The sequence below is a fragment of the Mustela putorius genome, unplaced genomic scaffold, assembly GCF_011764305.1.
Source record: "Mustela putorius furo isolate JIRA1106 unplaced genomic scaffold, ASM1176430v1.1 tig00000997_pilon_pilon_pilon, whole genome shotgun sequence".
Classification (NCBI taxonomy): Eukaryota; Metazoa; Chordata; class Mammalia; order Carnivora; family Mustelidae; genus Mustela; species Mustela putorius.
The window spans coordinates 6,071,006-6,343,678 of record NW_025421527.1 but is presented as its reverse complement, the minus strand read 5'-3'; the positions used below and the strand labels follow the sequence as shown (position 1 = coordinate 6,343,678).

The 272,673-nt window shown below is 52.9% G+C and overlaps 15 protein-coding genes, 1 long non-coding RNA gene, 1 other non-coding gene and 1 pseudogene across 65 annotated transcripts in view; 9 read left to right on the top strand and 9 right to left on the bottom strand.

The window, feature by feature from the left end:
• S100A14 (S100 calcium binding protein A14) overlaps positions 1-853 on the bottom strand; it is an 11,014-nt gene extending 10,161 nt beyond the window's left edge. The window contains exon 1 of the mRNA XM_045086928.1: positions 718-853. The gene's annotated coding sequence lies outside the window, so the exon portion shown is untranslated. The remainder of the gene's footprint in view (positions 1-717) is intronic.
• S100A13 (S100 calcium binding protein A13) overlaps positions 1-1,674 on the bottom strand; it is an 8,169-nt gene extending 6,495 nt beyond the window's left edge. Inside the window, exons 1-2 of one of the 2 annotated variants that reach the window (XM_045086929.1) lie at positions 1,540-1,674; positions 718-877 (exon numbers count right to left, since the gene is read on the bottom strand). In XM_045086929.1, coding sequence (XP_044942864.1) covers positions 718-870 — 153 coding nt within the window. In that variant the 5' untranslated portion in view covers positions 871-877; positions 1,540-1,674. Of the gene's footprint in view, positions 1-717; positions 878-1,222; positions 1,400-1,539 lie in introns of those variants that run through there. The other variant, XM_004780382.3, reaches the window with a different exon arrangement.
• A 46-nt stretch (positions 1,675-1,720) lies between these two features.
• Positions 1,721-5,750, top strand: S100A1 (S100 calcium binding protein A1). 3 transcript variants are annotated; one of them, XM_013049882.2, is made up of 3 exons: positions 1,721-2,309; positions 4,249-4,413; positions 5,447-5,750. In XM_013049882.2, the coding sequence occupies exons 2-3, from the start codon at positions 4,273-4,275 to the stop codon at positions 5,588-5,590; spliced, it is 285 nt and encodes a 94-aa protein (XP_012905336.1). In that variant the 5' UTR covers positions 1,721-2,309; positions 4,249-4,272; the 3' UTR covers positions 5,591-5,750. The 3 variants fall into 3 exon arrangements, with proteins under 3 accessions (XP_012905336.1, XP_004780436.1, XP_044942865.1); XM_004780379.2 differs by having other exon boundaries at positions 1,736-2,309; positions 4,261-4,413; XM_045086930.1 differs by lacking the exon at positions 1,721-2,309 and adding an exon at positions 2,543-2,689 and having other exon boundaries at positions 4,261-4,413.
• Positions 5,751-6,739: 989 nt separating this feature from the next.
• Positions 6,740-24,867, top strand: LOC101691053 (chromatin target of PRMT1). Of its 9 annotated transcripts, none has more exons than XR_006608605.1 (8): positions 6,740-7,034; positions 7,365-7,446; positions 8,935-9,088; positions 9,730-9,813; positions 11,654-11,840; positions 17,749-18,162; positions 23,184-23,221; positions 24,789-24,867. XR_006608605.1 is itself a non-coding variant. In XM_045086921.1 (7 exons), exons 2-7 carry the CDS (start codon positions 7,382-7,384, stop codon positions 15,009-15,011), a joined length of 834 nt encoding a protein of 277 aa, XP_044942856.1. In that variant the 5' UTR covers positions 6,748-7,034; positions 7,365-7,381; the 3' UTR covers positions 15,012-15,974. The 9 variants fall into 9 exon arrangements, 5 of the variants coding, with proteins under 5 accessions (XP_044942859.1, XP_044942856.1, XP_044942860.1 ...); XR_006608604.1 differs by having other exon boundaries at positions 24,631-24,867; XM_045086921.1 differs by lacking the exons at positions 17,749-18,162; positions 23,184-23,221; positions 24,789-24,867 and adding exons at positions 12,629-12,766; positions 14,806-15,974 and having other exon boundaries at positions 6,748-7,034.
• Positions 19,006-19,395, bottom strand: LOC123393755 (annotated as a pseudogene).
• A 4,251-nt stretch (positions 24,868-29,118) lies between the features above and the next one.
• SNAPIN (SNAP associated protein) lies at positions 29,119-31,894 on the top strand. The gene is made up of 4 exons (XM_004780373.3): positions 29,119-30,185; positions 30,463-30,509; positions 30,758-30,876; positions 31,336-31,894. The coding sequence occupies exons 1-4, from the start codon at positions 30,043-30,045 to the stop codon at positions 31,435-31,437; spliced, it is 411 nt and encodes a 136-aa protein (XP_004780430.1). The 5' UTR covers positions 29,119-30,042; the 3' UTR covers positions 31,438-31,894.
• A 381-nt stretch (positions 31,895-32,275) lies between these two features.
• Positions 32,276-39,722, bottom strand: ILF2 (interleukin enhancer binding factor 2). The gene is made up of 14 exons (XM_004780372.3): positions 39,574-39,722; positions 39,185-39,244; positions 38,961-39,003; positions 38,593-38,697; positions 38,190-38,267; positions 37,534-37,636; positions 36,452-36,517; positions 35,004-35,120; positions 34,448-34,526; positions 34,103-34,190; positions 33,449-33,510; positions 33,258-33,372; positions 32,952-33,042; positions 32,276-32,801 (listed from the first exon to the last, which is right to left on the bottom strand). The coding sequence occupies exons 1-14, from the start codon at positions 39,576-39,578 to the stop codon at positions 32,641-32,643; spliced, it is 1,173 nt and encodes a 390-aa protein (XP_004780429.1). The 5' UTR covers positions 39,579-39,722; the 3' UTR covers positions 32,276-32,640.
• Positions 39,723-39,909: 187 nt separating this feature from the next.
• On the top strand, positions 39,910-39,981 carry TRNAM-CAU. Its single transcript has one exon. It is a non-coding gene; the product is annotated as a tRNA-Met (tRNA).
• A 7,175-nt stretch (positions 39,982-47,156) lies between these two features.
• On the top strand, positions 47,157-60,923 carry NPR1 (natriuretic peptide receptor 1). Of its 2 annotated transcripts, none has more exons than XM_013049908.2 (22): positions 47,157-48,088; positions 48,627-48,826; positions 49,204-49,317; positions 49,756-49,891; positions 50,642-50,733; positions 51,332-51,467; positions 51,697-51,781; positions 52,543-52,663; positions 53,297-53,371; positions 53,466-53,543; positions 53,936-54,040; positions 54,296-54,370; positions 54,466-54,622; positions 54,907-55,062; positions 55,235-55,403; positions 56,003-56,149; positions 56,243-56,366; positions 56,493-56,561; positions 56,795-56,969; positions 57,156-57,254; positions 59,694-59,785; positions 59,983-60,923. In XM_013049908.2, the coding sequence occupies exons 1-22, from the start codon at positions 47,380-47,382 to the stop codon at positions 60,043-60,045; spliced, it is 3,177 nt and encodes a 1,058-aa protein (XP_012905362.1). In that variant the 5' UTR covers positions 47,157-47,379; the 3' UTR covers positions 60,046-60,923. The 2 variants fall into 2 exon arrangements, with proteins under 2 accessions (XP_012905362.1, XP_004780428.1); XM_004780371.2 differs by having other exon boundaries at positions 47,159-48,088; positions 54,299-54,370.
• Positions 60,924-62,806: 1,883 nt separating this feature from the next.
• LOC101689043 lies at positions 62,807-79,128 on the top strand. The gene is made up of 3 exons (XR_201371.3): positions 62,807-63,275; positions 74,093-74,176; positions 78,138-79,128. It is a non-coding gene; the product is annotated as an uncharacterized LOC101689043 (long non-coding RNA).
• A 4,493-nt stretch (positions 79,129-83,621) lies between these two features.
• Positions 83,622-121,547, top strand: INTS3 (integrator complex subunit 3). The gene is made up of 30 exons (XM_045086917.1): positions 83,622-83,776; positions 91,144-91,227; positions 93,464-93,547; positions 98,414-98,527; positions 98,710-98,794; positions 100,301-100,367; positions 102,610-102,754; positions 103,611-103,740; positions 104,988-105,085; positions 107,091-107,282; positions 108,157-108,244; positions 108,922-109,001; positions 109,389-109,480; positions 109,779-109,885; positions 110,530-110,649; positions 110,950-111,079; positions 111,456-111,510; positions 111,686-111,789; positions 112,759-112,803; positions 112,997-113,116; positions 115,064-115,217; positions 116,208-116,276; positions 117,191-117,266; positions 117,628-117,741; positions 118,053-118,101; positions 118,920-119,087; positions 119,469-119,569; positions 119,681-119,753; positions 119,840-119,996; positions 120,081-121,547. The coding sequence occupies exons 1-30, from the start codon at positions 83,633-83,635 to the stop codon at positions 120,156-120,158; spliced, it is 3,123 nt and encodes a 1,040-aa protein (XP_044942852.1). The 5' UTR covers positions 83,622-83,632; the 3' UTR covers positions 120,159-121,547.
• A 239-nt stretch (positions 121,548-121,786) lies between these two features.
• SLC27A3 (solute carrier family 27 member 3) lies at positions 121,787-126,367 on the top strand. 3 transcript variants are annotated; one of them, XM_045086918.1, is made up of 10 exons: positions 121,791-122,622; positions 122,916-123,125; positions 123,378-123,536; positions 124,099-124,223; positions 124,452-124,646; positions 124,755-124,845; positions 124,973-125,171; positions 125,390-125,487; positions 125,598-125,728; positions 126,030-126,367. In XM_045086918.1, the coding sequence occupies exons 1-10, from the start codon at positions 122,037-122,039 to the stop codon at positions 126,204-126,206; spliced, it is 1,971 nt and encodes a 656-aa protein (XP_044942853.1). In that variant the 5' UTR covers positions 121,791-122,036; the 3' UTR covers positions 126,207-126,367. The 3 variants fall into 3 exon arrangements, with proteins under 3 accessions (XP_044942855.1, XP_044942854.1, XP_044942853.1); XM_045086920.1 differs by lacking the exon at positions 125,390-125,487 and having other exon boundaries at positions 121,787-122,622; positions 126,030-126,170; XM_045086919.1 differs by lacking the exon at positions 123,378-123,536 and having other exon boundaries at positions 121,789-122,622.
• Positions 126,368-137,925: 11,558 nt separating this feature from the next.
• GATAD2B (GATA zinc finger domain containing 2B) lies at positions 137,926-230,451 on the bottom strand. Of its 8 annotated transcripts, none has more exons than XR_006608599.1 (15): positions 229,679-229,818; positions 161,660-161,995; positions 155,905-156,034; positions 154,337-154,468; positions 153,718-153,849; positions 153,134-153,304; positions 152,130-152,445; positions 151,019-151,221; positions 149,912-150,022; positions 149,626-149,743; positions 142,765-143,052; positions 140,389-142,466; positions 138,409-140,265; positions 138,260-138,309; positions 137,926-138,060 (listed from the first exon to the last, which is right to left on the bottom strand). XR_006608599.1 is itself a non-coding variant. In XM_045086915.1 (11 exons), exons 2-11 carry the CDS (start codon positions 161,992-161,994, stop codon positions 142,975-142,977), a joined length of 1,731 nt encoding a protein of 576 aa, XP_044942850.1. In that variant the 5' UTR covers position 161,995; positions 229,679-229,817; the 3' UTR covers positions 142,918-142,974. The 8 variants fall into 8 exon arrangements, 2 of the variants coding, with proteins under 2 accessions (XP_044942850.1, XP_044942849.1); XR_006608598.1 differs by having other exon boundaries at positions 138,260-140,066; positions 140,171-140,265; XR_006608601.1 differs by lacking the exon at positions 229,679-229,818 and adding an exon at positions 230,276-230,451 and having other exon boundaries at positions 138,260-140,265.
• A 2,762-nt stretch (positions 230,452-233,213) lies between these two features.
• Positions 233,214-246,092, bottom strand: DENND4B (DENN domain containing 4B). 6 transcript variants are annotated; one of them, XM_045086904.1, is made up of 28 exons: positions 246,041-246,092; positions 244,467-244,806; positions 243,660-243,912; positions 243,003-243,072; positions 242,630-242,799; positions 242,300-242,544; positions 241,956-242,022; positions 241,810-241,868; positions 241,515-241,659; positions 241,070-241,245; positions 240,843-240,943; positions 240,385-240,600; positions 239,836-239,981; positions 239,399-239,538; positions 239,199-239,325; positions 238,630-238,836; positions 238,317-238,445; positions 237,450-237,618; positions 237,018-237,185; positions 236,414-236,802; positions 236,195-236,317; positions 235,882-236,051; positions 235,662-235,803; positions 235,256-235,492; positions 234,654-234,771; positions 234,402-234,567; positions 234,250-234,314; positions 233,214-234,142 (listed from the first exon to the last, which is right to left on the bottom strand). In XM_045086904.1, the coding sequence occupies exons 2-28, from the start codon at positions 244,781-244,783 to the stop codon at positions 233,997-233,999; spliced, it is 4,461 nt and encodes a 1,486-aa protein (XP_044942839.1). In that variant the 5' UTR covers positions 244,784-244,806; positions 246,041-246,092; the 3' UTR covers positions 233,214-233,996. The 6 variants fall into 6 exon arrangements, with proteins under 6 accessions (XP_044942839.1, XP_044942837.1, XP_044942842.1 ...); XM_045086902.1 differs by lacking the exon at positions 246,041-246,092 and adding an exon at positions 245,508-245,757; XM_045086907.1 differs by lacking the exon at positions 246,041-246,092 and adding an exon at positions 245,361-245,497.
• Positions 246,093-247,259: 1,167 nt separating this feature from the next.
• On the bottom strand, positions 247,260-256,089 carry CRTC2 (CREB regulated transcription coactivator 2). Of its 11 annotated transcripts, XM_045086911.1 has the most exons (16): positions 255,779-255,903; positions 255,201-255,298; positions 253,195-253,296; positions 253,001-253,117; positions 252,455-252,516; positions 251,770-251,838; positions 251,486-251,589; positions 251,356-251,385; positions 251,148-251,242; positions 251,000-251,049; positions 250,664-250,908; positions 249,962-250,365; positions 248,718-248,987; positions 248,436-248,516; positions 248,040-248,226; positions 247,260-247,893 (listed from the first exon to the last, which is right to left on the bottom strand). In XM_045086911.1, the coding sequence occupies exons 2-16, from the start codon at positions 255,267-255,269 to the stop codon at positions 247,679-247,681; spliced, it is 2,100 nt and encodes a 699-aa protein (XP_044942846.1). In that variant the 5' UTR covers positions 255,270-255,298; positions 255,779-255,903; the 3' UTR covers positions 247,260-247,678. The 11 variants fall into 11 exon arrangements, with proteins under 11 accessions (XP_044942846.1, XP_044942845.1, XP_044942844.1 ...); XM_045086910.1 differs by lacking the exon at positions 255,201-255,298 and having other exon boundaries at positions 255,806-256,089; XM_045086909.1 differs by lacking the exon at positions 255,201-255,298 and having other exon boundaries at positions 255,779-256,088.
• Positions 256,090-256,523: 434 nt separating this feature from the next.
• SLC39A1 (solute carrier family 39 member 1) lies at positions 256,524-260,451 on the bottom strand. The gene is given in 6 exon segments (XM_045086916.1): positions 256,524-257,628; positions 257,630-258,085; positions 259,363-259,493; positions 259,655-259,903; positions 260,093-260,233; positions 260,392-260,451. Coding segments are annotated over 4 exon segments (975 nt in total). The 5' UTR covers positions 259,842-259,903; positions 260,093-260,233; positions 260,392-260,451; the 3' UTR covers positions 256,524-257,427.
• Positions 260,452-260,641: 190 nt separating this feature from the next.
• CREB3L4 (cAMP responsive element binding protein 3 like 4) lies at positions 260,642-271,207 on the top strand. Of its 13 annotated transcripts, XM_045086890.1 has the most exons (13): positions 260,649-261,220; positions 263,394-265,291; positions 265,388-265,577; positions 265,760-265,982; positions 266,132-266,253; positions 266,380-266,439; positions 267,636-267,728; positions 267,866-267,972; positions 268,094-268,162; positions 268,285-268,369; positions 268,532-268,628; positions 268,741-268,967; positions 269,823-271,207. In XM_045086890.1, the coding sequence occupies exons 3-12, from the start codon at positions 265,401-265,403 to the stop codon at positions 268,932-268,934; spliced, it is 1,227 nt and encodes a 408-aa protein (XP_044942825.1). In that variant the 5' UTR covers positions 260,649-261,220; positions 263,394-265,291; positions 265,388-265,400; the 3' UTR covers positions 268,935-268,967; positions 269,823-271,207. The 13 variants fall into 13 exon arrangements, 12 of the variants coding, with proteins under 12 accessions (XP_044942825.1, XP_044942828.1, XP_044942826.1 ...); XM_045086893.1 differs by lacking the exon at positions 269,823-271,207 and having other exon boundaries at positions 263,394-265,018; positions 265,400-265,577; positions 268,741-269,200; XM_045086891.1 differs by lacking the exon at positions 269,823-271,207 and having other exon boundaries at positions 263,394-265,018; positions 268,741-269,200.
• On the bottom strand, positions 269,109-272,131 carry JTB (jumping translocation breakpoint). Its single transcript, XM_045086901.1, has 5 exons — positions 271,712-272,131; positions 271,556-271,593; positions 271,320-271,402; positions 270,066-270,145; positions 269,109-269,642 (listed from the first exon to the last, which is right to left on the bottom strand). The coding sequence occupies exons 1-5, from the start codon at positions 271,792-271,794 to the stop codon at positions 269,486-269,488; spliced, it is 441 nt and encodes a 146-aa protein (XP_044942836.1). The 5' UTR covers positions 271,795-272,131; the 3' UTR covers positions 269,109-269,485.
• Between the last annotated feature and the right edge of the window lie 542 nt (positions 272,132-272,673).

Here is a 272,673-nt window from a genome sequence, read left to right as displayed (position 1 = left end):
GCTTGTGCTTTTTCTCTCTCTGTGTCAAATAAATAAATAAAATCTTTTTTAAAAATCCGTATCCACACACTTTCACATGCCTGCAAATTCTCAGAAAGGGTATAAAAGAGCCTGTTGACAGCCTACTGTAATTAGGCAACTCGGAGATGAACTCCATGCTCCTACTCAGCCCTACTCAGCCCAGCGGGTAAGAGAAAAGGGGTGACCTGATTGGGCACATTACTGAGGGGATTCCCAGAGGGGGTGAGAAGTAGTCAAAGATTCCTTCTTACAGTCCCCTACCCCCACCCCGAGGATCTATCACTCCATGAACTGGGCTATGTTTCCATCTGTGACAAACCCCTTCCTACAGCTGGGCCTCAGTTTCTATACATGTGAAGTGAGGAATTTGGACAGTGTTTTCTCTTGGCCTCCTTCTAGCACTGATGGTCTACAGCCCTTCTGGAACGCACCTCTGGCTCCCCTCCCGTTCTGGGGAGATGAGACCAGAGAGGCACACCCCGGCTTCCAGCAGCACTGAGGGGAGCACAAAGCCCAGTAAGGCACTTGCACACTCACCAGCGCAGTGTCCCCAAGCTACACATGTACACAGCCACCCACACCCTTCTCCGCCACACACCTGGAGTCACATTATGTGCCCAGAAACATCACCTCCCAGCCACGGTGTCCCGCAGCCACTGTCTTCCAAAATCTGAGGCCGAGAGACCCCCTACCTACCTTGAGCAAGTGAGGCAACTGCTGAGTGGCCAGTTCCCTAAACTCATTGATGCTGAGACTGCCCTTCCGGCCCTCCTGCCCCGCGAAGGTGAAGAAGGTGGTGACCACCGTCTCAATGGCCGCTTCCAGCTCCGTCAGTGGCTCTGCCGCCATCAGGACTCTGTAGAGCAGGGGAGGAGAGAAAGGGAGAGATAGAACAGACCTGACGGCCCCTGCCCTGGCATTGCCCCCTCCCGCCCCAGCTGGAAGCAGCGCAGTGGGGAAGGAGTCAGGGGACAGGGATGGGGCCTGAGGCAAGGGACCAGCGTGGGTGGGGGCAGGGGTGTCTGCTTCCAGAAAGCCCATCCTCTCTGGGTCTGAGCCTGGTGGTCCCCTCCAAGCGCCGGTGTCTCAGGAACCCCTTGATGGTGGCGATCCTATGGGCCGGAGACCTCTCTGAGAGGAGGCACTTTGGAGCGGCCCCTCTGCGGCCTCCAGTCCCCAGGGCCCTTTCCTGGGAGCTCACCCGGCCCCCACGGGGTCACGAGGCGGCCGGGCTCCACCGCCTGTCTGCGCGGGGCCCACGCGCTCCGGGGCCGCTGCTCCCCGCGGGGCAGCGCGGGGTCAGGCCGGCGGCCGGCCGCGGTCAGGGTCAGGCCGCGGAGACCCCGCCCCGCGGGGGCAGCGGGCACAGCGCCCAGCCGCCTGCTCCGGCCCCCGCCCGCCGCTGCCCTCCGCGGGGACGCCGCCGCCCGAGCCCCCGGACGAGCCCGCTGCGCAGACGCCCGCGAGGGCCCCGGGGCGGGCAGGCGCCCGGGCCCAGGGTGGGGGCGCCGGACTCACCGAGGCAGGGGAGGCGGGCGGCGGGCGCAGGGGCCGCGGGGCCGCGCGAGCACAGCCCCCGCCCAGCGCGGAGGCGTCCGGCCAGCGCCGGGATGCGGAGCGACGAGACCGCCCAGGCCCGCCTCCCGCCGCCTCCCGCCCCCCAGCCTCTGGGCGGGGTGCCGGGTCCCCCGGGCGGCCCCCGCGCGCCCCTCTGCAGGGGAGGGGGAGGCGGGAAGGCGCGGGCGTCCTAGAGGCCCGAGAGGGGGACCCTGCGGCCCAAGACCCCCAAAGGGCTCCCACACACCGAGGGGAACCCCGCTGAGGACGAAGAGCCCCTGGACGGAAGTCTCTCCGCGGGGGCCGGACTAAAACCCCTCCGTGAGACTCCCAGGATCTAAGGGTTCCCTGAGCGGTCCCCTCACTGAGACCCGGTGGGACCCTCCCGTTCCTGCCGGCGCTTCGGTGGGGCGAGGGGAGGCCGTGCCGTGTCCTCCCAGGACCTTTTTCTCACCCCCCTCCTTCCTCCTGGGCCCTGCCTCCTGGGGCCCAGCAGGCAGGGGGAGGCAACTGAGGCTGCACAAGAGGACACAGGCCAGCCTGTTCTAGCCCAGGAGACAGAGGGCGCCTCTGTCCACTCCTGGCCCCGTGTCTGTGAAGGGGTGGAGCCGGTGGGGGGGGGGTAACGGGGGCAGGACCTCAGACAGGTCTCCCCACACAGCTCCCTTAGCCACACTTGCAGACTCTTCTGTCTGTCCAGAACCCGCTCCCACCTCAGGTCCAGGCTGACAGTGAGTATCCTGCGTCATCCGGGCTAGGTCTCTGCTGTGGCCAGCTTGGGGGAAAGGGGACTTCAGCGGGCCTCCGAAAGCCTGGGGACAATCGCACTGTGCTGGCCTGAGGGGCTGGGAGGAGTTCAAGTGACAGCAGCTGAGGATTTGGGGGAGACAAGGTGTGGACAGTAGTGCAGGGAAGCCAACGAAGGTCGGACCTCTCGGAGGCAGGTCCATGCTATTCCTCCGAGAATGAAGAAGCCAGTGGGGAGCCCAGCCACCAAGCTCCCAGGACATGAGGCCCACCTACCACAGAGCCCTCAGAATGGCCTCCCAAGGCTCCCTCCATCTCCCAGGTGCTGGGGAAGGGAGCCAGCTCCCACCTTGCTTCCAGTTGGGTAAGAATAAGAAAGCAAAGGGAACTATTGCTTCTGTCCCCACCCCCACCGCCCAGCCTTGCCAAGTGCTCAGGTCCCCAGGAAGTCTGGGGGTGGCAGAGCATGGGCCCTGTGAGATGAAGAGGGGGGGCATTAGGGTACTACACCCACTCCCAACACTCCTTTCACATGGCCTTCCCTTCTTCTCCTCCTTTCTTGGCCCAGACTTCCAGACTCCTCTCTCCTTCAAGTCTCCCCCTGTGTTTTCCTGTCCGCCCCTCCCTGCCAAAATCCTCTCCTAGCCCCTACAGAAAATCCCAGGCTGCTCAAGGGCTCCAGGCAAGCCCTAAGTGCTTGGGGCCAGTAACTGAGCCACCAACAGCCCTCCCCCACAAGCACCCTTATCCCCTCCATCAGTCCAGGCTTGGATTCCATCTCCCCCATGTCTCTGTGACAACTCCTTCTCTTGTCCAGAGTTCAGGTGACACTCACAAGGTTCCCATTGTAAAGGGGGAATGTCATCCGATCAGGGCCCATTGTTCAGCCCCCCAGGCCTGGGGAAGGACAAGGACACCTGATCTGAGACACCGGAGCTGCCCCCTGAGGCTGCGGAGGGGATGACCATCCTGAGGCCAAAAGAAAGAGGCCCACTGGCTTGGCTTGGCAGTCCCCTGCCTCAGTACCCGCCCCGCATTTTCCTCTCTTCTCTCCAGCCCCTTCAGAGGACATCCTCAGCCTGTTCTCTCCCCCAGCGTATATCAGACCGGTTTTCCCACTGCCATTGTCCTCACATCATCCAGGCTGGGCCTAGACAGGGGAGAGGGCCGCGGGAGGGACAAGGCCCCAGAGGTCTCCCCTCCCCCTCGCTGGGAGCCCTGGCTCTGAGGAAGGGCTTGGTCATTCCTCTCTCCCTTCTTACCATCACCGGATGGAAGGCCTGACACCGCAGAGAAGTGAGAGGTACCCTCCCCAGGGAAGCTGAAGTGACCTGTTCAGAGAGCAGAGTGAAGGACCCAAGGAAGCCCGGTCTGGCCTGCTGACAGGAAGCCCAGAGGCAGGCCTCTCCCCCTCCCCATAAAGTCTGGGGCTGGGCCCTCTGGCTGCCACTCTCTCCATCGGACTCCTTGCTGGAGGGAGACCTTAGAGGAGAACACAGCCCACTGCCCCCAGCCACAGAACTCAGCTGTGCTAGGAGGGCAAGGCAGGGTAAAAATAGAGCACGGCAGTGTCCTGTGACCGTCCCTGCCTGCCTGCCCCACCCTCCTTAGTGTCCACCCAGGCAGCAGGGAGCCTCTGCAGAGTCCACTGCCGGCCCCTCGCGCCAGCCTGCTCCAGCTGCTCTACCTCCAGGGCCCCAGTCCCTGACTCCCTCTGCTGGGATGTGGAATGAGGCACACAGAGAACAAGCTGAGATTTAGGCCTCCTTGGGTTCCCACATCATAAGGTCCCAGGGAGCGATAACTGCAGTGTGGCTCTGATCTCAGGGCGGTTTCAGGGAAGGGACCAAGACCAGCTCTGAGGGCTCCGCTCACCCCAACCCCAGATGCCCTAAGCTGGGTCCCCAACTTGCTTCCCTGCTGGGGACGGGGTAGGTGAGCTGCGAGATGGGCTCTGAGCTGGAGACAGCGATGGAGACGCTCATCAATGTGTTCCACGCGCACTCGGGCAAGGAGGGAGACAAGTACAAGCTGAGCAAGAAGGAGCTGAAAGAGCTGCTGCAGACGGAGCTCTCGGGCTTCCTGGATGTGAGCGCGCTGTGGGGGGCAGGGTGGGACGGGTGGGACGGGTGGGATGGACGCGGGGGGGGGGGGGGGGGGGGCAGGGTGGACGGGCAAGGGCTGGAGGAACACCCGGGGCCCTCCCCAGCCCAGCTCTCTCCCGTCTTCCTCTTCTCCCAGACTTCTCGCCTGGGTTTTTCGGACTCCCCACTTCTCCTGGTTCAAGACAAAATACCCTAATTTGTTAATCACGTATGAAGTGCTAGAACCCATGCAGATGCATCATTAAAGAGGCCTCACGGTCTAGAAGGGGAAGACTGACCCATGAAAGAGGCCGCAGTCTCTGACCGGAAGCTCCCCGTGAAGCCTGGGGCCAGCCACTTAGGAACTACTCAGAGCTGTAACAATTGCCAGAAAGAACTTTGGGACAATACTAACGGGGCTGAAGGGGGCTTTTCCAAGAAGCGGGCACTTGAGCCATGGGTGTCCATGGGAATATTATTAGGATAAATGTAGACATTTTAGGAGGTGTCTGCATGAACAAACGCCTGGCAGAAAGGACGGGGAGCACGCTCAGTAGTTTTGACCAGAGCGAAGGATGTAGCAAAGCAGGTTGCAAATGCTGACAGGGGCCCTGTGGTGAAGAAGCCAGGAGAAAGCGTGCCAGCTTGGAGGTTCTATCCGGCCTGGGCTCCAGTTCTGACCCTCCCACCTTCCAGCTGTATGACTTGGGCGCATTATTCAACCACCAGCTGTTAATTTGGGAATAATGAACCCTACCTCATACTATTTGTGTCAGAATTAACAATTTTATAAGACAACCCCTGTAAAGCTTCTCTAGGCCCTCAAAATATGGTAACAGATGCTGGTAGTGCTCTGCTTTGTTAAGGGGTTTATTCTATAGGTAACAGGAGGCTGCAAATATTAGTTTTAAGGACAACAGTCCCATAATTACATGTAGTTCTGCCTCTTGCTCTTCCCAATCAGCCACCGCATCCCCCCCCCCCCCCCGCCCCTGATTCAGGACTATGCGTCTCCCTTTTCATCTCCTCCCTCTCAGGCCCAGAAAGATGCAGATGCGGTGGACAAGGTGATGAAAGAGCTAGACGAGAATGGAGACGGGGAGGTGGACTTCCAGGAGTACGTGGTGCTGGTGGCTGCCCTCACAGTGGCCTGCAACAACTTTTTCTGGGAGAACAGCTGAGCAGACAGCCCCAGTGAGCAGCGCCCTTCCCCTTCCCTGATTCCCCCGCACCCCACTTTTTCCTCCCTGCACTCCTACCCTTGCCCACCCTCCATCAAGGGTGCAAGAGTAGAGGGCCAAGCCTGCCGCTCAACTTTCATTAAAGGCTCTTCTCTAGTCAGCTGCTGTGTGTCTCCTTTGGGGTCTGGGAGTGAGTGAGAAAGTCAAGGTTCCTCAACCCTAATTAACCTTATCTGGGTAGCGATCTTATTCGGAGAGGTCAAGGGGACATTACATCTTTCTAGTTGAATCCTCAAAGGCCCAGGAAGGTAGGTGTTCAAAGTTCCAGCTGGAAAGAAAGAATTTCCCTTCGGTCTGCCAAGAATATTTACTGAGGACTTACCATGTGCTAGAGACATTGTGTAGGAACTGGGGCTGCAGCAGGGCACAGAACAAACACGACTTACTCTCACGTGGGTCAAGTCCAGTAAGAATGCCAGACCATTAAATACACACAGAGAGAAGCTAGGAAGCAAACGAAAGGATCGTGATGTACCTATATGCAGAAGGGCTGAAGATGTGTTCACTCACTCATCCCTCACACATCGGGGTGTGTTTATTGTGTACCCAGGCGTAAGAAAAATCCCGTGTAGGTCTGCGTCAAAACGCACATGGCCGGCAGACGGGGAGTGCATGGAAGGGAGACGCCGCCCTCCACAGGGATTTAACAATATTCAGGACGAGAAAAACACGCACAGGCATTGATACTAGTGACTGGTGTAGGGTCCGGCGCCCTGGCCGGGAGAGCGCCCGCGTCCAGAACCCGGGCCCAGGGGCTCGGGAAGAGGCATCGAAGCAAGTCCCGCGTACGGAGCTGCAGATGGTCGTCCTCAGCCGCGGCGCGGCGCCGCGAGGAAAAACAAACCTCTTTCTGCCCCAAGATCAAAACGGTTCTCAGCTGCCCAGGCTATAACCGCGCTAGCGGCCCGAGCACCGGCTCCAGCAGGGAGCTCGCGCACTGCCCACGCCCCTCGGCCCCCGCCTCTGCTAAGGCCCCGCCTTCTCCCCAGGCTCCGCCCCAACCCCTCGCGCAGGCGTAGGACTCCTCTTCTGCCCCTACCGCGCCGTGCGCGGATCTGACGTCTGACGTAATTGCGTCGACGCCATTTTAGCCGGTCCCACTCGGTTCTGGGCGTGGCGGCCATTTTGTTTTGGGCAACGAGCGGGAGGAGTCGGAGGCGGCGGCAGTGGTGGCAGCGACGCAGGGCAGGAAAGGGCAGGCCGGGCGAGCAGGCAGACCGGCCGACCCGACAGCCGGCCGGCAGCAGCGAGCTAACCTAGCAGCCTAGCGCTTACACCTCTGACCAACCGCCCACCAAGTCAAGTCAGGTTCCGCCGGGCCCCGGCCCGCGCGCCGCAGCCGTGGTGGCAGCCCCGGGAGGCGCACTGGCGTCCGTTTCCTTCGGTGCGTTTCGGTGGCTCGGCGGGCCCGGGGGCGCGGAGCGGGGGTGGGGGGGTGGCCTCCCTCCGCCCGGGGCCGGCCCGCGTCCCGCGCCGGCCGGGCCTCCCCGCGGGGACGGGGCTCACGGTTGTGGTGGGGGGGGCGGGCGCTGAGAGGAAGCCCGCGTCGGGCTTCGTGCGGCCCGGTGTGCGGCCGCCGTGTGGGGCCTGCGGCGTCCGAGACGCCGGCCCGGGGGCACCTCCGGCGGCCGCCACTGGCTGGGCCGGGTCGTGGACGCCTGCGGAGGCGGGGGGTCCTTGCCCTGACGGCGGCTTCTGCCTGTGTCCCCTGCAGATCCTCGGGATTTGAAGATGGCTGCTCAGTCGGCGCCGAAAGTTGTGCTAAAGAGCACCACCAAGATGTCTCTAAATGAGCGGTGAGGCAGCCAACAGCAGCTCAGCTCGTTCCTAAGAAAACATTCCTTACCTTGGCCCTGGGGTCCGGTGCTCAAACACCAGTTTTAAGCTAAATACCACCAGGAGGCTACAGACCTCTGTTCTTAGGGGCCTCTTACGTGGTGCACAGAGCGAATCGGGCGGTTGTTCCAAAACCCCTTGTCAGTAGGTGTTTGTGTCGCGCTGTCTGAAGCCCTTGCCTGGTGGGATGTGTTCGGAGACTCCTCAGCCCTCCCTCTCGTTCCCGTGTTGTTCCATGGATACAGGGGTGCCGCGGCCGGGCGGCTTGTCCCCTGGCTGCGGTCGGCTTGCTGCCCCGTCCGAGGCCAGCAGCTGCGTCTGGCCTGTAAGAGGCAGGCAGCAAGCCGCGGATATGTCCGAAGGCCCTGGAGAGCCGTTCTTGGGCCTTGTAAGAGGCACTTGCTTTGCTCCATTTCTCTTCCTTTCAGTTCTGCTTTTAGTTTGTTTCTCTGTTCGGTCTTTCACAGTGAAGTGTCCTTCCTTTTCGTGCCATTGAACTTCTGACAGAAATGGCAGGCGTGGGGCGCCTGGGTGGCTCAGTGGTTTAAGCCTCTGCCTTCGGCTCGGGTCATGATCTCAGGGTCCTGGGATCGAGCCCCGCATCGGGCTCTCTGCTCAGTGGGGAGCCTGCTTCCCCCTCTCTCTCTGCCTGCCTCTCTGTCTACTTGTGATCTTTGTCTATCAAATAAATAAATAAAAATCTTTATAAAAAAAAAAAAAAAAAAAAAAAGAAATGGCAGGCGCGTCTTCACAAGCTGTGAAGCGACGGAACTAATCTGATTTGTCCAAAGCAATCGCTTGGCATTAGGAAAAGTAACCATTGGAAAGTAAGAAAAGGTGCTTGAGAGCGGTTTCTGTCTCCGAGCACTCTGAGACCGTGGGTTTATTTCGTTGGGGTTGATGTTTTTGCCCTTCTGAAGCCTGTGTGCTGCTTACCTCAGGGCGTGAAGTACCGATTCTCCGTATTTGCCTGTCGCCAAGCGAGCGACTACGTCCGAGAACGAGATGCGCTCCCATCATTCCTGTGGGTGGACTGTGCCTGCGCCGGGGGGCGCGCTCGTCCTTTTCTGGTCGCCCTTACAGTGCACCCTCGGGTTCCCCCAAGGTTTTGGCTTTCTTGTTTGTCTTTGAAACTACCTTTGTCTTTTGTTGTCATCATATCTGCTTATTGCGTGTTTTTCGTACCTTCCACCTCTCTCAAAAGCCGTTACTTGAGCCCTTGTTACCACTTTTGATTGAATGTGCTGCACTTAGCTGCGTTTCTAAGTTTCTGATTCTTGCAAGTTTGTGGAAGCAGAGGAGTCTTAAACCCACTTCAGCCTTGATCTAAGTGTACCACTTAAAAGTTCGTGGGATCTGGAGCTCCTGGTCTAGCAAGCCATGAAAATGCCAGTAAATGTTTTGTAATAAAGCTTTTATTTAAACATCCATTCTGTTCGACCTTGAAGCTTTACTAATATGCTGAAGAACAAACAGCCGATGCCAGTGAATATTCGGGCTTCGATGCAGCAACAACAGCAGCTAGCCAGTGCCAGAAACAGAAGACTGGCCCAGCAGATGGAGAATAGACCCTCTGTCCAGGCAGCATTAAAACTTAAGCAGGTGAGAGGACGGGTCCTGATGCTCCAGGAGCAGCTGGTGCTCTCTCTGTCAGGCAGTCCACTGAGGCTGTCAGGACGTGGAGGATGATTGCAAGTGGCTCAGGGCAAAAGCAGAAACTTCTCTGGAGGAAAGAGAAGTTCAGAGAATCCCCAGTTTGTCAGGTACCAATGAGTAACTTTTTGTTGTCTTTCTCTTGTAGGTAGTTTGCCATCAAGTGTGACCTGTTCTATGTTATCAATGAGTATTCATCTCTCTCTCTTTTTTTTTTTTCTTCCTGATCCTTTGCCCTTAAAGTAGATTCACTGGATTTTACCACAGAGAAATTTTGGTTTCTCTCTTAGATGACCTTCAGATAAATCCTTTACTTATTCCATGTTAAATGACTTACAAATGAGGGAAATAATTTTGTTCTTTCTCCCCTGGCACAGGAAGTCTGAATAGCCTAAGCCAAAAGATTTCTAGTGCTAAAATATAGAAATAGTAGGGTGATCTTCATCTCCACAGCACCTGAGTTTTGTCAGTAAAATAGAGGGAGAGCATGGAATATTGAATGTAAGAATTGGTGGGTTTTCTTTCAAACTTCCAGTAAGAGATAACCCTTATTCAGATCTGAAATAAAACCTGCTCTTTATTATTCATAGACTTTATATGCAAGTCCGGACAATGGCTGTGGAAGGATATGTCCAAGCTGTGGCTGGGCGTCTGGAGGGCGATGCCATGCAACTGTAAGGACTTGAACTGGTAGCGCTGCATGGCTGTGCATAAATTCAGCAGTTAAATATAACACCCTCCCACCCCACCCTGAACTGTTGGGCTCACTGACCAAAAATAAACAAGGCCTTCTGCTTCAGCTACCTTAAGCCTTGGAGCTCCTGTATTTGTCCCTGATTCAGGAAAGCAGTAAAAAGGGCCCCACGGTTTTCCAAGAGTAGCTATTATAAATTGCTAAAGATAAGTCTCTGACACATCATTCCAAAGGATCTTTCTAGAAGAAGCTTTAAATATAAGCTGGGCAAAAAGTAGCCTCTGGAGCAGGGCTATCTGATAGAACTTTCCACAGTAAAGGAAATACTGTATATCTGCTCTCCAAACACGGTAGCCACTAGCCAGGTGTGAGTGTTGAGCCCTCAGAATGTGGCTAGTATGATTGAGGAGCTTTTTAAATTTTATTAACTTGTAATTTAAATAGCCACATGTGGCTACCTTAGCATACAGTACAGCTCTGGAATGAAAACTAAGTGGCATAATAACATCTTGAAGCTTACCATCGCTGTTAGAGACTACGACTGATGGCCAGAAAGCGATAGGAAGGGAGAACTTCTAAGCACCGTGCATTATCTGCTGAGGCACGGATTTAGGGAGAAGGTACATACTCAGGATCATTAAACAGAAGGGATTTGTAGAACGATGTCCTGACCTCCTAATTGTGTGCTGTCAGGGGCGTGATACAACAGACTCTTACGGTTGGTTACGCTTGGGTGCATAATGTTCAGAGCCTGTCCCTCTGATTAGAAGCAGTTTATTAGCTTATGCTAGAAAGCTAATCATAATAATTCACAGCTTATGGTTGGTGTGGGGGGGGTCATTGGTAAGTCATTTACGGGTCAAGCCTGAGGATACACAGAATTTACTTTCACTCACCCTGACTGATGGCTTTATAGGAAAACAGGTTTGCTGGGGCCTCGATTGTGTTCAAGGCTGCACAGTCACCTTTTCCTTTGAAGGAAAGGAGATGTAGGTCTCTGAGGGACAGATTATTGAAAATCTCCATTAGTGGTGTGTCCTTATTCTCAAATATGGCTCTGAGTTTTGTGAGTATAGGTTACCTGTCTTAATTCTAATGCAAGGTAGCTTTCTCTCTGGAGAAGATACAAGTATTTTGAATTAAAGTTTACAGTACTGGCTTACTGGAGCTGTTTGCAAGGGAAGACATGGAATTAATAGTGATTTAAGAAATATAAGGAAAAGGAGGTTTGACTTTCTTGTGTTTACATCTTAAGGTAAAAAGTGGACCGTCTGGAGATAGATACTCAGAGGAAAAATGGAACACACTGGCCTCTGACTGAAAAATCTTGTTTTTAACTGACAAGAATTCAAATGAACTTATAACTTAAAATATTTCCCAGAGTGTGATGAACTTCCTATGGTGTTTGAGTAAGCCTTTGAAGACAGTGGTAGTCCTTGGGCAAGTATGAATCAAGTCGTATCGTTGTCAACCTGTGGTACAAAAACAGCAGAATCCAGGATTGGAAATGTGGAGTCCTTACTAAAACCTAAGTTCCAAGGACTGGTGTATGGCTTCTGCCAAACTAGTGAGGTAATTTGTGTTGGTGCCAATGTCACGGGACCATAATTGAGCTTTCGTCAAGGCTCTGGATCAGAATTCTTCCCTTACATGATGTCCTGAGGCAAAGGCTAGTTTCTCGTTCAGGGTCTTTGTGACATCTGCGGCAGGTTAATCCCCCTCCACATAGCCATCCTACTTGCTTTTTCTCTGCACTTTGGGTTGCTGAATCCTGCTGGAATGCTTTTTTGATCTCAATCCCCCAACACCTTTTCTTCCAGAAGAGCTTAAAGCAGCGCCTGGGTAAGAGTAACATCCAGGCACGGTTAGGCCGACCCATAGGGACCCTGGCCAGGGGAGCAATCGGAGGACGAGGCCTACCCATAATCCAGAGAGGCTTACCCCGAGGAGGACTCCGTGGGGGACGTGCCACCAGAACCCTGCTTAGGGGCGGGATGTCGCTCCGAGGTCAGTGCTGTGTACCTGATAATTATTGGGCCTACCCCTCCCTTTTCTCTTGGGCTGCTGTGGACACATTTGTTTTAACATCTTGAAGCCTGAATTTGTATTAATATAATTAATGACTTTTGAAATCACATATTTTTAATAGTGCTGCATGTTTTTTCTCGATACCATTCCCTTTCTGATAATGTGCAATGGTGAGAGGCTATGACCTGCGTAACGACAGGTAATTCATGTCATCTCCATTCCGTGTAAACACCCTGCTGCTGCTTGAATCAAAGCACATGCAAGTTTTAGAAATAAGTCAGATCTAAGAAATACTGGCTCCCTTGGCCTATATCTTAACTAACCATCTCTGTGCTAGTGAAACACTGTTAAATTTGGAAAAGAGAGGGCAGATTGACCCATAGCTGTGTGTTACATTTTGGGCACTGTTAACTGTTCCCTGTGTTGTTCTTGTCCCTTGTAAGAATGTATGGAGAGCAGGAATCCTATCATTCATTTTTAAATCTACCGTAATGCTAGGCACTTACCTGATTATTCAGTAGATATTTATTGTGTGTACTTACTAATTAACTCCCAGCTTCTTTCAAAAATGGGTTTGTGGTCAGACTTGTTGAATCGATAGAATAAAGAGCAGTTTGATCTGTTCTCACTTGTGTACAGCTTGCCCCACCCAACCTAAAAATTAACTGAATTAACTCTCGTTTAACCTTCACCGCCTTCCTTTGGTTAGAGTCTGCTTTGTCTCTCTTGGATTTACCTGCATATACATTGTATGCCTCCTCTCCAAGGTCAAAACCTGCTCCGAGGTGGACGAGCCGTAGCTCCCCGAATGGGCTTAAGAAGAGGTGGTGTTCGAGGTCGTGGAGGTCCTGGGAGAGGGGGCCTAGGGCGTGGAGCTATGGGTCGTGGCGGAATCGGTGGTAGAGGTTAGTCAGCTACCAACTTCAGAGAATAGCTCCCCCTACTTCTCTCCCTTCAAAACTCAGAGCCGCCTTTTCTGCACAGCTTCAAGTCATAGGCAGGCTTGTTTGTTTGTCTTGTTTCGTTTTTTGAAACTGGCCTATTTTCTAAATCCACATGCTGGTAGTGCGAGAAGTCTGTCATGGGTTGTCCAAGAGCCAGTCAGGTACACGTCAGAGCCAGGTTCTTTTCCAGGTTCTTGTCATTTAAATCGTATTGTTCAATGACAGGATGGTCAGTTGGAGGTTTGAGGTTTTACCTTTCTGTGTCCCTGCCCCACCACCACACACCCCGTCCTTATCTCAAAACCCCATTTTGAGTCTAAAAATAAAGAAGGGGCGCCTGGGTGGCTAATTTGGTTGGACGACTGCCTTCAGCTCAGGTCATGATCCTGGAGTCCCGGGATCGAGTCCCGCATCGGGCTCCCAGCTCCATGGGGAGTCTGCTTCTCTCTCTGACCTTCTCCCCGCTCGTGCTCTCTCTCACTGTCTCTCTCTCAAGTAAATAAATAAAATCTTTAAAAAAAAAAATAATTAAAAATAAAAATAAAGAAGAGGGAGATGTATAGAAATGAAGCTGAGCTGGATATTGACTTTGAAGCCAAGTTAAAGTCAAGGTAAAGTTTGCACCTACAGGAAATCAGAGATGACTTTTTTTTTTTTTAAGGATTTTATTTATTTGACAGAGACAGCAAGAGAGGGAACACAAGTAGGGGGAGCAGGAGAGAGACGCACGCAGGCTCCCCACTGAGCGAAGAGCCAGATGTGGGGCTCTGTCCCAGCACCCTGAGCCATCCAGGCACCCTTTTTTTTTTTTTTTTTTTTTTTTTAAATCAAGGTAGAAAGCAAGAAGATACCATGTTAATTAACTGACTGACTCTTGTTGATCATGTTACCTTTGAGGCTTAGTGATACTTGTCTTGTGACCTCATGACCCAGATGGAAAAGAATTTCATGGTGTTGCTATCATTAATCCAAATCTTGTGGGGGTTTTTCTGATTTTAGAGCTTACTGGAAAACTCTCAGCAACACCTATGCAGGCGGGGGAAGAAAATCTGTTCCTGTAGCCCCTGTGTATATCTGCTTTGGTCCTTTTTATATTGTGTGGTGGATCTTCCATAATTTATGACCTTGAAATTATCAAAGGATAATAACTGTTAAGAAAGGAAATTTAATAGCCAAGGACTTGTTTTCTTCTCTCCCATTACTCATTGTTGGCTTAATGAGTAAAGAACAAGCTAGTTTGGGTTTCAGGATGAAATAGCACATTTCCAAATTATGTTGACCTCATTTCTGAGAGCACATCACAGGGCTGGGGGAGTCCAAAGTAGCTTTTCAGAAAGCTGCCTGTGTTTTCTTAAGTGCATTAAAACTACCTCTCAGATAACCATAATTATAAGGTGGCTGGAATCTGAGATAGAATTGGCTGGAACTCTAAATACATTGCCCGTCTTCTCACTTTGTTCTATCAGAATAACTCCTCAGTCTCCCGACATGGGATCAGCTCATTAGGTTTAATAAGTTTGAGGAGAGATGAGCTAATTTTCCAGAAAGATCTTTAGTAAGGCTAACTTTAAAAACTCTCTAGCCCTACACACCCCTGTTTCTCTGTGCCCTTGTTACTTATTGTCTTACTTAGTGGGGTGACCTATAATGTATTTTAATTATAAACTTACATGGGTCTCAAACCTGAGATTTTTTTTTTTTTTTTTAAGGAGAGGTTGAGGTTCTTTAGTCAGTTGAGGTTGAGGTTCTTTAGTCAGTTATTTTCTCTTTGTCAGAATAAAGTCTTTAAATAGCGTTTAGAGATGAGCATGTAAACAGGGATTCATTATGTGTGCTTTCCATGTGTTGCTTTCTACCCAATGTGTTTCCTGTTTTTCCAGATTGCTCTCTGCCCTGCCCTTTCAGTCTTTCTCAGCTAGACCCCGCTGCTCTGAGGGGCATTTGCCATAACACCCATTAAACCTACTTGTAACTGTTTCCTTTTTTTCCCCTTGGGCCAGGTCGGGGGATGATAGGTCGGGGAAGAGGGGGCTTTGGAGGTCGAGGCCGAGGCCGTGGACGAGGGAGAGGTGCCCTCACTCGCCCTGTACTGACCAAGGAGCAGCTGGACAACCAGTTGGATGCGTACATGTCGAAAACAAAAGGACACCTGGATGCCGAGTTGGATGCCTACATGGCACAAACAGATCCAGAAACTAATGATTGAAACCTGCCCGCCCTCCTGTGAGAGACTCTTGTTCAAAAGTCACCACATCTGTAAATACCCTTGAGATAACAGACGGAGAAGAAGCCTGAACGATGCTGGAAGGACCTATCACGATAGGCCATGGACTTAACTTGCCACCAGTTTGTGCATTTAGTGTGTTCCTTTTACTTTTTTGATACTGTGTTGTATGAAACCCCGTTTTCCTCTGACGCGGGTTTTGTTTTGTTGTGTTTGGGGTTTTTACCCCCATCACTCTGACTTCTCTTTGAACACGAATGTGGCGGACTCGTGGCTAGAACACCCTCTTCTCATCTCTGTGTCCGCGTGAAAAAAGTCCCAGAAAGAGCCCATCAGTGTTCCTTCCTGATGGCCTAGGTTCTGTTCTGTGTGACCTTTAATAGCCTCTTAGAAGTGTTTAGAAAACGTGCAGCTCAGAAATGAATTCTGCCGCACTAATACATCAGTGTAGTAAATTAGGGACACTGACATAGCCACAGGGCCACATAACAGGTTATACATGGTAACACCTGATTTGATTAAAGTCACTTCTGTGTACATTGACACCACACGACAAGTGTGCTGGGCTGGGTGTGTGCACTTCCTACGCTGAAATGAGGCATGTAAACTTTGCTCTTGGCTTTGAATCATGTCCTAAGCTACTGTTAGGATGGCTTACACCTGCAATAGAGAGGAAATGGCCATTCGGTTTGGCAGATGCCTCGGAGAAAGGGATAGAATGGTCAGGTACCTTCTAGGAGTCCAAAGATTGCGTGCTAGAATGCTATTGTCCTTGTGTTGATTATCCCAAACCAGTCCTGGGCTTCTCCATTCATTGGCTTTGTTTGGCCCTGTCTTTATTTCCCCTTTGAAGTTACAAGTTCAACCATATTCTGTCACCTGTTCAGTTTTCAGTGGAATCTTGTATTTCTGGTTCATCATAACAAGAAATTGTTCTCAAATCTAGTCAGGACTTTTTTTTTTGTTGGGCTCCTTGAAATGCTCTGGTCCCTATGACAATATCATGACCTACCTCTTGTGGAATTCAGAGTCCTTAAATTCATAGGTATATTAAAATCAAGGTGGGGGGTTGCAGGTAGAGTTAGGACTTTGAGCCAGGAAGCAAAGAATTTGCCTTCTGAGTGACTGGCAGGAAGGTGATTAACCCCATATGAGAATGTTCTGGCCTGTTTGGGCCATAGGAAGCTCCCGCGTAATGATCTTTGGCACTATTCTGGACCCTGGCACCAGTGTCTCTCTTCCCCTGTTCTGTGGGAAAGAACCTAACCACCTGCCAAACCAGTTGCCAGTGAGATACACGGTTCCCTAAACTGTTGGGAGGTGTGTGTGGCACGCTGAGAAGGAAATTTTGGTCGAGACAGCCTGGACCTGAGTCCTATGTGTATGACTTGGGCTTCTTAGCCTCTGGGTTGTGAGGCAAGTGGTTTGGTCCTATGGAAGAGAGAGATTGGGAAGACCAGGTAGTGGTAGAGATAGAACGATACTTTAAAAAATCGACTGGATCTGGTTTCCAAGTGTGTTCCCCTCTTTTCTGTTTATTAAAAATGGACTGTGAGGCTTGAGGTCTTCAGGTCAGGTGGGTGTTCATACGTGATTGGAAGGGGCGGAAAGTGTTTATTTGGGCAAGGCAAGTTGTGAGGATCGTCCCTTAGGTAGACCCAGACTCTGGTCCACGACTTGTGAGAGAGTTGGCTGCTTCGCAGTGGACAGGCTACCACTGCAAACAATCTCCACTGGTTATATCAGGCACTTCCCAGGACACCTTTGGGAAGGATGGGGAACTGCGGGTTGAGTAGGTCCCTTACCCTCTTGACACAACTTTGGGTGACCCATCTCTTGGGGTTATTACACAGTCCTCATAGTAGGTGCATGCCTGCAAATAGGACAATTTATTTTAGAGCGAGCACAAGGCAGGGGGAGGAGAATCCAAGCAGACCCCTCTGATCACAGAGCACCAGACTCCACTCCAGGACCTGAGCTGAAACAGACGCTTAAACTGAGCCACCCAAGTGCCCTGATCTGGTGGCTTTGAACCACTTACCACCCCCCACCATCACCCCCACCTGCCTTCAGTGCACTGAGATCCTCTTAAGAAAAAGATTCATAGGGTCGCCTGGGTGGCTCAGTGGGTTAAGCCTCTGCCTTCAGCTCAGGTCATGATCCCAGGGTCCTGGGATCAAGTCCCACATCAGGCTCCTTGCTCGGCAGGGAGCCTGCTTCTCCCTCTCCCTCTACCTCTGCTGCCTCTTTGTTCTGCCTGTGCTCGCTCCCTCTCTCTCCCTCTGTCTCTGACAAATAAAATCTTTAAAAGACAAACTTGTAGAAGGTTTTGAGGCATATGTGAGGAAGAGGGAACATGGTGAAGGGGAGGGGTCGCAGTGCCCCCACACCTGTCTGCCCATGTTCCCCCTTCTCTTACTTGCAGATAGCCCCCCCATTTGACTGTGTCAGGGTGAGAGCAAAATGAGGGAGTTGGGAAATGGGAGAGCAGGGCGCTGGAATGGGGGCACTGGGCCTCCCTGCACTGCCTTCCCGTTCATTTCCCGGCAGTCCTGAATGTTTCCATCCCCTGAGCCCGAAAAGAGAAGGGTTGGGGGCGCTCTGCTGAGTGTGGTTTAGTTGCTCCCTTGTAGGTCAGCCTCTTCTATCCCAGACTGCCCCTTCCCAGGGTGCTTCCAGCCCCAGCATCCTGCTGACTCCAGGCTCCTCTTGCCCACAGGTGGCCGTTGGGAGGACTTGCCCCATGTCCCCTACACCCATCTCTTGCCGTGGAGTGAGCTAAGACCAAGTTGGGGCTGCCGTTTCCAGCATCTGCGTGAACCCTCGCTGTGAACCCTGAGGTGGGCGGGGCAGGGGAGCTCCACTAGATCCATCCTGCCTCCCGAAGAAGTGCAATCCCAGTATTGGGCACAAGGAGCTCCAAACCAGCCTCAGGTTCTCCAGGCCCTCCTGCTGCTCACGGCCGATCTCCGCATCTCCTGAGTCCTATGCCCGGCCTATGCCCGCGTCTTCCATCTTCACTCCCAGCTGAGTGCCCAGAGTAGAGCCGGGCATGGAGGTTGATCCCTGTTCCCGGGTCAGCCTTTCATTCAGCCACCATCTGCCGAGGGCCTGCTGTGCAGACACTGACAAGGTGCGGTTTGTTAGGATCCCTAGGGCCCCGGCTGTCCCAGTAGTGAGCACGAGCTCAGTAGTGATCTCAGGGTTGTGAGTTCAAGCCCCACTTTGGGTGTAGAAATTATTTTTTTTAAGATTTTTTATTCATTTGACATCACAAGTAGGGAGAGGGGCAGGCAGATAGAGGTTCAGGAAGCAGGCTCCCCACTGAGCAGAGAGCCTGATGCGGGCTCGAGACCAGGACCCTGAGATCAGGACCTGAGCAGAAGGCAGAGGCTCAAACCACTGAGCCATCCAATCAATCCTAGAAAGTTCTTAAACAAAAATTTTAAAAAGATTTTATTTGAGGGCGCCTGGGTGGCTCAGTGGGTTAGGCCGCCGCCTTCAGCTCAGGTCCTGATCTCAGGGTCCTGGGATCGAGGCCCGCATCGGGCTCTCTGCTCAGCAGGGAGCCTGCCCCCCCCTTCTCTGCCTGCCTCTCCATCTACTTGTGATCTCTCCCTGTCAAATGAATAAATACAATCTTTTAAAAAATTAAAATAAGAATAATAAAATTTTTTTTAAAAAAAGGTTTTATTTGAGAGAGAGCATGAGAGAGAGAGAGCACACAAGCAGGGTGGGGGTGTGCAGGAGGAGAGGGAAAAGCAGATTCCCTGCTGAGCAGTAATCCCAATGCAGGACTAGAGCCCAATGTAAGACTTGATCCCAGAACCCTGGGATCATGACCTGGGTTTAAAAAAAAAAAAAAAATCTAAAAGGAGCTCTTGGCACTGCGGAGAAGAGATTGGTGAGCTAGAACTTGAAAGTTAAGGGACAGTTTGGGGTGCCTGGGTGGCTCAGTGGGTTAAGCATCTTTTTCTTTTTCCGAGTACCAGTTACCTTTTATTGGACGTTAATTCTGAATTAGGATATGAAAGGATTCAAGGGTGCCAAGCAAAGGTCATGGTCAGGAATGCCGCGCGTGTGCCTCCACACTGGGCCCTCTGCAGTGGTACTTGCGGAGCTGCTCTGTTTGAGTTCCTTAAAACAACGAAAGTAGTTGAAGACCACATAAGCTGCCAGCACCATAGAAATCCCAGCGACGCCCCCTTTCTTCACATTGACATACTTGTTGTAATACAGGTAGTAACCTCTGAAATGCGCCAGCAATGCCCTTAGGGGTGAAATCCCGCATCAGTATCCAGCTGGGCAGCTCTCCTAGTTTCACATCCAAGAGCTTCTTCTCCTTCAGGGGTACGACCTACGCCATCTGAGATCACAAGTAGGCAGAGAGGCAGGCAGAGAGAGGAGGAAGCAGGCTCCCTGCTGAGCAGAGAGCCCGATACGGGACTCGATCCCAGGACCCTGAGATCATGACCTGAGCCGAAGGCAGCGGCTTAACCCACTGAGCCACCCAGGCGCCCCCATCTTTTTTTTTTTTTTAAGATTTTCTTTATTTGACGGCACAAGTAGAGGGAAGTCATAGGCAGAGGCAAGGGGAGAAGCAGGCTTCCCGCTGAGCAGGGAGCCTGAAGAGGGGGTCAATCCCAGGATCCTGAGATCATGACCTGAGCCCAACACAGGCACCTAACCAACTGAGCCTCCCAGGCGCCCCAAGCTGCTGACTTTTGATCTCAGCTCAGGCCTTGATCAGGGTCATGAGTTCAAGCCCCACTTTGGGCTCCACACTGGAGCCTACTTAAAAAAAAGAAAAGTCAAGGGGAAGTTTGACGGAGAAAGGGGAAGAATCTCCCAAGAACAAAGAACAATACAAAGGTACAGAGGCCTAACTGTGCTGCATGCTGGGGAGCGTGTGTTCCATGGGCCTCCAAGCCAGCGTGGGAGACACGGCTGACGAGATCAGGTAGCCCAGAGCCTGTCGCCAGAGAGCCTGGGCTTCATGCTTCAGGCGCTGGGGAGTCACTGCGGATTTTCAAGGGAGCCCGTTGGATGGTCTACACAGCTGCCGGTGGGAGGCCCAGACGGGCTGGCAGGAGTCGGATTGCTGGAGGGGCCGTGAACCTGGGCCAGTGCAGGGTGGCTGCAGAGAAGGCCACACCCTCAGCGGTTTCCACATGGCCATCTGGGTGTCTGTCAGACGTGAGAAAGCAGACGGGGTGGCCTCAATGAGCTGCCAGAGGCAGCCCAGCATGTGTAGCTCCCTGTTCCCGGGACGCCCCCATGACAGCTGATCTGGAACAATCCAGTCCAGCCTCCACCATAGCCTCCTTCTCCCCACGGTGCCAGACCTTTCCTCCCCTGTGACTGAGCCTCCCCAGGTGTTCCCATCTCCAGCCTCTTAATAGGAATCTCCACACCTCCAGGATCCTGATGTTCTACTTCCCGTTTTTACATGGTCATGACAGTAGGAGAGAGGTTCAGGTGCCAGCTGGCTACTTTACTGCTGCCAGGGTGGGCTTTCCGCCTGTTGCACTATAGGCTGACTAGGGAGGGCCCTGACTGAGCACATGGCCCAGGGGTAAAGGACAGCAGGAGAGGGGGACAGCTCTGGGGCCGGTGATGGTGACAGCCGTCCTCAGTCAAGGTCCTCTTACAGTGCAGGTCAGGCAGGCCGCAGACCTGGGGTACATAAGGCCCCGGGAAACTTGTTTTAGAAGATTCATTTGGTTCTCTATTGAGCTTCGTTTATTAGATTTCTTTATCCTTTAGTGTAAGGTGACTATTTGCTTAAGATTTAAACATATCTATGGTGTGATCTTGGGGTTTATAGTAAGAAATATTTAAGGCGCCTGTATAGCTTAGCTGGTTAGGCACCTGCCTTCGGCTCAGGTTGTGATCCCATCTGGCTCCCTGCTCTGCGGGGAGCCTGCTTCTTTCTCTTCCTTTCCCTTTGCCTCTCTCTCTCTCTCTGAAATAAGTAAAATCAAGAAAGGGAAAAGAGGGAAGGAAGGAAGGAAGGAAGGAATGGATGGATGGGGAAAGGAAGACGCATCTGGTCTTCTCCTGGCACAGAACTCCTAAAACCTGGAAAATCCTTGTGATGAGAGCGATAAAGGGCCTATTGTTCTGTTAAATTTGACTTTCCAAAAGCCCCAAGTTAGCCTTAAGTGGGAGGCTGATCTCCGGGGAACCAGCCCTGTGCCCATCCACGCCCCAGCGTCCAGGAGAGGGACTGGAGGTCCCAGCCCCAGTGGCCATGGAAGCCATGACGCCTGGGTAATGAAGGACGGGGTTCAGGGAGCCTCAGGATTGGTGAGCGCATGGGGAATCGGGGTGGGGGACTGGGGCGCCCAGAGGGCCGGATGCTCTCCGCTCCTCCCCACACGTACCCACCCTCTGCGTCTCTCCACCTGCTCCTCCTGAGTTCTGTCCTTTCCCAATAAACCAGCATCTAGTAAGGAAAATGCTTCTCTGCCATCCGAGAGTTGCTGTAGCCAATCCCCTGCACCCACGGAGGGGGTGGTGGGACCCTCCGGTCTGCACCCGGTCAGCCAGAGGCGCGGGGGACCAGCTGGGCTTGCAGCTGCTGTCTGAAGGTGGGGAGGCGATCCTGTGGAACTGAACGCGAACGCGTCATCTGTGCCATCTGACGCCATCTGCGGGGAGGTGGAGCCGGAGTGGAGTTGAATTCTCAGTGATGGGAGGTGGAGCTGGAAAGCGATCTGCAAGTCTTGGGTAAAACTGAGGATGGGACAAAAGGCGGCAGACAAAGCTGAAGCTGACCCGGGAACCTCCCCGCCACGTGACTTGTGTGACCTTCCTCAGGCACTCTTGGCTGCCCTAAAGGAAAAACAGATAGTTACCTTTAGAGATCACAATCCTACAAGACCTGAGCCTCCCTCAGAAAGGAAGAAGCTTTCTTACCAGTAGCCTAACTTCCAGGGACTCATAACTCCGTTTCCTGAAGCCCTAACATCACCCTCCCCTCCATAAAATTGAGGGATACTGAGGCAGAAGGAACTGTAAATCAAATTGAGTATCTTTTAAACCCACAGTCCATTGATAAGGGTGTGTGATAAGAGGAATGTAACTTTAGTCCAGGAAGCTCCCAACTATCTCATTGTTAGTGCCTTACAAGAGTGGAAATGACCTTAACTTGATGATATCAAGGCCTCTGGTATCCTGTGAGTCTTCTTTACTTTATGAAGGTTCTTTCTCTAAGCCTCCCTTTTCTTCTTACCTCTCCGCACCCCATAGTATATGATCAGCACCCCCTCACAGCCCCGGGGCAGCGGCTTTTTCTGCCCACGGGTCCTGTCCCCGTGCTTTAATAAGCCACCATTTTGCACCAAAGATGTCTCAAGAATTCTTTCTTGGTCATTGGCTCTGGACCTCACCCCACCGAACCTCACCTATATTCCAAAACCACATCAAAATGAGCTCTTCCGGGCGCCTGGGTGGCTCAGTGGGTTAAGCCGCTGCCTTCGGCTCAGGTCATGATCTCAGAGTGCTGGGATCGAGTCCCGCATCGGGCTCTCTGCTCAGCAGGGAGCCTGCTTCCCTCTCTCTCTCTCCGCCTCCCTCTCTGTCTACTTGTGATTTCTCTGTCAAATAAATAAATAAAATCTTTTAAAAAAAAAAAAAAAAAAAAAAAAAAAAAGCTCTTCCAAAATGCCTAAAGCTTTATCCTTTGCACTTTAACCTGTTAAATTCTGCTTAAACCTGTTTTATGCCCAAACAGAGGCACTTGGGCCAAGTCACCAAACCAGGGCTTTATACATAACGTAATTGCAGTTCCAACCCCCCCCCCACCCCAAACGGAGTCTTAACTGGTGAGTCAGGAATTGTCTAGTCCCCACCAGCAAGGCAATCTGTCACAGGGCCCTCTCCATCCCCCCACACCCCAGGGGAAGGTGAGGTCACCTGCCGGCCAAGACCCTTCCGCCTCCCCCTGCCCCCTCAAGGGAAGGTGACCTTGCCCAGAGCAGTCCTTTCTTTTACCAAGAACTTGTTGCCCCGCCCTCCTTCCTACAAAACCCTTCCCCGCCACAGGGCTGCTCAGGGCGCCCCTCTCCTTGCTCCGTGGTACGGTTCTTGGTTCATGAATTGCTTAATAAGATCTCCAGATTTACTCAGTTAAATTTTGTTTTTTAACAGGTTTTACAGAAACTCTGAAATCTGGTAACAGCGTGAAGGTCAGTGCTGGCTAAATTATTCATTCTTTAAATGTTTATCAAATTCCAGGCATCCTGGCACCAGGTGTTTGGGGAAAGAAAGCCCTCCTGCTTGCGCTCTGTAACACACACAGCAGTGGCCCTCCTGTTCTGGACTGTTCTATAGAGGCTGCAGGAGGTCATAAGAACGTCCCCATTCTCCGGGGCGCCGGGGTGGTTCAGTCAGTTAGCATCTGTCTTGCTCTGTCTTGGACTCAGGTCAGGATCCTGGGGTCTTGGGACCCAAGAATCTGTCTGGTTCTCTGCTCAGCGAGAAGTTCGCTTCTCAAACCTCTTTCTCCCTCTACCCCTCCCCCCTGCTCATGCTCTCCCTGCCTCTCTCTTCCTCTCTCTCTCAAATCTCTCTCAAGTAAATACATTAAAAACAACAACAACCCCAACTCTGCCCTCTATTCTGGGTCCCCTGAGCGGTGCTGAGGTGAACCCACCCCCCTCTTGCTGGTCCTAAGGAGGCGCCACAGGGAGTTGTCCTGGCTCAGGTGGCACAGCCCCACCGTGCCCTTTGACCTGCAGACTCGGTGTGCCCCCCCACACACCCAATGGGGAGCCTGGGTGGGGCAGGGGGCTGTCAAGGTTCTCAGAGGCCCTGCTGTAGCTGGGAAGAGGGGCCTGAGAGTTGGGTCCAGATAAGGGACAGGGATTCACTCATCCCGCCCCCCCCCACCTTTCTGGAAGGTCAGAAGTTGGTTTAGGGAGCCCTGCAACACTTCAGTGGTGGAGCTGAAGGCAGCAGCCCTGGGCTGGGTGTGGAGAAGGCAGCAGCCCTGGGCTGGGTATGGAAAGGGCTAGAGCAGGCAGTGAGGCCTGGGATTCCAGCTTTTCCCCTGAAACTGATGCTTCTAGAGAGTTCGTGTCCCCGCATGCCCCACGGATGGGTTCCTGTAGTGAGTACGAACCTTTAATAAATAAAGTGTAATAAATAAATGAATAAGTAAATAATATATAGTAAGTGCAAACCCCTACTAAATGAAAAACAGGAACAAATTGCAAACTAACCACATAGCAAGTAAGCCTAGACCATATGCGTGTAGTGATAAGATTAGCGTGGAGTAAAAAGTTGTAAATATTTTTTTTTTTAAAGATTTATTTATTTGACAGAGAGAAATCACAAGTAGACAGAGAGAGAGAGAGAGAGAGGGAAGCAGGCTCCCTGCTGAGCAGAGAGCCTGATGTGGGATTCGATCCCAGAACCCCGAGATCATGACCTGAGCCGAAGGCAGCGGCTTAATCCACTGAGCCACCCAGGCGCCCCAAAAGTTGTAAATATTTTTAACTATGCGAAATATCGTAGACCAAAACATGTTTTCAACATGTGTGTGTTTTTGATGTGCAAGCATGAGAAAAATAAGTGATGTAATGTGTTTTTGAAGGAGACTTAGCACAGTATATAAAGAGGCATCGGGACTGAGGTGAAGCGAGTTCCCTGTCCGGAGGACACCATCGCCGGTGCTACCGACGCCCCGACAGCTTCATTGCCGACCACTCGCTGGTTCTCAGTCTCAACTTCTGCGGTGACCTCTCTGTCTAGATTGTGAGGCGACGTCTCCTTCTCCGTGACAATGTCAGCGGACCGTGACCGGACCACGATAGTGGTGCGGACCTCGTCCCGATAAAGATCAAGTGAGTTACATCACATCCATCTCTCTATCTCTTCTTTACACGTCGCGACCTCCTGGCGGGACGCAGGGGTTTTGCTCGCGTCAGTTCCCTGGTGAGGCCTCGATCTGGTTTAGACTCCAGGACTCCATTTATCACAAAGGAGACAGAAGCTGTGGGTGGTCCTGGCCTTGGCAGCCCTCCAGAGCAGGCCCGTATGAGAAGGTGACAGAGGCCTGTCCTTTTATCTTTCTAGCTTTCCCCCATCTCTTCTCCCTTCTCGGGTTGCTACCTGTCTTCTCCCAGAAATGAAATTCCTTTAGAGGATGTGCTCACAGTTTGTTAAAGAGCAAAAATTCAACTGAGTAAATCTGGAGAGCTCATTGTTTTTTGTTTTTTTTTTAAAGATTTTATTTATTTATTTGACAGAGAGAGATCACAAGTAGGCAGAGAGGCAGGCAGAGAGAGAGGAGGAAGCAGGCTCCCCGCTGAGCAGAGAGCCCGATGCGGGGCTCCATCCCAGGACTCCAAGCTCATGACCTGAGCCACCCAGGAGCCCCATGGATATCTCATTGGTTTTATTAAGCAATTCACGAACCAAGAACCATACCACCTGTAAGCGCCTACTTGGCCAGAGCAAGCCATTCTATTGTTTATGCAATAAACTTAGGTTGACCCTGCCCCGTCCCCCAGAGGAACTTACTTAGAAACAAGTCTGGGAAACCAGTAAAATATGACTGACCAGCCCCTGATAACAGAGCCCATATACCAGGACATGTCAGGTCAGGGGGAGGTGACAGAGCCCAGAATACAAGGATGAGTCAAGCCAGGTGGAGACACCCCATCAGGAAAGCACCTCCCTAACCACCCAAGAATGTGGGCCCTGCCTTTTGGGCACCAATTCTGACCAGAGTGGTAGGCTAGTTCAAATAGCTACTGTGGGGGAACTGTAATTCAGTCGGCCGCCCGTGTGTGGCCAGGCTCAACCACATGACATGGTCTTTACTCTATAAAAGTTAGTCTGTGAGGCTGGGAGGGGTCGCCTCTTTGCAAGAGACGGCCCTGGCCGGTCAGTTTGATTCTCCACGCTTGGTGCGAAATAAAGCTTTGCTTGACCTTCGCTTTATATCAGTCTCGCTCCCTTGACCATGGACCCAACAGGACCGAGCAAGGAGAGGGGCGCCCTGAGCAGCCCTACAGCGGGGAAGGGTTTTGTAGGAAGGAGGGCGGGGCAACAAGTTCTTGGTAAAAGAAAGGACTGCTCTGGGCAAGGTCACCTTCCCTTGAGGGGGCAGGGGGAGGCGGAAGGGTCTTGGCCTGCAGGTGACATCACCTTCCCCTGGGGTGTGGGGGGATGGGGAGGGCCCTGTGACAGATTGCCTTGCTGGTGGGGACTAGATAATTCCTGACTCACCAGTTAAGACTCCGTTTGGGGGGGGGGGGAGGTTGGAACTGCAATTACATTATATATAAGGCCCAGGTCTTGGGGCGCCTGGGTGGCTCAGTTGTTAAGCTTCTGTCTTCAGCTTGGGTCCTGATCCCGGAGTCCTGAGATCAAGAACCTGTATTGGGCTCCCTGCTCAGCGGGAAGCCTAACTTCTCCCTCTCCCCCTGCTTGTGTTCCCTCTCTCACTGTGTCTCTCTCTGTCAAATAAATAAAATCTTAAAAATAAAAATAAAATAAAGCCCAGGTCTGGTGACTTAGCTTGACATAAGTGACCCCATCTTAAGCCCTTGGTATTCTTTTCAACAGACCCTTGCCTGGTCTCCCTTACATAGGTGTCTAAGAAACCGTGGCAAAATGGCTTCTAATGTCCCTTTCAGAATAAAATAAAATAATAAAATCTCTTTCAGGGCACCTGCGTGGCTCAGCTGGTGGAGCAGGAGACTCTTGATCTTGAGGTGGTGAGTTCAAGCCCCATGCTGGGGTAGAGATTACGTTAAAAAATAAATAGAGGCACCTGGGTGGCTCAGTCAATTAAAGGGTCTGCCTTTGGCTCAGGTCATCATCCCAGGGTCCCGAGATTGAGCCCTGCACTTGGCTCCCTGCTTGGCAAGGAGTCTACTTCTCTGTCTCCCTCTGCCCCTCCACATTCTCTCTCTCTCTCTCTCATTTGCTCTCTTTCTCAAATAAATAAAGTCTTTAAAAATAAATAAATTGGGGCGCCTGGATGGCTCAGTTGGTTAAGTGGCTGCCTTTGGCTCAAGTCATGATCCCAGGGTCCTGGACAAGCCCCACATCAGGCTCTCTGCTCATTGGAGAGCCTGCTTCCCCCTCTCCCTCTGCCTGCTGCTCTGCCTACTTGTGATCTCTCTCTCTCTCTCTCTCTCTCTCTCTCTGTGTCAAATAAATAAATAAAATCTTTAAATAAAACAAAATAAAAATAAAAATAAATTAATTAATACAACAAAGTCCCTTTCAGCATTTGTAGTCTTTGAGCAGGTTATTATGTAATCTGATGTTACAGAGTGCAGATTAACCTGGGGGGTAGAGAGACTGCAGGCAAGATCAATCGAGGTGTTGTAGTGCCCTCAGGAGAGATCAGAGCTAACTGGAAGTGATAGGAAGAGTGGAAAGGAAAGCATACAAAGAGAGCAGGAGTGATTTTTCGCAGAGAACCAGCCTTTGAAGTAGGATTACCAGATAGATACTTATACTCCAAAATTATTTGTTGTTGGAATGTCTGGATGGCTCAGTTGGTTAGGTGTCTGACTCTTTAAAAAAAAAAAAAAAGATTTGATTTTACTTTACTTTATTAAGATTTCACTTGACAGGGAGAGACAGAGCACAAACAGGGGAGCAACAGAGGGAGAAGAAGGCTCCCCACTGAGCAACGAACCTGACACAGGGCTCGATCCCAGGACCCCCAAGATCATGACCAGAGCCAAAGGCAGCCACCCAAGTTCCCCTAAACATTTTTTTTTTTTTTACTTGAGAGAGAGGGAGCACCAGCAGGGAGAAGAGAGAGAAGCAAGCTCCCTGCTTAGGGAGCCTGATGCAGGGCTTGATCTCAAGATCCTGGGATCATGACCAGAGCTAAAGGCAGATGCTTAACTAACTGAGGCACCCAGGCATCCCAGGCATCTGACTCTTGACATTGGCTTGGGTCATGAGCTCAGAGTTGTGAGATGGAGCCCATTATCAGGACCCATGCTCAGCAGGGAGTATGGGAATCTCTCTGCTCCCGTCTACTCTCTCGAAAATAAATAAATAAATAAATGAAACCTAAAAAAAAAAAGGAAAGAAATTGTTTATCTGAAATTCAACTTTACCTAGTATTCCAGGTTTTTTTTTTTTTTTATTGTTCCGTTTTACAAATTTTACAACCTTACTTCAAAAAGGTACCTGAAATGTGGCCACCTTGGGGGCATCATGTCTAGACACTGAGCCACTAACCTCCTTTCCCAACCCAGACCAGCCCTTGGTCTCTCTCCTGTACAGGCCTCAAGGACTTAGCCCTTATTCCTTCCTCTTCAACACTATCACCACTCTATCCTCTGGGCTTCGTCCTCGCTAGGCCGGTTCCAGTTACCTTAGCTACCCCCTTCCCGTTGCTGACTCCCATAATAAGCCTCCAGATTCTCAGAAGACTTTGAGCTCTAATTACTAGAGGGAAAGATACAGAGAAATAAACAAACAACAAAAAGCGTACAAAGCTTTAAAAGCTATCACACTTGGAGCCTTAGTTTCCTAGCTGTGGACCACCAGTCTCTCACAGTGATTTTTTTTTTTTATTTTTAAAAAAATTTTGGGGCACCTGGATGGCTCAGTGGATTAAGCCTCTGCCTTCCGTTTAGGTCATGATCTCAGGGCCCTGGGATGGAGCCCCGCATTGGGCTCTCTGCTCAGCGGGGAGCCTGCTTCCTCCTCTCTCTTTGCTTCTCTGCCCACTTGTGATCTCTGTCAAATAAATAAATAAAATCTTTAAAAAAAATTTTTTTAATTTTTAAAATTTATTTGACAGAGAGCATGAAAGGGAGAGTACAAGCAGGGGGAGAGGCAGAGGGAGAGAGAAAAGCAGGCTCCCCGGTGAGCAGGAAACCCCCCCCACCCCATGCGCTACTTGATCCCAGGACCCCAGGATCATGACCAGAGCTGAAGGCAGTCACTTGACCAACTGGGCCACCCAGGCGCCCTCCCACAGTGATTTAAACACCTCTCCTCTTTCATTCCTGAGGATGAAGCTCAAGGCTGAACCGTCTGGTGCCACTTATCTCTGGGGAGCCCTTTGCCCTCCAGGAGCACTTCTACACACACCTTACCCCAGGGCCACAGGACTGTGAGCCACTGGAACACTCCAGAGCTTAAGACACTGTGCCTTGGGTTGAGAATTCAACAAGACGGTAAACTCAGGAAAGCCATGAAAAGCACAACAAAACTAAGGAAACTTTTTGAAGGAAGGAAAAAATGAAAATATGGAAGCACATGTAGGGTTTAAATTTTGCTTTACTGTGGCAAAATACACATAAAATTTACCACTTCAACCATTTTTAACAGTTCAGTGGCGTTAAGCAAATGCACATTACGGCGTCATCATTCCTCATCTCTAGAACTTCATCATCCTGTACTGAAACTCGACCCATTAAGCAGGAACTCCCCTGGCAACCCTGTTCTGAGAAGGAACCAAAAGCACATTTGATCTCCACGGATTTGACTGCTCTGCTCTGGGTCCTTCATGCAATAACCCGACAGTACTGCTGAGTTCACCCAGCCGAGTCGCCAAGGCGCATCCACGCGGCAGGGGTAACGACTTCATTCCCTGTAAGACTTAGTATTACTCCTGCTTCCTCTGGAGGCGCTGCAGCGCCGCCAAAAGGCGCACGCGCAAGTCGGAAATAGGAGACCACACACACGATGAATAGACCTGGGCAGCACGGGAGGCTAAGCGCAACCAGAGAGACAAGCACTCCCTTTCTCACCTTTGCAGAACACCCAAGACAGCCGCCCCCCAAATGGCTCCTTCCACCCCCGAGGTCTGGAGACGCCCCCCCACACCGCTTCTCCCGGGCCTCCAAGGAACTGCAGGTCGGCCCGCCCCGCCCCCGGTCGCGGAGACTCGGTTTCCCAGAAGTCCCCAGGCTGCGTCCAGCCAGCAGCTCCCAGGCGCCCCCTGGTGGCGCACGAGAGCGCGACTCCAGTTCCCGGCGGCCCGTGCGGCACGTTCCGGGCGGAAGGACGGCTCGTAATGGCGGCGGCTAGTTCCGCCGCTGTGTCCGGGGCCGGGACCCCAGTGGCAGGTCCCGCAGGCCGCGACCTTTTCGCCGAGGGGCTCCTCGAGTTCCTGCGACCGGCTGTGCAGCAGCTGGACTCTCACGTCCATGCCGTCAGGTCCGAGAGGGAGGGGCGGGGCGGGGCCGGGCCTCTCCTCCTGAGGGGAGGGGAGGGGAGGGGAGGAGGAGGAGGAGTGCTGTACCGGAGGGGGCGGGGATTGTGCGTGAGGGGGGCGGAGTCTCGCGCGGGTCTGGAGGGAGAGGCCGGGCGGCCGGGCGGCCTCGGGGTGGTAGTGGTGGTGGTGATGGCGCCTCCCCGCACCTGGGGAGTCCTTGAGGGAGTGGGTTTTTCGAGTCCCGGTAACTGACAGTGTGGGTCTCGTACCTCTTTGCAGAGAGAGCCAGGTAGAACTACGGGAGCAGATTGACAACCTAGCTTCTGGTGAGTAGCACCCCGTGGGCCAGCGACCCTGCAGCGACCTTCTAGAGCCTCACGTTTAGCCGAGCTCGGGGTGGGCTTCGGTCATGGGCTGGCAGGGCTGCGAGGCTGCAGTGGATTCTGCTTTCCGGGGTTCTAGTGGCCGGCCCACGTGGGTGCAGGCGTGTTTAAATCCCATTTACCAGCCTGCTCTCCCTAGGAGCAGGAAGGGAACCATGTGGTGTTCGCTGCTCCTTCCTTCCATCCCCCAGAACTGTGCCGGATCAATGAGGATCAGAAGGTGGCCCTGGACCTCGACCCCTACGTGAAGAAGCTGCTTAATGCCCGGCGGCGAGTGGTCTTGGTCAACAACATTCTACAGAACGCGCAGGTAAAAAAAAAATCCCCCACCAGCAGTGATTCTTTCCAAGTCGTCAGGGACATCCCACAGTCCCCAAGGCAGTGAAACAAAGGAAGTTGTCAGCTAGTGTCAGGCGTAGTAGAACTCATTCCCAGTTCCTCTCCTGGACACTGTTATATTCTGTAGGAGACTGACGTGGAGATGGAGCAAGCCCAAGGTACCGTTCTGCACCTAGTTGACAGGGAGTGCTGGAGCCTTTCACAGAGTAGTTAAGACTCCAAATCTTGTTCTTTAAAGATTTTAAGAAATACAGCAAGAGCGGGAACACAAGCAGGGGGGAATGGGAGAGGGAGAAGCAGGCTTCCCGACGAGCAGGGAGCCTGATGGTGGGGCAGGAGCCCAGGATCCTGGGAACATGACCTGAGCTGAAGGCAGACGCTTAACAACTGAGCCACCCAGGCGCCCCATGATTCAAATCTTGTCTTATAGGAACGACTGAGGCGGCTAAACCACAGCGTGGCCAAGGAAACAGCCCGCAGGAGGGCAATGCTGGATTCAGGGGTTTACCCTCCTGGTTCCCCAAGCAAGTAATAGGCCAGAAGATGGGAGCCACCCGTGGCCTCAGAGTAGCACAAGTACTGTTCCCCAGCTGCTTTTCTTCCAGGACTCCCTGTAGATCATGGGACATCAGCATAGCAGCCCAGTTTGTTTGAAGCACTTAAGTCTTACCCATTTATGTGGGGCCTCAAAGAAACCCGTGTACGGCAGGATCAATGATCCCAAAGGACTTATTATGACTCTTGCTTCCAAGAATGAGCTGAGGCCTGTACATACTCAAGACAGAACTCCTCTACCTTCAGGCCTAGTTCTGTTCTTCTGTTGCATGTCCTCTACTTGTGACTTTTCTGTTTACAGAGGATTTGGAGAAGAGGGCAGGCAAAGTCAAGGTAACAACTCCTGTCTATACCCTCTTTTGTTGACTGCACTTGTCTTGAATAAAGTAGCAGTATTGCTAGAACCATTTAATTCAATAAATGCTTAAACAGTGTTCTAGTTTACCCTGGTGTATGGAAAGGTTCCAAGAGTCATTGTACTTTTTTTTTTTTTAAGATTTTATTTGTCAGAGAGAGAGAGGGAGAGAGAGCGAGCACAGGCAGACAGAATGGCAGGCAGAGGCAGAGGGAGAAGCAGGCTCCCTGCCGAGCAAGGAGCCCGATGTGGGACTCGATCCCAGGACTCTGGGATCATGACCTGAGCCGAAGGCAGCCTCTTAACCAACTGAGCCACCCAGGCGTCCCCAAGAGTCATTGTACTTTGATTCAAATAATGATCTAGTGTTTATAACGAAAAGACTCAAGTATCACTTTTACTTAAGAGTACAGAAAGCAAAAAAGGTTCTCAGGTGCCAATGAAAAACAAGACCAAGAGCCCTACTAGGAAGTACTTTATTTTTCTTAGAAAAGAAAAAAAAAAAATCAGACACTAACAGCTCACAACATTTCAATAACAAAGTACTGGTTGAGAGAGGTTTCCAGGAACTGGGTTCTCTTAAGTCTTAGGAAGAAAAGCTGGTAGGCTGCTTCACTATAGATGGATGGCATAGATCATAAATGGGAGACTTCTGGCTCATCCTGAGCCAATCAGAACCCAGTGGAATGACACTCCCTTCTATAGAGTTTATGTTCCTTCCTGTCTCCCCATCCCTCAGAAATGCCACCATATAAAGCCCAGTAGCAGTTAGCTTAGGCTGCAGTCTTTCCCTTGGAAAAGAAAAGGGATGAAGAGAGAGGAAGGTCACTCCTGAGTCTCCATGCTTTCCTCTTCCTCTCCTTGAGGTGGTTCTTCCGTATTCTCTTCCTCTTCCTCCCCTTCCTTCTTCTCTGGTGGCTTCTCATAAGCCTTTTCTGAAGGTGTCACTATCACTCCATCCCAGGTAGATATTTCAGAAGCAAGATCTAGAAAAGAAAAAGTGATTTTAAGCCAAGTAGTCGAGCACACAACTCATGATCTACACAGTAGAAACAGCAAGACATCTGAGCAGTGCAGGGCTTCTTTGCAGACCACAGAGCAGCACAAAGAACCCGGGACCCACGGTGAGCACTCACAGCTGGCATCACCCTCCTGGCCGAGAATCTTCCGAAAACCACCATGTGAGAGGATTCTGACCAGAGTCTGAGCTGTGTAGCACACCATGTCCTAAAGGATAGCAAAGTGAGGGTAAACTAGCAAGATGAATCAAAGTACTTATCTGATGAATATTATCATGAATATAAAGACAACCTTAAATTCAGGAACAAAGTCTGTGAGAACCCCTAGATCTTGACCCGCCCCCCCCGCCGGCAAAGACCACATTCCCTTTGCCTTCTGACGAGAGTGGGACATAACAGACCATATCAGCGCTGTCCCAATACCTGTTGTTCCAGAGTCATGACTGTGTGTACTCTGAAGTTGCCACTCTCACAGGGGTCAGTGATGCCCACCGACCCTGGCAGAAACAGTCCTGCAGCCAGAATCTGTAAGCAACGCCTGAAACACACAAGATCATTAAGAGAACACAAAGACCACTTAAACCCAGCCCCAAACCCAAAGTAGCCAGTCATACCTGTATGCCACGTTTAGGGCCAAAGGCTGTCTGGTGGGATTGTTCATCACAGCATAGTGCCCCTGGAAAAGAAACAATCTGGTAGGTGCGCCAGGAACTTGCCGTATCTAGCCAAACAAACTTGAAACCATCCAAGAGAAAACTGGTTATTAAGGCCTAGCTCCAATGTTCATGAGCAATTCTGAAATGGCTGTTCATTCAGTAATTTCCTTCCATTATCACGTTACTGAAATGAGATCAGTAACAAAAAGGCTTAAGGGTAGCCAATTACTCATTCAACTGAATACTCCAAAAACCCAAGGAAGTAATAAACCTTGTATATTTACGGGATTACTTTGCCCACCATGGAATTCATTTTCAGCTTCACCAAATTTCAGACCCTGATGGGTTTCAGAGTAACTACTTTTAAGTAGGGATGAGCAGGAACTGCCAAATGCCCCCCCCCTTTTTAAGATTTTATTTATTTATTTGACAGACAGAGATCACAAGTAGGGAGAGAGTCAGGCAGAGAGAGAGGGGGAAGCAGGCTCCCCGTTGAGCAGAGAGCCCGATGCGGGACTCCATCCCAGGACCCTGAGATCATGACCTGAGCTGAAGGCAGTGGCTTAATCCACTGAGCCACCCAGGCACCCCCAAATGCCCTTCTTTACTTACGAGTAGGTCAAGGATCCAGGGTGTGAGGGGCTCAAAGCCAGGAAAACGAATCCTCAGGTCTTTCAGCAGTCTGATGAGAACTTTAACTCTGAAAGTAAGAGGGACCCAGAGATTAATAAGTTCATGTATTTCCATCCCCCAGGTACAGAGCTGATTTTATTTCCAAAACTGCACATTCTGTTTCAATCTAAATTTGTTTACTTGAAGTTTAAGAAAAAGAAAACCCTACCAAAAACCAACCCTGACAAATTATAGCCAAAAAAGTTCTAACAGAGGAAGTATGGGGGATGTGGTTACGCACTATTAATTAGTTATTAATTTTAACTCAAATAATGAGTGACTCACGTGGACTGAGAAGCATTTTCCTCAAACCAACGGGCATGTCTGATGGCTGCTAAGGCACTTTGTAACACCTTGATATCCACTAGAAGACAAGCACAACAGGCCACAATGAAATACTACCATGATGAAGCAAGCAATTCAGCCACACTGCCATAGTCCCAAGAACTTGCAAGACAGGGTAACTTCCTAATTTCTTAAACCACCCCATGTTCCTCAGATCAGCAAATCATTCGTCCAAAAATCACTGTTCTTCCTCCAAATCAAATGTAAAAGTATGCAAGATCTACCACTTTCTCCAAGAGCCAACCCCCCCATAAATATTTCCTCACTCTTCCTTAAATCCTCCACCAGTTGCTTTCTTAGCCATCCCATGTAACAATTTCACTAGCAAGCTGGTAAAACTCTCCAAATTACAGAGGGAGACAGCAAAGTCTAGGCATCAACTTAAGTGCAGAAGGCTTCACATGGAATAGCAACAAGCTAATAAGTGAACTTAACAGCAACTTTATGCCATGTTTTGTTTTCCCAACTATCTCAGCAACAGAAAAAAAGAACTAACAATGGAGTTCTGGGTCCAGTTTTCGGAGATTGGGCGGCACCGTTGTAATGAGAATCTTTACTGTAGCGTCAGAAGAACTAATCTCGAAGCCAGTTTCATTGGTCAACATGGTCAAAACTGAAAGAAAATCAAAAGCTGTAACTTTCCCATTTCTTTTATATTACCAAGAGATAAATCTACAGTGGGAGCAGGGGAATAAATAGGTTTTTAAAAATAGCAAAATCCAGGGGCACCTGGGTGACTCAGTCTACCGGGTATCTGACTCTTGGTTTTGGCTCAGGTCTTGGTGTCAGTGTCCTGAGATGAAGCCCTATGTCGGCTCTGCACTGGGCGCAGGATCAGCTTATCCCTTTCCCTCCCACTCTACCCCCTCTTCCCTGGGAGCAAGCAAGTAGTGTGTCTCTCAAATAAATAAATAAAAACCTTTAATAAAATATTAAAAGTCCAGAATGAGGATTCAGAATACAATTTTAAAAGTAATGGACATGGAGCTCCTGGCTGGCTCAGTGGGTAGAACATGGGACCCTTGATCTCTAGGGTGTGAGTTCAAGCCCCACACTGGATATAGCAATTACTTAAACTTTAAAAAAGTAAAAAGTAGAGGTGCCTGGGTGGCTCAGTGAGTTAAGCCTCTGCCTTTAGCTCAAGTCATGATCCCATGATCCCAGGGTCCCAGGATCCCAGGACTGAGCCCTGCATTGGGCTCTCTGCTCAACTGGGAGCCAGCATGCTTCACCCCCCGTCACCCCGTTCTCTGCCTGCCTCTCAGCCTACTTGTGACCTCTCAGTGTCAAATAAATAAATTCTTAAAAAAAAAAAAAAAAAAGTAAAAAGTAGGCATGCCTGGGTGGCTCAGTTGACTGCATATCTGACTCTTGATTTTAGCTCAGGTCATGATGGCAGGGTTGTGAGACTAAGGCCTGCATCTGGCTCTGTGCTCAGCATGCAATCTACTTGTCCCTCTTCCCCTGCTCTGCCCATGCTAAGTCGATAAAATCTTAAAAAATAAAAAAGTAGGAACGGTTGGGTGGCTCAGTTGGTTGAGCATCTGCCTTTGGCTCAGGTCATGGGATCCTGGGTCCACGTCATCGGGATCCTGGGATCAAGCTCTATATGGGGCTCCCTGTTCAGAAGGAAGTCTGCCCCTCCCCCTCCTTCTGGTGCTTCCCCCTATTTGTGGTCTTTCTCCCCCTCTTGCTCTGTCAAATAAATAAAATATTTTAAAAAATAAAAAATAGCCTTGACTATTAAAAAAAAAAGAGTAAATAAAGGTAAAGGAGATGCAACAGGATTCTGAACACTGGAGAACACGGTCAAAAACTTCCCCAACATAAAACTCTACATTCACTCTTCCTTCTAGCCTGACCAGACTTTGTTAAAAAGTGTACTTGAAATTATACACCTGGCTCCTATGACCACTAAATACATGTTCAGTAACAAACTCAAACCTTCAGAAGGATCCTGTGCTCTTAGACTTTCCACAACTTTGTTCCCTAGGGCAGCAACAGCTTCCACTAGATGAGAGAAAAAGAGACCATAAACAATTATTCAAAGGCTATACAGCTCTGTACTACTCCCCCCTCTGATTTCTGCCCCACATGCAAGGTTGGAGCAACGGCAAGCAAGAATAAACACTTTTAGGGGTGCCTGGGTGGCTCAGTGGTTAAAGCCTCTGCCTTTGGCTCAGGTCATGATCCCAAATCGGGCTCTCTGCTCGGCTCGGCGGGGAGCCTGCCTCCTCCTCCTCTCTCTCTCTGCCTACTTGTGATGTGTCAAATAAAGAAATAAAAATCTTAAAAAAAAAAAAAGAATAAAGAATAAACACTTTTACAAGGGGAAACTAACATCTCAACAGAGAAACCGGAAGGCTCAGAGAACAGGATACCTCCTATACCCATACCCCATTTTTGTTTTTATTTTTTGAATAGTAGGGTTTCTCATCAGTGGCCCTAATCCCCTTTGAGGCTGGATAATTCTTTGACAGTTGGAGGACAGAGTATGTCCTGTGAATTGATCTCTACTCCTTGGATGCCATAGCCCAAACTGTCTCTAGATACAGCCAAATATCCCATGGGAGACAAAAATCACCAAATGAGAAACACTGCCCTTTAGGAACCAGACATACATTTTTTCAGACACACCGTCCAGACTTTGTCCCTTATTACCTCAGCGCACGTTAAAAAAAATAAATTTCCCATTTGTCTTCCAAACAATCATCCTCACAAGAAATATGGGCTTTAGGGGCTCCTGGGTGTCTCAGTTGGTTAAGTGGCTGCCTTCAGCTCAGGTCATGATCTCATAGGTCCTGGGATCAAGCCCTGGTTCAGACTCCTGCTCAGTGGGGAATCTGCTTCTCCCTGCCAATCCCCTCGCCCCCTGCCACCATGGCTCATGTTCTTTCTCTCTCTCTCATAAACAAAACCTTAACAAACAAACAAACAAAGAAAAAAAAAAAGCAGTCTGGGCTTTAAAGATCCCCATGCCTCAAACTCAACTTTCTGCTCCTGTGGCCATAAAGAGGTGCACTCACATGTTGGCAGAATCTTTAGGATTACCACCAGGTCAGCCACGTTGTGTCCTGTAGTCATTGTTCCCTTTTTATATGATCCCACCTGTCGGACTTCTTCAATTTGCTGTTGGAAGAAGGATTTCCGGGAGGAAAAAAATGCAGAAGTGAAAAAGACGGTCTAGGTGTGCCTGGGTGGCTACTGGTTAAGTATGTCAGCCTGACTTCGGCTGAGGTGGTGGTCTCAGGGTCCTGGGGATCTGTCTGCATTGGGCTCCCCACTTAGCAGGGCTTCTACTTGTCCCTCTGCCTTCCCCCACACTCATGCTGATGTGCACGCTCCCTCTTTCAAATAAATAAATAGAACCTTAAAAAAAAAAAAAACTATTTCCTTTCAGAAGTCAATTACAATTATTAGCCAGACTTAGAAGTAGCAGAAGTCAAATCCTATCCCAAAACAACCACATGAAAAAACTAGTACATTATGGCCAGCTCAGAGCGCTGACACAAGTCTTGTCCCCACCACGTCACCACTCCAAAGGAATTCCACTGTACTTTGCTTTCCATTTTAGGCTTGGCTTGGAGAACAAGTAACTGAAGAATTAAGAGATGGGCGCCAAGGAAACGCTACCCACACTACCAAGACTGCCGTTCCTATGACTAAATCATTAAAAACTCACCACTTCGAATGTCCCTGGAGCCACAATCAAATTGTCAATCACATTGTTTATTTTCGTCACCAGAGAAAGGATAGAGGCCTGAAAAACAACAGGAAACAGAAATACCCTACAGTGAAAAACTGCAAGCCACTTCTCCGAGTCGGAGTACTTTCCCTAACCCTTTCCACACAAGCTGAGTCCGGGCGGACGCCGCGCTCTGCAGACACTCTGACCTTCTGCCTTGAATATGCCAGGAGCGAGGAACTTTCTGACCCAAAGACAGGTCCCCCAGTAGGGACATAACCGCACACGTAACCTGTGGACGGAGCCCACCGGCACCCTCCCTCGGGGAGACCAGGGCACAGTTCACCCCGGGAGGAGTTTCAGACGCGGAGCCCGGCCCACGGGGGGCCGCAGAGCGCACCTGCTCGGCAGAGTTGGGGGCGAGGTCCTGGTTCCTCTTCAGCAAGGCCTCACTGAAGGACGTCTCATCCGGCGCCGGCTTCACCCGCGGGAAGGCCATCTCGCACTAGCCGCAAGGAAAGCACGAAAGTGACCCCGAGTCCGGCAGGCGCGCTCCCGCTCCCCGCGGCCACGGCGGGAGCCTCGGACAGCAGAGCGCCCTGCACCTGCTTCCGCTCCTCAGACGCTCAACCCGGGATGCCTGCGGGAGGGACCGGCGGACTCGGCGGGGACCCAGCCAGTCGCTCGGAACGAAGGTTCCGGGCCTGGGATCGCCGACGCTCTCCGGACGCGGCGCCCAGGCCCGGGAAGCGCCCCCGCCGTACTCACCAGGTAGAAGTCGAACGGGATGTGCGGCACGAAGGGCCTGAACCTACGACAGGGGAAACGACGCCGCTTACTCCTCGGAAAAGCCAAACGGCCTCGCGCGCCGAGGTCGCTCGGCAGGGGCGCGGGCGGGGAGACGACTCCCTGCGGCCGGGACCTCCCAGCGCCGACCGCGCGGACGGCGGACCGACGCTGACCCGGCAGGGGCGCCGGCCCCCGGCACTCACCCTCCTCCGGGGCCTCCTCGGGAACCAAAGCGCCCGCCGCGCCCACGGCCTCTGTCACCCCTGGAAAGGCAAGACATTCGCGCTGGCGTGGGCTCCGCCGCAGGGGCCCCGCGCCCGCGGCCGCCCTCCGCGTTCCCGGTGCCCCGCCTCGGAGACCAGAGCGGCCGCCCAGGGGGCCGCCGCACGGGTAACGCCCGTGGCCCCCGGAGCCGCCATCCCGCGTCCGCCCGGCCCGCCGCGGCCCTCGCCCGCCGCCCTCACCCCTGCCCGCTGCCCTCCGGCAGCCCCGGGCACGCGACCCCTCCGGGGACTCCGGCTCCCATCGGCCCACCTCCCCGAAGCTTTCGGGCGAGTACGCCAGCCCTGCCCAGAACCCCCGGTGCCTTTACCTCATGGCGCCTACAACCCGAACAATGGAGGCCACACCAACCGCCCCTCTCCTCAGAGGAGCAGACGCCGCAGACGCGGCTTGCCGGCGCGTCCCAACAAACCCTGGCGCGATTGGCTCCGGCCCTACAGGCCTCTAATGCCCATTGGTTTACTTTGTTCGACCAGCCTGCGAGCCAATAAGAAACGCCTGCTGTGTCAGAAATTAGCCAATGAAAACGGATTTAGAGACAGCGACAATTTTTTTTTTTTTTTTTAAACCACACACTAGGCGGCGCGGGTTATAGAAGGTGCTTGGGAGCTTTCTTCTGGAACCCGGAGAAAACCTGCCTGTGGGTAGCAGAGTGGCGCAGCGGAAGCGTGCTGGGCCCATAACCCAGAGGTCGATGGATCGAAACCATCCTCTGCTACAGGGTTGTCTTTTTTTTCTGTCTTAAGTGCAACAGCCCTCTTCTTCGTCCCTGCAAATGCGGGCTTTAGGACAGTGCTTGGCATCAGCGAGTGAAGGGAATAGGAAGGGACTTCAGGCAACAAAGTCCAGAAACCTGAGGCAGGAGAGCACATTCTGCTGAGTGGATCGGAGGGAAAAGCACCGACGATGACCGGCTAGAAGGGAAACGGAGGCAGCCTTCCACAGAGACCTCAGAATAAACGAGCACAGGCAGGGACAAGACCCCGCGAGCGCCCGCGCCAAGTCACCGCACCCCCGCCCCGCCGCGGACGCGCCCCCGCCCCGGAGGGGCTCCCAGCGCGCGTGCGCAGGCGCTGTCCCCTGCGTTGGTGTAGCACCCAGGGACCCTGCTTTTGTTCCTCCTGAGTCCTTCTTCTCGGACTTCTCGCCTTCTTTGGTGCTGATTATGTGTACCTGCCTCTGTTAATTGGGGGGTTACCCACTTTTTCTACTCTTTTAGAGGCTACTCTAAAAATTACAACATGCAGCAGCAGCTTTTTGCCCACGGGTCCTGACCCCATTCTTTAGTCAATTGATTAAAATAAAATAAAAATTACAACATGCGGGGCTGCCTGGGTGGCTCAGTGGGTTACAACCTCTGCCTTCGGCTCAGGTCATGGTCCCAGAGTGCGGGATCTGCTCCTTTCTCTCTGCCCGTCTCTCTGCCCATTTGTGATCTCTGTGTGTCAAATAAGTAAATAATATCTTTTTTTAAAAATCACAACATGCATCCTTGATTTAGCAAGGCCTAATTGTGTGCAATTCGTTTGCCCTCCTGGTGAAAAATGCAGGGATAATTTGTTTACCACCGTCACTCCCCCCCAGAATTATATGCTATTGTTGTTGTGTAATTCTTTTAAGGACTTTACTGGTGTATAATTTATTACACCAAAATACACAGTTCTTAAGCTTTCATCTCCATTTTGAGTAATGTATTCTGTCCATGTAACCATCACCCAAATTAAGGTAAAGAACATTTTTATCACCTCAGAAAGCTCACTCTTGACCCTCTACCCGGGCCCTAGAGGCAATTATGATCCTGATTTCGATGAGCACAAATTAGGTGTGTCTGTTCTTGAACTTCACATAAATGGACTCACAGTCTATGTACTCTTTTTTGTCTAGTTTCTCTTGCTTGACACGTTTCAAGATTCTTTCACATTTTTGCATTTATCAGCAATTTGTTGGGTTTTATTTATGAGCAGCGTCCCATTGCCCTCCCTCTGAACCGTTCTCCAGCTGGGAGACACACAGGAACAGATTTGTGTTGTTTCCACCTTGGAGCCATTATGAATAGAGCCGCTATAACATTTTTGTACAAGATTTGTGGGGCTAGATGCATCTGTTTCTCTTGGTAGATGTAGACGTGTGCATTATTTCAATTCTGTATATGTTTTCTTTCTTTTTGGAAGCAAGCTCTGTGCCTGACATGGAGCTCAAACTCAGGAGCCTGAGATCAAGAATCAGTCCTCTACCAAATGAGCCAGTCAGGTGCCCCTTTCACCTTTGTTTTTTGTTTTTTTTTTTAAAGATTTTTTATTTATTTGACAGAGAGAGATCACAAGTAGGCAGAGGCAGGCAGAGAGGCAGGCAGAGAGAGAGAGAGGAGGAAGCAGGCTCCCTGCTGAGCAGAGAGCCCGATGCGGGACTCGATCCCCGGACCCTGAGATCATGACCTGAGCCGAAGGCAGCGGCTTAACCCACTGAGCCACCCATGCACCCCTCACCTTTGTTTTTTGAAGGACATTTTCCCTGGATAAGGAACTCTAGATTGGAAGTTATTTTCCTTTAGCACATTTATTATATTATTTTACTATCTTTGGCTTCCATTTTTGCTGTGAAAAGTATTTTTTTGCCAACCTAATGGTTGCTCCTTTGAAGGTAATCAATCCTCTCTCTCTCTCTTTTTTTTTTTCTATTTTAAAGATTTTGCCTGATTTAATTTCCTGCTCTTTCACCTTGATGGGTCGAAATATGGACAATCTTAATCTTACTTGAGGTTTATTGATCTTCTTGAATCTGTGAGGCTGACACACCTAATCTGTGCTCATAGAAATCAGGATCATAACTGCCTCTAGGGCCCGGGTAGAGGGTCAAGAGTGAGCTTTCTGGGGCGCCTGGGTGGCTCAGTGGGTTAAGCCGCTGCCTTCGGCTCAGGTCATTATCTCAGGGTCCTGGGATTGAGTCCCGAATAGGGCTCTCTGCTCAGCAGGGGGCCTGTTTCCCTTCCTCTCTCTCTGCCTGCCTCTCTGCCTACTTGTGATCTCTCTCTGTCAAATAAATAAATAAAATCTTTAAAAAAAAAAAAAGAGTGAGCTTTCTGAGGTGATAAAAATGTTCTTTACCTTATATACATTATACATTATAGCCCCTCCTTCCTGGGCTCCAGATAAAGTTATACCAGATTTTTTCATGGTGTCCCTTCTGTCTCCAACACTCTTATGTTTTTCATTCACATTTAATCTGTGCTTCATTTTGGGTAAATTTCTTTGTTTTTTCTTTCAATGTATTACTTGCTCTTCAGTTGGGTCTGACTTATTCTTAGACCTAATAATTGATTCTGAATTTTGTTTTTTAAATATTTTGAGTGTGAATTTTCTATTTATTTGTGCTGTACCTGACTCCAAGCTTTCCCCCAGGAATACAGCTTTCAGGATCCTAACCCCAAAGCGGCAGATGGTTTGCCAGTTTTCTCACCTTTGGGGACATTTGGACTATAATTTCAGTCTCACTTGCCCCACACTGCCCATTTTTGCCCCCAGTTCTCATCCACAAATGACCCCAGGGTGAAAGTGGTCCTACTGCTGGTCTCACCTACATGCTTTCCTGTCTTTCATGTTCTCAACACCAATAATTCCTCACTGTCTTATTAGTGCTTTGAGTTTTTAAAATATTTCAGCCAGCATTTTTAGTCATCTTCAGCTCAGGGACTGGATAAATTGTTCAGGCCACCATTGTTGAAAGAGGGGCTCAATGGCTAGATAGGTGTGAGTGCAGTCTTTTCTCCTGAGCTCCACTAATCCAGTGGCCCATAGAACCCCTCCACTGGGGGGCTCCACAGGCACCTCACACCCAATAAACAGAACTGTTATCACCCACCCCAAAAAACCTGCTTCTTTAGCTCTTGAGCAAATGGGTCAATGTTACCTAACCTTAGTTATTTGTACATTGTCTTCTCTTCTTAAAGTCCAGTTGATTGTCAATATAGGCACTTAGAGTCATTAAGAAGGAGGTGCCTTCGTAGGTTCCTTAGGCTCAGGTCATGATCCTGGGGTCCTGGGATCAAGCCCCGCATTGGGCTCCTGCTCAATGTGGCGGTCTTAACACGTGCGCGCGCGCACACACACACACACACACACGCGCGTGCGCGCGTGCAGGAGAGAGAGAGAGAGGGAGAGAGGACAGAAGGAAACATTTGGAGGTGGATATTTTCATTACCTTGATATTATAATGGTTTCACAAGTGTACACATATATCCAAACTCATCAGTTGTATATGTTAAATATGTACAGTTTATGCTGTATCAATTATACCTCAATAAAACTAGTTTGTTTGTTTGTTTGTTTTTTTAAAGTCTCCCCCCAGGGACGCCTAAGTGTCTGCCTTCAGCTGGGGTCCGGGCATTGTTAGGTCCCCCCAAAAATGGGTACCCCAATAATGGGTCCGTGATTAAAGGAGCGAGACTGATACAAAGCGAAGGTTAAGCAAAGCTTTATGTCACGCCAAGCATCAAGAATCAGACCCACCGTCGGGTGTGCCTGGGTGGCTCAGTGGGTTGAGCCTCTGCTTTTGGCTCAGGTCATAATCTCAGGGTCCTGGGATCGAGCCCCACTCTGTGCCTGCCTCTCTGCCTACTTGTGATGTTACTCTCTCTCTCTCTCTGTCAAATAAAAAAAAAAAAATCAGACCCACCGTCAAACCGGTGGAGGCCTCCCCTTACAGAGGATGACCCCTCCCTGCTTTCCAGACTAACATTTATAGAGCAAAGGCCAAGTGGTTGGGCCTGGCCACAAACAGGTGGCTAATTGAATTACAATTTACCCCACAGTAGCCATGGAAACTAGCCCATCACCTTGGTAGCTAGGAGACAGCCTGTGCCCCCACTGATCAGATGTCTCCACCTGGCCTGACCACCCTTGTATTTGAGCTATGTTACCTGAGGCTGGTTTCCGGGACTTGTTTTTAAGTCCCCTGGGGGAAGGGGAGCAGGGACTGTTTAAGGGTTAAACAACAAAGTTATTGTTTAACCTCAATGAAAGCCTCTGGCTAAAATAGAAATATAAAATAGGTCCTTACAGGAGCACCTGGGTGGCTCAGTGGGTTAAAGCCTCTGCTTTCAGCTCAGGTCATGATCCCAAGGTCCTGCTCTGCAGGGAGCCTGCTTCCCTTCCTCTCTCTCTGCCTGCCTCTGCCTACTTGTGATCTCTGTCCAATAAGTAAATAAAATCTTAAAAAAAAAAAAAAATAGGTCCCTACAGGATGAAGCCCCACATCCGGCTACCTGGCTACCTGCTCTGCGGGGAGCCTGCTTCTCTGGCTCCTTCTCCGGCTCCTACTCCCTCCTACTCCGGCTGTTTGTGTTCCCTCTCTCGCTGTGTCTCTCTTTGTTAAATAAATAAATAAATAAAATTGAAAAAATAAAATAAAAGGCCGCTCCCCTCCAAAAAAGTTTTCCGATCTCCTATGTACCTCTGTTAGCCTCTGGACCACCCCCATACAGGACAGAGACACCATGCCTATCACACTAAAGCTCGCAAGACCTGCCCTCTGCTGCCCTCTCTTGCCTCTCCTCAGTCAGAGAGAGAGAGCATGCATGCGCGTGGGCACCAGCGGGGGAGTCACAAGCAGAGGGAGAAGGAGAAGCAGGCCAACATGGGGCTTGATTCCAGGACCCTGGGGTCATGAACTGAGCCGGAGGCACCCTAGGCGCCCCTCTCCTCAGTTATTCCTACAAGCACACACCTGATATCATGGATCAGGATTGAAAATTTCAACAGCAGCCAGGCAGGTAAAGCAAATGAGTGAACACGATGGGTAGGAACTGTGATGAACCAGACTCATCTCAAGGAAGGAGTGCAGGACTTACCTATTGCCAGCTCTCGGATATTTCAAGACAACTCAGAAATCCAAATACTCATGTGCCATGAGCTGATTTTATTTATTTATTTACCAAGCAAGCTCTATGCCCAATTTGGGGCTTGAACTCAGAACACAGAGATCAAGAGTCCCACCCGGGGTGCCTGGGTGGCTCAACTTGTTGAGCATGGGCTCTTTTTTTTAAAGATTTTATTTATTTATTTTGACAGAGACAGACACAGTGAGAGAGGGAGCACAAGCAGGGGGAGTAGGAGAGGGAGAAGCAAGCTTCCCGCTGAGCGGGGAGCCCAGTGCCAGGCTTGATTCCAGCACCCTGGGATCATGACCTGAGCTGAAGGCAGAGGCTTAACGACTGAGCCACACAGGCGTCCCAAGCATGGACTCTTGATTTCAGCTCAGGTCATGATCTGGTGGTCCTGGGATTGAGCCCTGTGAGGGGCTCAATGCTCAGTGGGGAATCTGCTTGAGATTCTCTGTCTCCTTAGGCCCCATTCTCTTTCTGTCTCTCTAATAAATAAATAAATCTTGAAAAAGAAAAAGAAGAGTCCCGCCCTCTGCTGACCGAGCCAGGCTGGCGGCCCTCACCTACTGATGGCTGAGTGTAGGCGATGACGTCAAATACAGAGAAAGAGAACGCAGGCCAGACCAAGCATTCCTGCCATCTGTAGTTGCTGCCAGGGCTACTACTATTTGTTCTAGACCCTAAGAAAAAATGGTCCTAAAATTCTCCAAAAATTCCTGATATAGGGAATATAATTCAGTATTCTGCTCTTTCTGCACAGAATACCTCGCTCATCATTCTGCTTTTGCTGAATTCTTTCTCTTTGGAGATTGTCCTGTCCCACAAAGCAAGCGAAGTCCCATCTAAGCCTCTGAGCAATTTATCCTTCGTTCTTTGAGGTCCTCAGTCAGGTTACACGGCGGCTCTTCGTCCCGAGCAGGGGACTCCTCCTCCAAGGCACATCGACGCGTGCAGTTACCCTCAGGCCCTGAGCGTTTCGCCGGCGCAGCCGGTCGGTTTGCGGCAGAGTTCTCCGGGATTGGGTTCGGTCCCCGCGCAGGGTCGGAGCGCGCGGCGGCGCAGCTGCGTCAGTGACCCCCGCTGGCCACGAGAGGGCAGACGGATGCCACAGCGCGGGGGTGCGGCGGCCGGACCCCCCCCCCCAGCCCCCCAGCCCCTCTCCCCAGTGGACGCCTCCACCGGTCCTTGCCAACGGCATCTCCCACCGTCACCGCAAATCCCATTTGAACAACCCCCTCAACCCGAAGCAAACTCGCTCACCTTCCGCGAGCGGCCCCGAGGTCACCACCCTACCTCCTCCCCACTCCAGCCACCGCACGTTCTCCTCCCCCTCCCATAACCGTTCGGGAACTAAAGGGTTAACTCCGCCCTGCCACTGGGCCCATTTTCTCCAAGAATCCGCTCAATCTGGAAGGTGGGGGCAGGGGCGGTCCTGGGTGGACTGGGTCACGGGGACCCCGGGCTCACCTACTTTAACGCCCTTCCAGAAACCCGCCGCCCTCCCGTCCACCCCCAGACACACACACTTCCGTCCACTCGCGCCTCTTCTTGCCAAGACCCCGCGCCCGCACAGCTCTCTTCCCCAAACGGAACCAGGTAGGGGGAGGGACGAGGTGGGGCGCAAAAGGGCCCCCGCGGGCCCCACGCGCGTCTCTGGTCCAGCTCGCGATCCCAGCGCCGAAGCCTCTCGTGCGGGCGCCGCTCTCGGAAGAGGAAGGCGCGGAGGGTCTCGGGGGAGAGCCCGCGGGCTGGGGGCGCGGGCCTGTCCGCGACTTCGGGGAGGGGACGAAGGGGTTAAAGCGCCGGTCGCCGAGTCTGGGAGGGGAAGCGGCGGGAGGAAGGGCTCGGAGCTCGGCTCGGGACCTCCCCCGTTCCCCCCGGACGGCCGGACGCCCCTGCTGGCACCCTCCCGGGCCAGGCGCTCACGCGCGCACACAAACACTCCACTCCCCGCCCCTCCCTCGCGCCCTCTCGCATCCTTCTCCCCCCAACGCCGGCTCCTCCTGACACACGCGCCCGCGCGCGGTCGCCGCGCTCGTCCTCCGGGGCCCGGCGCTCGGCTGCCCGCGCCCACCTGCCCCGCCGCGCCCGCCACGCGCCCCTCGCGCCGCCGACACCGAGCCACGCAGCGGGAGGGGGCGGCGTGCCCAGCCCGATGCCCGCGAGGGACCGCTGAACCGCAGGGCCCCGAAGAGGCCAGAGGGGCAGCGCCCGCCCGCCGAGCCGCGGGCTGAAGCCATGCTGCGCCCCGGCCGCCCCGCCGGAGCCCTCCTGCTCCTGCTCCCGCTGCCGCTGCTGCCGTTGCTCCCGGGCGGCCACGCGGGCAACCTGACGGTGGCCGTGGTGCTGCCGCTGGCCAACACCTCGTACCCGTGGTCGTGGGCGCGCGTGGGACCGGCCGTGGAGCTGGCCCTGGCCGGGGTGCGAGCGCGGCCTGACCTGCTGCCCGGCTGGACGGTGCGCACCGTGCTGGGCAGCAGCGAGGACTCGAGGGGCGTCTGCTCCGACACCGCCGCGCCCCTGGCCGCGGTGGACCTCAAGTGGGAGCACAGCCCCGCGGTGTTCCTGGGCCCCGGGTGCGTGTACGCGGCCGCCCCGGTGGGGCGCTTCACGGCGCACTGGCGGGTGCCGCTGCTGACCGCCGGCGCCCCCGCGCTGGGCTTCGGGGCCAAGGACGAGTACGCGCTGACCACGCGCGCCGGGCCCAGCCACGCCAAGCTGGGCGACTTGGTGGCGGCGCTGCACCGACGGCTGGGCTGGGAGCGCCGGGCGCTGGTGCTCTACGCCTACCGGCCGGGCGACGACCAGCCCTGCTTCTTCGTGGTGGAAGGGCTGTACATGCGCGTGCGCGACCGCCTCAACATCACCGTGGACCACCTGGAGTTCGCCGAGGGCGACCTGGACCACTATGCCCTGCTGCTGCGGACCGTGAGGCGCAAAGGCCGAGGTGAGGGGGGCGGCGCGGGCGGGTCTTCCCCCACCGCCCCGCAGCCTCGGCCGGAGGCTCCGTTCCTCTCTCCTCCTCCGCGCGCTCTCGCCGCGGTCCTGCGCTCCCACGCGCCCCGCCCGCGTGCCACCGCTCCCTCCCGCCGAAAGCGCTCGCGGCCGCCTGACACTTCGTAGGTCCCGCTTCACGCCCAGCCCTCCTTTCCTCCTCCATTTTCGGTCGCCTCCCAGCAGCCTTTCCCCTCCATGTTCTCCTCCACACTGCCTCTCCCCTGCCAGCCCCCTGCCAGCGGGCCCGCCTCCTCCTCTCCCTCCCGGGTTCACCCCACCTTCCTCACCTTTGGCTCGGCTTTGCCGGCTCGCCCTGTCTCGGCTCCTTCCCTCCCGCCCACCCACCGACCCCTCCCAGCCCTCTCCACCTTCCTTCAGCCTCGGCCGAGACCAGCGTGGAGTCCGTGCACTTCCTTCCCCGAGTTCCTCCTTCCCACTCCGCCGGGATCCAGCTTCTCTCTCTTTCTGACCACCCCCTTCCTCCCCAGTTATCTACATATGCAGCTCCCCAGATGCCTTCAGAACGCTGATGCTTTTGGCCATGGAAGCTGGTCTAAGTGGGGAGGACTACGTGTTCTTCCACCTGGACCTCTTTGGACAAAGCCTGCAAGGTGCACACGGCCTTGCTCCCTACAGGCCCTGGGAGAGGGGGGATGGGCAGGATATCCGTGCCCACCGGGCCTTTCAGGTGAGTGTCTAGGCTGTAAGCCCAGGCCGTGGAAATTGGAGCTGGTGGCACCCAGTTTCTGGGTGAGGCTCTTGATTGCTCAGGGAGGCAGGAGAGGAAGGGCAGGAGGGGAGTGAGGGGTGGCTGGAGGGCTGGGAGATTTCAGAGCCAGGAGGCTAAAAAGATGAGGAATGGGCCTGGGGTGGGAGAGTGTTCAGATGGCACAGACTCGCAGAACTCAAGAAGTCATTCCCCGGGGTCCCCTGCTCACACACGACACGGAGCCCACCCACTTTGACCTTGAGCGAAGCAGAGCCGCACTGGGGGAGGTGGGCCCCAGGGTACTGGGAGGACTGGATCGGCTCCCAGCTCCCCCGCTCCACTGACCCCTTCCTCAGGCTGCCAAGATCATCACGTACAAAGAGCCCGGTAATCCCGAGTACTTGGAATTCCTGCAGCAGCTAAAACACTTGGCCCGTGAGCAGTTCAACTTCACAGTGGAGGATGGCCTGGTAGGAAGGATCCTGGGACCTTCCAGCATGGACATCCAGCCCGCACCCCCACCCTGGCCCTCTGCCAGGAGCCTGCCTGTCCTCTTAGCCATCTCTGCATGCCCAGGCCTCCCATGCTTCCCCTTCCCCCAGTTCCCACTCCTCGGGATGACCAAGAAGGGACACTGACAAGTTGTTCAGCCTCTGAAACTCAGATCCTCGCAGTAAAATGAGGATGACACGTCCTGCCCTACCTGCCAAGCAGGATTCGGATGCAGAGGGATTGGTAGAGGCATCTTTTAGTAGAAAAATCTCTGTCCTGTGGAGGTGTTTTCTCCTGCCCTCCTCCGAGCTCCCAGGACCCTCCATCTCCTCCTCCTCCTCCACGATGCCCCACTCAGCACCCACTCAGCACCCCGTGTACATCCCACCCCAGCCAAGCTCTGCTCACCGCCGCAGGTGAACACCATCGCAGCAGCCTTCCACGACGGGCTCCTGCTCTATGTCCAGGCAGTGACAGAGACGCTGGCGCACGGGGGAACTGTCATGGATGGGGAGGCCGTCACCCAGCGGATGTGGAACCGGAGCTTCCGAGGTCAGGGGCTGGAGGTGACAGAGATAGGCTACCTTTGGGCACCCCATGCAGGAGGCCATGAGATGCCGGGGGGGGGGGGGGGGGGGGTGTTACTCACCATGTCTGTCCTTATATAAGGAAGCTCCACAGCTTCCCTTGGGCCTCCTTCCCCACTTCCCTAGCTCCCTCTAGAAGGCCTCCTAAGTGGGGTGCTTGGGTGGTTCAGTCTGGGTTATCAGGCCCTGAGGATCCAGCCAGGGCTCGCTGCTCAGTGGGGAGTCTGCTCTCCCTCTTCCGTGGCCCCTCCCCCTCCGCTCATGCTGTGTCTTGCTTTCTTTTTTTTTTTTAAAGATTTTATTTATTTGACAGAGAGAGATCACAAGTAGGCAGAGAGGCAGGCAGAGAGAGAGGAAGGGAAACAGGCCCCCTGCTGAGCAGAGAGCCCTATGCGGGGCTCGATCCCAGGACCCTGAGATCATGACCTGAGCCGGAGGCAGCGGCTTAACCAACTGAGCCACCCAGGCGCCCTGTGTCTTGCTTTCTCTCTCCAGAAATACATAAAATCTTTAAAAAAATGTCCTCCTATGTACGCAACTTCAATCATTCCTACTGCTGATACATATGTCCCTTTTGTCATTACACATGTTGTGAACACTTTGTTACTATTTCATGTGTTTGGAGGGCAAGGCAAAGAGGACCGAGGGATAGAGACCCAGGGGAGAGTGCTGAGCTGGCACTCTCTCCAAACAGCCCTCTCCCCCCATGCCCCAGGTGTGGCAGGATACCTGCACATGGACAGCAATGGAGATCGGGAGACCGACTTCTCCCTCTGGGATATGCATCCTGAGACGGGCACTTTCAGGGTAAGGTTGTGCCCCCAGAAGACGGTGCCAGCTGGCACTGACCTCTTGTCCTCTGGCCTTCCCCCACAGCTGTGCCAGGGCATTTCTGCTCAGTCATCACTTTTGGAGATCCCTGGATGAGAGACCCAGCTCCAGTCCAGGGGAGCAGCCAGAATGACAGGGACCCATAGGCATTGCCCTTGGGGAACCCCATGTGTGAGGAGGGTGCACAGCCCTACCCTCAGGAAGTCCATGTCTCCTCAGACAGGCAGGACCCTCTCCCCCAGAGACAGGCTGATCTGGGGCTTATATAACTCTCTACATTCAGTGGGGACAGGAAGGAATTGGCGCCACAAGCCCTGAGGAGCAGAGCATCCAGGAAAACTTCCTGGAGAAGGGATACTTGTGTTAGGCCTGGGAGTGTGGACTGAGAACATTGCCTTTTCCTGCTGCCTATGTGCTTCAGCCCAAGGTTATAAACGCCCTGAATGTCAAGTTGGGGTTCTGCATGGAGTTTTCTTTAGAAAGCCCACTTGGGGTGAGTGGGAGGCAGCCCTGCTCCCCGGGACAGGAGGCGGCACCCCAGGCCTCGCCCGCCTCCACTGCTGCCCTCCCGCAGGTTGTTCTGAACTACAATGGGACTTCCCAGGAGCTGGTGGCTGTGCCAGGGCGCAAACTGAACTGGGCCCTGGGGCACCCTCCTCCCGACACCCCCGAATGCGGCTTTGACAATGAGGACCCAGCTTGCAACCAAGGTGATTGCCTCATGCCTTCCAGGCCTTGGTTCTGGAGACAGACTGTCTCTTCCCCTGCTTCAGGAGTCAGACAGGTGCCCCTGTCCCGCATGGAGGCTTTTCGAAGACACTCCTCCTGCCTTTTGCCTCCCTGCATCCATCTTCCTGGTTCAGTGATTAACTATTCGAAGTTTCTCCCTCCTGCTCTCTAACCCAAATCTCTCTTGCTGGAACCTGGACGCTTGTGCAGATCACTTCTCCACCCTGGAAGTGCTGGCTTTGGTGGGCAGCCTCTCCCTGCTCAGCATTCTGACTGTCTCCTTCTTCATATACAGGTGAGTCTTGGGATGAGGGTGGGGAGTGAGACTAGTGGAGAAAGCAGCAGGGACCTGGAGGGAAGGGGGCAGAGGAGCAGGACAGTGAGGGAAGGTCACAGGAGATGAGGAAGGAGGAGGCTAGAAAGCCGGAGGACACAGGGAGGAGAGAAGGGCCTGGAAGGGACGGGGACACCGGGGAAGAGCAGAGTGGTTGGGCATCACAGGCCTGTGGGTTCTGGCCTGGGGGCTGGTGTCTCCTTCCGTCAGATGTGCAGACCTGATGGGGAATGGTGGCCCTGAGGCAGTGGGCCCAGTCTGTTGAGCAGGGGTGCTGAACCCGGAGCAGGGGCGGGAAGTGAGGGAGCCCCACTCCCCCCTTCCAGTGGGAGCCAAACGGGAATGCAGACATTAATGCAGGGAGGGAAGATCAGTGCTGGCTGAGCTGAGACGATGGGCCAGGCGCTGCCACACGCTGTTTTCTTTTCATTCTTATAACAATGCTTTGAAATAAATGTCGAGGTCACCAGTGCCCAAATCAGGACACTTGGACATAAGGACATGAGGCTCAGAGACATGAAGTGACTGCCCAAGGTCCCTGTGGGGCAGGCAGGACTTTCCCCACACCCCCTGACTCTCAGCTGATAGAGGAAGGGGCTCCCCTGTCCCCCACCCCTGTCGGCACCTGCGGTGGTCCCAGGGCTCAGAGGAGGGGCCGCTCAGCTGCCCAGCCCAGGGCCAGGGGATCGGACATGGGTTCAGAGAGAGGTCTGCTGCCCCAGGAAGATGCAGCTGGAGAAGGAACTGGCCTCCGAGCTGTGGCGGGTGCGCTGGGAGGACGTGCAGCCCGGCGGTCTGGACAGGAATCTCCGGAGTGCGGGTAGTCGGCTGACCCTGAGTGGGGTAAGAGCAGGGGTGAGGGGAAGGTGTGGGAGGGTGGGGTGTGGGGCTCGGTGACAGGGCCTGGGGGCTGGGGCCCACAGCAAGGTTCTAGTCTCAGCTCAGCCTTCACGTGCTGTGTGTCCTGGGGTGAGTCTCCCTGCCCCTGTGAGAGGACCTCAGATCACAATTATGCCCACAGAGCCTTCCTTCACAGGAGGCTTTCAAGATTCAGAAATAGTGTTTGGGAAAATACATATTAAAAAGAAATAAAAAGGGGCGCCTGGGTGGCTGAGTCTTTAAGCATCTGCCTTCAGTTCAGGTCATGATCCCAGGATCCTGGGCTTGAGCCCCACATGGGCTCCGATTGGTGGAAAGCCTGCTTCTCCCTCTCCTTCTGTCCCTACTTGCGCACTCTCTCTCTCTCTGTCAAATAAAGAAAGAAAACCTTTAAAAAATATAAATAAATAACTAGATAAATAAATAAAATCCTTAAAAAAAAAAAAAGGAAGAACCAGAGAAGGATTTTATGATGTGGAGAGAGAAGCAGGCTGACACCAGGCTAAGGCGGGGCAGAGCTCTGGCCACCGGGTTGGAGAACGGCACCTGCGGTGAGGCTCGCAGCAGGACCACCCCTCCTGCTCTCCATCCCTCCAGAGAGGTTCCAATTACGGCTCCTTGCTGACCACAGAGGGCCAGTTCCAAGTGTTTGCCAGGACAGCATATTACAAGGTGGGCCAGGGGAAAGACTGCCATCCTTGGGGCAGGGCACAGGGCGGTCCCCACCACAGGGCCATCTTGGTGACATCCTCCATTCCTTGCCCAGGGCAACCTCGTGGCCGTGAAACGTGTGAATCGTAAGCGCATTGAGCTGACGCGAAAAGTCCTGTTTGAACTGAAGCATGTAATGTGGGGGAGTGAGGCGGCAGCCACGGGAGGGTCATGGGAGGGCGACAGGGTATGCCAGGAAAGGAATGGACCCTTACGTATGGTGCGCGGGGGAGAGGGTCCTAAATGAGGGAAGAGACTAGTGGAGGAACCATGGAGGGGGTCCCTGAGGAGCTGTACTGGATGCCCCTGGGGGGTGGAGGGTTAGGAGGCAGAGTGAGCAGGGAGCACATTCTGGGGGAGGCAGGAGTGTTCTTCAGAGCACGGGTGGGAATCACCAGGCTCCTAGACTTTGTCTGCAGAGTGAATAGGGCCTTAAGAAGACTGAGAGGGTCCCTGAAGGGGCGGGGGGCACCTGGTGAGGAGCGAGGTCTCTGCCGGGTTCCTGATACTGGCTATCACATCCAGATGCGGGATGTACAGAATGAACACCTGACCAGGTTTGTGGGCGCCTGCACTGACCCCCCCAACATCTGCATCCTCACAGAGTACTGTCCCCGTGGGAGTTTGCAGGTGAGGGACAAGGACTGTCAGCAGATCTGGGTTTAGCCCTGCTTCTGTCCCCCACTGGCCATGACCCCAGGCAAGCTTCTCTGGCTTTCTGACCTTTATTTGTCTAATCTGTAAAATGCTGGGGGTAGGGTTGTGGGGGGTGCAGACGCACTGGAGTAAATCCAAGGCTTTTGTCCTGCTGTGCGGGTTTGTGTCAGTTGGCCTCCGAACTGGCCCTGGAGTCCCCAGGGTACATGCCTGACTCTCACTGCCCAGCAGGACATTCTGGAAAACGAGAGCATCACCTTAGACTGGATGTTCCGGTATTCTCTCACCAGGGACATCGTCAAGGTGGGACGTGTGGGGGAGGGGCCAAGCATGCTTTTGCTCAGCCTCAATTGTAGGTCCCACTGATACCAAGGCCTCTGCCTCCCCAAATTCCCCAGGGTATGCTGTTCCTACACAGTGGGGCCATTTGCTCCCACGGCAACCTCAAGTCATCCAACTGCGTGGTAGACGGGCGCTTCGTGCTCAAGATCACTGATTTTGGGCTGGAAAGCTTCAGGGACCCAGAACCAGAGCAAGGCCACACCCTCTATGCCAGTGAGCCCTAACCCTAACCCTAAGACCCCCCCTCCCAACTTTCCAATCCCAGCCCAGCAGGAGGCCTGATGTCTGGCTTCTCTAGGACTCAGCAGGCCTTTCCTGATTCCGGGCTCAGTTCATCCTCCAGTGCAAAGGGGAGCCTGACAGTGGTCCCGAGGCTTCCCTGTGCCACTTGGTGTGATGACTCCAGGTCACTCCGGCTGCATCTTCTAGGACCTTGCTTCCCCCATCCCTTAGTTTTAAGGCCCTTCGCCCCATGACTCCTGACCTCTGACCTGCAGAAAAGTTGTGGACAGCCCCTGAGCTCCTGCGAATGGCCTCACCCCCTGCCCGTGGCTCCCAGGCAGGGGACGTGTACAGCTTCGGGATCATCCTTCAGGAGATTGCCCTAAGAAGCGGTGTCTTCCACGTGGAAGGTTTGGACCTCAGCCCCAAAGGTGAGAGACCCCTGCTGTCCCCTAGCCCTACCCCAATTGCACCAGCCTTTGTGCCAGGGACTCCGAGTCATGCCCTCCCTGCCCGGGCCTGCTCCCGCTCTGCCCTCCGCACGGGCTCTCCCTGGCCCTTGGCAGGACCCTCACCTCAGCCCCACTTTTCCCCACTGCGCAGAGATCGTGGAGCGCGTGACCCGGGGGGAGCAACCCCCCTTCCGGCCCTCCCTGGCCTTGCAGAGCGGCCTGGAGGAGCTGGGCCAGCTGATGCAGCGGTGCTGGGCGGAGGAGCCGCAGGAGCGGCCGACCTTCCAGCAGGTTCGCCTGATGCTGCGCAAGTTCAACAGGTGGTTGGCGCCTTCCCCTGCCCCCCCACAGCCCCCCCCAGGGCTGCCCTGCCCGGCTGCTCCCATCAGCTGTCCCATCATCCCCAACCTCTCGTGCCCCTCCCCCCACCAACATTGCCCCCCCACCATCCCCTCCTCTGCAGCAGAGCAGAGCCAACAGGCTTCTGGCCTCCCACCCCTCCACAGGGGCCCCCACCCGAGCCCTTGGCCCTCCCTGCGGCAGTGTGCCCCAGCAGCCCCTCCCCACGCCCCTCTGCGGGCCTGCGGGCCACCTTCCATCCTCCCTCCGGCCGACCCTCTCCACCTCCTCTGCCTCCTAACCTGCTTGTCTTCACCCAAGATGAACAAAGGAGCCAAGGTCTCTCCAGGCCAGACTCGGGGGTCTCAGAGATGGGAACCTTCCTCCCGCCCTCTCCCCCAGCACACCCATCCCGCCAGGCTCCCCAACCCCAACCCTCTCCTGGGACCCCACCGCATTTGGGGGGTGGGCTGACATGAATCCTGAGAAGGGTGAGTGCCAGGGTGGGTGCGGCAGGGCTGGGGGGTGCTCCACGGGGTGCTCCTCTCACTGCATCCCTGTCCCCCGACCCCGGCATCAGAGAGAACAGCAGCAACATCCTGGACAACCTGCTGTCCCGCATGGAGCAGTATGCCAACAACCTGGAGGGGCTCGTGGAGGAGCGGACCCAGGCCTACCTGGAGGAGAAGCGCAGAGCTGAGGCTCTGCTCTACCAGATTCTGCCGCAGTGAGGGCCTCGCCCGTGCCCCGCCCCCCGCCACCCCTGGTGCTCTGATCCCCCCTTCATGCTCTGATCCCCTCCCCATCCCTGACCCTGCAGCTCCGTGGCTGAGCAGCTGAAGCGTGGGGAGACGGTCCAGGCAGAAGCCTTTGACAGTGTTACTATCTACTTCAGTGACATCGTGGGCTTCACGGCCCTGTCCGCGGAGAGCACGCCCATGCAGGTGAGGCCGGGCGGAAACCAGGCCCGTGTGCTTGGCCTTGCAAGCTGCGCCCCGTCGGACCTGCCTGCTGGCTCCACTGTTCCCACTCGATCCCAGCTGGGGGTCCTTCCTCCCTATCCCTTCCAGGTGGTCACCCTGCTCAATGACCTGTACACTTGCTTCGATGCCGTCATAGATAACTTTGATGTGTACAAGGTGAGGTGGTAATGGACGGGGTCAGAGCATGGGGAAGGGCAGGACGCCAGAGAACGTCCAGAGAGGGGCCCATGAAACCCGGGCAGACACTGTCACCCAGAGCCCCAGGACCAGGCAGAGCAAGGACGCAGGGGACGGGGGCGCGGAAACACAGACGGGGCTCACAGTGTGCGGGCGGCACCGGGCCCGGCCCAGCCCAGCGCTCAGGGCGTGCATCCTGGGCGGCCCCGCAGGTAGAGACCATTGGCGACGCGTACATGGTGGTCTCCGGGCTCCCCGTGCGCAACGGGCTGCTGCACGCCCGGGAGGTGGCCCGCATGGCGCTGGCGCTGCTGGACGCCGTGCGCTCCTTCCGCATCCGCCATCGGCCGCAGGAGGAGCTGCGCTTGCGAATCGGCATCCACACGGGTGAGGGGGACTCCTCGAGGGCGGGACTGTCCCCAGGCCGCCCCCCCCCCGCACCGCCCCCATCACACACACACACACACACACACACACACACACACCTGGTTCCCAGGGGCCTCGGTCCTGCCTCTCCCCTGCCCAGCAACCACCCTGCGTTCAGACCCGGCTGCCACCCTGCGCTCCCCGCAGGGCCTGTGTGCGCTGGTGTGGTCGGGCTGAAGATGCCCCGGTACTGCCTCTTCGGAGACACGGTCAACACCGCCTCCAGAATGGAGTCTAACGGGGAAGGTGAGGCAGCTGCCGCAGGCAGCCGGAAAGGGCGGGTGGGCACCCCACCCAGGGCGCTGGGACCCGGCCTGGGCTTCGTGTGGGCCCATCACCTCCAGTGCTGTCAGAGCGCCAGCCCACTCCTGCCAAGTGCTTCCAAGTTTTTCTGGGCTGTGTTCAGCAGTTCCCCAAGGGGAGCCTGTCCTTCGGTGCCTCTGAGCCCTCTCGACTGTGCTGGAGGGCTTCAGGCAACCGCTGCTGAGGTGGGAATCTCCACTCCACAACCCACACAGCTGTGCCTCCAGCCTCCGGTTTCCTTCTCTGTAAGATGAGAATAAGAGACGTACCTTAGAAGAGTTAGGTGTGAAACCCAAATGACATGACCAGGTATAACTGTCACTGGACTTTTCTGAGCTTCAGCTATTTATCTGCAAAGTGACACCTGTCTCAGGGCTGTGGAAGAGCCAGCACAGCCCCCCCTCTCAGTAGGCACCTGGTGCGGGCAGACCCTCCCTCTTCCCCAGTGCTGCTTCGGGCTGTCTCCTGCTATGCTCAACTCGAAGCAACTCCGTTAGACCTGTACTGAGTGACTGCCAAGTGCTGGGCCTCGGGGTGCTACGATGACCCAGACCCACCAGAGGCGCCTCATGCAGACCCCATCCAAGCCTCAAGGCAGGAGAAGGGCTACTTGGGAGCCCCAAGGGCTCTGGCTCAGCAGACTCTCCCTGGGCACTGCCTGGAGCAGTCAGGAGGAGAAAGCCCCTCCCTGAGGTCAGTCTTCAAGGATCCTGTTCTCAGAAATGGTTCAAGGATTCAACAAGACCAGGAGCAGCGGGGCAAGTTCAAAGAAGTGTGGGGGATACCAGGTCAGGAGTAGGGGCCTAGATCTGACCTTGCAGGTGGGGTGTATCTCCTCCCTTAGGCCTCCGTTCCCTCAGCCCTAAAATGAGTATTGAGTTCAGTAAGTTACGGCAACCACTTACCAGAGTGCTTCCTGTGCGCCAGATTCTGTTTAAAGATTTCGTGAGCATTAAATTTAATGTTCCTAACAAGGTGTTAACAAGGTCTGACTCTAGATTTCAGCTCAGGTCCTGATCTTAGGGTTGTGGGATGGAGACCTGAGTCAGGCTCCCTGCTCCGCAGGACGTCTGCAGGAGAGTGTCTCTGCCCCTCCCTGTGCTCATGCGCACATTCTCTCTCTCTCTCTCTCAAATAAATCACTAAATCTTTAAAAAAAAAAGTGGTCAGTGCAACTGAGGCACTGAATTTTTTAATTTTTAGTTTTAATTAATTAATTATTCTTTAAAAGATGTTATTTATTTGACAGAGAGATCACAAGTAGGCAGAGAGTCAGGCAGAGAGAGAGGGGGAAGCAGGCTCCCTATGGAGCAGAGAGCCCGATGCGGGGCTCGATCCCAGGACCCTAAGATCATGACTTGAGCAGAAGGCAGAGGCTTAACCCACTGAGCCACCCCAGGCGCCCCTTAATTATTTTTTTAAATTTTTTTTAAAGATTTTATTATTTATTTATTTATTTGACAGAGAGAAATCACAAGTAGATGGAGAGGCAGGCAGAGAGAGAGAGAGGGAAGCAGGGTCCCCGCCGAGCAGAGAGCCCGATGCAGGACTCGATCCCAGGACCCCGAGATCATGACCTGAGCCGAAGGCAGCGGCTCAACCCACTGAGCCACCCAGGCGCCCCATATTTTTTTAAATTTTTAAAAAGATTTATTTATTTGACAGAGATCACAAGTAGGCAGAGAAGCAGGCTCCCCACTGAGCAGAGAGCCCGATGTGGGGCTCGATCCCAGGACCCCGGGATCATGACCTGAGCTGAAGGCAGAGGCTTTAACTCACTGAGCCACCCAGGCACCCCTTAATTATTTTTTTAAAGATTTTATTTATTTGAGAGAGAGAGGGAGAGGGAGTCCAAGGGGCGGGGGAGAGGACCAGCCAGAGGAGAGGCAGAGGGAGAGGGAGAAGCAACCTCCCTACTGAGCAGGGAACCTGATGTGGGGACACCATCCCAGGTCCCTGACATCACGACCCGAGACAAAGGCAGCCACTTAACTGACTGAGCCACTCCAGCGACCCAGTTTTGTTTTTTTTTTATATTAAGCCCCATGCCCACCCAGTGTGGAGCCCCGTGCAGCGCACAATACAGATATCATGACTTGAGCTGAAATCAAGACTCAGACACTTAGCTGACTAAGCCACCCAAGCACCCCTGGTTTTAAATGATTTAAATATAAATGGCCACAGGTGACTAGTGGCTACTGTGTCGGACAATAGAGTCTAGAATTCTAAGGGAGAGGCCAGTATGGTCAGACTCCAAATGGAGGAGTGGGACTCTGAATTCAGAGGCTTTCTAGACTAAAAGGAAGGAAGGAGAGCATCCTTCTGGTCCTGCTCCTATTTCTCCATACCCCACCTTCCCTCCTTCTCCCTTATTCTTCCCAGCCCTGAAGATCCACTTGTCTTCTGAGACCAAGGCTGTGCTAGAAGAGTTTGGTGGTTTTGAGCTGGAGCTCCGAGGAGATGTAGAAATGAAGGTAGAGAAGAAAGCCCCTTGCCCTCGCCATCCCCTGGAGTCCCTGGGCGGTGCGGGGTGGGGGGGGGGAGGTTATCCCCGCCCAGGCCCCTTCTTAAGCAGCCAACCCACTCCCATCCCTAAGACTCTCCTCTCATTTTGGTAAGTGGGTAAGGTGTGCTACTCCCCATCCCAACTGCCTCTTCTTTTTCCCTCCAGGGCAAAGGCAAAGTTCGGACCTACTGGCTCCTCGGGGAGCGGGGGAGTAGCACTCGAGGCTGACCTGCCTCCCCTCCTGGCCTTCCACGCCCCCCTTCCTGGTGCCAGACCTCAGCCTCACCCACAGCAGCCCTGCCATTGCCAAAGGATCGGAGAAGTAGTTTGAACAACTCAGTTATGCTAACCCAGTGGAGACACCAGATACAACCTATGCAGGAGGACTGGTGTTGGGGAGAACTTGGGAGTTCATGGAACTGGACCAAAGCACACAGTCATGCCCAGTGGCACACACACAGACAAGTGTACCCACCCTCCATCCTGACTCAAGCCAGGCTAGGGTGTGGGCTCCTGAATCCTGTCTCCTGCACTCTGTCAAACTTGGTACACTGTGACTTCTTTGGGGAGGGAGAAGAGCCACCTTAGAGGCAACAGGAAAAGGCCATGAGGGGAATCCATGTCTAGGCCTACTCCACTTGGGCTACAAACATGCCTGTGTCCCCCTCCGCCCCCAAAACTGGATCCAGTACACAGGAGAGAGGGGAAGCTTGGAGGGGCTGTGGGCCTGTATGTCTTGTCTCTCTTGCGAGCAGAGGCCATTCACATCTGTATTCTAGCGAATGTCTCTGGAAGGAGAGTGGGTTCCCAGAAAACATAGCTGTGGTTTCCCCCCTTTACTCCAAATAAGACCACTTCTTAAGCTGGGAATACAGTATCTGCAAAGGGCCTCAGTCCCCCTTCAGCTACCTGACAGCCTGTGACTTCCCCCCTAGCAGCCCTCACACTCCTGGTCCAAGGACCTGTTTACACCCTTCAGAATTATTGAGAACCTCAAAGAGTTTTCGTTTATGTGGGTTAAATCTATTCATGTATACCATATTAGAAATTAAAACAAGTCCTTATTAACGCATTTAAATAACTATAATAAACCAATCACATGTTCATATTTTTTGTCAAGGACATGCTTAGTAAAAACTGGCTTTTTAATTTTTATTTTCTTCTGCTGCCAGTGTGTGTAATGAAGAATACAATGAGTCATTCGGTGTCTGCCTTGGTTTCTGCTAAGACACAGCAGTCTCCCCCACTGTCTTCCTACGGTCAGTGTACCTGTCAAGTCACAATCGTAGGATTGTGCGGGGTCTTGACCTCATCGGACGACTGAAAGGGTCTCGAGGACTCCCAGGGTCCGCGGACCACAGCAGCTTGAGCACTGCTACACCCCCAGCGTTGGGGAGGCCTGTGAGCCAGGACGGATGGATGGACCCTCTCACCCCGGCTGAGGTTTGGACCCTCCACCTGCCCCTCCGCTCACACGCCGGCCGGTGTAAGCCCGCGTGCGGGAGAGTTTGCCAGATGACTCCCAGCTCGCCCTGCTGCAGCCCCACCCAAGGCCTTCCGGAGCAGGCGGGCAGGAATGCGAATGAGTGCGGGGGAGAGGTGGCCGCAGCCTCACCTCCCCCACGGGGAAAGAAAGTGCCAGACATTTCTCCAGTGCTATCCATCAAGTGCAGACAGGCCCCTCCTCCGACCTCCCTGCGCCTCTTCCTGGAGCGCGCGCCCCGAGGGACCAGGACGGGGGTGGGGGGGCTGCCTTCAGGGCCGCGGGGGTCTGCGCGGAGGGCCAAGCCGTGCCCCCTCCCGCGCTGTGCAGTGCTCCCAGCCCGCGCCGGGCGGCCCCTCGGACCCGACCTGCTGGGAGCCAGAGCGCAGCTGCCCGCGTCCGCCTCCGCCCCGGGCAGGCGGGTGGCCCCGGGGCTCGCGCACGCCCGGCCCCCCGCCTCCACCCCGGGTCCCCCGCGGCCGGCTGCGGAGAGGGCGGCGCAGGAGCGCGGCGCGGCGGGCCGAGCTGGGGGGGCGGGGGGGCGGGGACGGCCGAGAGGCCGGGCTCCGGGAGGGCGACGGGGAGCGCTGGCCGCCCGCGGACGGCGTCCAGAGAGACAATTGCAGGAAGTGGCCGGTCAGATCCTTCCGGGGCAGCCTGGCTCCAGCGCGGGCGCTCGAGGGGCGGGGGCCGCCCGGGGCTGCTGCGGCTCGAGAACCCCCACCCTCGGGGCGACTTGCTTCTGGGGGTGGCCCCCGGGCCGGGAAGACCTGGGAAAGCCATCGCCGAGGGGAGGGGTCTGCGGGGGGGGGGCCGCCCCCGCCCCCGCCCACCGGAGGCCGGTTTCCGGGGCTGTCCTGCGCGGCCTGGCTGCAGGGGTGCGGGGCGGCCGCGGGCTTTCCCCGGAGTACGGTCCCCGAACAAACAACCGTCATCGCTGGCATCCAGCGGGGCCTGGCGCTGGACAGAGGCTCGCGCGCGGGGAGCTCAGCCGCCACGTGACGCCGCGGGGCAGGGGGTGGGGCGCGGCCGAGGTCCCGCGGTGGGGCAGGGGGGGCCGGCCCTAGAAAATAGAGAAAATAGGGCTGGCAGAACGCCCTGAGCTTTCCCCCACCCGCTCCTCTCCCGGTCAAAGACCTTGGGTAACGGATCTGTCATAACCATACTTTTAGTAATAATCATATATTTTTTAATGTTTTATCCTTTTCAGGACAGATCTATGGAATCTAATTAGCAGCAGAGGCCAGTTTTGCAGCCTGGAAGTCATTTTTTTTTTTTTTTTTTTTTTTTTTTTTAAGGATTATTTATTTATTTGACAGACAGAGATCACAAGTAGATGGAGAGGCAGGCAGAGAGAGAGGGAAGCAGGCTCCCTGCTGAGCAGAGAGCCCTATGCGGGACTCGATCCCAGGACCCTGAGATCTGACCTGAGCCGAAGGCAGCGGCTTAACCCACTGCGCCACCCAGGCGCCCCTGGAAGTCATTTTTTAATAAAATTGTGGGAGTTATAGGACTATAAAAATTAATTAATCAACCATTAAAACAAAACAAACCACCTAATGCTGTCCCGGGAAATTTAATCTCGAGTTGGAACAAAAGTAAGATTCCAGCCGAGGCGTTTACCATCAAGATGAAGGGTTGAGATACTAATGAGATACTAATGTCGCACAAGGCGGAGGCCAGGATGCTTCAGAGGTGGGGGAGGCCACAGGAAGAGAGGAGGTGGCGGGCAGGAACCCACTTGACAGGTAGCGTTAACCCCGTCCCTGAACTGGTTCGACAGGAAGAAGCTCCACCCACCCGGTCCCCCATCACACAGGGGGGTGATGAAGGGGGGGGCGCTGGCCCTTTAAGAACCTCTCCTCCGCCGGCCCTGCGCCCCTGTCAGTTACTGTGATCCCGGTTCCGACGCGCTGCAGCTGTCTCGGCCTTTGGCTCTCAGATGCGGACTGCATATGGCACACCTTGGTTGTTGGTAGGTCCTATGATCGGGTCAGCTTTCTTGTGTCAACTCACCAAACTCCCAGCTGGCGGGAGCCATGCCAAAATGCCACACAGATCTTAGCAGTCAGAACCGGGGCAATTTCAAACCTCTACCAAGTGAGAGGCAGCGTCATGTTGGTTAAGAGATGAGGGAAATTGGAAGGGGAGGTGAACCATGAGAGACTATGGACTCTAAGAAAAAATCTGAGGGGTTTGAAGGGGGGGGTGGGAGGTTGGGGTACCAGGTGGTGGGTATTAGAGAGGGCACGGATTGCATGGAGCCATGGGTGTGGTGCAAAAAACAATGAATACTGTTACACTGAAAAAAATAAACTTAAAAAAATACTATTAAAAAAAAGAGAGAGAGAGACGTTAACTCTAGGGGCGCTTGGGTGGCTCAGCAGGTTAAGCCTCTGCCCTCCGCTCAGGTCATGATCTCAGGGTCCTGGGATCCAGCCCCACTTCCAGCTCTCTGCTCAGCTTCCTCCTCTCTCCTCTCTCTCTCTGCCTACTTGTGGTATTTGTCTGTCAAATAAATAAATAAAATCTTAAAAAAGGAAAAAATAGAGAGAGAGAGACTAACTCTGGAGACAGCCAGCCTGGATTCAGACCGCAGCTCTGTCCTTCATAATCCGTGGACCCTCAGGCGAAATCTTCAACCTGGAATGATCATAGTAAACGTACCTTGTGGGGCTGCGTTGAGGATTACATGAGTTAATTCCTCCCGTTACATGCTTAGAAGGCTGACTGGCAGGTGACAGGAACTCATTAAGTGTTTGCTAGTGTAATGAAGAGTCTACATTATGCAAACCAGGGTTACATATAAGGCATTCTTGATGTCCAGATAACATTTGGAAGTGAAATGCAGCACAAAATTAGACCCCTTAATGAGAGGTGTAATGAGATCTAAAAATGAAGGAGAAGAAAAAGTAGAGGTTGTACAGTCCAACTGCTGTCCCCGGGACAGAATCCTTCTTAAAATACCTGGCTTTTCTTTCATGTTCTATTGGGAAACTTTCAGGGACTTGGAACTGAGACCGTTCTATTTTTGAACAACTGTAATTTGAATAATTTTACTAGGGGCGGCTAGGTGGCTCAGTGGGTTAAAGCCTCTGCCTTCAGCTCAGGACATAGTCTCAGGGTCCTGGGATCTAGCCCCGCATCAGGCTCCGCTCCACTCATGGGGAAGCCTGCCTCCCCTCTCTCTCTGCCTGCCTCTCTGCCTACTTGTGATCCCTCTTTGTCAAATAAATAAATGGTCTTTAAAAAAAAAAAAGAAGAAGAAGAAGAATCATACTGGTATAAGAAGATGAAGGGGTGCCTGGGTGGCTCAGTGGGTTAAGCCTCTGCCTTCGGCTCTGGTCGTGGTCTCAGGGTCCTGGGATGGAGCTACCCGTTGGGCTCTCTGCTTGGTGGGGAACCTGCCCAGCCCTCCCCCCCACCCCGCCTGCCTCTTTGGCCTCCTGGTGATCTCTCTCTCTGTGTCAAATAAATAAAATAAAAACTTAAAAAAAAAAAGATGAAGATACTCCAATTATCAGAATTTCTTTTGACTTTTGTTTTGTTTGGTTTGGTTTTTTTAATGGACAAGAGTTAGGGTTAGCCTTTTCAACTGCCATGTAAGGAAGGTACATCTTGCTAGGTTGGGGAATACTTTGTTTTGATAAACTTGGAGTCACTTTTTTTTTTTTTCTATTTATTTGAGAGAGCACAAGCAGAGGGAAAGGGAGAAAGAGACTCTCCGCTAGGCAGGGAGCCCCACGCAAGACTCCATTCCACGATCCTGAGATCATGACCTGAGCCAAAGTCAGATGCTTAACGACTGAGCCACCCAGACACCCTGGAGCTGAGTTTTTATAGAAGTTATGAAGCTCAGGATGAACTAATCCGCTTGTGTGGTAGTTGAGAAAATAAGCAAGACAAAAGGTAGTTCCAAAAGGTAGCTGAATCCAGACTTTGAAAGCCGGATATATAATAGAGACTTAAAAAAAAAAAAAAGAAGAAGAAGGGTGGCTCAGTCGGTTAAGCATCTACTTCTGGCTCAGGTCACGATCCCAGGGTCCCAGGATCGGGTCCCACATTGGGCTCCCTCCTCCGAGGGTAACCTGCTTCTCCCTCCATCTGCTGCTCTGACTGCTTGTGCTCTCTGTCTCTCTCTGACAAATAAATAAAATAAAATCTAAAAAAAAAAAAAAAGAAGGGTGCCTGGGTGCTCAGTGGGTTAATCGTCTGCCTTTGGCTGGGGTCCTGATACCAGTGTCCTGGGATCAAGCCCCACGTGGGGCTCTTGTGGGAGACTGCCTCCCCCTCTTTCTCTGCCTACTCCTGATCTCCGTTAAATAAATAAATAAAATATTAAAAAGAAAAAGAAAAAAGACTAATTACTACATTGTTTACTAGAAATGGCATACACTTATACAAAGAAGTACAGACAAGAAATTAAAATCACTTAAAATCTTGCCATTGTAGTTGTTTGATGTATCCACTGTAAACTCTCTTTACATTAAAAAAAGGCAATCTGCCTCTCACCTCTTCCACTGGTCCTAGAGCCACCTTCCTACCTCTGTTCCAACCCCACAGTTTTTCGCACATTGCTGCTGTTAATCCAAATCTCTCTCACCCTACTTTGTGTTAAATGTTAAAGTGAAAAATACCCATTTAACCAAAACTTTCATACAGAAAGTAGGAAATAAGTGGGGTATGTCACACACAGCACAATATTTCTATTTAAAAATACCCCTGGGATGCCTGGGTGGCTCAGCCTCCTAAGCATCTGCCTTAGGCTCAGGTCATGATCCCAGGATTCTGGCATAGAGTCCTACATGGGGCTCCCTGCTCAGCGGGGAGCCTGCTTCTCCCTCTCCCTCTGCCCGCTGTTCCCCTACTTCTGCGCTCTCTGTGTCAAATAAATAAATAAAATCTTAAAAACAAAACAAAATACCTGTGGACAGAGTCCCTGTCTCCTCCAAGTCCCTCCCCATTGGGCCTCCAGCTAGGCTGGACCCAGGTTTTGTGGGTCTTAAAGCTTAGGGTTTGATGGCTTAGCCTTAAGAAAAACAACACAGGGCACCTAAATGGCTCAGTTGGTAGAGCATGCAACTCGATCTCAGGGCTGTGCGTTTGAGCCCCACATTTGGGGCAGAGATTACTTTAAAAAATACAAAGAAAAATAATACAAAATTAGGTATGAAATAAATATTTAATGAGAATGTGAAATTAAATTACAACAAGTTGGGCGCCTGGGTGGCTCAGTGGGTTAAGCCGCTGCCTTCGGCTCAGGTCATGATCTCAGGGTCCTGAGATTGAGTCCCGCATCGGGCTCTCTGCTCAGCAGGGAGCCTGCTTCCTTCTCTCTCTCTCTCTCTCTGCCTGCCTCTCTGCCTACTTGTGATCTCTCTCTGTCAAATAAATAAATAAAATCTTTTAAAATAAATAAATAAAAAATAAATTACAACAAGTTAAAAATGTCAAAAAGCTGACAAATATCCAGATTACAGCCTAGAAAAGTATCTTTATGAAGTAACTGAGGCAGGTCTATATTACTTCTTACTTTTCTCACTGCATATCCTTTGACTGCCTTTTCATATGACAATGATTTTGTATTATCATCTTCTATGGAGTCAACAGAAAAATCACTGTCTTTCCTACAGCGAAGTTAAGTGAAACTTACTTTTTATTACCAATAAGTAGGTCGCATAAAGCATACAACTTCAAACACAAACTTGCCATTTGTAACATTGCTACAAGTTTATGCCCTACACCAAGAGTTCTGATGATAAATTATATTTTGCACAATTTTCTTTTTTTTTAAGATTTTATTTATTTATTTGATAGAGATCAGAAGTAGGCAGAGAGGCAGGCAGGGGCGAGGTGAGGGGGTGGAGGTGGGGGGGAGGGGGTGGGAAGCAGGCTTCCCAGAGAGCAGAGAGCGAAGCAGGGCTGGATCCCAGAACCCTGCGATCATGACCTGAGCCAAAGGCGGAGGCTTTAACCCACTGAGCCACTCAGACGCCCCAGCACAATTTTCAAAAAAGAAAAAAGATATGTTTATAATTATACATGTTATGTAACTGAGTATATTCCTGACAGTAGAGAACATACTTTTTTTGTTTTTAGTGTTTCTCTCCTTTTATTTATTTATTTATTTATTTTACCTAGGAATGCCTGGGTGGTTCAATTGGTTGAGCCTCTGTCTTAGGTTCAGGTCATGGTCCCAGGGTCCTGGGATCAAGTCCCACATTGGGCTTGGGCGTTGGGCTCCCTGCTCAGCGGGAAGCCTGCTTCTTCCTCTCCCTCTGCCGTTCCCCTCTGTGCTCGCTCTCTCGCTCTGGCAAATAAATAAATAAAATCCTTTAAAAAATAAAAACAAAAATACATTTAATGATTTTATTTATCATTTGAGAGTGAGAGAGAAAACAAGCAGGGGGAGGGGCAGAGGGAGCAGATTTCCCACCCAGCAGGGAGGCTGAGGGGGAGCCCAGCTCCCTGCCAGTGGAGAGCCCAACATAGGGATCATGACCTGAGCTGAAGGCAGACCCTTAATAGACTGAGCCCCCGGGGACCCCTAAACCAGTTTAATTTTAAAGTCAGCATTTCTACACTGGGAAAATAAAAAGATATGCCATGAAAAGTTTCTCTCCCATCTGCCCCATTATCATCTATATCCACATACACATGAGTGAGCACTTTAACTTCTTGGTCCTTCCTGGGCTTTTTAATGTGAATATAAGCACGCATCACTGTGTATTGTATCTTCTCCTTTCCTACACAAGGTAGTGCCTTGCTTAGCTCACTTAATCATGTGTCCTGGAACTCTTCCGTATCAGCTTGGAAAGAGCCTCCTTATTCTTTTTGTAGCTGCAGAGTATTCATTTTATGAGTATGTGATGATCTATTAACAAAGTCGGACGCTTATGTGTGTTCAGTCTTCTGCTATCATATACAATGCTCTAATGTTTAAGCTCATACCTACTGTGTAACCCCGTATCTATGTCATATTCCATGTGTTGTGTCTGCAAGACAGACTCGTACAAGTGGGATTGCTGAGTCCAAGGGCATCCGTGTTTGTAGCTTCTGTATATACTCCAGTTACCCAGCATGAGGGCTACTAGCCTGCACACCCACCAGCGATGCACGTCACTAACACCCGAAAACTTTGAAAAGTGTGTTCAAACTTTGTAATTTTGGGGATGCCTGGGTGGCTCCATCCATTAAACATCTGCCTTCCATTCGGGTCACAATCCCAGAGTGCTAGTGATGTGGGAAACAGGGGCAGAAGAAAAATTATTAAATTTCCTTACCTACTGGGGCACCTGGGTGGCTCAGTGGGTTAAAGCCTCTGCCTTCGGCTGGGGTCGTGATCCCAGGGTCCTGGGATCGAGCCCCGCATCGGGCTCTCTGCTCAGCAGGGAGCTTGCTTCCTCCTCTCTCTCTGCCTGCCTCTCTGCCTACTTGTGATCTCTATCAAATAAATAAATAAAATCTTAAAAAAAAATTTCCTTACCTACTAATAAGCCCTTGAAACAGGCAGAGTGACTCTCCTCTAGGGACTCAACTACCCTCACCTTGAGGCTTTGCTAAGGGCAAAGGACAATCCTAGGCTGACTGACCCCCTACCCCCAACCAGGATCCTGTAAGTCTACTTTAACAATTCCTTTAGGAAACTTTATCTCTAAACCTCCAAGATAGTGTTGACAATCATTCCCTAGCATATGACCCACTGATATACATCTAAAGGGTCCCAGGAGAAGGTTTTTATTACTGGTAATAAATAACCTTTTTCCCAAACAATAGCTAGCCCCCTCAAGGCCCTAGAAACCTTGCTTCCAAAATTCCTTAGAGCCTTACGCCATCCCTAAGTCCCTCCCAACTTGCAAGTATATAATAGACCACTCCTCACATCCCCCGGGGCAGCCACTCTTCCTGCCCACAGATCCTGTCCCTGTGGTTTAATAAACCACCTTTTGCACCAGAGACGTCTCTTAGCTGTTAGATCCGGACCTCGCCCCTCCGAACCTCACCAGGATTCTAGAACTTCATCACTAGGATCAAGCTCTGAGTTGGGGTCCCTGCTCAGTGGTGAGCACGCTTCTCCCTCTGGTGCTACTCCTGCTTGTGCTCTCTCTCTCTCTCTCTCTCTCTCAAGTAAATAAAAAAATTCTTGAGAAACCAAGAGCACTAGCAGGAGGGAGAAAGGGGAGAGGGATGAGGGGTAGTGAGAGGCTCTGCTCTTTTGAGCACTTCCAAGAGTAAACAGTGAAGAGGCAGAAATGAGGAAAAGTGAGACAGAGGTGCTGCCCTCTGCTGGGGGGTGGGGTGCAGAAGGCTGGGCTATTTGTTCATAGTCCTCTCTGCCTCCAGCGTGGGACTGACACTGGGAAGCCCGAGATGGAGTGGTATGCTCTTCCTACTGAGCCAGCTAGGCACACCGAGGGACTGCATTAATCTGTGGACTGGTCACTTTGTGTTCTACTGACATCATAATAATAAGTCTTCCTGTCCATGAACATGGGATGTCTTTCATTTGTTTAGATTATCTTTTAATTTCTTTCAGCAATATTTTCTAGTTTTCAGTATACAGGTCTTCCACTTCATTTAAACTTAAACCTAGGGGCGCCTGGGTGGCTCAGTGGGTTAAAGCCTCTGCCTTCGGCTCAGGTCATGATCCCAGGCTCTCTGCTCAGCGGGGAGCCTGCTTCCCTTCCTCTCTCTGCCTGCCTCTCTGCTACTTGTGATCTCTGTCAAATAAATAAATAGAATCTTTAAAAAAAAAAAAATTTTTTTTTAAATTAAAAAAAAAAAAAACTTACACCTAGTTGGGTACTCAGATGAATCAGTTGGGCAACGGCCTTCGGCTTGGGCTATAGTCCCAGTGTCCCGGGATCAAGTCCAGCATGGGGCCCCATGCTCGGTAGGGGAGGCTGCTTCTTCCTCTCCCACTCCCATTGCTTGAGCTCTCCTGCTATGACAAATAAATAAAAATAACTAGGTATTTTACTGTTTTAGATATTATCAATGGAATTGCCTCTTTCTCATTCTAATTCCACAGCTACTTCTATTGTATTAATTTTTTGTTTTTTACTCTCCCATCAGGCACAGCATTATACATAATTACAAAATGGTGAGGAAAGAGATTCCCTGCCCTTGCGTTGCTCGTGGTCTTGTCATCCAAGTTAAGATCCACTATAGGGGCACCTGGGTGGCTCAATGGGTTAAAGCCTCTGCCTTCGGCTCAGGTCATGATCTCAGGGTCCTGGGATAGAGAGCCCCGTATTGGGCTCTCTGCTCAGCAGGGAGCCTGCTTCCTCCTCTCTCTCTCTGCCTGCCTTCTGCCTTTGTGATCTGTCTGTCTCTGTCAAGTAAATAAATAAAATCTTTAAAAAAAAAAAAAAGATCCACTATAGACCCAATTTTCAGCCATTACTTTGTCTCTCTGAAGTGGTTTTGGAATACAGGTGAGGTTCAGTGGGCTGGACTCTGGAGCTGAAAACAAAGAAAGAATTCTTGAGACATCTTTGGTGCAAAATGCTGCTTTATTAAAGCAGAGGGATTCCCGTGGGCAGAAACAGCTGGTCCACAAGGCTTGCTCGGGAGGGCTAGTATATAGTATGGGTTTGGAGGAGTAAGGAAAAGGGAGATTTCAAAACAACTTTCATGTGCTAAAGAAAACCAGATACTGGAGGCCTTGCCCTTATCAGGTTAAAGTTGTTTCTCCCCTCTAGAAAGGCATTAACAGGGAGACAGTTGGGAGATTCTTGGAAGGAGGTCACAGGCGTCCCACCCAGGAGTGGGGGTGGGGAGAGGTTGCAGGCTTTCTGCTTATGCATTGTTTTCAGCCAGGCTTCCACTCCCTCAACATTCTTCCCTGAACAATTTTTGACCCTTAAGTCTTTAAGGTTGTTGAAGGTGGAAGGTCTCATCTTCTGTAACATCTTCCTCCTGAATAGGGGCGTAGAGATGGCCCTACCTGTGGGTCAACATTGTTCAGCTGGAGAATGTATAGGGGAGTTATGAAAGGGGGAGGAAGCTGAATCCAAAGCAGATAACATACAGATATGAACCTCCTTGAGGAGAAAGGATCTTCTGTTAGCTGGAAGATATAGCACTAGGCTGGGAGACACTGGAAATAACAACAAAGTAACGAGAAAGAGAAGTGTGAGTAAAAGACCTTTGATAGTTGACCTCTGATAATTTTCTTCCAGTCCAGGAGTTTAAAGCAATAAATAAAGGAAAGAGATCACTTAAGACACCAATCTGAGTATTCATGTCAGTTAAAAACCCGGAAGTGTCCTGTGGTCATCTAGACTGTACGCACAGCGTTCTATTTTATGCTAGCACAAGGTCCACCCTATGTGACATCTCCTGCCATTCTACTGTGTAAAGCTGCTTTTACACATTTGTATTAACAGTTTTGGGCACCTGGGTGGCTCAGTTGGTTAAGCAGCTGCCTTCGGCTCAGGTCATGATCCCAGAGTCCTGGGATCGAGTCCCACATCGGGCTCCTTGCTCCGCAGGGAGCCTGCTTCTCCCTCTGCCTCTGCCTGCCATTCTTTTTTTTTTTTTTTTTTAAGATTATATTTATTTATTTGACAGACAGAGATCACAAGTAGGCAGAGAGGCAGGCAGAGAGAGAGGAGGAAGCAGGCTCCCTGCTGAGCAGAGAGCCCGATGTGGGACTCGATCCCAGGACCCTGAGATCATAACCTGAGCCGAAGGCAGCGGCTTAACCCACTGAGCCACCCAGGCGCCCCATCTGCCTGCCATTCTTTATGCCTGTGCTCGCTTCCCCCCCCCTCTGATAAATAAATAAAATCTTAAAAAAAAAAACCCAAAAAACAGTTTTAACAGCACATCTTTGCATCCAGGCAAAACCCAGAGTACAGTGGCCTTTCTAGTCCAGGGGACACAGGTTGGAAGTGCTTAGCTACTGGATTTCAGCCAGAAAGCCAGTCATATGAATACTGGGCCTTTCTGAAGTGTGGTCAGGATTTCAAGGGTGACTGGGTTTGGGGGGCCATTCTTTGCACATGTGATAATTTCAGGCCCATATTTGATTGGGGAATTATGGCTTAATAATAATCCCCTTTGGGGGCACCTGGGTGGCTCGGTGGGTTAAGGCCTCTGTCTTTGGCTCAGGTCATGATCCCAGGGTCCTGGGATCTAGCCCCGCATTGCATCGGGGCTCTCTGCTCCGCAGGGAGCCTGCTTCCTCCTCTCTCTCTCTCTGCCTGCCTCTCTGCCTGCTTGTGATCTCTGTCTGTCAAATAAATAAATAAAAATCTTTTTAAAAATCCCCTTTTCTTTAAATTGCTTCACTGGCATGTTAGGACTAGAAAGGTCTATTTGGAGTCAGTATAAATATTAATTTTTAAGGCTTTGGCAATTGCAAAGCAAGAAGGAGTGAGGACTATAACATACCGGTTTACTGACGCGAGCAAAACCCCTGCGTCCCGCCAGGAGGTCGCGACGTGTAAAGAAGAGATAGAGAGATGGATGTGATGTAACTCACTTGATCTTTATTGGGATGAGGTCCGCATCACTATCGTGGTCCGGTCACGGTCCGCTGACGTTGTCACGGAGAAGGAGACGTCGCCTCACAATCTAGACAGAGAGGTCACCGCAGAAGTTGAGACTGAGAACCAGCGAGTGGTTGGCAACGAAGCTGTCGGGGCGTCGGTGGCACCGGCGATGGTGTCCTCCGGACAGGGAACTCGCTTCACCTCAGTCCAACCCGATGCCTCTTTCCATACTGTGCTAAGTCTCCTTCAAAAACACATTACATCACTTATTTTTCTCATGCTTGCACACCAAAAACACACACATGTTGAAAACATGTTTTGGTCTTTACGATATTTCACATAAGTAAAAAAAAATGTTTACAACTTTTTGCTCCACGCTAATCTTATCACTGTACGCATATGGTTTAGGCTCACTTGCTATTATATGGTTAGTTTGCAACTTGTTTCTGTTTTTCATTTAGTAGGAGTTTGCTCTTACTATATATTATTTATTTATTCATATATTTATTACACTTTATTTATTAAAGATTCGTACTCACTACATTTTCTTACTCCCTTTTCAGAGAAACTATTGCCGTTAGTAAACAAGCTGTCATTGTGCACCTTAAATCTGGTCACCCCAATAACCTCCGAACACCTGTGCTCTATAGAAGGACAACAGCAAGGTCCAGGCATAAGGGTAGCTGTGCTCGAAGTCTGACAGGTTTCAAGTATTACTTCAGGAATATCTGTAAGCGTAGCCTGATATTTAGTAAGTCAGCTAAGTCAGCTCCCTTGGAGGCTTCTGATCTTGGACCTGATGTGAAGTCATTACAGAGACTGTCCCATAGCTCTGAGGTTCCTTTTACCAGGAGGGCTCTTGTATGCTTGGCTAAGGCCTTTGTTTGCAAATGTACCTCAACAGAGGTGGCTTCTAGGATAAATAGATCTAAGAGATGAAACAATGAAGAAGCCCTCTTTGCTTGAGGTAAAGTGCTAAGACCCTAATTACAAGGAATCACTGGCAAGTGGGAGAAGATTGTATTAAGAGATAAGAGCATCCCCAAAGGCATCATCCAATCCAATAATAAAGAAAGTGGGGGGCGTCCATTATCTGCACAAGTCCACACTTAACCCTATGGAGCGGGGCATGCTCTGGCTTGTAGGGAATGGTTTCATCACCCAGCCACACAGAATTGGTCAAGGTGATGGTTTGTCTGAAGTTTACCTCAAGTTTAAGGATAATCAGAATCTAGCATCCACAAAGGTGGGTTATTTGTTTATTTAAAGATTCTATTTACTTATTTGACAGAGGAGACACAGTGAGAGAGAGAACACAAGCAGGGGAAGACGCAGGCAGACACCCAACGACCGTGCCACGTAGGCACCCCAAAAGGTGGGTTATTTAAACAATTTTTCTCTCTAAAATAACCCTTATTTCCAGAGATAGCCAAATCAGGACTAATTTGTTTGCAAGACAAGTCCAATTTTAATAAACTTGGCCCAGTTTGCATAAGCTCCCCAAGAATAGTGATTGGTCATACTGATCTCCTAGACTCTGCTTTGTTGGAACTTTTTATAAAGAATCTCTAGGTTGGGGGCACCTGGGTGGCTCAGTGGGTTAAGCCTCTGCCTTCAGCTCCGGTCATGGTCTCAGGGTCCTGGGACAGAGCCCCACATCGGGCTCTCTGCTCAGCAGGGAGCCTGCTTCCCCTTCCCTGCCTGATGCTCTGCCTATTTGTGATCTCTCTCTCTCTATTCAATAAATAAAGTCTTAAAAAAAAAAGAATCTCTAGGTTGAGCTTTTAGTAGCCTCTCTAGTCCAGGAGCCCAGCCAAGTACTTGTCATCAGACCTCCTTGTAGATTTGGGTGGATTCCTCCTCACAAGGTCCCCGAAGTCTCCTGAGGTTCCTGCACCTGCCAGAAATGGCATTCCTTATTCACCTGGTGAGCCTGCTGGGAACCTGTAAGCCAGGTTATCAGGCCAACAGTTCCAAGGGGCTTTATGGATCCAGGTTTCATAAAGCCAACTTTAGTTCCTTAAAGCTATTTGGTCATATCTATGTCTATGCATGTCCCTTAAATATGACATTCCAGTCAAAGCCTTGGTAAAATGCCACTGTTTCCACTGGTGTCCTGTTACAAGAACAGATCTTCACTGAACTTATGCAAATTACTAGGATTGCCGTGCAAGAAGGAATACTTACTGAGACCCTTTGAATGAGAGGGTTCAGGTAGAGAGAAAAGCTCAGTAAATGATTTAATTTTTTTTCTTTCTATCACTGACGTCTTTTTTAAAAAAGATTTTATTTATTGGACAGAGATCACAAGTAGGCAGAGAGGCATGGAGAGAGAGGGAGAAGCAGGCTCCCCACTGAGCAGAGAGCCCATGGTAGGGACGGTGGGGAGGGCTTGGTCCCATGACCGTGAGATCATGACCTGAGCCAAGGGCAGAGGCTTTAACCCACTGAGCCTCTCAAGTACCCCATCACTAATGTCTTTCTTTTTTTTTAAAGATTTTATTCATTTATTTGACAGAGAGAGAGAGATCACAAGTAGGCTGAGAGGCAGGCAGAGAGAGGGGGGGAAGCAGCCTCCCCACCCAGCAGAGAGCCCGATGCGGGGCTCGAACCCAGGACCCTGAGATCATCACCTGAGCAGAAGGCAGAGGCTTAACCCACTGAGCCACCCAGGCATCCCCCAAAGATTTGCATCAGTCTTAACTACATTTTAGGATTCTGCATTCTGGAGTGCCTGGGTGGCTCAGGCGTTAAGCCTCTGCCTTCTGCTCAGGTCATGATCTCAGGGTCCTGGGATCATCCCCACATCGGGCTCTCTGCTCAGCAGGGAGCCTGCTCCCCTCCCCTGCCTGCTTCTCTGCCTCCTTGTGATCTCTTTTGTGTCAAATAAATAAAATCTTTTTAAAAAAAAAGAATTTTGCATTCTTTAGAAATCTTCATCTCCCATGAAGAGTAAGGAGTAACCAACTGTGAACTATTACACCAGAATTCTTTAGATGGCAAATTTGTGGATCAGTTAAGCAAAAGGTGTGTTTACCACAAACTCAAATATCCTTACTTATTTTTTTTTAAGATTTTATTTTATTTTATTTGACAGAGAGAGATTACAGGTAGGCAGAGAGGCTGGCAGAGAGAGAGAGAGAGGGAAGCAGGCTCCCCGCTGAGCAGAGAGCCCGATGTGGGGCTCGATCCCAGGACTCTGAGACCATGACCTGAGCTGAAGGCAGAGGCTTTAACCCACTGAGCCACCCAGGTGCCCCTTTAGTCATCTTTTTACTAACAACTTGCAACAGAGATAACATCAATTTGTTTGACCTTCAGTAAATCTAGAAAGAATAAAAGTTTCACCTTTAGTGTTGTTAACTTTAAAGACACATCTATCAGGGCGCCTGGGGGGCTCAGTCGTCTGACTTAGGCTCAAGTCATGATCCCTGGGTCCTGGCATCCAGCCCCGCATCATGCTCTCTGCTTGGCCTCTCTGCTCGGCGGGAAACCTGCTTCTCCCTCTCCCACTCCCCTGCTTGTGTTCCCCCTGTCTGTCCCATCTTTAGTTTTTACCTGAGATGCTGGTGAGGCGATCAGGAGTGGGTGTTAGGTCTAGGGGTGCTCTTCTCTTCTTCTCGATGGGGAAGGTAGAGGAGCCAACAGTGCATAAGTCTCCGAGGATGGTCTAGAAGCCAGTTTCACAGGATGCACTCAAGGTGGTGCGGAACTAGGAGCAAACAGAAGGGAAGTGCTGCCCAAAGACAGAGAAAGGACTGCTGGCTCTTGAGCTCATCAACGCCAACAGAGGAGCAGACGCAACAAGGGGCACAGGCAGTCCAGTCGAGGGCAGAGAAGACGGGCATTTCCCTCAGCAAAGGGAGTTTCCGAGGCTGCTTGGGAATATTCCTTAAAGTCTCTGGCCCGAGGGAGATGAACCACAGTTGGCTCCAGTTACTGCCATTAGCCCTGGAAATGAGTGAGGGAGAAGCCCCCACAAGTATTAGGTGAACTGTGAGACCGAGTCCGCTTTCCTAGGGAGTGCCTGTGTGTCCTCCGGCAGCCTGGGTATAGTAGGAGGCGTCCTACTTAGACTCGCTAGACGTACTCAGGCAGATGCATTCTACAAGGGGCCCCGAGGTCGGAGTCCTGGTATGGAGCAATGAAGGCCTGAGGTGGAAGCAATGAAGGTACCCGGGTCCGTCTGCTCTACCTCCTGCAGAGGTCAAACTGATCTCACTGAGGCCAAGCAGTGTTGCAGGAGCTCAGTCCGTTCCTAAGTTTTGCAATCCAAATGGTTTCCAGTGGGTTAAAAGGCACCCCACCCCAAAGTAGAGTCCTTGGCAACCAAAGAAGCCTACTGAGACCGTGGTTCCAGAAGAGTAAAGAAGGTCCGTTACCAAATTCCCCTGACTCCTGGCTGGCGTCCCACGCAGAACACATCAAAGGTGCCCGGGTGTCAAAAGCGACCAGAGGAGTCCCTCACCAAGACACCGTTATTGAGCACAACCCTGTCTTCCTGCTGTGAATGGCCGGTAGGAGAACTTCCAGCATCCCTCTCCTTTCCCATCACACCCCAGGCTGCCCATGGGTGCGCTGAATGGACTGAAACACCCATGCCGTGCTATCTTATGTCCTGGAGGCTGTGTACTGCCCTGGCATTTCAACCCATGGAAAATGCTAGAAGAAAGTGTTATAAGGGGAAATTACCAAATTTTCCAATTTAAGTAATTTGTAGAGGACACTGATGGAAAACAGTAAAGGTAGCGAGCCATCATGATTTTTAAAAAATATTTACTTATTTATTTGACAGAGAGATACAGAGCACAAGTAGGCAGAGCGGCAGGCAGAGGGAGAGAGAGAGGGAGAAAGCAGACTCCCGGCTGAGCAGGGAGCCCGATGTGGGACTTGATCCCAGAAACCTGGGATCATGACCTGAGCCGAAGGCAGCCACTTAACCGGCTGAACAGCCCAGGTGCCCCAGCCATCCTGATTCTAAGCGACATTCCAATTCATGTGGTCTTTACAGACAACTTCCCTAGGAAACATCCCCAGTTGCCTTTTAATTCAAGCGAGTACTGGTTTCGGTGGGCTCCCAGTGGAGGTCCCGCGGCCAGAAGCAGGCAGACCGGGGATGTGGAGGGGGTCACATTAGATCTACCAGGAGGAAACCTCACAGGGGAGTCTTAAGACTGGCAGCTGTCCTGGTGACTTAGGTGGCTGTCCCATGCCCAAGGCAGACAACTTTGTATGAGTTCAGGAATAAAGAGAGGGCATCAGGTTTCTGGGTCTTATTACTATCTTGGCCAGGGTACTAACCTCCAGCCTAAAGGCAGTCTTTCTCCTCCCCATAGAGCAGCCAGGGCTAGAGGACTGCAGCCTGAGCACTTGACAGGAAAGTGTTCCAGTAAGACCACACTCCTTGAAGAGCCCCAGAAATGAAGAGAAAGGAAAGGAAGAGAAACTACTCACCAACTTTGACCCGAAGCTCAGAGTCCGGAGATAAAAACTCGAAGCCCCACGTTCAGGAGCCATACGATGTGGTTTTGGCATAAAGGTGAGGTTCAGTCAGGTGAAGTCCAGAGCTGACAACCAAGAAAGACTTCTTGCTTGAGACATCTTTGGCGCAAAACAGTGGTTTATTAAAACACAGGGGTCCTGTGGGCAGAAAGAGCTGCTGCACAGGGGTTGGGGGGGCTTGTTATACATACTGTGGGGTTGGGGACACAAGGAGAAGGGAGGTTTAAAAAGAACTTTTCTGTGCTAAAGAAGACCTATGAGATACCGGAGGCCTTGCCCTTGTCAGGTTGTTTCTCCCCTCTAGCAAGGCATTACCCTGAGACGGTTAAGAGATTCCTGGAAGAATGTCACAAGTGCCCCACCCAGGGGTGGGAGTTGGGGGATGTTGCAGGCTGTCTACTTCTGCTTTGTGTTCAGCCAACCTCCTGCTCCCTCATCATCGCTTTGATGATCGCCTTCCCACTGTCTTGATGTGGCCCTTTTTTTGTTTGCTGTGAAGGAGCTGTTGAGTTAGTTTCCAGAAGGGATTGTACCACCCATAGCTGTAGAGTCTGTGTGTCCATGGGAGGAGAGTTTAGGACCTTCCAAATCTTCCATTTGGGAACCACCCTAGATCCCTGGTTGATTACAAAATGATACAACTTGGGAACAGGCAGACGGAAGAGTTACGGAGGGCTGGGTATGGGGAGGGCCATGCAGCTTCTCTGTCTTCTTCAGACCAGCTTCACATGTTGGCCAACCCAGAAGCTTCACAGATGCCTTTTTTTTTCTTAAGATTTTATTTTTTATTTGACAGAGAAATCACAGTCAGGCAGAGAGGCAGGCAGAGAGAGGAGGAAACAGGCTCCCTGCCAAGCAGAGAGCCCGATGCAGGACTTGATCCCAAGACTCTGAGATCATGACCTGAGCCCAAGGCAGAGACTTAACCCACTGAGCCACCCAGGCGCCCCAGAGATGCCTTCTTAATTTCCTTTCCAGGTAGCTCATTGCTGGTGTAGAGGCACAGGTGGGTTTTGTGATCTTTTACCCTACAACTTTGCCAAACTCACTAATTAGTTCAAGGAACTTTTTTGTGGATTGTTTGGGGTTTTCTTAATAGGATCATGTCATCTATGAATAGTTAATATTACTTCTCTAATTTTGATGTCTTTTATTCCATTTTCTAATTGCTCTAGAATTTCCAATATCTCATTGTAATTTTAATTACCCTAATAACTGATAATGTTGACATCGTTTTCATGTGTTTATTAACCATATGGATGTCCTCTTTTGTGAAATGTCAACTCAAGTCTTTTGTCCATTTTTTCAAATGAGTTGTCTTTTGTATATCTGTATCTATCTAACTCTAGATACATATTTATCTTCTGATACAATACTTTGTCAGATGTATGCATTACAAATATTTCCTCCTAGTCCATGGCTTAACTCTTAATGTTTTTATTTTAATATCTTTTTTTTTTTTTAATCTACTTATTTGACAGACAGAGATCACAAGTAAGGAGAGGCAGGCAGATAGAGAGGAAGAGAAGCAGGCTCCCTGCTGAGCAGAGAGCCACATGTGGGGCTCGATCCCAGGATCCTGGGATCATGACCTGAGCCAAAGGCAGAGGCTTTAACCCACTCAGCCACCTAGGTGCCCCTCTTAATAGTTTTTTAATGGGTAATTCTTAATTTTAGTGAAGTCAGTTCCATCATTCCGTTATGATTTCTATATCTATTTAAGAAATCTACGGGCACCTGGGTGGCTCAGTGGTTTAAGCCTCTGCCTTCAGCTTAGGTCATGATCTCAGGGTCCTCAGATCCAGCCCCACATCGGGCTCTCTGCTCAGCAGGGAGCCTGATTCCCCCTCTCTGCCTCAATCTCTACTTGTGATCTCTGTCAAATAAATAAAATCTTAAGGAAAAAAAAAGAAAAGAAATCTTTGCCTATCCAATTTCACGAATTTTTTTTTCCTTAAAGATTTTATTTGACAGAGATCACAAGCAGGCAGAGGCAGACAGAGAGAGGGGGAAGCAGGCTCTTCGCCGAGCAGAGAGCCCAACGCGGGGCTCGATCCCATGACCCGAGATCATGACCTGAGCCGAAGGCAGAGGCATAACCCACTAGCCACCCAGGCGCCCCCAATTTCACAAATTTTTTAAAAAAATATTTTATTTATTTGGCAGAGAGAGACAGCAAGAGAGGGAACACAAGCAGGGACAGAGGGAGATGGAGCACCAGGCTTCCCGCTGAGCTTGGAGCCAGAGGCCGGGTCTTGATCCCTGGACCCTGGCCTTCAACTCAGGTCATGATCCCAGGGTCCTGGAATTGAGCCCGGTGTCAGGCTCTCTGCTTGCTGGGGAGCCGCTTCTCCTTCTGCCTGCTGCTTTCCTTGCTTGTGCCCTCTCTCTGCCAAATAAATAAATAAAATTAACAGAAAAAGGTACTACATTTACATGGTGCTGAATAAAAAAACTATCAAAGTGATGAGCAGAAGGGAAGCTGAGGACAAAGCACAAGCTGATCTCCGCCCCCCACCACTGTGGGATACTTGTGATATTCCTCAGGCCCTCCTGGATACCCTAAAACTAGGGGAAGGGAAATAAAAATGGTTACTGATAAAGATCACAGTCCTACAGGACTTGAGTTCCGGCAGTTTACAAATGTCTTAGTGATGTACAAGGAAAAAGCATTCTTATGGATAGCCTAACTTCCAGAGTTCCATAGACTCAATTTCCAGGAGCCCTAAAATCACCCTACCCTCCACTGTGATGTGGAGAACAAAGGTAAAAGGAAATGCAGGTAAAATGAGATTTCCCTATAACCTGCAGCCATCAGGACTTGCAATCGGAAGAGTAGAATATTCCTCCAGGAAACTCTCAACTGTCTTTTTATTTTCTTTTTACGATTTTATTTATTAGACAGTAGAAGCAGGGGTAACAGCAGACAGAGGGGGAGGGAGGCTCCCCACTGAGCAGAGAGCCAGATGTGGGGCTCAGTTCTAGGACCCCAGGATCAGGACCTGAGCCAAAGGCAGACACTTAATGGACTGAGCCACCCAGGTGCCCCAAACTCCCAACTGTCTTACTATTTTACCAGAGGGAAAAACAACCTCAGCTTCACGTTGGCAAGGGCTCTAGCATCCTGAAAGTCTTCTTTAATATATCAACGTCCTTTTGGACGTCTCCCTTTTTCCTTGCTTCCCTTCTATTATCAGCCAGCCCTCACAACCCCAATGCAGCAGCTCTTTCTGCCCATGGGCCCTATCCCCGCGCTTTATTAAAATCACCTTTTTTGCCCCAAAGACATCTCAGGAATTCTTTCTTGGCCATAAGCTCGGGACCTCACCAACATCCCCAAATTCATCAAAAACATACACAGTAAAAAGTTTCTCTCCCACCCTGTCTCCCAGGCAGCCCGTCTCCTACCCAAAGACAAGTAAGTACTGGGGTTTGGTGTGTGCTTCCGGAGAGAAGTCTCTGTATTTACAAACATGGGTGTGCATTGCCCCAGTTCCCACTTTTTAAAACCCCCACAATGAAAAGTGTGAACATAGTGTTCTGAACCGAACTTTTCTTCTGTCTGATGTATCTTTGCGTCTGCGGGGGCCACAGCAGTCTCACTGTAAGGACGCGCGTATTCTTCGGAGGCTAACACCGCGCAGTGCACCTAGAAGGAACCCAAAGTACCCTCACACAGAACTAGACTTTCCGAGCTCTGAGGGTGGAGACCAACCAATCCGCTTCACTTTACGGGCGGGATAACTCACTCCACGCCGGATTCCCTTGCCTAAGGTCTGCCGGTTACCGCACACGATCTCGTAATGAAGCAGCGCCCACGCGGGGTCTCCGCGTCCTTTCCGGCACCGGTACAGGGGCGAAGAGACTCCGCCTAACAAGTGTGGACACAAACGGGTCCCCTGTGGTGCTAACGCGCATCGGACCAATTTCAGTTTGAAAAATAGCCTCACACCCGCTAGTCCCGAGTGGCCCTCGGGCCGGTGGCCCCCGTCTGCACTTTCTCGAGGGCAGAGCGGCGGGCGCGGGTTTTCCTCCGGCTTCGGATGCGTGTGTCCTAAGTGCTCCCGAGTGAACCGGAGACGCGGTCCGGCCGGGAGGCCGTGCGCTCGGGCCGGGCTCCGCGGCCGCGGGGAGAGCCGACCCGGACGCCGGGGCAGCCCAGGGGCGCAGCGCGGGGGTGGGGGCGGTCGTGTCGCTCAGCACCCGGCGGGTGCGGGCGCCCCTGCCGGGATCCGGGCGGCCCGACCGCGGTCCCCGCGCCGGGTGCGGTGCTCGCGCGCGGACACGCCTCTGCGACGCGCGCTCAGCCCTGGGAGCTGGCTCCGTGCCGCCTGAGCGTCTCTGCCTGGGACTGCTTAAGGGCGAGGGTTGGGCGACACTCGCGGCCAGGACTCGGGTTTCCGCGGCCAGCCTGGGACCCCGCACAGACTCGCGCTCCCAACCACGCTCCAGGAGGAGGAGGGCGGGAGGAGGGCGGAGGCCGGCGCCGCGCACGCGCGCCAGGACACGCCCGTCAGCGCGCGCAGGCGCAGCCTCCCCTTCCTGATCGCCTCGCGGTCCCACCCCTCCCCCGGAAGTCTTCCCGTCCCGCCCCCCGAGAGCAACGAGGGATGCGAGTGGGCACTCCGGTTGTCCATCAGGCCGGCCTCACTGCCATTGGCAGCCGGGGAAAAGGCCGGACGGCCGACTTCGGCCGACTTGGCGCCCCCACGGAAGCCGCGATTGGCGGAGGCCGGGCCCCGCGGCCGCTCGCTTCCGGTCTCCGCGAGCCCTCGCCGCCGCCGCCGCCGCCGCCGCCTCCGCCGCCGCCGCCCTCAGGCTCCCCGCCCCCCGCCCTTCCCCCATGGCCGCCTCTGGGTGCTGTGGGGAGAAGCTGGCCCTCGGTGTCCGCCTGTAGCGCGCACTGCCTCCCCCTCCCCCTCGGGCCCCGCCAGGAAGGTCCCCTGCCCCCACTGCAGGGCAGGACTCCTCTTCCCCAGCTGCTGAGGCAGACCCAGGGCTGGAAGCCAGAAAGGGCGCCCCGTCCACTCGAGCGGCGGAAGGCTCGCGTGCCCCGCCCGGAGGTGCGGACCTGCCCCCGGCAGCCCCGGAGCTGGCGGCCTTCGCTCAGCACTGCCACCCCAGACACAGCGCCCCGAGGGCCGCCCGCGCCCGCGCCCTCCCCGGGAGCGGCCTTTCGGAGACGAGGGCGGGGCGGACAGCGCGCGACCCGGCCCGACCCCGCTCCCGCCTCTGGCCCCGGGCCCCGGCCCCCGGCCCCCGGAGGGGTCGTTTCTAGGACTCCGCGCCCGTCCGCCCCCCGGCCTCTTCCCGTGTCTTGGCCGCGGCCATGGAGTTGCAGAAGGGGAAGGGGGCGGCCGCGGCCGCTGCGGCGGGAGCGGCGGGAGGAGGAGGAGGGGCGGGAGCAGGAGCCCCAGGAGCGGGGAGGCTGCTCCTCTCCACCAGTTTGGATGCCAAGGATGAGTTAGAGGAGGTAGGTGGGGGGCGTGCGGGGGCGCCGAGCAGGGCCGCGGGCGCGGAGCGGGGCCGGGCCGGGGGGCCGGGGGGGGCGCCGGGGCCGGGGCCTCCGGGCGGTGCCGAGGCCGCGCGAGCGCCGCTCCACACTTCCTGCTCCGGGAGGGAGGAGCGCGGCCACTTCCTGGGCCGGTTGTCATGGCAACGGCGGCCGCTCGGAGGGGGCGGGTGGGGGTGTGGAGGAGGAGGGGAGCGCCGTCCGCATCGCCGACTTTGCGGTGGACGTTCCTTTCCTCGCGGCGACCGCCGTCCGCTTCGTACCTGTCCCGCCTCAGCCGGGGCGCTCCTGTTCGAGCTGTGCTGGACGCCGTCGGTTGACGGCGAGGTGCACTGCGCATTTGGGACAGTGGTGGTTAGTTAGGGTCCCCTCGCCTACAGCCTCCGTCCTTCGGAAGCAGAGAGCACCCACGGGAGGGTGCTGAGGGAGAGGGTCCAGTGAAGTCACGCCGGGTCGTGGACCCTCTTCTCCCCCACCAGCTCCCTCTCGTCCCCGACCGCGCACAGCTCGGAATAGGAGACCCAGCGCTGAGACGCGACTGCGGGACTGTTGGTGACATCTGATGCCTTCAACTCCCTGCTCACCCAGGGACAGGACCTGGCCTTCCTGACCATTTCCCTGCCTTTTTTTTTTTTTTTTTTTTTTAAATATTTTATTTCTTTGACAGAGAGCGAGTACAGGCAGGGGCAGTGTCAGGCTTCCCAGTCGGCAGGAAGTCCAAGGCGGGGCTCCATCCCAGGACCCTGGGATCATGACCTGAGCCAAAGGCAGATGCTTAAAACTGAACCACTCAGGTGGTCCCATTTCCCTGCTTCTTTGTCACTGCCCTTTATCGGTCGCAGAGGGTGGGCAGGCAGATAGGCGGAATTCATAGTTTAGATTTTTTTAAAAAGTTGGTTCAGATGCAAAGCGATGGAACATATATGCAGAAATGAACTTTGCAGATCAAGGTGGCGAGGTATAACTTTGTGGGTCGTCCTTTGGCGAATGTCTGCTCACAGGCTGGTTTTCCATCCTGCTTCTCGCGGATCATTCTGTGTGCATTTAGAGAAATCAAAGTTTTTCTGCTGTTGTTTTTAATCAGCAAAGATAGATACAATTCGGAGAAGAAACAATGCTACTAAAAGTAATGTCTTCCCAAAACAATAAAAATAGCTGTAGGATTGTTTGGCACTTTGAATTGCCCACTTTTTAAGAACTGGCCACTGCCATTGTCTAAGTATTTGTTGAGCCCAGTGTTCTGGTACTGCAGCTCTAAAACCGTAGGAAGAAAATAGCTGACCGCCTTTGATCCCTCCACCAGTTTGGGTGGAGGGAAAAAGCCCCCAAGCGCTGGACGAAAATCTGTTTATTACCCACCCTAATTGCCAGAGGTTTCATCCTGCCTCTGCTGATTTGTACCACAGCCTAGTACTGCGTCCTGTTCTGAACAGTGACGTGTTTGCTAGCAGACTCAGTGATATGGTGGGAGGAACCATGAAAGAGAGGAAGCATTTATTTATTTATTTATTTATTTATTTTGGACTCAGAGTGAACTTTAAACTGTTTCCAGAGAGAAGGGGCAGGGAAGGTCTCTCTCCGTCTTTTCCTCCTATCCTTCCTGGTGAAGATGTTTCCCAGCATTTCTTGGCTTCCCCTTGTCCTTCTTTGGCCTTTACCCTTTGCATTTGAATTTTCCATGTTTTTAACGCATGTGTATGGTTCCCACTGGACGAGAGTGTCCCTAAGGGAAAAACCTCCTGGCTTCTTCCTCTGGGTCTCCCCACAGAGCTCTGTATGCAGAAGTTATCACAACCTGCTGAATGACTGGTCTGTGTGTTCTGGTGTGGTACTTTCCATCGCGGGCGTACCTGTTGCCCGGGAACACAGAGGTAGCTTCTTAACTGTCTGTGCTTCCTGTGTGCAGTCTCATAGGAATACAGATGAGGGAGACCCAAGTCTGCTTTGCAGAGCTTCTCATCTGAATACTGAGTTAGTATACCCACAAGGAGGGTGAAAAGAAGCACCTCAAAAACCTGGGAGTAAAGAGGCTGGGGTCGTTGTAGCTGGGTGTGGTGAGGAAAGGTCCCTCAAGAGTTCTGGCAGACGGACACCATGCTGAGGAGCGTCCCAGCCGGGAGCTGTGAATCTTCTACTCAAGGGAACATTCGTTGTGTCCTTTCTTCTCTTTGGCTCTGTTTCTCTCTTTGAAGGGGAAATTCTTGCCCATCCCATTTCAAGTTGGGGAATGAGATAAAAATAGGGCCCGAGATCGGAGGCGTTTAGAACGTGCAGCTAGCCCCTTTTCTGCGGCTCCAGCTCGTTCCTCGCTGGGAAGGACCTGGTCTCCTCTGAAGTCGGGCTGAAAGCGGAGCTGTGGCTTGAACAAGTCAGAACTTCCTCTTAAACGATGGACAGGCCTTAGGGTTGCATTGGGTAGAGGTGTGCCCCTTTCAGGTTTCCTGCAAGGGGTGGTTCATCTCTTGTCTCTGAAGAACCTCCAGGGAACAGGCTTTGAGCCATCTCTAATCTTGTCCCCTGAAATCCGCATTGCACTTAGAAGTGACTCTTGGCTGTAGAGTACTTGGAACCCAGCTTATTCAGTAACTCCTCACTGATGGGGGCTCTTGGGGATTTTATAGGTCGAAACATACCTTCTTTTCCTGAAGACAGTGGACTTTGCTCTGTCAGGGCCACTGACTTCCCATAAGAGACCACTGTTCAATACTTAATGTACCAGACTGTCTCCTCACCCGTTTGAGGGAGCGGAAGCGGGGAGGGTAGCGGGATCTCTCTGCCTTCAGCCCCGAGCTTCAGGTACATACTGGCAACCTGGAAGGCCTTCCCCTACTGTGCCCTGCTCCGTCCACTGCTGGGTCGTGGAGAACATGGGCAGGTACTCTTGGAACTAGAAAAGTTATTTCGGAAGCTCCTAGAGATGGCAAACCTTTACTCCGCTCTCTGCAGTGCTGTCATGGAGGGCTTACTCTGAACGAGCCGCTCTGCCAGTAATTGTTGGCAACTGCGTGTATGATTCCGAGTTTACTAAGGGCCTCAGACTTGGAGGGGGAAGAGGGCTACTGCTACCCGATTGTAGGGCGTGACTTCCTGCAGGCCTCTCTGGTGGGTCGTAGTCCTTGTTTCACTCTGAGCGATCTGTAATTCCTTCTCCCAATCTTGTTTGGAAAAGTGATTTCTGTAGTTTGCGAAGAGCAGCATCTTCCACATTTCTGTTGCCTAGAAGTCGCGCACATTTCTTTCCTCATCACTTTTATCCATGCATCCAAATTCTGGACCCTCCGACTTCCTGCCTCCTGAGCTGGGCCTCCCTGTTCCAAGAGACCACTTTTGTTCTTGACCGGGCAGTGACCCATAGAACTGACTCACGCCTCTGAGTGGAGCTTAGACTAAGGAGGGGCCTCGAGAAACCTGGTTCTGCCCAGGTCTCTGTGTGTCAGACACAGCCACACAGAAGCTGGCCGTTCCATAGGCTCATCCTCACTGTGTAAGGATCCTGGCACCCGGCCCCACACTCAGCCCCCCCCCCTTTCCTCTTCTCTCCAGAAGGCAAAAGTTCACAGAGGGCGATTAGGAAGCTTTTCAGCCTGGTCAGGGACTGACCCGTGTCCTGTCGTAGGAGGGCTCAGTTTTGCGGAGTCTTCAAGGTCATGCCATTGGAAGTGTGGCAGGAGATGCTGGGAGCAGTCTGGTCTTCACCGATTGGGTTGTGCGGTTGCTGAACTTTTTCACAAATGGAACAGGTTACAATTTAACTGAGACTGTGTGCTGGGTGTTTTCACGCCTGTTACCTTGTGTAACCCTCAGAGCAACCTTGTGGTATTTCTCTCTTTTTAAACAAACAGGGTTTTTAAAAAAATCTGTGAGAGAGAGCAGGAGCGAGGGAGCGGGAGCACGAGTGGGGGAGGGGCAGAAGGCGTGGCAGAGCCGAGTCTCCAGCAGACCTCGCTGTGCAGAGCCTGCCCAGGGACTCGGTCCCACAGCCCCGAAATCGTGATCTGAGCCTGAACGGAGACGCATGCCCAACCGACTGAACAGCACAGGTGCCCCTATTTCTGTTTCTCAGATAAGAAAACCAGGGTTTAGACAGGCTAAGGAACTCACCCAAGATTAGCTTAAGTCTGGCGGGTGGGGGGCACCCTTCTGTACCACGCTCGTTGGTGTGCTCGTTAGCTGGCCACTGTTTGACCTCACATCTCTGCTGGTTCGGCAGACTCCTTCCTTTGAGTAGGAAGCAGCATCTGGAATGGGAAGCAGGGTTAGCTACTGGGGGCTCTGAGTCCCCCGACACGGACAGCTGTCGGGTTAGACGGGGATACGACTCAGAAAGGGAGAATGCAGCCCTCTGTTTTCCCTCCCCTCTCCTCCTCGTGTGGGAGCTGGACCAGGTAGTGCCGGATCTCACAGCTCTGCTTTCCTGTGATCTCACAGCTCCTTTTCACAAGTACGCAGGCCCTGTGGAGGCTGAGTGTGCAGAGCTGACCTAATTTGGAGGCTAGTCAGACCAGGCGGGCGGTGAAGTTGTAATACCTTCAAATCTGCATAGCTTTAGGCCTAATGCAGGTCAGGGTTTTGAGGCTGCGGGAGCTCCTTGCCTTAACTCTCCGTTCTCCTCTGTGCCACCTTATGCTCTTGGTTAGGGATGGATATACACAGCCTTAGCATGATGCTGAAGTTAGGTGGATATGCGCAGCCTTAGCATGATGCTGAAGGGAGACACAGGGTTGCCGTTCATTCCTACACCCCTTTTCCCTTGTCCCTCGCCATGGGTTCTTCTCAGCACTGCAGCAGAACCTCTTCTCAGCAAGATGTTTTATAATGACCTGTAGGATTAGGGGGAAGTAAATTGCCTGCCTTTGTCCATTTGCCCCCATCACCATTACTGGGAATTGGGAATTGGTTTTCCTTAAATAATTTTGGGGTTAGTCCTAAAGTTTTAAAGGACTTGGGAAGTACTTTAGGTGGTGATAATGGAGAGGCTCACCGATTTAATATGATACACAGTTGTCAGTATCTTCTCAATATTTAGTATTAAATGTTTCTTTGGAACAGGGGCCAGGTCTCCTTAGAACTTTGAGCATGTGTTGGCCTTTGAAACTGGAGTGCCTCTGGGGTGGCATGGACACCTCTGGACAAACCTGTCTCCACCTTGGTTTGTCCAGAGGCTCAGTCAGTTTGGCCTTTTGTTCTCCTTTCCTTTCCTCACATTCATTTTTTTAGATTTGCCTTTAGCTTTTGGGGGGACAGATTTTATGTATTTATTTGACAGAGCAAGAGAGCACAAGGAGGGGAGGAGCAGAGAGAGAGAGAAGCAGGCTCCCAGCTGAGCAGGGGGCCTGACGTGGGACTCAGTCCCAGACTCCTGGGATCACAACCCAAGTGGAAAGCAGACGCCCAACCCACTGAGTCATTTGGAAACAAATCCAAGATAAATCCAAGATAAATCATGTCATCTGCAAATTACTTTATATATATGTCATCTGCAAATTACTTTATATATATGTCTATGAGGGAAGGATTTTTTTTAACATAGCCATGATGTAATACCTAAAAATATTAGTAGTAATTCTTCAGTGTAATAAAATATTCATTGTTCAAATTGACTGTCTCATAAATTCCTTTTTATAACTGGTTTGTTCAAATCAGTGCTCAGACAAGCACCACACATTGCATTTGATTGATATGCTTCTTTAACTTTTTCAAAGATTCTTTATCCATTTTAGAGAAAGCAGAGGGAGGGGCAGAGAGAGTCTTAACCAGACTCCTTGCTGAGCACGTAGCCCAAAGTGGAGCTCAGTCCTGCAACCTGAGATCAGGACCTGAGCTGAAGCCAAGAGTTGGTTGCTCAGCCGACTGTGCCACTCAGATGCCCCATTATGTTTCTTCAATTTTTTAAAAAAAAGATTTTATTTAGAGAGAGAGAGCATGAGTGGGATCAGGGGCAGAGGGAGAAGCAGGCTCCCTGCTGAGCAGGAAGCCCTACGTGGGTCTCAGTCCCAGGACCCTGAGATCATAACCTGAGCTGAAGGCAGAGGCTTAACCCACTGAACCACCCAGGTGCCTCAGTGCTTCTTCAACTTTTTTAAAGTTTTTATTTATTTGACAGAGATAAACAGCAAGAGAGGGAACACAAACTGGGGGAGTGGGAGAGGGAGAAGCAGGCTTCCTGCCCAGCAGGGAGCCTCATTCCAGGCTGGATCCCAGGACCCTGGGATCACAACTTGAGGGGAAGGCAGCCGCTTAATGACTGAGCCACCCAGTTCCCCTTCCTTTAATTTTTTTTAACAGCTTTTTTTTTTTTTTATATTTTATTTGTTCATTTGACAGATAGAGATCACAAGTAGACAGAGAGGCAGACAGAGAGAGAGGGAAGCAGGCTCCTTGCTGAGCAGAGAGCCTGATGCGGGACTCAATCCCAGGACCCCTGGGATCATGACCCGAGCTGAAGGCAGCGGCTCAACCCACGGAGCCACCTAGGTGCCCTTTAACAACTTTTTATTTTGAAATAATCTCAAGCTGGGGCGCGTGAGTGGCTCAGTTGTTAAGCGTCGTCTGCCTTCAGCTCAGGTCACGATCCCAGAGTCCTGGGATTGAGACCCACACTGGGCTCTTTGGTTGGTGGGGAGTCTGCTTCTCCCTCTCCAACTCCCCCAGCTTGTGCTCCCTCTCTCACTCTCTCTGTCAAATAAATAAACCTTTAAAAAAAATTATTTCAAGCTTAGAGAAATTAAAATACGTAGAACTCTCACAGACTCTTCACCTGGACTCAGCAGTTACTAACACTGTTTCTCTGCACAGACACGGTTTCAGCCTTTTGAGAGTCAGTTGCAGCCGTGAGGGTTTCCATACTTCGTTGTCTATTTCCTGAGAACAGAGATCGTCAGTTAACGGAATTGCTGCTCTGTTGTCTGGATTGGGCATTCAGCTTCGATATGCTGCTGTTACAGAACATGCTCCGATTTTACCGCTTGTCCCAGGAACGTCCGTGTAGCAGTCCGGGATCACAAGTTGAGTTTAGATGTGCTCTCTCTTTTCCCTGAAGCAGATTCTTTTTTTTTTTTTTTTTTAAGATTTTATTTATTTGACAGACAGAGATCACAAGCAGGCAGAGAAGCAGGCAGAGAGAGAGGAAGGGAAGCAGGCTCCCTGCTGAGCAGAGAGCCTGATGCAGGGCTTGATCCCAGGACCCTGGGACCCTGAGACCATGACCTGAGCCTAACTAAGGCAGACACTTAATGACTGAGCCACCCAGGTGCCCTGGTTTTTGGGGTCAAAAATACTTTATAGGTGATGGTATGACACACTCTGAACTTTTTCTCACCCCTTCACAGAGGTTAGAAAGGTGCATGAGCATTGTGACATCGATGACCGCTGGCGTCTCAGAGAGGGAAGCCAATGACGCCCTCAATGCTCACGTGAGTATGACGCTCTCCCCACCCGCTACCCCTGCGTTGGAAGCTTTGAGATGTGGCCCAAAAGGTAGGACTTAAGTGGCTGGGAATTAGGGGACTGAAGTGCATGTCTCGGCTCCCCGAACCAGACTTCCTAGCTCCTCTTTCTATCTCGCTGTGGGAGTCCAGCCCTTGGAGCTTATGTGTCTTTAATTCACAACTTTTAAAAATAACTCTTAGTTCTGTCGTGACCTTTTTTCTTTGCAAATTATTCTCACATATTCAATCCTTCACATTCCCTTTTTTTTTTTTTCCCCTGCGGTGGGAGGGGCAGAGGGGGAAGGAGTGAGAAAATCTTAAGCAGGCTCCACACCCAGTACAGAGCCCCATGCAAGGGTTCGATCTCACAACCCTGAGGTCAGGACCAAATCAAGAGTCAGAACCAAAGTCCAGTTGGATGTTTGATCGACTAAGCCAGCCAGGTGCCCTGTGACCTTTTATATTTCCTAATCTGTGATATTGAAAGGATTTTAAATAGTTAGTACAGGTAAAGTTCTCAGTAAGTCCAGGCACATAGTGAATGCTTAGTATTTCCTTTTTTCTTTTTTTTGTATTTCCTTTTTATTAATAGTATATTTATTGTCTTCACCTTACAAATACCACGGACTCCATGATTTGCCCGTCTTCACTTGATATGTATACGCCCATTACAGCGGGACGGTTCTGCAGCCTCCTCCCTCTCGAAGGCCGTTAGGTCTGGTAAAGGTGTTACAGTGGGATTTTTTTTCTGCTTTATTTATTTATTTATTTATTATTTTTTAAAGTGTTCTTTTCTCTAAATATTTATTTATTTATCTTGAAAGAGAGAGCGTGCACACACGCGAGTTGGGGGAGGGGCAGAGGCAGAGACTCTTTCAGGCAAACTCCACCTTGAGTATGGAGCCTGATGCACCCGGATCCCATGAGATCCCATGAGATTGAGACCTGAGCCAAAACCAAGAGTGGGATGTTTAACCACCTGAGCCACCCAGGTGCCCTTAAAGATTTTTTTTTGTTTTTTTGTTTTGTTTTTTTTTAAGGATTTTTATTTATTTATTTGTCAGAAAGAGAAAGGAAGAGAGGGAGCACACAAGCAGGGGGACCAGCAGGCTCGCTGCTGGGCTAAGAGCCTGATGGGGGGCTCGATCCCGGGGATCGTGGCCTGAGCCAAAGGCAGACAGACGTTTAACCAACTGAGCCACCCAGACATCCCAAAGATTTCGTTTTATTTATTTATTTATTTATTTTATTAAAAAAAATTTTTTTTTAAAGATTTTATTTATTTATTTGACAGAGAGAAATCACAAGTACACTGAGAGGCAGACAGAGAGAGAGAGAAGGAAGCAGGCTCCCTGCTGAGCAGAGAGCCCGATGCGGGGCTCGATCCCAGGACCCTGAGATCATGACCTGAGCCGAAGGCAGCGGCTTAACCCACTGAGCCACCCAGGCGCCCCTATTTTATTTAAAATTTTAAATTTATTTGTCAGAGCACAACCAAGGGGAGCAGCAGGCAGAGGCAGAGGGAGAAGCAGAGGGAGAATAAAGATTTTATTTTTAAGTAATCTCTACATCCAATGTGGAGCTTAAACCCACAACCCAAGATCAAGAGTTGCACACGCCACTGACATAGCCTCCAGGTGTCCCTTTTTTCCCATTTTAAACACTCTTTAGGGCCACGTGGGTGGCTCAGTCAGTTGGGTGGGCGCCCTTGACTTAGGTCATGATCCTGGGGTCTTGGGATCCAGCGCTGCATCAGGCTCCCTGCTCCGCAGGAAGCCTGCTTCTTCCTCTTCCTCTGCCGGCTGCTCCCTCTGCTTGTGCTATCTGTGTGTCAAACAAATAAGTAAAATCTTTTTTTTTTTTTTAAGATTTTTTATTCATTTGTTTGACAGAGATCACAAGTAGGCAGAGAGGCAGGCAGAGAGAGAGGAAGGGAAGCAGGCTCCCTACTGAGCAGAGAGCCCGATGCGGGGCTCGATCCCAGGACCCTGAGATCATGACCTGAGCCAAAGTCAGGCTTTAACCCACTGAGCCACCCTGGCGCCCCACCTCTCTCCTGAAACAGACGCTTCATCATCGCTTTTAGGAGAAGGAGATATCAGAAGAGTTAATGATTCTCCTTTGTGGGTTACTCAGGAGTCCCAAGTTTTCTGGGAGAAACTGCGCTCAGGAGCTTTCCTCCTGTGAGAGACAACTGGTTTGTTCCTTCCTCATACCCTAGGTGTGCAAAGGCCCCCCCCAGCATGAGGAAGTCTGCCTGGGCCTCTTCACCCTTGTCCTGACTGAACCTGCCCAAGCCCAGAAGGTAAGACTCCCTCCTCTGGACCCACAGACGCCCCTCAGACGGTCTGAGGATGCGGTGGGACTCGGGTTTGCTGGCGTAATGCCAGACCCGTTGACCAGAGCTCCATCACCTTGTTGTCCCGATGAGCTTACAACTCTCTTTTTATTTTCAATACATTTGTCATTCTGACTCAGATCCTTTCTCTATCTAGATTCTGAAGCTAAAGGGCAAGAAAAGCATTTGTGAGATGGAAAAGCATCTGAAGTGTTGTACATTATAGACTGCTGGGTCAGGGTTATGAGAGTTGGAATTTAAGCCAGGGAAGAGAGCAAGTACAGCCAAGTCCATGGCGAGTTCGTGCCACGAGAGCGTGACCTGTAGCTTGCAGGTTCTGTCGTCAGCAGGCGGATAGAAAGTAGGCTTGACTTTGTGGCACATGGGATTGCACAGCTTAATGTTGATGATTGATGCAGCCGTGGTGTAGTGACCAAGAGGACCCTGGACCCGACTAGAGCCAGGTTTCCTCAGGAATACTGTGTAAAAACTAGGCTGGGGTCTTCACAGCCAGGAGAGTGTCCTTTATGTGGAATGGTTAAAGTGGGATCCTTGCCTGGGGTGAGGGATTGGGAAGGATATTCTCTTTGAATTCCACTCTTTCCATAATAAAGCAGTGAAATTCTGTCTTTTCCTCTCCAGATTTACCTTTTCCAGCAGTTCTGTGTCCTGGGACTCTTGGGGCAATGGGTTAGAAGTGTGTGACTGGTATCTGGCATTAATGATATGACATTGACAGAGAGGAGCGACAGAAATTCGGTGTTGTTATTGGCTCTTCCTTGAACAAGCATGGAAGACGACGCACGTGCTCTGTGCCCAGCATTGTGTTGGGCTCTGTCCAGACAAGATCTCATTGAATCCTCTCAGAAGATTGCTGACCTTGTGCCCTCTTTCCATACCGCTCCCAGTTTACCTGTAAGATGACTGGAGGTCAGAGACATTATCGTCTGTTCAGGGAGAATCCAGAAAATCATCCCCAGGGCCAAGGACAGGATGGCCATGCCCCCTCTGGCATTGAGTTCACCTCAGGGGAAGATTTGTGGCAACCTGAGGAGTTTGTGGTCCTCTGATGCCGGCTGCGGTAGTGTCTGGGGTGAGGGTAGGAGGTAGAACAGCAGGTGCTCACTGGTCCTTAGGGTCCCAGGCCATTTCTGGGCTGGGACCTTGGTGCGTTAATTTGACATTTCATTTTCATACTGGTTTTATCACCAAGATTCCTTGAAGACAAATGAATGTCTCAAATTTGGAGCTTCCAGTCTAACCACTCTTATTTAAAAGAAATGGTTGGATGGGGCACCCAGGTGGCTCCATCATTAAGTGTCCACCTTCGGCTCAGGTCATGATCCCAGGTCCTGGGATGGAGCCCAGCATTGGACTCCCTGCTCAATGGGAAGTCTGCTTCTCCCTCTCCCACTCCCCCTGCCTGTGTTTCCTCTCTCACTGTCTCTCTCTGTCAAATAAATAAATAAATAGTTGGCAAAGACTTTTATAAATAAAGTTAATATCTCATGTAGTCACCTTAGTGCAGATATGTGTATCCTGCTGGGTTGGCTTGTTTATGGTGGGATCTTCGTCAGCTGGGGTGAACCCTAACCCTTGTGAAGGAGGCAGAGGGTGCATGGTGTTTCTAGGTCTTTGTCTAGCCTGTCAGTGAAAGGTCATAGCGCTCTCCAGTGCAAAGGCTTAGGAAATCACAAATTTGGCCATGTAGGCGTGGCAGGGTACTAGAACGTGGCAGCATACTAGGTATTTATTTGACAGGGAGCTACACGGCGAGAGAGGGATCACAAGCAGGGGGAGGGGCAGAGGGAGAAGCAGGTTTCCCACTAAGCAGGGAGCCCCTGGTGTGGCTCAATCCCAGGACCTTGGGATCCTGACCTGAGCTGAAGGCAGCCACCTAACGACTGAGCCCCCCCCAGGCGCCCTGGCACTTTGTCTTTTTAACCTGGGACAGCCCCATGAGGGTGGCCCAGGCCCTTCCTTTCCTTGGACCTCATAGCTGGTTGACCCCTGCACCAGGATTGTGTTCACACACGAGCTATTTCCAAGTAAATCCCTTCCCGGAGTGTATGAGGAGGACAGGCCCCTGTCAGGGCTTTTCAGACAAAACAGTGGAGTTGGGGGTTCGGAGGACAACTGAGGGTTAAGCTCCTGAGCATCTGGCTGGTAGTAACTCGTTGAGAGACTTTGAGCCAAGTCAGAGTATGGGAAGGATTAGTGACCTGTCTCTGAGGTGCTTTGATCCTTCTCCATAAAAGGGTGATTCTCTTGTGGAGTCCTTCTGTCCCGCAGAAGGTTCAGGTAGGAGTTACTGGTAAAGACGGATTCTGGTGCATTGTTTTAGGCTTCGGCTTAAAACAAGGGAAGTGTTTAAGAGTTTGTTCGGGGTTGACTCTGTCTCTGGACCAGAAACCTCAGGGCGGAGCAGAACTTCTCGGCCGAGAGCACTGGTGGACGTGGGTCGAGTCTTGAGCACATTACAACCTGCTCTGGGAAAGCAGGAGCTGGAGAGCCTCCGCCTGCACCGCGGGGCAGGTTTAGACGCCTGCAGCCAGCTCTCTAGGACTTGGCGGTGGCACAGGGGTGGGTTGGCCGCGAGCCCTCAGTGAAGGACAAAAGCAGGCTGGGTTTTGGGGGAGAGTAGAACAGCGTGGGGTCGGTTTTGTTCTAGTTGTACTGTCTTAACTTTCGTCTGCTGTCTTGGCAGCTCTTGTATTTATGGTTTTTGAGTTTATTTCTGTTTGATGTCTGAGCTGCGTAGCTGGGAGCAGGCCGTTTGGGGGCCATGGGGCTATATAGGAGGCCAAGTGGCCAGGCTCTAGCAGTTAGAGGAAAGGACAAGGTCGAGCATCAGTGAGAAGGTCCCTTTTCATCAAAGAGTCAAGGGCCCAGCCTTGGGAGTTGTTGATCACAAAGGTAGGTCGGAGGCTGCGTGGGCCCAGGCTGGAGAATCACTCCTGCCAGCAGGTGGGGCAGAAGCACTAGTTCCCTGCCATCCAGCTGCCTTTCCTTTTGAGACTCTCTGCTGCTCTTCCGTGGTCCCCACTGAGTTGTTTGGTTTAGTTGTTTTTGTTCCCCACCTACTTCTCTTTCAAGCCACTCAGAAAACTGGCACAGAGGTTGGGGAGGCAACTGGCGGCATCAGGATGCGGTCCCTGGTGCTGAGCTGCGTGTTAGCTGCACTGTGGCACGTGGGATTCGGCAGACCCATGTCTGCTCTCCCCTGTGTCTCCTGAGAGACCTGTCCTCTTTCCCTGTCCGAGGTCTATTCTGCATTTCTGCTTCTGATTGAACAGACAGGGCTCCTCTCTGGTGAGTCTGGTCTCTGTCTTTGTCCTGACATAGATTTTCCACCTGCCTCTGCCCCCTCCTCTTCTCTGCACCCCCTTCCCTGCCTGTCCTGTAAGACCTCCAGAGAGGGTTCCAGGGCTGAACCCTGGTTTACTGACTGGCTTGTCGGCAGTGGTCCCCCGGGCAGCCTACACATCCCTACACATCCCTTACTCCCTCCCTTTTGATCTCAGATGGAGTCAGAGGAGAATTGAATCCTCCTTTGGGAATGAAGAGTTCGTGGCCTGTGAGGGATCTCTGAGTGTTGGTGTTTTTATCAGATCACGCGTTTGACTTAGGGCAGTAGAGGCAAGAGAAAGTAACAGTAGTTAACCTCTCAGGAGCCCCTCCTCACCCCCAGGCCAGAGAGTAGGAGCACTTTTCTTTGAAGGCCGAGGAGGAAAGCAGGGGTTAGGGTCTATCAAAGCCCCCTAGCACCGCCCCCTGGCTCCCTGGCAGCCGCTTCTTCTTGCCGCTGTTGGTGGTGCTGGTGTGGAGGTGTAGGAGCATGGAGTCTGGAACAGGACCACCTGAACTTGGGTTCTGGTTCTTCCTGCCTCTTCAGTGACCTGGGCCGAGTTACCTACCCTCTCAGCCCTGTTGCTTCATCTGTGGGAATAAAGCAGTGGTGCCTGTACCTATTTCAGAGGGTGGTTGTGGGGTTCAAGGGCGGCCACATGTGCTGGCGTGACCCCAGGGCGTGTTGGCTTATCACAGGTGCTACTGTTGCTGCTGCCTTGGGTTTTCCCAGGCCGTGGGGTGACACGCACCTGCTTTTCCCCTTCGAGCGGAGACCCTGATAACGTGGGCCTCCGCAGGCCAGTGAGGCCGCCAGACGCATTCCTCCAGAAGTCTAGTCTCTGGAGAGCCAGGGTGAGGGCCCTGTCGGGGCAGGGGAGCAGGGGTGCTCCGAAAAGGTCGGCTTGCCGTCCCTCATCTCTTGAGGGTTGGGTGTGCTTAAGGACCCCTGCTTTTTCAGGGCCTGGCGGAAGCAAAGGGCAGCCCAGAGAAAAGAAGAATGATGTGTAGTTAAGGAGGTTCAGTTTTGTCCTGCCCCTTCTTTCTGGGGCCTGGTCCCCAGTTCACTTCCCTAATACTCCTAGCTCTTTGCTTCATCCGTCTGAGTCAGTACAGGTCTGAGAACCTCTTTGGGGTCCTTTCTGGTCTGTCAGCCAGACCTATTCTGCAGTGACCTTCCCAACAGGTGGAAGGCAGACGGGCTCCACCTGGGTCTGCTCCATTTGTGACATGGAACATTGCAGCACTTTTTCAGGAGGGAGGTAGGGGAACCAGGTGGCTTTCTTAGCAGGCTTGTCTGCCTTCTTAGAGAGTAGCTCTGTTTCTTCTCTCCACCCTGTGTGACAGGGCCAGGGGTGGGTTTGGGATGGAGGAGCCCTATAGAAGGTCTTTCACTGATGTCATTTGAGTCCCATGGGTGGCATTTAAGAGGAAGGGGAGCCTGTCCTCCGTTGGCCAGCTGCTCATGAGTCTTCCTTCTCACAGTGCTACCGGGACTTGGCTCTGGTGAGTCGTGACGGCATGAATATTGTCCTGAATAAGATCAACCAGATACTCATGGAGAAGTACCTGAAGTTGCAGGATACCTGCCGTACTCAGGTGAGGCCGGGAGAAGGGAGGTTCAGCTCAGAGCGACTAGACGATGGGCTCTGTCTCCTCCAGGGAAGGGAAGGAGAAATCGGAGGTGACACACCCCTGCCTTTGTACACCTAAACGGTGATGTGGATTCACCCCTTACTCAGAGATCCTTCTCTTCACCTGCCTTCTCCTCTCTCTTCCAGTTGGTGTGGTTGGTGCGGGAACTGGTGAAGAGCGGGGTCCTGGGGGCCGATGGCGTCTGCATGACGTTCATGAAGCAGATTGCCGGTGAGTTTGGGGACAGGCGCATGAAGAAGAAAGGACAGCGCCCGGAGGCTAGAGGCAGGCGGCGGAGAAGGGTTAAGTGCCTGGGCGTCTCCGTTCCTGCGTCGCCCCTCGACTTTCCTTCTGGGACAGGCCTCTTCTGGGAGAAAGAAATGGAAAGCTCACATGGGGTCTTTTGAGGCGGTACATCTGCCTTGTTCCCCTTTCTGCCAAATGGGGCCTGACGTAGAACAGTCGGACTCTTTTAACCAGTCCTCACTCTGGGGTTTCATGGCGTGTTGGATCTGGAAGGATCCAGAAGGAATGGGAAGAGAAGTGAGGGCAGATCATTTGTTCCCATTACATTATGCTTCCAGAAACCCAACATCTTCCTGGGCCCCACCCCAGGTTCTGAACACTTGCTTCCAAATATTTATGACATCTGATGGGAGCCGGTTTGAGAGAGGGACTGTGTCACAGAAGAGACCCTGACATTTAGGTTTTGTTATCTCCTTGGCACCAGCGACATCTGTCTGAGCCTCAGATATCCAAGAGGCCTGCCTGTACTACCTCTTCTTTTTTTTTTTTTTTTAAAGATTTTTTATTTGTCAGAGAGAGAGAGGGGGAGAGCGAGCGAACACAGGCAGAGGCAGAGGGAGAAGCAGGCTCCCTGCCAAGCAAGGAGCCCGATGTGGGACTCGATCCCAGGACGCTGGGATCATGACCCGAGCCGAAGGCAGCCGCTTAACCCACTGAGCCACCCAGGCATCCCTGTACGGCCTCTTCTGCTCCCAAGAACACACGTGTCTGTTTAAAACTGGCTGCTTCGCCGTCTCCCTGTTCCCATCGGTTCTCGGCTTCCTCTTGGGGATTCCTGGGACACGGGTGGTCCTGTTCTGATGTGCCTGACCCTCCGGACAGTGTGGGCACTGACTTTTTAAATGAGGGCTGGAGAGCAGGCGCAGCGCTGTTCTGGCTCTTTTCCCTCCTGGCCTTTCCTCCCCAGTCAGGTCCGCGGGGCCCTCTTCTCGCGCTCCCACTCCGTCTGGCATCGCCACACGTTCCTCCTGCCCCAGGGAGTGCCACCGCCGGCACAAAGACCAGAATACCTGGAAGCAGGCCAATTCATGAGCCTGACTTGGGATTTGGGTCACTCCAGTGCTGGAGGCCACCGTCACTGTCCCCCGCCCCGCAGGCCCTGTCTGAGATGTCCCCCGCTCTTGCAGCCAGGCCTTCTTCACGTCTCTGTCTCAGACGTTTCCTTTCCAGGGTCAGGGTATTCTTGCTCCCACCCCCACTCTGTGGAAAAGTCGCAGCTCTTGTTTCTGGAAATACCGAGAATTTCCCTTCCTTTCTCTGAGGACACAAAAGGGAAACTCTAAAGCCTGACTGAACAGAAGGCAGTTTTTCCAACACTTGGAACTTCTGTAACAGGATAACAGGGATGGAGAAACAGGCTGAAGAAATGTGTGGGATTAGCGGAGTCGCTAATCGGAGCCATTCTTTTGTTTTCTTCCCCTTTGAAATCAGGTGGCGATGTTACTGCAAAAAATATCTGGTTGGCAGAGAGTGTCCTGGATATCTTGACGGAACAGAGGTAGAGTCAGCCGTGACGGGAGCAAGTGAGGGTGTCGGGGTGTGAGGGCTGGCAGGTGGCCTGAGAACACCTGGGGCTCGGACGGGTGAGGTGGGGGAGGGAGAGGCAACCGAAGGAGTCGATGCCATGATCTGGCCCAAAGGGATGAGGGGTGGGAAAAAAGGCTTTGCTGAAATACTTCAGAGCCCGGGAAACGCTGGTTTCATCTGATAAGGGTTTATTTTCGATCCAGACCTCCTTGGAATGTTTATCTTTGGGGGGAGATGGGGGAGAATGAGCTCAGCAGAGTGGGACCAGCCAGTGGCCCCGGCCTGGCAGGTGCCCCTTTTCTCCCTTCCGAGGCTCTCCAGCCAACCCCCAGACCCCTTTGCTGAAGCGGCGGGGGGCGCGTGGGAGGCCGAGGTAACTGGCCTGGGAATACAGCTCAGATCTGCACACTGGGTTTGGAGGCTGCAGTGGTAGAAGGCATAACGGGGTGCGTGGGGATTCTGGCTAATTCTTTCCCTTTCCTGTCAAAGTACAGGACCAGAGAGATCTGGTCCAGTGGCCGTGCTCTATGTTGCTTGACTTCGGAGTCGGTTTCTGTGCGAGGCCCCCACCGTAGTCAGATGTCTGAAAGGGCTGCAAGTGGCCATGTGTCCTGTGGTTCAGGACAGACCTCCTCCCTCCTTCCCACTGGCCCTGGGCCCTGGCCAAGCTGAGGCCTGGGTCAGGAGCCTCGCAGCGCCACCTAGCGCCCAGGCACAGCTCGCTGCCACCGCACAACCCGGGAGATTGCGGCTCTCTGCCTTCCTGGTGTCCCGAAGATGGTTTCACTTTCTCTCTCTCCGTGCTCACATCCCAGGACTCAGATGCACTCATCACCTCTGCTCACAGTCTTCCTGGAAACTCATTGTCCTCATTTGGGCAGTTAGTGTGGTCTCCGTGCACAGATAACCGCCCTCCTTTTCTCCTGCCCTCCAAAAACTCAGGTCCTTTGGTGCACGTGAGTCCCTAGGTCTTGGGGGCTGCCTTCCTGTACAGCCTCCCTCCCTCCCTCCCCCGCGTTTCTAGGGCCTCGGAGTTGATAGGGAGCTGGTGGGGGAGGGCCTCCTCTGTCCTTGGCTCCTGTGTTCATTCTGTGAAAGGAAAAGACCAGGCTTTGAATTAGGTGGCTTGAGCACTTTTCCGGAATCAGGATGTTGCCCGGTTGGATTAATTAAACTTCTTGGCTCCTTGCTTTCCAGCAGGGGCGCCAAGCCCTGCAGCTACTTGCTTGGGGGCGCGCCTGCCCATTCTGGTGCTTCGAGGCAGTACTCAGAGTTTTTGTCGTCTCTTCACTGTCTTTTCGGCTTTATTTTTATTTCTATTTTTGTTAAGATTTTACTTATGTATTTGAGATGGAGGGCACAAGAGCAGAGGGAAAAGCAGGCTCCCTTCTGAGCAGGCAGCAGATGTGGGGCTCAAACCCAGAATCCCAGGATAGTGACCTAAGCCAAAGGCAGACACCCAGCCTGCTGAGCCACCCAGCACGCCCCCGGCCGACTCTGTTCACGGCAGCAGGGAATATACACAGTTCCTTCACTGCCCTCTTTCCCCCATGCAAGTTCTAAAACTCCTAGGAAGTTAGGCTTTGCCATCCACAATCGTGTTTTTCTTTTCAGACTGTGGTTTAGGGCAGGTGCCTCATTGTCTGTGAGTGGAAGCAGTGGCCAGAAGGAGGCCCCAGGAAAGGCGTGTAGCATGGTGGGCCTCTGACAATAGGCACAGTGGCAGGGAGGGCTGACACAGTGTGTCCTAAAACCTCCAGGGCCCTCAAAGGGTCTTACCCCCTGACAGTCCTCATGTGACACTGTAAGAACTGCTGACTTAGGGATGCCTCTAGAACCTCTCTCCCCTGCTCTCTGAGCTGGAGGAAGCTGTGGTATGCTCTCCATCCCCGGTCCCTCACACGGTGCTAGGCAGTGATGGGCGCTCAGCGCTTGAGCAGTGAACCAACGAGCAGTTGGTCAGTGGGAAAGAGAGGTTGCTTTCATCCGGTGCTTGTCTCTGTTGGGAGCCTGGAGGAGCAGTGGGAGATTGTTGCTCCCGTAGGCAGTTGATGGTCCAAGAGAGGTAGTAGCAGGCACTCAGGGAATCCAAGAGCCTCCTCCCAGTGCTAATCACCGGGCATCGCTGAGGCCCCAGAGCCGCATGTGGGCGTGAACAGGGAGCGTGAACGGGCCCGGGCAGAGCCCCAGTGCCAGGTGCCCCCATCCTGCAGGGAGTGGGTGCTGAAGAGCGGCATCCTCATCGCCATGGCTGTTTACACGTACCTCCGCCTCATCGTGGACCACCATGGGACCGCCCAGCTCCAGGCCCTGCGCCAGAAGGAGGTGGACTTCTGCCTCTCACTGCTGCGGGAACGGGTGAGTATGAAACCGGGCTGGGACACCTGTGTGAGTTCTGGCAGGTGACCTAGGCCAAGAGATGTCATTTCAGAGAGAGAGGTGGTTCGTTTGAGGCCTGGTGCTTTTTCATCATTCTGAGACAGAGGAAGGGGGGTGGTGGGGGATCCTGGCGGAGTAGCCCGGCCTCCTAGAGGGGCTGCCTGTTGGGCTGGCATCCTAGGGGCTTCACGGGTCGATATTATAGACACTCTGGCACACCACAGACGGAGGCTGCTGCTGTTCTCTTGTCCTCCCCGCCTGCCCGCCTGCATGATGGCCATGGTCAGGTGGGCACTGTCCACTGTCAAATCTCCTGAGGGAGATCCCAGAGCTGTGGTCTCTACTCTGGTAGCCACTCCCCATGTGGCCATTTAAATTAAAGTTAATTAAAATTAAACAAAATTTAAAAACTCAGTTCCTTAGTTGACTTAGTCACGTGTGGCTAACGGTGACCCTTTTGGACAGCACAGAAACGGAGATCGTTTCCGTTACCACAGAGCGCTCTCTCGGACTGGTGGGTGGTTGGGGAAAGGTGTCTGGGGTTCAGCTTGCCTGTCCTGTCCTTTTGGAATGGTCTCTCTCGACCTGGGTCACAGCCGTTCTGCGAGGGGAGGGAGTAGATTCGTGTGGAAGGTGCCCGGCTTCAGTCCTTCTCGGCAGCCTGTCCTCCTGAGGTCCGTCCCCAGCCTCCAGCTCTTCCCCTTTGGTTCCAGAAGAAACCCTCTTGTTCCTGGGACCCTCTTTCCTTCCTTCCCTAGAACGAGCTGCTCCTTGGTCCTCCCTGCCGCCGGTGAACCGTCTGTGTTTTCTTCTCTCCCTCCTCCTCCACATCCAGTTCATGGAGTGTTTGATGATTGGCCGTGACCTCGTGCGACTACTTCAGAACGTTGCTCGGATACCAGAGTTTGAGCTGCTTTGGAAAGATATTATCCACAACCCTCAGGCCTTAAGTCCTCAGTTCACAGGTAAGTACGAAGCCGGGCTCCCTGCCCTTGGGAGCTGGGAAGTCAGTGGATGTGTGCTGAATTCATACAGAGGGTAGGAGAGGCTTTGGCAGCCAGATGCAGAAAGCCTGGGACAGGGCAGGCCCAGCCAGGTATAGCTGCATGTGGCGACGGCAGAGTGGAGCATAATTCCTGGGACTCCCGACAGTCCCTGCTTGGCAGACCCCAGCGGCCATTGCTCCTAAGAAAAACTGAGCCGGGGCTATGGACCTCCCTTGCAGCTCTTCGGCTTGGGAGGTGATGACCCACTTCTTAGCCTCACTGAGGCCAGCAGGTGAGTCAGAGGTCAGCTCGTGAGACTGAGTCAGTGGAGGAGCTGGGATTAGCCTTGGGAGAGAATGCTTCTCCCGGGGAGCAGTCTTGCCTCTGAGTTCGAAGGATCCAACTTAGCCGGAATTCTCTTCAGGGGAGGGAGTCTCCGTGTGCCTCTCCCTGACAAGGTCCTTCTGACAGCTCTTTCCCCTTCTCGGGGTCCCCACCCAACCTGTACGTGTGTATATGTAGATTCGTGTGTGTGCCTATACACTGGTATGCACATGGAAGCAGCTTTCTGGGTCCTGGAGAGTCAGGAAGGAGAGGACAGGCCTGGTTCCCCCTTATGTCGTGTTGCTCTCATATTGTACATGTGTTGAGTTGTTTTAAGTGCTTACTGTGTGCTAGACACATGCATGTTAACTCTTTTAATCCTCAGGTCAACCCTATAAAATGGGTATTTTACTTTCCATATTTACAGATGAAGAAAATGAGGTTCAAGGAGATTTAGTAATTTGCCCAAGGCCACCCAGCTAGTGAGTGTCAGAGATAGGGTTTGGATCCGGGTCTGTCTGACTCTCGAGCCCGTGCCTTATACGGTAGCACCGCACTGATCCCAGGACCCAGGGGTGGACCATCAGGAGCAGGAAGGGAGGCCAGGGTTTCCCGTTTTCCCCCTAACTTTCCTACATGTTGCCAACTGGAATAATGTGAGTAGGGGCTCCGGAGGGCCAGGAGCCGAAGAGAAGTAATATACCTGGGTCCTGGGGATGGGGTTGGCATATGCTGGAAGGAACCCCTGCTCGCATCTGGGCTTGACCTGTCTTGGTCTTGTTGTCGGATTTCCCCAAGAGCAAGACCACTGGCCATCAGAACGCGGCCCAGGGTCCCCACCTGCCTCCTTTCCTCGAGTCCTCAGGGTTCCCTCTTTCTCTTCCCTTACACACTTGGTTCAGGTATCCTGCAGCTTCTTCAGTCAAGAACATCCAGAAAATTCCTAGCATGTCGTCTGACCCCAGACATGGAAACTAAGCTCCTCTTCATGACCTCCCGGGTAAGCTAAGCTTTTGCAGCAGGAACAGAGGCTGCAGCTTGGCTGAGCTTCTCTCCAAGTGCAGACCAGCAGAGTGGTCAGGTGGGGGCCCAGTCTGCCTGGCACCGGGCAGGATGCTGCAGTCTGGGAATACAGGGTTGAGTAAAAGACGTGCATCGAGCTCAAGCGCTTGTGAAGCTTTCCGCGTGTCTAAAACTTGTCATTAAGCCAATAATCGTACACAAATTATGGAATTTGCAAGTGTGGAACATGCTCTAGAAGGGTAGAGTGTTTGTTCTGGGAAGGCCCCTGTTCCTCTGGCTGCACGTGAACTCTGGCCTGCTGGTTTCCACACGTGGCTGAGTTACGGCAGAGTTGCTTGAGCGGTGTGTAAATACATCTTCCCAGATCCTAGTCTCCCAGAGAACCTGCTTGAGGAATCTGTGTTTTTAACAGAGTTTCCAGGCAATGGCAGCTCTACTGCCAGTCTGGGGTTGGGAAGCCACTGGCCTAGACCACTTTTGTTCTCCCGAATGTCATCCAGGAGAGCCGTCCAGATCGGCACTCCCCCGGGTGGTAGCTGCTAGCCAGGGGTTGTGATTGAAAGTAGTTCAAGCTCCGTTGGTGGAGTGTGGGGCTCTTGATTCGGGGTCATGAGTTGAAGCCCCACTTTGGATGTAGAGACGATTTAGGAAAATCTTTTTTTTTTTTTTTTTTTTTTAAGATTTTATTTATTTATTTGACAGACCGAGATCACAAGTAGGCAGAGAGGCAGGCAGAGAGAGAGGGGGGAAACAGGCTCGCTGCTAAGTAGGGAGCCCAATGTGGGGCTCGATCCCAGGACCCTGGGATCATGACCTGAGCTGAAGGCAGAGGCTTAACCCTCTGAGCCACCCAGGCGCTCCGATTTAGGAAAATCTTAAAAAAAAAAACAAAATTGCGGATGGGGGGCCCCTGGGTGGCTCAGTCAGTGAAGTGTCTGCCGTCGGCTCGGGTCATGATCCCAGGGGCCTGAGATCGAGCTGCATGTCAGGCTCCCTGCTCACAGGGGAGCCTGCTCCTCCCTCTGCCTGCACCTCCCTGTGCTTGTGCTCACTCACTTGCTCTCTAACAAATCAATAAAATCTTAAAAAGAATTTTTTTAAATAACTAAAGTCTCAAAGCTCCGTAGAATTAAAAATTCAGTACCTCAGCTGTGTGAGCTATGTTTTAAGGGCTCAGGAGGCACCAGCGTTGCAGAAAGTTCTATTAGATGATGTTGATCTGGATGTATCTTTCTTTTATTTTTTATACTGTATTTATTTAGAGAGAGCATTCACTCGTGAGAGAGCCTGATCAGGGTTTGAGGGGCAGAGGGAGAGAGGGAAGCTGAGCAGGTGCCGGATTTGGGGCTTGATCCTGGGGCTCCCAGATCATGACCTGAGCCGAAGGCAGGTGCTTCACCGACTGAGCCACCCAGGCACCCCTGTATCTTTGTTTTTATTCCTTCTACTCTGTTTTGGTTGAACTTGGGGAATAAAAGGGGAGAAAACCAGATTTCCTCTTAGTGTTGCTGTCGCACTTAGGAGTTGCTGCAGAAAGGTTTGGAGGGTCTGTACCGTGGGTTGCTGAGATAGAAGCGCTGAGTCAGTGTCCTGGGGCAAACAGGCTCTGCTCTTGTTGGCAAGGAACACTCCCTGTTGGATAAGAAAAGATGTTCCTTAGGACTGGAGCCTTGGTGACCAGAACAGGAGAAGGGAGCCAGGACTGGGCTGCAGCTTGGGGGAAGCGTTCAGGACATCAGGCGGGTGGCGGGAATGAAGGCAGCTGGGAAGAGGTGAGTGAGGAGGAGTCTCAGTACATCTCTCAGTCCTGGGAGATTTCAGTCAGGACGTCTCTGTCTCCCCAGAGGAGAACGTGAGTTAGTGCTGAATGGAGGGAAGAGACTGAGGTCTGGGTCGAGCCCAGTGTTGAATGGCGCTCATTTCCGTCTGCCCGGAAAGCCCAGGCTTCTTCCGAGTTTCTCTCCAGTGCCCCCTTCCTCCAGGTGCGGTTCGGTCAACAGAAGCGTTACCAGGATTGGTTCCAGCGCCAGTACCTGTCCACCCCAGACAGTCAGTCTCTGCGCTGTGACCTCATTCGCTACATCTGTGGGGTCGTCCACCCGTCCAATGAAGTGCTGAGTTCCGATATCTTGCCCCGATGGGCCATCATCGGCTGGCTCCTGACAACGTGCACGGTGAGGGCTGGGCCGTGCGGCGGAGGCCCTCGGGCGGCGAAGGGTCTCCTTCCTTGAGTTCCTGTTTCCATGCTTCTTCCCGACTCGCTGGGCCTCCTGACCCCGCAGGCCCTGCTTCACTTTGTTCTGCGTCCAAGTCTCTCATGGCTGACCACGCTCTTACTCCCCGTCTGGGGCTGGGGTTGGATGCGTCCGTCTCTGCCTTTACTGCCGGTCCTCAAGCCCAGATATCTCGGGCCTCCCGTCTTTCCTTTTAGGTTTCAGAGCCATGTATGGTTATTGCTTGGAACGGCTCCTTCCTCAGATTCAGGGCTTGTGTTCCTTAGACCCTCGCTGGGCAGCCTTTTGGCATCAGCTTTGGATACTAAATGCAGATGCAGGGACTCCATGGCTCAGCATCTTTCCCAGCATTTTTCTCCCTGTTCCTTGGTTGGGAAACTCCACATTGTCTGCTCTCTGGCTCCTAGTTGCCTTTTGACCTCCCCTGTCTGACTGGGTCCTTGGAATGTGCTGATTCAGACACAAAAATAGGCTGTTTCTGGGGGGTCTTTCAGTCAGGAATGTGCAGGGGAGCCCAGCAAGGACAGTCCAGGGCCTGGTCTGAGTGAGTGTCAACCAGGCCCCTGGCTCCTTTTCTAGGATCAGGGATGTGTGCTTCTGGATGTATGAGAACCCAGGTCAATCCCTGGCCCCTTGGTCAGTGAGAACATGGCCACTCAGACTCGTGTGCCCCGCACCCCTGGGGAGTTCACCTGTCTCACTAGGAAGTGAGTTTATCTCATAGATGGGCAGTTGTGGGGGCCCTGGAGTCTGCCTTGAGCTTCTGCAGGGAGCTGGTGGATGAGGTCAGCCATCCCTTCTTACTGTCTTTCAGTCCAACGTCGCTGCCTCCAACGCCAAGCTGGCTCTGTTCTACGACTGGCTGTTCTTCAGCCCAGACAAGGACAGCATTATGAACATAGGTATGTGACCAGGACCACATTCTGAGCCCCCTCCTAGCCTTGGTGACAGTGGTCCAAAATCTCAGGGCAGCGTGGGGGGAGGCAGCTGATGTGAGGGCAGCTCCACTCTCACTTACCAGTGCTCCCTTGATGGAGAAGGAAGATTCCTTTAATGAGGCCAAATGCTCACTCCTCCACTTCTTTTTTTTTTTTTTTTTTTAAGATTTTATTTATTTATTTGACAGAGATCACAAGCAGGCAGAGCAGTAGACAGAGAGAGAGGGAAGCAGGCTCCCCACTGAGCAGAGAGCCCGATGCGGGACTCAATCCCAGGACCCTGAGACCATGACCTGAGCCGAAGGCAGAGGCTTAACCCACTGAGCCACCCAGGCGTCCCCTCACTCCCCCCACTTCTGCCCTAGACCTTCTGCTTTGGCTTCCGGTGGGGGGCGCCTGGGCACAGGACTGTACCACACGTTGCTTTTCCTCTCCTGTCCTCTCTGTCCTCCAAGCTTCATGCTGGGGACAAGGGAGATGAGGGCGCTGCGCTGTTCCGGGGTTGTCTGCTCAGTGGGAATGGGGGCATAAGAGGTAGGGATACAGCTTTCTCCCGAACCATTCATAAGCAGTGATACCTTGTTCCATGGAGCTGGGAACAGACTGTCTGATGTGGGGCCCTTTCATCCCACTGTCCTCAGAACCGGCCATCCTGGTCATGCACCACTCCATGAAGCCACACCCAGCCATCACTGCCACACTCCTGGACTTCATGTGCCGCGTAAGTGTGTGTCCCCTCTACCTCCCAGGCCTGCAGGTAGCTCTTCCCAGGGCCCTTCATTGTGGGGGCAGCTGTGGTCGTATGTCCTACCCCCCCAGGGTAAGGAATGCTCCCCTTCCAATTCTTGCCATCTCCTGTGGAATCTTTGCATGTCTTTCTTGACCTCAGGAGTCATGGCTTAAGGTAGAATCTGGTCTCTCTGAGGAGTAGCCAGGTCTAGGAAGAATCAACCATTCTAGCAACCTGAAATGGTGAGGAACATTCCAGACGTTTCTGCGCCCATACTCCCTCCTGTCTCCTGATCGGAACTGAAGCAGCTTCTTAGCTCTGGCTCAGCAGAACATTCTGCGCTGTGTGTCACTGTTTGCTTCCCTTCTTCCCTTCCAGATCATTCCCAACTTCTACCCCCCATTGGAGGGCCATGTGCGACAGGGCGTGTTCTCCTCCCTCAACCACATCGTGGAGAAACGGGTCTTGGCGTAAGAACTTGACGTGTCTGTAAGCAGGGGGGAGGCGCTGTTTTCTCATGTGTCACTAGGTCGGGCACATTCAGATACTGTCCTACCACTGCTGGCCCTTTCTTCTTGATTGGAACAGAAAGTACTGGCTCTGCCTCAGACTGCTAAGAATATGTCCTCTTGATGCTCAGAGAAATTTCTGTCTTGCAGTCACATTCCAAGGATCTGAGTGTGGCCCAGCTCTGTGGTTGGGGGTAGACCTGTCTCTCCAGCTGAAGGGAGGAGCTCTGATGCTGACCTTCATTCACGTTCCCCCCAGGCATTTGGCTCCCCTGTTTGACAACCCTAAATTGGATAAGGAGCTTCGGGCAATGCTGAGGGAGAAGTTTCCTGAGTTTTGCAGTTCGCCTAGCCCGCCGGTAGAAGGTACGGGCCCTCCCGTTCTGTCACCTGCTTGAGAAGAGGGATGGAGATACCACGTACGTCGTCCTGGGGCTGTTCTACCTCTGTGACTGTCCCTTTCAGGGTTTTGTTCCACACCTTCTCTTTAATGAGTTTTTGTGTTGTCTTCCTTGGTTCTCCCTCTCCCTGTCCTCTCCCCTGACTTGTACTGACGTCTCTTGCTCCTCAGCTCCTGCATCTTCCCTCAGGAGCCTCCCTGCCATAGGGAAGGCTTTCATGGGACGTGTGTCTGCCTTACTGTAACTTCATTCAACTCCTCTCTCTTCCCATCCCCAAGCCCTCATGAGAGGTGGTCATGTTAGGTCTCAAGTCTTTCTCCCAGTTACACACACACACACACACACTTTTTTGTTTTGGGGTAAGGGTTAAAGCAAGCAGAACTTCCCAACTTGGTTTTGAAGTGAAGAGCACTTGGGGCTGTCTTTGGTTTTACCTGTTTGCTGGTGCGAGCTAAGCACAGCAGGCATTTCCCGTGCCATTCTGGGAGGTGCTGTGAGGACACGACACCTGTCCTTCCAGGGTCTGTAGTCCACCTGCCTCCAGCCTAGAGAGTTAGGCGTCTTAGGTCGCAGGAGGCCGTCACATGCCTTGTCTCTGTCCCCCCCAAGTCAAACTTGAGGAGCCGGTTTCCGTGGAGATGGACAACCACATGTCCGACAAGGATGAGGGTTGCTATGACAACGCAGAGGCAGCCTTCAGTGACGATGAGGAGGACCTCAGCAGCAGAGGTGGGCCCAGCAGCGAGGGGGCTCCGGATGACATCAGCCCTAAGAGGACCAGGTGGCAGGAGCGGCTCTCTGTGGCTTCTCCCTCGCCTGGGCCCCCGGGCTTAATTCCGTTAGTAGGATTCCTGGAGCCGACTCCTGGGCGCAGAGCCCTGCCCTCAGCCCCGAAGCAGTGGGGAGAGAAGGAGGATGGGCCCCTGCCGTTGTGTGTTCCGCAGGCTGGGTGTTTGCGCACTGGGGCGTGGGGCTGTCCCTGCTGCTGGGGCCCGGGCCCGTGACCACTTCCCTCAACACCCCCTTCAGGGAAGAAGAGAGAGTTCCGCTTCCACCCCATCAAGGAGACCGTGGTGGAGGAGCCAGTGGACATCACCCCTTATCTTGACCAGCTGGACGAGTCCCTGCGGGACAAAGTGCTCCAGCTGCAGAAGGGGAGGTGCGCGCTGCTCCCGTCCTCACCGTGGGAGGCTCAGCCCCAGGCTTGCTTCGCTCCCTGGGGGGTGCTGGGCGTATGGAGAGGGAGGTGCTGTGCCTTCTGCAGTTTGGGGGGAGCCGTCTTCAGCACGTGGTTCTCCCCGGTACCTTCTGTGGACACGAGTCTCTGAGAACCAAAGCAGGGGGATGGGGGTTTCCCTTCTCCTAGGGCCTGTGCCCAGAGAGTAGCAAACTCTGCCCTAAAGCCTCTGCAACCCAAGCCAGGGTTCCCACAGAGGTCCTCTATTCTGTCCGTGCCTGAATGTGCTTTGCTGGGTGTGCCCTGCCCTCTGCTGTCACTTATGTCCCTGAGATTTCCTCTCAACTCTGCACTACAGTGACACCGAGGCCCAGTGTGAGGTCATGCAGGAAATCGTGGACCAGGTCCTGGAGGTGAGGAGATCCCAGCCAGCGCAGGACTCCCCCGCCCAGCAGCTGACCCATCCCCCAGCTGCCCACCTCTGGTTAATCCTCGAGGTGGAAGCAGATGGAGTTCAGGGGCTCTGGGTCCTGGGACGGGTAAAGGTGGGGTCACGTGGTGACACCCGTCACTTGTCTCACCACCCAGGAAGACTTTGACTCGGAGCAGCTGTCTGTGCTTGCTTCCTGCCTGCAGGAGCTCTTCAAGGCCCACTTTCGAGGGGAGGTGTTGCCTGAGGAGATCACCGAAGAGTAAGGCTTATCTTCCCTGACCCCTCTGCCCACCCAGTGGCTCCTGGGAGCCAGAAATGTGGTCTTAGAGCCCTAGTCCAGGAGGCATCTTGCTGTAGACTTGAGAGGAATAATCTTCACTTGTTGTTTTATTTTCTTTTTTTATTATTTTATTTTCAAGCAATCTCTACACCCAACACGGGGCTTGAACTCAGACCCTGAGATCGGGAGTCACACACTCCACCGACTGAGCCAGCCATGCGCCCCTCTCTGTATTTGTTTTAATTCTCATGTGTGCTGATTCACTTAAGGATTCATTTTTGTCTGCCGAATGCAGAGCATGGGGCAGACAGTAGCACCCCTTCCTGTGTGCCCAGTCTTTGCTGCTAGAGGTGGGATTGGACCCTCCCAGAGGGCAGGAGTCCCGTTTTCTTCTTTCTTTCTTTCTTATTAAGATTTTATTTTTATTTATTTATTTATTTAAAGTTTTTTTTTTTTTTTTTTTAATTTATTTGACACAGAGAGAGATCACAAGTAGGCAGAGGAGCAGGTGGCGGGGGGGGGGGGTGGGTTGGGGAGGGCATGCTCCCCGCTGAGCAGAGAGCCGGATGTGGGGGCTCCATCCCAGACCCTGAGATCATAACCAGAGCTGAAGGCGGAGACTTTAACCCACTGAGCCACCCAGTGGTGGCTCCTAAGATTTTATTCTTAAGCAATCTCTATACCCAGCTTGGGGGCTCGAACCCAGAATCCCAAGATCAAGAGTTGTGTGTTCCTCCAGCTGAGCCCAGGAATCTCATTTTCAGTGACAGTCACTACCTAGACTGTGGTATGTGTTGGGAATATGTCTTCTCCGTTACTCAGCCTCTGGGGCAGCAAGAAGGTGACCTCTTGTTTGGAAAGGAGCAGGCTGGCGTCTAGCCTCCGTATTGTCTGCCTGCAGTGCATTTTCTCCACTCGTGTGGACTCTCAGATGTGCCCCTCTTGCAGGTCCCTGGAGGAGTCGGTGGGAAAGCCTCTCTATTTGATATTTAGGTAAGGATCCCGCTGCAAGAGACACTGCTGGGCCATCCGTCCTCATCTTGGCAGTCCTGTGCTTCTTTCCAGGGGGAATGGGACCCTTTTTCCAGAAGGCAGGGACATGCAGGGGGCACAGACAGCTCCTCCCTCCAGAGGAGGGTCCGCCCTACATCCAGCTCTGCTCCCTTTCCCCCTTTCCCGCCTCCAGGAACCTGTGTCAGATGCAGGAAGACAACAGCAGCTTCTCTCTGCTCCTGGATCTTCTCTCCGAGCTCTACCAGAAACAGCCCAAGATTGGCTACCACCTGCTGTACTACCTGCGGGCCAGGTGGGTATGGTCCCCAGAACCTCTCCTACGTATGCTGACTCTCCTGCCCTTGGCTGCCATCACCTGGCCTTCTGTATAGTGTTTTTTTGTTTTGTTTTTTTTTTAACAACAGCTTTAAAACCATAATTCAGTGGTTTAAAGTACATTCCCAGAGTGATACAGTTGTTGCTGGTGGCTAATTCAGAACATTTTCCTCACCGGCAAGAGAAACCATGTCCTAGGCAGCAGTCCCCTTCCCATTGTCCGTTTCAGCCCACCCCGGTCGACCACGGCTCTGCTCTTTGTCTTTCCGGATTTACTTCCTCTGTTTATTCCGTATAAACAGAAGCGTACAACGTGTGGTTTCTCACGACTGACTGGCTTATGTCACTTAGTGTCGTGGCTTCAAGGGTCATCCCTGCTGTCACTTGTGTCAGGACTTCTTTTTTTATGATCAAATACTCCTCCACTGTCTGGATGTACCACAGTTCGTTTCTCCGTTCACCCAGCGGTGGACATCTGATTCATTTCCACTTTTCTGTCTGTTGTGAAAGAGCTGCTGTGAACATTCACACACAGATTTTTACCTGGATGCAGGTATTCGATTTTCCCAGGTACATATACTTCAGGGTAAAATGCCGGTTGAACAGTAACTCTGTCTTTAACCCTGTGAGGAACTGCCGAACTACTTTACGGAGTCCCTGCGGCCCATTCCCAGGGCTTCCATTTCGTGGCCTTCCCAACCCTGTGGCTGGCGGCTTTTTCATTAGAGCCGTCCTAGTGGGTGGTTTGTTTTGATCTGCATTGCGCTGATGGCTGGTGATACTGAGCCGCTCTTCATGTGCTTGTCATTGGCCATTGGTGTGTTTTCTTTGGAGAAATGTCTGTTCAGATACTCTCCTTTTTTTTTTTTTTTTTTTTTTTTAAGATTTTATTTATTTATTTATTTTTGACAAAGAGATCACAAGTAGGCAGAGAGGCAGGCAGAGAGAGAGAGGAGGAAGCAGGCTCCCCACCGAGCAGAGAGCCCGATGCAGGCGGGGCTCGATCCCAGAACCCTGAGACCATGACCTGAGCCAGAGGCAGAAGCTTAACCCACTGAGCCACCCAGGCGCCTCAGTTCTATTTCATTTTGAGACTTATTTATTAGCGAGAGAGAGTGTGCACGGAGGGGACGAGCACAGGGACAGGGAGAGAGAATTCTCAAGCAGATGCCATGCTGAGCACAGAGTGACACGGGGTTCGATCCCACCGCCCAGAGGTCACAACCTGAGCCCACACCCGGAGTCAGACGCCTCACCGACTGAGCCACCCAGGCAACTCTCCTCTCCCTTACTTAATTGGAGTCATTCATCTTTTCATTGTTGATTCTTAAGTTTTGTTTTTATTCTGGATACAAGTCCCTCAAGAAACATGAGGTTTGCAGGTGTTTGCTCACCCTGCGGGTTATCTTCTCATACCCTCATGGAGCCCTTTGAAACACAGAAGTTTTCCATTTTGGAAAATCCGGTCTGTTTTTTTCTCTGTCACTTGTGCCGTGCTGTCACGGAGATTTTCTCCTGTGTTTTCTTCTGGGCATTGTGTGATTTCAGTCCTTCACTTTTAGGCCTGTGACCTGTTGTGGGTTGTTTTGTACGTGATGTAAGGTGGGGCTCCGTGCCTTGTTGCCCTCATTGCTCAAAGCTCAGGAAGCGGGAGAGCCAGCTTTCTAGGCTAAGCTGAGCCCTCTCCTGTGCTCAGCTCTCACCCGTTAGCAGGGTCGGTAGCTGTGGTCAGCGTTGTTCGGGGCACTGCAGGAGGTGGGGGTAGAAACGTGTGTCGTCATTTCTCTAAGTCACCACACTCTTGAGGAAGGCGAGGGGGAAGCATCAGGGGCAGCAAAGGGGCTGCCGACGAGGGCCTGCTTCAGGGGAGGCTGAGGCTGGCCGCCAGGCTTGGCTGCCGGCTCAGGCCCTACTGCTCTTGCAGCAAAGCTGCTGCTGGGAAGATGAACCTGTACGAGTCGTTTGCCCAGGCCACGCAGCTGGGTGATCTGCACACCTGCTTGATGATGGACATGAAGGCGTGCCAGGAAGACGACGTGCGGCTGCTGTGTCACCTCACACCCTCCATCTATACGGAGGTCAGTGTCTGACGGGATTCCGCTGGGACAGGGCTGCTGTGCAGGGCGGGCTCATGAGACTGCGCGTCTCTGCGTACAACCCCTGTTGGCCACGCCGGGCTTTTCTTTCCAGCACCACACCTGCCCATGGCCCTCCCTCCCCCATTAATGGTTAAAAAATGTCTAAGACCCCCCAGAGTTCCCAAGCTGTACTTTGTGGTGTGAGTTGGGGTCTGGGCTTCTACACCTGGCTTCTCAGCTTTGGCCCCATCCTCTGGACCCAGGACAGGCCCCCAGCCAAATCCAAGTTCACACATCGCGGGCCCTCTTGCCAGCTGACTGCTCACCCTTGGTTTCTCTAGTGGTTCCCAAAGACCAGGGCCTTGGTGGTAGAGACTCAACTTTCATTTCCCTCATCCACTTGTCTTCTCTAGGAACTGGGACATCAGAGGAAGTATCAGCTCTTCCTCCTCTTGGTGAAAGTTCCCGGGAACAGGGAAATCAGGGTGTGGGGTGTGGGCATGACAGGAGGAACTGTGATCTCAGCCGGAAACTACGGGGGGCGAATGCATGTGCCCAGCACAGAGCAGCTTCCTCCCTGGTCAGCCGGCCTCCCCCGGCACGGGCCTCTCTCTTGTGCACCCCAGACTCTCTGTGCCTTCTCTTCCTCGGCTGAGGGTCCGCACAGATTGGACTTGTTGTCACTGCTGCCACACAGCCCTCACCAGTCAGGGCCAGTCCTCTTTGGCTCTGGCAATGGCTCCCCATTGCTTTCCTGAGACACACACACTCCTCGTGCTGTGGGCACACAAAAAGCAGATTTGGGTTTTGGAAGAGTTAAAGTCCCAGCTTCACAGCTGTTGGATCTTTCTTTAGGTATTTGTGTTAGGAGCCCACGTCTGGCTAACCCAGCCGCCCCCCGAGCTTTTGGGAAGAAAGGGGAGCAGATTATGAGGTCCAAGTCAGGGATGCCCCCTGGACTCCTGCCCCAGCCTCCCTCTTTGTTGCCAGTTTCCAGATGAGACCTTGCGGAGTGGTGAGCTGCTGAACATGATCGTGGCTGTTATTGACTCTGCACAGGTGCGCAGGGCGCGGTCGTCCTGGGGGGCGGGGGGAGCTGCACCTGTGTGCACTTCAGGCCTGGGGGCTAGGAGAGAAGTGGATCCCCACGGAGGCAGGTGAGGCTCGTGCTTTCCTGGGTACTCCAGTTCCACACGGAAAGCGAGGAGGTGGGTTTCTTTTTTAGCTCTCCACTGGCTGTCCCCTTGGCTCAGGGTGAAAACGATCAGGCCATTGACTTTTCCGCCACGTACAGGGCCGCGGGAGGCTGCAGCTTTGCCTGTGCGTTTTCTTGTGCCGCACTGCGGTCCCGTTTCTGATCCTCCTCTGCACTCACTCGCCTCACTGATGACAGAAGAGCCCTTCTTCCTCCTACCCACACCTCTGTGTCAGAGCTCAGCCTCCTGGGGCTCTTCCCTCCTTCCCAGGCACAGGCTGGTGTGGGTTGGGGCCCGGAGTGGGGCCAGGTAGACAAGCTGCCCATTCTCCCTCTCTGTCAGGGCATGGAAACCACTTTTTTTTTTTTTTTTTTTTAGATTTATTTATTTATTTATTTGACAGAGAGAAATCACAAGTAGGTAGAGAGGCAGGCAGAGAGAGAGAGAGAGGGAAGCAGGCTCCCTGCTGAGCAGAGAGCCCGATGCGGGACTCGATCCCAGGACCCTGAGATCATGACCTGAGCCGAAGGCAGCGGCTTAACCCACTGAGCCACCCAGGCGCCCCACATGGAAACCACTTTTAATGGTTTTCTCTATTTTGCCCCAAACAAGCCTACACCTGTTCTTCACCAGCCCCATGTGCTTCAGAGACCTTCCCAAGCCTCTACACTAGGTTTTCCCCAACGTGGGCCCTCCTGCTTCTCCTTCCACACTGGCTTCCTGGCTTCTTTTAGAACCAATGGGTCTTGCCTTCTTCCTCCTCCTCCTCCTCCTCAGCTCCAGGAGCTGGTCTGCCACGTGATGATGGGGAACCTAGTTATGTTTCGAAAGGATTCTGTCCTCAACATACTCAGTAAGTGAGCAGACCCTGCAGGCTGCCCGGGGGAGCGGGGAGCGCCGTGTGGCTGCCCAAACGTTTTCTAGTAACAGCGGAGCTGGCTTGGGCTGAGAATGGGGTGTACGGTCGCTCTGCCCTGCCCCATGGTCTTGGGCAACGTCTCTGGTTCTGGTTCTTAAGCTCAGGGCTGGTGGGACTATAGACACATTGTGAAGGCTTTGAAAATGATGCTCAGTGTGGAAAAGGAGAGTATCTGTAGCCTTGGGGTCGGTATCCCCACCTGGGGCCACCCGGGCTTGCAGTGCTGCAGTCAGTGGCTCAGCCCTAGGTGTATGTGAAGGAGCGCACGAGCAGGCCCCTTCTCTGCCCCCTGCAGTCCAGAGCCTGGACTGGGAGACCTTTGAGCAGTACTGTGCCTGGCAGCTCTTCCTGGCCCACAACATCCCCCTGGAGACCATAATCCCCATCCTGCAGCACCTCAAATACAAAGGTGAGTCGGGCTGTGGGCGGGGAGAAAGGAGGGAAGGACCACCCCAGTCCCTCAGGGGCAAGGCTGAGGCCCCCGGCCTTCTGGATGAGCAGACCGCCCTGCGGAGTCCAGAAGGCCAGGCTCCCTGCTGATCCCTGCATGCAGGCCCACTCTGAGCATGAGCCGGGGCTCAGGCTGCTCAGAACTCTGTAGAAGCAAGGGATTGTTCCTGCTGACTCCTTGGGGAAGGCTGTGCTTGCTCCCTCGAGTGGCTGTTGGTGGGAGAGGGATCATTCTTCCTAGGATTTGACCAGCCTCTGCCCTCCCCGCAGAGCACCCAGAGGCCCTGTCTTGCCTGTTGCTTCAGCTCCGGAGAGAGAAGTGAGTTCTTCTGCCAGGGACTCTTGCTCCCAGTCCCAGTCCCAGTCCCAGCATCCTGCAAATGGCTCTTGTCTGCTCTTCGAGGAGGCTGGCCAGGCTTTTTCTTACCGTAGACATCTGCTGATTCTGCCCTTCCCCTAAAATGATTTATAAACAAGCAGTTCCCCTGAGATAGGGGCTTCCTCTCGACTTTCTGCCCCTGCCCACCAGGAGCTGCCCTGGGAGGAGGGGTTGGGGGTGGGGACCGGATGTCCGGTTTCCTGCTCCCCACCCCTCCTGTGATGAGGCCACCAGGGCTAATGTCAGAGGAGACTGGGTCAGAGTACAGGGGTGCGGCCTGGAGGGGGAGCCGCCAGAGTCCCCTCTGCCCAACAGCCGGGATAAGTAGGGCAGCAGCTCTTGCCTTCCTGCCGCCTCTTCAGCTCTCTTGCCCGAGAGACTAGAAGTGGCACAGAACATCCTAAAGGAAGTGAGCAGCTTGAGGGTTGTGGCTGGCCAGCCCCCCTCCCCTGCGCCTTCTTGGGCTGGATACTGTGCCTTTCACCTCCCTGGCCCATTTCCTGTGCGTTGTGGGCATGGCGGGAGAGTTTTGGTGAACTGCCTCCCCAGTATGCCGGCAGTCTACTGCTGCAGAACTGGCAGGGTCCCTTCTGACGAAACCAGCAAACCAGCATCCCCAGGCCCAGGGGCAGGGGGGCATGAGAGATGGGAGGGGGAGGGGGCGTGAGAGCAGGAAGCGCAGGAATAGGGGGCTGAGGGTTGGGGAGTCGGTGGGAGAGAGCCCGGACCCTGAGGCCCTCCACCCCCTCCCGCCCCAGGCCCAGTGAGGAGATGGTGAAGATGGTGTTGAGCAGGCCGTGTCACCCGGACGACCAGTTCACCACCAGCATCCTGCGGCACTGGTGCATGAAGCACGACGAGCTGCTGGCCGAGCACATCAAGTCCCTGCTCATCAAGAACAACAGCCTCCCTCGCAAGAGGCAGAGGTGGGGGGTGGCAGGAGGGGAGACCTGGGAGGGGCACGGGAGAGTGAGAGGGGGAGCGGGAGAGGCAGGGCGAGGGACGCGGGCCCTGTGGAGGGCTGCCCACTGCCCACAGGCCGCACCTGGGCGGTTCCTTCCCGGTGGTTAGCGGGTGACACCTAGTGGTCCCAAGCTGCGTGCTGCCCCTTCCCTAGAGGCCAGCTGGTCTCTGTCCCGCCCCCACCCCCCCACTCCACTCCTACCTCCACCCCCGATCCCAGCCCCCACCCTGCACCCGCTTTCCTCGAAAGTGCCACCTTTGTCTTCAGGAAGGGCCCTGGTGGGGAGGGAGTCCCCAGCTCCCCGAGCCCTCCCCTCGGCCTCAGACTCTGGCTGTCCCTACAGCTTGAGGAGCTCCAGCAGCAAGCTCGCCCAGCTGACCCTGGAGCAGATCCTGGAGCACTTGGACAACCTGCGCCTCAACCTGACCAACACCAAGCAGAACTGTAGGCGGCAGACCCTGGCGCAGAGCAGCCCTGGGCGGGGGCGGGAGGACCCAGTGACTTCCTGACCCCTCACTGTCCTTCCTTCCCCGCTCTCCCTCCTCCTCCCGCTAGTTTTTAGCCAAACCCCGATCCTCCAGGCGCTGCAGCACGTGCAGGCCAGCTGCGACGAGGCCCACAAGATGAAGTAAGGCGCTGGGAAGCCACGGGAGGGCCCTCGCCTGTGGGACGGAGCACCCGGCGCAGTGTGCTGAGGCCGGCTCTCTTCCTCAGGTTCAGCGACCTCTTCTCCCTGGCCGAGGAGTATGAGGACTCGTCCACCAAGCCGCCCAAGAGCCGGAGAAAAGCAGCCCTGTCCAGCCCCCGCAGCCGAAAGAACGCGACACAGCCCCCCAATGCCGAGGAAGAGTCGGGCTCCAGCAGTGCCTCGGTGAGAGTCGCAGGAGCAGTGGGGCGGGCGCGGCTGGGACCTATGGCTGCTCCAGCTAATGGCCGACGCCCCCATCTCTTCCAGGAGGAAGAAGACACAAAACCGAAGCCTACCAAGCGGAAACGGAAAGGGTCCTCTGCGGTGGGGTCTGACAGTGACTGAGGCCCCTGCGTTCCTCCATCCCACCCCTGCCGGACTGCCCTCCCCTCCCTGGTGCCTCAGAGATCAGTAAGGGCCGGGGAGCTGCACGGGGGACGCCCTCTCCCTCCGCCTGAGGCTCACCTGGTGCCCAAGGCTCACCTGGCAGGAAGGATGAGCTGCCTCCTTCGGCTCAGCCTGCGAAGCTGCCATGCGGCCCCGGCCCCTGCTCCCTCCCATCCGGGGGCCTCTAGCTCCCTCACACTGCTGCTCCCACCGACTCAGGTCCCACCGAAGCCAGAGGCTGTGTGAAATCTGGGCTGGTGCAGGTCCTCAGCCCCTGCCCCTCCCCAGCCCCCCAAAGAAAAGAGAAATGGCAGCCGGGGCTTGCTGGTCAGAGAGGCCAGGATAGGAGTGAGGACGGTGTATGGACAGCCCTTCCCGGTTGCCCCATCTGGCCTTGATCGCTCCTAACAGGCATTTTATAGTTGCTCTCCGTCCTCCGTGTGCAATGGGCACGTCCCCAGTGATGTCCCCGTGCCTGCCTGTTCCTCCACATGGGGCAGATGCCGGAAGGGAGGGAGGCCGGAGCCCCTGGGCCTCCCAGAGACAGCTTCCATGGAACTGTCCAATGGTCCATTTCCTTAGTTCCTTTTTGTTTGGTTTTGGTTTTTGGCAGAGATAATCGCTTTTTAAAAGTTTTTAAATGACAATAAAACAAGCCAGAACCTCTTTTGTGCTGGAGTTGCTGGCCCAGGTGCTCCTAGTGGGGGGCACCTGACGGTGCTCCTGCTCCCTGGTGCCACACACCCAACCCCCCACCCACCCCCGTGGCTGGGGAGCTTCCCCTTGTCCCTTCCTGCACACCCCCTGGTCTGGAGGGGCGTTTGGCCACCCCCCACCTGCCCAGCCTTCTGCTGTCACAGGGGTTGTGGGCCAGGCACTGACCTGTCCAGGCACCTCTCCCTCCAGGTAAAACTCTGTTCCTCCCTACTTCTCTCTCAAGAAACTAGAGGCTTCCGAAAGTGAGTATTTGTTCAGTTTAGGAGATCTGTGTGCTTACCAACTACTGGAGGGTTCACTGTGGGTGAAGGGTGCCCCCAACTCGGGTTCTGATGGACAGAAGTGGGCCTAGTGGGGAGAATTCAGATAGGAAGGAACCTCTTTGTTCCACAGCCGCTTGCCTTGTCCCCTGTGTCTCAGCAGAAAAGAACCCCCTTGGCTGCCCAGGAGGCTGGGCGGCCGGCCGCGGAGCAGGGAGGAGGGAGGTCTGGGCGGGGACAGGGGCTTGCAGAGTCCGGTGGCTCCTTCCTCAAAGCTGCTATTCCTTCCTTTAAAAGTCCAAGTCGCAGGAGGCCTCTTCCTCTCCCCTTCCCATTCCCTCTGCCCCAATTAAAACCAGGATGGAAAGCATTTGCTGGCTGGCCCCAATTATTGTGCCCTTGCCCAGAAGGAGGGGCCTCGGCCGTCGCCCCTCCAGGACTTGCTGCCTGGGCCCCCCACCCTTCCCCTAGGGCTGCTGCTGGCGCTGGGGGAGGGCACTGGTCTGGCCCTCAGGCCCGGACTTGCAGCGCCACAGGGGCAAAGGGCCCAGTTCTCCGGCCGTTTTGTGGGAGAGCAGTGGTGGCATCCTCAGGCCGGGACAGAAGCGGCCTTGGGGAGAAAACCTGAATCCGGACGGTGGAGGGAGCGCGCACAGGGCGGAGCGCGGCGGCGGGGAGGGCCGAGAGTTCGGGGCCGCCCCCCACGCACCTCCCGGCCTCGGCTCCCCGCCGGTGGAGAAGGGGGGAGGGGCGTGAGCTGGCGCACGCGCGCTCCCGGGAGGGAGAGGTCTCGGAGCAAAAGCGAGCAGCCCCAGTTTTCGGAAGGGAGCCTCGGGGCCGGGCCCAGGACCAGCGCGCCATGGCGGCCCTGCTGCTGCTGCTGCTGCTGCTGCTGCCGCCGCTGCTCCTGCTGCGGAAGCCGCACCTCTGGCCGGGACTGCGCTGGCTCCCGGCGGACTTGGCCTTCGCGGTACGCGCCCTGCGATGCAAGCGGGCCCTTCGAGCGCGCGCCCTGGCCGCGGCCGCCGCCGACCCGAGGGGCCCCGAGGGGGGCTGCAGCCTGGCCTGGCGCCTCGCGGAACTGGCCCGGCAGCGCCCCGCACACACCTTCCTCATTCACGGCCCGCGACGCTTCAGCTACGCGGAGGCCGAGCGCGAGAGCAACCGGGCTGCGCGCGCTTTCTTGCGCGCGCGGGGCTGGGGCGCGGGGCCCGGCGGCGGTGCAGAGGCCGAGCGGGCCGCGGGAGTGGCCGGCGCCGCGGCCCCTCTAGCGCCCGGGGACACCGTGGCGCTGCTTCTCCCCGCCTGCCCGGAGTTCCTGTGGCTCTGGTTCGGGCTGGCCAAGGCCGGCCTGCGCACAGCCTTTGTGCCCGCCGCCCTGCGCCGGGGTGCCCTCCTGCACTGTCTCCGCAGCTGCGGCGCGCGCGCGCTGGTCCTGGCGCCAGGTAAGGTCGGGGCGCACGGCCCTCGGGGCGGGGCCGGCTTCGGAAAGGGGCCGCAGAGAAGGGGCGGAGCTCGGAAGGCCGCCTCCGTGGGGTTCGGAAAGGGTGCTTGAGGGTCTGAGTCTTCGGGCTGGCCGCGGGATGGAGCTGGGTCCCTGGTCCCCAGAGCGGTGATGGGACGTTCAGACCGTTCTCCTCGCCCTGGAGCGGCGGGGTGTGGGGAGGGGCGAGGGACGTGCAGATCGCTGAGGGGCGGAGAATTCCTTTCCCGAGCTACGCCTTCCTACCTCACCCAGAGTTCCTGCAGTCGCTGGAGCCTGACCTGCCAGCCCTGAGAGCCATGGGGCTCCGTCTTTGGGCTGCAGGCCCTGAAGCCCGTCCTGTGGGAATCAGCGACTTGCTGGCCGAGGCCTCGGCAGAAGCGGACGGACCAGTGCCCGGGTACCTGTCTGCACCCCAGAGCATGATAGACACGTGCCTGTACATCTTCACTTCTGGCACCACGGGTGAGCACCGGCCTTGGCTCCCAGAATCCAGGCAGAGGAAGGCAGGAGAAGGGAACCAGAACTAGGGCTTCAGTTTCCAGGCTGCTACTCCACACCCTCCCTGCCACTCCCGGCTGATCCAGGACAGCCCTGCCTGCCTTCCTCTCCGCTCCCGCCTTGCCTCTGCCTCTTTCTGTGTGAAACCCAGCAGGGGCGGAGGGAGGCAGGACCTGAAGCTCAGACCCTTCCCCGATCTCCGCCCACTGCCCACAGGCCTCCCCAAGGCTGCGCAGATCAGTCACCTGAAGATCCTGCAGTGCCAGGCCTTCTATGAGCTGTGTGGGGCCCACCGGCAGGATGTGATCTACCTGGCCCTCCCCCTCTACCATATGTCGGGCTCTCTCCTGGGCATTGTGGGCTGCTTGGGCATCGGTCAGTCTACCCGGCGCGCCCCCCAGTCCTCCCCATCTCTAATCCTCCAACAGGTGTTTTTTCTAGCAAACATTTATTAAGGCCCCTCTGTGATGTGCTCACCTGGGGATGCTCCCTGAGTCCTTCAGGGTAGGGAATCCGGAGGAAGGAGGAGGCAGGGGCTACTCTCTGAGAGCAACTGGTCCAGAGGGGCAGCACCCCTGCAGGATCTGCAGACTGTCTAGGGAGCCCATACAGTTGGCAGGACTCCAGACTCCCAGGGCGGGTTGGGGAAGGGCTGTGGCTGTCAGCTGGGGAAGAAGAAGACGGACAGAGCTGGGGTTTGGAGTCAGGGTGCAGAGCAGGGACATTGTGGGGGTGGGTAGCAGAGGAGGGGCACTGAGCTGTCTGGGACACAGGTGGGAAAGGAGGCAGGCCAAGCCGCCTGCTACTGGATGTCACAGAAGGGCCTTCCGGGGAGCCACACACAACAGTGAGGGCTAGGGGCTGGGAAGGGGGTGGTCAGGGTGCCCCCCTCAGCCTTCACCTCACCTTTCTCCACCACCCTCTCCACTTCGGGCAGGGGCCACAGTGGTGCTGAAGTCCAAATTCTCGGCCGGTCAGTTCTGGGAGGACTGCCAGCAGCACGGGGTGACAGTGTTCCAGTACATAGGGGAGCTGTGCCGATATCTTGTCAACCAGCCACCGGTGCGTGGGCGGAGGTCCGGGCAGAGGGGCCTGCGCAGGGAGGGGGGCACTTCATAAGGCGGAGACTGTGCGGGAAGACGGTGGTGGGGCCGGGTGAGAAGCCTGGGATGCCAGGACATCTGAGCGAGGTGGCGGTGGAAGGGGCTTCAGGGGACAGGGAAACAGAACCTCACATTTGGGAGCCGGTGTCTTGGTGGTGACCCTTCTGCCCATCTCTCCTTGCCTCAGAGCACGGCGGAACACGGCCATAAGGTCCGGCTGGCAGTGGGCAGCGGGCTGCGACCCGACACCTGGGAGCGCTTTGTGCGCCGTTTTGGTCCCCTGCGGGTGCTGGAGACCTACGGGCTCACCGAGGGCAATGTTGCCACTTTTAACTACACGGGACAGCTGGGTGCTGTGGGCCGTGCCTCCTGGCTTTATAAGGTAAGGGAGGCCTGGGAGAGAAACTGGGGGTCCTGTGGCAGGTGGGGGCCGGCAGGAAGGGGCTCATACCACTGAAATGACCCAGTGCCTGGGTCTCCCTTCCCCCAGCATGTCTTCCCCTTCTCTTTGATTCGCTATGACGTCACCACAGGGGAGCCGGTCCGGGATGCCCAGGGGCACTGTGTGGCCACATGTCCAGGTTCGTGCTCAGGAGGGCTGGATGGGGTGGTGCGGCCGGCAGAGGAGGACGGGCACTGGACCGTAGGGCGAGGGCCAGGAGGCTCCTGGTGGGCAGGAAGCCCGCCCTGACCCCAGTGCTCTGCCAGGTGAGCCCGGGCTGCTGGTGGCCCCGGTCAGCCAGCAGTCCCCGTTCCTGGGCTATGCTGGGGGGCCGGAGCTCGGCCAGGGGAAGCTGCTGAAGAGTGTCTTCCGAGCTGGGGATGTTTTCTTCAACACTGGGGACCTGCTGGTCTGCGACCACCAGGGTTTTCTCCGCTTCCACGATCGGACTGGAGACACCTTCAGGTAACTGTGCATGACTTGGAGTCCTTTCCCAGGCATCCAGTCCCTGTGACCCAGAGCCCCTAACCCTGCCTCCCTAACACACACCCAAACCCAGCCCCTCGTCCATCGCCCCTGACAGACAGACCTCTGCAATGCGTCCTCCCTGGGAGCGTCTGGCTCCCCGACTGTGCCCTCCCCCCACCCACCCCCTAAGGCCCAGGATCTCCGCCCTCTGGCAGGTGGAAAGGGGAGAATGTGGCCACAACCGAGGTGGCGGAGGCCTTGGAGTCTCTGGATTTTCTTCAGGAGGTGAACGTCTATGGAGTCACCGTGCCAGGTGCCAAGTTAGGGGAGGCAGGAGGCAGCCGGCCTGCCTCCCTGACCCGGTGTTACTGGGGCACAGGGAACATGAGGCCAGCGGGTGGGTGACCTGTCCCCACCTCACAGGGCACGAAGGCAGAGCTGGAATGGCGGCCCTGGTTCTGCGTCCCCCCCACTCCTTGGACCTTGTGCAGCTCTACGCGCACGTTTCTGAAAACCTGCCGCCGTACGCCTGGCCTCGGTTCCTGAGGCTCCAGGTAACGGGGTGCTGCCGCCTGACCCCTCCAGCCCTGGGGTCCACAGCCCTTGGCGGGCCCCACAGCACACATGGGGACCCGCAGGGGGCGCTGTCCAGTGAAGAGAGGGAACGGCTCCTTCTCAGCCGGGCATTCTTTCGCCCCTTCATTCCCTCTGCCTTCCTCCAGGCTTGTCTTCTTCTCTTCCCTGTCACCCCGTCCCCTAAACCCCAACCTCATACCTCCTTGTCCCTGCCTCTGACTCACCTAACCCCCAGGGCAGAATGCGCCCGCCTTCAGCTCCTTTTGACGCCCTCCTCAGGAGTCTCTGGCCACGACGGAGACCTTCAAGCAGCAGAAGGTGCGGATGGCAAAGGAAGGCTTTGACCCAAGCGCCCTGTCTGACCCCCTCTACGTTCTGGACCAGCCTGGGGGTGCCTACCTGCCCCTCACACGGGCCCGGTACAGTGCCCTCCTGGCTGGGGACCTTCGCATCTGAGAGCCCCCCCATGCTCAGCAGCCCGAGGGAGCGACTTTGTGGCTCAACGGCATGGCAGGTGTACTGGGGGCCGTCTGGGATCTTTTTTATACCAGATTTGGAATCATTATTTTGTAATAAACGGGGCCAGAGCCAGTCGAGCTCTGTCTTTCTGATAAGCACCTTTGGTCTTCCGTGTCTGTGGAACTGCTTTTCCCTGACACACAGCCACACACCCTTCTGCCCCAACCTTATGGGGGCACGAGCTCCACGTCTGGACCACAGTGTCTTCCTCTCAGGACTCCATGTGATCCTTGTCCTTGGAGGGCCGCTGTGGTGGACGTCAGGGTGTGCGCTGTGTGTCCATCCCAGCCTTACGCCCTGAGTGCGGGGCAGCTCTGTAGGGGGAGTTGGGGGACCGGAGGGATTGACCAAATGGCCCTGGTGGACCGAGGCATGGAAATGCTGCCGCCTGTGGCCGTCGGAGCCACTGGCTCCCCACAGACCCAGGTGTGGCTGGGCTGGAGAAGGGTCAACCAGGCCAAACCAAGGTTTGATCTGGAGGAAAAGGATACTCTAGATACCCCTCTTCCCTCACAGCCTCTGAGGAAGCTGGTCAAGGGGAAAAGGATGGGGCCACGCAACGCCCCCAGCCTAATCTTAGTCTTGCATTCCCAGAGCAGCAGCTTGGGGCCCCTCAGGCTCTGAGGAGACTTTAAAGGCTTTCCTGGGCGCAAGACTCACAGTGCACATGTGCATGTGGCAGGAGGAAGAAGGGGGAATCAAAAGGAAAAAGGCCTGTCCTTAGCCTCCAAATGAAGCATCAGAAAATTTGATCATCTAAAAAATGATGAAACTCATGCTTCTCCTAAAACTTAAGTCCCACCTGTCGGGTTCCTGACTGGCTCGGTCAGTGGAACATTGCACTCTTAATCTAGGGGTTGTGGGTTCAACCCCCACACTGGGTGTAGAGATGACTTAAAAAATTTTAAAACATAAATAAAAGCCCTTTAGTTTTGAACTGTGGGTCCTCAACATTTTCTGCTACCTTCCCTTGGGTTATCTTTTTCCCTCCAGCTCCTCTCCCCGAAATGAGAGATCAAGGGATGGGCCTTGCCAACAGCCTCGGGTCCCCACGGCTAACTCCTGTTCCAAAATACACACATTGCCCCACCTTCCACCAGAAATCCCAGCTCAGCATCAACAAAGACTGAGGTGCGCACTGAGGTGTAGGCGATGTCACATACTGACCAATAAATGAGGAGTTTAGCTCATTCCGCTCACCTCAGCCCAGAAAAAAAGCAATATTATGTGTATGGGGGTGACAAGGGGGGACTGGCTAGGTGTGTCACTTGGCCGATGGGGCCCTGCCCTGCAGCTGCCCTCTTAAACAGCTCAACCCAGCCCACATCCCAGGACTGTGGAGGAGCCACCTCTTCCCTCATGGAATCACACACATTATTTTCTCCACATTCCCTGTTGCATTTCACCTAAGTCTGCCCTGTCCAGTATGGTGGCCACTGGCCAAACCTGCTTCCTGAGTGCTTGAAATGTGGCTAGTCTACAGCAAGATGTGCTGTTAGGTGTAAAATACACACCAGGTCTCAAAGACTTGGTACACCCCCCAAAATGCATTTTTTTTTAAGATTTTATTTATTTATTTGACAGAGATCACAAGCAGGCAGAGAGGCAGGCAGAGAGAGAGGAAGGGAAGCAGGCCCCCTGCTGAGCAGAGAGCTCTATGTGGGGCTCGATCCCAGGACCCTGAGATCATGACCTGAGCCGAAGGCAGCGGCTTAACCCACTGAGCTACCCAGGCGCCCCAAAATGCATTTTTTAATTTCGTATTTTTATTTTATATTACTTACATGCTGAAGTTGCATTTTGGATGCACTGAGTTAAATATAATAAATTTAAACTTGTTTATTTTTACCTTTGTAAATGTGACTACTAGCAAATTTTAAATTCCATATAAGCCATGTGTTTAGGAATTCTGTTCCAAGGCTCAAAGCAGGTGATGGAGATTGGCACTTGTCTTCAAGAAGCAGCCTCAGGGCCGCCTGTGGGGCTTAAGTCATGATCCTGGAGTCCCAGGTTTAAATCCCACTCCTTGCCAAGCAAGGAGTCTCCTTCTCCCTCTGACCTTCCTTATGCGCTCGCTCGCTCGCTCGCTCTCTCATTTTCTCAAATAAATAAAATATTTTCTTAAAAGCCCCTCAGATTTATTTTTTTTAGTAATTTTTTTTTAAGATTTTATTTATTTATTTGACAGAGAGAAATCACAAGTAGATGGAGAGGCAGGCAGAGAGAGAGAGAGGGAAGCAGGCTCTCCGCTGAGCAGAGAGCCCGATGCGGGACTCGATCCCAAGACTCTGAGATCATGACCTGAGCCGAAGGCAGCGGTTTAACCCACTGAGCCACCCAGGCGCCCCAGATTTATTATTTTTAATTGTGGTGAGTGGGAGACTTAATTCTTTTGGATCTGCTTTTTTGCAGCTGTCAGTTTCTACTGCTACAGATCCTGTCTGTACTGAGGCTGCTTTTTTTTTTTTTAAGATTTTATTTATTTAGGGGCGCCTGGGTGGCTCAGTGGGTTAAGCCTCTGCTTCGGCTCAGGTCATGATCCCAGGGTCCTGGGATCGAGCCCCGCATCGGGCTCTCTGCTCAGCGGGGAGCCTGCTTCTCCCTCTGCCTGTCTCTCTGCCTACTTGTGATCTCTGTTCAATAAATAAAATCTTTAAATAATAATAATAAAAATAATAAATCTTAAAAGAATTAGGTTATTCCACGAGAAAAAAAAAAATCCCCCGAAACAAAACGGAAAGGGAGGACGGCACAGCTTGCACAGAGAAGCAGGCTAAGCCTCTAGTACTTCTCTTCTCGGAGCCGCTGGAGGGGAGGGCGGGGGAGAGGGCTCCCGGCCCCGCCCCGGCTGTGGCCCCGCCCCGGCTGTGGCCCCGCCCCGGCTGTGGCCCCGCCCCGGCTGTGGCCCCGCCCCCGGCCGTGAGCCGCGGCGCCGGGGGCTCCGGGGGCTGCACAGCGTGTAGCGCGTGTAGCGCGACCGAAGAGATGAAAGGGGACTGCGTGACGTGTGGAGACCACGTGGGGTTCTGAGGTCTCGGCCGCCTTCCCGCACCGAACCAAGGCGGGCCGGCGTGACAGAGCGCCGGCCCAGGGCACCTACTCCGCGGGCCCCGATACTGGCCTCTGCCGCGGGGCGCACAGGGTCACCGCCCGGCTTAGCGCCCAGCTCTCGACCCAGGGCCTCCTCCCACGACCCGCTCGGGAAAGGCCGGAAACGCCGGCGGCGCGGCTACTTCCGGGCGCCCACCACCCCACCCACCCCTCCGCCGGCTCCTTGGGAGCGCTCGCCCTCACGGCGCAGGCGCGCACTGGCGCCCACGGCCGACCGCCAGGCACGTGCCCGGGCTCGAGGGAGGTGGAGCAGATCTGGCCAGTGGGAGGAGTCCTCCCACGTGGGCGGGGCGAGCCGGGGCGCCTTCCGACCGAGAGTGGCGCCTGCGCACTGGTGCCCCGCGCCGCGTGGGGGCTCTCCCCTGGGCGGCCTAGGGGACTCGGGGAGGAGCGGGCGGGGAGCCCCGTGTCTGCAGTTCTCTTCTTTGGGGCTCCAGGGACAAAAGCGGGGAGTGGGTTGAGCCTCTGCTTTTGGCTTTGGCTCAGGTCCTGATGTCAGGGTCCTGGGCTGGAGCCTCCCGTGCGGCTCGGGCGTCAGGGCACAGTGGGCTCGTGCAGCCCCTCGCGCGTGCGCGCGCGCTCTCAAATAAGGGAAAGCCTTTCAAAAGCTTTTGGCTTTTTTGCAAATTCTCTTTATTATCTGCTGCGGTTTTTTTTAAACTGTCTTCACTCCGGTTACCGTACATGAATGTTCTCGTGGTTTCAAGTGTCCGGTGTAGAGATTCAGGCCCTGCATTCATCGCCGGGGACGAAGTCCCACATCAGGTTCCCTGCAAAGAAATAAAGAAAATATTTTAAAAATAACTTACTGAGGCACGATTCACATAGCATAAAATGAGCCATTTTGAAGGGAGCGATTCGGTGGCATGTTCACTCACTGTGTGCGGCCCGTCCTGTCGCTGTCCCTGCCGCTCCCAGGTGCAAGCCCCGCTCTCAGCAGTTTGTTACCATCCCCCATCCCAGCAGCCGCCGACTTGTATTCTGTCTCCACGCATTTATCTATTTTGAGTATTTTGTATCAGTGGAATCAGATAACATGGGACCCTTCGTGTCTGGTGACTTTGAGTTAGCCGCATGTGTGTGGTCCGCGCCCACTGCGGTGTGTGTGTCAGAACTCCGGGCCTTTTTATGTACCATTAATACCTACTGGATGTAAAATAGGTGATGGGTGCTAAGGGGGGTCACCTGTGATGAGCACTGGGTATTGCACATCAGTGATGGATCACTGAGTTCTACACCTGAGGAGCACCCAGCTGGCTCAGAGGAGCACGTGACTCTTGATGTCAGGGTCATGAGTTTGTGCCCCGCTTGGTGTAGACATTACTAAATAAATAATAAACAAACAAAAAAGCTTGTGAAAAATGTTCTACAACAGAAACTAATATTACACCATACGTTAACTACCTGGGATTTAAATAAAACCCTGGAAAAGAGGGGCGCCTGGGTGGCTCAGTGGGTTAAAGCCTCTGCCTTCAGGTCAGGTCATGATCCCCACATCGGGCTCTCTGCTCAGCAGGGAGCCTGCTTCCTCCTCTCACTCTGCCTGCCTCTCTACCTACTTGTGATCTCTTTCCATCAAATGAATAAATAAAAAAAATTTTTTTAAAAACCTGGAAAGGGAAAAAAAGTCTCCCAGCTTAAAAAATATATATGTTCTATTGGCCATATGGACCACAATTTGTGCACCCATTCCTTCGCTGCTGGAATGTGGACCGCTTGCACTTTGAGGCTATGGGAATACTGCTGTAAGCAATTGTGTACAAGTTTCTGCGCAGGCTTGTATTTTCAGTTCTCTGGGCTGTGTATTTGAATGGTGGTGCTGGGTCTCATAGAAACTGTGTTTTTTTACTTTGTGAGGAACCGCCAAACTTTTCCAGTCGCCGCGCCATTTTCCATTCCCACCAGCAGTGTGGGACGTTCCAACTTTTCAACGTCCTCATAACACTTGTGTGATATGCTCTATTACTGTAGTTTTGATCTGCTCTTCCCTGATAGATAACAATATTGAGTATCTTTTCAAGTGCTTACTATGTGTATATTTTCTCTTGAGAAATGTCTATTTAAATTCTTTCCTGGGACGCCTGGGTGGCTCAGTTGGTTAAGCAGCTGCCTTCGGCTCAGGTCATGATCCCAGCGTCCTGGGATCGAGTCCCACATCGGGCTCCTTGCTCCACAGGGAGCCTGCTTCTCCCTCTGCCTCTGCCTTCCACTCTTGTCTGCCTGTGCTCGCTCTCACTCTCTCTCTCTTACAAATAAATAAATAAAATCTTTAAAAAAAAAAAATAAATAAATTCTTTCCTTATTTTACAATTGGGTTGTCTTTTTAATGTTGAGTTGTGATAGGTATGTCTGTAGGTCTGTAGATAGACATATTGAATTCCTTCGTAGTGTTCTTTGAAATACAAAGGTTTTAAATTCAATGAAGGGCAGTTTCTCTGTTTTTTGTACAGAGATAATATTGCAAGAATTAATTTTTCCTTAAGAACAAATAAAGTTACAAAGACACGTTCCATTTCATGCGGTAGTGTACTCGTTATAGTAGTGTTGATGTTAATTTTGGAACTATTTTATGGCCTGTTACATAATAATACACATACTAGGAGTCACCGTTTCCAGAGCAAGAGACATAAATATAGAATAAAATTAGTGAAGTAAAGGGGCACCTGGGTGGCTCAGTGGGTTAAGCCGCTGCCTTCGGCTCAGGTCATGATCTCAGGGTCCTGGGATCGAGTCCCGCATCAGGCTCTCTGCTCGGCAGGGAGCCTGCTTCCTCCTCTCTCTCTGCCTGCCTCTCTGCTTACTTGTGATCTCTCTCTGTCAAATAAATAAATAAAATCTTTAAAAAAAAAAATTAGTGAAGTAAAAATTCCAATGTTGCTGAAAAAGCCTAGAAGCAACAGACAGCCTGACAGCAGTGAGGTCTGCCGGTCTGAGCTCCTTGCAGAACAGGTTGACTCCCTGGGCGAGGCAGGAAATACTCAGAACAGGCCTCGGGGCATCTCGTGCCAGAAAGCAAAGATACCAAAGAACAGCAGAATGGCAAAAGAACACAGAGCTCCTACTGCCTAAAATATGGCAATCGGAATGTCAAAAAGGTTAATACATGCATTTGAAACCTTGAATATACAAAATGTATCCGGTCAGAGTGATAGTAAACTGAGCGAGGATAAGGGGAGAGAAACACTTTGGATAGGGGTGCCTGGGTGGGTCCGTTGGTTAAGCGGTTAAGCATCTGCCTTCAGCTCAGGTCATGATCTGGGGGTCCTGGGATCGAGTCCCGCATCGGGCTCCCCACTCCATGAGGAGTCTGCTTCCCTCTCTTTCCCTCCCTCTGCCTCTCCCCACTGCTGTTCTCTCGCGAATACGTAAATAAAGCTATCCAATGGATAAAGCATCAGCTCCTTGCTCTGAAAATTGGCAACTAAAAGAAAGAGCTAGACATCTGTCACTGGGAATTCCAGTTCCTGTGTGGATTATATCTCAGGCTTACTAAGTTGTCCTCGTTGAGGAGGGAAAAGTTCTTTACAAAAACGCTCCAGTTAACAGATGATAAAGGAAAGACAGCAGTGGAAAATCACTCTGCAACCCAATGAAGTCACCGAGTCAGGCCATTACCAGTGAATGTGACTACCAGACCAGGGTGGCTGGGGGATTTGCACTGAGGGGTCAGGCCACCCCGAAACAGTGCAGACCTCCCGAAGGGTGCGGCCCGGCACACACAGCAGCCCCTGTGCAGTTCTCTTCTCTAGAAGCAGAGCCCAAATCCAACCAAGCTTCTAGGGCCAGCACGCACCTGTAGAGGAGTATGTTCCGTGACCCCGAAGACAGCATAGCCGGAATTCTACCAGAAAACGTGCCCATCTCTTCAGCTCAGGGACACAGGGCAGGGGGCTGGGAGCATCGTCTGTTTTCAGTTAGATCCTTAAGAGACTTAATAACCGGGGCGCCCGGTCGGCTGGCTCAGTGGATAGAACATGCCACTCCCGATCTCAGAGTGGTGAGTTCAAGCCCCATCCTGGGTACAGAGATTGCTTAAAAAGAAAACACTGAGGGGCACCTGGGTGGCTCTGTCGTTAAGCATCTGCTTTGGGCTCAGGTCATGGTCGGCAGGGAGCCGGCTTCTCCCTCTCCCACTCCCCCTGCTTCTGTTCCCTCTCTCACTGTGTCTCTGTGAAATAAATAAATAAAATCTAAAAAAAAAAAAAAAGAAAAAAGAGGGTCATCTGGGTGGCTCAGTGGGTAAAGCCTCTGCCTTTGGCTCAGGTCATGATCTCAGGGTCATGGAATGGAGTCCCGCATCGGTGTCTCTGCTCAGCAAGGAGCTTGCTTCCCCCTCTATTCTCTGCCTGCCTCTCTGCCTACTTGTGATCTCTCTCTTTCTCTGTCAAATAAATAAATAAAGCCTTTAAAATTTCCTTAACTGTCTCAAAAATGTCGTTTTTTTTTTACTTTGGACTAGGTATAGGTAATACCAAGAAACCATTGTTACCCTATTGGGGCCCCCAGCTGGCTCAGCTGGTAGAGTATGCAACTTTTCATCTTGGGGTTGTGAGTTTAAGCCCCACACTGGGGTAGAGTTTGCTTTAAAAAAAAAAAAAAAGTTGTTACCTTCATTAGATGTGATAGTGACATAGTGCTTATTAAAGAAAGGTTTATGGGGTGCCTGGGTGGCTCAGTGGGTTGAGCCTCTGCCTTCAGCTCAGGTCATGATCCCAGGGTCCTGGGATCGAGCCCCACATCGGGCTCTCTGCTCGGCAGGGAGCCTGCTTCCCCTTCTCTCTCTCTCTGCCTGCCTCTCTGCCTACTTGTGATCTCTGTCTGTCAAATAAATAAATAAAATCTTAAAAAATAATAATAAAAATAAAGAAAGGTTTATTTTTAAAAAGAGACATGTGAGGGCACCTGGGTGGCTCAGTTGGTTGGGCGACTGCCTTCGGCTCAGGTCATGCTCCCAGAGTCCTGGGATCAAGTCCCACATTGGGCTCCTTGCTCAGCAGGAAGCCTGCTTCTCCCTCTGCCTCTGCCTGCCTTTCTGTCTGCCTGTGCTCACTCTCTCTGACCAAAAAAAAAAGATTTTGTTTATTTATTTCACAGACAAAAACACAGTGAGAAAGGGAACACAAGCAGGGGCAGCTGCAGAGGTAGAAGCAGGTTTCCTGCCAAGCAGAACTCGATTCCAGGACCCTGGGACCACAACCCAAGCTGAAGGCAGACGCGCAACTGATGGAGCCCTCAGACATCCCATAGTCAAGTAATTCTTTCTATTTTTTAAAGATTTTATTTACTGGGGCGCCTGGGTGGCTCAGTGGGTTAAAGCCTCTGCCTTTGGCTCAGGTCATGGTCCCAGGATCCTGGGATCGAGCCCCACATCGGGCTCTCTGCTCAGCGGGGAGCCTGCTTCTTCCTCTCTCTGCCTGCCCCTCTGCCTGCTTGTGATCTCTGTCTATCGAATAAATTTTTTTTTAAGAATATTCTTTTTTTTTTAAAGATTTTATTTATTTGTTTGACAGAGAGATCACGAGTAGGAAGAGAGGCAGGCAGAGAAAAAGGGGGAAGCAGGCTCCCTGCTGAGCAGAGAGCCCGATGTAGGGCTCGATCCCAGGACCCTGAGATCATGACCTGAGCCAAAGGCAGCGGCTTAACCCACTGAGCCACCCAGGCGCCCCATATCGAATAAATTTTTAAAAAATTTAAAAAAGAAGAAGAGGGAAGGCACCTGGCCGGCTCTATCTGTGCGGCAACAGCTCTTGGTCTCATGAGTTCAAGCCCCATGCTGGGGGCAGAGCTTACTGACCAGATACAGATTGATAGAGAATAAGTAGATGATCAATGACAGACAAACAGGAGAAGAGTAAGAGCAGAAGAGGTGGTTGCTAGGCCCTGGAAGTGTCTGCTCCTCCCGGACCCCGCGGGCCAGTGTCCTCCTCCTTCCGGGTGGGCGGTGGTCTTGGAGGTGAGGAACGCCAGCCCCAGGCACATGGCTGGTTCCTGACTGGTACCCAGGCCTCCTGCCCTTGTCGTGCTTTGTTCTGGAGGTCCTGCTGGAGGCCCGAGTCAGTGGTGATGAGGCAGAGCCCGCCGAGGGGACGTCCTCTCCTGGGCCGGGGGGTGCGGGGGAGACCCGGAGGAGGAGAGGCCACAAACAGGTGCCCCCCCCCCCCCCCCCCCCCCCCCCCCCCGCTCGCTGGGCCACACTCCATCCTCAGCCCCCGACATGTATCCGTCCCAGGCACGAAGAGAGGCAGTTTCTCTCACACATGTGCCCCCCCCCCATTTCCCCAGAGGACCCCCAGCTGGTAAGTGATCTGGACCCCAACTGTCTCCTTGGCTTGGGACCCAGGAGGCTGCCTGCCCCCAACCAGGGAGCCTGGGGGATGGAGCTGCAGGGCTGGGTGGGGAAGTCCCAGTGGAGGGAGGCTGGGCAGGAGGCTGTCCTTCCAGCTTGCCATCCCTGGCGGCGAAATGGGCCGGTCCTGGCCAAGGACAGCAGTGTCACCCTGATGCCAGAGGGCTCCCTGCCCGCTGCTGCCCTGTCCCCATGTTGGAGCCCCCCTTCCTGAGCCCAGGAGCTCCACAGCATGCCCCAGAATCCTCCTGGGTGGCTGGAGAGCTGGCGGACCCGGGGAACAGCGGGTGAGTAAGCGACTAGGGGCGGGGGATGGGACGTGGGAGCATCCCTGGCGCACAGGATTGCCCAGAGCGGGGCCAGGGGGCACCCAGTGCCTAGGGACCAGAGCACTTGTTGGGGCCCACAAAAATGTTTTATTCTAAGTTTCTTTAAAATCAGGAGGAAGGGGCACCTAGGTGGCTCAGTGGGTTAAGCCTCTGCCATAGGCTTAGGTCATGATCCCAGGGTCCTCAGATCCAGCCCCACATCGGGCTCTCTGCTCAGCAGGGAGCCTGCTTCCCCTTCTCTCTCTCTCTGCCTGCCTCTCCACCTACTTGTGATCTCTGCCTGTTAAATAAATAAATAAAATCTTTAAAAAAATCAGAAGAAAAAAACGTAATTATGAATATATAATAATAAATATAATATGAAATATATAAAAATGGATATTTGTTTTATAGCAATTAAATTATAAAATACAATTGTGTGTGTGTGTGTGTGTGTGTGTGTGTGTGTATTTAAATAAGTTTTCCTCCCAGCTTGGGTCTTGAATTCATAATCCTGAAATCAAGAGTCATAGGCTCTACCGACTGAGCCATCCAGGCTCTCCTATAAAATACAATTTTAAATGTTTTCTGTGTTTTTTTTTAAGATTTTATTTGCGGCGTCTGGTGGCTCAATGGGTTAAGGCCTTTGCGTTCCGCTCAGGTCATGATCTCAGGGTCCTGAGATGGAGCCCCGAATTGGGCTCTCTGCTCGTTGGGGAGCCTGCTTCCCCCTCTCTCTGTGCCTGCCTCTCTGCCTGCTTGGGATCTCTGTCAAATGAATAAATGGAATCTTAAAAAAAAAAAAAAGAAAGAAAGAAAGATTTTATTTATTCAACAGAGAAAGACACAGCGAGAGAGGGAACACAAGCAGGGGGAGTGGGAGAGGTCGGGAGGCTTCCCTCCAAGCAGGGATCCCAATGCAGGACCCGGGGATCATGCCCTGAGCCCAGAGTGGGATGCTTCGCCAAGGGAGCCACCCAGGTGGCCCCAATTTTTAATTTTTTTTTTATGGAGGAAGGCCAAGTGCTCAGGGCTCCGGAAAGTCCCAGGCAGCAGCGCTGAAGAGTGCAGAGGTCAGCAGGAAGGGGCAGAGGTGGAGCTGGGGCTCTGGGATACAGCGTCCTGGGGGCAGAGCCCCCGCCTGTGGGTGGTCCCCAGGTTCTGCGGATGGTCCCCCTGCCCCAGGTCGGCCCTCCTTCTGCCAACATCCAGGACCCACGGGGGCGGAGAGGGGTCACCAGCTCCCAGTGCCCGGTCGGGGATGGGGGGCGGCGGAGCCCTCCGTGTCCGGACGAGCGGATGGCCGCCCCCTCCCCGCCCCCGGGGCCGAGCTGTGAGCAAGGCGGGGTGGGAGAGCGTCCCCCGGGGCTGAGCGGGGCCTGGGAGCTGGGACGGGGTGCGGCCGGCCTGGGGGTGCGCTCGGAGCTGTCGGGCGGCGGCACAGCAGCAGGCAGAGGCCGGGCACGGGCCGAGCGGGCCGGGCGGGCGGGAGCTCAGCCTCGGGCTCTGGGCGAGGGCGGCCGGGCGGGCTCGGGGTGAGCTGCGCGAGGCCGAGTGTCGCCGCGGGGGGCGGAGAGAGGGCGGCGGCCCTGCGTGTCCTGGGGCGGAGGCGCGGGGCACGGCCGGCGGGGCCCGCGGTGACCGCGCGTGGACTCGACCCGGGGCCGGCGGGAGCGGCTGGGCTTGGAGCGGGCGTGGGGGGCTCGGGGTCCGCCTTCGTCTCGGCCGGGGGCGGCGGCGGCTGCGGGGCACGTCTGCTCTGGGGGCGGAGAGGAGACCCCGGGCGGCCCACGTGCAGGCCCAGCGGCGGCGAGGCCGAGGCCGAGGCCGAAGCCGAGCCCGGGAGGAGCCGGCGCCGGCGGGAGACCGGCCGGTCCCGCGGCGGCTGCGGCTCCGGCCACGAGGGGGCCCCGCTGGCCGCGTCCCCAGCCCGCGGACGACAAGTCACCAAAGGGTGTGTCGTTTTCACGCGAAGACTGAGAGGGGCAGGGGGAGCTGCTGTCTCTGAGCTCGAACCGTCTAGAAACTGAAGGCGCAGGGTGGGGGTCAGGGTCTCCCCAAGAGCAGGGGGAAGCCTGGCGGGTTCTCCTTCCCCCCAGGTACCCTCCCGGCCCCCACCCTCCAGGCTTCCCCCTGCCCTTGGGGAGAGCCTGACCACCCCCTTCCTCCTGGCATTCCCGAAGCTTCTGAGCCTCTGGGGACAAGGGTGGGGGCCGGGAGGGTACCTTGTTCCCAGAGGCTCAGAAGCTTCGGGAATGCCAGGAGGAAGAGGCACCTGTTGAGAAAGGTCAGGGAAGGAGCCGGGGTCTGTGTGGACTCTTCCCCAGGGGCTGGAGCTGAGGACCAAGGCCCCAAACCGTGGGCTGCGGCTCACCCGCTCCCCTGCGGCAAGGGTGTGGGAGCCTCCAGGATCCAGTCTCATCCCCTTGGCGGCCAGGCCCTCTGGCATGGGGCCTGGACGGACCACTCGATGCTTGCTGTTCCCTCCTCCATAAGCACTTGCCTCTGGTGGGCAGGAGGGTTCTAGGTGGGCGGGTCGCTGCGCAGGTCCGGGCAGGTGCAAAGGCTCAGCGGTGGCTCCTGGGGCCCAGGCTCTGCCTCCACCGACAGTCTGACCCGGAGCACAGCCTCCTTGGCCAAGGCCAGTTCATTCCAGGATGGTGTCGGCCGGAACGAGAGAGCACGAGAGGCATTCGGAGGGGTGCCCGGCCTGGAGTCGGTCCTAGGTATCTTGCTATGGGACAGAGGGCTGGAGGAGATAGGGGGAAAGAGGAAAACTAGTGGGGGCCTCAGGGGTTATTCAAGGGTGTGTGAGACTCTGTGTCATTCTTGAGAAGCTTTCCCTTTAGAGACACAAACATTTGTATGAGATGTTCTTTAAAAAGGACATTAAGAGGGACACCTTGGTGGCTCAGTTGGTTAGGCCGCTGCCTTTGGCTCAGGTTGTGATACCGGGATCCTAGGATTGGGTCGCCCATTGGGCTCCCTGCTCGGCCGGGAGTCTGCTTTTCTCTCTGCCTCTGCCTGCTTGTGCTCTCTCTCTCTCTCTTTGACAAGTAAATAAAATCTTAAAAAAAAAAAAAAAAGGACATTAAGAAAGGGTTTAAGATAGGCTACAAAGTTGCATAAGATACAAAGTGCAACATTAGAATGGGGTGACGGGTAGGGGACAGTTTGTAGCCAGGCTCCGGGTGAGGACGAGGCACATGGCAGCCCCCACTGATTGGACAAGTCACCTAGTGAAACAGGAGACTGTGGCATAAAGGAAGACTTGGTTTAACGCCAAACAGCAGTGAATTTCAAACACATTTCTACCCCCTCCTGAGCAGCTGGGACATCACCAAGTTCTCAGGAGGGTCTGGCTTGCTTTCTGGGGGAGGGACTCCTGCCACGCCCAGCCGCCCCCTCCTTCTCCTCGAACCTTAGCCCTGGGGTCTCCCGGCACAGCACCTGGGCGAGTCATCTTCTTTCTCCGAGAACCGGGAATGAAGCAGAAGCTGCCCAGCCCCGCTCTGAGGCCTACTCACCTGAGGACTGGGCAGAACGTTGTCCTGGGCACAGAGCAGGGCAGCTCTGTTCCCCCCCTCCAGCTTGCTGTTCCCCTCATAGCAGGATCCTCACGGCTGCCGCAGGAGCCCGAGATCCTGTCTGGGCCTCAGAATCCAGTGCCCACCGTGCGTCAGACGATGGGGCCAGGGTGTGCACCGCTACCGGCCACCTGTGGCCACACGTTTCCTGGAGCCGCGGAGTACACAGCTGTCCTGCCCCGGCCATCAGAGTCTCCAGCCCTCGGTCCTCTCCTGGCCCTGACCACGGGCCTCCCTGTGGACGGCTGCTCCATCAGAGGGGGGCGGGCATGCAGGTCCTAAGCGCCTGGAACCTCGTGATTTCCAAAGTGTCTGGCACAGGGGAGTCTACGCTGTGCTGCTAATTGGCTGGGCCCCCGTGACCGGCACCTGGCACAGGGTTCCCACTGGCAAGTCCCCAGGCCGGCCTGGGAGGGCCCTGGGCTTGGTCTCCCCCAGTGGGAACCTGCATGGGGAGAGGGACAGGTAGGAGGGGCCAGGACACAGGGCCTCACAGGGCCACCTACCCATCAGCCAGCACCACCCTCCCCTCCACTCCCCTAACCCCACCTGCTTGTCTGGTGGCCACAGTCCTTGTTCAGGCCTCCGGGCAGCAGCGCCATGGTCACCGGTGTGGCCTAGGTCGTCCCCAAGCTCCAGCTGGTCTGGTTGAAGAATGGGAAGGTGCTGAGTCTTGGGAATAACATTTAGTTGGGCCATGACAACAGGTGCCCCAGGTTCCTGTGCCCAAAGTGGGTGCTTTTGACACCGCGGGCACGCAGGCCTACCTCCACCAAACACACCGCCTCCCTCTGAAGCCCTCACGAAGTCCCAGCAAGTGCGCAGCTCCGATCCCGCGGCTCCACTGAAGCAGGGCCCACACAGAGCGGGCAGGGCCTGGCCCTGGACAGGTTAGTGGCCTCGGAGAGAGACAGTCCCCTCCTTAGGGCCCACTAACCGGGACAGGGGACTCGGCAAGAAGGAGGCCCCAGCGGATGTGGCTTTCCCTCGCACAGGGACGCTGGTGAGGCTTCAGCGGTGAGCAAGGCCATCAACCATTGCGGCTGATAACAGCGCAGGCTCCAACCAGGCCAGCGGCCGCCTGGCTGTGACAGGGGACCCAGAGCCACGCTCTGCCCCAAGGGGACTGCTGCCGACTGCCCTGTCCATCTCTACCACTCCCCTTGCCCCCAACCACAGCGTCCTTGACCATGTGCTGAACCTCGGGCCTGTGCCAGGTGGGGCGTGGGTGGGGGACAGGAATCCCTGGCCACCTCTGGGCCTGGTGGCACAGGGCACATCCCTTCCAGTCTTCACAGGCCTCAGACCTGTCTGGGCCCTTGCTGGGTTTCTGGGTCTGTGGCCCCCTTGTGTCTCCTCATGGCCTTGCAGCCGTTCTCGGCCTCGCCCCGACCCTTCTTCTGCCCCCTGGCACCCTGCTCCGTGTCCTTCCCCAGGCACTGAGCTTTCCAGGCCAGAAAGCCGCACTGCCTTCCCATGTCCTGGTCCCTGCAGAGCCGGCTGTGCAGGGGGACAGTCCCAGCAGCCCGCTGTCCCCTTGCATGAGGAGGGGTGCGGTGGGAGGGTGGCAGGTGCGGTGGAGTGGGCCCTCCCACAGGACCCACGAATTTGGGTCTTCAGGGAGGCGGAAGGGCTGGGCTTTGCCTCCACCTGGCCCACTGACGGCAGGCACTGTGTCCGCGGAGTCCGGCGCTGGGTGCTGTCCGGGTTGTGCTGGAGCCCCCACAGGCCTCGCTGCTCCGCTGCCCTCGGTGCTTGCGAAGCTGCAGGGCGTCCGTCTGCATCCAGTGGCACCAGGGGCCACAGAGTTGAGAGGAGGAGCTGACTGTCCCCTCCCAGAGTGGGAGAGCAGGGCTGGGGGCAGAGGGCAGAGGGCACTGGGCAACCCCCAGGCAGAGGACGGTGTCGGGCGGTGGGGGGGGGCTGCCAGCCTGCACCCTCGGCCCACAGGGAGCCAGCAAAGGAGAGGGAGGCCCCAGGCATGTCCCGGCTGGTGCTTCCCATCTGGACCGCCTCCTCCGCACATAGGGCTCCCAAGAGTGCTCCTGCCTCCCACCGAGCTGGGGACCCCTGAGGGGGGCTCCGGAGAGAGAAGGCTGAACTCCTCTGTCCCGCAGGGGAGGGATGTGCAGGAAGCAAGTGGTGGGAAAGCAACGTGCCTCAGGCCTGGGGCTGAGGCCTGACCGGGGCAGCCGCCCTTGGCCTAGGCCCTGCAAGTGGGCTCCCCGCGGGTTCCCCCCACCCCCGAGAATGCCTCGGCTGCCCCCATCACGCCGGAGTCAGGAAAGAACCAGAGGTCCCTCAGCTTCTGTCCGGGGAAGCGCAGGCCTGACGGTAGGGAGAAGGGCCGGTCTCTCTTCTCCCTCTTCAGGAAGCAGAGTCATTCTCCCGCGCAAAGTAGCTCAGCGCAAACCAGGCCGGGCTGGGGGGCATCCCGACCGCATGGCGCCTGCCTCCGCACCCCACCCGGGAGACGCTCCTGCTCCTGAGCCAGACAGGACCCTACCCCAAGACATACAGCCTCAGGGGTCTGGCCCAGGGGGGAGCCGGGCAAGGGTCTCTGCCACCGCCTCTACCGCATGGCCAGGACCCCTCGTGTGGGATCGGTCTCGTCGTGGCCCGGCTGCGCTCTGATGCAGGGACAGCAGCCCGCTCTCCTCTGAGTCTCGAGTGGGCAGGTGGCGGGGGGCTCCCTGCCCCTTTGTCCCAACATCACGAGCGAGCGTCCGGAACATCGGAGCTGAGGGCAGCTGCTTCTCTGAGCGACCAGCGTCTCCCTCTCCAGATCCGCAGCACCGGGGCCTCTGCGGGGGGCCAGGGCAGAGCTTTCCTCCCCGTTTGGTTTCTATTTTTGGGAGGAGACAGCAGCTAGGGCGCGGGTTGAGGGGGCTGCGACTCCCTCAAGGAGACCGTGGAGAGGCCGTGGACAGCCCCCACCCCCATGCCCTTGACTGCTGGCGTCCAAGAGCCCGGCCTCCTCCCTCCGCTCCCGCCCCCCGCCGGTGCCCCCCCCAGCCCCCCCCCCCCCCCCCCACCCTGAGGCCAGAGTCCCCCAGGGAGGGAGGGGAGCCCAGGGTTTAAGGGACCTAAACCCTGCCACCCTCTGTGCTCCTGCGGAATGACACCAGCCCCAGGGACAAGACCTCAGCGAGGCTGGCTCCCCGCAGCACGTGGGCAGCTCCTGCGGAAGGGACCGGGCAGCGGCCGCCCAGACCTGGCGAAGAGCGGCTCCGGGCTTCCCCTGCGGCCTCGTCGCCTCCCCTGGTTCCCGCCTCGGTGGCGGCGGCCGCCCTGAGCGCGCGGCGGGCTCTCCGCGTGGACCGGTTCGGCCGCCGCCCGCGAGGAGCGTTTTCTCACGGGTCTGCTGGCCACTTGTACTGTTCTCCGGAGGGACGTCTGTCCGTGGCTTCTGCCCAGCTCTTGACCGACGACTGTTCTTCGCGTGTTAGCAGGATGTGGGATTTGAGAAACAAAACCGAGGATCAGAGGGGAAGTTAAGACGAAGGACAGAGGGAGACAAACCAGGAGACACTGAGCTGTAGGGAACAGCCGCAGGCCGCGGGGCGGAGGCGGGAAGGGGGCGCGCCCGTGATGGAAAGGGCACTGGGTGTCGTCCAGTGACGAATCACTGAAGCTACTTCTGAAACTAGTAACACAGGGTATGTTAATTAACCGGTTTTAAATGTAGAAAGTGCACAGGTAAAAACAACAACCCAAACTTTCAACATCCCACCTACTGGGTGGACCTGACTTAAGTGTTTTGTTGGGACATAAAAAAAGCATATGGAAAAAATAAATTAGCATCAGGTTAATGTTCTGGGTTGGAAGGAGAACTTGGGGGGACGCCGTGTGCGGATGAGGGGACGGCCGCCACCACGGGAGACCAGCACGTTACAGAGGGCTCTGCAACCCGGAGAGACCAGAGCAGTAGGACTGGCAGGCCAAGGACAGCTGGGACACAGCCTCCTGCGAGGTACTGTTGGGCCCTCAGACGGCAGGCCACTGGCTTCTGGAACACAGGATCCATGACAGTGGATGAGCAAGGGCTTCCTGGGACCACTGCAGTGGAAGGAAAGCGGGCACCCCAGAGCTGCCCCATGCTACCCCAATCACCCCTGGAGCTCCCCCACCAAACTGCCGCCCCAAGCCAGCCATGACTAAAGCACGAGCCACAGGAAAAGTTTAGAAACCATTCCTTTCTTTATTAAACATAGCTTGCAAGTGATAAATATTACAAAGTTTTCTTTTAATCCTTTCTCCAAAAATTAGCTTATTATTTGAATCTGTTGCTGCTGAAACGCTCAGCAGCATCTGAAACAGATGGGAGTGTATTTGCCTTTTTGAAAACCAGTTTCTGTTGGTCTTAGTTTTTTCATTTTAATTTCCAAACACAATGCAGAAAATCAGAATGAGTTAAAAAAAAAAAAAGGAAACTTAGAGCCTGTGCAAAAGGGTCTTGCCCCCCCACCCGCATTCAGAGAGGCCCTTCCCGCCCCAGCCCTGCTCCCCGCCCCAACCCTACTCCCCCCACCTTCCCCAGGCCTACGCCACCTCCCCAGATCCTCTCCAGGCTTCCCAGGCCAGGAGCCTACAGGGTGGGAGCCCCAGCCCCGGCCGTGAGGAGCCGCCTGCAAGGACTCATGGGAGCTCTGAAGGAGCCAGAACTGGGGTGCACCGGGCTCTGCTACACTGTCCCCAACAGGATACCAAGAGGACGGGCAAGTTCTGCCCCCCCCCCCCCCCCCCCGGCAGCTCACAAAAGGCGCAGCGAGGCTAGACTAGCAGCCTGGGCACCACCACTCACGCGCCCCTCGACCCTGCGGCTGCCTGCGATGGGGTCTCGGGCCTGAGGCCAAAGCTGTCCCAGGTGCCCTGATGGCTAGACGTCAGTCTGCCCCTTCTCAAAAGCAGAGGACCGGCGGGGGGCCTGGCAGCCCTCCCGGCGCGGCCGCACCCCTGCACCCACGGCCCGGCCCTGCTGCACAGAGAGCTGTCGCCCGGCAGGTGAGGAGGGAAGCAGAAGGCCAGCCGGACGCTCTCCCCTGTCACTTCACAAGTAAGGAAACGGAGCCCCGGCAAATGAACTACCACAGGCCACACAGCAAGTTCATGGGGAAGCCTGGGGCGACCCCAGTTTCCGGCCGGTGCTGCCACCCCACGCCGCGGGCTGTGGCACCCCACTCTCTACGGCCCAGACCAGGAACCCGAGTTTCACGGTGGCCCCTCACCCCAATTTACGAAGCCGGAAACTGCGAGCAGATGCGCGGGGCTCAGGAGGGGAGGCTTCCTTAGGTCTTGTTCAAGTCCTTTCTATCATCCCTCGATAACCTACTCGCAAAGACCCACAGAACTAGGTTGTTTGGGGGGCGGGGTGGGGGAGATCCCCTGCATAAGAAAGCTTGACACTGAATTTCGTTATATAGGTATATTGTATATATGCTGATGCAATCAGAGGGAAAAAAAACAGTGCAAATACAGTTACAATTCATAATAATACTTGGTTTCGATGTCCCCAGGAACTGCCCCATTCCTCGGCTACCTCCCGACCCCCAGCACTTCCCACAGTATCCGCCTAATGCTGGGGTGGAGGGTGGGCAGGTTGGGGGAGGGTGTGGGCTCTGCCGAGGCAGTGCTGGTGACCCGGCGGGGAGGCAAGGCACAAATCAGGGCTGGGAGGTGGGGGAGGTGGCATCTCTGAGGAGGGATGGGGCTGGAGCCGCTGCCAGTCTGTGTGCTGGGCCCGGCCCACTCCCCGCCCCGCCCTCCGCAGCCCTGCCTCCCGACCCCCGCCCCTTCCCCAGAAACCCTTTTGCACGGATCATACACAAACGGGCACATTACAAAATGACATAACACAGTTTCACAATATCCATGGCGAGGGCTTTTTTTTCTCTTTTTCAGGTTTTTTTTTTTTTCTACACAATGTACAATTCCTTTTAAATGGATCAAGAAATAGCTTATATACACGAATGAGTCCTTGTTATAACATCTCGGCAGCAAGTATCATAAGCTAATGAAGGTCTTGTTGGAGGGCAGGGGAGCCTAGGGCCGGGTGGGGTGGGGTGTGGAGAGGAAGGTTAGGAGGAAGGAGTGCTTGGGGTAAGGGACAAAAGTAAAATACCAAGAAGCATCTTTACAAAGCGGCTCTATAGCTAAGTCCTTTTAAAGGGGAAAGGAAAGGTAACCAAAGCAGGAAAACATTTATCTTTGTGTCTTTAAAAAAAAAACAAAAACAAAAACAAAAAACTGTCTACCATACATAAATCCAAAAATATGGAAAAATACTCATTCCGGGGATGAGACAGTCCGGATGCTGTGGTCAAATGAGAAGAACAGAAAATGAAAATCAAGAATTAAAAAGGATTGACAAATGAGGACCTCCGTCCCTCAGCTTTACCCAAGCCTTCCTGCTCAGTTACCCATCTCGGGCATCTCGGGAGTAAGCCTCTGTCCCCGAAGGGCCACCTGGGGAGCCTCTGGATGCAGAGGACCGGAAGAACCAGGGGGTCCTCACTCTAGTCATCCTCTGAGCTTCCAGAGCTCCGGGAGAGAACTCTGAACACGGCGTCTTTCCTATCTTCAGGCAGGAGGGGTAGTGTCTACGGGCCCGGCCTGGCGATGGGGAGCAACAAGAGACTCGGAGGGACACAAGGTGATCAGCGACGAGGAACTAGAGAAGGGATGGAGGCGGCGGAGGGCTACGACTTCACCATGATTACGGGAAACTCCCCCCATCACTAAGCCCAAGGAAGGGCATGAAAATGGGGAGGAGGGGTAAGAAATCAAACCTCAGCGACTGAGCAAGGGTCACAGAGCTCTACGATTCGACTGGACAAGCAGCCTCTATGCAACTGAGCCTGAGGGGACAGAGCAGGGAAGGCTGCCCTGTCCTCCCCTGCGGCCTCAGGCCCCGGGCAGGCACTCGGCTGGCCTTCCCCATCGCCCCCCTCTCGTCCAAATGTCCTGCTTCCAAACCGCATTCAGAGGTGCTGGCTCCCAGGGAGGAGGCTCAGCGCAGGGCAGGGGTGGCCCCAACCAGACGGTATTGCACATTCTCTGTTCCTCACTTCGAGTCTCAAGTGATGGACTCGGGCACCTGGTACCTCCGAGCTGGGGGAGGGGAGACATAACAGAAATGGCACTTGGTCACGGCGGGCGGGGTGGAAGAGGCTAGACAGGCCACCAGGCGAGATGACTTGTGGGCGGGGGTGGGGGGCGCTTCCAATTTCGTGGAAGAGAGAAAAGCAAAACCAAACAATTTATCCAGTGCTTTCGAAGCACAGAGGGCAAACAAAAGATGTAAGAATATATCTTTATATATATATATATAAATTTAAAATAATCCCAGACCCAGTTTCCTAACCCCCCTCCCTCCCCCACCACTTACAGTCCGAGGGACAACATTCCCCCTGAACTCCGGAGAGCCCCATCACCATGTTCCTAGCGTCCAGCTTCAGATTGCTGCACCACTGGGGGAGCCGGGACACAGGCTGTATCTCTGCTCCTTTATTAAGTGCTCAATGAATTTGGGGGAAGGAAAGAAAAAAGCCAGGGAGGCCCGTAGGGCCAGTAGAGTACCCCGCAGTGGCTCTGGGGTATGGGGGGGGTGCCGAGCCGGATTCCAGCAACTCCTCCACCCCTCACCCCCCAAACTTTATGGGGAAGGTGTGCAGTCTGTGTGTGTGTTAATTTTAAAAGTGCCTTCTTACTCTAAAAAAATTATTTTATTTCTTAAAATAAAAACGGGGGAATTTTTCCAGGCGGCTTTCAAGGGCAAAATGCCCCACTCGGGTCTTCCCACCTTGCTGCTCCGGGTAACCCTTCCCTCCCCACCCCGCACCCAGGCAGCTTCTAGAGCTGCAGAGGCAGGTGAGTGAGCTTTACCGGAGAGCGAGAGCGGAAACCCCAGCCTCCAAGGGGCTTCCCTTACCTCCAAACCAGCCTGGTCCCTGCCCCCCCGCCCCCAGGGTGTGGGCAGATGGGTTGCTAACCTCCCCCGACCCCAGAACAGCAACATTGCACAATTCAGTTCATTCTCTACATTAGTAGCGCTTAAAGAAAAAGCTGAAAACACAAAAGGAAACTTACTAGAGTTCTGGGGGGTGGGCTTGGGGGGGAGCCAACAGCTACTCGGCACAGAGGTCCAGAGCTGGCAACCAGAGGGTCCGGCTCCGAGCAGTTACTGCTGTACCTGCTGTGGGAGGCTGCTCCGGCCTCCTCCCTGCCCTCTCCTCCTGGCCCTGGGAGGGCAAGATGGACGGAGTCTCCCCGGCTAGGAGAGGAAGCCCTCCCGGCCCACCCCCAGACTCCTCGGTCTCACTCGGAATGCCCAGCCCAACTCCTAGGACCCCGGCTAAGCTGGGCTGGAACAGCCACATAAGAGCCAGGGCTGCGCTTCCCTCTTGCCAGGAGCAGATCAGGAGTAAATATGTGGCACGGGGGAGGGGCAGAATTTTACAAAGAAAGTAAGATGAAATAATTTTGGGCTAGTTGGCAGACTTCCGTCTCCACTGGGACCAGGAGAGCATCCAGGAGGCCAAGACCAGCCTCCGTCCCTCTTGGCTGAACACCACTTGTCCTCATGTCCCTCGTCCCCTTCTCTGTGGGTTAAAGCTTTTCCCTCCAGGCTCTTTCCCCTCATTCTTAGAGCCCGACTTCAGCACGAACACTGCTTCCCAGACTGTCCAGACCAGAGACACCCAAGGCTGATGCCCTCTGTTTGAGCCCCCCCCCCCCCGTTAAGTGCATTACAAACTTCTGCTCCCAACACCCCCAGTCATGCCCCCTGGGGAGCCCCTGCAGTGCTCCTGTCACTTATCTGACTGTCATCTGTGCTTAAAAAAAAAGGCAAAAGTAAAGGGAAAAAGAAAATACTGAGGGAAAATAAAAAGGTTTAACCGTCCACTGAACAAAGGGAGGAGACACATCATCATTAAAAATGACAATAATCATAGCATAAAAGCTTTAGAAACACACGTCAGAGGGCTTCGATGGCTCCCCAGGCCCCCCCCTGACCTTCACCAGAGGTGAGGAGCACCTCCCTGTGAACGGGGACAGGAGAGAAGACAGCAGGGTCGCAGCAGTGGGGGCGGGGCGGGCGCGGGTCTTCCTGTTGATTTCTAGGTCTGTCTTCTGTTTCTCGGTTTTGTTTTCCGTGTATGGTAGGCACCAGTACAGGCACTGCATGCGACGGAAGTTGGGGGCAATGGGAGAGGAGGGGTAGAGGGTTCGAGGCTGGGGCAGTGCACGTGGACAGGCGTTATTTCTGCCCGCTGATGGACTGCGCTATGGACCGGGGAGGGATCATGTCTAAAAGGTACTCCCGCTGTCGGTCCGCCAAACTGGGAGCTTTGTGTCCTCCGATGCCGGTGTTCAAGTATGCGATGTTGACACCTGGACCCGGAAGACAGAAGCCGGCGGAGGGGGGGGCATTAGAAGAGGAGGCAGCACCTTCTGGGGCACGGAGCTGGGGCCGGGGAGGAAGCAGCGGAAGCCATCTGCCCCTGTCCAAACTCTGGCAAGTTTCAGGTCAGTGGCCAACTGCCCCCCCGCACGCCATCTTTAGGAAATGAGGTGTTCTCGACACTTCAGTCCTAGCAGGACTACAATAAGCACAGTCTCGACAGGATGGGAGAGTCAGAGGAAACAGTGGTGAGACGGGACTAATTAACCAAGGCAAAGAGACACACTCATGGACTCTGCTCTGGGTTTGGGGGGGCCAGCTGTGAGGAAGCACCCCCTGCCGTCCAGGGAGCACCCCGCGCTTCTCGCCCAGAGATCAGCAGCCGCACGCCTGCCAACAGGGTGTGCCACACAGTGAACCGATAGCGGCAGCGACTGTGGCGTCTTCACCACCAAAACCCCAGTGTGCTGTGCCCTGAATGTGTTATGAATTTAGCCAACCCTTGCCATCAGGAAGAGTGAGGCGGGCCTCGAGAGAGAGCAGGAACAGGAGAGACTCTGTTCCCAGAGAGCTGCAGCCAAGCCAGCCCAGCCCTTCTTACCTGGCATCCCGAGGAGGCCGCCCGGCACGGAGAGCTGGGGCGCCTGTGCAAAGTTGGAGAGCATGGACCGGGCAGAGGTGGGGATTCCACGCTGCAGGCTGCTCTGGGGCTGTGGGGCCTGCAACGGACAGCGGACGGGGGGGGTGGGGTGGGGATGACAACATGGCCGCCACGGAAAGGGTAAGCAGGGAGGGAAGGGTGTGGGGTACAGAAGAGCAGAAGGACTTCCCACCGAAGAAAGACAAGATGGGGTCAGCGGCTGAAAAGCCCTCCTAGAGGCGCTCACCTGCCGAAGCGTATGATGTCTCATGATGGTGTCTTGTTTGCTGACACTGGACACGGCGGGAGCCGCCGTGGGGGAGAGGGCTGCCTGCTGCTGGAGTCGCTGCTCAATTTCCTGTCGGGAGTCATTGGATCAGCTTGGCAGGACAGCACTCTGTGTCCTACCCACAAAACCTAGAAGTCTTCTTATCTCTAAGGCTGCCAGCGAGCAGGAGGGAGATGGAACAGGCCAAGAGTTGGGTGGGGGAAGTGCACCAATGTCTCTGGCCACAAGCAGCCAACGTGGCTTTGCCGATGAGGGGAGCCGTCTGTCTGGGAAAGCTGGTGCTCAGGATTGGGCAGGAGAGGTCTGGGTGGTGGCAACCAGCAGACTCAACCGATGAGCCACGACCAGGTTACGGAGGTTTTAGTTTTGACTCTTGTCTACCCATTTTCCAGAAGATCCATGATGCTACCCAAAGGGGTCTGATGAGTGGTGGGATGGAGACGGGAGAGAGGAGAAGGGTCCAAGCCTCTCAACACATTCAGGCCACAGGGGCCCGTGCACTCACTCCGCACACTCCTCTTCCCCGGGCCGCGTCACAGTCCCCTCTCCCCACTGTCATTCCCTTGCCAACCACGATTGTAGAGATTCTGTCTGTCCAAGAGGTTCAGGAGAACCCTTGGCCGCAGCCAAGCTGCCGCTCCGCAAACAGCTGGAGAAGACCCTCCTGGAGGTCCCACCCCCGAAGCCCCCCGCTCCCCTGCTCCACTTCCTGCCTACTGCAGCCAACACGAGTCCCACCAAAACCCATTTCTTTGAGGAGGAAATAAGATTGTGTGAATGGAGGGGCTTCTTCGGCCCCACTAGGGAGGGAAACCCACGTCTCAGCCGCCTGCCCCTCCCCACAATGGACCACACTGTTGTTACACTCCTGCCCGACCAGAGACAATCAAGTGGAAAGGGGAAGACAGAACAGCAAGGAGAGAAACCGGGAACCCGGGCCTCAAGCTGCCAGAGTCCAGGTCATCAGGGACTGGGGGGGGGTCACAGACAACCCTGCTGAACCAGAATGAACTACCTCTTGGGAAAGCCCCACCGGAGCAGGGGCTGCCGAGTGCGCGATCTTACCTGTTCCTGCTGTAGGGCTTTAACAAACGCGTTTTTCAGCCGGTTGGTGTGCTCGGCCTTCAGAGCCTTCTTCTGGTTGGAGGTCATGCACTGCTCACACAGGATCTTCCCGTTCTTCTCCTGCTTCCAGTGCGGGGTGAAGTCTGTGCGGCACTGGGCGCAGACAAAGGGTTCGACCCGCAGGAGCGAAGCGCAGCTCTTGCCTAGACGCCAATGAGAAGAACAATGAGGCGCTCGCGCTTCCCACCCCGATTCCTCTTCCAACCAATTTTTCAGAAGGTTATTCTGCTTAAGTAAGGAGACTCTACAATTTAGAAAATAGTTTCATTTTATTTGACTGTCACAACACCACCTCAGGGAATTCGGCGCACAGCACCCTGTTTAGAGACGAGTCCAAGTGTGGCCGCTCACGGCCAAGCCGCCCGAGAACCCACGTGCCCTGACTTCCTCGACCAGCGAGACGGAAACCTGTTTCGTTCCACCGGACTCCGTCCGACTCCGCCAACACTTCTGCTCCACAGCGTCTTTCTACGTCAGACCGCACTCAGCCCTGGCCCAGAAGTTCACAATTTTTAGCCATCAGTGTCCGAATCGCTCCCTCCGAGATCTGCTGCGAGTCAGGACTGAGTCCCTCAGGCACTCGCCCCTACCGTCACGTATTCCCCCCTAAGACCACGAGTTTGGAAATTCAGGCGTGGTAACTTGTTAGTGTTAATATATCCCAGCCCGGTCCAGCCACGACTAGGACCGCCCACGTCCTCCAGAAGTCCTACTTTCTCAACTCTGAGTCCTCAAATGGCAGGGACAGGGCACGACAACGTAGCACAGTGCCACCCGCACACAGACGTGAACAGCAAGTGCTCCAGCCATCGGAAATGCACCCACGGTGCCAGGCACCATTGAAAACTAAACAATGAACTGCAAAAATACACAAAATACAGTAAAAATACGAAGCCTAAGCTATGCAGACCCATGAAAAGCATTTCTGCTGTGTTGTTCCTGAACAGCCTCTGAACAACGGAGGGAGTGCGGCAAGAGGAGGAGAGGTCACTTGGAGGCAGACGGTCCCCCGCGAGCCTCGGCCCATGTCCGTCAGGCCTGGCGGCCTCACCTTGGCTGTCGATGACGCTCTGTACGACCTCTTCCAAGCCCACCATGTAGATGAACTCGCTGTTGGCTGCACTAGGCAGGAAGTGGAGCAGGGGAGCGGGGGGCTTCGGGGGCGGGATCTCCAGGAGGGTCTTCTCTAGCTGTTTGCGGAGCGCCAGCTTGGCTGCGGCCTGGGAGTTGGCGGCGTCAGTCATGGCGCTAGGGCTGGGAAGTGGTGAGGACACTCTGTTCACGGTCCCTGGCTGGATGTGGGAGGCAAGGTTCATGTAGATGGCGGAGGATGCTGTGCGCTGGCAGGGAACAGAAGAACTCGACTGCTGGAACGCAGGGAGCGCAGCGGTCAGTGACGGCATGTGCGAGCAAGGACCAAGTCTTGCCTTCATGGCAGAACACACTCTCTGATCCCCGCCTGCACTGCCAAGCTCGCCCCGAGCTCAGGAAAAGCCAGGAGGTGTCCGACCTCAAGGACAAAGATTTCCGGCACACCGCAGAGGACGGCAGCGGCGAGGATAGCAGCTCAGAGGAAAACGGGGGTGCCCTCTGTCCTCTGTCCTGCGACCTCTCCCCCAGGCCCCTGCTTCCTTCTAGGCAGGCTGACTCGCCGCTACTCAGTGCGCCACCCGCCTTGCCCACTCCTGTCCTCAGGGGCTCCCCCGGCCAGTACTCTCGTCAGGACTGCTGTCCATCCGAACTCCACCAGAACTGCCCGGGTTGTCCTACATCTTCTCTGCGTCCAAACCTTCAACGCTATGGTCCTAACAGGGAAAGTGATCAAAGACTTCCCTGCCTCGGGGCGCCTGGGTGGCTCAGTGGGTTAAAGCCTCTGCCTTCGGCTCGGGTCATGATCCCGGGGTCCTGGGATCGAGCCCCGCATCGGGCTCTCTGCTCCGCAGGGAGCCTGCTTCCTCCTCTCTCTCTGCCTGCCTCTCTGCCTACCTGTGATCTCTGTCTGTTAAAAAAAAAAAAAAAAAGGACTTCCCTGCCTCCCCACCAGGGCTCTCTTACCGGCTGGTAGTTGATGGCAGGGTTCATGCTGGGTGTTGTGGTGCGCACAAGGCCAGGCTTGGGTGGGCCCCGCTGGCCCTGTAGCTGGGCAGGGTTTGGTGCGATAACACGCTGAGACATCAGCATGTGTGGGAGGGCGGTATTGGCCGCCGAGCGGATGACACTGTGACCCTGAGGGGGAAAGAGGAAAAGAAGTAGTCATAGCTGGTAAAATGCCCCACCAAAATGCTAATGAGGTAACACTGTAATGCCCAGCTGAGTGGAAATGCAGACTTGGTAACTTTGTCTAACGTTCTACTGAATAAATGCATCATCAGTGTAAATCTTGATCAGCAGCAGGAATTCCCTGGTTTTTCTTGGTAGAAGCTAGATGGAAAGGGGCAGAGCTAGAAATGTCCAGATGGACGGTGGGGATTACTACACCGCCTAGCACCACACAGCAAGTCATGCCAGGGGGACCCAGGATCGTGGGTGACAGCACCCCTCCCCCAGCCAGGTTCTTCTATAATTGTCACCAAAGTCCCAAACCAGAGATGGGAGACACAGGGCTCTCCAACACAAAGACGCCAAGGTGGGTCACATACCTGTAATGTTCTCAGACTCTGTGGTTCAACCCCTTGGGCTCCGGGCCGGGAGGGGAGCTTGGACAGGCCCTGCTGTCCCCCGTGGGCAGGAGCCGGCTGAACAATGGATGCGGCATTCTGCACGACTGGGGTCTGAGGGGAGAAAACACCAGAGACAGAGTACAAGCCCGGCACACTCCCAGACTTTCAAAATTCCTTGTTGGGGTGAAGCCTCTGTTGACCAGAAGGAAAACTGAGAAAAATGGAATCAAGGTTTTCTTGATTAAAGCCTAAGATAAAGATGGGCGCCTGGGTGGCTCAGTGGGTTAAGCCTCTGCTTTGGCTCAGGTCATGATCTCAGGGTCCTGGGATCGAGCCCCGCATCAGGCTCTCTGCTTAGCAAAGAGTCTGCTTCCCTCTCTCTCTGCCTGCTGCTCTGACTACTTGTGATCTCTCTGTCAAATAAATAAATAAAATCTTAAAAAAAAAAAAAAAAAAAGCCTAAGATGAAACAAAAACAGAAACCACCACTATTCTTAGAAACGAAAACCCATGGGACCAGAGAAGAACAGGCCACCCAATGGAACCTACCTGGGAAGTCCATTCTCAAACCCAGACATGCATTTCTAGGGCATAATACCTTCTGGACCACGTTCTCTTTCTGTAGCTGGCTCTGCCTCAGTTTCTTTAACAGCACCAGCCGAGCTTCCTCCAACCGTAGCTCATCTCTCAGCTGCTTGATGAGCTGCTGCCGTTCCTCCATGCCTTTCCCCTGAGGAGACAGGAGGCGGTGAGCGAGGGGGGCATGCGCCCAGACAGAGTCCCTTCCTGCAAGATGAGGCTTCCTCCTGGGCTGGAATCGTCTCCCGACCAAGCAGAAGCAGCACCAGGATGGGCGTCTTTCTGTCCCGGAGCCCAGCACAGGGCTTGGTATTCAGCAGGTGCTCACAAGTGCTCACAGAGTCAGAGAAGAGACCACAAATAAACTGCAATCAACCAGACTTCTGGCAAAACAGAAGAATGGCCACAGGGAGACACTGCTTTCCTTTAAAATAATGTTTCTGGATCTTTTAAAGCCAAGTTTCTTCTAGATATGCATAAACACTTAGGAATCCCTTCATATTATGAGAACCAGGATAGGGTGGTTCTAGCCTAGAGTTTATGTGACAAAGTTTTGTTTTTGTGTTTTCCAAAGGTAAGTTATACTCAATATGCTCTGTCAAACTGTATTCTTCACTTGGTTATAGTGATTCCCTGTCAAAGGGCATGCCCTTGGGGCACGTGGCTAGCTCAGTAAGTAGGTGGAGCGCATGACTCTTGATCTTGGGGTTGTAGGTTAGAGTCCCATGTTGGGTGTAGAGGTTACTTAAAAATAGTATCTTCAGTGGCAGGGCGCCCGGGGGGCTCAATTGGTTGGGTGTCTGCCTTTGGCTCAGGTCATGATCCCGGGGACTTGGGATGGAGCCCCGCATCGGACTCTGCTCGGTGAGGAGGAGCCTGCTTCCCCTCTGCCTCTTCCCCCGCTTGTGCTCTCTCCCTCTGCCACATAAATAAAATCCTAAAAAAAAAAAAAATTCTTTCAGGGCATCTAGGGGGCTCAGTTGGTTGAATGTCCGACTCTTGACTTCAGCTTGGGTCAGGGGACCGAGCCCCACATTGGGCTCAGCCAGGGGGGAGTCTGAGTGAGAGTCTCCCTTTCCCTCTGCTTCTTCCCCAGCTTGTCTTCTCTCAAATAAAAATACATAAATCTTTAAAAAACAACATAAAATAAAATCTTAAAAAAAAAAATCTAAAAATTAAATAATTAAAGGCCATGCCCTTGAGGTTGAGAATTACTTATGAAAAGTTTCATCAGGGGCACCTGGGTGGCTCAGTGGGTTGAGCCGCTGCCTTCGGCTCAGGTCATGATCTCGGGGTCCCGGGACCGAGTCCTGCATCGGGCTCTCTGCTCAGCGGGGAGCCTGCTTCCTCCTCTCTCTCTCTCTGCCTGCCTCTATGCCTACTTGTGATCTCTGTCTGTCAAATAAATAAATAAAATCTTAAAAAAAAAAAAAAGAAAAGTTTCATCAATGGGAAAAGAAATTTTCATCAATGGGTAATTATTTAGATTAAAAAAGTAAACCATAAAAACACAGAACTGGGACTCTTACATAGGAGGAGCAAAAAATGAAGAAAGAAATTATCTTTTCTTTTTTCTCTCTTTTTTACCTTAAACATCTCTAGGTTGGCTGCTTTGAGTCTTTCTTCCATCCGGGAGCTGGAACGGGGACTGGAAGCCTCATTATCAGATAAAACAATGATGTCTGGGGACGGAGTCAGCCTTCCTCGGTCTGGCTCACTAGACAAGAAAAAGAAAAAATCCAAGTATTTCAACAGTGAAAGTTCATAGAAAAGTTAAAATTTTTTTCTACACTAAACAAAGAGATTCAAGGGAACTTAAGTCTGTCCCAATTCACCCAGGGTATTCAAGTCCTAGGACGAAGAATATACCAAGACAGTAGTGGTGGTGAAGCCTCAGGCACGGGATTTTCTGTCTAAATTCCATGTGTGGGGATCACACACACACACAGCTACTGGCTTCAGAAATGGGGACAAGAGAGGAGTGTTCTTGGGACACCTGGGTGGCTCAGTTGGTTGAGCAGCTGCCTTCGGCTCAGGTCATGATCCCAGCGTCCTGGGATCGAGTCCCACATCGGGCTCCTTGCTCAGCAGGGAGCCTGCTTCTCCCTCTGCCTCTGCCTGCCATTCTGTCTGCCTGTGCTCTCTCTCTCTCCCCCTCTCTCTCTCTGATAAATAAATAAAATCTTAAAAAAAAAAAAAAAAAAAGATTTAAAAAAAAAAAAAAAAAGAGAGGAGTGTTCTTATGACACTGATCTGAATGAAAAGTCTCAATGTTTCCCCTGTATCTCACTGTCCGTTGGGCTGTCACACTGGTCTGCAGAGGCGCAGGAAGGAAACAGCACGCAGGGAGGAGAAGGGCAGAGCAGCTGAGCCCCGGTACAGACGCCGCACTGCCAACGGGGACCCTAAGCTCACTACGCCCACAACAACATGGTCCCGGCCACCTGCGGGTTTACAAAAGAGGAGGTTCTATGACAACCCTAAGGACAGTCTATGCTGTCACGAGTTAAGGCAAAAGAAGATACTGTTATCAGTTGCTTGAGGGAACAGAGAGTGACAAGTCTACAGCCTTCTGGAGGGACCAAAACCCCGAAACTAGACAAACGGGACTCGCATCTACTTGCCAGAGCTCTACTTAGCATCCTCCCTCAGCAAGAAACTCTCTAGAAATGACTCTGAAATCGAAATCCTCCATACCGGCTTCCCGCATTCCCAATCTTATTTATTAGACAATCGTAGTTTTGGTCTTTTGGGGCGAGCTGTAAAAGCATCCTACTTGCTTTTCTGATTTAAAAAACAAACAAACAGGGCGCCTGGGTGGCTCAGTGGGTTAGGCCGCTGCCTTCGGCTCAGGTCATGATCCCAGGGTCCTGGGATCGAGCCCCGCATTGGGCTCTCTGCTCAGCAGGGAGCCTGCTTCCTCCTCTCTCTCTCTGCCTGCCTCTCTGCCTACTTGTGATCTCTCTCTGTCAAATAAATAAATAAATCTTAAAAAAAAAATATTTAAAAAAAAAAAAATAAAAAACAAACAAACAAACCAAAAAACTTGCACTGAATTCTGGAGATTCTAATTTGCCTAGGCCCCCAAATCAACAACTATATCTTCTCTCTAATTTCTTTAAAGACACCCTCCCAGAAACTTCTTCCTCAAGGCCTTCAGTGTAGTTAGGAACACACGGATCTAAAGTAACGTGTAGCTGTTGCTTAAACATGAAACTTGAACCCGTAAAGCACAGATCTTTAGTGCTGAGAGCCTTCTCCCATTTCTCTTCTCCCAGCCGCTGGGCCGTAGATGCCTTTCGAACAGGGCACCCTGGCTAGACAGAGTGAGCATCCAGTTTCTCAACAGGGTAAAACGGAGTTAGTGAGAGCAACCCAATCCAGCTGAGACACAGAGGGACAGAGTGACACGTACGAGTGTGCTGGGATCTATTACATCTGTCTGGACTGCTCTATAACCGCTGGTCACAGATGGCAAGCCGAGGATGTGAGGTTATAGAAAAAGAAGGCACTAGACAAGAGCCTGTCTTTCTCTGACCCCAAGTTGCTGGAATAATGGTTGGACCTTATGGTGTTTGATTTTATTTTCTGGTGACTTCATTTTTCATTTCTGTATTCCTTCATCCCTGCCTTCCAAGCCTAACACAAGGGACTAATTTTGAGATCTGGTGGATTTCCAATTCTACATGACTTCCCAATGTTTATTTACATCAACAGTCTGAAGCTACTGCCATTCTGGTCCTGGTTGGATACACACATCAATAGCATCTCTAAGAACACCTCCTTTCTTTTTTTTTTTTTTTTTTTTAAAGATTTTATTTATTTATCAGAGAGAGAGAGGGGGAGAGAGCGAGCACAGGCAGACAGAATGGCAGGCAGAGGCAGAGGGAGAAGCAGGCTCCCCGCTGAGCAAGGAGCCCGATGTGGGACTCGATCCCAGGACACTGGGATCATGACCTGAGCCGAAGGCAGCCGCTTAACCCACTGAGCCACCCAGGCGTCCCAAACACCTCCTTTCTCAAATGAATGCCGCCCACTGCCGATGGACTGTCCAGCAACAAGACAGGAAGAGACATTCCCGGATAGAGACTGTGGATGAGTAGCATTTATTAAGAAGCTGGATCTGAGAACAACCCTAATAAACCCTAATAAAATAAATGCTATTTTATTCCTGGATATAAATCAGACCCACAATAGATAATAGCACAGGCAAGGCAATACCCAAGTCAAGTTTTGGTTCATTCTTCAATTTTTTTTTTTTTTTTACATACATCTGACTTCAGATTCTGGAAGCTTTCCGTGGAAAGAAAATATTTTGCTACTTCCCCAAATATATATATGATTTACATTATTTGGTGTTCTTAAGTATGAAACTTTACCTGTCGGAGAGAGATCACAAAAAGTCTGTTTTGTTGCTGACCTCACTTATGACCCAGACTGCCAGATTCCCTTGGGAGCTATGTAACAACTTTTTTTTTCTTAATAGACAGTTTTGTTTTGTATTTTACAGTTTTTTTTTTTAACTTGATTGGTATTTTTAAATCAGTTTTATTTATTTATTTGACAGAGATCACAAGTAGGCAGAGAGGCAGGCAGAGAGAGAGGTGGGGAAGCAGGCTCCCTGCTGGGCAGTGAGCCCGATGTGGGGCCGGATCCCAGGACGCCGATCCGAGGACCCCAAGATCATGACCTTAGCTGAAGGCAGAGGCTTAACCCACTGAGCCACCCAGGCGCCCCAAAAGCTTTGTAACTTCTAATCTTTACTCCAGTTGTAAAAACAATAGAACGAAAACTGCCAAGTTTCTCTAGCATTCCAAAATATAAGCAAGCACTGGTTTTACACACACCTTATTTCATATACGTTGTGACCTGCCCAACTGATAGCCAAAAAAAAAAAGAAAAACATTTAGGCAATTATGATGTGGCTATCATGGATGTCAGGGCTCTTCACTTCTACTTTTAAACTGTCTTCTTTCATCCAGATCAAAGACACTGCTGTTCTCCCTGCTGAACAATTTATTCTAATAAAAAGCTAGGGGCTAAGTGGAAATAACTGTCAGTGGGTCTGTGAAAGGGGAGAAGCGTGGCAGGGGCCAGTCGGGCCTAGCTTCCCATGCAGAATAGGGATCTACGCAAGTTATATCAACCCTCTTTTCCTGGAGACCATTAAAAACAGTTCCCAGGGGCACCTGGGTGGCTCAGTGGGTTAAGCCTCTGCCTTCGGCTCCGGTCATGATCCCAGGGTCCTGGGATCGAGCCCCACATCAGGCTTTCCGCTCTGCAGGGAGCCTGCTTCCTCCTCTCTCTCTGCCTGCCTCTCTGCCTACTTGTGATCTCTGTCAGATAAATAAAGAAAAAATCTTAAACAAAACAAAACAAAACAAAACAGTTCCCAGTTTCCAGAGGATCAAGTTTCAAAAGTTCATTCCTCTAAAATAAAATTAAATGCAATAGTAGGGTTCTTAGGGCAGTCTGACTTTTCAAAGCAGAACTTTAAAATTTTATTTAATACAATACCAATAATACTAGTACTGAGATCTCATCAAAATGTGTAACAATGTTTCTGTGAAAAATGCATTTTCAGGGCCAACTTGGGATCTGAGGGATCCGGCCAATGTCTGTCCTCCCTCGTTAAGTAGGGTCAGTACCTGCTCCAGACGGCGAAGGTGGTTACGGGCACGCGGGCTGCTCAGGGGCCTGATCACATTCGTCAGCTTTCTTTTTTTCTCAAGAATCTCAGAATTAATCTATTTTCATAATATTCTGCTGACACTACATATAGCTTCCAAGCTACCCAAGGACTTTTCTCATTTATGACCAACAGGGAATTTATTTAAAGTTTCCTAAGGATTTTATTTTTTTTATTTTTTATTTTTTAAAAGATTTTATTTATTTGACAGAGTTCACAAGTAGACAGAGAGGCAGGCAGAGAGAGAGGGGGAAGAAGGCCCCCTGCTGAGCAGAGAGCCCGGTGCGGGACTCGATCCCAGGACCCTGAGATCACGACCCGAGCCGAAGGCAGCCGCCCAACCCACTGAGCCACCCAGGCGCCCAGGATTTTAAATGCTATTACCAAGAATAATGTTCCATCATTGGGTGAGTTTTAAAAAAATAATTGTGTGGGGGGTGCCTGGTTGGCTCAGTTGATGAAGCAGCTGCCTTTGGCTCAGGTCATGATCTCAGGGTCCTGGGATGGAGCCCTGAATGAAGCTCCTTGCTCAGCAGGGAGTCTGCTTCTCTTTCTGCCCCTCACCCTGCTTGTGCTCTCTAATAAAATCTTTAAAAAAAAAAACAAAAAAACTTGGGACATTAACAGTAAGTTAACATTAAAAGCTAGAGAAAGAATCCCAGGTAAGGCTCTAACTGGGGGTTCCTGGTGGCTCAGTGAATTAAGCCTTTGCCTTTAGCTCAGGTCATGATCTCAGGGTCCTGGGATCGAGCCCCACATCGAGCTCTCTGCTCAGCAGGGAGCCTGCCTCCCCCTCTCTCTGCCTGCCTCTCTGCCTACTTGTGATCTCTGTCTGTCAAATAAATAAATAAAATCTTAAAAAGAAAAAAAAAAAGGCTCTATTTCTTTCGTTCTTCTTCAGTTGTAAGACAAATTCAGCTGAAGGGAAGCGGACACTACAGAATCATTCTCACGCCCTATCAGCTCTATGTGAACTATTAATAAACAATGTTCTTAAAGCTAAGGTGGTCTACACTGTGACTCACTGCCCCGGGAGCTGTCCCTTCCGCCAGTACCCCTCTGAGTACGAGCACCACTGTTTCAAGTACTCAGCCCTGACAGACACCAGAAAAAAAGTCCTGTGAAACCGTGTACGTGTGAGTGCACACACACGTGGATGTGCACAGCATAAGAATGTTCACGTGCACGTGAAGGCTGAAGACAGTGGCGCCAACAAAGCAAGAAGGCAGAGAATCAGCACGTGAGGACCACCTCCTTGTTCGCACAAGAGAAGCTGGGCCCCGGCTTTTGGAAGTAATGGAAGCGGGGGCTCCGGCCCGGCACATTCGAAGCCTGTCGGGGCGACCTGAAGGAACGCCTGCGGCCCTGCTAGTCCGGCCTGCCATGGGAGCGGAGCCCGCGGCCCCTCCCTGCCAGCTCTGCGGTGCCTCATCCACCCGCAATGACCTTTCTCCTAAGCGTGCTGACTGCGGACTCCGTGCCGCTAAGCAGAGACAGGAGGCACAAAGCTCCACTGGGGAGTGACAGGGATTCCTGGTCAGGCCAAACGGCACACGCCTGTCTTATTCCAAGAAGCACCTCCTCTCACTGGAATGTATCCCGGCCGCACGGCGCAGCCTGGAGGAGGTGCCCCTGCAGGAGCCGGCGCCGTACCTCCGCCTCGCGCTCATATCCACCGGCTCGTCGCTGATGTTCTCTTTGCCGGGCCTTCCTGCCGCCCTGCCGTCTCCGTGAGGCCTGAGGCTCCCGTTGAGCTTCTCCTCGTAGCCCTTGATGCCACCGCCATCCTGCTTGGTGGGCAACTCGTGCGGCACCTCCAGGTTCGCCAGGTCCTTCCGTTTCAGCAGCGCCAGCATCTTCAGGCGTTCCATGGCCTCGTGCCCCTCCATTTTGAGTCGCTTAGCCAGGACGTCATCTCTTTCGTCCGCCGGGTCCAAGCTCCGCTTCAGCAGGTTGAGGCGAAGGGCATCTTCTGTCATTCTGTCCATCCTACGGGAAGGAAAACATAAGCGAGATGAGAGCACAGCCTCTTCGGCAGTCTGGAAGGAATGAGGGGGTGGCAGGGGCACTCAGAAGCAGCATGGGGCACTGCTCGGCTCAGCTGGCGGGCATGCGACTCGATCTCAGCACGGTGAGCTCAACCTCACGTTAAGTGCAGAGCTGCTTAAAAAAAAAAAAGAGGGGAGCTTGGGTGGCTCAGCTGGTTGGGGACTGCCTTCGGCTCAGGTCATGATCCTGGGGTCCTGGGATCGAGGCCCACGTCAGGCTCCCTGCTCAGCGGGGGCCTGTATCTCCCTCTTGTGCTTGTGCACTCTCTCCCTATCTCTGTCACTATGTCTCTTTCTCAAATAAATACAATCTTAAAAAAAAAGAATCAGATACATGGAAGGAAGTTCAAAGGTCACTGAACTAACCTTCTACCTTCTATCTTCCCAGAACACTTATAACTAAAGGAGATTTCTCCACTCAACTTCAGCAGTGAAAAGTAAACCTCAACTACTTTCCAGTCATCCAAGTCCTTACTATGTCACCACTACACTCAACTGGACGGTCCATTAAAACCCTACCTCTCTCAGAATAAACATTCTTTTGTGATGGGCTTTTTGTGTCCGTATGCTCAAAGTCAGATGCGTTGGTTTTTGCTTTTTTTTTTTTTTTTTTTAAAGATTTTATTGGGGCGCCTGGGTGGCTCAGTGGTTAAATCCTCTGCCTTCGGCTCAGGTCATGATCTCAGGGTCCTGGGATCGAGCCCCGCATCGGGCTCTCTGCTCAGCAGGGAACCTGCTTCCTCCTCTCTCTCTGCCTGCCTCTCTGCCTACTTGTGATCTCTGCCTGTCATATAAATAAATAAAATCTTAAAAAAAAAAAAGATTTTATTTATTTTTCAGAGACTGAGCAAGCACAAGCAGGGGGAGGGGCACAGGGAGAGGGAGAAGCAGATTCGCCACTGAGCAAGGAGCCCGACGTGTGATTCCATCCCAGGACCTGGGATCATGACCTGAGCCAAAGGCAAACGCTTAATCGAGTGGGCCACCCAGGTGTCCTAGATATGCTAGTTTTAACTATCAAACCAAATCCTTTTCCTGGAAAAGACTCTTATGAACGGAGAAGTTCGTCCAGTCACCCAGGCAGATCTTTAGCTGGCCTCTCTTATGAAGGACGAGAAGAGGAAGTAAACAAAGAACACTTCATGGGGAGCCACAGTTGCTGGACGCAGCAAGTCTATGCGGATACAGATTCAGTATCTTAAGACACGTGACTTTAGGGGGCGCCTGGCTGGCTCATTTGTTGGAGCAGGAGACTTGATCTTGGGGTTGTGAGTTCAAGCCCACTGGGCATAAAGCCTACTTAGAAAAAAAAAAGATACTTGACTTTTATGAAAGGCTCAGGTGTTTAGGCTGAGAAGAGGTAATACTTTCTCTACTTATGCAACAAAATTATTAAAGATAGAAAATTATCATTTTCCCTCTCACTTTTTTTTTAAAGATTTTATTTATTTATTTGATAGAGATCACAAGTAGGCAGAGAGGCAGGCAGAGAGAGAGGGGGAAGCAGGCTCCCCGCCGAGCAGAGAGCCCGATGTGGGGCTCGATCCCAGGACCCTGAGATCATGACCTGAGCCGAAGGCAGCGGCTTAACTCACTGAGCCACCCAGGCGCCCCTCACTTTGAATTTTTAAGCTAACAAAATTTAAATGCAGAATCTCTTCCATACTTTTGAATCCAGGGCTGTTTTCCTGATAGGAAATAGCAAAGAGGCACTGGAAAGAAAGTTTTTTGAGTCATGGAAACACAGATTCAAATTGCTAATTACTTTTATAAAGTCTTATAAGTTACTTTACCTCCCTAAATCTTAATTTTATCTTTAAAAGTGGGTACTTAGAAGATGCTCAACAGAATTTAATTTCTATACCCTAGGGTTATGACTTCTAGACCTAAAACATGAGCTCAGACCCACTAATTCACAGACTTGAGTAGCAAGACAGAGAAGACCGACAATGCTAACTGCGGTCTTGCAAAGAAAAATATGTTTATGCTTGTGGCAGCTTCCTTCTTGTAGTGAGGAGAAAAATAACAGCTATTTAATCCTTTCCTGAGTATGACCAAAAAACAAAAACAGAAACAACCAACCAAAGGAAACAGACATTTTGGAGATCAGAAAAAGAAGTCAGAAGCCAGGTCTCTGAATTTTTGGGTAATGTTACTTCTTTTCTTTCTTTTATTATGTTATGTTAGTTATTTTAAAAAATTATCTTTTTTATTATTTTTTTTTAAAAAGCACAGTTGGGCATATTTGTGTTTTATTTTATTTATTTATCACAAGTAGATCACAAGTAGGCAGAGAGGCAGGCAGAGAGAGAGAGAGAGAGAGCAGGGTTCCTGCTAAGCAGAGAGCCCGATGTGGGGCTCGATCCCAGAACCCTGGGATCATGACCAGAGCTGAAGGCAGAGGCTTTAACCCACTGAGCCACCCAGGCGCCCCGTTGTTATCTTTTTTTAAAAAAAGATTTTATCTATTTATTTGAAAGAGAGTGAGCACAAGTGGGGAGGTGGTAGGGAGCAGCAGAGGGAGAGGGGGAGGGAGAAGCAGGGCTCCCACTGAGCCGGGAGCCTGATGCGGGACTCCACGATCCGGAACTCTGCAGAAGGCAGCTGCTTAACCAACGGAGCCACCCAGGTGACCTGAATCTACCGATCGAAAGTGCACACTTTGGGATGCTGGGTGCCTCTGCTGATTAAGTGGTTGGCTTTTGATTTTGGCTCGGGTCTGATCTCAGGGTCCTGAATGGAGCCCCGTGTTGGGCTCCACGCTCAGCAGGAAATCTGCTTCAGGGTTTGTCTCATGTATGGGTGCTCTCTCAAATAAATAAATGTTAAAAAAAAAAAAGTGCACATTTCAGTGGTTTTTACTCTATTCACAGAGCTGTGTAACCATCACCACAATCAATACTAGAACATTTTTATCATCTACCCCCTCAAGAAACCATACCCATAAGCAGTCCCTCAACCAATTTACTTTCTGACTCTACATTTGTTAATTTGGACTTTTTTTCTTCTTCCAGAAAGAGGGGGGAGAGAGAGAGAGAGACAGAGCACAAGATGGGGCGAGAATCTTAAGCAGATTCCATGCCCAGCGCACAGTGAGACACAGGGCTTGATCTCATGACCCTGAGAAATCCTGACCTGAGCGGGAATCGAGAACCGGACGCTTAACTGACTGAGCCACCCAGGCACCCCTGGACTTGTCACATAACTGGAACCATATGCGCTTCTTCTGCGACTAGCTTCTGTCAATGTGCATCATTTCTGTCTGCAGCCTGTGTCGTGCGTCTGTCTTTTCATGTCCAAATAATATTCCATTTGTGTTCACGTATTTTGTTTATCCATTTATCAACTGATGGACATTTGTTTTTTCCCCTACTTTTTCCTGTTATGAACAATGCTGCTATGAATTTTCGTGCACATGTTTTTACGTGAACAGGTTTTCAGTTCTCTTGGGTAAAGACCCAGGAGGGAGCTGCTGGGCTGTACGGCAGCTCTTTGTTCAGCCCTGGGCTGCTTTCCAAAGAGACCGGGCCGTCGTCGGTCACCACCAGCAGCACATGAGCTTCCAACTTCTCTGCATCCTCGTTTCATTTCAACAGCTTCAGACAGAGACAGACGACAGAACACAGAGTCTTTAGCGACAGGTCCCCCTAAGGACCTGGTAATTTTGATAGATGTTATTTCTGAAGTGGTTTACTTCTGAAAAATGCCCACAAGGTGGAAACTGGAACGCTGAATGCTACAGAACATCAAAAGTTAAACTCCAACTCCCCAGTAACTCCCCAGTGTTCCAGGGAAGGTGACCAACACCTCATACTGAGGGGCACCTGGGTCGAACAGTGGGTTCAAGCCTCTGCCTTTGGCTCAGGTCATGATCCCAGGATCCTGGGATCGAGTCTCAAGCAGGTTCTCTGCTCAGCGGGGAGCCTGCTTCCCCCTCTCCCTCCCTCCTTCTCAAATAAACAATAAAATCTTTAAACAAAACAAAACAAAACACCTCATATTGAGAGGACCACTGAGAATCCCGTGGGAAGCTGTGAGTGAGGAAAGTCTGTTACTCAACTGATCACACACCTAGATGCAAAAAATACTCCAGAAAGGTACAAAGCAAGATACACAAATGCAAAGTAATATGGCACAGAGTTCCAAGTTTTGAGGCAAATTCATAAGCACTGGAAATATGTAACAAAGGAACAAAACATCGATAACCTAGAGTGAATGGAGTCTGGGACGCCATGATCATCCCGGCTTCTCAGATGGTTATACGCACAGCTGAACACTGCTCAAAGACCCGCCCCCCATATTACACTCCAGCGAAATACACAGATACACTAGAAGTTGGGAGAAACCAGAAACAGATATTTGAATGTCTAAGGTAAGTAATCTTTCCCAAGAGATGCCTTGAAAATGCTGACCAAACTTTCCTTGAGCATTCTTTTTTTTTTCTTTTAAAGATTTTATTTATTTACTTGACAGAGAGAGATCATACGTAGGCAGAGAGGCAGAGAGAGAGAGGAGGAAGCAGGCTCCCCGCTGAGCAGAGAGCCCGATGCGGGGCTCGATCCCAGGACCCTGAGATCATGACCTGAGCCGAAGGCAAAGGCTTAACCCACTGAGCCACCCCGGCACCCGTCCTTGCCCATTCTTTACTGATCTAGCCATTCTGCCACGAAATCCGATAAAACATGGATGAATCTTGAAAATATCATGCAAAGTGAGGTACGTCACATGCAGAAGAACAAGTATTTCCACTAACATGAGGTACCTAGAATAGGCAAATTAACCAAGATAGAAAGTACATCAGTGGCTACCTGCGACTCAAGTGGCGACACGACAGTGAGGAACTGTTATTTAAGTGGAACAGAATCTCTGGGGTGAAGAGAAAGTTCCTGGTGGTGCCCGGGTGTGGCTCAGTGAAGCGCCTGCCTTTGGCTCAGGTCGTGATCCCAGGGACCCTGGGGTCGAATGCTACATCTGGCTCCTTGCTCAGCAGGGAGGCTGCTTTTCCCTCCGCTCCTGTTCATGCTCTTTCAAATAAATAAGTAAAATCTTAAAAAACAAAAAACAGTCCTTAAAATGGACAGTGGTGATAGTTTCACAACACTGTGAATATACCTAAGGCCACTGAAACTGTACAGTTAAAAATGGTTAAATTGATAAATTTTAGAAAAAAAAAAGGAAAAAAAGGTTTAAAAAATTGTTATATTTTGCCACAATAAGAAAAAAATCCAATGTAACTGAGATAAATTAAAAATGTCATGAGAGGGGCACCTGGGTGGCTCAGTGGGTTAAGCCTCTGCCTTTGGCTCGGGTCATAACCTCAGGGTCCTGGGATGGAGTCCCGCATCGGGCTCTCTGCTCAGCAGGGAGTCTGCTTCTCCCTCTCCCTCTGCCTGCTGCTCTGCAAACTTGTCTGTCTTTCTGTCAAATAAATAAATAAGTAAAATCTAAAAAAGAAAAAATGTCATGAGAGAGGGCGCCTGGGTGGCTCAGTCATTTCACACGTCCAACTCTTGATTTGGGCTCGGGTCATGAGACTGACTCCTGCACTGGGCTCTGTGCTGGGTGAGAAGCCTGTTGAAGATTCTCTCTCTCTCTAAAAAAACAAAAAAACCAAGAAAACAACAACCAAAAAAAACACAAAAGAAAAGGTGAAAGAAAGAACAAAGGAAAAAAAGTGGCACATGAGGTGATAGAAATATTCTAAAACTGGATTGTGGCAATAGCCGCACAACTCTGTGTATCTACATTAAAAAAAAGAGTCACTGAGGGGCGCCTGGGTGGCTCAGTCAGTTAAGCCTCTGCCTGAATTCTGCTCAGGTCATGATCCCAGAGTCCTGGGATCGAGTCCCCGCATCCCTGCACAGGCTCTCTGGTCAGCAGGGGTCCTGCTTCCCCCTCTCCCTCTGCCTGCTGCTCTGCCTACTTGTGTGCTGTCAAATAAATAAATAAAGCCTTAAAGAAAAAAGAATATTCAATGTAACTTTATCACATAAAAATTCCTCTCTAAAAAAAACAAAACAAAAATTCTGCAAAATAGGGGAGCCAGGCTGACACAGTCAGTAGAGCATGCGCTACTTAGTCAATCTCAAGGTTGTGAGTTCAAGCCCCACATTTGGTGTGGAGCCCCCTTAAAATAAAATTTTCAAAAAATCCTCTAAGATAAATGTTAATTTTGCCTTTTAAAGATTATTTATTTGAGAGCGAGCGAGCGAGAGAGCATAAGCTGGGGGAGGGAGAGCTGAGTGGGGAGCCTGATGTGGGGGCTGGGCCCCTCCCCTGGGATCATGACCTGAGCCGAAGGCAGACGCTAATGGACTGAGCCACCCAGGTGCCCTGTATTTTGCCTTTTAATGCCTAACCAGCCTTTTTTTTGTTTCTTATGGGCTGCTAATGATAATCACTAATCTTTAAAAGCCAAACACTGCTAGGCACTTCTCATGTGCTCTCATTTCAATCTCCTCGACAAGTTACTAGGTGGTATTATTCCTAACTTCACAGTTGGGAAAACGTTCAATCCAGTATCTCTGGGGTATAAAGCGTTAGACAGTAAATCTGGGATTGCTATGCAGGACTAACACACTTCAAAAATCTGTTACACAGATTGACGGACCAGAGCTGGAGAACCTGGAGAACCATGGGAAGCGGTGCTGGGTATTTGTGCATGCACACACCCCCCCTGCCCCCGCCCCAAACACCAAGAATACTATGTGTCCAGCTCATGGTTAGCTGGCAGGAATAAAGGGGAAAAAAGATTAGGTCACTGTCTCTTTTTCTTTTTAAGATTTTATTTATTGATTTGACAGAACGACAGCGAGAGCAGGAACACAAACAGAGGGAGGGAGAAGCAGGCCTCCCACTGAGCAGGGAGCCTGATTGGGGCTCGATCCCAGGATCCCGGGATCATGACCTGAATTGAAGGCAGACACCTGATGACTGCGCCACCCAGAAGCCCCTAGGTCACTGCTAACAATTTCATTCTGACAGGAGAAGATGTGCATGTAACTAAAATAAGAACTTGGGTGCTCACACGAACTCATCTTCTCTGCCTTCCTACAGCCTGCTTTTCTCATACTTCAATGAAGAGGGCTGAACTCATCCACAGACAAAAGCCAGAAGCCTGGGAATCATCCCTGACACTTCCTGACTTAAGTCTCAGCCACCAGGTCCTACCCAGTCCTATATTCTCTTCCTCTGAGTATGAATGTGAAAATATGCAGTCCTGGTGTGCTGCTGCTGGCAGCCGTCTTGAGACCATGAGGAAGGCAGGTCACTTGTGGACAGAGGAGACACTGCACCAGCCACACGGAGATGGGAGAGAATCCTGGAGCTGGGCCACACCTCAAACTGCCCCAGAGCTAGCGTGGATTCACGCCAGTTACACAGGCCAATAAACTCGCTTAATGTGTAAGCCAGTTGGAGCCAGGTTATCCCTTACCTAAACTAAACTATCTTCATGGAAAACTGTCAGAAGTGCCGATGTGACACTGAGGTGGACGCATCCAATGATCGGGGCACGCAGCACGCAAACTGAAGAGCCGGTGCTCAGGCCAGGGCTGGAGACAGATACTTGTACAGGCAGAGGAGGTAATGGAAGTAATGGATGGGCGCTGAGCAACGCTGCCCAGAAAAAAAGACAGAGTCACAAGAAAAGAGGGCCCAGCATAGATCCCTGGGCAGCACCGACATTTAAGGGTTGGAGGAAACTAAGAAACGGACAGAGAGCTGGAGGAAACACCAGGAAAACAGGACCTCTCAGCAAACTAAAGGAGAGCCCCAACGCTGATGTCTAACAATTACAGGCGAAAAACGCCCAGTTTCAATCTGCTGCTGCCCCTGTGAAAAGAAAGAATGGTCAGGTGGTCACAGCTCCAGCCTCACGATTGTCAAGCTTTCATCTTACTGTTAGCCCCGAACCAAAACCCAGATCTGCAGCGAAGACTCAGAGGACCCTGAGAGAGCAGACGGTGGAGGCTGGAGAGGAAGCACGAACCAGACAAACATCGGCTGAGTGACCGCTGTTCGCCAGCCGACGTACAATGCTCCTCTCACATTTGCTTTCCCAACTAACCACATCAGAGAATGAATAGAAAAATTTTAATTGTCAGTTAAGTTACAAAGCCCCAATTTTCAGGGCACCTGGCTGGCCTGGTCAGTAGAGCATGGGACTCTCGATCTCGGCGTTTTAAGTCTTGAGCCCCATGCTGGGTGTTGAGCCTACTCAAAAACAAAACAAAACAAATCAGAACAAAAAACCTCCCCACCAATTTTGAAAAATGATGAAATTTAAGCCTATAGTTATATAAAAGCAAAGCAGTATTCCTTTAAAAAAAAAACATTTTTTTAAAGATTATTTATTTATTTGACAGGCAGAGATCACAAGTAGGCAGAGAGAGAGAGAGGAGGAAGCAGGCCCCCTGCCGAGCAGAGAGCCCGATGCGGGGCTCGATCCCAGGACCCTGAGACCATGATCTGAGCCGAAGGCAGAGGATTAACCCACTGAACCACCCAGCCGCCCTCCCTTTTAAAATTTTTTAAAAATTCTAGTTAACATATAGTGAATATTGGTGTCAGGAGTAGAAGTGAGTGATCCATCACTTACCTACCACACCCAGAGCTCGTCACAAGTGCCTCCGTAACGCCCAGCCCCCACCCAAGCCATCCCCCTAACCCTTCCCTCTAGCAGCCCTCAGTATATCCCCTATAGTTAAGAGTCTCTTATGGTTTGACTCCCTCTCTGTTTTTATCTTATTTTATTTTCCCTTCCCTTCCCCATGTTCATCTGTTTTGTTTCTTAAATCCCATACATGAGTGAAATCCTATGGTATTTGTCTTTCTCTGACTTATTTTGCTCAGCATGATGTACTCTAGTTCCATCCACATCACTGCAAATCCTGAGCCAAAGGCAGACACTTAATGACTGAGCCACCCAGGTACCCTGCAAATGGCAAGATTTTATTCTTTCTGACGGCTGCATAGCATTCCCTCGCATACATATGCCACATCTGCTTTTACCGTTCATCTGTCGATGGGGCATCTGGGCCACAGTTTGGCTACTGTGGATGCTGCTGCTGTGCACTGGGGTGCACGTGCCTTTTCGGATCACTACATTTGTATCCTGTGGGTAAGTCCCTAGTAGTGCGATTGCTGGGTCGTAGGGTAGCTCTATTTTCAATTTTTGGAGGAACTTCCATGCTGTTTTCCAGAGCGGCTGCACCAGCGTGCGTTCCCACCAACACCGTGGGAGGATTCCCCTTTGTCCGCATCCTCGCCAGCATCTGTCGTTTCCTGACTTGTTTTAGCCGTTCTGACTGGTGTGAGGTGGGGTCTCATCGTGTTTTTTTCTTTTTTCTTTTTTTTAAAAGATTTTATTTATTTGACAGACAGAGATCACGAGTAGGCAGAGAGGCAGGCAGAGAGAGAGGGAGGAACCAGGCTCCCGGCTGAGCAGAGAGCCCGATGTGGGGCTCGATCCCAGGACCCCAAGATCATGACCTGAGCTGAAAGCAGAGGCTTAACCCACTGAGTGCTTCAGGTGCCCCTCATCGTGGTTTTGATTTGTATTTCCCTGATGCCGAGTGATGCTGAACATCTTTTCATGCGTCTGTTGGCCCTTTGGATGTCTTCTTTGAAAAGCTGTCTATCCATGTCTTCTGCCCATTTCTTGATTGGATTTTTTGTGTTTTGCGTGTTGAGTTTGATTAGTTCTCCATAGATCTTGGATACCAGCCCTTTGCCTGACAGGTCATTTGCAAACCTTCTCCTGTTCTGTTGGCTGTCTTTTCCTTGTGTTGACTGTCTCCTTTGCTGTGCAGGAGCTTTTCATCTTGACGCAAGCCCAGTAGTTCATTTTCGCTTTTGTTTCCCTTGCCTCTGGAGATGTGTCTAGCAAGGAGTTGCTGTGGCCGAGGTCAAAGAGGTAGCCATCTGCCTTCTCCTCTAGGGTTTTGATGGATTCCAGTCTTCCATTCAGCTCTTTCATCCACTTTGAATTTGTTTTTGTGTGTGGTGGAAGAAAGTGGTTCAAGTTTCGTTCTTCTGCATGTGGCTGTCCAGTTTTCCCAGCACCATTTGTTGAAGAGACTATCTTTTTTCCATTGGACATTCTTTTCTGCTTTGTCGAAGATTAGTTATTTAACACATAAAAAATAAGCTATTTCGGAATGCCTGGCTGGGTCAGCCGGAGGAGCACGCAACTCTTGATTTCAAGGCCGTGGATTCAAGCTGCATGTTGGGTGTGGAGCTTCTTTTTTGTTTTTTAAGTACTTAACACATATTATATATATAATATACACCTCTGTGTAAGATATATATTCATATAAACATACAAAATATATATACCCTTCTTACAAATTCTGATACTTTTAAAAAATCTTAAGACTTTTCGGGGCACCTGGGTGCCCAGTCAGTTAAGCCTCCAACTCTTGATTTCAGCTCAGGTCACGATCTCAGGGTTCCTGGGACGGAGCCTCACACCCCCCATCCGGTTCCCCAGTCAGTGGGAAGTCTGCTTGTCTCCTCCCTTTGTCGCTCCCCTGCTCACACATGCTTTCTCGCTCTCTAAAATAAGTATCTCTTATAAAAAAACTTTAAAATCTAAAGACTTTAATTAAAAAAAAAAAAAAGATTTTATTTATTTATTTCACAGACAGAGCTCACAAGTAGAGAGGCAGGCAGAGAGAGAGAGGAGGAAGCAGGCTCCCCGCAGAGCAGAGAGCCCGATGCGGGGCTCGATCCCAGGACCCTGAGATCACGACCCGAGCTGAAGGCAGAGGCTTTAACCCACAGAACCACCGAGGCGCCCCAAGACTTTAATTGTTTTTTTTTTTTTTTTTTTTTTTTTTTTTTTTTAAAGATATTCATTTATCCACATAGAGATCACAAGTAGGCGCCCCAAGACTTAATTGTGTTTTTTTTTTTTAGCAACCTATACGCTCAGCAACCGAGCTGTAGGCAGAGGCAGGCCGAGAGGCTCTAAGGCAGAGGCTCTAACGTCCCCCAAACTTTAATTGTTTTTTTTTTTTAGCAACCTATACGCCCAACGTAGGGCTCAAACTCACAACCTCAAGGATCAAAAGTCATATTCCAGGATTTGGATTCCCCAAATCCAAAGACTTTTAAATGAATATTAGTAAGTTATCAAAAAATACTTTCAATTCTGTTTCCAGTATTTTTCTGATTTCTCTCTCTGACCCACCTTCCAAACGGACACAACGCGGAGTCGGGGGAATCTCACCGCACACAAGTTTTCGCTTCACCTCTATTTTATTTTTCTAATTTAACTTTCTTTCTTCTTTTTTTTTTAAACGATTTTATTTATTTATTTGACCAGTGGAGATCACAAGCAGGCAGAGAGGCAGGCAGAGAGAGGGGGAAGCAGGCTCCCTGCCGAGCAGAGAGCCTGACGTGGGGCTCGATCCCAGGACCCTGAGATCATGACCTGAGCCAAAGGCAGAGGCTCCAACCCACTGAGCCACCCAGGAGCCCCTTAATTTAACTTTCTGAGGTAATTGCAGAGTCACAGGAAGTTTCAAGAAATCTTGCAGGAAAGATTCCATGTACCCTTTACCTAGTCTCCCCCAACACCATGACCAGGATATCAACGTTGATATAATCTATAGATCTGGGATGTCTGGGGGACTCAGTAGGTTAAGCATCTGCCTTCGGCTCAGATAGGATCCTGAGGTCCTGGGATTGAGCTCTGCTCAGCGGAAGCCTGCTTCTCCCTCTCCCACTCCCCCCATTTGTGTTCCCTCTCTCGCGGTCTCTATCTGCCAATTAAGTAAATAAAATCTTAAAAAAAAAAAAAAAAAAGAGGCAAACCCCTGAGGCGTCTGGGTGGCTCAGTTGGTTAAGCGCCATATGACTTAATTTTGACGCGGTCACAATCTAAGGGTCATGAGATTGAGCTCCGGGTCTGGCTCGGAGCTCAGCATGGAGTCTGCTTAAGTTTTTCTCTCCCCTGACCTCCTCCCGTCCTGGGCACACGTGTGTTCTCTCCCTCTCTCTCAAAATAAATAAATAAATCTTAAAAAAAAAAAAAAAAAGGATAACCCTTTAGATATGGAAAAGAGATCGGTGATCACCAGGTTGGCGCGTAGTTGGCAGGGGGCAGTGACAGGGTGGGTCTGAGGTGATAGAACTGTTCTCTGTCTTGACTATGGAGGATCCAGGCACCTACGAACGTGGTGACATTGGGAACTAAGTAAGGACAAACGTATCCAAGTAAAATGGGGGAAGATGTATAGATTACTTTTTAAAAAACTTTTATTGGGGCTGGCTTAAAAAAAAATTTTTTTTTATTTTTAAAGATTTGAGAGAGCATGTACACACGAGAGAAAGAACCGAAGCAGGAGGGGCAGAAGGAGAGGGAGAGAGAATCCCAAGCAGACCCCACACTGAGTGTGGAACCTGATGTGCAGTTCCAGCCCAGGACCCCCAGATCATGACCTGAGCTGAAACCAAGATTAAGACCCTTAAATGACTGAGCCACTCAGGCACCCCTGGGGTTGGCTTTTTAAAAAAATGGCTTTTAGTAGAATTCCCTTGAGATTCGTCCAAATTTTTGCATGTACCAATAGTCCATTCCTTCTTATGGCCAACTAGTAGCCCATGGTCAGAATGTACCCTACTTATTGCACTGCTGAAGGGCAATGGAGTTGAAAACAGTTTTGTGGTGTTTTTTTTTTTGTTGTTTTTGTTTTTGGTTTTTTTTTTTTTTTGCCATAACAAAGCTGCTATGAATATTCACATACAAGTTTCTGCAGAAACACAAGTTTTCATTTCTCTGGGATAAATGCATAAGAGTGTTATTACTGCTGAGTAATATAGAAAATTAATGTTTAGCTTTATAAGAAACCACCCATCTGTTTCCTAGCATGGATGGCCCATTATATAATCCCATAAGCAATGTTTGACAAGTCCAGTTTCTTCATATCCTCACTGGCATTTGGTGGTGTCACTGCTTGCTGTTTAACCCATTCTGAGAGGTGTGTAGTGATATTTCACCATAGTTTTCATTTGTATTTCCTTAAAGGCTAGTGATGCTGCATATCCTTCTATGTGTTTATTTGCCATCTGTAAATCCTCTTTTGTGAGGGGCACCAGGGTGGCTCAGTGGGTTAAAGCCTCTGCTTTCAGCTCAGGTCATGATCCCGGGGTCCTGGGATTGAGCCCCACATCGGGCTCTCTGCTCAGCAGGGAGCCTGCTTCCTCCTCTCTCTCTCTCTCTCTGCCTGCTTGTGATCTCTGCCTGTCAAATGAGTGAATAAAATCTTAATAAATAAATAAATAAATAAATAAATAAATAAATCCTCTTTTGTGAAAACCCCTCTGTTCATGTTTTCTGGCCGTGTTCTAACTGGATTGTTTTACCTATTTAGTTCTAAGAGTTCTTCACATAGTTAGGCCCTGGTCATTTGTTACATATGTGGCTTCCTAACTTACTTTTAGTGAAATTAAACACTTAGAGATACATTCAAAGCACCCTGGATAACTACACCCCCAATCTATTCCCCACCTCCTCCTCTCCCCAGAGAAAGGCATTATTCTGATGAGTTTGTTATCATTTCCATGGATACTGTTACAAGATTACTGCATAAGTATCTTTAAATAATGTATGGTACAGTTTGTGTACTTTTATAAATTATAGTTTAGAAAGTAGGCTCTTGTACATGTCCTTTTCCATTTGCCTTTCAATGTTCATTTTTAAAGTTGTTGTTTTTTTTAAGATTTTATTTATTTATTTGACAGACAGAGATCACAAATAGGCAGAGAGGCAGGCAGAGAGGGGGTGGGACTAGAGGGGGAAGCAGGCTCCCCGCTGAGCAGAGAGCCCGATGTGGGGCTCCATCCCAGGACCCTGGGAACATGACCTGAGCCGAAAGCAGAGGCTTTAACCCACTGAGCCACCAAGGTGCCCCCATTTTTAATTTTTTTAAAATTTATCCAAGTAAATGTATGAAGTCCTACTTCATTTGTTTTAACTGCTGTGTAGAACTCCATTGCAAAAATATACGATTTAGTAATCCATTCTCCAGTTCAACATTAAGTATCAATTTGTTGATGTTTAATGCTGCGAAGTCTACTTCTGGCCAAGTTGGTGTTAACAGGGGCGGATTTACCCTCCTACCTGAAATAACAACGGCCCAGACAAAAATACACGAGACAGGTTTTCAAGACACTGGACATCGGACAACAAAGGCAGTGGCCCCGCAGGAACAGGACACAAACAAGGTAAGCTCGCCAACTGCCCTCCTTTATGGTCTTAGGGGAGCTTCTAAGACACGGTGTGCACAGGTGGAACTGAGGCAGAGCCAGGCCGGCTTGGGAGCAGAGGAGACGGAGCGGAGGTCTAGTGAAAGGACAGAGTACCACAGAGGTGACCACTGCAGAGAGACACCAGTCACAAACAACACAGGAAGCGTTGAGGAGCCTGCGGGGAGACGGGAATCTTCACACACTGCTGCTGGGAATGGAAAATGGTACAATCAGTTTTGGAAAAAAGCTCGGCGGTTCCTCACAAAGTTAAACACAGAGTTATCATATGACCCACAGTTCCATTGCTAGGCATACACCCGAGAGAACTGAAAATACTATTCCCACACAAAAATCTGTACACCAATGTTCACCGCAGCATTATTCCTACAGCTGAAAAGTGGAAACAACCCAAATGTCCGTCAACTGATGAATCAACAAAATGTCGCGACCCTGTAAAACGGAGTATTATATGGTCACAAAAAAGAATGAAGTACTGATAAGAATTACAATACAGATGAACCTTAGAAACATTACCTAAGTGATGGAAGTCAGTCACAAATGGCCATCTATTGTATGACTCCATTTATATGAAAAGTCCAGAATAGGCAAGTCAATGGAAATAGGAAGTGGACCAGTGGCTGCCCATAGCTGAAGAGAGGGTCACAATGCATCATGCCTGCTGCCGGGTCAGAGGTTTCTTCCTTCCTTTCTTTTTTTAAAGATTTTTTATTTATTCATTTGAGAGGGAGAGAGCAAGCACGAGTGGGGGGGCAGTGGCAGAGGATAAGGGAGGGGCGAAAGGAGAGGCAGAAGCAGGCTCCTGCTGAGCAGAGAGCCCAAGGCAGGGCTCAGTCTCAGGACCCAGACATCCTGACCTGAGCCGAAGGCAGATGCTCAACCACTTGAACCACCCAGGTGCCCCAGAGGTTTCTTTTTTGGGGTGATGAAAATGTTCTAATCTTAGAGTGTGGGGATAGTTGTACTACTCTGTGAATACACTGAAACCACTACACTGCACACTCAATAGGTGAATTGTGTGGTACGTAAAAAAAGATCTCAATAAAGAAGTTAAAATGCACTGATTTTAAAAGCAGATTAGTGATTACAGGGAAAAAAAAATTAACGAACCAGGAGAGGTAGTAATAAAAATGACCTCAAAACAGTCGGAAAGAATAAATAAGAAGAGCATGAGGGGACTGGGAGACTTTTTTTAAAAAGAATATATATATATATATTTTAAAGAATTTTATTAATTTATTTGAGAGAGAGAGAGAGTGCATGTGTGCATAGGCAGGGGGAAAGAGCAGACATCCCAGGACCCTGGAATTATGACCTGAGCCAAAGGCTGATGCCTAACTGACTGAGCTACCCAGGCGCCCTAAAGCTGGGGAACAACTTTAAGCAGCCTAATATCCAGACAACTGGAGTTGCTCAAAGAGTTATAGGAGTGGACAGAAAAAACATATGAATAAGTAATGACCAAAAAAGAATAAACAGTGAAAATTATAAACCTACAAATTCAAGAATCTCAATAAACCCCAAGCACAAGGAACATGAAAACTATATCCCAAGGGACATAATTAAATTGCTTAGAACTGCTACAAAAACTTAAAAGTAGCCAGGGCAGGGCAAGGGGAAGATCGATTATGTAAAAATAAGGATAATTCCAGATTTCTTGTAGGAAACAAGGCAAAAGAAAAGACAAAGAGAGGAAGAAACAAACCTGACAACCTAAAATACCATACCCAGAATAATATCCTTTAAAAACAAGGGTGAGGGGTGCCTGGGGGGCTCAGTGGGTTAAGCACCTGCCTTCGGTTTGGGTCATGATTCCAGGGTCCTGGGATGGAGCCCTGCATCGTGCTCTCTGCTCAGCGGGGAACCTGCTTCCCTTCCTCTCTCTGCCTGCCTTTCTGCCTGCTTGTGATCTCTCTGTGTCAAATAAATAAATAAAATCTTAAAAACAAAAACAAAAACTGAGGAATCATAGATCTGTACCTCTAAACCAATAATACATTATGTTAATTAAATTTTTAAAAACAGGGGCGCCTGGGTGGCTCAGTGGGTTAAGCTGCTGCCTTCGGCTCGGGTCATGATCTCAGGGTCCGGGGATGGAGTCCCGCATCGGGCTCTCTGCTCAGCAGGGAGACTGCTTCCCTCTCTCTCTCTCTCTCTCTGCCAGCTCTCTACCTACCTGTGATCTCTCTCTGTCAAATAAATAAATTAAATCTTTAAAAAAAATTTTTTTAAATAAAGAATTTTTTAAAACGAATTAAAAAAAAATACCTAGCTGCTGAACACATTCAAGTCTCCCTGAAAATGTTTACTTCATCCTCATTTTAGAATGAGCAGAGTTCTAACTCACTTATCTTTTCTCTTTGAAACTTTGAAAATACTACTTTCCTTACATTTTCTTGGTGTTTGAGAAGTCTGACTGAAGTCTAATTTTCATTCCTTTGCGGTAATGTTTCTTCCTCCCTGGTTGCTTTCATTAGTTCTTTGTCTTTGACGTTTTACAAGATTCAGTATTATTAGTGTGTTCTAATGTGTTTCGTTTTATTGCTCCTTTCAAAATTCGCTATTTTTTCCTGAAGTTGAAGACTGATATATTTAGCAATTCTGGAAAATTCTCAGTTATTATCTCTTTGAGCACATTACCATCTCATTTTTCCTATCCTATCCTAGAACCCCTATGACATTTATCTTGGACCATCTTATTCTGGTCTCCATTTCTCAATCTTTTTGTCATGTTTTCCATTTCTTTCTATCTTGATGCTGCATTCTGCATAATTTCCTCCTATCGCTCCTTGTTCTTTCTTTAGCTATGCTGAATATGCTATTTAACAAACATACCTTCTGAGGGTTTTTTAAAAAAATTTGACAGAGACAGAGACAGAGAGAGAGAGAGAGAGAGAGAGAGAGAGAGAGAGAGCGCGAGCGCGAGCGCACACACAAGTAAGGGGAGGGGCAGGCGGAGGAAGAAGAAGCAGGCTCCCCGCTGAGCAAAGCCAGATGCGGAACTCATCCTAGGACCCTGAGATCATGACCTGAGCCACCCAGGCGCCCCACATCTTCCGAGGAGTTCTTAACTTTACTCATCTACTGCAGAACGTATCAACTTTGGATACAATTAGAATCATCCGAGGGGGGTACCTGGGTGGCTCAGTCATTAAGCCTTCAGCTCAGGTCATGATCTCAGGGTCCTGGGACTGAGCCTGACGTCGGGCCCCTGCTCAGCGGGGAGTCAGCTTCTCCCTCTGCCTCTGCTGCTCCCCCTGCCCTCTGTCAAATAAATAAAATTTAAAAAAGGAATAATCCACTCGCTTAGCAACTCTCAAATGTCTCACACAGTATTATCAGCTATGGTCACCCCATGCAAACGCCACATCTCCGTGATTAAAAAGATCTCCAGAACCTATTTTGTAATTAGGAGTTTGTACCTTTTGAGCAGCCTCACCCATTTCATCCACTCATCCCCACAAGCAACCATCAATCTATTCGAAGTTTTTGGTTTTGTTTAGATTCCTCATGTAAGTGAGAAGGTACCTTTCTCTGTCTCACTTACCTCAGAATAATGCCCTTAAGGTCCATCCATGTTGTCGAAAGAGGCAAGATTTCCTTCCTTTTGATGACTCATATTCCACATTTATATTTGGTGACCCGTTTTCCGCCCATTAAAATGTTAAGCTGCTTGGGAGAGGTCCCCGCCCCCCATTTTACTGAGTGTCTGGCCTGCTGAACAGAAGACCATATTCTGCATTTTTAGATATTCTATTTGGTTTTTTCAAATCTGTCTCCCCCCAATTGTTTTTTCTATTCTTTCAAAATCTTTACACTTAATATACTTTAAATATACTTATTTTTTAAGCTATAATCAAGAGATTTGGGGCGCCTGGGTGGCTCAGTCGTTAAGCGCCTGTCTTCTGCTCAGGTCATGATCCCAACATCCTGGGATCGAGCTCTGCATTGGGCTCCCTGCTCCACGGGAGGCCTGCTTCTCCCTCACCCACTCCCCTTGCTTGTGTTCCCTCTCTCACTGTCAAATAAATAAAATCTTTAAAAAAGAGAGATTTATTATCTGAAGTTTCAGTTCCTACTGATTTTTTAACAGTGACGTATTGTTGGTAAATGAATTAATTGTTTCTTGTGCCTTTTGTCATTTTCTATTGTGAGCCTTGTTTTCATTGTGACTTTATCTGTAGGAATCCTGTGTGATTTGGATTGTGCACCTTTTCCTTCAGAGTATTTCATATGCTTCTGCCAGCTACACCAAAGGAATAAAGGGTTCCAAATAATTTTTTTATATTTATTTCTCAGCTTGGGGATCTCCAGATGAAAATAATTTAAGCCTGTATGAGTGCAGGCCTGTACTTAAATTTTCAGGGGGTACTCCCACCCGTTCCTAATCAGAACCCGGAGTGTGACAGAAGTTTCCTTGTTTCTCTCAACTAGGAGATGGAATTTTTTAATGGTCATCTCCCTGTGACCTCCTGGCCTTACAAGGGGGTTCTCATCTCTAACTCTGTGCCAGGCATAATGCTTTGTCTCTGGACCCCAATCACTAAAGCATTAAAAACAAGTCTTCTGGTGCCCGAGACTGGGAAAGCCCCCAGAACTGTCCCAGCACTAAGTCACACACACACACACACACACACACACACACACACACTCTCTCTCTCTCTCTCTCATTCTCAGCTCCCCTTTCACTTGTTGCCCCTGAGGATTTCCCTTATTTCTTCCAGGCTTAGCTGTGCATTTAAGAGGAAGTTCACTTAAGGAAAAAAAAAAAAAGTTTGTTACACTTTACCCAATACTACTAGGTTGTTGTTGTTTTAATATTTATTTATTTGACAGATAGAGAGCAAGAGACAAGGAACACAAGCAGGGGGAGTGGGAGAGGGAGAAGCAGGCTTCCCCCTGAGCAGGGAGCCTGATGCGGGGCTCGATCTGGGATCCAGACCTGAGCCAAAGGCAGATGCCTAACGACTGAGCAACCCAGGTCCCCCTTACTAGGTGTTTTGTAATGGAATTACAAAAGATTTTAAGGTTATGTGGACTGCCATACTCCAGAGTCAAAATGATAATCTGAAAGTATAAATTTTATATATATATATTTTTTTAAAGATTTTATTTATTTATTTGTAAGAGAGAGAGAGAGTGAGAGCGAGCACAGGCAGACAGAGTGGAAGGCAGAGTCAGAGGGAGAAGCAGGCTCCCTGCGGAGCAAGTAGCCCGATGTGGGACTCGATCCCAGGACGCTGGGATCATGACCTGAGCCGAAGGCAGCTGCTTAACCAACTGAGCCACCCAGGCGTCCCTAAATTTTATATTTTTAATAACTACTTTAGTAACTTTTCAGAGCAGATAGGCCTTCCAGCTTCAATAAACAAAATAACTCCACATACTGCTAAGTGCGAAGGGAAAACCATATTTTGGTGATGGAGAGACCCTGCTGTCAACGGAAGCCAGGGGTCAGACCCGAAAGTGCAGAGGGTGAAATCTCAGGTTGGACATGCCTCCTGGTATGATACAGCAGGAAGTACACAGAATCTCCCATAAAGTGTTTTTGCCAAAAACAAGTAACCTTCACAATAAAATCCACTTTGCAAGAAATACAGAGAATCAGAAAGCCAGCTAGAGGATACCATATGGGAACAACATGAGAAATCTAAAATGCAGATCTTGCGTAGAGAGACGCTCTCTTCCAGAGCTGCTATGAAAAAGGGCATTGTGGTGGAACAGGAAATTTTGATCTTTTTGGAGAAGCATTTCTATGGCCGTGTAAGAAACTACCACAAAGTTGGAGGCTTCAGCAATGCGAATTTATTACCCTACGGTCTGAAGTCAGAGGTTTTGAATGGGTCTTGCTGGCTAAGTTACGGGCATCAGCAGGGAGGTCTGCCACATTCCTTCCGGGGTCTCTGAAGGAAAATCTATTCTCCTACCTTTCCCAGCTGGATACTGCCTGCTTTCCTGGGGTTATGGCCATTTCTCCATCCTTCAAGTCATCAGTGATGGGCTGGGCTCGTCTCCTCCTCAAGCTGTCATCTTTCTGACTGTCTTCTGCCCTTCTCCATGTTAAGGACCCTTGCAATTACAGTGGGCCCACGTGGATAATCTGGACCACTATCCTTATTTTAAGGTCAGCTGATTAGTAACCTTGATTTCATCTGCTATCTTAATTCCCCTTTGCCAGGAAAGTGGAACACATTCACAGATTCTAGTAATTAGAAAGTGGCTATCTTGCAGGAAGGGGCATTATTCTGTTTAACACGGCAATATCTTCAATATCTAGAAGTCAAGTCTAAAATTTACTTTGAAATAGTTCAGAAACACTATGCATATGCTACACACCAATGAAGCAAATATGGCAAAATGTGTACTGTTAACTGAAGATGCTAGTTACATAGCTGTTTATTGTTCTAGTCTGTTTTTATATATATTTAAACATTTCCATTTTTATTAAAAATTGAAAAGTTTTAGATTAACTGAAAAGGGGGGGGGGCATGAACAGAACAGACTCCTTTTCCAGAAGGAGGCCTTTCACTTGACCACAGAGAACAGAAAGTGAGGCGGCACAAGGATGCAAAGTGCGCCATAGCGAGCAGCAGTGTGGTGGGAGGCACGGACAGCCCTCCTGGACCGTGGATCCGGTTACTGCCGGGCTCCGTGAGGGAACTCTGCCCACCCTCCCACCCCCCGGCACAGAGTTACTAAAGCTCTTGTCACTTCCTAAGTGATAAGAACACTAGGAGCATCTTTTGTTCTAATGAGACGTATCTGGGTGGGTCCTTAGGAGCTCGAAACTCCCTCTCCATCCCCATCCTCTAGACAGGGGCTGGAAACGTAATTAATGATCCATCCAGACTATTGACGAAGCTTCCGCAGAATCCAAAAAATTTGGGGTGCAGGAGCTTCCAGTGGGTGGATAGAGGTCCTGGGAGGGGGCGTGCCCGGACCAAGCATGAAAGCACCTTAGATTCTATGAAATACAGTATTTATGAAATGCCTCCTACTTATTATTAGCATTATTCTGGCACTGAGGACACAATGTTGAACAAAGTCTCTACCCTCCTGGGCTGAACATTCCAGTGGGAAAGAGAAAACAGTAGAGAAAACATACATATGTAAAGTAGGGATAGGACCTTTAAGAAGGTTAAGCATGAAAATGGGTTAGAGAGCGTTGGTGGGGGAGACTACTGTTAGGGCACAATCAGGAAAGTCCTACCTCCTGAACTGGGTGGGAAGTGAAATCTGGATGCATCTGAGAGACAATGAATGCTGCCAGAGACAGGTGCTCAGTAAGTACAAGAAACAGTTAAAAACACCAACAAACAAACTAGATGAAATGCCATATCCACGACAGAGTGGTAGGAAATGAGGTAGGCGAGGTAATCTCGAGGCCAAATCAGGTATGGCCTTGACTCAGGAATATCAGGTAGGATCTACACCTTGAGCTCAGGTCATAATTCCAGGGTCCTGGGATCGAGCCCCGCACTGGGCTCCCTGCTCAGTGCACAGCCTGTTTCTCCCGCTCCCTCTGATGCTACCTTTGCTTATGCTCTCTCTCACACGCGCTCTCTGGCAAAGAAATAAATAAAATCTTAATTTAAAAAAAAGGAAAACAAAGAAGGAACAGAGAAATACAGATGCCCGGGATGTGGAGTCTGAGAAGCCCGTGCAGGCTGACTCCAGGTCTTCTATCTCTGCAGGCGTGTGAACGAGTGATAATGTCTTCCGTAGAAATGGTCACTAATGGGAGAAAAATGAAAAGTGCACCTCTCTAACACGGTGTGCTGGGACTGGCTGAGACACAAGCTCAAGCGAAGCTACAACAAAATCATAGAAAACGTGAGCGCAAACAGAGAAGAGTCCAACATTTACAAACTGAAGAGAACACAAGCAACTAAGATGGGAAGTGGTCTGTGAGGCCAAAGGAAGCCAGGAGCAGGTGTCCTAGAAGCAGAGCAGAGTGACTTTTTCCCCACTAGTCTAAGTCTCTCTAAAGCTTTAAATATCTCCAGAGTCTCTCCATTCTTTCAACCTTCCTGCCATCCTTCAGAATAGCATCTTTTCTCTCCTAATCTACAGCAAACACATTCCATGACCTTGCGGTCTCAGCATGTAAGGCACCTGCCCCCACCCATTCATCTTTCAGAGAGCCAGCAAAGTGACCAGAGAGAGAGAGAGAGGAAGAAAGGAAAAAGAAAAGTGTAACCTTGCCGTCTCAGCCTTAGTATCAAAGACTTCCCATTACCTGCAACAACAGCACATTGGTCCTTACATCGTCTGGCTCCAATTCATCTCCTTACCTCCTGCCATTCCTACCCTTAAGTATCTTATGGGCCAGGCACACCTACACACTCTCTCATGCTGCCAAGCTTTACTGTGTGACATTTTCCTAGTAAATCTTTCAACTTTTACTCTAACACCACACAAAGACATTTCTTTTACAGATAGGGGGACAGTGTGTACTAGTCTGCGTGGAACAGTACCAGTTTATACCTACCGCCCCTCAAAATGTAAAAGGCATCCCTTTCCCTTTTGTCAGTGCTTCAGTTTAGAGGGTAAATTTACAAGGACCGCTCTATCTAGGAAAGCTTCCCCATTCTCCCAGGCAGTATTTTCCTTCCTCAGTGTTCTCAAAACATTTTTGACACGTCACACCTGTCTCATTACTAAATTACTTGTCCATTTCCGCTAAAAACCTGTGAGATCCCAGAGGTCAGGAACCATGTCTTCTTCATTTACTTACCTCTTGCACCTAACCCATACATGTAAGGCACTCAAAAATCATTCTGTTGAATGAATTCCTGGCTTCAAGGATCCGTATCTATCTACCTCTCTAACACTCTGAGAGGAGGGGCCAGGTAGACGAGAGGGAAAGAAAGAGTGTGGGGTTGGAGAACAAGACGGAAGCCAGCTGAGAGAAGGGACGATCTGCTCTAGGATTAACAGTAAAGGGCCCTAACAGGAGTACCAGAAACTCCCAACTCAAAAGGGCGCCCGACTCCAGAATGCTTTAAACCTGTTAGAGAAGTATGCTACATCCTTTCAAAATGTCTTAGTTTGGAATTATTACAAAGAAACATCACCAAGTTATACAATTTTTTTTTTTTTTTAGTTTTTAAAAGATTGTATTTATTTGACACACACACACAGAGATCACAAGCAGGCAGAGAGGCAGTTGGGGGAGTGGGGGAAGCAGGCTCCCTGCTGAGCAGAGAGCCCAATGCAGGGCTCGATCCCAGGACCCTAAGATCATGACCTAAGCCAAAGGCAGAGGCTTAACCCACTGAGCCACCCAGGCGCCCCACCAAGTTATACACTTTAAAAATGTAAGCATGCTACTAGAATCCAGAGCAAGACTGCTCAAGACCAGGAAATTTTTATGGATCTGGATTTTAAATCAGCTATGCATACTGCCAGCCTTAGGCGGCAATGACACAGCTGAATAGTGAGCGCCTCACCGTGTCTCTCTATAGCCCTAGCTGCTGACAGACTCCCTATTCAATGATATGATAGATAAATGTCCATGACAATTAACAGAACTTATATTGTTTTTTTTAAGTTTGCAATGCACTTTAAAAAAAGATATTTAGGGGCGCCTGGGTGGCTCAGTGGGTTAAAGCCTCTGCCTTTGGCTCAGGTCATGATCTCAGGGTCTTGGGATCGAGCTCCGCATCGGGCTCTCTGCTCAGCGGGGAGCCTGCTTCCCCCTCTCTCTGCCTGCCTCTGCCTACTTGTGATCTCTGTCAGATAAATAAATAAAATCTTTTAAAAAAATATATTTATTTAAGATTTTATTTACTTATTTGAGAGAGAGAGAGAAGCAGAATTCCCTCTGAGCAGGGCTCAATCCCAAGACCCCGGGATCATGACCTGAGCTGAAGGCAGATGCTTAACCAACTAAGCCACCCAGGGGTCCGATGGGAGAGAGAGAGCGAGAGCGAGCGAGCGAGAGATCCAGCACATGAGCACAAGCAGGGGAGACGGGCAGAGGGAGAGAGAGAATCTTAAGCAGACTCTGCGCTGAGTGCAGAGCCCAACACAGGACTTGATTCCATGACCCTGAGTTCATGACCTGACCCAAAACCAAGAGTCAGACACTCAACTGACTGAGCGACCCAGGTGCCCCTGTTTGCAGTATACTCTTACATACGTTGTGTTTTACGTTCCTAGAAGATAGGCAAGGTAGTAAAACTGTCTCAGTTTTACGGATGAAGAAATCAGACTTCCTGGGAACGGCAGAAGAGACAATATCCAGCTTGCCAGTTTCAACACAAAATCATTTCCATTTCTGAAGAGCAACACTACTCAAAGTGTGGCCCGAAGATGGGCACTGGCCTGTGAACTGTTAGTTTTCACTCTGTAACAACATGAGTAAGAATTTAGAGACTTTTTTTTTTAAGATTTTATTTATTTATTTGATAGACAGATATCACAAGCAGGCAGAGAGAGAGGGAAGCAGGCTCCTCGCTGAGCAGAGAGCCCAATGTGGGGCTCGATCCCAGGACCCTGGGCTCATGACCCAGGCCAAAGGCAGAGGCTTTAACCCACTGAGCCATGCAGGCGCCCCGAATTTAGAGACTTTTATTTTAATTTGACAGTCATTTTTTGACTGCTGAATCTAACAATAAAATACTGGGCTTGCGTTCTTGTATACTTTTAAAAATCTTCCTTTTCTAGTAATTCATTTCACTGTATTGGTCCCTGCTGTATAAAAAAACAAAAAACTGGTCCTTTCCCACAGCAGGTTTGGAGAAATAGGTCTATAGAAGACAATGAAGACCAAGGTGTGATTCATGAATGATGCCCAAGACGCCTTTTGATTTGTCATTTCTCTTTGACTTTAAATCAGTGTTTCTCTAAATATTGTTTCAGGCCACCTATACCAGAATTAATACAGATATTTGTTTAAAATGCATTTTTTTTTAAAGATTTTATTTATTTTTCAGAGGGAGAGCGAGCACAGGCAGACAGAGTGGAAGGCAGAGTAAGAGGGAGAAGCAGGCTCCCCGCGGAGCACGGAGCCCGATGTGGGACTCGATCCCAGGACTCTGGGATCATGACCTGAGCCGAAGGCAGCTGCTTAACCAACTGAGCCACCCAGGCGTCCCTTTAAAATGCATTTTTGCCGGCACCTGGGTGGCTCAGTCATTAAGCATCTGCCTTCGGCTCAGGTCATGATCCCAGGGTCCTGTGAAAGGCCAGTGTCATCAGTCTCTCTGCTCAGCCCAGAAACCTGCTTCTCCCTCTCCCTCTGCCCCTCCACCCCCTACTCTAATAAATAACCTTTAAAAAAAAAAAATGATTGCCCTAAACCTTCATAAAGTAACAGGCAAGTAAGCAATCTAGAGCATATATAATTAAATAAATAGGATGAGCGAGACACATTTTTCCAACCTTCTTGAGAACTTATCTATAAACTCCATTTTTCTTTATGTGATATAAAACAAATGGAGGGTTTCCATAGGAATATTACTAAAACAACACCTAAAAAGAAAAAAAAAATCTTTCTCCTGTTTTATCCCAGGGCTAATAACGATGGGCAGAGGGAAAGAGGAGTTTGGGTGGCTGAGATCTTTCATATTGCTCTGAAGACTTTCTCCTACACACATTTCGTACATGTGTTTGGAAGTGCCTCTTCTCAGATAAACCATGTTTTAGGTGATACATTCATGACACAAAACTGAAAACAGTTGGGGAAAGTGCATTTCAGTAGAAGTGTCAAGGTGTGTTTGGGGGCAAAGAGGAAGGGAAAACAGGAGAAGAACAGGGGCGCCTGGGTGGCTCAGTGACTTAAAGTCTCTGCCTTAGACTCAGGTCATGCTCCCAGGGTCCTGGGATCGAGTCCTGGGAGCCTGCTTCTCCCTCTCTCTCTCTCTGCCTGCTTGTGATCTGTATCTGTCAAATAAATAAATAAAATCTAAAACAAAACAAAACAGGAGAACAACAACAGTTGAGTGATGGCTAAATAACAAAACTGGGGGCTAAGAACCATAGAATCATTATTCGGTTTAGTCCTCAGCACACTCTTCTTGTGGGGTCCCTACAAGCGCCACCCAGCCTATGAATGAGGTAACTGAGACTCAGGGAGATCGAAGGTCACACACAATTAGGAGAGTCATGATGAAAACCTAGGTCTAACGGTGCTTGGCTGGCCCAACAGGTGGAGCATGTGACTCTTGATCTCAGGGTTTTGAGTTCAAGTCCCACGTTGGGCACAGAGATTAAAGATAATTAAAACATTTTTTTTTTTAAAGATTTTTTATTTGACAGAGTAAGAGCCCAAGCAGGAGAAGCTGCAGACAAAGGGAGAGGGAGAAGCAGGCTCCCCACTGAGCAGGAAGCCCGATGTGATGTGGTAACTGAACCACTCAGGGGCCCTTAAAGATAAAAATTTTAAGAAAACAAAACAAAACAAAAAACAAAAACCCAAACAGCAGCAGCAACAACAAAACCCCCACAAATTCTGGATCTAACTGCAGTACCCAGGACACACCCCTTCCACCACACCAAGGATGGCGAGTAAAGGCAGCTCCCTATCCCTGGTGGTGGTCACCTAGAAAGTTCTGTTCCGTCAGGAAAGACTTTTAGGCACTTATGATCTTCCATAGCTACAACACAGGAGAACAGCAGCACACAGGTAAAGCATGTACTTACCACATCCACACTCTCACGAACAGACTAATAGAAGCCAGAGCCTGTTGAATTCATGGCCTCTGAAGATGACCACATTTTTGCATTTAGCTCTAGAAACTAGAGCTAGGAGGTGGTCATGACAACAGAAAGAGCAAAGAGGATCTACAAGCCACAGGAAAATCTCACAAGACTGCTGCCTCACAAAAATTTCTCCAGAATATACCTCAGGAATAGCCACAGCTCCAAATACTCTAAAAGTCATAACAGAGAAGGGAGAATATTATAAGTAGCAGCCTAGCTTGGTCTTTATTCCACAAAGAGTAGGCCTAATAAAGTTTCTCCGTGACAATTCATGTACTTTCCTTTTTAAAAGATTTTATTTATTTATTTCAGAGAGAGAGAGAGAGAGAGATTACAAGCAGGCAGAGAGGCAGGCAGAGAGAGAGGAGCAAGCAGGCTCCCCAGCGAGCAGAGAGCCCGATGCGGGGCTCGATCCCAGGACCCTGAGATCATGACCTGAGCCAAAGGCAGAGGCTTTAACCCACTGAGCCACTCAGGCGCCCTGACAATTCATGTACTTCAAAGGGACAAATATAATCCCACACATAAATTCTATCCTCAACAGTGATTCAGAGATTACGGGCTTGCGTCCTCTACTTGCGACTGTCGAGCAGAACGGACGGCCACTTGCCTCCCACCAAACTGGAAGCAGACTGCACGTCTAGATCCTGCAGGGCAAAGATTCTGTTCTGGTTATTATTTTTAAGATTTTATTTTTAAGTAACCTCCATACCCAAGGTGGGGCTCAGACTCACAATCCCAAGAACAAGAGTCGTGTGCTCCTCCAACTGGGCCAGCCAGGCGCTCCTTTACCTTAGTCTTTGACAGGGTGTACGTTTGCTTATTGTACGTTTCCTTTCCCACTGATTTTTCAAGTCTATGGATTGAGGACTTGTCTACTTTGTTCACTGTTACATCACCAGTTCTCAGGTAAGTTCCTAGCACTTAAAAATCATTCAATAATTATTTGTTAAAAGAATAACTGGGTCCTTGGGACGCCTGGGTGGCTCAGTTGGTTGGACAACTGCCTTTGGCTCAGGTCATGATCCCAGGGTCCTGGGACTGAGCCCAGCATCAGGCTCTTCACTCAGTGGGGAACTGCTTCCCCCATCTCTCCCTGCCTGCTTCTCTGTCTACCTGTGATCTCTGTCAAATAAATAAATAAAATCTTAAAAAAAAAAAAAAAAAAAAAGACTGAGCAAATGCTAAAAAATTCTGGCCGAACTGAGTAATCGCTGCTATTTCAGGGTCACTCAGCCCCTAAGCAGATGGAGGTTTCTGGGGGCTGTCCTGTCCATTAACATCTTCCCGCTTCTAAAGCAAGAAGCCTCACCCCCCACCATAAAATACCCCCACCTTACTCTAGATGGTTAGCAACATCTTAGCTTCCCATTTTTCATTTGGGTTTGTGGGCCAGGGAAGTGAGAGGATGAATATACATTCCCCCCTTTAGGGGAAATTCTGGATCACGTACACTATTTGGGTACTTGGCAACCAGGGTACCAAGGGTCCCTAAAACAGTGTTTGATTTAGAGTGCAAAAGTAACAGCATTACCAACAGGGAAGATCTCAAGGCCCTGCGGTTTCTCAGCTGACTTCTTGCTCTTCCAATGGTATAAAACTGATCACCCTTCTTGCAGTATCTTTTAGCTTCCGTTACTACTTTTGCTGCCTGGCCTTTTCTGCTGTGCTCTCTTAATCAAGCCACTCTGTCCCAATCTTCCAAGAAAAACCAGTCTCACTTCTACATATGCCTGTACACCCCCCTAAAACACATTCCCTGGTTAATTAAGCCTGTTCGGTATTTATTCTTCCAATGTTTTGGTGACACCGTTGCTCACTGCCCACCAAAATTATTTCTCCCTTTTCCCCACAGTAACAGAAGTACTGGTCACATGCCTGTCCAGCTATACTACACTTCCCAGCCTCCCTGCTGTTAGGCTAGATTCTTGCCGGTGGAATAAAAAGGAAGTCATGTGTGCTACTTCCTGGCTAAGAACTATAAAAGGCAGACAAGCTCTCCCATCCTCTTCCCCCTTCCCATTGGCTGCAACACAGTTCTAACGCTGCAGAAAAGGAAAATACTCTGGAAACTGATATCCCTCCTAAAGGCATCAGCACCCCTGGGGGATCTGCTGAGACATACAACTTTCAAGCCCCATCCCACACCTATGATTCCAAAATGCTGGGAAGAAGGACTAGGAATTGTGTTTTAACAAGTTCTCCAGGCAACTCTGCCTGAGAACCACTGTCTTAGGGATCAGTAGTAAAGCTGATGTAAAAGAAATAGAGTTCCTAAACTACCACTTGAAACAACCAAGCAACAGGAACCACCTCGTAGGTAATTACATGAAAGAGATACTTTCTATATTGTTTGAGCCACTGTATTTTTAAAGATTTTATTTATTTATTTATTTGTCAGAGAGAGAGAGAGAGCGAGCGAGAGAGAGCACAGGCAGACAGAGAGGCAGGCAGAGGCAGAGGGAGAAGCAGGCTCCCTGCGGAGCAAGGAGCCGGATGTGGGACTCGATCCCATGACGCCGGGATGATGACCTGAGCTGAAGGCAGCTGCTTAACCAACTGAGCCACCCAGGCGTCCCTGAGCCACTGTATTTTTAGAACTTGGTTGCAGCTGTTAGATGCACTCTCCTGGTTCTTAAAACTTTTTGGCCTCAGGATCCCTTTAAGAGGACACTTGTAAAAATTAAGGACTCCAAACAGATTGTGTTTATTATGGGCTATAGCTACCAGCAGTCCATATCAGAAATTAAAACAGAATTTTAAAATGTGAATTCATTAGAAAAAAAAAAAAAGCCCACATTCCAACTTAACATGACACATCTTTTATAAGAAATAACCCCTTTCCCCCAAAAAGAACAATATGGTGAGAAGAGTGGCATTTTTTTTGTTTTTGGCAAATCTCATTAATATCTGGCTTAATTACCCACAGACAGCAGGACTCCCACAGCTGCTTCTGCCTCCGTCCACAGCCCCATCCTGCACCTACTCATAATGTTTCCTGTTTCTCTCCTCCAAATGTGACACTTTCTTACTCTCTTCACCTCACATTTTTGAAGAGCACTGGCCAGTTTTGGGGTAAAATGCCCCTACATTGGGTTTACTTGATATTTTCTCATAGACCACGGTTATGTATTTTTTACAAAAATATCACCCAAAGTGATGTTGTATCCTATCAGGAAGTACATGATGTCAACAGGTGGCACTATGGTGATATTAACTAATCACCTGACTGCCCTGGTGTTGCACAAGTTTCTCCACTGAAAAGGTACCAAGAGGAGACATTTTTGAGGCTATGCCAAATATTATTTTGCATCAAACTTCCACCCACTAATTTTAGCATTCATAGACAGTTCTTGCCTGCAGTTACTACTATTTGCCTAATGTTTCCATCACTCCTTCTATATTTATTAATTTGAATTTTACTGTAATAAACAGCTATCTCCTATTTATTCAAATACTTATTTATAGCTGCATGGACTAGATATTTATTTTATCCTGTGGATTATAACCCATTATTATCATTATTACTTTATTTATTTTTATTTATTTATTTGACAGACAGATATCACAGGTAGGCAGAGAGGCAGACAGAGAGAGAGGAGGAAGCAGGCTCCCCACTGAGCAGAGAGCCCGATGTGGGGCTCGATCCCAGGACCCTGGGATCATGACCTGAGCTGAAGGCAGAGGCTTTAACCCACTGAGCCACCCAGACACCCCCATTTTTTCTTTTTAAAACATTTTGTTAGGGGAGGCTGGGTGGCTCAGTTGTTAAGCGTCTGCCTTCGGCTCAGGTCATGATCCCAGGGTCCTGGGATGGAGCCTCACATCGGGCTCCCCTGCTGGGCAGGCAGTCTGCTTCTTCCTCTCCCACTCCCCCTGCTTGTGCTTCCTCTCTTGTTGTGTATCTCTCTGTTCAATGAATAAATAAAATCTTTAAGCACTTGGTACTTTCTGGTACCTATGTGATGATTCAGGTCCATGTGATTTTTCTCTCTACCCAATTCATTTTTCTAAGGAAATAGTTTATTTCTTTCTTTCTTTCTTTTTTTTTTTTTTTAAGATTTATTTTTATTTGGGGGTAGGGGGAGAGTGCATATCTGTGTGAAAGAGTGGGTGAGGGACAGGACACCTGGGTGGCTCAGTGGGTTAAGCCATTGCCTTTGGCTCAGGTCATGATCTCAGGGTCCTGGGATGGAGTCCCGCATCGGGCTCTCTGCTCAGCAGGGAGACTGCTTCCCTCTCTCTCTCTCTCTGCCTGCCTCTCTGTCTACTTGTGATCTCTCTCTGTCAAATAAATAAATAAAATCTTAAAAAAAAAAAAAAAAGACTGGGTGAGGGACAGAGGGAGAGCCTTTTAAGCAGCCAGTGCCCTGCCCCTGGCCCCCGGGTGTGGCTCCAAACTAATGACCCTGGGATCAGTCTCATCACCCAGGATCCCAACGTGAGCCGAAAGAAGAGCTGGATGCTTACCCAGCTGCAGCACCCAGGTGCCACGGAGCTCCGGCTTCGTTCTGGAGAACAGCATTTAGAAACCAGGATCTGGTGTCAAGTGGGGTCACTGCTATGGCTCACCGCTTCCAAGTCCTCCCATAAAAAGGAAATATATGTAACATGTGCATATACACACATCTGTATTTATTTCTACCTCTATCTGTGTGCATAAATATGTCTGTATATTAAAACTCATGAGTTCTTACTGATACCAGAGAAGGGCATTCTAGCAATCTTTTCAAATGATCAGAACTATAGATATCTTCATTTTTGATATCTCAAAACTCAATACAGGGGCTCCTCGGTGGCGTAGTTGGTCAAGCATCTCTTGATTTCAGCTTAGGTCATGAGATCAAGTCCCCCATTGGGCTTCGTGCTCAGCAGGGACTCTGCTTGAGGATTCTCTCTCCCCCTCTCCCTCTGTTCTCCCCCCCCCCGCATGTGTACACGCTCACTTGTTCTCTCTCTAAATAAATAAATCTTAAAAAAAAAAACAAACCTTCAACACATGTGAGCAAAGAACTTGAACAAGATGATATATAAATGGCCAATAAGCACATGAAATGATGCTGAACATCATCAGTCTTTAGAGAAATGCGAATCAAAACCACGATGAAACACCAATTCATGCCCATTAGGGTCGCTACGATCAGAAAGACATAGAATAGTTAAGTATCGGTGAGGATGTGGAGAAACTGGAATTGTAGTACAGTAGGTCGCTGGTGGAAATTTAAAACGGTGTAACTGCTTTGGAAAATGGCTTGGTGGTTCTTCAGAAAGTTAAAATTACCAAAAAACAATTACCATATGACTCAGGATCACCATTTATAGGTAAATATCCAAAAGAACTGAAAAGATGGATTCAGTCAAAAACTTACACAAAAGCATATTTAGCAGTACTATTCACAACAGCCAATTGTCCATAAACTGATGTGTGGATAAGCAAAATATGGTATATTCCTATTGTGGAAAATTACACATAAAAAGTAATAAAGTACTGTGATGTCTGCATGGCTCAGTCAGTTGGGGGTCTGACTCTTAGTTCAGGTCTTGATCTCAGGGTTGTAAGTTCAATACCTGCTACAACGTGAACCTATCTCAAAAACATGCTAAGTAAAAGGAGCCAGACATAAAAGGTCACATATTGTATGACTCTATGCACATAAGATAACCAGAATAGAGAAATCCATCAAGATAGAGAGCTGAGGGGGCGCCTGGGTGGCTCAGTGGATTAAGCCTCTGCCTTCGGCTCAGGTCATGATCTCAGGGTCCTGGGATCAAAACCCCCATTGGGCTTTAAACTTTAAAAAACTTTAAAACTTTAAAAAGTTTTTTATTTTAATTTTTAAAAAAGATTTTACTTATTTGTCAGAGAGAGAGAGAGCTCTCTGCCCAATGGGGGGCTTGAAGTGTCCTATGAAGAAAGCAGGTTGTCCCCCCTCTCTGCCTACTTGTGATTTCTCTCTGTCAAATAAATAAATAAAATCTTAAAAAAAAAAAAGAGAGCCTAGTGGTTGCCAGAGGCAGAGAGAAGGAGAAATGGGTGGTAATGGCTTAGTGGATGTAGGTTTCCTTTTGGGGTGATGAACTTGTTCTGGGATTTGATTTAGATGGTTGCATAACACTGCAAATGTACTAAATGCTCCTCAATCATACAAATTAAAATGGTTAATTCTATGTTTGTGACTTGCACCTCAATTAAAAAAAATAAAGCACAGTAGTTTCTAAGGGTTACTTGCAATGTGAAATCTAAAACCTTATCAATGGATTCTTTACACTGTTACATTAAAATCCATTGGTCTATCTTACCTTACACTCTGAATGAATCTTTTACCCAAATGTGATTTTGTTACATCATGCACTGGTCATTAGAAAAATTCTGGTCCACTAAGTCACACAGATTTCAAGTGTTGACATATTTCATTATAATATAATAAAAGAATCACAATGGTTAATGTCAGTACTAACTGCATCAGAAAAGTAAGTTCTGGGAAGCTGTTAAAATCATAGTTTAATTTTTACTCATTTTATTTCAATATTATCACTGGGCACAAATACAATCAGTTGTTTCTCTAAATCTAAAGACCATGGTTTGTTGATTATACCTTCATCAAGCAGAAAAAGTGTCCTATGAAGAAAGCAGGTAGTCAGCTTGCAACTCAACCGTACTTTTCCTTGGGATAAGCGCTGTACCACTGCACACCAATGCAGCAAAAGCCCTGTAGAAATACTTCCCATTTTATCACACAAAATATTCAAAAGCCATGTTCTGAAAGATCAAGATAAATAAAATTCATTTTCATTTCTTCATCAGAACACTTAGTGAAACTGGATCTTTAAAAAAAGTTTTTTATTTTAATTTTTAAAAAAGATTTTACTTATTTGTCAGAGAGAGAGCGCGCGCAGGAGAGGGAGCACCAACAGGGGGAGCAGGAGGCAGAGGGAGAAGCAGGGTCCCCACCAAGTGAGGAGACTGATATGGGACTAGATCTGTGGACCCTGGGAACGTGACCTGAGCCAAAGGCAGATACTCAACAAACTGAGCCCCCCAGGCGCCCTAATCTTTTTTAAGTTTAGACTGTGCAGCAGTGAAGAACACAGTGACTGCTGGTGCCATGGCTCTGATTTATGCTAAGGCACCAGCGGCTTTACTCACCACTGCTTCCGGATCATCAGTACAAATGTCAACACAGTGAAAAAGAAAAAAAAAAAGCCTTTCTATTATTATAAAATATTCTTTATCTCAAGACTCCCTGAAACACTCAGGAATTCCCAGGAGTCCACAGACCACACTTTGAAAACTGCTCGCCTACTCCAACTGACACACTTGTTTAATAAAGTGACCTACCATCATATCACTCCCACATTTTACATGTGATCTCTACCCCCAATGTGGAGTTCAAATTCACAATCCCCTTAAAAAGGGGGGGGGGCGGCGCCTTGGTAGCTCAGTCGTTAAGTGTCTGCCTTCGGCTCAGGTCATGATCCCAGGGTTCTGGGATTGAGCCCTGCATCAGGAGGGAACCTGCTTCTCCCTCTCTTGCTCCCCCTGCTTGTGCTCCTGCTCTGGCTCTCTCTGTCAAATAAATAAATAAAATCTTAAAGAAAAAACAAAAACAAAAAACCAAACTCACAACCCCAAGATCAAGAGTTGCATGCTCTATCAACTAAGCCAGCCCGATGACTGTTTTCCAAGTTAAATCCAAACTACACCACTTGATGGTAAACCTTCCTTCTTTGTAATTTCTCTTTAATACCCACTATATGAAATGCCCCAACAGACTACCTAAGTACTACTAATGCCTAACCAACTCCAAATGGCACTGTCCTTCACCTTAACTTATATCAGTTATGCCAACAGAACTTCTTTCTACTATTCTCCAGGCTACAAAATCCCATACCCCAAACCCTCTCCTCCTGGTCCATTTACATTTAGTCTATTTTAATTACCTCTCTTGATTTCTAGAGCTTTCTTACTGGTCCACTGCTCTACTGAAAAAAGACTCTTGGTCTAGACCAGGGGTCTGCAAGCCTTTTCTGTCAAGGGCCAGATAGTTAAATATTTTAGACTTTGTGGGCCATCCACTCAATTCTGTTGTTGTACGGAAACATGTGTGGCTGTGTTTCAAAAAAACTTTACAAAAAGAGGCACTGGCTTTAGTTTGCTGACTTCCAATCTCAACTCTTCCAACATATAAGCCAATAAATCCAGTCTTAATAGAAAGATATGTAAAAGTAAAAAATGGAAGTGGTCACAGATTAGCTAAAAGGAACTAGTGAGAGCACCAAAACAGCAGTAAACGAACCTAATAAATAGAATACTAGTAACAGTTACAAAAATGCACTAAGCTCTTATTATTGGCTGAGAACAAAATGCCTAGTGCCAAAGCGCTTTACAATATATTATCTCATTTAAGTCCTTTATAGGAGGGTTTTAATAACTTAAATAATTCTCCTTTTATAGAAAACAGATCAACTACTCACAGTCTATAAATGACTATAGCCTACTTCAAACACAAGATCTTTCTTACTTCTAGGTCTATGTGGCATCTATCTTTATTGCGATTTTTGGTTTTTTGATCCCAACTGGTAAGATAGTTATTCCTAATAAGAACTGACAGGCTATTATTGTTTACTTACTCTTACTGTGTCTCTTCTGTTTCACTTAGTTTCCCACACAAACGTGGCTCAATCACTGAATGGAAGAACCTAGGTGGCCATGTTTTAAGTAACAGAGTATTTAGTAATAAGCACCAAAGATCATAATGGCCTCTATACTTAACTGTGACAACTTAGGGGTATGCTGCCTAAAAACTTAATGAAAAGGAGGTAAGCAACCCTCTCCCATTGTGATCTTATAATAAATCTGTACAATAAATCAGCACAAAATAATAATATATTATGCTAATATATATTATAATAAATCAGCGCAAACGTTCTGACATAACGAAAATTCTGCCAGATGTCCTTTAAAACAAGGGATATTAGAATGAAGGAGACAAAACGGTCAAAGGACAGATTCCACACATCCTTCAAAATAACTCTTCAGCCACTCCTAAAACAATAATGAGGGCCTAATGAGAAGAAATAAAAAGCCTGTCCATTAATAAAATGTCTTAACTTATGCCTCACTGATTTTAACTATCTAATCATAAGATTATCCCTACTAATCTGCTCCCAAGCACCAAGAAAAAAAAAAAAGTTAGAAATAAAAGTTAAAAAAAGTTAGAAATAGTTAAAAAAAAGTTAGAAATAAAAGGTTGCAAAAAGATCTTTTTTGAAACCTACTGCTCCAATAAGCATCAGAATATAGGCAGAATCTTAAATTAGAGAGGGTAAGGGGAGAAATAAACCTTATATCCTCACTTCTCTTTGTATTTAATATAAACCAGTGTAAGAGGGAAACCTCATACTGCACATACACACATGTAAAACGGCTACTTCCCATGGAGAGTAGTTTCAAGCAATCGTATAAAAATGGTATCAAGTAAAAAGTTAAATTACTTCTAAGAACCAGGGAATCTCACAACTCGGAATGAATCTTTAGTCTCTAGGTCTGAGCTAGGCTGTTTTATCATCCAGGACTCAACTGACTGGGAAACAATCTCCTTTAATTCATTTATAAAGAAAATGAGTCGTAGTGACTCCAGCTACTCAGGGTCGGGAAATAACGGGACAGCCTAGGGAATGAGCATGGGCCAGCCACTCTGGTATATCCCATCCAGCAACACTTAAAGTATAACCTCATGTGCACCTCCTAACACTTGTACCAAAATTCACATACCAAAGGGGAAAAATACACATATTCAAAGATTGCTGGTTGTAAAAATGTGGCAAGAGTACAAATTCACAGGCTATAACAAAAAGACTGAGAGCTTCCTCTAGATTGGAACCTAACAAAGCTTACTAGAGGCCAAAGTAGTCTGAAAGCTCCCTCCCACTCCAACTACTGCATGACCCTATTGATCACCACGGATCAGCACCATCGGAATGGTCAGACAACAAGCAGAAAAAAATTCACATCAAACAACTGTAATAGTATATCCCCCTTTTATTCATTAATAGACTTGACTTCATGCCCACAACACAAGAGCCACGTCATGTATGCCTCACACCTAAGAAACACACGAAGAGAAATTAAGAAGAAAGACAACGTGGTAAACTGAAATACAATTTCTAAATGAATGCTGAGCTCCTAGTAACAATGAAAGATACAACCATTCAAATGAATCTCCAAATGGCAACACCTGCAAGGTCTGGAAGCTCCTATCTCTAATTTTTCCTTCTTTCCATGTGCTATTTGACTTTCCTTTTGTACAACGCTAACTCCTAGCAGATGGTGGGAAGAACACTGCATTTTTGTGATACACTAAATACGACGACAACAAGAAATGAAGAAAAGGAAAAGGGAGGAGGACTCGAAGGAGCGGTTAACACATTATTCGGTATCTATTATCTGGCTTTTTGCTTCTCCTTAAAATAACCACCTTGGCCATCAACCCCTGTACCCTTGGCAATCTTGAATGATTAGAAACAGTCTGGGGTGGGGGTTCTTAACAAACTACAGCTGTGAAATCCAGGCGGCCGTGTCCAGGCGGCCGTGCTCTCCAGGGACTTGAGCAGGCACACCTCTAAGCGGGGGCAGGAAGAAAAGATGCAGAATGAACAGCCTCGGCTCCCAAAGAGTTACTAGTTCCACTAGGAACACAGTCACTCTCACTTGGACAGAGAAGCCCCCTCTCATTTTGCCACAACAAAAATACCTTTTTTTTTTTTTTTAAAGACAGCAAGGGGAAAAAGTGTGAGCGCGTGCGCGCATGTGTATATATCAAATGGGTATTTTCCTGTTTTAAACCTTCCCCTTTTCCTTGTCCGTCAGCCCAAGTAAGCAGAGATGACGCAGACTTCCGTATATAATAGCCTGTGACTTCCTAGACTGCAGGCCTCTCCCTTTGTGTTCTGTACACACTTACACACGCGAGCGCGCGCATATTCTCACTGCTTTGCAGCCCCTGGCGTGATGCCAGCACTCAGTCAGCTGGTTGACTCCATTCACAGAGCAGGGTTGGAGCTGCCATGGAAGAAGGGGGGCTAAGTGAGGGTAAGGGGAGCTAGAACCATCACTGCTACAGACAAAAGAATTTTTTTAAAAAAGAAAGAAAAAGAAAACCTCAGTATAACACTCTTCTTATAGCTTCAGCTCAAACAAAACTAGAACCCAGAGATCATCACAGCAAAAGAATGAAGCAGAAGGGCTGAGGACCCAAACCGAAAGGAGCTTTGTATGAGAAACGATTATTGCACAACAAATTTCAAAAAGCAACAGTATTTATTACTTCAATCCCATTAGAAACCTCAGCATACCACCTTCTACACATAGTCATGAAAAGGCGGTGAAGAACTCAGAGCAATTCTGAGTTTCTGCTTTTAGAAAAAGAAAAAAGGGAGGCGGGGGGAGCAAGACAGTTAAAAGTACTTACAGGTACCCATTTTTCTGCTCCCTCCTCTCCTCTAGCTGCCAAGAAAGCTGGAGACAAGAAGGGGTGGGGGGAGGGAGGGCAGAAATAGGAGGAAAAGAAGGAATAAAAGATGGGTTTAGGTTTTTGTTTTTGTGGGTTTTGGGGGGGGTGGGGAAAGGTTCCCTTTCTCTTTTCTATCGTAAGAGAGGCTTTTTCTATAGCACAGGGACAACCCCATACGTGCCAGCCCCCTTGAGAGACCTGCATAAACCCGGTCTCCAAGCGGGCACTGCCCTGCCAATCACATGGCGTACTGTTACATTAAACAAAAGAAACAGAGGGATGCTTACTTTTACCCATGATGCCTAGCGGGGGCAGGAGAGGGGGGGAGAAAAACCAGTTGTAGCCGGTTTATAACCTCAGGACATGGAATTATCTCTTAATTTTTTAAAATGTCATTTGTGGTACAGAAGTCAGTTAGTCTCCCGACCCTAACTATCCCCCCTTATTCTGGCCTAGTGCCAACTCTGCCTTCATTCATGAGAGCTAGTTTCCTCTCAAATCATGATGCTTTAACTATTTAGTTTCCAAACCCAACATCCAGGACAGGAAATCACAGCATCAATAACAAAACACGCCCGAATTAAAAAAAAAAAGGAATACGCTGCCAACAAAGTCTTTACCTTCCCTTTATTGCTGGTACCAGGGGAACAGACATCGGTAAGACAGTAGATGTGTTCATTAAAGATGTGCTCCTGGAGCTGTCCCACAGGTAGACACTGATTTAGTTTATTAATTCACATCACTCAAGGCAGTGAAGCCACATCCCACACAAATTACAGCAAGGTTTCAGAGCAAAGTAGTCATGATAGTATATGTATATTCCATAAAAATGGGCTAGACCCTTGTGATGCATATTTCACCACAATTAAAACAGATTTTTAATGGTTGAGGCCTAGCCACAGTACGGTTGCAGTATCATTCTACTGCCTGTGTCCCAGCCAAAACACATTCCTCTTCGCGTTCCCGCAAACTTCTCACCCACCATGTACCATTTATACCATCCTAGGTCATTCCATTGACTGATCAAGACTTCAGACATGTCTCAAACTTTCTCCTGATTTTCTTTTTTGTTTAATTTTTTTTTTTTTACAAAGATTTTATTTATTTATCTGACAGAGAGCGAGCAAGTACAGCAGAGGGAGCAGCAAGCAGAGGGAGAGGGAGAAGCAGGCTTGTGGAGCAGGGAGCCCGATGCTGGGCTTGATCCTAGGACCTTGATCCTAGGATCCTTACCCATAACGTAAGCCAAAGGCAGATGATTAAAAATTGAGACACCCGGGCACCCCTCTTTTTCTGTTTTAGAGTGACTGTCTCCAATTACTTTTTTTTTTTTTTAAGATTTTATTAATTTATTTGACAGACAGAGATCACAAGTAGGCAGAGAGGCAGGCAAAAGCAGGCTCCCGGCTGAGCAGAGAGCCCGATGCCGGGCTCGATCCCAGGACCCTGGGATCATGACCTGAGCTGAAGGCAAAGGCTTTAACCCACTGAGTCACCCAGGTGCCCCTGTCTCCAATTACTTTATAGGGAGTTTTTTTTTTTTTCCTCAAAAGTACTCCTAAGAGGTCAGAAAGTGATGGGGAAGAAAACCAAGCAAACCAAAAAGGAGGTAAAGTAGTAATTGTTTTGGAGATTTACTGGCTAGGAGACCCTTACTCTAGGATCTGTTTAAGGAAATATTAAAAACAGTAACAAGGGGGCGCCTGGGTGGTTCAGTGGGTTAAGCCTCTGCCTTCAGTTCAGGTCATGATCTCAGGGTCCTGGGATTGAGCCCCGCAGAGCCCCACATTGGGCTCTCTGCTCAGCCGGGAGCCTGTTCTCCTGCCCCACCCCCACCCCCCCACTCCCTCCACCCTCACCCCCCCCTGCCGCTCTGCCTACTGGTTATCTCTGTCAAAACAACAACTTAAAAAAAAAAGTAATAAGGAATAATGGGGGAGGGGTTCTTATTTTTCAGCTGATCTCTTCTATCAATATATACTCCAAACACCTGTCTCATTTGGGCCTCTGAAATTCAAATCATAATTGTACTAGCTGCATCAGAATCTCTCCTAAACCCTTATTTTCCAAATATTAAAGCTTCTAGAGTCTAGAGAATACAGAGAAAAATAATCTATACCTAACCCAAAGATTTTAGTTTGTAAATAAAAGTTTTCCTGAGCAATCTAATATCAACCTTAATTTTCAGAAAACAAATACTGAGTTAAATCTGAAACAGGCAGTACTGGCCACTGGTAAAAGGCATCCAATAATTTACAAACTACAAAGGAAAATCCTACATCTTCTCCAAGCTAAGCTTTAAGCGGATGATGTTGTAATATCTCAGACACAGTTAAGATGTACTTAATAGAAGTTAGAGGGCACCTGGGTGGCTCAGTAGGTTGGGCCTCTGCCTTTGGCTCGGGTCATAATCTCAGGGTCCTGGGATCCAGTCCTATATCGGGCTCTGCTCAGCAGGAAACCTGCTTTCCCCTCTCTCTCTGCCTGCCTCTTTGCTTATTTATGATCTTTCTCTCTGTCAAATAAATAAATAAAATCTTAAAAAAAAAAAAAAAAAAAAGGAAGTCCATCAGAGGTCCCCAGATCTAGGTACTGCTGTTATTTTAGAAGACAAAGGAAATCATTATGTCTGTGAAAAATGGGGCCAAGAAAATAATTCATTTTCCCTCTTATTCAATACATTTCCACAAAAATCAACTATGAATTTCAAACTGAAGCTCACTAGGTTCCATGTTTAATCAGGGCAAGGAAGACTGTGTATTTTTCAACCATCACTCAAAGATCATGATCATTTAAGTCCACTGAATACATTTTACTGCATTTTATACACTGGTCAATTTCTACCAGACTCTGAGATCATATAAAACCAAGCACTTAATTGTGATTACTATCGGCTAGGAGTTCAATTCTCCAACATTACACAGGCTAAGGCAGTGTGCTCTGTGTACTACAGTACCTCCTCTGTATACTACACTGCTTAGTGGTCCAGGGGGACCCCCGATGTTCTCAAACCAACAGGTATTTTTCTTCAGGGTCCTGAAAAATTAAGAACAACTTGGCAGCCAACACCCCAGATCTTTTCAGCTGATTATGATCATCCAAAACCAAAGGTACTTATTGTGTAAGCTGAAAACTGTATTTAAAATACCTCTTAGTGGGCACCTGGGTGGTCAGTGAGTTAAAGCCTCTGCCTTCAGCTCAGGTCATGATCCCAGAGTCCTGGGATCGAGCCCCGCATCGGGCTCTCTGCTCAGCGGGGAGCCTGCTTCCCTTCCTCTCTCTCTGCCTGCCTCTCTGCCTGCTTGTGATCTGTCAAATAAATAAATAAAATCTTAAAAACAAAAACCTCTTGGTAACTGTTATCCAAACTGTGATGCTCTGAAGAACATCAAATTCTTTCAGAAAAATAAAAGATCTAACAGTCACTGAGCATTTTAATGCACTAAATGTTTATTTCGTCCATACCACAAACCAAGAAGATAGGGTTCTCTTCCTATTTTACAGATATGGAAATTAATTTGCTGAAATTAAGAAATTTGAATGAAATCATTCATTCACCTAACAACAGTAGATGCTGGCTCCAAAGCCATACTCATTCCAGTACACCATGACGACGTGAGCACTTCTCGGCCAATACTCAAGAGCCCAATTCCCTATGTGTGCCTCACTGATCTCCACTCTAAGCCACAGGATTAGCTGAATACAACTGAGGTAAAAAATACAAACTCTTTGGCAGGCACATATGATTTCCACTCACAGAAGGTTTGATTCAGGGCTTCTCTGGAAAGGCTAAGAAGGACATACAATCTAGATGAGGAAAAAGGAGATCTGATAAATAAATAACCAGTAAGGTCAATTCATAAAATTCCACGATGAGGAAAGAAGCAATTATCCGGGCGCCTGGGTGGCTCAGTGGGTTAAGCCGCTGCCTTCGGCTCAGGTCATGATCTCAGGGTCCTGTGATCGAGTCCCGCATCGGGCTCTCTGCTCAGCAGGGAGCCTGCTTCCCTCTCTCTCTCTCTCTCTCTGCCTGCCTCTCCATCTACTTGTGATTTCTCTCTGTCAAATGAATAAATAAAATCTTTAAAAAAAAAAAAAAAAAAAAAAAGCAATTATCCATCCAGACTCAGGAAACAAGACTTCAAATTAAATACAACTAAAAAGTTGAAGGTACTCCTACAAAAGAAGCATTAACTTTGTACAAACACTTAAAAAAAAAAAAAAAACTTAACCAATAACAGGAACAAATTTGCAAAAGTTATATAGTCCCCCTCTTTGTTCTTCAAAAATTTTATAATAACCTGCCAAATTTTTAGTGCCAATTTTAACATAAATCCCCAGGCTCAGAGAAGAGGATCAAAATTAGAACCATTAAGGTTGAAAAATAAAATTTATTTTTTAAAAAGCCAACTTTAAGGGTGCCTGGGTGGCTCAGTGGTTAAGCCACTGACTTCGGCTTGGGTCATGGTCTCAGGGTCTTGGGATTGAGCCCCGCATCAGGCTCTCTGCTCATTGGGGAGCCTGCTTCCCCTTCTCTCTCTGCCTGCCTCTGCCTACTTGTGATCTCTCTGTGTCAAATAAATAAACAAAATCTTAAAAAAAAAAAAAAAGATCCACCTTTTTCATTAAATGTAGAAAAGCTCGATTAGTCAAAAGAAGGTAATTCTTAGGACAGAGGAGTTCTTCTCCACATTATTTAGAGAGCGTACACAATACAATCAAGCAATACTACAAAAAAACAAACAAACAAAAACCCACCACCCCTACAAAGACCATTTTGCTTTTGCAAAGCTTAATACATGAACTGGGGAATTACTTCCAAAATAATGTATGGTTTGTCTCTAGAAATATGTGATTTATACTCATTAACTAAAACAGAATAATTTCAGGGTGCCTGGGTAGCTCAGTCAGTTAAGCATCTGACTTCAGGTCAGGTTGTGGTCTCAGGGTCCTGGGATCCAGCCCTGCACTGGGCTCCCTGTTCAGCGGGGAACTGCTTCTCCTTCTCTCTCTGCTCCTCCCACACTTGTGTGCACACACACACACACACACTCTCGCAAATAAAATCTTTTTAAAAATTTAAAAATCAGAATAATTTCTGTTTAAAAGGGGAAAAGTCAGTCCTCAATTATGTGGGAGTTAGAAATTAGTGATTGACCAACTGATTGATAGTGAAGTGTCCACCACTAACTGGGAGAATGTACTTATAAAAATGTTGGTTAAAACCAAGTAAAGACTAAGGATGGTACCTTATAAAGCAGAAAATGGACTGAGTCTTACACAGTTGGAAGAGGAAAGGAGAACAAGACTCCCTGTCCCGACGCAGCATTTGGGTTAGGAAGTACTGTTTTTCTCAGAGCAGGATTCCTGAAGGTGTTCGCCCCTTCTGGTTTACAGGAAGTAAGATTACTGTAGAGGTTAAAACAAAACAAAACCAAAAAACAAAAACAAATCTCTACTGATTCACATATTGCAAATAAGTATAAAAAGCTATTGTCACACCCTACTATCAATAACTTAACTACCAAATAGAAATACAGGAAGTAAATTACATCAAGTATTTCATCCTTTATGTAGCATGAGATATTTTTAGACCATTCTTTTCTAGAAGGCTGGCTTAATTTTTCCAATGGTACTAGGGAATTCCTCTGCCCACCCCCAGGAAACAGAAACAGGAAAATCAGGGCAAGTGGGTAGCTCAGTGGGTTAAAGCCTCTGCTTTCAACACAGGTCATGATCTCAGGGTCCCGGGATCAAGCCCCGCATCGGGCTCTCTGCTCAGCAGGGAGCCTGTTTCCCCCTCTCTCTCTGCCTGCCTCTCTGCCTTCTTGTGATCTCTGTCTGTCAAATAAATAAATAAAATATTTTAAAAATATATTTTAAAATTTTAATCTTTAAAAAAATATATATTTATTTGACAGAGAGAAGGAAGAACATATTCATGCAAAAGTGGACTAAGTATTATGAAATTATACCTAAACACAGTCCAAATGGGAGCACTTGCCTGGTTTGGATCTCACCCAGGGGGAGCTTCTGACAGTCTACTAGCTAAGATTTGCCTATCAGCATTAACAGATACAGGGAGACTACAGGAAAAAAGGTGTCACTTCTCTTGAATACAGGGACAAAGATCTGGGACTGTTGGTAGGATCTGGTATCTTAAGTGATCAAGAAAGAGGCTTATCATTTTATGTGGCAGTAAATATTCACCTTAAGAAGTTTATGTTTGGGACACCTCGGTGGCACAGTCGATTAAGCATCTGCCTTTGGCTCAGGTCATGATCCAGAGTCCTCTGATCGAGTCCCACATCGGGCTCCCTGCTCAGTGTAGAGCCTGCTTCTCCCTCTGCCCCTCCCCTATGCCCCTTGAGGTCTCTCTCTCTAAAATAAATAAATAAAATCTTTTAAAAAGAAATAAGTAAATTTTAAAAAGGAAGTTTACCCTCAGGATGCCTGGGTGGTTCAGCCAGTTAAGCTTCCAATTTTGGGGTCAGGCTCCGGTCATGACCGCAGTGTTGCACGACCGGGGCCTGCGCTACACTCAGTGCTGCACGACCGGGGCCTGCGCTACACTCAGTGAGGTCTCCTTGAGATTCTCTCTCGACATCTGTGCTCACATTCTCGCTCTCTAATAAATGAATAAATCTGTAAAAAATAAAGCAGTTTATCCCGAAGGGTTCCTTGTAAATAATGATTTTTTTCCACATAAGTAAGGATTCTTGCTTAATGACAAAAGTTTCAAAAGCAGAATAGGTTTGGGGCGCCTGGGTGGCTCAGTGGATTAAAGCCTTTGCCTTCAGCTCAGGTCATGATCCCAGGGTTCTGGGATCGTCCCGAATCAGGCTCTCTGCCTACCTGTGATCTCTGTCTGTCAAATAAATAAATAAAATCTTAAAAAAAAAAAAATGCAGAATAGGTTTTCTTTCTTTCCTTTTTAAAAAAGATCTGTTTATATTTTAGAGAGTGTGGGGGGAAGCAGCGGAGGGAGAAGAGAATCCTCGAGCAGATGTCCTATGAGGGTGGGCCCGACTCAGGGTTTGATCTCAACACCCTGAGATCAGGTGCTCAAACCACTGAACCACCCAGGTGCCCCCAGAATAGGTTTTCAACAACTGAATGAATGTGTCACTGCCAGCATCACTTCAGTAGGTCCTGGATATTAGAAGAATGTTTCTCAGCCTCAGGAATACGGACGCTTGGAGCCAGACAGTTCTTTGCTGTGGGAAGCTGTCCCGTACATGGGAGGGCACCGAGCAGGCCCACATGCTAGATGCCAGCACCACTACCTCCACTTCTGAGAACCAAAAATACCCCCTACACAGCCAAACGTCCGCTGTAGGGGGGCCAAATCCTCCCTGCCGAAAACCACTGTACTTAACACCGCCAACAGGGGTTCAGCACCGTGGAGTTCTGGAGCTGAACACCGCTAGCAGAGGAACAGTGGCCGCCTCTCGGGGCGGGGAAGGGAGGGATAGTGGCTAGACGGGAGCCTGAGAAAGCTTCGGGGTAGAGGTGATCTTCTGTATCTCTGTCTTATAAAACTTTTTCTGTATGTGTATTACACCTAAGGGGAGAGGGGAAAGTTCACCAAAAACACAAACTGATACACAAGAGATCAGTAGTAATTTCCTTGCCTCAGCGCTGTTACAAATCTAGTGCAAAAGGTACAGAACCAAAACATCTGAGGGGCAAGAAGACAAGTCACTCAATGTTTCCTGATGATGCAATGATTTACCCTTAGAATCAAGAACGCTGGGCGCCTGGGTGGCTCAGTGGGTTGGGCCGCTGCCTTCGGCTCAGGTCATGATCTCAGGGTCCTGGGATCGAGCCCCGCATCGGGCCCTCTGCTCAGCAGGGGGCCTGCTTCCCCCTTTCTCTCTGCCTGCCTCTCTGCCTACTTATGATCTCTGTCAAATAAATAAATAAAATCTTAAAAAAAAAAAAAAAGAATCAAGAAAGCTGACAGTATCCGGGTCCCTCCTTTAGCCACACAGCAAAAGTCACCCATTCCTTTTTACCTAAGAATCTTTCTAAGATTGGGGGGCCTGGCTGGTTTAGTCCATTAAGTGTCCAACTTTTGCAGCTCAGGTCAAGATCTCAAGGGTCGGGCGCCTGGGTGGTTCGTTCAGAGGGTTAAGCTTCTGCCTTCGGCTCAGGTCATGATCTCAGGGTCCTGGGATCGAGCCCCGCATCGGGTTCTCTGCTCAGCAGGGAGCCTGCTTCCCTCTCTCTCTCTCTGCCTGCCTCTCTGCCTACTTGTGATCTCTCTCTGTCAAATAAATAAATTAAATCTTTAAAAAAAAAAAAAAGATCTCAAGGGTCATGAGATCAAGCCCTGCTTGGAGCTTGGTGCAGTCTCTGCTTCCACCCCCACCCCACGGGGGCTCACTCTCTGTAAAATAAATAAACCTTAAAAATTTAAAACAAAAAAGAAAAAGAGGCTAAGATTGATAATCACATCTGAGGTAAGGGGTCATGTATCCTATTCACAGAGATTTTCATACTTTTGACTTTGGAAGTTAAGAAAGGCTCTTCAAGGGGCGCCTGGGTGGTTCAATCGGTTAAGTATCTGCCTTCAGCTTAAGTCCTGACTTTGGGATCCTGGGAGCCGGCTGAGTCAGGCTCCCTGCTCAGCAGGGAATCTGCTTCTCCCTCTCCCTTTGCCCTTATGCTCTCTCTTTCTCTCTCAAGTATATAAAATCTTAGAAAACAAAACAAAACAAATAGGCTCTTCAAAAATCCCTCTAACAAGAAAATCTCTAAAAGCATGAAAGAGATCAGGCATGAACATATTGGTTAAGCATCTACCTTCCGTTCAGGTCATAATTCCAGGGTCCTGGGATCGAATTCCACATCAGGCTCCTTGGTTCAGAGGACAGCCTGCTTCTCCCTATGCCTGCCACCCCCTCCCGGACAAATAAATAAATAAATGATTTTTAAAAGATTTATTTATTTATTTGACAGACGGAGATCACAACTAGACAGAGAAGCAGGCAGAGAGAGAGGGAAGCAGGCCCCCTGCTGAGCAGAGAGCCCTATGGGGGGCTTGATTCCAGGACCCTGAGATCATGACCTGAGCCGAAGGCAGAGGCTTTAACCCATTGAACCACCCAGACACACCAATAAATAAAATAAATAATAACCCAATAATAAAAATAAATAACCCAAAAAATAAAAATTTTTAAAGGTTTTATTTATTTGACACAGAGAGAGATCACACGTAGGCAGAGAAGCAGGCAGACAGCGATGGGGAAGCAGGTTCCCTGCTGAGCAGGGAGCCTGATGTGGGGCTTGATCCCAGGACCCTGAGATCATGACCTGAGCTGAAGGCAGAAGCTTAACCCACCAAGCCACCCAGGCACACCAATAAATAAAATCTTAAAAAAAAAAAGAAGAAGAAGAAGAAGAAGAAGGTTGCCTATCCTCAAGCAAAAACACCACTCAACAAGAACTGGATTCTCAGGGGCGCCTGGGTGGCTCAGTGGGTTAAAGTCTCTGCCTTCGGCTCAGCTCATGGTCCCAGGGTCCTGGGATCAAGGCCCCCATCGGGCTCTCTGCTCAGGAGGGAGCCTGCTTCCCTTCCTCTCTCTGTGGGTCTCTCTGCCTATTTGGGATCTCTGTCTGTCAAATAAATAAATAAAATCTTAAAAAAAAAAAATACTGTGGCTATGGCTCTGAAAACTAAATTTCTCTTAAAGCACTTTTCATAAGAAAGAAAAGATGGAGAACACTCAAATCATCCAATTTTGCCTTTCCCATTTCTTCTAATATGATGAAAACAGAATAATCTTACGCAGCCTGGAGAGAATGTGAACAAAAGACACTCACCTGAAATAGAACTAATTTGACCTTTGGTGCTGTTTCAGACTCCCCAGTGGAGTGCAAGGGAAAGATTAGTGCTTCTCAAGGAAATACTGAATAAAACCAATATTCTTCTACAAATAATCAAAATTACATCATGTTGTTGTGAAGTGGAAGTCTTGAGAAAAATTTCTCCTACAAGCATCCAGCACTGTCTTTAAAAAATACCAACCATACTGTAATGGATTCAGATCACCACTTCTGCTATACGGTGCTAAGTTCCCAAGGCTAAACACTGGGCCAGAGTTTAATCCATCTTCAAACTAAAAGGACTGCTGGGAAAGTTCCTCTTACTCTAGCGACTTTGTTTGTTTCCATATTTAAAGATTACATTCCTCTAAAACGCTGCTGGTATGCTAAAAGTTGTTGGAAAGAAGAAACATTAAGCTACCAAAAATCATGCAGCTCCGGTATTCATTCATTTATTTATTTATTATATGTTTCTTAAAGATTTATTTATTTATTTATTTGACAGAGAGAGAGAGATCACAAGTAGACAGAGAGGTAGGCAGAGAGAGAGGAGGAAGCAGGCTCCCTGCTGAGCAGAGAGCCCGATGTGGTACTCGATCCCAGGACCCTGATCAGGATCATGACCTGAGCCGAAGGCAGCGGCTTAACCCACTGAGCCACCCAGGCGCCCCCCCCCCCCCGTAGGTATTTAAAACTGTCAAATAACCAAGGTTAAACTAGAATCAGGAACTTTAATAACAAGCAAGTTAAAGAGGGAGTCAAAGGGGAAAATACATTAGATTTGGATTTATCCAACAAGATGGGATTACTCCTGGATAGCCATTTTATTACTATTATTTTCAAAAGATTTTATTTATTTGAGAGAGCGTGCACATATACATACACATAAGCATGCAAAGGGGGTAGGCAGCAGAGGGAGAGACTCTTAAGCAGCTCCCTGCCCACCATAGAGACCGATGTGCAACTCAATACTATGACCCTGATATCACGACCTCAGCTGCAATCAAGGGTTGGACACTTAACCCACTTAACCACCCAGATGCCCCTGAGTAGTCATTTTGAAACTTCCATGAAAGTCAATTTCTGGCTGACCGATTTTCCTCTGAACAAAACATCATTTCAAAAAACACAATCCGGGGATAACTTCCTCAAAATTATCATAAATATTTACCAAATAATAGCCCATTTGCCCAGTTATACCACTATTAATCTAGAACTGGAATTTATCTATCTACACCATGGATTGGCCTTTTCTGTATAAAGGCCAGATAGTAGGGCGCCTGGGTGGCTTAGTGGGTTACAGCCTCTGCCTTCGGCTCAGGTCAAGATCTCAGGGTCCTGGAATCAAGTCCCGCATTGGGCTCTCTGCTCTGAGGGGAGCCTGCTTCCTCCTCTCTCTCTCTCTTCCTGCCTCTCTGCCTACTTGTGATCTCTGTCTGTCAAATAAATAAATAAAATATTTTAAATAAATAAATAAATAAATGCCAGATAGTAACTATTTTAGTCTTTGGGGGCATTATCTTTGTTGTGACTACTATGACACTGGAGCAGTGTGAAAGCAGCCATACACAATATGTAAAAAGTGTGATTATTTCCAATGAAACTTTATTTATGGCTACTAAGATCTGAATTTTATATAATTTCTGCTTATAGTGAAATATCCTTCTTTTGACTTTTTCAACCACTTAAAACTGTACAGGGACGCCTGGGTGGCTCAGTGGGTTAAAGCCTCTGCCTTCGGCTCAGGTCATGATCCCAAGGTCCTGGGATCGAGCCCCGCATCGGGCTCTCTGCTCGGCGGGGAGCCTGCTTCCTCCTCTCTCTCTTCCTGCCTCTCTCCCTACTTGTGATCTCTGTCTGTCAAATAAATAAAATTTTTTAAAAAAGGAAGAAAATCTCTAATGTTCTTTTAATTTCAAAGGAGATGGTAACTTCAATCACACATCATGCCCTTGAATTACTCAAATTTCCTGTCATTCCATAAGAATGTTTATGAAAACTAAATTTCATTTTACTTTTTTTTTTTAAAGATTTTATTTATTGATGTGACAGAGAGAGATCACAAGTAGACAGAGAGGCAGGCAGAGAGAGAGAGGGAGAAGCAGGCTCCCCACTTAGCAGAGAGCCCAATGCGGGGCTCGATCCCAGGACCCTGAGACCACGACCTGAGCCAAAGGCAGAGGCTTAACACACTGAGTCACCCAGGTGCCTCTCATTTTACTCTTGACAGAAGACCCTGGATATGGGATAAAATAAAGAACGTGGGACCGTGGTACCAACAAAGGTAACCCTCTACTCTGACCCTATTAAGGCCTGCTAGTAAGCTCTAAGTTCACTACACAAAATTTAAATCTATTAAATAAAACAAATCACCTTCACCCTAAAAGCACAAAAACAGAATGAGGAAGACAAGCGACCCACTCGGCAGGAAAACTAGTCAGAAAGGCAGTCTAAGCTGTGTTAGGCATTCGGTCTTACCCATCTGAACACCCTCATTTCCTGAAAACAGTACCCTGCTGCTGACAGAGCAGGGTTTGAGTCTCTTGCCTCCGCCTACTGGAAGTTCAACAACAACTCAGTAAGAAGTTGCCATGTGAGCAGTCAACCGGGAACTGTACATGCTGCTCCCGACTCCTATAGTTGTTCTGATTTAAAGACTGTGGTGACAAAAAAATCAATTTATCAAAAGTTTTACATTTAGATTGACAATTGAGAGGTTTGAGGGACATTTCAAACTTGAACATTTTTCTCTTAAAATGCCTATTCTGCTTTTCAACCACTGGCTACAGTCACATGGCCAATAATTAAAATTCAAAGACAACTACTTGTAAGAAAACAAATGCTAATAAGGTACATAAGTATTCCCAAAAGTACCCGAAGACAGGCCTCATCACTGCGCAGCCACACGACTTTCATCAGTTTAAACTGGATTGTTGAGATGCCTGGGTGGCTCAGTTGGTTGGACGACTCCTTTTGGCTCAGGTCATGATCCTGGAGTCCCGGGATCAAGTCCCGCATTGGGCTCCCGGCTTCACAGGGAGTCTGCTTCTCCCTCTGACCTTCTCCTCGCTCATGCTCTCTCTCACCTCCTCTCTCTCAAATAAATAAATAAAATCTTTAAAAAAAAAAAAAAAACTGGATTGTTTTAGAAACTCACAGCCTGTTGGTGTGAATGTAAATTGGTACAAATTTCTGTAGAATAATAATATCTAACAAAATTCTATATGTGAATACACCTTGATCCAGTAATTACATTTCTAGGAATTTTACTTACAGATAAACTACACTGTATAAATGCATGTAAGATGTTTCACTGGAACCCTGGTTATGAGAGAGCATGCGTGTACACACACACACACACACACACACACACACAAACTGGAAACATTCTGGGCACCTGGGTGGCTCAATGGGTTACGCATCTCCCTTGGACTCATGTCATGATCCTGGGGTCCTGGGATAGATCCCACATCAGGCCCACTGCTCAGGGGGGAGTCCGCTCCTTCTTCCTTCTGTGTGTGTGTGCTCTCCCTCTCTCAAATAAATAAATAAAAACTTAAAAAACAAAACTGGAAATATCCTAAACATTCCTCAGAGGGAACAGATTAAGTAAATTAAAGCATATCCTACAAAGAAACATTACAGACACCAAAAAATGACATACATGCATGTAACATTTCTATGTGTGCACGTCCAAACACACAGGTAAGAAGAATATAGCATAATGTTCAAGAGTTTGAGCCAAAGAGTCAGACTTCCTCACTCCATCCTCGAGTTCCTCTACTTCCGTTTGTGGTCTTAGGCAAATCACTGAAATTCTCCCCACCTCCCTTTTTTTCATTTGAAAAATGGAATAACAGCATCTACCTTTAGAGTACTGTGAGGATTAAACAAGCTAACTATTGTGAAGTGCTTAGTGTTAGTTATCGTTAAAAACACATCCAGGGGCGCCTGGGTGGCTCAGTGGGTTAGGCCTCTGCCTTTGGCTTGAGTCATGGTCTTGGGTCCTGGGATCGAGCCCCGCATCGGGCTCTCTGCCCGGCGAGGAGTCGGCTTCCCCCTTTCTCTCTCCTACCTCTCTGCCTACTTGTGATCTCTGTCTGTCAAATAAATAAATAAAATCTTAAAAGAAAATAAAAAATAAAAAATAAAAACACATCCAAGGTAGAAGCACCTGGGTGGCTCAGTCAGTTAAACATCTGCCTTCAGCTCAGGTCGTGGTCCCACAGGTCTGGGCTCCCTGCCCAGAGTCTGCTACTCTCTCTCCGTCTGTCCCTCTGCCTGGCTCATGCTCTCTCTTTCAAATAAATAAATAAAATCTTAAAAAATTATATCCAAAGTAGTAAATGAATATGGGCAAGCAATCATAACAGCTAAAACTAAAGCAACAGGGATAGGCAGAAATTGAGAGATTTTGAAAGCAGCATTTTCAGGATTTGGTAAGCCTATCTCACACTTAGACCTAAGTAGCAAAAAGTGGTGAATAAAGGCACTGTTCCTACTTAAAAGGCACTTTTAATGTTGGTTACTTAATTTATAAATACTCTCTGTCAACTACTGTCATTATTTTAATATAGATTTTCCCTTCTGGGCTATAGATCCACAACAATGAGGTTGTGTCATTTATCTTTATATATTCTACAACACCTACATTTAGGTCTTTTCCACAGTAGGTGTACAACAAACATTTTGTGAATATATAAATGATCAGGGCTTTTCAGTTCTCCATAACCAATGAATTTAAATGGTTACAAAGCTCTGACAGGCTGAAGAAGAGAAGAAAACCAAGTTTTCTTTCTCCTTTCCCCCCCCAAAGGTTCCTCTTTATTAGAGTGATTAACTGTCATTTTCCTAAACTGAAGCAAAATAGGACAGAGAAAACCATGTGAGGTCTATACTTAATGACCTGGAAAGATAGCTCCATATACTGATAAAGGCCTTGGATTTTCTGACATAATCTGATTTCATGAACTGGGTAGCCAACATTCCTAAATTAAGTTGTTGGGTTTTGGGGTTTGTTTTAAGATTTTATTTATTTATTTGACAGAGAGAGAGAACACAAGTAGGCAGAGAGGCAGGCAGAGAGAGAGGGGAGGAAGCAAGCTCTCCACTGAGCAGAGAGCCTGATGTGGGACTCGATCCCAGGACCCTGAGGTCATGACCTGAGCTAAAGGCAGAGGCTTTAACCCACTGAGCCACCCAGGTGCCCCAGGTTTTTTTTTTTTTTAAAGACTTTTTAAAAATATTTAATTTATTTATTCAACACACACACAGAGAAAGAGATCACAAGTAGGCAGAGAGGCAGGCAGAGACTCCCTACGGAGCAGAGAGCCCAATGCTGGGCTTGATCCCAGCAGCCTAAGATCATGACCTGAGCCGAAGGCAGAGGTTTAACCACTGAGCCACCCCTGAACTAGTTCAGGCACCCTGTTTAGTTCAGGCACCCCTGAACTAAACTTTTAAAAATTAAAAAAAAAAAAAAAGTTTCAATGATAACAAAATAATTCAATTCACCTATAAGAGCAAAAGTATTTGGAATAACCTTGCTTCTAACACAATAAAAAAACAAAACAGGAACGCCTGGGTGGCTCAGTTGATTAAGCCGCTGCCTTCGGCTCAGGTCATGATCCCAGCATCCTGGGATCAAATCCTACATCGGGCTCCTTGCTCGCAGGAGCCTGCTTCTCTGTCTGCCACTCTGTCTGCCTGTGCTCACTCTGACAAATTAATAAACAAATAACCTTTAAAACAAACAAACAAACAAACAAACACCCGTGATCCAGGGAGCTAAAAGTCAATTCAAAACTCAATGACAGGAATCAGCTACCATATTATAATAATAGGGTCTCATTCAGTTTAGTTTTATATTCTTTGGTCCGATATAAAAAAGCATGTGAACAGAAAAACCCAACCTAAAATTCAGAGGGATCCCAAAGAGCCAAACAGTTCTGAAAAAGAACAGACAGAGGAATCACACATCCTTACTTTAAAACCTGCTGGAAGAATGGGTTACACCACATGCACAAGAATGAAACTGGACACTTACAGCACACACACAATTTTTTTTTAAAGATTTTATTTATTTATTTGACAGACAGAGATCAAAAGTAGGCAGAGAGGCAGGCAGAGAGAGAGAGGAGGAAGCAGGCTCCCTGCTGAGCAGAGAGCCCGATGCGGGACTCGATCCCAGGACCCTGAGATCATGACCTGAGCCGAAGGCAGCGGCTTAACCCACTGAGCCACCCAGGCACCCAGCACACAAAAATAACTAAAATGGATCCAAAGACCTAAATGTAAGAACCAAAACTATAAAACTCTTTGAGAAAAAAAAAAAGGGGGGGGGGGATAAAAAGCTTTGTGACTCCGGATTTGGAAACAATTTTCTTTAAAAAAAACAAAAACAAAAACAAAAAAACCTCCTTTTTAAAAAAGATTTTATTTTTAGAGAGTGTGCACACACACAAAAGCAAGAGCAGGGGGAGGGGCAGAGGGAGAGAAAGTATCTCAAGCCAGAGTTGGCTTGAGATTCTTTCTCTCCAGACTCCCTACCCAGTGCAGAGCCATCCACCCTGAGATCATGACCTGAGCTGAAACCAAGTCAGATGCTCAACCAACCAAGCCACCCAGGCGCTCCTATTTTTTTCCTTAAACACTGTATTTATTTGAGAGAGAGAGAGCATGCACACCGGGCATGCACATGAGCGTGGAGAGGGGCAGATGGAGAGGAAGAAGCAGACTCCCTGCTGAGGGTAGGCACCCCTAAAAGATTTTTACTATTATATAATCTCTATCCCAACATGGGACTTGAACTGAAAAATCCCAAGTTCAAGAGTCCCATGCTCCACTAACTAAGCCAGCCAGGTGCCCCAACAACAAGTCCTTGACTACGACACCAAAACACAGGCAACAAATGAAATAATAAACTGAATCTTACCAAAATTTAAAACTTCTGCACAGAACACCTGGGTGACTCAGTCAGTTAAGCGTCTGCCTTCAGCCTGGGTCATGATTCCAGGGTCCCAGAATTGAGCCCTGAGTCTGGCCCCCTGCTCAGTGGGGAGACCTCTTCTCCCCCTCCCTCTGCCCTTTCCCCTGCCTGTGCTTGCTCCCTCTCGCATGCACTCTTGGGTCTCTCTCTCCCCCCCCAGAATATTAATAAAATCTTAAAAATATGTAAGAACTTCTGGGATCAATGGACACTATCAACAAAGTAAAAACGGCAACCCACAAAATCGGAGAAAATATTTGCAAGAAAATATTTGCAAAATATTTCCAAGACATATACAGAACTCCTACCACTCAACAACAAAAAACCCAAATAAAGATGGGAGGGGGTTGTTGGGGGGAGGGTCATTGGCTGGGTCAGTCAGAAGAGCATGAGATTCTTTTTTTTTTTTTTAAGAGTTTATTTATTTATTTGAGAAAGAGAACATGAGGGAAGAAGCAGAAGGAAGGGGAGGAAGAGAGAGAGAGAGAAGCAGACACCTCACTGAGTGGGAAGCCCGACGTGGGGCTCCATCCCAAGACACGGAGATGACTGAGCTGAAGGCAGACATTTAACCGGCTGGCCACTCAGGTGCCCCAAAGCATGAGATTCTTGATCTTGGGGTCATGAGTTTGAGCCCCATGTTGGATGCAGAGAGTACTTAAAAATAAGTGTAAATAAAAAAAATATATTAAAAAAAAAAAAGGAATGGACTTGAATAGACACTTCTCCAAAGAAGATATACAAATGACCAATAAGCACATGAAAAGATGCTCAAAGTCACTCATCATTAGAGAAGTACGAATCAAAACCACAATGAGATACCACTTCTCACCAATTTGGACAGCTTTATAAAAACAAAATAAAGTATTGGTAAGGACACAGAGCAGTTGGGACTCCTTGTGCACTACTGGTGGGAATACAAATAATACAGTCCCTATAGAAAACAGTATCGTGATTCCTCAAAAAATGAAATCCAGAAGTCCTATGATTCAGCAATTCCAGCTCCAGGTACACACCCAAAAGAACTGAAAGCATCAACTTAAACAGGTACCTATATACGGATGTTCACAGCAGCATTAATCACAACAGCCAAGAGGGAGAAACAACCCAAGTATCCACTGACAGATAAAAAGATAAAATGTGGCTAAAACAACAGATGGGGCGCCTGGGTGGCTCAGTGGGTTAAGCATCTGCCTTTGGCTGAGGTCATGGTCCCAGGATCCTGAGATCGAGCCCCGCATCCGGCTCTCTGCTAAGCGGGGAGCCTGCTTCCGTCCCACTCTCTCTGCCTGCCTCTCTGCCTGCTTGTGATCTCTGTCAAATAAATAAATAAATAAAATCTTTAAAAAAAAAAAAAGGGGGGGGACGCCTGGGTGGCTCAGTGGGTTAAAGCCTCTGCCTTCGGCTCAGGTCATGATCCCAGGGTCCTGGGCTCGAGTACCAAGTTGGGGGGGGAGGTCTCTGCTCAGCAGGGAGCCTGCTTCCGTTCCCCTCTCCCTGCCTCTCTGCCTACCTGTGATCTCTGTCTGTCAAATAAATAAATAAAAATCTTAAAAAAGAAAGAAAGAAAGAACTTTCACATTTAAAATGCACTCAGCTGAGGAACTGGGCATTCTTTACTACCTGAATTATAAAATAAGAAAAGAAGAGTATCAGAGTACCATACCAATTTATTCATGGACACTTATTAGAAGCCAAAATCTAGTATATGGCAAGATGCCGTGCTACTCACATCAAATTTCCAGAAAAGAGAATATAAGGTCTTCTAGCCAACCTGTCCAGGGAAGTAGGAATACACAATACCAATTACTTCAAGCTTTTTGATAGCAATGTATCAACCTAGCCATAAATGTTAAAGAATGATTAGAAAACTGCCCCTCCCTCCAAAAAGTATTATCCCATTAGGGAAACATTTTCAGTATTTTCACTGGTAGCTCAAACTTTGAGATGAAAGCTTGAAATTCGGAGGTGAACACCATTCAGGTAACCTTTATGCCTTCAAACAACAATTTCTCCAAGTTTTGTTTTGTTTTTGATTTCAAGACCAGGGCGCCTGGGTGGCTCAGTGGGTTAAAGCCTCTGCCTTCGGCTTGGGTCATGATCTCAGGGTCCTGGGATGGAGGCCAGCATTCGGGCTCTCTGCTCAGCGGGGAGCCTGCTTCCTCCTCTCTCTGCCTGCCTCTCTGCCTACTTGTGATTTCTGTCTGTCAAATAAATAAATAAATAAAAATCTTAAAAAAATAATAATAATTTCAAGACCAACATATCACTTTCAAAGGACTGGAAACCAAGGATAGGTCTCCTCCTCTCTCTGAGCCCCTCCCTGGTCCCTCTGCACGCCTCACAGTCCAATGATGGGCTATACAAATTCCCTACCGTGGTACTAACATCTCCAGGAAAGGAAGGGCTTCTTGATTGTGGCTCCAAGGTTTCTGTTTACTTACAAAGTTGCAACCTTACTCTCTTGCTTCTAGCACATTAGATTAAAGATGGGGCCGGGGTGGGCGCAGGCGCAGCAGCTCAGTTACCCTCCTGCGAATTCACTTCTAGTGAGGGCCAAGCTGTACCATTTGCCTTAGAAGATTCACGGGGGAAAAAATGGCAGCCTCCATACCAGTGAGTTTTCTAAAAAATATCTAGCTTAATGCCACCATCCCAGGTCTCTGGAAAACTAGCACACAAAAGCAATCAATTCCCTCACTCCAGAGTAACAACCCTTAAAAAACTTTCAAACTCAAAGAAGAAAGCAGAATAGCAAAGTGCAGTATTCTCCAAGCACTGAGATCACTAATACCTTAAGAAGCTCTTTCATGGCCAAGTAACTAGGAGAACCTCTACACACTCTAGCCATTCTCTGACCACTCCCAACGTACACTGTATATTTACTCACACAAGGCTCTGAGAAGTCATGCCCTAAAGAAATCTGCCTTAATTGAACTCAGAATTTTTCAGACCACTATGTGACCACATAACTTTTTTCACATAAGACCCATTTATGGGCACCTGGGTGGCTCAGCTAGTTGGGCGACTGCCTTTGGCTCAGGTCATCATGATCTGAGTGTCCTGGGCCTGAGACCCACATCAGGCTCCCTGCTCCATGGGGGGAGCCTGCTTCTCCCTCTGCCTGCCACTCCTCCTGCCTGTGTTCTGTCAAATAAATAGAATCTTAAAAACAAAAACAAAAACCTATTAATACTATTGCATTTTTTGTCTGGTTGTTTTTTGCTTTTTTAGGGCAAAACAAAACTCTACAAGAAGAGGCACCTGGGTGTCTCAGTGGTTAAGTGTCTGCCTTTGGCTCAGGTCATGGTCCCAGGGTCCTGGGATCGAGCCCCACATCAGGCTCCCTGCTCATCCGGAAACCTGCTTCTCCTTCTCCCACTCCCCATGCCTGTGTTCCCTCTCTGCTGTGTCTCTGTTAGATAAATAAATAAATTTTTAGAAAGTCCTCTACAAGGGGTGCCTGGGTGGCTCACTGGACTAAGGCCTCTGCCTTTGGCTTGGGTCAGGGTCCCAGGGTCCTGGGATCGAGCTCCGCATCCGGCTCTCTGCTCAGCAGGGAGCCTGTTTCTTCCTCTCTGCCTACCTGTGATCTCTATCAAATGGATAAATAAAGTCTTAAAAAAAAAAAAAAAACCCTCTGCAAGAAATGTTGGAAGAATTTAAGACCACAACTCTTGAGGTCAGGCAGAGTTGTTACATACTGGATTCCAGCAAAATGACACTACCTCTAGGAATTGGGTTGTCTCATCTATAATATGATTACATATTAAATATATACATTAAAAAATTCCCTTTAAGGGGCACCTGGGTGGTGCAGTTGGTTAAGCATCCAATTCCTAGTTTCGGCTCAGTTTGTGATCTCAGGGTCCCGATCTCAGGGTCATGAGATCAAGCCCTGTGCTGGGCTCCACACTCAGCACAGAGTCTGCTTCAGCTTCTCTCTCTTTCTGGCCCTCCTACTTGTACACATGCTTTCTCTCTCTCAAATAAACAAATCTTAAATAATAAATAAATTCCTTTTTTAAAAATTTTTTATTTTTTATAAACATATATTTTTATCCCCAGGGGTACAGGTCTGTGAATCACCAGGTTTACACACTTCACAGCACGCACCAAAGCACATACCCTCCCCAATGTCCATAACCCCACCCCCCTTCTCCCAACCCGCCTCCCCCCAGCAACCCTCAGTTTGTTTTGTGAGATTAAGAGTCACTTATGGTTTGTCTCCCTCCCAATCCCATCTTGTTTCATTTAATAAATTTCTTTTATGTTCTCAAAGTTGCAAAAGCGCAATAAAAAAAAAAAAATCTGAGGGGGCGCCTGGGTGGCTCAGTGGGTGAAGTGCCTGCCTCAGCTCAGGTCATGGTCTCGGGGTCCTGGGATTGAACCCCAGGTAGGGCTCGCTGCTCAGTGGGGAGTCCGCTTCTCCCTCTCCCTCTGCTCCTTTCCCTCCCCACCAGCTCATGCTTGCTTGCTCTCTCCCAAATAAGTAAAATGTTTTTTAAAAATCTGAGAAAAGATTACAGAACTCATGACTGAGACACTCCTTGAGAAGAGTAACTTCCGAGGATTTTACAACCTTTTTTATCCACTAGGATACTGGGAAAGTCTTTAAATCCTCCACACTTACAGTGACATACAGGAGTACATCACACATACTGATGAAAATGGCTATGAACAGAATACATGTTGCAGTAGAGTATTTATGGCTTCACTGATTAAAAAAAGAGGGGGCCGCATTTCAACATGAACAAGAAAAAAGTTATGAGGAAAGCTCAGCTTGTGTTAGCACATAACAACTGTACAGTGCTGTACAGTTTGTAAAGCACCTTTATGTGTAGTCTCATCTGACTCATTCTGAAATCTAGCAAAAGAGATAAAGCAGCTCTTGATCCCCATTTCTAAGGTGAGGGAACTGTGGTGTGAAGGCTTCAAAGGACTATGCCAAGGTCACACCGATGATGAATGGCAGAGCGAGAACTCCAACCTTGTTCTTCTGCACCGGAACAAAACAAAAGGGGTGACTTCTGAATGTACGCAACACTTTCTCATATTCGTATCTTTAATACTTTTCAGATGACAGGTACCATGCTAGGCACCGGACACACAACAGTAAAAACACATGGTATCTTTCAGGATGTTTACAGACCATTGAGGGAAGACAGACAATATTTACAGAGTGAGATCAAAGAAGAAAGCAAAGCGAGGTCTCTCTGGGAAAATCAGGAGAAGGCTTCCCAGAAAGTAGCATTTGAGGTGACACTTGGGAAGCTGATCTAGGAACTGGAACTGTATGTGCTCATAATAAACTGTAAGGGAGAAATGTAAGGCCAGATAGAAAGGCAAAGGCCAGGATGACAAGGCCTGAATATTAGGCAAAGTTTAAATTTCACCTTTAAACAACTGGAAACTATTCAAAAGTATTGAGAAAGGCCAAGAGAATAATCCTATATCTCTCGACCATTTTGAGCCAACAGAACTGAGAGTTTAAAAGGCAACAAAACTAAAAACAAAAAGAACTATAAGAGATCCCGGCAACCTTCCAAGTTTAAGAGCTGTAGGCCTGAAGCAGGAGACCAGCAAGAGAGACAGAGACAGAGGTACTGGCTGAGAAATATTTAGAAAGTGATAGAGAAGAGAAATCTGTTGATGGTGCTCCCATTTCTGGCTTAGGTGACTCAATGAATCACAGAAGGGGAGCTGAGGGTGAAAACCGAGTGTGAGGTACCAATGGAATACAGAAGTGGGTATGTCCAGCACACAGTAGAAAACTGGAAACAAGAGGCTGGAGTTTAGGAGAAATGTGATAATCTATGTGAATACATGAAGGGTTTTTTTTTTTTTTTTTGAATAATCAAGTGTTATTTACCATTTCAATGGGAAGGCAATAATTTTATCATCATTATTTGTATGATGCTTCAAAGTCTACACTTTAAAATCCCATATTATGCTAATCACATTTCATACTTTTGTTATAAACAATCACAAGATTAGGAAAACAGTTATTATTCTTATTTGATCAACAAATATTTATTATTAACGTTAAAACGTTAAAACACCAAAATAAATCCATGCTTTGTAGACCCTGTATCACAGGAGGGGAACCAACATGCAATAAACGTAAAAAAGGGGGGGGGGCACCTGGCTGGCCCAGTTGGAGGAGCATGCAACTCTTGGTCTCAGGTCATGAGTTCGAGCCCCACACCGGGTATAGAAATTACTTAAATAAATAAACTTTTTAAGAAAGGTTATAAAAGTCAATCAGAGAAAGACAATTATCATACAGTTTCACACAAGAGACAGGGGAGAGGATCACAGGGGAGAGGGGAACTGAATGGGAAGTCATCAGAGAGGGAGACAAACCATGAGAGACTCTTACCTATAGGAAACAAACGGAGGGCTGCTGCGGGAGAGGTGAGGGGGTGAGGCATTAAAGAAGGCACACGATGTGATGGGCACTGGGTACCACTCATGCAGCTCAGAAATTACTGAACTCCACATCTGAAACTAACACTGTACTAGATGTCTGCTAATTGAAATTAAAAAAGCAATAAATGTTAATAAATATATGTCTGCTAATTGAAATTTAAAAAGCAATAAATATAACAAATAAACATGTTATAAAATTATAAGCACTGTAGGGACGCCTGGGTGGCTCAGTTGGTTAAGCAGCTGCCTTCGGCTCAGGTCATGATCCCAGCGTCCTGGGATCGAGTCCCACATCGGGCTCCTTGCTCGGCAGGGAGCCTGCTTCTCCCTCTGCCTCTGCCTGCCATTCTGTCTGTCTGTGCTCGCTCTCCGCCCCCCCCCCGATAAATAAATAAAATCTTTAAAAAAAATTATAAGCACTGTAAAAAAAGACAATAGGGCATGGAAAAATCAGGAGTGAGAGGTGGGAACTGAAGGTACAATTTTAAGAGATCTCACTGAAATGGTAACATATTTAAGCAAAGACTTGAAGGAAGAAAATTAGTCATTTTTATTATCTCTGTGATAAAAACTAGCTATTTCCCACTATAAGGAATAGCTAGTGCAAAGGTCCTAAGATAAAGAGTGTGACTGGTGTATTCAAGAAACAAGTCAAGGCTGGGGCATCTGGGCGGCTCAGTGGGTTAAAGCCTCTGCCTTCAGCTCAGGTCAATGATCTCAGGGTCCTGGGATGGAGCCCCACATCGGGCTCTCTGCTCAGCGGGGAGCCACCTTCCCCCTTTCTCTCTGCCTGCCTCTCTGCCTACTTGTAATCTCTCTTTCTCTGTCAAATAAATAAGTAAAATCTTTAAAAAAGAAAGAAACAAGTCAAGGTGGCTGGCTGGAAAGGAGTGAGCAAGAGGAAGGAAGATGATCGACAGAGAAGGTGGTGGGGAACTGCAGAGCATGCAAGACCCTACAGGCCACTGTAGGAACAGACTTTTATTCTGAAAGAGATGGGAATTTTAAAATTAGGAGCCTTAGGTAGCATGGGGGGGGGGGGGGGGGGGGGGAAGGCTTATCCAAAATCATACAGCTAATAAATGGCAAAACTAGGATTTTACTCGGGATTTCTAAATTCCCTATGCCTGTGTTCTACTATTCCAATATGCCACTTACTAGCCCTACAACCTCTCTCCCCAGAAGTTGGAGCTTAAATACTCTCAAAAAGCTAACTCTGTAAATATTTTCTAGGTAAGAGATGTACAAACTCTCTGGTTAAGATTTCCTAATCCCTCACAACTATAATGGGAATTTATTAATTCTGATGTCTAATCTAAATCCCACTGACATTCCAGCCTATATTTTGGGTGATTAAAAATTTCACCTTCCCCCCCAAATGAGACAAGCCCAAGAAAGCTTTGATCAGTAGGCTTAATCCATGACTTTCAGCTTCAAGTAATGATAACCTGAATTACTTAGAAAATGTGTACCTCTCAGATGTGAAAAGCAAAAAGAGAATGGTTCAGGAATGTGGAAGTATTGTCACTTTTCTTAATACTTTACCAGTCAGTATTAACAACTAAAAGCTTATATGTTGTCAAAGAAGTTTTTGCAGTTACTGTAACTTTGCGGTCTAGGATTTGACCAGTCTCATACCTCAGGAGTAACAAAATATGTGTTCTTATTCATCTGTTGCTTTTGGTACTTTAACCCAAAACTCCTGATGGCTTTTTGCCAGTTAGTGGCAATTTAAAGGCAACAACAAAGATTAGAGGATTTTGAGGGAGACACCATCTAAGAAGTAGACAACTTAAGCTCTTTAACGACCCTGGGTCACTCCTTTCCTACTAAGTGAACTCAAAAATACACAGGAATAGGGATGCCTGGGTGGCTCAGTTGGTTGGACGACTGCCTTCGGCTCAGGTCATGATCCCGGAGTCCCAGGATCGAATCCCACATCGGGCTCCCAGCTCCATGGGGAGTCTGCTTCTCCCTCTGACCTTCTCCTCGCTCATGCTCTCTCTCACTGTCTCTCTCTCTCTCAAATAAATAAATAAAATCTTTAAAAAAAAAAAAATACACAGGAATATTTCAAATATCCCTGAGAGGGAAAAATGGAACAGGAAGAGGGAGCATTTCAAATCCAATCTATTTTCTTCAACGTTACTACACAAGTCCAGGAGTCTCTGTTCCATGGACTCAGGAGCCACCAAGATCCCCAACCAGTACCTACAGAAAGTGTCACAGGGTTACTGAGGATAAACCAACCTATACAGCTAACAGACGATTTCTCCTTAAAAGGCACGCCTTTTCAACAAAAACTGAACTTCCGGGGCACCTGGGTGGCTCAGTAGGTTAAGCCTCTGCCTTCGGCTCAGGTCATGATCTCAGGGTCCTGGGATGGAGCCCCACATCGGGCTCTCTGCTCTGCAGGGAGCCTGCTTCCTCCTCTCTCTCTGCCTGCCTCTCTGCCTACTTGTGATCTCTGTCAGATAAAGAAAGAAAAAAATCTTAAAACAAAACAAAACTGAACTTCCTTATGCATCTTTTCCCAAGCTTAGCCAATGCAGGGGAACTGCAACTTTGTGTGTCATTGTCTGATAGGTTAGATCTTTTCCTGAGCAAGAAAATGGACAGCTTTACATCAGGCCTGATTTATAGTCAATCTGGGTGGGTCTTTTCCCCCTCCCCTCCAAACTGCTTCAGAAAATGCCTGGCTATTGTGCTTTGATATGTAATGATACACCACTTTAAATACCATAAAAGGTCTAGGAAAGGAAATTCCTTGGTCCTCGTGAAGGCTCAAATCTTATGCTTTCTCAAGCAGTTGTTTTAATCAATCAAACGACACAGTATTCTGAGTGCAGAGGGGCCGCTTGTTAATGTGTTTATCCCAGTGGGTTGGCTGACATGGAATATACTCCAGTCTAGAAACCATGACAGCACAACTGCTGTTCCCCTATACACGCATCTCCAGCTTGGTGGACGGGAAGATAAGGAAGGAAAAAACAAACAGTAGACTGAAGCAAGAGGCCTGCTGTTTACAACAACATCCTAGCTTAAAGCCAGGATGAATCCAGAGGTCCCAGCATTCCATAAGGGTACTATTACTGAGGGACTCCTGAATGGCTCAGTCTGTTTAGCGCCTGCCTTCAGCTCGGGTCATGATCCCAGGGCCCTGGGATCAAGTCCCACATCAGGCTCCCTGTGCAGTGGGGAGCCTGCTTCTCCCTCTGCCTGCCTCTGCCAGCCTCTCCCCTTGCTTGTGCACTCGCTCTCTCTGACAAATAAATAAATTAAATCTTTAAAAAAGGATACCATTATTGACACAGTGACACCCTCCTCCCACCCCCACTATGCTATTCTGTAACCAAAATCCAACCTGAAGGTCTGGCCAGACCCAGCCAGGAAAAGAAGAAGAAAAAAAAAAAAAAGAAAGAAAGAAAGAAAGAAAAATAAAAAAACAAGTATGTGTGTTGGGGGGATTGGAAACATTTGTCCAAAAAAGAAAGAGGAAGGGGGACAGCACACAGCCTTTTGAATATCTTTAAGACTATGAGGTTCAGGGACGCCTGGGTGACGTCCCTGGTTGAGCCACTGCCGCTGCCTTCAGCTGGGGTCATGATCCCAGGAGTCCTGGGATGGAGTCCTGCATCGGGCTCCTTGCTCGGCGGGGAGCCTGCTTCTCTCTCTGCCTCTGCCTGCCTCTCTGCCTGCTTGTGCTTTCCAACAGATAAATAAATAAAATCTAAAAAAAAAATAAAAAAAAAAAAAAAGACTATGAGGTTCAGAAAAAATTTTTGCATCCTCCCTCCCAAAACCCATGGCCTTCTACTGAACACAGCAGGAAAGGTCACAGCCAGAACAGAGCCGAGAGGAGCTGATCAGGGACCCTGGTGAACACTGTTCCGCGCCAAGCACCGACGCGGAGTCTGTGCAGCCCCTTTCGGGCCTGCCCCTAAGCCGGAAGTTAGCAGACATCACAGTCAGAGGAGGCAAACCACAGCGTCCTGAAGATGGATGCTGCTGTCAGCTACGGATCCCTCTCACTCCACCGAAAGTGTTTTCAAGTAAGGAATAAGCAGGACAAAAGTCCATAAGCCTCACCTCCTTTCCAACTGGGTCACTCGGCCTACAGGTCTGGTCTTCGGATTCCTGATGAATATTTATCTGCTTCATTCCTCACCACGATGACTACAACTGCCCCAAGACTAAAACCACGGTCTGCCTCTAAAAATGGACGGCGGCGCTGCCAAACCAGCACTCCTCCGAACTCATTCCTCATACAACCTACCTGTTTAAACAGCCCAAGGCCGACTACCCCGGACCCAGTCTATCCCCAAACACAGACTAGAGAGCAGTCACCGACCGATGCGGGCCTTCCCTAAAACACGCGGAGGCCTCCACGGCCCCAACCTCACTAGCTCCGGAAGCAGCCTCCTCAGCCCTCACGCACAGACAGAAAGGTCGCTCTGACACCAGAGCACGAGTCAGACTTCAACCCGCAGTGCAGGTCAGTGCATCCCAGAAAAAGCCAAAGTTTGCTTCACGTGCAACATGCACGCACGCTGCTGCCAGAAACGATCCGAAACCGGCAAGCGGGAGGCGAGACTGGACAGCCGGAGAAGCGAGAGGGAACACCGCGCTTGGAATCACACGCGCGCACTACCTACCCCCAAACTGCACTTTTATATAGAAGAATGTTTCCACACCCAAAAGCATCAGCTCTTCGACAGGACCCGCGAGCCCCCGGGGGCTGCAGTCGGGCCCGAAGGCCCCGCGCCCTTCCCCAGCTCTGACGCGCACACAAAAGCCCGGCAAACAGCCCCTGGTGGGAAACGGGGAAAGTCGCTCGGGGCCGGCGACCTGCCTCCCCGATGACAGCAGGAGACGCGGCCGAGGCCGGCTGGGCCTCCGCGCACGGGCCCCCCCCCCCGGGCCGCCCCCGCCCCCCCCCGCGCCAGCCGCCCGCCCCCCCCCCCCAGCGCCAGCCCCGAGCGGACGCGGCGCGGCTGCGGGGGAAGAGTCCGGAGAGGCGAGCCTTCCCGGGGGCCAACGGCACCCACAGGAGCGGCCGCTCCTCGGCGTCCCGGCGAGCAGAGCGGCAGAAAGTCCTCCAAGTCCCGCTCCGGTCCGCGAACGGCCAGCCCCGGCTGCGTCGGCCCCCGGCGCGCCCCAGAGGCCCCGGCGAGGACAGCGGCGCCGGGGTCGCTCGGAAGCGGAGCCCCACCCGGGCGGAGAGCGGTGCCCGCTCCGGCGGCGGCGCGGCGGAGGAGGGGGCCCGGCTCTGCGCGCCCGACCCCGTCCGCGACATAAAGACAAGCCCGCCGCGCTCCCTCCCCCGAGCGACGCCCGCGCGTCCCGGCGGCCGGCGGGGCCCGGACTGCGCGCGCGGGGCGGCCCCGGCCCCCCGAGGGCACCCCCGGGGCCGGAGCGAGCCGGCGGGGGGCGCTGGAGCGGAGCGGAGCGGAGCGCGGCGGGCGGGAGGCAGGGAGCGGAGCGGGGACGGCGGGGGAAACGGGGCGCGCGGGAGGAAGAAAGAGTCAGAGCGGCGGGAGCCGAGGGACGCGAGGCGGGGGCGCGCGAGGCCGAAGGCGAAGGCCGGGGAGCGCGCGCGGGGCGGGGGAGGGGACGAGGTGAGGGGAGCGCGGGGCGGGGGCGCGCGGGGCCGGGCGGGGGAGGGGGACGCGAGGCGGGGGCGCGGGGGCGCGCGGGCGGGCGTCGGCTCGCGGGCGCTTCCCCTCCCCCGCCCGCCACCTTTCCCTTCCCCCACCGCCGCCGCCGCCGCCGCCGCCGCCGCCGCCGCCGCCGCCCGCCGCCCGGCTCCCCCGGTCCTCGCGGCTCGCCGCCCCCGGGCGGGCGGGCGGCCAGGCGGGCCTAGGCCAAAGCTCCTCACCTGGCGGTGGCGGGGTAACTCCCGGCGAGCTCGCCTCCTCAGGCGGCGGCGGAGGCGTCGAAAAAGGGAGGCGACGGCACAGTGGGTTCCGGGCCCCGCCGACGGGACCGGGGGCGGGGGTGGGGGAGGGGGCGGGCCGGACCAGGGCGGGCGGGCGGAGCAGACACTGCGGTACAGACGGGGGGCAGCGGCGGCGGCGGCGGCGGCGGCGGCGGCGGCGGCGGCGGCGGCGGCGGCGGCTGCACCGGCGGCGGCACCACACAAACAAGGACGCTGATTGGGCAGCTGCCAAGCGCCTCGGCTCCGCCTTCCCCACACGCCACGACGCCCATTGGGCGACCCCAGCCGGCCTCCCCGCCCTCCTCTGCTCGGCCACACCAATAGAAAAGGGGGTGCCGGGACTACACCCCACCCTTGAAGAGTGAGTGGCTGGAGCAGGGATGATTAGCGTACGGAGTACCCAATCCTAAGCGGAGGAGGGGGATGGTCTAGCGGGGGCGCGTTAATGGGTACCTCGGCCAGTCCCAGACACATCCGGGTCTTCAGCAGCCCATTTAGTGTCGGGGGTCAAAAAATCGCTTCAGGCTGCAACTTTACCTTAGAGACGTTTTGGTCCCCAGGCAGCCGCCGTACCCCAGTATCCCCAAACCCGGCTGCCCCCTCGGCCCGCTCTCATTCTTCCGACTCCAAAGATGGAGACTGGCGAGCGGCGCCGGGCTCCGCGCTGGGTGGTGGCTCCTCGCGACCGAATCCCGGAATCTGACGATGGCAGCGGTCGCGGGCGCTCGGGGCTCGCGGTCTGTGCGGGGCGTGGCCTGCCCGGGGCCGGCGGCTTCCTGGTGTGCGTGGGGCCCCGCGCGCCTGCGGCGGTGCCTGGGGGCCGCGAGGGGCCGGCGGGGCGCGGGGCGAGCGCCGCGCCGGCGCCGTGACGGCGGGATCCGGCCCCGCAGAGCCGGCGGAGCGGGCAGGGCCCGGCGGGGGGCACCGTCCACCCCCACCCCCCGGGGCGCAGACCCCGCGACGCGCCCGGAAGTCCCCACGCTCGGTTCCCGCCGCGGCCCGAACCCCGAGCTCAGGGAGCGGCTCCGGGACGTGGAGTAACTCGTGCAGGTCGACGGCGCGTCAGGGAGAGAGCGGGGCTTAGACCCCCGAGAGCCTGGGCTCCCGGAGCACCGCGGCGTGCCCGCGCGGCCGCGGAGAAGTCGTGCGGCGCCGTGGCCGTGCAGCGGGCGGAGGGGCCCACCTGAAGACAGGTGCACCCCAGGGTCACCGCGGTGGGCGGAAGCCTCGTCTCGCCCCGCACAGGGTCCGCGCACAGTCCCCGGCCTGGCCTGGGAGCTTGGCGCTCCGTCTTAGCGGTTCTAGGATGCGGGTGCAAGTGACTTAGCCGCTGCCCGCTGTGTCCCGCTCTCCCTTTCCGTGGACGGGAGTGATGGAGAGTCCAGCGCAGAGCGGAGCTGTGAGGTTACGAAGTAGCGCGTTGAATATGTGCAGGACAGTGCCAAGGACACAGTAAGCACTCAGCAGGCACGGTACTGTGTCCTACTTGGACCCGCCTTGCACATTTCTCAGTTTAACGCTTTCCCCGACTCAGGTATCTGACACACAGGACAGAGGGCCGCCGTGCAATCAGGCGGCCCTCCAGGAGCTGGGGGTATAGCAGTAATTGTGACCGAAAACCACTGCCCTCTTTCCCTAACCTGCTGCTTCGCCCATTATCACTCGGATGCCTTCTCCGGCGTCCGCCGAGCCGTCCTTCAAGGGCGGAGAGGAAGGGAAGTACGGTGGTGGAAGACACCGGCCTGACCAAGAGCCTAGTGAAGCCTGAGAAAACACTTTCCAACAGAATTAAAGTCAACGGTGGAGGGAACGTTCAGTCTGGAGTGATCCAACTCCAGGGAAGACCAGTGTGAGGCCACCGTTGCGGCCGGGACCTGACCGCGCCCTCTGCAGACTACCTGTGTGTCTGAAGCTGACACTGACCGCGTGTGCTTAGCGCTGGATGTGGATGGCGTAATTAACCTTGAAAAACCACCTCAATCTGCACACAAGGAAAAACCGAGGCACAGGAGTTAAGTAATTTGGCTGATATAATAAAATTCGTAAGTAGGAGAGACAAAATTTAATTAAAATTTTGTACCCAACCCTGTATATGCTCTGAAGTCTGGAAAGAGAAACTGGGCCAGGACGAGGCATGGCCTCCCCCATCCAGTCCCCCTGGGCCCCAGCCCAGAGATGTCAGATGCCCTGGTGAGTACTTTGCTGTTGGAATTTCCAGATAGTCTTGTGGTGCAAGAACTCTGTAGTCCTGTGCATCTGGCCATAGGGCTCAACAGGGAGGCATAAAGGTGCGGGCGCACTGGAGATGAGGGGCGGTTACCCTGTTCACCGGAGTCAAGGGGCCTTCTAGACCATTAAGACAGTATGCTCTGTCAAAGTAGGGACTGAGCCCTAAAATTCTAGAATTCCAGGCAGTTCAGCACTCTGCTGGGCACACCGTGCTCTTCACTTGTGAGGCTGCGGGGGGCAGGATGGCTGCTCCCTTGCAGAGGTGGGGAGAGGCTGGTTTTAGGGAGCAAGGTCTGATCAGAGCGTGGGCTGATGTGAGGATTTCCCCTCTGAAGAAGATGCCTCCTAGTCCCAGGCAGGACAGAAGGTACTTCCCAAGGCCCAGCTTCCCTCCTGTGCAGCTCTTTTCGGAGGGAAAGCATCTCTCATACACAGCACAGGATGGGGAAGGGTTGGTCCTGTGGCCTGAAGCTTCCCAAATTCAGAAGTGCTACCACTCTGCATCCACTGTTCTCCACCCCTGGGAATTTGCACGAAAACCTCACGTTAACTCATTCCCCCCAGAGACACTCCTGCCTGCCTTCCCCAGGGCAGGCGTCCTGTTGGCTAATTCCCTATTCCCTTTGGTGATTGGTTTTGCATCTCTGTTAGGGGTTCTTTCCGGTGTTTATTTCATCATACTACAGGAAAGGGAGAGTTGGGGGTGGGCTCCTTGGTCCTTGCCTTAGCTTCCTGATCTGTCCCCAGGCCAAGAGCCTGGCTGGACGGGTCCTGCAAGCAGCGAGAGCAATGGGGGGGGGGGGGGGGCTAGGATGGCTGCCAGGGGTCCCAGGATGCCAGAGAGCCACCAACACCAACTACTAGGGAGAGGGCTGTCCGCTCTGGGAGTACTAGAGAGGCCGAGAGGCAAAAGCTGGGGGAGACGGTAGAAGGCAGAGATGAGCTCAAGCCCCCAGAGAATGGAGCCTTTGTGTGGGGTACAAATGAGGGACAAGGGGGTGACTGTGTGGGAGGGCCGGAAGCACCACACAGACTGGCACCACCACAGGCAGCACCAGACTCCCCCCTCTCCTGCTCTGAGAGCGCCCCGAGCCCCACAGGGCCAGTACCAGCCCCGGTCCAGGAAAGCAGGGCCTGCCTGAGGCCGCAAGGAATGGGAGGGGGGAAAGGACGTGCGCCCCCGACCCCGGGAAAGAGAGTGGCATCCCCTGCCGTTCTCCCAGACGCAGGGAACAGGAGGCAGAAGGAAAAAGACAAGCAGCTTTTACTCTATTTACATCCAACAAAACTTCGCAAGGAACAATCCTTACTGCGCAGCCGGGGCCCTGGGCGGGCGAGGCATTCCCCACAGCAGAGGAGATGGGAAGGGTTAGGACTGGACGGGCCCGGCTGTTCCTGAGGGGAGGATGGGGCTTCTCTAGCTCCCTCCTGACTTTACAGGAGCTGCGAACCACTGAACCACGGTGCCCTGCTTCCCTTCTTTTTCATCATCCCTAGGAACCTCATAAGCAAGGGGCCGTGGTTCCACAATAAATAACTGAAAACGCAAACACTAAGGTGGGAAGACCTGATGGAGAGCTTTGGGCTACTTCAGCAGTTCCCAGGAGGAAGGCCCATCACTGGTGGAGAACGACATGCCTCCCTCTCATCCAGGGCAAAGGCTCAGTAGCTCTGTACCTTTCCAGTTGTTTTTTAAAACAAAAACTTAGACAATGACCAGGGCAGTGCAGATCAGTGGGTACCCTGGAAGAGAGTTCCCGGTATAACCTGGGGAGAAACAGAGCTGTGCCAACTCCCGCCAGGCCTCATACATCAGCATGAGCATCCTGGGCAGGCTGGAGATAGGGGACTGTGACCTTTGCTAGCAGTGGGTCCCTCTTCTTGCTGCCCATATTCGGAGCCTACGGCTGGGCCTGCCTCCCAGTCCGCTCCCAACTCCTCTACAAAAGGAGTAGGAAAGCAGGGTAGCTCTAGAATCCGCTCTCCCCCACCTCCCCACCCCAGGCTGGAGAGGAGAGCTTAAGGGTCCCTAGCATTCCAGAGGTGCTCCAAAACACTTGCGACAATCAATGGCCTTTGGGGTGGGCATCTGTGCCCGTCGCTGCCTCAGCTCCTCCTTGCCCATGCTGCTGGCCAGCTTGTTAAAGGCGGACTTGTACTTCTTGTCGAAGGCCCCTAGGAAAGAGAGTGGAAGCGGGCAGGGCAACGGATTACAGTTTTAACCCCCCAACACCGGGCCCCAGATTCTTTTAAGCTCCCTAGCCCCCTGCCTGCTCCCTCACCAATGTCCACGTGGTCCTTGCCCAGAGCAGCCATCGTCAGGAATAAGATCTCACGGTAGATGCCCCTGGAGTGGAGGCAGAGGGTCCGAGTGAGAGAAAGGGGGTACGGACCCGGGGACAGGCCAGGGACCTCCCGGGTGGGAGCACCGTACCTCTGCAAGTGAAGACCACTGGGAGGCGGTCCTAGAGTCTCCAGCAGGAGCCCCACGGCCTTGTGCACCTCGTTGAGACCCACGTGGCGCAACACAGCCTCCAGCAGCTCCAGGCCCAGGGCTGCAGGGATGGGGCCGGGCCATACCACCCGCTGCGGGATCTGGCCTGGGTGAGAGAAGGGAGGCAGCCGGGTCGCTGCGCCCTGCGGGCGTCACCCACTCTTCCCAGCCTAGGCCGCACACCAGACTCACTGTGGACCCTCCAGAGCACGTAGAGAGGTGGGCAGCTGCTGGGATCGGGGGTCAGGACGTCCCACAGCAGCCGCACCTGCACAGCCGCCGGGTCAGGCGTCAGCCAGGGAGGCGGGGCCTGCAGGGGCCGAGACACGGGGCAGGCTCAGGGGCCAGCTGGCAGAGGGCTGGAAGCAGAGCGGTGGCAGTGCTCCAGGACACAAAGGGACGCTGCGAGCTAGAGCCAAAAGGAAGAGGAAGAGGAGCCCTCGAGTCCCCAGGGGAGTGCGAGCTCTCCAAGGCACACACTTGGTCCTGGAGCTGCTGCATCCCTTGTCCCTAAAAGCTGTCCCTACAAGCTGCCCGGAGCCTGAAAGGTGCTCAGTAAATGTTGGCGGAATGACACCACCGTCAGGGAGTCACTGGGTAGGAACCAGGCACCACACGGGCATCGAATGAGCCTGGGCACTTAGGCTGTTCTACAGATGAGAAAACGGAGACTCGGTTTCTCCAAGGGGTCAGCCCAGGCCTGTGACTCGCTCTGCAGGGCCTGAGGGACAGACCCAGAGGGGAGGTGTGCAACAGCCAGCAAGCACCAGCAGGGGCCACGGGAGGGCACTGACCTGCGAGGGTGGGGGGCCATCACAGGAGGCCAGCACCAGGCATGGCAGAATACTGGGCAGCCGCAGCCGCTGGAAATACCACAGAAGGTTCCAGAAGATGATGGGGTGGGCAGCAGGCAGCTCAGGCAAGGCCAGCACCTCACTGCCCTCATTTTCCACCAGCGACTCCAGTTCCTTACGCAGCACCAGGGGACTCAGGTATGCCCAGGCACCCTCATCGACCCGCCGGGAGGCAGCCTGTTGGGCACCAAGAGGGAGGACGGTCCCAGCCCCAGAACCTGCTTGCCACCGAGCCGCCATGGGCCGCAGCTCCCAAGATGCCCCATACCCTCGAGGCCTGTCGCACCCCACCACCGCCGGGCAACACACATGGACCCCCACCATTCTCCTCTGGCCCAGCCCTTACCCCTGTGTGCCCGTTGCACAGCTGGGGCTCATCCAGGGCAAGGCAGAGCCTGCGGTCACTGAGCACGGGGCCTGGGCCCCCAGGGACGGGAGCATCTTTGCTGCTACTGGCACCGGCAGGGACAGGCTTGGGGCTGGGGGCACTGCAGGGGGATAATGGGGGTCAGCCCCAGAACTCCCGCCTCCAAGTCCCGCCGTAATACTTTCCCTCCTTTGGGCACCTGGGTCGGGAGTCCAGGGTTTGGACGCTGAGCAGGGGCACAAAGGGGCAGGCACAGAAGGGGCACACTGTGTTGAGGTTGGAGTCGTCGGGCGCCCAGCCAGCCATGATCTCCTCGTCGTACACCAGCGAGTCACAGGCACTGCACAAGGAGCAGCTGGAAAGCAGGATCTGCGGACGAGAAGAGCCCCCGCCCCAGGCTCAGGAGCCCAGGCTCTGTCCACCTGCCCCAGCCTCTGCCTCGCCAGAGGGAAGGTCGGGGGGAGTCTGCATGTGGGTGTGGGGCCCATCTGTGCAGAAGGGGCTCTCCTCACTTCCAGAGAAGGCGGCTGCGAGGACCCAGGGGTGTCACTGAGGCGCTCCGAGGACCGGCGCAGGCCCAGGCTGCTGACGGAAGACTCAGAGAGGTCCCACTCGCTGCCCAGAGAGGCCGAGCTCTGCCACAGCAGGAGAGGGGCACTCAGTTGGCGCCGCCACCCCCCCCACTTCTGGGCTCTGTCTCCAGGCCTCTGGCCCTGGCCCTCGCAGGCTACCTCGGACGCGGTGGATCCAGGCCGCTCCCGGGGGCGCAGGAGGCTGTCCATCGGGCTGCGGTGGGCCGGAGGTGGCAGCTCAGGGGGCAGCTCAGGGGGCGCAGTGCGAGAGGCAGGGGAGCGGCGGGAAGGAGTGAGCAGTTGCTGTAGGCGGGCGCCCAGCCCTCGTCGCGGGGTGCTGGCCTCCTCCTGACGCCCGCCAGCCTTGGGCGCCCGCCCGCTCAGCCCCTCCAGGGCTTCCACCGACTGGGCGCTCAGAGCTGAGCCCGAGTCCTCTGGGCTGCCTCCAGGGGCCGGCTCCTCGCCAGTCAGGCTCAGGTCGGAGAGGCTCCCATCACGCCAGGGGACAGGGGAACCCCGGGGCTCCAGCACCCCCAAGGCCTCTATCACTGCAGGGCAGACACGAGTCAGAGAACACAAAGCCTCACCCATTGTCCAGGAGCCAGGGAAGCACAGCCCCTGCCTGCAGAAAAGACAGCAACCGGGCAAGGTCCCCAGCTTCCGCAGCAACCCCCATCACCTCACAGCCTGGCTCTGCTCTCCCTCTCTCCCTGCCCCGCGGTAAGGGAAACCAGCTGGGCGGAGGACTCCAGCAGACACTCACTGTGGGCCACGCCGGCCTCCACGGTGGGCTGCGCCCCGCGGGCACTGCCCAGACTGCCGCTTTTCACCAGGCGCCCCGCGGGGGAAGCCGGGTCCCGGAAGCTTCGACCGGCCCAGGTGGTCTGGCGCTGAAGTGGGCGGGTGGGGGAGGGCCGTTCCAGGCAGGGCTCTGCGAAAGACGGGGAGGCGGCTAAAGACAGAGCCAGGTAGAAGCCCAGCCCCTATCCCAGAACAGGGCTCCTTGGGTGGGTCTGGGGTTTCTGGGGTTGGAGCCCACCCCCCCCCGGCAGAACATCTTCTCCTTCGTTACCAGCCAACTGCAGCGTCCCCGTCCCCAGGACACCCGATGCCAACCACAGGGTCAGCCCCGGCTCTCTGCACCTCTCCCTGCCGGAGCCTGGCTGCTCAGCCCCCAGCCCAGACCCGTGCCCACCTGTCCGGCCGCTGCCCGCCTCTTGTGCGGCCGCCTCCTGTTCCCGCCGCCGCCGCCGTTCTCTCAAGGGCTGGCGGAACTGAGCAGCCCCCAGGACAACGTTCCGGAGCTTGGCCCAGCGCAGGCGCCCACCCGGTGTACCCGACAGCCACTTGCTTTCCAGCACGGCCTGCCAAGCACAGTGCCCATCAAGATGGCCTTCTTCACGCCCTGACCGCAGCCGGGTGGCCGCTGCCTGCTCCAGGGACGCCAGGCGCCCAGGGGCCACCTCCCCCTGCAAACATCCTGCCGATGGTTCGGCCAGGAGCAAGCCCACCTGGGCGAGATCTGGAGGAAACCAGAAGCTGTGTGGATACTTTGTATCCAGACTCTGCTACTTAGGAAGCATATGGCTTTGAAAAAATATTTTCACTTTTCTGGTCATCGATGAGTTTCATCATGTAAAAACCAGTTCAGTACTGTGGTAAAGGGCCCAAACGCAGAAGCCGTTGCTCTGCCTGTGTTCCGTGCCCTGACTCCCTCATTTCCTCCCTGTGGAACCCTGGACAAACCAGCCGCTCTCTGCGCCCTCACCACACCCCAAAAGATGCGGGGGGTGGGCAGCCTGCATTAACGATGAACAGAGAGCAAATGCGTGAGGTGCAACCGCTGGCTCACATCAGGACTACCGTGGGGCGGGGGCCGCGCTCCTCGTCGGGGCCCAGGCAAGTGAGGGAGCCGCCTGCGTCCCTGCCCAGTACAGGGGCTGACGGTGGTCACAGGGCCGGTCTGCCGGTCTGCGGCGGGGGGCAGGGGCGTCAGGGAGCAGCACCCTCCCCGCACCACACCTGGCACTGACGACTGTCCCGCCCCAAGCAGACCCCGAACCTTGTTGTAGTAGCCGTAGGTGATGGTGTTGGGCACGACACCCGCCCGCCGCATCTCCAGCATGACGCGCACGGACAGCACAGGCTGCCCATAATGGGAGCACAGCTGCATCAGCACCCGGTAACACACCTGTGCCGGGAGAGAGCGGGGTGAGGGGCCCATCCCCTGCCCCCACCCACGGCTCAGCACCCCCTTCTCCCCCCCAACCAGCGCCCGGGTTTCAGCCTCCCTCGGTCCCCACAGACCTCACGGCTCCCCCTACCCCAGGGCCCTGGCAGCCTCCCTCCTTGCCCGCAGCCGCACAGGCCCCCACCTCATCAGGCAGCACCACCTTGCGGCTCTCCATCTGGCGCAGCACGTGGTAGGCCGTGTGCAGGGCCTGTACGCGGGAGGGCGCCGAGCGGACGTAGGCCGGCAGACACAGGAACCACAGCCCGTAGCAGTGTCCCAGCAGGCACCGGGCCCATAGCTCCGGCACGGCTGCTGACTTCTGCGCCGTCCGCTGGGCCACCTTCATCTCCTGGATAGGGCAGGGCACACCCGGGTAAGGACCAGGCCACGGCATGTCTCAGAACGGTGGGGGAGACGCAGACCCCTCCCCGAGGCAGGGCCTGGGCTCCAAGGGGGCAGGATGGACGCTGCACCCAGGGTTTGGTGACGAGGCCCCAGGCAGAGATGCCCAGCTCTCAAGCGTGGACAGACCCCAGCTTCCAGAGCTTGGAAGACGAAGGTGGTGGCAAGGACAGCAGGGCCAGCAGCTGACGTCTGACGGGCCAGGCGCACTGAAACCTGCTAATCATAGCGGAGCCACCCTCACGTCTGCCTCCCAGCTAAAAAAACGGCCCAAGTCAGGTGCCGGTGTGGGGCCCACGTCCCGGTCACCTGCTTGGTCCGGCGAGGGGCAGGGCTGCTGGGCGCGCTACGGGCCGGGCCGGGCACGGGCAGCGCCCCAGGCTGCTCCCGCGGGGACTCGAACAGCTCAGGCCGCAGCTCTGGGAACCCGTCGTAGCTGCGGGGGCAGAAAGAGGCAATAGCAGGGACCAGCAGGCGAGGGCGGCCTCAGGGGAGCAAGAGGCTCTCACCAGTACTGGGGGGGCGGTTCGCCGCCCTCTGGGGCTGGAGGCTCCTCGGGGGGTGTGATGAAGACCGTGAGCTCACTCCCTGACAGCTCCTCCAGCTCCACCAAGGGCGTCGGCTCAGGCTTCTCCTGCTCCGGGTGGACCTGCCGCAGGATGGTGAGGATGAGCGTCAGGGCGGCAGGCACAGTGGGCGCCACTCCCAGCTGTCCAGGAGATGGCATCGCCGAGCAGCACCGTGATGGGGAAGGAGCACATGGGCCCGGGCACCCCTGAGGCCCCTGAGATACCGCTGGGGGCGGGTGACGGGCACAGGGGGCCAGTGTGTCTGTGAAGGCAGCCGCGTGCCCTGTGTAACTGCAGCGGGGGGCACCCCGACGCGGGCCAGGGTCCAGTGCTTGGAGCAGTAACAGGGTGCACGCAGGGCAGATGGCGCCCAGTACCTTGTCGACACAAGAGTCGAAGAACTCGAGGGCAGCGTGCCGAGCGGAGCCAAAGGAGCACTCCTCGATGAACTGCGAGAACATCTGTGTGCGCAGCAGCTGGCAGTACAGCTTGTGGCTGGAGCGCTCCCGGGATCTGAGGAAGCCTGGCCGGGGGGGGGGGGGGGGGGGGGGGGGGGACGGGTCGCAGGGGTCAGCGGGCCCCATCGGGGCCCCAGCCCCCACGGCCTCTCTTGGGCTCCTCAGGCAGGACGCCCGCGGGTGCAGAGCACCAGTCTCGTGGGGCCCACCCTTCTGTCTGTCCGCACCCAGGGCCTCAGACTGGGGTCCCTGAAGTCAGGTCCCCAGGGAGAGCTTGGCCCCAGGAGCACTGCACTCCAAGCCCTGGGCCCCCAGAGGGCAGGCCAGTACTGGTGTATCTCGGCGCCCCGACTCCAAGCCCAGAGGCAAGCATGCGGCTGGTGCCTCTAACACTGCCCATCGCGCCCGTTGCCCGAAGCCCAGCACCCCTCCCCCGCCAGCTCCCCACGCAGAGACAGGCCTCCCTACCCTGCAGGAAGAAGAGGTTGTCAACATCCCGAGCCCCCTCGGAGGGGGCCTGGGTGAGCGGGCGCAGGAAGTCCCGGTAGCCCTTGAGCAGACAGGCCATAAAGCGGAGGAAGGCTCCCTGGACCTCACGCTCCAGCCGCGCCCGGCGCCCACACACCGCCTCGTAGTCCGTCAGCAGGAACTCCAGGGACGCCTCCTCCTCAGGCCCAGTGTATGCTGGGGACCAGGGCAGCTGGGGTCAGGGCCGGCTCCGGCACCCCCTGGCCAGTACTGACCGGAGCAACTCCAGTGGGGAATGGTTTCAAGCCACCCCAGTGACCCTGCGCACGCAGCGCTCCCGTGGAAACCCTAATACCTCTAAGCTCCTCAAGGAAGGTCTAGCTCTCCCCAGGCCTCCCTATCTGGGGGCTCAAGGTCAGTGCCAGTTTCTGGTCCCCACCCTAGCCCAGGGCTCTCACTCTGGTCCAGCTGCTGGTGCAGGCTCGTCAGGGTGGCCAGCAGAACCTTGTAGGGCTTGCGGGGCAGGGTCCGAGGGGACAGGGGCTTCTTCTCCTCGGTCCTGTGAGATCCGCAGAGAGGAGAAGGGGCTGTGGGGCTGCTCGCCAACCTCCCCCGGGGCTCGCCCAAGGTTGTGTGTGCGTGTGGCGGGGCCCCCACCAGCCTGAGGGAGGCCCCGCCCTCTCACGGGAAGAGCGTGTTGGTGTCAAGATCGACACAGACGACGTCGGCAGGCGGGTCGTGCAGGTCGAAGTAGCTGGAGTGGATCCCCACGATGAAGGGCACAGGGGCGCTCAGCACATCTGCCAGCGCCAGCGGGCACAGCGGGATGTAGGGGCACTGCCAGTGCAGCGGGAAGGTCATCTGGGGCACCAGGGAGGGGGTACCAGTGAGCAGGAGCCTGGGGCAGCTGAGGGGGTGCAGGAGGGAGGGGGGGCACAGGCCAGGGTGGGGATCGGAGAACAGCCCCCGACTCCTGCTGTATGGAGACGGTGCCCAGGGAGGAGGCCGAGGGACACCCCCACCCATGCCCCCGAGGAAGCAAGAGGAAGTAGAGTCGGGTCAGGAGCGGCTGGGGTGATGCACAGGTGGGAACCTCCCGAGGAGGAAGGGCCCGATGGGGTGGCACTCACGGAGACCAGGGCCTCGCAGACGCTGGTGAGCAGGTCTGGCCGCAGCGAGTGGACCAGCAGCTTGTGCTCTGTGAGCACGGCCAGCAGCAGCGTGATGGCCAGCTCAGGGCCCAGGCTTTGCAGCAGCTGCAGGAAGCTCGCCCCGCTGCGGGGATGCCGGGAGGGGGTCACCAGGGACCCTGGAGACCCCTCCCCAGACACCAGGCGCAGAGGCCACTGGGGCCTGGCCTGTGCCCACCTGCCTGGCACCTCCCGGGTCCTTGGTCATCATAGCACCCTCCCCCCGAACACATACCTGAGGGGCAGGGGTGAGGAAACCGGCTGGCAGAGGAGCAGGTTGTCATAGGGAGACATCTGGGAGGCAGAGGAGCAGCAGGTCAGAAAGAGGAAGGCCACCACCGCCCCCCCACCCCCCCACCCCCGCCAGGCCTAGGCTCACACCTGCACCAGGATGCGGGGTCTCTGTGGGGAAGGGAAGGGCACGTTGTGAATGAAGTGAGAGATGTGCCTGGGGAAGAGAGGGCTGCGGGTCAGAGGCAGACTCCCCAGTTCTCTCTCCCGCCCCCCCTTCCCCGCTTCCCCCACAAGAACCTCATACCCCCTAGCTCGGAGCCTCGCTCACCCCAGGCAGTGGCCTCCTACGCCCCCCCCCCACCCCTGCACAAACCCCACAACCCCGTCTGCACTGCGGTGCACCCCTGCCCGAGCCCCCACCCACCCTCCCCCACCGGCCCCGGCAGCCCGCCCCCTCGCCCCCCTCCCCGCAGGCCGGCCGCGGTGCTCACGCTTCCAGGGGCAGGCGGTGGGGGCCCGAGACGGAGTAGCGGTAGAGGAAGGTGAGGAAGGCGCGGAAGGCGGGGAAGGCGGGCCAGCGCGACAGCACGGCGATGGCGCGGCGGCTGCGCACCGCCCGGCCCCCCAGCGGCCGGCCCCGCTCCACGGCGCTCAGCAGGCCCAGGGCCCGCGCCTGGCGCTCCGACAGCCGGGCCCTCGGGAAGGCCTCGTAGAACTGCAGGGCGGCGCCGTACACCTGGGGATGCGGGCGGCGACGGGGAAGAGAAGCCGTGAGGCGGGCTCGGCGGGGCCGGGACCCCTCAGCGCACTCGTACACCCACCTTGTCACCCGCCGCGCCCGTGAGCACGAAGGTGGAGAAGACGGGCACGGGGTACTTGGTCTGGGCAGGCCAGCACTCAACAGTGGCTCCCATGGGCAGGCAGAAGACGGGCACGGACTCGGGCAGTGGGAACGCCTCGTTGTCCTCCTCTGGGTAGCGACCCAGCAGCTCTGCGCCCCCAGCAGCGGGGTGTGGGGACGGACCGAAAGGAGGAGGGTCGATCAGACTCAGGGGAGGGCTCCCGGGACGCCAGACAAGGGCCGAGTGGCGACGGGGAAGTGGGGTCTGGGCACACTGAGGGTACCAGCCAAGAGGCAGCAGGCGAGGGGGACATTAAGGACCAAGGGCTTGGAGGGACACAGGGGCCACTCACCTGCCTCGTACACCAGCGTGTTGGCCTTGGCCAGGCCCACCTTGTAGCACAGGTAGACCGCTGGGCCCCACTGTCCCAGAAACGACAAGAGACAGACACATAGCCGACAGATTTCTGGGCGTCATGTCCTCTACCACTCCTCTGTCATCTTTTGAATTTTATTTAAAAAAATTAAAAAGTTTTTAAAGAGGCTCCATGCCCAGTGTAGAGCCCAATAATGCAGGGCCGGAACTCACGACCCTGAGATCAAGTCAGACGCTTAATCGACTGAGCCCACCTACATTGCAGGGGTCTCTTGTCTTTAAAACTCCCAATAATCCTGGGGCCTCTGGGTGCCTCAGCCGGCCGAGCATCCAACTCTTGGTTTCGGCTCAGTCCTGATCCCAGAGTTAAGAGATCGAGCCCCATGTCGGGCTCCGGGCTGGGCATGGAGCCTGCTGGAAATCCTCCCCTCTCTCACATCTCCCTGCCCCAATAAATAAATAAAATCTTCAAGGAAAAACCTCCCAACAATCCTGGTCTCCCAAGACTAGTCACTCCTCTGGGCCCACCCTGGGCATAAGAGGCCCCAGTGGCAGGGCGCCCTCTATGCCCTGTGCCCAACCCCCACACCAGCTCGGTGCAGGCCTTCGCACCCGGCCAAGGGGCCCTGCTCACCATGCCAGGGTTGAGGTTGCGGGCCAGTCGGCAGTAAGTATGAGGCGTGCCCTCGCCCTTGCTGGGCAGCACCAGGCAGAGGTCCGTGATGCCCAGGGCATGGAGCCCCGCCCCCTCTGCTGCCCGCCGGCAAGTGAGGTAGGTGCGGGGGTGCCCAGGGCCGGGAGGGGCCAGGTTGGCCGAGTGGCTATAGGGGGTCGTGTCCAGCACCTGGACGCCAGGCTTGGGTCGTTCCTTCCCTTCATACAGGACCCTGGACGCAGAGAGCGGGCACAGACGTCAAGGTCTCGGGGCAGAGAGAAAGACCCCATTCCTGCCAGATCTGGCCAACTAGTCCTACCCACCAGCCTTGCAGCCTTGGCCCTATCAAACCGGGCAGCAGGGCCCACTTCCTGCAGGGCTCTACCCTCCAGAACCCTGTGCGTCCTCTCCTAAGCTCGGCTCTGCTTCTCGGTCAGTACGCCCCTCTCCAGCCTTCCGCGGCTCTCCTCCTACTCATTTGTAAGCGCCAAGAGGAAAAGCTTCCACTTATGACCCCGAGCCAAGTCCCACATGCGGATAGCCTCCTTCAATCTTCTCAACCACCCTGTGGGGCGGTGTCCCTTCCCTTCTCCAGAGGGGCTCAAGACCCGGCCCCAGATCCCACAGCGAGCCAGCAGCCACACTAGTCCACCGCCCAACTCCACGTATGGACCGGGTGCATCCACCTCCCCCTGCTCCCTGTCTCCGGCCTGCTCTCCTCCTGCCCGCAACCCAGCCCCTGACTCTCCCCACCTCCCCTGGTGCCCACACAGGAGGGACACGCACCCCAGCTCAACGAGGGGGGGCTTGTCACGGCCCCTGCGGTAGCAGATGACCGGCTGAGTTCCCCCCAGGAGGCCAGCACTGAGTTCCAAGGGGTGGCCCCCCGCCGAGGTCTGGATGCAGGTGTAGCCCTGTGGCACCTCCTCGCCCAGCGCCCTGGCAATGACTGCCACGTCCGTGATGGGATCGGCTGGCCGGGGAGCGCGCAGGGGCCCACTGGGTTCGGGGACACACGTCTCCTCCGGGATGGGTGCTCCGTTCCCTGCAAGCCCAGCTACCACGAAGTAGTCCACCAGCCGGGGGGGCCGCTCCTCCGCCATGGCCCCCCCCTCGCTCACGGCATCTGGAACGGCGGCGGGGAGGAGATGTGAAGAAGCAAGGGAGGCGACCCCGGGGCCACCCTCTGCTCCCTCCTCTCCTCAGTCCTTCCGAGGGGAGGGGAGGTCAGTGGTGCTCGGCCAACCCTGAGCTAGCCGGCCTGTGACGTCACCAGGCAAGGAAGGAGGCCAGGACCCTCCCTCCGGGTGGCACCCACCGGCTCCCCAGGCAATCCCTGCTCCGCTGCATCGCCCACAGCTGCCCTGGGCTCTGACCCCACACGGCTCCCCTAATCCCTTTAAAGGGCCCACCCGGCCTGACTCCTGGCGGCCGGGACCACAGTCTTCTCGGTAATGGCCTGCAGTGACATCATGCCGACCTGACAGTCAGTTTGAAGGGTTTCCGACCTTCCCCCTCTACTGATGACATCATCAGAACCTCCCGGTCCAGCTAAGGTTCTTAAAGAGCGCACCTCTGGGTTTTCAGCAGGACCCCACGGGTTTCCAGGAAGGCCCACAAGACCCAAGTTTTCGTGCGTCTTCCCCAGACTCGTGTCCTTTCTCCTCCCTGCGCACTAACCCGACGGAAAGCCCAGCGCCCTCCACCTCCAGGAGCCTGAAGTTAGGTCGACGCCGCCGCGGGAGGCGGTCCGGCCACCCGCCCTCGCTCGCAGGACGCAGGGAGGGAGCCGGGCGCCCCACGGGCCTCCGCGCACGGGGTCCTCACCTGCCGCCATGGCCCAACCCGACAGCGGGGGGCCCCGGGGGGGTCCCCAGAGCCCGGGCGCGCAGCCTGGGGAGCAGCTCGGCGGGAGGCTGCAGCGCAGGGCCCGAGGCACGGGGCGCTCGGGAGGGGAAGGGAGGGCACTTCCCGAAACCCGCGAGGGGAAGCTGCGCGGGCGGAAGTCGGCCCCGGGGCGTGCGGCGGGGGGGACCGCGGGGCCGGCCCGCAGCCGCCCTCCGCCGCCCCGCGCGCCCCCCCCCGAACCCCCCCCGCGGCCCCCCACCCCCCAGCCCAGCGCGGCCACACGCGGCGGGTCCCGGTCCGAGAGCCGCGGACCGGGCGGGGGAGGGGGAGGCGGGCCGGGGGGGGGGCGCCCCCCGCACACCTGCGCGCCCGCCCCTGCCCGGCGGGCTCCCCGCGCTTTCACTTCCCCGCGGCGGAGGAAGCGGAACCAGCAGCGCCGCCCGCCGCCCCGCCCGCCGCCCCGCCCGCACCCCCTCCCCGCCCCCCGCCCCCCGCCCCCCGCCCGGCCCTACCTGCCGGCCCGCGGCTCCCCGGCCCGCGGGCGGGCGGCGGCTCGGAGGCGGGCGGCGGGCGGCGGGCTACCCGGCCCCGGACATGGCGCCCGGCTCAGCGCGCTCCCCGCCGGGCGGCGGGCGGAGGGACAGGCGGCGGGGGCGCCGCGCCGGGCTCGTCCGCGCGCCCCGCTTTCTCCGCGGCCCCCCCCACACCCCCACCGCGGCCGTGACCCCGCCGCGCCCGCCCGGCGCCTGCAGCGCGACCCCTGGCGGCCGGGAGGGCCCCCTGCACGCTGGCGGCGGGCGCCGGGCCGGCCCCGGGGCCGGGTCACATGCCGCCAGGGCGCCTGGCCGCGGGCCCCGGGAGGCCCAGGCTGCGCCGACCCCGCGACGCCCCCACTCCCAGGTCTGGGGCACCCTGCATCCCCTGCGGGCCTCGGCCACAAGCTCTCGGTTCCCTGTCCGGAAAGGGGGGCTTTGGACAGAGGAAGAGCGGACGGCGGCGCTGCGCGGTGCGCGAGTCCCGGAGGCGGCCGGTCGCGGCGGGGACAGGAGCGGAGGGCAGAGGCTCCTGCGGCCGGAGGGCTGGCAGCCCGAGACAGAAAGAGGAGGGCCCGTGGGGACCCTGCGAGCAGGCCGGCTGGCACACAGGGACAGCGGAACAGAGCCGGCCGGGCTGGGAATGCGGGCGCGGGGAGGGAGCCAGGCGCAGACCCGCAGCGCAGACCCGCAGCGCGAGGTCAGAGCCTGGCCAGGTACCACTTGTCTTCCAGGTTCTCCGGGATCAAAAGGCCCGTACGAAAGAGGGAGCCAACCCGAGCCCTGCCCGGCACCCACCCGGGGCATAAAATCCTCCTGGAGACCCTCCCTCTGCCAGGCGGTCCTTGGGGCTTGGGGCCAGCTGCTCCGGGGGTGGGGGTCTGGGTGGGGTGGGGGGGACAGCAGCCTGAGTGCTCAGCAGGCAGCGGCCTCCTTGCCTGACTCCCAGCCAGGGCCCGGCGGCGGGGCCGGGGGGCCGCACACAGGAGGGCCGTCGTGCTGTCTGGGAGCCGGCATCCAGTCGCTTCCAGTCGTGACTGCCACATTCCATGCTGGGTACAAATCCTGAGGCTGGGACCCTGCCACGAGCCACAACAGTGACAGGAAGATGCAGAAACCCTAACAGACACAAGGGCCTGGCCCCAGGGATTCTCTGGATCCCCAAATGCATCCCCAAGAATAGACACCACACCAAGTGTTTGATACGATTTTTTTATTAACATATAATATATTTAATAAAAAATAATATCCACTCTGGCTCTCTCCTCCACCGCAAGGGGGAGGAGTTGTGAGGAGGGGCTGGCACTGCCCACCCCAAGGCCTCAGGGTGCCCCCTTCACCCCCCCAGCCTTCCAACAGGCTCTGACCTCCAGACAGACGGTTCAGGTTCAGAGTTACAAGTGCTTCAGGCCCTCCCTGCGGCTCCCCCAGGCCCGCCCCTTGTGCAGAGTTCAGGGGCCACCTGGACAAACCCCTCACTTTTTCTCATTCCTAGGATCCCTCATTCATGTGAGAAAGAGGATCTGGGGGCAGAGTGGAGTCTCTACTGGCCAGGGGGTTGGGAGGAAAGGGACAGTGATGGGGAACAGTCACGAAGAGGGGCTCCGCCAAGGCCCCTCACTGCAGCCGGTCGCTGCGGAACGAGTCCTCCACAGCAGGATCGGGCAGCAGCGCACAGGGGTCACTCAGCATGTGGAGCCCTTCCAGGCCCAGCGGTTCCATGCGCAGGTCCTCCTCCAGCCCCAGCCCCAGCCCAGCGGCTGGCCCCTCAAAGCCAGGCACTCCGGCCAGGGCCGCCGCAATCTCCTTGGAGAAACCTGGGGAGGACTCCCCTGTGTGGGCAGAAGAGACGGGTGAGGCCCGCAGCCCGTCCACTCCTCTGCAAGCCCGGGCCTCCTGATGCACTGGGGAATGGACGTCCCCCACACTGCGCCCGCCGCCCCCCACACTGCGCCCCGCCGCCCCCCACACTGCTCACCTGGGAGGAGGACGTTGGGCCCCGAGGCACGGCGGGAACAGCGGGTCAAGTTCTGGCGGTTGAGGGCACGAGGGGCCTGGAGGCTACTCACTGGCTCCTCGCCCCCTAAAAATCCAGGTCCTTCAGAAAAGCCAGGGGGGTCCAGCGCCAGGCCGGCTGACGGGCTCTGCATGGTGAACTGCTCCAGCTACGGACACACGGACACACGGACAGGGCCCGAGGAGGCACTTCAGAACGGGGGGTCCCACTGACCCTGCCTGCCTGGCAAATCCGTCCTGTTTGTCCAGCAAAGCACGCCCCGCCCCCGACTGCAGAGTCAGCGCAGAGTCGGGAAGAAGGCGGCAAGCAGAGCCCAAGCGGCAAGCACCAGGCCCGGAGTTGGTGTGGGCGCCGTACCTGCCGGGACAGAGCGTGGGCATGCCCCGGAGAGAAGGCGTCAGAGTGGCTGTCGTCAGCAAGCGCGCTGCGCAGAGCGGGCTGGGGGGCAGCAGCGAGAGCAGGGGTCAGACGCAGGAAGGCAGAAGCCTCGGGCTGGCGGAGCTCTGCGCTCCAGGGGTCGGAGCCTCTCCCCCACCACCCCGGATCTGCCAATTCAGCGTGCACCAGCGATGCGACGCAGGGGCCCCTCGAGCCCACCCCCCCCCAACCTTCCCCCTGCTTTTGGACCCGGGTACTCACACTCCCCAGGCCGAAGTCACTTCCTGGCCGGTGGTAAGACGGCTGCCCTTGCCCACCGGAGCTGGGCGGGTACAGTGACCCGAAGTGCAGCGGCCGGCCCAGGGGCTGTCCCCCGGAGGGCTGCCTGGAGCAGGCCTGGGAGGTCAGCCCGGGCTGCTGCAGAGGCTTTGGGGTGGCCGGTTGGCTGGGCAGAAGCAAACCAGGGGTGCTGTATGGATATGGAGGCAGCCGCTGGTCAGTGGACAGCTTGCTGGTATCCAAGGGGACACCCTGAAGAGAAGCAAGGAAAGAGGGAGAAGCTTACCCCTCAGGAGAGCCCCTCAGCCAGGGCTTCCCACCCTGTGAAGCCACAACCATCCTCAACACAAACGTGCCAGCGTTCCACGGGACACCCCGGGGCTGGGTGCCCGCAATCACCACGCACATCAGGACCAGAGCAAGTGAGCGCGGCCACCACCGGCCCCCACCCCCTCACCCCCCGCCGCAGGTGCGCGCCCCGTGGACTCGAGGGACTCGAGGGCAGACACAGGGAGAGCAGGAAGGAGGGAGGGAGGTGAGGCTTGATCCGGGCTGCAGGGAGCAGAGCCCCGGCAGGCCTGGCTGCAGACCTGCCTCCGGGGGCGCGGACCGCCCATCCCTGGGAAGGGCTGCGGCCCAGAGAAGGGGCAGGGGTTGCCGCGCGGCTGGGCGCTGAGGAAGGAGCCCTCACTGGTTCTCCTTCAGCTCCCAACTCCCCCTAACTTGCTAAGCGAGCTCGGAAAGTACTTTCCCTCCGGGCAGTGCCCTCCTCTGTACCACGAAGAGATGGGGCTCCGTGACCCAAGAGCCCCTGACTCTATGAACTCTGCGGAAGAAGAGCAGCGGCGGCCGGGGCAGGACAGGATGGAGGCGTGAGAGACAAAACACATGAGGAAAGCAGCTGGGGGAGAAGCAGGGGAGGAAAAGCTACGACCTACGGGGCTGCCCCTGGCTGGGCCCAGCCTAAGCACAGCCCGGATGCGGCTCCTGTGACCCTTAGGACGGCACCCGTGTCCCACAGGTGAGGCGGCGAGGCTCTCGGCCCGCACAGCACCTGTCCCGGGATGGGGTGGGGGTGGGCCGTGAACCGGGAAGCGGCTCACCCCCAAAATGAGGGGCACAGAGGAAGGAGGGAGCGGAGAAGCACAGGAGCGAGGGGCGTGGGAGGGGGCGTGTGGCGGGGAGAGAGGAGCAAACACACAGGGACACAAGGCCGCCACGCGTACCTGAGTGATGGAGGACAAGGTGGGTGACATTGTTGGCGAAAACTGTTTGGGCAGCTGCTGTTGGGACCTTCTGGCTTCAGCTGGGCCCGCGGGCAAACTCAGGGGGCTGAGGGGCACGCGACGGTGGCGGGGGGAGGCTCCGGGGGTCGAAGGTGGGTAAGGGGGGGCAGCCAGCGCGGGAGCTGAAGCGGAGGAGGAACTGGAGGAGGACAGGGCCGGGGCACTGAGCGAGGGGTGGCCCAGCGAGGCGGCGGGCAGTGCCTGGCGGCCCAGGGAGGAGGCCGGCAGGGAGGGGTGGCTGTGGGAGCCCTGCAGCGGGGGCTGGGGGCCGCTCAGGGAGGCCTGGAGGTTGGGATTGCTCAGGGAGGGCTGCAAGGACAGGTGGCTGCCAGGGGACTGGAGTCCTGCAGGCACAGACAAGAAGCACGGGTGCCAACGTTACCGACGGGGCCGGGCTGCTTTCTGCCCAGAACAGAGAGCAGCGACCAGACTATGACGCGGCGACACAATGTCCTCCCTGCTCTGTCCCTGACAGTGAGGCCGGCACGGCCCACCCGGGGGCTGCCCGCCATCACCTTTCGAGAGAGAGCCGCGCCTGCCGTGTAGAATTCCTGGGGAGGACTGGCGCGGGCGGTCACAGGAGGCTCCCGGCCCAGCTCCCCCAGCACCCCGCCCCCCCCTCCAGCCAGGACAGCCGCTCACCCGGGGCATCGTAGCCCGCGCCAGGGCCCAGGCCCCCGCTGATGCCGAGGTGGGTCATGGTGTGGGTCAGATTGGAGGTACTGTTGCCCCCGCTCAGGCTGGGGTAGGCCATCTCCTCCGGGTCCAGGGGAGTGGGCAGTGGCGGGGGGAAGTGCAGGCTGGTGAGGTCGGGTAGGGAGCCGCCCGTGTTCATGGCAGGTGGGAGGCCAGGCACGCCGGCAGGCTGGTCGGGGGATGGGAAGGCGCTGCAGGGCACAGGAAGAGAGGGGAGATGGGGCAGAGGCCGGCCTCCCACGTGTCCCTCGGCCCCTCGGGCAGCCTAACAGAGGCACCTACTTAATTCCAGGGACTTCACAGGACCGCGGTCGGGAAGAGGATGAGGACAGCTGAGGAGAGAAGGAATAACGTGGGAAGGAGGCCAGGGCTCCGGAGGACGGAGGAAGCCCCGCCCCACAGAAAGAACCGGAAAGTGGGCCGCACCGACCTTCTTAGGATCCCATGGCTTCAGCAAATGCCTGTCGTCCAGCACGTTCTCCTCAATAGCAGGGACTTGAAAGAGAAAGACTGACGATGAGACGGCTGGAAAGGAGTCAGGCAGAAGCCGCCGAAGTGAGCAGACCCAGCACGAAGCCCCCAACACCAGCCCTGAAGGTCGTGGGCATCGGTACCCACGAGTGGCGTGGGACACATACCTCTGGAATCCACTTCACCATCCAGAAAACCTACAAAGGATGCGGGACAGTTGGCTACAGTCTGGACTTCTCTATGGACTTCCGACTAAAGCTCCTCAGGTCACTCCCTGCCCGGGGCCAGGCCATTTACCTCCACGGCGGCCGGGCAGGATGCTGGGAGGGGCAGGGCCTGGATAAGTGTCCTGAGGGCTGGGGTTCATCACGCTGGTGTGAAGGGCAGAGTCAGAACTCGTCCTGGGGGGGCGGGGTGTGGGGGGGGGCAGAGATGAGCTGGGTGGGACCTTGTTTCTGGTCCCCAGGCCCTGCTCAGCAGGGGAAACGCTAGCAGGGCTGGGACAGGAAGCCGGGTGGAGGGTGGCCCGACAGGACAGATAAGAGAGGTGGCTCTGAGACGGCCAGGGCCCTGGCCATCACCTGTTCAGCGCAGATGGTAGTCGAAACATCTGGCCCTTCTCCGCAGGGAAACTGCCCCAGGGCACCGCCCTGCGGGGGAAATACAATGTCAGGACGAGCAAGGCTATCCAGGGAGAGCAAGCATGGGGCTGGGGAGGACCAGGCCACAAGCAGAAGACAGACAGGGCTGAGCGCCCAGGGCCACGCCTCCTTCCTGGATCTTCTGCTACCTGGACCCCTGACCCCTCTCCCACAGTCAAGCTAAGAGACCTGGAAATTCTCAACTTGTCTCTGCCGGGACCCGCTGAGTAAGAATCCCGGAGCCCAGGAGCCCAGCAGCCATGCCGGTACAAGCACTGAGGATGACTTGGCCCGGGGAGGCTCGGACACCCGGGGCCAGACCAGCACACCTGGCACCCAGTCCTGGGGAGAGGCGGCCTGCTCCCTCCCCAGATGCACACACCCCAGCCAGCCACTGTGACCATTGGTCCTGCACTGGCTGGACCCGGAGGCTTGGCTGCCCGTGTCAACACGGCCAGGGCTGGACTCTGACCCACCTACTGCGCCTGCCCCCACCCCTCCCAGCCAGCCGTCATGGAGGAAGGATTGTTCAAAGCCTCGACCAACAAGCCTAGCCCCAAGCCAAACTCCCTCCAGAGACACAGCTGAGAGTGGACAGGAGATGCTGCCTGCCCTAGACACTGACCTCCGCCAGCCAGACTCCGGGGGAGGAGACAAGTAGGCAGGACCATAGGGCGAGCTGTCGACGTGAGCACACCAGTTAAGGAGAAAGGGAGGAGGGGCGGGGGACACAGAGACCAGAGAAGCACAGGACACTGGAGCAGGTGGACCAGCTGCTCAGAGAAGCGAGCACCTCCCTCCTCCTCTTCCGTGAGGGGCAATGCCAAGGGCCAAAGAATGCAAGAGAAAAGGGAACCGGGCCCAGCAGAGCTGGGAGAATAAGGCAGAGTAGCGGGATGGGGCATGGGAAGCAGCGCAGTGAACGTCTCCACAACCGAGAGCTACCAAGAGAAAGGGGAGGCAAAACATGAAGAGGGGACCAGACCCCCTGCAGCAGGAGACCTATGTCCCCCATCACGGGCGCCGTCGCGGTCACACGGGCCGAACGGTGGCTTGTCTGGGAGGCCCGGAATGGACGGGGACGGAGCCGCACACAGAGCCCCTCCCTCCCATGAGTTCCCCCGGAACCCCGTCTCCTCCCCTGCCTGCCCCCACGCCCCCGGAAGGATATGTGGCGGGGGCAGCGGCGGAGCGGGGACACCATCCTCCGAGGGTCACGCTGCACTCGTTCCACCAGCCCGTGGTGCCGTGTGCCCCGAGCCGAATCCAGAGGTGAGTGGAGGGGGCTCTGCCGGAAGAGGCAGGTAAGTCCGCAGGGGAGGTCGCCCGAGAGCCCGCGATCCCCCTCGGCCGGTGTCCGCTTACCTGGAACTCAGCCAGCCCACAGCCAATCTGGTTGACATTAGGCAGAGAACCGCCGTAGTGGGAGCTCCTCGTGTAGGCCAGGCGCAGCTTCTGGGCCTGTAACTGAGAGGGAGGACAAGCGCGAGTGTCAGGGAAGCTTCTGACCACTGCTCCTGTGCCATCTGTCTCCACGGCATGCCGTCCCACTGGTGCCAGGAGGAGAGGTGCCAGGAACCGCAGAACCGGCCAGGCCGGGGACACGCCACCCGCATCCACGGCACCGACGGCTGGCATTACCCAGCCAGGCAGGGTCTGATGCTCTGCTCGGGGCATGGCCCAGTTGGCATCTGTCTAAACAGAGTCCCCGAAGGGTTGCCGGCAGCCCCCAAGCTAGTCCCATAGGGTAAGTCCCGGGAAGGGGGCCCATCAGGCACCTCCACTTTCCCTTCCTGGTGCGCCAGGACTAACTGGAACATGAGGGGACAGCCAGAGGGAGAGGCCACAGAGCCATGATCACCAACCTCCTTCCTTCCCGCTCCGGACGGCACAGGCTTCTGGGCTCTGCCATTTGCCCCCCTCAGGAAAGTTACAGAGCCTGTACCACCCAAACTAGAACATCTGGGAACTGCCGGCTCTCCTCGCTGGAAAACCAGTCCCAAAACCAAGAGGCAGACTTCTAGCTCATTCAAAAGCCCCTGGATGGCCAGGGGAGCCTTGAGACTGGGGGTGACAGAGGGAGCAGTAACCCTGTTCAGCCCGGCCTGATCCCCACTTTGGGGAAAGGTTATCTGGCCCGGCAGTAAGACGCCACAACCATCAGTCTGGCAGGCTGATCCTACAGATCCTAAGTCCTTCTGCGGGAGGTGAATGCCTACTTCTGAGGACCGCTGCAACCAGCCAAAACACAGACCTAGGGCAGCTGGTGAACTTCTGGGGGTCATGCATTGCTCTGCTGACCCCAACATCAGAACTTTCTGTTCCAAGAGGTCAGCACACACTATGGAAACCATTGGGCCACTCCAGATTGCTGTCAGTACGCGGCCAACACCTGCCTCCCGTTACCGTCGGCCCCAACGGCTGTATGGGCCTCAGCAGAGCCCTCTCTGCTAAGCTAAGCTCCAGATCCCTTACCTCCAGCTTTAGACTCTTGGGTTCCCAAGCCCCGGCCTTGTATGCCCACCAGACGTCAATGAGCAGCAGAGAAGTAATTTGCAGTGGCAAGGTGGGCACAAGCAATGTTTGGACAAACCAGGTTGCTCAAAAGACAGAGGCCTCAGCTCTGAGCTTCTCACAGCCTTTCTCCTTGCGCAAACCCTAAAATCCCACCCAGCGGCTGCAGGAGTCAGAGCCCAGACAGAGGACAGGGCCTCCAGCAGAGGCTCCGGCCCACGTGCCTGCCTCCGTCCCCAGCACGACCAGAAGCTCCGCGGCGGAGCCAGAGCCGTCTTTGCTCAGATGGATCACGACCCTCCAGCACTAAGAGGGAGCTGTGGCCAGCGCCTCCGACCTGCTTCCCCACTAATGCTCTCTGTTCGGACTCCCATGAACCAGGACACATGGTCTCTAGAGACCCAAAGGGGAAAACACACAAGAAAAACTAACAGTTGGGAAGACAGAAACAAGAGCACAGCCAGAGTCGCAGGCATTGATGCAAACCAGTTGGACAGGCAGAAAGAGCTCCCAGCGGTGCTTCTGTTCCACCCTCTCCCCGGGAGCTCCTCCTGGATGGGCCTGGGAGGGACCGAAGGGGCAGTACCCTCACCTGCCTTTCTGAGAAGAACGTGTCCCTGAACGAGGACTGCAGGCCAGCAGGACAGACTCCCGCCCTCACGCCCTCTGATACTGGGGCCTGGGAAGCAAGAAGCGAAGGCCAGAGGGGCTTCGCAGGCAACCGGGCCGGGGTGTCTTCTTTCTGGAACTGCTCAGGAATGAATGTCCCCTACCCACAGGCGACCCTCCGAGGAGGCACTTTATAACCGACCCACAAAGCAGCCATCTTCCTAGAAAGCTCAGCAAACCTAACCTACAGCCAACTGGTGACCCGCTCTGGAGCTTCCAAGTCCTGCGTCCCCTCCGCGGCGGCCAGGGCAGAACATCAAGCGCCGTCTGGAGCCACGGACCTCACCTTCGTTCACGTCAGGAAACCACAAGAAGCATTTGAAAAAGGAAGCAACGGGAAGGGACGCAGGAGGGGACTTCCTGCCCCCCCGACCCGGCGCGGCGCGCAAACCGCTCCCGGGGCCTTCCCCGAAGGCACCCGGGCGGCGAGAGCGGCGCAGCGGGGCAGACGGACCGGACCGCAGGAGATGCCCGCGCCGGAGGCCCCGGCGGCCCGTGCCCACCCCCGCCGCCGCCCGAGCCCCGGGGATGCTGCAGGGGCGTCCCCCGGCCCCGCCGGCTCCCCCGGCCCCCGCCGGCTCCCCCGGCCCCGCCGGCCCCGCCGGCGCCCCCGCACGCCCGTCTTCCCGCCCCGCGCGGCCCCCCCACCCGCGCCGCCCGGCCCGCGGCCGCCCCGCTCCGCCTCCCTCGCCGCGGCGCCCGCCCCCGCCCCGCCTCCCGCTCCGGGCCGGCGCCCCCGGCTCCCGCTCCCCCGGCGGCCCCTCACCCGGGTGGAGCCGATGTCCATCATCACCTCCTCGAAGGCCGCCGTCTCCTCGGCCTGACGCTGTTTCTGCAGCGCGATCTTCTCGCTAAACTTGCGCGGATTGGAAGCCGCGGCCGTGGCCGAGCCGGGCCCGTTGGCGCCCGCCGTCGCCATCTTCCCCGTGCGTCCCTCCCCGCCACCCTCCCGGACAAGCCACGGCCCCGCCGCGGGCCCCGGCCGGCGCCTCCAACCGCAGCCGCCGCCGCCGCCGCCGCCTCGGCGAGCACCGCGAACCCGGCCCCAGCCTAGCCCGGACCCGCCGCGCGCGGGGGCCGCCGGGAACTGTAGTTTGTTTACGTGACCCCTGCGCGGCCCCAGGCGAGCAGTCCGGACAGGAAGCGGACTCCATTTCCCAACAGGCCTGCGGCTCCGGGGCCTGGGAGCCTGGCTCCTCCCCCGCGGCTCCTCCCTGCGCGGAGCCCGCCGGGAAGAGTAGTTCCGAGTTGGTCTCGAGCCTCGGAGCGCGGAGGGGAGCGGGATGCGGGCGAGGGAAGGATTCGGGAGGAAGGGGAAGGGGTGGAGACGGGGCGGGAAGAAGGAAGCAACGGAAGAGGGAAATCTGCGTCTTCGGGGAAGGGCCTACGGCGCCTAGAGAAAACGAGAGCGGGACTCTCGGAGCAGCTGTAAACGTCTGGACTCAGGCCCCTGGGACGGGCCACGTGCCCACCCCCTGCCCAAGACCAGCGAATCAGACACGGTACAAACGTATAGAAACATCTTTTATTTGGGTAACAAGTCTCAAAACAGGTCAGTTAGTAAAATAGATTCTAGAGGACGTGGCTCTATCCACAGCCCTCCCGCCCCAAAAGTGGCTGGGGGTGAGCCCTCCCCTCGGGCTCCTCTGGTATAAAAACGTTTGGCAGCTCAGTGTTTGTCATCTGGGCCCGCGGCAGCCCAGTCGGGGTTCGGGATTCCTCGGGCGCCAAGCGGAGGGGGCCGGGCCGCAGCGCCGCCAGCCCTCCCCCAGCCTCAGCTCAGCAAATAGGGCTGCCTGGAAAGGGCAAGCAGGCCCCTCACTGAGGGCTGGGCCGGTCCAGGGCCATCACTGTGCTTTTTGACAACGAGGGAAGGGATTTATTTGGCACTTGAAACACAGAGAAGTGAGCGGGACTAGAGAACCCAGCGAAGGTACCAAAACCGGCAGGAAGAAGCCATTTGGCGTCAAGTCCTCTGGGAGATACGGAGAAGGAGCTAGGAGAAGCAGCAGTCCACTCCGCCCCTGGTGACAGAGGGCCGAAACGAGCTAGAACCGCAGGACTGCTGACTCTGGGCTGGGCCTCCTCCACACCTCCCCACCCCACAGCCGCTGGGTACAGCCCCCCAGGCTTCCCACCACCAGCCGGTCCCTGCACGGTCCCTGCACGTAGTGTCTGACCCCGGCTTTCCAGCACTCGGTGTCTTCCCCAGTATGCACCCGCGATCATGTCCTTAGTGATCTGACTATCCCTTGGGGCCAGGCTCTTATCTACCACGTCCCTCACACTGGTCAGGCCATCCCAAAGACTCCATCCCTGCCTCCCAGAGAACTCTCTGACCCTCCATCCTCCCTTCCCCGCTCCTACTCTTCTACGCTGGGGAAGGAAAGGAAGGTCAAGGGCCCCTGGAGCTCCCTAGACCTGGATGAAGAGCAGGCCAGTGAGCAGGGCAAAGCCCGCAAGGAGCAGAATGACCTTGAGGATCCTCTGCTCAGAGGTGGCCAGCTCCTGGGGCAAGATTTCCAGGAAGGTGATGTAGAGAAAGGTGCCAGCTGCCATGCCTTCCAGCACAGACTGGGCCAGCTGGTGTAGCGGCCCGGCCGACTCAGCCAGAGCCAGCCCCCAGCCCGATGCCCAGAGGGGTCATGCATGAGAAGAGGATCCCACAGCCAGCCACCACCTGTGCCCGCAGGTGGCTCTGCAACAGCCGCAGGGACAAGCTGACCGCCAGAACACCCTTGTGGAGCAGCAACGCCAGACACAGCTCCACGGCCCGGGCCCGGTCCCGCTGCAGCCCCACCGCCAGTCCCTCGAACACCGAGTGCAGGGCCAGGGAGAAGACCAGTACGCAGGCGCGCAGGGCTGAGGGGGTTGCTGGGGCTCCCCCTGACTGTGGGAGCCCTGGCCCGTCGTGCCAGTGCTGTGGCCCACCGTTTGCCGCTCCCAGCAGAGCCCTTGTCTCCTCTCGAGGTGGTGGCCCTGACTGCTCCCTGTAAGCCAGTGTGATCTGCTCCATCACCAGGACCAGGAAGAAGCCCATTGCCAAGATGAACTCTTGCAGGGGAAACTGGAGCTGTGGGCAGACAGGGCAGATGGGCCGAGAGTGGGGAAGAGCCGTCAAACTCCGAGTCTCGACGAGTCCCAGTGACGCACGCTTAGGGTCCCCCAGAGGCGCAGGACTCCTCACTTACACAAACATACCCACAATCACACAGATGAGGCCCAGCCCAGAGACAGCAGTCCTTCTGGTTCTAGCCCATTTTGGCCCTCTGTCACCCAGGGCGGAGCGGACACGACTTCTCCTAGCTCCTCCTCCCTCGTCCCACATGAGTGTCACTTGCAGGACAAGTGACCTTGTCCCTCTCCTGCTTCCCTCGTCCCACATGAGTGTCACTTGCAGGACCACACAGACACCAGCTTCTCAGCTTTGGCACTATCCAAATTTGGGGTTGGACAATTCATTTTGGTCTATCCTGTGCTCAGTAGGATCTAACAGCATTCTCATCTGTACCCGTTAGATGCCAAGAGCAAGCACAACGCCTTCCTTCCCTGAGTTGTGACAACGAAAATGTCTCCAGACACAACCAAATGTTTGCTGTGAAGGGGACGCAAAACCAGCCCCCGCTGCCAGTGGCTGACACAGATTACACAGAGTGGGACACGAAGTCACACAGGAAGGATCACACGTTGCCCACCTCACCAAATGCTCACACACAAAGCCACACAGTATCATGGGGCCATCAGACTTACACACAGTCACACAGGGCCACGGGGCACTCAGTCACAAAGGGTACATCCTGGGTCACTTCCCCAGTCTTAGGAAGAGGAAGAGTGCGGGGGACCTTCCCAGTACCTCTGCACAACAGTGTCAGTTTTTCCCCTGAGACTTTCCTACGCCTTGTACTCGATCTTCTTCACACCCCACCTCGTTGGCTTATGGCACCTTTGGTTCCGGACTCCAGGCCTCCTACCCTTCCCAGGCCTGCAGGGCACTCTAGCGCCAACCCCTTCAGCAAAGTGGCGTGAGAAGGAAGCTGATTCTTAGAGGCTGGGGCTGAGAAACTCCCAGAGGAGGTCACATGCCTGGCCAGAGGCTCCTCTCCACCTCCCGGAGTGCATCAGTGCATCGCAGTCACAGAGGGACTGGGGGCTGGGGGTGGGGGAGCACCACAGGAAGTTATTCCCCATCACTAAAAATCACAATTCATAGGGTCCCATGCTCAGTGCCTTCCCCACGGTCACAAAGTCACGGAGCACCCCAGGAAGGGATCCGAAAAAGCCCCCTCTCCCACAGCGGTGTGACTGAACACCCCCACCCCCACAGAGTCACACCCAGCAGCCAGAGCTCACCGTCACGTGCAAGGCCGCTAGGGCCTCGTCTATGGCCGCCAGGTAGTCAGGCAGGAGGTCCAGGAGACAGGTGGCCAGGAAGACACCCCCCGCGAAGCAGCTGATTAGGCTCAAGGCTTTCTGCCGGGAGGCTGGACAGGGGAGCACAGACGGGAGTGAGCCTGGACCCCCTCGAGCCTCTCTGCCCCAAGCAAGGATCCCTCTGCCCTTCCTGGGCCCGGGGGACCCTCTTCAGCAGCCGGCGCCCTCCCTAGGCCCGGCGCGGGCGGCAGCGGGGACCCGAGAGGCTCACCGGAGGCTTCGGGGTTAGCCCCGGGCCGGCGCAGCGCGCAGACGGGCACCAGACTGCACAGCGCGGTGAGCAGCAGCAGCAGCACCAGGGCCCCGACTTTCACCTCCAGCCCCACGGGCCCTGCGGGTTCCGAGCCCACCGCCTCCGGGCGCCACACCAGCAGCTCCGGCTCTCCCCAAGGCCCCATGGTGGCTGCAGCGGCAGGCACGGCTGTCGGATGGGAGACACAGCGAGCGGGGCGGCGGTCACCTGCGGATGGGGCCGAGCAGAGTGGGGGCTGGTCCGCGGAGGGGGGCTCCCTGCCCCCGCCGCCCTCCGACCTCCCGGCCCCGTGTGGCTCGTGCACGCCGGGCCCCGCTGCCCGCGCGCCCGCAGACGGCTCATCTAGGGACCCCGCGCGGGGGTTCCGGCGTCGGGGCGCCGCGGGTGTCTCCTTACCTTCCCCCTGGAGCGCGGCCCTCCGGGAGAGGAGAGGCGGGGGCCCCCGCAGGAAGGAGCGGACGGAGCCGAGGGGGTCGGGCGGCGCGAGCTGTCGCGGGGAGCGTGGCGGGGAGCGTGGCGGGGAGCGTCGCGGGCCACCTGGGCAGGGCGAGTTTGGGGCTGGATCACTCCCCGCTCCCGCTTCCCCAGCGCCGCGCCGGAAGGCACAGCGGCGGGCAGACGGGCACCGCCAGGGGCCCCAGGTGGCGGGGTCGCGGCCAGGCCGCCCAGCCCGCACGGCCGGGGCGCACACTCACCTCGACAGGGTACCCCCCTCCGCCGCGGCCGCTGGGTTCCGCCGCGACCCGGGACCCCGCCCCGCCGCGTCCCGCCTCCCCGCCGGCGCCGGCCAATGACGGCGCCCGGAGGGCGGGACCCGACGCGGAGTGACGTGCCATGGAGGCAATCGGAGGCCGGCGGGCGGGCTGGCGGGGGCGGGGCGGGGCGGGGGTGCGAGGGGGCGGGCCCAGGGGCTGCGGGCCGGGGGCGCCGCGGGGCGGTCCGACGGGCCCGGCTGGCCGGAAGCGCGAGCGGCCGCGGGCGAGGCGGGAGTCGGGGCCCCGCGCGCGGAGCCGAGTCTTCCGCTCTGGGACACCGCGCTCGGGTCCCGGTGTCCGGCAGCGCCTTCTCAGCCGTCCCCGCGGAGACGCGCAGACCCGCCCTGCGCGCTCGGCGCCGGGGGAAACGGACTCCTCGCTCGGCTTCCCTCTCCCGCGCTCTCCGCGGAACCGGGAAAGGGAAGCAGCAAAGAGCGGCCGCTCCTTGACAGGAATCGCTCTGGACCGCCGCCCGAGGCCTCTGCTGTGCGGCCTCCGGGCTGCCCCGAGAGCCTGCCGGGAACCGGTGGGACACGGCCCGGGGGCGGGGGGCACAGCCGGCCCGGGGAAGAGCCGCTCTCCGCAGGCTCCAGCCTCCAGCCTCCGTCCTTCCCGCGCCTCAGGGCATCTAGCCGGGCTCTCGCCCCCCGAGTTTTCCGTTCCTGGATGGCACCGAGGACTGGCCACTCAGGCCCCTGCTGTTTCCTTAGCCCGGATCCTTTTGGCCCACATTCGCTGTGCTGTCGGAATCTTCTAACCTCATTGGAGGGTAGGATTTTAAGAAGGACATGAAAAAGGGGGTTCAGCCTAATCTTTGCAAAGGTGCAAAGACCATCGTCTCAAGAAGAGGGAGGAGTAATGTCTCCGAAGGCTCTGGAAAAGGAGGCCAGCAACTTCCTCAAGAGGGAATGTGAGGGGGCGCCTGGGTGGCTCAGTGGGTTAAAGCCTCTGCCTTCAGCTCGGGTCATGATCCCAGGGTCCTGGGATCAAGAGCCCCATATTGGGCTCCCTGTTCAGCAGGGAGCTCCAGCTGGGGCTCCTGTTTCTCCCTCTCTCTTTGCCCCTCCTCCAGGTTTATGCACACTCTCTCAAATAACAAATTTAAAAAGTTTGGGATACCTGGGTGCCTCAGTCGTTAAGCCTCTGCCTTCGGCTCAGGTCATGATCCCAGGGTCCTGGGATCGAGCCCCGCATCGGGCTCTCTGCTCCGCGGGGAGCCTGCTTCCTCCTCTGTCTCTCTGCCTGCCTCTCTGCCTACTTGTGATCTCTGTCAAATAAATAAATAAAATCTTTTTTAAAAAGATTATTTCTGGGGCACCTGGGTGGCTCAGTGGGTTAAGCCTCTGCCTTCGGCTCAGGTCATGATCTCAGGGTCCTGGGATCGAGCCCCGCATCGGGCTCTCTGCTCAGCAGGGAGCCTGCTTCCTCCTCTCTCTGCCTGCTTCTCTGCCTACTTGTGATCTCTGTCTGTCCAATGAATAAATAAAATATTAAAAAAAAAAATAATAAAAAAAAAAATAAATAAAAAGATTATTTCTTAAAAGACTTATTTATTTATTTTAGAGAGAGACAGAGACAGCATGAATGGGAGGGACAGAAGGAAAGGGAGAGACAGAATCTCAGGGAAACTCCACATTCAACACAGAACCTGACACGGGATTGAGCCCAAGACCTGGAGATGATGGCCTGGGCCAAAACTGAGAGCTGAATGCTTAACTGACTGTCACCCACATGCTCCTTAATATTATTGATAATTAGTAACATTAACAAGAAATCATGGACTGGGAGACAGGACACCTGCAGATGTGTCCCAGCTCTACCTTAATTTTTTGGTAAGATTTTATTTTATTTGAGAGCAGAGAGAGGGGCAGAGTGAGAGAAAATCCTGAAGCAGCTCCCCACTGAGGGCAGAGCCCAATGCAGGACTTGATCCCAGGTCCCTGAGATCATGACTTGAGATGAAATCAAGAGTCAGATGATTAACCTACTGAACCACCCAGGCACCTCAGGTTTTTTTAAATAATTTTTTAAGGGATGCCTGGGTGGCTCAGTGGGTTAGGGCCTCTGCCTTCGGCTCAGGTCTTGATCCCAGGGTCTCTTCTCCGCAGGGAGCCTGCTTCCTCCTCTCTCTCTGCCTGCCTCTCTGTCTACTTGTGATCTCTGTCTGTCAAATAAACAAATAAAATCTTAAAAATAAATAAATAAAATAAAATAAAGATTTTTCTTTATTGAAAGCCTGCTTCCCGCCCCCGCCTGCCTCTCTGCCTACTTGTGATCTCTGTCTGTCAAATAAAATCTTTCAAAAAAATAATTTTTAAATTTTTATTTATTTATTTTTAAAGATTTTATTTATTTGTCAGAGAGCACAAGCAGGCAGAGTGGCAGGCAGAGGCAGAGAGAGAAGCAGGCTCCCTGCAGGACAAGAAGCCCGATGTGGGACTCGATCCCAGGACCCTGGGATCATGACCTGAGCCGAAGGCAGCGGCTTAACCAACTGAGCCACACAGGAATCCCCCCCCAAAATAATTTTTTAATAAAGATTTTTCTTTATTTATTCGACAGAAATCACAAGTAGTTGGAGAGGCAGGCAGAGAGAGAGAGAGGAGGAAGCAGGCTCCCCACAGAGCAGAGAGCCCCCCAGGCACCCCCTGACTTCGTTTTTTTAATATGAATTTTTAAAATGTGTGTATTTACAAAATTTTTTTTCTTAAAGTAAGGTCTACCCCAAACATGGGGCTTCAGCTCACAACCCTGAGATCAAAAGTTACATGTTCCACTGACTGAGCCGGCCAGGCATCCCTCTACCTTAATTTGATGTGTGATCTTAAGCAAGTCATTTTCTCTCCCAGGAATTTGATGAAGCAGGTGAAAGAGGGAAGTCAGACTAGAAAATGATGCCAGTGAGTCCTTCCAGTTTTGTTTTTAATTTTTATTTATTTCAGAGAGAGAGATGAGAGAGGAGGGTCAGAGGAAGAAGCAGACCAGGGAGCCTGATGCAGGACTCGATCCCAGAGCTCCAGGATCATGACCTGAGGCGAAGGCATGGCTTAACCAACTGAGCCGCCCAGGCGCCCCAATTCCTTCCAGTTTTGATTAACAGAAGCTGATTACATTTTCCTCATAATCATCCCTGCACATGCAACCTGCAAGAAGCTCTTTGAAACCTTTCTTGCTCTTGGACAGGTCTAAGCCAGGACAGCTCTGCTTTCCTTCGAGCTCTGCGTCAATCTAGGACGCCTGCCTAGTCTGCGCACTGCTTGAGCAGGAAGATGCAGGAAGATGCAGGAGGACGCGCAGGAAACTAGCCTGGCACAGAGCAAAGAGCTCAGGCACCCAAACCTTGGCTCCGCTTCCAGCGGAACCTTGACGAAGTCACTTCTCGCTCAAGCTACCCCTTGCCATGAGAAATTACAGGAGTCGTGTCAAATGCCTGAACATCCAGTGGTTACTCAGTGGACACCCGTTCCTGCTCCTGTCCACGCTCGGCACCGGCACGCCTCAGGAGGGGACCGCCGGCCCGAGTTCCGGATCCACACCCCGAACCTTCCTGCGGCTCCGTGACCGCATTTGGAATGAACCCGTCGCCCATCAGCTCCAGGCCAAGGCGTGGCGGAGCTGCGGGCCGAGGCGGGCCGAGGCGGAGCGAGGAGCAGGGAGCCCGAGGCGGGGCTCGATCCAGCACCCGGGGCTCCGGACCTGAGCCGGAGGCAGCGGCTTCACCGAGCCGCGCCCGCGTCCCGACACTCTGCCCGCGTCGCGGAGGCTCGCCCTGCTCCGGCCCCCGCAGCGACGACAGGGAAGGACGTTTAGGAAAACGTCGCGGGACCTACAGAAACGCCGGGCGCGGACTCGTCGGAAAGGGCACCCGAGCAGCCCCCCGCCCGCCCTCAGTGTCTTCCTTTTCAGCCTTTCGGCTTCCAGCCCCCCGTGGGTCCCCCAGGCCAGTGGGCGAGTCCCGCGAGCGCGGACAGGGCAGCCCCCGCGCCGAAGCGGGCGGGCGCGACTCTCCGCGCTCAGAGCTCCGGCTGGGCCCGCCGGTTAGTCACCCTCGCCCGGCGCCTAGCCAGGGCCTGGCGGTCCCGCGGGAAGCGGCTGCCCAGGCGGCTGCGCCCCTCCCCCCGCGGCCTCGGCAGGCCCCGGCGCCCCCGCACCTGCCGCGCCGCCGGGTGGGACTCGGAGTCCTCCCGAGGCCGCCACCGCGGCACCCCGCCCCCCTTGGCAGCCTCCGACCAGTCGGCGCGCAGCCTGCCAAGAGGCGGCGCTCCCATTGGCTCCACGTCCTGCCCCTCATGCTCTTGCGTCCAATCAGACCCCAGGGCGGACAGCGCGCCTCGAGGCCGCAGAGGGGCTGCCTCGGCCAGTGCCCCGCGGTCGGCTGCCGCTTCCCGCCTTTGTTTTCCAGCCTGCGGTGCGCCCGTCTGACCGAGGGACGGCGGGAGAACAGGCACTTCGTGTCCTCCGGCCCCAGCCATCGCCGACCTTCCCTGAATTGCCCCAGGCTCTCGGGATGAGTTGCTGTCGCTAGAAGCTGAGGCAGGGCGGGCTGCCCGTGCCTCCCTGCAGTCCGGTGCGCGGACGCCTGGGCTCCCAGCCCCCGCCGTGGCTCCCGGCCAGGCACAGCCGGCTTCGCGCGGCCGGAGTCAGGCCGGGGGCGGGGCTTGGCTGGGCCGGTCCAGGATGCGAGATCCTGGAGGGAGGAGGAGCGGCGGTGCTCCGGGCCGCCCGCGGGCTGGGCCGGCTCGGCGGGGCTGGGCTCTTCGGGACCGGCGAGGCGGCGGTGGCCCGTTCGTCGGCAGCGCAGAGAAGGCCGGGGGCGAGGTCCCCGGGGGGGGAGGGGCAGGTGAGGCCAGGGGGTGACGGGAGAAGACCCCCGGGGCCAGGTGAGGAAGGGGGCACCCAGCCGCTGCGTGGGGAGGGTGCGCTCACCCTCCTGCAGCTCTCCCCGCAGGATGGACTTCCGAACCCCCGACCTGCTGGACGTGTGGCTGGAGCCCCCAGAAGAGGTCTCAGCAGGAGCCTTCCTGGAGCTGGGACTCCCCTACCCTGCCCCAGAGGTCCCAGGGCCTAAGCTCCGAGAGCAGGGGCCCGGAGGCTGGGAGCCCAGCGGGGGACGGGGCTGTGTGAGTGTGAGGCCCGCAGGTGGGGGTGGGCCGAGCCACAGCTGCGAGGGGAGTCATCTGGGGACCAAGCCCCTAAGATGTCCCAGGACACGGGGGACTGCAATTGAAGCGGGGCGGACCTGGGTCTGACTGGCGCGCCGCTCTCCAGACCTCTCCCCTGCACACCTGCGTGCTCTCTCCCACTGTAGGGCCTTCAGGAGAGTGAGCCCGAAGACTTCCTGCAGCTGTTCATTGATCCCAATGAAGTGTACTGCTCAGAGGCATCTCGTGGCAGTGACAGTGCCATCTCCGAGGACCCTGGCCTCGCAGACAGTTCCCCTGCTCTCTGTGAGGTCGTCTATGAGGCAGGGGGCCTGGAGAGGCCGCAAGGGGAAGCTGGGCCGGCTGTAGGGCTCATCTCTCTCCAGCTAGGTCAGTGTTCTTTGTGGGAAGGGGAGCGTGGCCTTTCACTTCCGGGACTACTCCCGGGGCTAAGGGGTTTCCCCAACCTGTGCCTCTCCCCGCTGCCATTAGGGTCTACCCTTCCTCTCCTTTCTCCTAGCCACCCGTGTCTCCCTCAGGTCTACGGAGCCCACCACGGACGGTGCCTGCTACCTGCATGGTCGGCGCGCTGCCCCTGGCTGCTCACGCTCACACACCACCCAGCGTGGGCGCTGCAAACCCAGTGCCCCCCGCGACCCTGGTGAGTCTTAGCCAGCCAGAGCCGCGCTCCTGGATGCAAAGAGATGCACCCACACAGATGGGGTGAGGGACTGAGGAAGGGGAACACTCATGCTGAGCCCTGCCCCGGTTTTTGTGGGCCCTGAAGATCGGAGACATGAGCAGCTCTGAGAGCACGAAAGGACAAGAGGGACACAAGCCTTTGGAAGTAAGGTGGTGACGACTCGATTAAGGAGAAGGTGGGGTGAGGGAATCTGGGGAGAGGGCCTGGGAGAAAGCCCAGACCTTATGTGCAGTTTACTCAGCCACAGGTCAGGACACGGAGTGGGATGGGCTGGCTGCCTGGGGATTCAGCCTGCTAGGAGGCACCGGGTGAATTTTCCGCCAAAACAACTGTGCAGCTGCACCCACCACCCTGGGGGGGTAACACACGGGTGCCTTCGGAAGACTGGCTGCTCTGTTTCTGCAGTAGTGGGAGAAGGGGGTCTTGCTCAGGTCACTGTGGACCAATAGTCACTGGAAAAGAAGTTCTAGTCTTCCTGCCAGTCTGTGGCTGGAGCTGGCCCCAGGGTCCAAGCCAAGCAGCTCAGAATTGAGGGACCTTAAGAAGTCTGATGCTTCTAGGCTTGCTTTCCCATCAAAACACTGGGGAGTTGGTGGCTTCAGGGGAGCAAGGGATCGTCAGGAAGAGGCAAGATGACCAGAAATGTTTTGGCTAAATGCCAAAGGCCATCAGGAGCCAACAGCAGAGACAAATGCCTCTGAAGTCCAAGTGAAGCATAGAAATTTCAAAAAGGAGCATCAGAAAGGCAGGTTCCTCGGTTGACAGGCCCGGGTTCACCCGATGTCATCTACCTGCCCCACACACTGTGTTATGAGAAGCTAAGCCTGGTGACCCCTGGGAGTTCTCTGTGAGGAGACCGAGTTTTAGTCCTGAAAGTGGGGCTCAGACCCTGAGGGCAAATGGGTCACTGCCCCAGGGAGCTCCCTGATGTAGACCCCGCTGAGACAACACACTGCCCAAAGTTAATGGGCAAAAGGGAATCATTTGCTTGCTGTGAGATGAAGCAAACCCTGCCTTAGTGAGTTCCTGTCTTCAAATACCCTTCGGAATCGGGGAGGCATGCACCAGAACAAGCCCCCCACCCAGTTTGCTCAGAGTGCCAAGGTCCTAAGTCTGGGGGCAAAGGATGTAACATGAGCCCTCCTCTCGCTTCACAGCCCCAGGAGGCCCCTTTGGCTTGGTCCAGGGACTGTCTGGATGAAGTTCCCTCCCTCCCTCAGTTCATGGTTACTCATTCCTTAGCACACACGGGAGACTCTCCAGGTGTGCAGGGGGCACGGCCCTGGGTGATGGGAAAGGGAAGACCCTCTCCCTGTCATTGATTCTCTGTTCTCCACCAGCTGCCCCGTCAAACGTTGCTCCTGACGGAGGAGGAGAAGCGTCTGCTGGGACAGGAAGGGGTTTCCCTGCCCTCTTCCCTGCCCCTCACTAAGGTACCATGCTTCCCCAAAGAGTATCCCCAACCCAACCCAGTGGCCCCAACATGGCCTCTGAAGAGCCAGGATTATAAGAGCAAGTGGGGAGTTGAGGCAGGTTAAAGGCCCGGCACTGACACACCCGGGGCCCCTAGGCGGAGGAGAGGGCCCTCAAGAAGGTCAGGAGGAAGATCCGTAACAAGCAGTCGGCGCAGGACAGTCGGCGACGGAAGAAAGAGTACGTGGACGGGCTGGAGAGCAGGTACGTCTGGACCCAGTGTCTTGCCCCCTGTGGGCCACACTGGGGGACTCCTTCCTTACCGAGGCAGGCCAGGTCTGGGACCTTGTGACTGCAGACTGTCCTACCTCTCCGTGCTCTCCAGGGCAGCTGCCTGTTCTGCACAGAACCAGGAGCTACAGAAGAAAGTCCGGGAGCTGGAGAGGCACAATATGTACGTGACAGCGGACAGTGCGCCCCAGGGGGAGGGCATGTGGCACACAGGGCCCATCCCCGGGCCTGGCTCCCAGGAGAGCGGACTCTCCATTCCTCCTCCTCCTCTCTCTGGTGCGCCAGCGCTCTGGAAGCTCAGCTCCACCAGCTGCAGATGCTCGCTGCCCAGACCTCCAACAAAGCTGCCCAGACCGGCACTTGTGTTCTGGTACTACCTACTTCCCATCTCCCCCCACCTCGGCCCTCACACCCCACTCCCAACCATCCGCACCTTCCCATCCCCGAGGACTCCAACTGCCCTCTGTTCATGCTGCCCTTGGGCCCCTCCTTTAGTGTCCCCACAACCCAAGTGTCCTTTTGCTTTCTCCAGATCCTTCTTTTTTCTCTGGCCCTCATCATCCTGCCCAGTGTCAGCCCCTTGCAGGGTCTCCGGGAAGCTGGCACTGATGACCACCAGCGACAGGGAGGTGAGGCGGGGCAGGGTGGGGCTCCGCTTTCTTGGGTCATCGGGAGGTGGGAGGTCGGTCCTGTCCCGTCTAGGACCCCCCACCCAAGGGAACACTCTGTTACTGCCCACAGTGATTTCTAGAAATATCCTGACTCACAAGGACATGACAGAAAGCTTGGGGACCACAGCGGTAGAGCCTGGACTGGAGGGGCCACCTAGGGCCAAGGGGGTCCATGGCTCAACAAGGAACCTGCTGGAGAAGAGGGGAGGCAAACCCGGCCCCAGTGGGCATGTCAGAGCTGTCCTGCGCGCGGATGAGATGTGAGCTGGAACACTTCGCAGGCCACTTCCAACCGCAGTAAGGAATCCGGGATCCCCGATGGCTCTTTCCCCTGGGATTCCATTCGGAGTTCTTTGGCTTCAGGGTCTGAATCATTTCAGGACACCCTAAGTATCTGTACCCTGAGGCCCAGGCTATGTGATGAGGCATTTCAGATACTTTTGTTATACATCTACAATTTTATTTTTTCTTTGGATAAGGGTTGGGGGGAAACAGAGGTTTTGGCTGAGAAATAAACTTTTTTGCTGAAATTTTGTCCTGAAAATTTTAAATAAGTACCAGAAGAAGGGGAAGCCAGGTAGTTAGTACACTGGGGCCTATTGCTATCCCATTTCTGCCACCAGGACTTCCTGTCCCAAACCAAATTATAATAGAGAAGAAAACTATTCTGTATTTTGCTCGTTAATGATCCAGACAAGAGACAGAGAAGGAGGTGCCACCACAAGTTCCCAAGAACTAAGGGCCCAAGTCCGTTCATTCTACTGTCTGTGTCTGAGGTACAATCCCTAAGGCCCCTATCAAAAAGTGGAAGGTAGCTATATGGACTCGATTTGCTTCCGGACCTTTTCCAGAGCCTTTCTGTCCAGCTGTCGCTGACGAATGATGACAAGGCAAGCAAAGACCAAGGCCACACCCACGATGGCCCCTTCAAATTTCCAGAATAAATGTTGTTCCATCAGAGCTGAGCGGCAACTAGGAGCAGGAAGAAACAGTTATTCCCGGGGAAGGCTGAACCACCTCTCCCTCCAAACTCCCTTCTAGCGAGGCCTAATCAAGATACAACTGAGAGAAAAGAAGAACCCAGAGTCATCCTTCTAACGTGTTTACCCTATACAAATCCCAGTCAAATCTATCGTTCAACTTATTTTCTAGGGAGGTAAGCAGAGCTGGTCTTGACCAATTCTACTGATGAGAAACTGAGACCAATGACGAAGTGCTGAGGATGACAGCTGGAACGTGGATGACAGCTGGAACGTGGATTCAAATACTTTGGTGCCCCACCCCCCATATGCCACACGACCTCCAGACAGAAAGATGTGGGGCTATTAGTCTGCTTAACACCACAAGAACAAAAGACGTGATCTAGAAGGTTCCAAGATGAGAAACAACACTTGCCTTTTGAATTCATTCCTCTTAGATGAGCTGCATGTGATTTTCTCCACATACCCTGTGGAACCACACTCAGGGGTGGTTTTCTGTCAGAAGAAAAGGACCAAAGCACATGTCAGGAAAGGGCAGCAGAAACAGGAAGACCTGCCATTCAGAAGCGCCAGGTGTCCACCTGCTATGCCGCAGAGCTTGGGCAACAGAGGACCAACAAAGAAATTGTTTGTTTTTAAGGATTGTCTTTATTTGGCAGAGAGAGAAGCAGTGAGAACAGAAGCAGGCCCCCGCTGAGCAGGGAGCCTGATGTGGGGCTCAAACCCAGGACCCGGGGATCATGAGCTGAGGGCAGACACTTATGGACTGAGCCAGCCAGGCGCCCCAAGAGAGAGTTCTGATGGGGATGGTGGAGGTACTGGTTGTGTGATCATTACATATTAGAACACTGCAGAGGGACACATTTCAGAGCCTACAGGGTTAAAAATGATCATGACTGGGGTGCCTAGCTGGCTCAGTCAGCATTTGAGTCTTGATCTCAGAGTTAGGAGGTCCAGCCTCACATTGCTGTAGCGCTTACTTAAAGATTAGATATTTAGGGGCGCCTGGGTGGCTCAGATGGTTAAGCCTCTGCCTTCAGCTCAGGGCATGATCCCAGGGTCCTGGGATGGAGCCCCTCATCCGGCCTCTCCCCATGCCCCACCCCCAGGCTTATACACCAGCTGTCTTGCAAATAAAGTCTATTAGGGGAAAAAAAAAAAACCAAAACACACCCACAAGAAAAACCGAAAACCGGTTTGTAATAATTATAGGTGAAAAAAAAAAAATCTTCAGGGCGCCTGGGTGGCTCAGTGGGTTAAGCCTCTGCCTTCAGCTTGGGTCGCATGGGGCTCCCTGCTTGGCGGGGAGCCTGCTTCCTCCTCTCTCTCTGCCTGCCTCTCTGCCTACTTGTGATCTCTGTCAAATAAATAAATAAAATCTTAAAAAAAAAAAAATCTTCAAAGAATCAGGGCACATGAACCTGGCAAGTGGCAGAGCAGAAAGTCGAGCAAGAGCGCAGAGCCCCACGGGAAGGGGCACGACCCAGGGGAAAGTCAAGGAGGCTCAACTGACGGAGCCGCCCAGGTGCCCCTAAAAATAAATCTTCCTTAAACGAACACGATTATTAGCCAAATATTACCATTAACTTAGGAAAGGGCGCGTTTTCAGGGGGACCCGCACCGAGCCCGCAGGGAAAAGCAGCGGAAGCGCGCGGGGGCACATACTCACGGCCTGGAAGCGGGAGCAGGGCGCGCACTCCTCGGCCACCGCGAAGTCCTCGGCCAGCCAGCACGGCAGGTTCGAGGCGCCCACTGCAACGGCAGAGAAAGGCCGCCCGGACCTCGATGGGAAAACGGGTCCCGCGAAGGCGCGGCCCACCCGACCTCCCGGCACCGCCGGCCGCCCGCGTCCCCCCCTGCGCTCCGGCCCGGTGGGGGCACGAGGGGGCCCGGGCCGCCACCCACCTGACAGCTGCTCCGCGGGCGCGGGGGCCTCGGCCTGGCTGCACCGGAGCGGGGTGGGGGTGGGGAGGCACAGATCAGAAGCCGGACGACAGGCAAGTCCGCCCGCCGCCGCCGCCCGCCGCCGCCCGCCCGCCGCCGCCGCCCGCCGCCCCTCACCAGAGCTTTAGGGTGAAAGCGCAGAGCAGCCAGCACAGGCGGCAGCGCTGGGGGAGGCGCCGCCTCCCTCCGCCCGCAGGCATGGAGCGCTCGGGGTCGCGCCCGTCGGGGCGGAGGCACTTGCGAGACCGGCCTCGGGCCTCGGCCGGGGCGCTTCCGCCGCGGGCTCCGGGGGTCCGGTCAGGGCGGCGAGAAGCGACACCGCCTCTCAGGGCAGAGGCATCACTGGGGCGGCCCCACGGCCACGGCAGGAACGGCCATCGCGCCTTCCTTGGACTGGGCTTGAGCTCGCTTCCTGGGGCCCGCACGGCCCTCGGGAGAGGCCGCGGGGGACGGCCTAGCGCCCCGTCACGTCCGGGGCCGTGCCGGCCGCCGCCATCTCGCTCCGCGGAGGAGGCCGGGCCCGCGGCGGGGGGAGGGGCGGGGCGGGAGGAAAGGCCGCAGCCGCGGGGGATGCCGGGACCTGGGAGGTTCCCGCGGCTGCGTCGTTCCGCGCAGGCGCGCGAGTCTCGGCCCTCCGCAGGCGGCGGGCGGGGCGGGGGCCGCTCGGCCGGTGCTCGCCGCGGCCGGGTCCTGCTGCGTGGCCGCCCGCGGGCCCGCCGTGGGCGAGGTGAGCGGCGACACGGAGCCGTCCGCCGCCACCTCCGAAAGCGCGGGGATGGCCCGCCGAGCCGCCAGCCGGCCCCGTTCCTTCCCGGATGGTCCCGGGAGCGAGGCGCCCCCGCACTTCCCCACGCCGGGGCGCGGTGTCTCCGCTCCCCCGGCCGAGCCTCCGGCGCCGCTGCTCCCGAACTGCGCCCGGGCCCGGTACCCTGGCGAGCTCCGCGCTCCGGCTGCCCGGTGGGAGCGCCGTTCGCGCCGGGACGGGAGCGCGGGACCGGGAGTCCCGGGGGGAACCGAGGCGGCCTGCAGGGCGCCGGCCGCCTCTCGGTAGCCTCGGGAACGGGGACGCTCGTGCGCCG

Coding starts and splice junctions, on each gene's coding strand:
- S100A1 (XM_013049882.2), top strand. CDS start 4,273: ATGGGCTCTGAGCTGGAGACAGCGATGGAGACGCTCATCAATGTGTTC. Junction 4,414..5,446: donor AGCTCTCGGGCTTCCTGGAT/GTGAGCGCGCTG, acceptor CCTCCCTCTCAG/GCCCAGAAAGATGCAGATGC.
- LOC101691053 (XM_045086921.1), top strand. CDS start 7,382: ATGGCTGCTCAGTCGGCGCCGAAAGTTGTGCTAAAGAGCACCACCAAG. Junction 9,089..9,729: donor CAGCATTAAAACTTAAGCAG/GTGAGAGGACGG, acceptor TATTATTCATAG/ACTTTATATGCAAGTCCGGA. Junction 11,841..12,628: donor GGGCGGGATGTCGCTCCGAG/GTCAGTGCTGTG, acceptor CTCCTCTCCAAG/GTCAAAACCTGCTCCGAGGT.
- SNAPIN (XM_004780373.3), top strand. CDS start 30,043: ATGGCGGCGGCTAGTTCCGCCGCTGTGTCCGGGGCCGGGACCCCAGTG. Junction 30,186..30,462: donor TCTCACGTCCATGCCGTCAG/GTCCGAGAGGGA, acceptor ACCTCTTTGCAG/AGAGAGCCAGGTAGAACTAC. Junction 30,877..31,335: donor ACATTCTACAGAACGCGCAG/GTAAAAAAAAAA, acceptor CTTGTCTTATAG/GAACGACTGAGGCGGCTAAA.
- ILF2 (XM_004780372.3), bottom strand. Junction 38,698..38,960: donor TCCCGTTCGACTTCTACCTG/GTGAGTACGGCG, acceptor CCTTGCGGCTAG/TGCGAGATGGCCTTCCCGCG. Junction 33,043..33,257: donor TCATGACTCTGGAACAACAG/GTATTGGGACAG, acceptor GCTATCCTTTAG/GACATGGTGTGCTACACAGC.
- NPR1 (XM_013049908.2), top strand. CDS start 47,380: ATGCTGCGCCCCGGCCGCCCCGCCGGAGCCCTCCTGCTCCTGCTCCCG. Junction 54,623..54,906: donor AGGCCACACCCTCTATGCCA/GTGAGCCCTAAC, acceptor TCTGACCTGCAG/AAAAGTTGTGGACAGCCCCT. Junction 56,562..56,794: donor ATAACTTTGATGTGTACAAG/GTGAGGTGGTAA, acceptor GCGGCCCCGCAG/GTAGAGACCATTGGCGACGC.
- INTS3 (XM_045086917.1), top strand. CDS start 83,633: ATGGAGTTGCAGAAGGGGAAGGGGGCGGCCGCGGCCGCTGCGGCGGGA. Junction 100,368..102,609: donor GATATCTTGACGGAACAGAG/GTAGAGTCAGCC, acceptor CCCATCCTGCAG/GGAGTGGGTGCTGAAGAGCG. Junction 116,277..117,190: donor CTGTTATTGACTCTGCACAG/GTGCGCAGGGCG, acceptor CCTCCTCCTCAG/CTCCAGGAGCTGGTCTGCCA.
- SLC27A3 (XM_045086918.1), top strand. CDS start 122,037: ATGGCGGCCCTGCTGCTGCTGCTGCTGCTGCTGCTGCCGCCGCTGCTC. Junction 122,623..122,915: donor CGCGCTGGTCCTGGCGCCAG/GTAAGGTCGGGG, acceptor TACCTCACCCAG/AGTTCCTGCAGTCGCTGGAG. Junction 124,647..124,754: donor GTGCCTCCTGGCTTTATAAG/GTAAGGGAGGCC, acceptor CCCTTCCCCCAG/CATGTCTTCCCCTTCTCTTT.
- GATAD2B (XM_045086914.1), bottom strand. CDS start 161,994: ATGGACAGAATGACAGAAGATGCCCTTCGCCTCAACCTGCTGAAGCGG. Junction 154,469..155,904: donor CCAACCTAGAGATGTTTAAG/GTAAAAAAGAGA, acceptor CTGTCTCCTCAG/GGGAAAGGCATGGAGGAACG. Junction 150,023..151,018: donor AAGCCCTACAGCAGGAACAG/GTAAGATCGCGC, acceptor GACTCCCGACAG/GAAATTGAGCAGCGACTCCA.
- DENND4B (XM_045086902.1), bottom strand. Junction 243,073..243,659: donor GCAACCTCAACCCTGGCATG/GTGAGCAGGGCC, acceptor TTTCTGGGACAG/TGGGGCCCAGCGGTCTACCT. Junction 234,143..234,249: donor CAAGGACCACGTGGACATTG/GTGAGGGAGCAG, acceptor TCTCTTTCCTAG/GGGCCTTCGACAAGAAGTAC.
- CRTC2 (XM_013049922.2), bottom strand. CDS start 254,183: ATGGTTTCCATAGTGTGTGCTGACCTCTTGGAACAGAAAGTTCTGATG. Junction 253,297..253,694: donor CCGGAGCGGGAAGGAAGGAG/GTTGGTGATCAT, acceptor CCTCCCTCTCAG/TTACAGGCCCAGAAGCTGCG. Junction 248,227..248,435: donor CCCACGCTCTGTCCCGGCAG/GTACGGCGCCCA, acceptor GTGTGTCCGTAG/CTGGAGCAGTTCACCATGCA.
- CREB3L4 (XM_045086890.1), top strand. CDS start 265,401: ATGGACTTCCGAACCCCCGACCTGCTGGACGTGTGGCTGGAGCCCCCA. Junction 265,578..265,759: donor GGGGACGGGGCTGTGTGAGT/GTGAGGCCCGCA, acceptor CTCCCACTGTAG/GGCCTTCAGGAGAGTGAGCC. Junction 266,254..266,379: donor CAGTGCCCCCCGCGACCCTG/GTGAGTCTTAGC, acceptor TGGGCCCTGAAG/ATCGGAGACATGAGCAGCTC.
- JTB (XM_045086901.1), bottom strand. CDS start 271,794: ATGCCTGCGGGCGGAGGGAGGCGGCGCCTCCCCCAGCGCTGCCGCCTG. Junction 271,594..271,711: donor GCTTTCACCCTAAAGCTCTG/GTGAGGGGCGGC, acceptor GCTCCGGTGCAG/CCAGGCCGAGGCCCCCGCGC. Junction 271,403..271,555: donor GCCCGCGGAGCAGCTGTCAG/GTGGGTGGCGGC, acceptor CTGCCGTTGCAG/TGGGCGCCTCGAACCTGCCG.